Source organism: Pleurodeles waltl, chromosome 2_2 (genome assembly GCF_031143425.1).
Source record: "Pleurodeles waltl isolate 20211129_DDA chromosome 2_2, aPleWal1.hap1.20221129, whole genome shotgun sequence".
Classification (NCBI taxonomy): domain Eukaryota; kingdom Metazoa; phylum Chordata; class Amphibia; order Caudata; family Salamandridae; genus Pleurodeles; species Pleurodeles waltl.
The window spans coordinates 1,172,772,756-1,173,061,113 of NC_090439.1; the positions used below are offsets into that span (position 1 = coordinate 1,172,772,756).

Consider the following 288,358-nt stretch of genomic DNA (forward strand, 5'->3'; position numbering starts at 1 on the left):
CCCTCACATCCCCTTACGCAGAGACATGGCCCACCATACATGCAGCACGCTGCCCAGGGCCTTTCCACCACCCCTCCCCCCGCAGGAGGCCTTCACACACATGCATCGTGCTCACAGTGCACTCACCTGTTGGTCTGGAGGCCCATACAGCATTCGGTACTGGGGTAGGACCCCATCCACCAGTCTCTCCAACTCTGTCGTGGTGAAGGCAGGGGTCCTTTCGCCAGTGACACAAGCCCTGGTCGGTTTCAGACATAGGTCACAGCAGCACATGCAGTCTAGGTCCTCTCCTGTTGAAGGTCAGGTAGCAAGTGAGTGAACAGATAGAAAATGGTGGTCATATCCGCGATGGTGCGTATCGTCACCGCCGGCATACATCACCATTGGCCACTGTAACCCATAGGGCCCAATGGTAACCGATGAGGAGTTGCACGGTGGTTCTCGCCAGCCTCCCGCAACGGTGCACAACATCAGCGGAATTACCTAATTTCCACATGTCCCTCCTAACAGGACAGGCGGACGCCATTTCGGGGGGGGGCAGGCCATGGCACCTAATTGCATCACAGTACACATAAGCACCATTTGGACCTATCCAACAATATACTGTTACAATCACAACATGCAATGAAGTGTAGTGTTTGGAAATATGAGCTGCTCACCGTTTTGCCCCGTAGATTGAAACCGCTGCGGATGAATAGGAGATGGAGACATCCCCCGTGTACAGGCCCCTGGTGGACTTGGCAAAAATGGAGGACAGGCACGTTATCCTCACCTGTAGACCAGACAGGGCCACAATAACAGAGCTGTGTGCCCAATTGGAGTCTGACCTCATATCCACTGGGATTCCCCCTCTTGTGCAAGTCCTATCTGTGCTCCATTTCTTGGCAACTGGCTCCTTCCAAGTGACAGTGGGCTTGGCAGCAGGAATGTCACAGCCAATGTTCTCAATAGTGCTGACCAGAGTGTTGTCTGCCCTGATTAAACACATGCGCAGCTACATCGTTTTCCCCCAGGTGGAGGATTTGGCCACAGTGAACGCTGATTTCTATGCAATGGGACATATCCCCAACATTATTGAGGCTATTGATGGTACACATATTGCATCTGTCCCCCCACCACCGGAGAAATGAACAAGTGTTCAGAAATTGAAAGAACTTTCATTCAATGAATGTGCAGATAGTGTGCCTGGTGGGCCAGTACATCTCCCATGTCAATTCAAAGTATCCGATGTTGGTAAATGGGTATGGTGTGTGCCCTAAAGGTTAGTGTGTGTCGACATTTGCAGGTGACTGTGGTTACCCCAACCTCTCATGGCTACTGACCCCTGTGCGGAATCCCAGGACAAGGGCAGAGGAACGTTACAATGAGGTACATGGACGAAGAAGAAGAATCATAGAGAGGACATTCGGCCTCCTGAAGGCTAGTTTTCGTTGCCTCCATCTGACAGGTGGTTCCCTGTGCTACTCACCCAAGAAGGTGTGTCAGATCATCGTCGCATGCTGTATGTTGCACAACCTTGCCTTACCTCGCCAGGTGCCTTTTCTGCAGGAGGATGAGGCTGGAGATGGGCATGTGGCAGAAGTGGACCCTGTGGACAGTTAAGATGAGGAGGCAGAGGATGAGGCTGAGGACAATAGAAGTGCAACTATTCATCAATACTTCCAATGACACACAGGTAAGACAGTGTAACTTCACTTTTAATTCACAGTTTTGTGTTTGACATTGTCACTGGCAGGCTGTTTTTCCCACTTCAATGGCCACTTACTGTACCCTCTGGCATCTCTATTTGCAGGTAATTGTGCCCCACTATCGCTACTGGTGTGTTGACTGCAGCCAACTACAGGTCATTCCCATGTATACATTACTGTACAGTTGTACTGCAGTGTTTAAAGCTTGTTAAACAAATACATAGTTAAATCATTTGACACACTCCATACTTGTATTTTTTCAAAGGGTGTTTATTTAAGTGCTAACAAGTAGAGGGGGGTGTGCAATGGGCTGGGGTGATGGTGGAGGAAAGTCCAGGATAGAATCCAGTCTATGTGGATCACAGGTGCATTGTCCAAGGGTGCATAGGAAGGGGAGCAATGACAGTTCAAGGTGGAGAGGGTGACAGGGTTGGACACAAGGATGACAATCAGTTGAGTCTTATTTCCTGGCAGGTTCTTGTCAGTAGTCTCTGGCTTCTGCCTGGATCACAGGGAACATTTGCAGGGTAGTTCCCCTACTGCAGGGGAAGGGCTACTGGTGGCCTTTTGATCCTGTGGCGGGCCTCCTGTCCACTAGCAGCAGTGGTGGTGGAGGGCTGTTCATCAGTTTGGCTAGTGGTAGGGGCCATTGCCTCCCTCATAGTGTTGGCCATGTCTGCCAACACCACTGCAATGGTGACCAGGGTGGTGATGATGTCCTTCAAGTCCTCCCTGATCCCCAGATACTGTCCCTCCTGCTGCCGCTGGTTATTCTGCATTTTGTCCATTATCTGGCCCATCATCTCCTGAGAATGGTGGTATGCTCCCAGGACCTTGGTGAGTGCCTCCTGGAGAGTCAGTTCCCTGGGTCTGTCTTTCCCCTGTCACACAGCAATCCTCCCAGCTTCCCTGTTGTCCTGTGCCTCTGCCCCATGACCCATGTGCCCACTGCCACTGACCCCAGGTCCCTGATTGTCCTGTGTTTGTGGGGTGGCCTGGGGTCCCTGTAGTGGTGGACACACTGCTGATTGATGTGTCCTGGGGACAGAGGTATGGGCCCACTGGGTGGGTACTGTGCAGGTGTTTCCTGAGGGGGGAGGCTCTGTGGTGGTATGGGACTGTGCCTGGGTAACCGACTGTCCGGAGATCCCTGATGGGACAGGTTGGTCATCCAGATCCAGGCACCCAGAGCTGCTGTCATCATTGTGGACCTCTTCTGTGGGGGGACTGGATGTTGCTGGCACCGCTTCTCTGGTGACATTGGCTGGGGGACCTGTGGGGATGTAAATGCAGTGTGCATGCTTTAGTGATAGGTGTCCATGCAGGTCTGTGATGGGTGTCCATGCATTGGTGTTGTATGCAGGGCTTGGTATTGGGATGGGTGGGTTGTGTGGGATAGGTGGTGGAGTGATGGGAGTGAGGGTAAGGGTGGGGGTATGTGTTGGCATGCAGGTATGGGGGTGATAGTAATAGAGATTTGACGTACCAGAGTCCAGTCCTCCTCCTACTCCTACCAGGCCCTCAGGATGCATGATTGCAGACTTGCTCCTCCCATGTTGTTAGTTGTGGGGCAGGAAGTGGGGGTCCACCACCAGTCCTCTACAGCTGCCACAGAACACACCTTCCCCTGTAGGTCGTTCCACCTCTTCCTGATGTCATCCCTTGTTCTGGGGTGCTGTCCCACGGCGTTGACCCTGTCCACGATTCTCCGCCATAGCTCCATCTTCCTAGCAATGGATGTCTGCTGCACCTGTGATCCGAATAGCTGTGGCTCTACCCGGATGATTTCCTCCACCATGACCCCTAGCTCCTCCTCTGAGAACCTGGGGTGTAATTGTGGTGCCATGTGTGTAGTGTGAGTGGTGTGGGTGAGGGTGTGTAGGGTGATGTGTTGGGGTGTGTGTTGTGAGGTGCGGGGGTGATGTATAGGTGATGGTGGTATGTGGCTCTGGTTGTGTGAGTGGTCTTGCTGTCTCTGGTGGCAATTGTGTGTAGTCGTAAAGGGTTGTGGGTAATGTGGATGTGTGTTTTATAGTGGTGTGGGTGTGTGGGTGGATGTGTGTATGAGTGCCAGGTGTGTGTTATTTTAATTGTCCAATGTAGTGTTGTTTTGTATGTGTGTGTGTATTTTGAGCGAGGCAGTATGTAGCGGCAATGGTTTACCGCCATTAAATGTCCGCGGTGATTCGTAGGTCTTAATGTTGTGGGCGTAGTTCTGTTGGCATAACAGTGTGGGTTTGAATACTGCCAGTTTATCACTGACCTTTGGGCTGGCTGTATAGTGACGGACTGCTGTGTGTGTGTCATAATATGGGTAGTGGTGATCCGCTGTGGCAGCGGTATGTTGGCGTCAGTCACCATGGCGGTAAACGATACTTATCGCCAATGTCATAATGAGGGCCTATGTGTAGAAGGCTGGCCTGGTGTGTGGTGGGTACATATGGTAGTGACATATTTTGCCAGGTATCCATCATTTGTGTAGTCAGTGTCTAGAAGCCAGGGTCTCTAGAGGTATCTGTGGATGAGCAGCCAAGGCTTATCTACGAGACATACAAAGCTCATGCAGTACCACTATAGTTACACAGTACTTACACACATGAAAGAAAACATTCAGTGTTGCAAAAATAAAGGTAGTTTATTTTGGTGACACAAATACCAAACATACCATAGAGACTATACATCGTTAGGAGGTAAGTAATACACAAGTTATATATACTAGTATGCAGAAATAGGCTAAAAACTGTTTGAAAACAGTGCAATTAGTGACAATCACAATAGAGAAGCATAAACCATACACAAAAAAAAAGTAATGCGAAAGTTTGTTCCCCACCTAGGTAAGTGTAGTGTGTAGAGGGGAGTTGGGAGTACTAGGAAAGCACAAAGGTAAGTACCACAACCCACCCCAGTGACCAGGAAAGCAGGAGTAAATCACTGTAAGTTTCCCAGATCACACAGAGAGAAGGAAAGAATAATAATGCAAAACCCAGAAGAGACTGCAAGACACCAACAGTGGAATCCTGGTCAGACAGGAGGACCTTTGGAAGAAGGGGACCAAGTCCAAGAAGCACAGCAAAGTCCAGGAAGAACAGGAGCCCCTACCCACCAGACTGAAAGTGACAGAAATAAATCGACGGAGAGGAAGAAGATTCTGCACTGCACCCAAGAAGATGGAGTCGAGTTCCTGGAGGATACAGGTGGTCGCCCACGCCAGAAAGAGGATTGCAGTTGGGTTTGCGTCTTCAGTTTCCGCCAATAAGTCTTGGCACATGCAAAACTTGTGGTTAGTGAAAAGTGGATCTGCCTTGCCTGGGACCAAGAAGGAGCAGGTTGACTCTACTAAGGAGGGGGAATCAGAGGGGGCCTTCAGCAACACAGAGAGCCCACAGAAGACCAGGCAGCTCCCACATGAGTCCCACAGGATGGGGACACAAAAGTCGATGAAGAGGCCCACGCAGCACTATGAAAAAGGCTCCCATGCCACTGGAGAATCACTCAGGGAGCTGTGCATCACAGGATGGAGTGCTGGGGGCTGGAGCTTCAGGATGCCTGAAGATCTCCTGGAAAAGATCCTAACATGCCTTAACAGCTGTAAAGGACGTGGTGCACATGGGTACTGTCTTGCGTGGGCAGGCAAGGTCTTACTTCCACCCAAGTTGGACAGCTGCAAGAGAGGACCGTCAGGTCCACTTCAGTCTATCACCGGTGATGCAGGATCCAAGTAGCTCAGCAGAAGAGCGGTTCCATGCAGCCAGTCGTTATTTCAGTTGGTGCCTGAAGAATCAGGGGAGTAACTCCTTCACCCCAAGGGAGATTCCTTCTTTCTTCAGATGCAGGCTGAAGACGGGCTGTCCTCAGAGGATGCACGACCGGGGAAATGTTGCAGTTGCTGGAGCTGTAAATACAATGTTGCAGGTGTCTTGCTTCTTTCTTGCAGCTTGTAGGGTCCTGAAGAGTCCAGATGCAGTTTCTTCGGTCAGAAGTCGAAGTGGAGGGTGCAGAGGATTCCTGCTGGAGTCTTGCAATCCGAATCTGAGGAACCACCCAAGAGAGAGACCCTGAATAGCCCTGAAAGGGGGATTGGTCACCTAGCTGAGTGACCACCTATAAGGAGGGGGCTGACGTCACCTGCTGGACCTGGCCACTCAGATGCTCCCAGAGTTCCCTGCCAACCTTGAATCCAAGATGGCAAAACCCAGGGACCCTCTGGAGGAGCTCTGAGCAAAACCCCTGGGGTGGTGCTAGGCAGGGGAGTGGTCACTCCGCTTTTGTTTGTCCAGTTTCATTCCAGAGCAATGACTGGGGGTCCCTGAACCAGTGTAGACTAGTTTATGCGAGGAGGGCACCAAATGTGCCCTTCAAAGCATTGCCAGTAGCTTGGGGAGGCTCCGCTCCCCAGCCCATAACATCTATTTCCAAAGGGAGAGGGTGAAACACCCCTCTCCCAAAGGAAATCCTTTGTTCAGTCTTCCTGGGCTTGAGCTTTGGGGTATGATTCCAACATGTTTGATACCAAACATGCCTATGTTCGGTGTTACCATTATGTAGCTGGACTTAGGTATTTTCCTATGTCCAGTACACGCATAAAATGTCGTCCCCGCACTCGTGAAGTCTGGGAAAATGTGCTTGGAGTTCATGGGGACACCTCTGCTATTGCAGGGGAGCGCTCACACACAGGTCCTGTGCACACTGTCCCCTGGACTAGAAGGCCTTCCATAGGGGTGACTTATATGTGACTTGGTGCAGTGAAAAGTGGCAGTGAAAAGGTGCTTGCACCTTTTCACACAGGCTGCAATGGCGTTCCTGCAGAATCCTTTGCTTGGGCTCCATATGCGTAGCAAAATATATGCTGCAGCCCATAGGGATCCCCTGGAGCCCAATGTCCTGGGTACCTATGTACCATATACTAGGGACTTTTAATGGGGCACCAGTGTGCCAATTTTGTGATGAAATATAGAATTTTGGGAGAGAGAGCATAAACATTGGGGTCCTGGTTAGTAGGATCCCAGTGAACACAGTCAAACACACTGACATAAGGCAGAAAAAGGGGGTAACCATGCCAAGAAAGAGGGTACTTTCTTACACTATGCATCATAGAGGTTCATATTTAATTATAGTACCTGAAGAGGTAGCAGATTGTCAACATAAGAGGTATTCAAATGGCTGTGATTGCAGACCCCGTTTGACCATTAGGTGTAAGGTAGATCATCCAAAGTATGTCAATAAGTTTTCCAGCCATTATTTGAGAATATTATATATGTGATGAACCTCTTAGGGAAATATGTAAGTTATCAAATGGTATATATATATATAGATATATATATATAGTATAGGATACCTTACCCCAAGCTTGTAACTAAAAGGCAGTTGTAGTAAAGTTAGACTTTTGGTCTAAGTTTAGTCTTTTGGTCTAAACTTAGGGCCCGATTCACAAAGGTAAACTTAGACCAAAAGTGTAAGTTTAGACCTAAAGTCTAACTTTACTCATAGTTAAATTAGACTTTTGGTCTAACTTTACACTTTTGGTTTAAGTTTAGATCAAAAGTGTAAACTTAGGCCACAAGTCTAAATTTACTACAAGTAAAGTTAGACTTTTGGTTCAAGTTTACACTTTTGGTCTAAACTTAGAGCCTGATTCACAAAGGTAAACTTAGACCAAAAGTCTAAGTTTAGATCAAAATTCTGAACTTAGACCAAAAGCCTAACTTTACTACGAGTAAAGTTAGACTTCTGGTCTAAGTTTAGACTTTTTGTCAAGTTAGACTTCTAGTCTAAGTTTAGACTTTTGGTCTAAACTTAAACTTTTGGTCTAAGTTTACATTTGTGAATCGGGCCCACTGACGTTTAGTCCAAGTTTACCTGTGTGACTTGGGCCCTGAGACTTTTGGTCTAAATTTACCTTTATGAATCGGAGCCATCATTTTTATGCACAGCTCTGTGATTTTAGCAATATTATTGATTGCACATCGGAAATCAGATTGAACTACATTCAAGAGCAAATATTGTGACATCACAATCCCACAATGCTGTGGTCAATTGATATTTCCAAAAGTGCTGAGATTTCTGCTAAGCCAGGCATCCGAAATAGAAGATGCAGCTGACCAATGACAGGATCAAAGGGTGAAGTTCTGGGGATGATAAAAATGAAAGTTTCCAATGTGGATCAAGTAGTCACTTGATGTCTATTAAAACTCCCTGCTGTTGGGAAGGATTTTTTCAAGTGTAAAAAAACACTTTTCACTTATACGAGTACGAGAGTAAGCATGGTACTAAAGGTAGAGACAACCTTGAAAATTAAAGACAACATGATTTTGAATGTGACTACAGTAGAGTTTGAAAACATTACAAGGCTAAAGATGTAAATGCAGATGTTTTGGCCATGTTTTGAGGATGAATGGTGAACCAAATATACCGCCCAAGAGTGACATTACTATGGGTGTTAGGGATACAGATCTTCCAGGAAGAACTGGCTCACTATTTACCATGCCCCCAGAAACTTTCTTTTCAGGACAGTGGAAGAATAAAACATACAGGCAGATGATGTGAAGGTATTTATTTAGAATGTAAATATCCTATGAAGGAGTGGATATGTTGTAAGTACTGCACAATTTCAGAATTGTAACATTTTAGGCAAAGTCCATATTTCAGGGGAAATTAGTCATGAATTTAACATTTGTCTCTGCTGTTTTAGTTTACTACATGGCTGTGAGTGAGAATGGTTAGATGAACATATTAATATGTATAAGACTGTGTTTTTGAAAGGTTTAGAAAAAGTTAGGGGCTGTTCTGGTCATACATAAGTTACTCAATTTTCCTGCGAGTGTGATGGAAGAATTAAGTGAGATGCTCAGAGATATATGTTCCGAAAGGGCTATTAAAAGTGGAAACATCAGAGTAGATTTCATTTATTGAATTAGTTGAAAAATCTGCCTCCCTAAGAATACTGCCCTCTCCTGACAAATTTTGATCAGCTGTTATCACATGTCAAAACTCCATGAGTTGTTACCAGCTCTATGGGGTCAAAGAAATGGGTCTGACTTTAACATAATTTGTAAAATTTCTTTGAATGTGTGAAATCCCCTAAAAATAGGAACAGTGTGGTCATATGTGGGTGTTTGTAAATCTTATGATTTGTTTAAAACATTTATATTTTAACATGTCCATTAATGAATCAAGAGAGGTAACAGAATCTTATAGTCTGATGACTTATAAGATGGCTTTTGACACTGATAATGCTGTAGAAGGAACTTGAACATAATCTCTTTCACAAGCTCCTTTGAGTAGTGTAACAGAGGATGCTGGCTGTGGTGGTCATGGTCATGTTTACACTGGAGAGTTCTCACAAGAATGTGTGGCTCAGCTATGCCGACTGACTCCCGAGTGGGGGAAGAGGGAATGTGTTGAGCCAGGGAGATCCAGTAATGATTTATGGTCAATATTCAGACAGCAGCAGTGATTTAAACCTTCTGCCTTTGTCAGCCTGGTTTTTGGGAGACCACGAGAAGGAAAGATATTTTTTTTAAAAGACATTTTTGGAAATAAGAAACTCACAGTGGTGCCTGACATACGCTCGTAACATTACAGGCTCAAAGGAAGTTAACCACAATGCCATTATAGTGATATACAGAGCATTAGCTATCCAACAGGCCATTAAAGACATGCGGGTGTAATCATTTTTTCCAATTACCCCAATGCATGGTATTTGACCCAGCCACCACGAACCTTGTAACATCTAAAGGGACAGTCCCTGCTGTAATAGATAACTTTCTCAGCTGCCATGTACATGCCCATCCCCTGCTTCCATTCTTGTAGTGGTGGGATCTCTTGTGTCCCCCATAGCTTGGCCACGTCCCACTTGGCTACTACCAGGCCAAGGCCACTGAATACAGGGACAGTGACCTCTAGAGTAACACTGAGCTCTTGTGTAATTGCGACCCAGTATGCTTGAATAAGTGGCAGCCCCATACCGTGTGTAGAAAGGTCCAGCCGACCCCGTTACATCGCACACATTCCAGAGAGGCTGCCCTTCCCATACCATGTAATCTATGGCGGTCATAGTAGACTCTATGCAAGATCTTGAACTGTATCAACTGCAGTCTAGACTTTATTGCCACTTCCCTTGGGTGCATCAATGTCACCTCCAAATCTATGTCTTCCATCTATGCCTTCCAACTCTCCTACAGCCCGCTCCCACCTCTCTCTCTTACCTAAGACATCTGGCATAATATTGTTCAATGCCTTGTACATGAGGGAAATAGCTCCCTTCCCCAGTTCTTCCATAAGTAGTCACTCTTCCATGGAAGCATGTTCCTGGATTCCTGTCTCTGCCAGCCCCTCTGCCTGCCAAGCATGTTGCAATTGAGTGTATTTCAAGAACTTATAGGGGTTTAGTTGATACTCCTGCTGGAGGGTGGAAAAGGGCATGATGTCTCCATTTTCCAACAAGTCACCCACCTTGGAAATTCCAATAGTGTTCCATGCCCTAAACCCCCGCTGTTGCCCCAGTGTGTTGAGCCATACATCCACCCATTTTCCCTAGTGATTTACATGTCCAGCCGATACATTTAGTGGCTTTACCCTATGCTGCTAAGGCCCCTTGGGTCACTGGTAGCAACTGTTGGGTCCTTTTCCCACTATTAAGATAATACAAGTGTGATTGTGCCTCAAGCTTTGCCCATTCTAACCAGAAGGTTGAGTGGTCCTGAGGGGCAAAAATCCAGTCACTTATATTTATCAAGTGTGCTGCCCAGTAATTTTCCTCTATGTTTGGGAGGGCAATCTTTCTGTTATATGGTATTACATTTAGTGCAATTCCTGGTTGCCCCTTGTCCAGAACAGAGACCTCACCTCCCCCTCTTTTTTGGTAAACACTTGCAGGATACGATAGTATGTGTTCTGGAGAATGTAGCGCATTTAAAAAATGGCTGTCCTCCCCAGGAGTGTGAGGGGTATCCCTCTCCATCACTCAGCTTCTTCCTGGAAGTTCACTACAACCCTCCCCAGGTTCCGATGCAGAAAGGGTCTCTATCGGGTGACATATAGATCCCAAGTATTTGAAACCCTCCAATGCCACTGCTAGTCTTTGCAGGAGCAAGGTCTGGTCCACCACCCCATTGGGCTGATAAAGCACTGAGTTTTAAGTTTATCACTGTATTACTCGAAGATCCAGAAAACCACTTGGATTGTTGTTGCAGGTTTGGTAATATAGAGGAGGATATTGATAGCTTTGAGAAACATTTTCACCTCCTTCTCGCTGCCTGCTAACATTTTGAACCCCCTAACCCTGGTATGATCTTACACTATACACAGCAAGGATTCTATAGTGAGCACAAACAAGAGAGGGAACGTGGGGCAACCCCAAAGGTCACCCTTTCGATTGCGAACCCTGCTGAAAACTCCTCATTCACTCTCACCGCTGCAATTAGAGCCTGATATAACATTGCCACCCATGATGAGTAAAGAGGAGGCCACTTTAAGGTGTATGTCAGCGAGTTTATCTACTGTAGGAGCCTATAGTCTAGGTGGTGCATACACACTCAAAATGGTTATGTCAGTCCGTACCCAGTATCCCTGTACCCCCACAAATCTACCAATGAGGTTTGTCCATGTTTTTTTGAAGGTTTTTTTTTATCAGTATGTCTACGCTCCTGGATCTGGATGTACAGCAGACATGGGCCAGTGTAGTGTTTGCCCCCTTCCCAAGAAATGGCAATGTGTTCCCTAGAGGTGTGTCCCCTGGAGGAGGACCAGAATCTGGCTGAGGTCATTATATGTACTGTTCTACTAGGCCTCACTTGACCTTACTACCTAAGCCATTGACATTCCATTTCAAGACCATTTGAAGACCATGACACCCATGTTGTCTAAGGGTCTGGGCTGTACCATGTATCTTAGGTGTTCGTTTGCTCATAGGGATGCTCCCTCTATATCAATAGATGAGCTTCTGTACTGGTGTTTCCCATCTGTGAATGGATGTGAAAACTCCCCCACCCCACCCTCTGTTTCCCCCTGAGGAGTATAAAACCACATTGCTAAATTGAACTACTCGTGAGCAATGTGTAAGAGATCTGTATCCCACCACATCCTTCAAATTCAACCTCGTTAAATAATTATTTCAACCTGGACCCCTTGGGAACGGTGGTCTCGTAGAGGAGTAGGAAAGTTCACACTCAGTCCCACCAGTAAGTTCTGAAGGTTGTGGAAAGATACTCCCATTGTTTTGCCAGCTCCGACCTACGGTGCTATATCAGATGTGTTTCCCCCGAGACCCAGTCATCACACCTGTTAGAGCTGTAAATTAAAATTTTTAAAATCAGCATTTGTCATACAAATCTTGATGACCACACATGCATTCAGGACCCACAAATGGATTTGTGACCATCCCCAGGGATCTTGTCTCTGAATACTAGGACCTTTAGTAACTAAAGCCTGATTACACCATGTGTCTGACTCCAGAGACCTCTTTTAACAGCCTAAAGTACTGCACCTTTCTTTAAAAAACATGTTTCTGTCAGGATGAGAATGTCCACTGCAAGGTGGAGGAAAAGTGCCCTTCTTCAGGGTTACTCCTGCTAACTAGTAGTAAAAGACTTATTGCCCATAAGATGGGGTACATTGATAGGGAAGGCACATTAGGAGTCACCCACAAAACACGTACCCCACAGGAGTCAGCATGCCATTTAGTGATACTGAAAATGTACTTTGGTTTTATCAGCAGAGACTCTAAATCGCCACACATATGCGCGCTTGCGGTGTTAATGACAAATTTAGTTGCTTCACATAGTCAATAAGCAGGCTTTGACTTTAAAATAAGAAGGAATCATTTAAAAAAAACTTTAACTAAAAGCACTCACCCTGTTGACTACTGAAACAATGTTGATGCTGGGAATATCTATTACCACATACTGGTACAATCAGGTTCCATTATAACTGACCATAAGCAAACACCACAGTCCCCTACACTTTTCAAAGTCGTTTTCATGGCCTGTGAGGTACTATAGCCCAGTGCACACAGCAGCTGAAACACCCTGTGTCCTGGAAGCAGCAGCCCGGACTACAGTCCTCAACGGGGTGACTGACGTTCTTTTAACCCAATGGGCTTGCAACCATTGTCCATGCACAACATTGGAAAATCTCAACTGCTGGAAAGATGACCGGTATAGTGCAGAACAAGTGATTTTAAAAAAGTTCACTAAAATAAGCTCCAGTGCGGGGAGGGCAAAGCTGTCTCTGGCAGGCTCCTTACCTTTAACCGAGCCACAAATGCCGGGGGAAACCACCCGCAAAGAGTGAAAGGTCCAGAGGTCTCTCTCATGATTTTGAGCAAAGATTCACACGTAAACTCATTGACTGGTGGCTCTGTTTAAGGCAAAGGAATAAGATTTGCTACTACTCACAAACAATGTTCATTGGGTGAAGGTTCCTGAAGGCAAGGTGAGTTGACGGCCATCTTTAAATGGGCAACATGGATCCCTGTTGATTTGGGGCAATGGAACTAGAGGAAAGAATGACAACTCAGTGGGTGATCGCAGGTAAAATACAATACCGTCACTGCCACGTGGCTGGATCACATGGTCTACTCAGAACATTACATTTTTGTGAAAGAGGTTTCACAAGTCACGTTAAAAGGCTTTGCAGGGTGCTTTTTGAAACATCAAATGTTCCTTATAGTTAGGGGTGGGCGCTGGTAAACTTCGCTATGCAGCAGTTGGTGGAGCTTTTGCATAACTCCATACTCCAAACAAACTTTTCTGGCGGAGCAGAGTTTACCCACCATCCCAGGGTTGTTTCAAGGTACAAGGATATAACAAGCTACAAGAGGCATTTTCTTGCACTGCCCAGATTATCAGTTCGGCATGGACCTACCATCTACCTTGCTACTGACCTCCGCTGGAGTAAATCCTGACCACTAAGTGGTGTCACCAAGGTCCTGGACTCTTGGCAAGTGTCCATCATCTCCATAAACATGGTACCTTTTGGTTCCAATAATCTCTTGAGGCCCAGGACTGCCAAGTGAATCTGGCACAGTTGTGTTGCTGCTTGGGCAAAGATTCAGGTTGCTACCGCTTGGAGCTTTTCAGTAGCAGCAAAACCCCTTTCAGCAGGACCTTGTGTATTCAGTATTTAGCCCTATCCAGCTACCATCAGCTCTGCCCTGCTGAAGAAATCTCAGCTCTAAAAAGTGAATAAGACCAAATGTAGAAAACTCCACTGGGCCAAAGGGCACTAAAAGTATCTAGCCAGTGAGGGACTTCAGGACGTGAAATTCAAATTTCTCCAGCTCAGAACTTTCCTGCCAAAAGTCAACAGCTTCACTGGGACCTCATGTGAAAGGCGTCTATTGTTGTGGAACACTCCTCAGGAACGGCATGCTGCCTTACCCCCTCTCATTTCAAAAACTAGGTCTGGAGTTATAGTTTCTGACTGGGTCATACATGGCTTCTGTTTCTGCCCTGCGCTCCATCGTGGTCAGTTTAATTTGTGCCAAGGTACTGGTGTTGTGAGGACCTCTAGCACCCGAGCAGGTCAACCATGTTTCGCTTCCTTTTAGTGTTCATAATTTATGCATTTTAGTAAGAATGCTGGTAGAAATGATTTTTACATATTTTTATCAGCTTGCTTTAATTCTAGCAATACGAGGAACAAGCTGCTTGTTTAAATAGCCTTTGCACAACATGTCATCAGTATTTTCTGTCCAAGGCTAAGAACACTGTACACAAAATGCTAGTTGTATTGCCCATTCAAGAGACAGCTTCTAACACCTTACACAGCATTGCATCAGAACTGTACTTCCAACACAGTATGGTTTATGATACAAATGGTGCACTGACCCATAGGGGAGAGAGGGCATTTCGGCCACTGTTATCCTGGGACACATGCTGGGTGACATACAGGTAGGCTGGCACATGTCTATCCGCCCCCTGTGATGATTGCTAACTACACCAGAGACTGACTTCTTACACTGTTTCCAGGTATGTTGATGGGTCTTATCCCTTAGCTAGGGCCAGGCAGAAGGGTATTATGCCCGCTATCCTCTCAGGGTAGACTTAGGGTTAGGTAGGAATCCCTAGAACCTCTAGAACATTCACCATGGTTGAATTGTTTACCTTTTTTACCATGTTTGTAATGCTGATTACCTTGCTTTGTTTTATCTGCCTAATTATCGCAGCTCACTCTTTCTATGCTAGATTGCGATTATTTCAATAAATGTATTGAAAACTTGACTTGAATCTTTTATGACTCACCTCGGCATACATGAGTATTATCACTAAAGGGGTAAGATATGTTTCCACAACTTCCCTAGGGAGTCAGAGTGTCATGTTCAGGTTGCCATAATCACGTTTCACCCTTGTAAGTTTGGGGGTGCAGGCAAGGCACTGTGAACTAGCTAGGAGTTAGGGTGACAGGGAATAATGGTTTAGATAGACTTTGTCTCCCAAACTCTGCCGTTCTGCCATCCTAAACACGCACACCTAATATCTGAGTATCCACAGCATAACACTGGTCAAGTGCAACCAGATGGCGCTTACTGCTTTTGGTGCTATTTTTATATTTCAACTTTAAACTTCATAGCTCCAGTTTCCCTTATTCAACTTTTGCTTTTTGGTGTCTATTTATTGAAATATTCTCTGCTAAAGTTGTTTTAGATTTTGCTTATGTTGAGTTTTGACTTTACTACTGTTTTTGGTACTACGTAAAAACTTTACAAAAGGCAGCTAAGTTTAGCCTGTCCGCTCTGTGCCATAGCTACCAGTCGGGTTGAGCTCAGGTTTGTTTAGTAACTCTAGTCATTCACCTTGACAGGGGCTGTGATTATTACTTGAGATGAGTAATTACACCACTCAACTAATAGTTCAATTTCCTCCACATGGCACACAGGAATAATCACCCCCCAGAGTGCCCCACTGCCTACATAACTGGTATCCTTTCTTGTATTTTGGCTGTGGCGTCATGCTAATCTGAGAGTGTGTGCAAGTCGCTAGACTCGTCCAAGACTATGAATTACACTAGACCTGTCCAGTGACTTTTTGGGATGCACCAGGCATGCCACAATTTCTGGATGTAGGACTACGATCCCTGTCTTGTGTATAACACACAGAGCAGCGGTAGTGTAGAAGATTAATTATTTGACCAGACCTTTTTACCTGTGTGTTGGAAAATGGGTTATTGGTAAGGGCAGGTAAGTACCTATACTTAGCAATAGGCCACCAACCTCCACTTAGGTCCAGTTAGGTCTCAGTAAATTAAACCCAGCTCAACCCTTGGTAGCTTGGCAACGAGCGACAAGGCTTAATTTAGGAGACAGAGTGTAAAGCATTCAAATATCACAAAACAGTAATTAAATAAAACACAGGAAACAGTTTAAAAATCCAAACCCAATTTATAAAATATATATTTTTATCTCTAAAATCACACAAAAATGAATAAAATTGGATAAGGGGAACCGGAGATATGAATTTTAAAAGAATTATTGTTTTTTTAGTGCCTAGAAACAAAAAGCGCCAATCGGGTCATCAGGTTGCACCTCGGCAGGGGCAAACTCAAAGTTTAAGGCCGACCGCGATGGAGACCTGCTCGGCTACAGCTCGCAGGAGGCCTCGGTCAAAAGTTTACCTTTGGACTTAGTTTCTTTTCTGAAGATTTTCTTCAGCGGGATGAACCTGCCAGTCCAATCTGACCTCCTAGAACTCTCTTCCGGATACGCGTCGCGGGAGCCCTCGGTGGAGATTTTTACCTTCGAACTTAGTCGTTTTTTTTAGGTGAAAATCCTTCGACCTGGGCAAACCTGGATCTTGATCAGACGTCCCTGGAGCCCTCCTCGGATACGCTGGCTGGGAGGTCCCGGTCAACTTTCTACATTCAGACTTAGGCCCTCATTCTGACCCTGGCGGTCGGTGATAAAGCGGCGGCCAACCCGCCAACAGGCCGGCGGTCCAAATATGCAATTCTGACCCTGGCGGGAACCGCCAACACAGCCCGCCGCATTAACACTCCGCCCGCCACGGCGGAACAAACAAACAGCGCGGCGGTCCCCGCCAACAGCCAGGCGGCAGACAATGTACCGCCCACCCTATCACGACCCACCAATCCGCCACCTTTTCCGGGGCGGGAGCACCGCCGATAAAAACACGGCGGAAACAGACTACGAACGGGAAAACGCTCACCTCCACATACTCCACGCGAGATTCCGGCATTATGGAACCCGAGTTGCAGGTCATCCCCGCACTCCTATACCTGCTCCTGTACCAGGAGCACGCCCGGCGGCGCGGAAGACATCGGTGAGTACTGCACCTACGACACAGGGGAGGGAAAAGATTACCGGCACACACCCACCCACCCACACCCACTACAACACACACATCAATGCATTCCCACAGATCACTGTCACAACCCACAAACCCCCCCCTCCGAAATAATGCAAAGACCAAAAGAAGAGATCTTAAACGGGCAGATATATTGAAAAATGGACAGCAGTAATCCCAATAAATAAACAAACTATGTACAAAATATATACATCTACTAAATGTAGTCCAACCACTGTCCGTGGACCACAGGGGTCCTGAGCAAAGGGGCAAGGCCCAGTCCCACGACAAGAACTCCACGGAGAGAACACTGCAGGGGCATCAGAAAGAAAAAAGGACAGGCACCTCAGGGGGAAGGGAAGGGGAGGCACCTCAGCCACTTGAGTACACGACGCCAGATCCACGAGGGGACTCCATGACCACTGGCCCATCCTGGGGAGAGCAAAGCCACAGTCCAAACAGTCCATACAGTGGGTGGCCTGCCCACTGGGCCATCCTGGGGAGAGCAAAGCCACAGTCCATACAGTTCATACAGTGGGTGGCCTGCCCACTGGGCCATCCTGGGGAGTGCAAAGCCACAGTCCATACAGTCCATACAGTGGGTGGCCTGCCCACTGGGCCATCCTGGGGAGAGCAAAGCCACAGTCCAAACAGTCCATACAGTGGGTGGCCTGCCCACTGGGCCATCCTGGGGAGAGAAAAAGCCACAGTCCATACAGTCCATACAGTGGGGGGCCTGCCCACTGGGCCATCCTGGGGAGAGCAAAGCCACAGTCCATACAGTCCATACAGTGGGTGGCCTGCCCACTGGGCCATCCTGGGGAGAGCAAAGCCACAGTCCAAACAGTCCATACAGTGGGTGGCCTGCCCACTGGGCCATCCTGGGGAGAGCAAAGCCACAGTCCATACAGTCCATACAGTGGGTGGCCTGCCCACTGGGCCATCCTGGGGAGTGCAAAGCCACAGTCCAAACAGTCCATAACAGACTCCACTGCCACTGGAGGAGGCATGTTGGCCAGAGGACATCCTGCAGCCCTGCCCGAGACAGATCCTGCCCTGCCACGTCTGCCAAAGGGCCAGCGGTTCCTGCCTGGAAGGGCCCAGTTCAGCGGTTCTTGCCTTGAAGGGCCCAGTTCAGCGGTTCTTGAGACGGCGGTCCCCAGCGGAGCGGTGCTGGAGACGGTGGGGCCCAGTTCAGCGGTTCTTGCCTTGAAGGGCCCAGTTCAGCGGTTCTTGAGACGGCGGTCCCCAGCGGAGCGGTGCTGGAGACGGCGGGGCCCAGTTCAGCGGTTCTTGCCTTGAAGGGCCCAGTTCAGCGGTTCTTGAGACGGCGGTCCCCAGCGGAGCGGTGCTGGAGACGGCGGGGCCCAGTTCAGCGGTTCTTGAGACGGCGGTCCCCAGCGGAGCGGTGCTGGAGACGGCGGGGCCCAGTTCAGCGGTTCTTGCCTTGAAGGGCCCAGTTCAGCGGTTCTTGAGATGGCGGTCCCCAGCGGAGCGGTGCTGGAGACGGCGGGGCCCAGTTCAGCGGTTCTTGAGACGGCGGTCCCCAGCGGAGCGGTGCTGGAGACGGCGGCCATTCTATGGCCAACTGCTCATTGCCTGGTGGTGCCCTCCTGGGCAGCGGGGATGGTGCTCCTTCAATGCCCACCTGGGCTGTGGGTGGTGGGGCCCTCCTGGCCAGCTGGGCTGGGTCCTCCCTGGGCAGCGGCTATGGGGGTGGCGGGCTCTCCCGGGGCAGCTGTGCCAGTTCCTCCCTGGGCAGAGGCTATGGGGGTTGCGGGCTCCTCCTGGGCAGCTGTGACGGGTGCTCCATGGGCAGCAGGCCTGCTGCCTGACTTCTCCGCCTTGCTGCCCTTGCCCTCCTTAGTCGGGAGTCTGTGGCCCTTTCCTCCCTTTGGAGCTGTGGCTGTTGACGGTGGCTGGCTAGTGTCCTGGGGGGATATAGAACCCGGGCTCCGGCGGCGGCCCTTCCGCCTTCTGCTCCTCTTCCCAGGGGGTGGGCTGGCTGTCCCCTTGCTGCTGGGTGAAGATCCAGACCTGCGGGCTGGTGGGCTCCAATACCCCTGCACCCTTGTCAAGGGGGCTGCAGGGCTGGTGGTGGCTGAGGTGCTCTTCTTACCCCGACGAGAAGGAGGGGGGGGCTCAGGGTCAGGAAAGAAGGTAGCAGTAGAGAGATAGATTTTCCTGGGACAATGGATAGTGGTAGGTACAGTGGGAATGGGAGTGGAGGGAGAGGATCTGGTTGTAGGCGAGACAAGTTTGCTGTCTTTGGGTGCAGGTGCAGGAGCGGGAGGCTGTCGTGAGGTGGATGGCTGTTGGGTGGGTGGGTGGCTGCGTTTGTGTGGTGTGGAAGAGGCGGTGACAGACACAGTGGGAGAGGACACAGGGGACGTGTAAATGGCAGTGGGGGTGGTGACTGCACGTGTGCGGACTGGACTGGAGGGTGTGCTGGTGATGGAAACACTGGCTGATGGTGAGGTGAATGAAGGTGTGAGTGTAGACGTCACAGGGAGGGAGGAGGGAGACGAGGAGGTGGGGGTCACAGAGGTGGTAGTGACTGTTGGCATGTCTGCATCGGAATGTTGCTTGTGTGAATGTCTGCGTGATCTGTGGTGCTTATGTTTGGAAGAGCTGCTCTTGGGTGTTGAGGTGTGTGCAGGCTGGTCTGATGGTGTGGGTGGGACAGGCAGAGGAACAGGAGACTGGGAGGAGGGAGTTAGTAGAGGGAGGCAGGAGACAGGGACAATGGCTGCCGTCAGTGCTGAGGCCAGAGCCTGGAACGATCGCTGATGGGCAGCCTGACCCGAATGAATGCCCTCCAGGTACGCATTGCTGCGATGAACCTCCCTCTCCACCCCCTGGATGGCATTCAAAAGGGTAGTCTGCCCAACAATGAGCGTTCGGAGGAGGTCAATGTCCTCCTCACTGAGGGCAGCGGGGGTAACAGGGGCAGGGCCTGAGGTGCCTGGGGCGAAGGAGATGCCCGGCTTCCTGGCAGAGCGGGCACGGGGCGAACGCTGATGGGCTGCTGGGAGGGCGGAGATGGTGCGCTGGGTGGCGGCTGTACCTGTAATGGCGGGGGGCACGGATGGTGCCACCCCCGCAAGGGAGCTCCCTTCCGAGGACGTGTCCGTGTCGCTGCAGGGTCCAGTCGTCCCCGTTGTGGAGCTCCCCTCGCCCTCCGTCTCACTGGTCCAGTCAGACTCTGTGGCATGGCCCTCCTGGGCCATGTGAGATGCAGCTCCCTCCTGCCCCGATGCCACTTCTCCTCCGCCTGATGATGCTGATGCACACAAGCACAGAAAGACAAACAAAAAGGGCGGGGGAGAGAGAAATAAAGAGATTTTGAGTACATGGATCACCGGTACAGTTAGCGGACATGACAGACACAGATGCCCCCTGCACTAAGTTGCGCAATTGGGGTCCCCTACGCATTCCGTGGAACATGCCCTACACGCCTAGAGTTGACAACTGCACCCATGGATGACACGGCCCAGGGATGGCTGTACTGGCACACTACTGAGGGTGGTGGCTGGGGACACAGGGGCTTACGGGGGTGCCCAGCCTACAGATATCGCCCTGGCCTAGGGGGACCCACAGCCCTCCTCCCCCACCCAGACACCTCCACTGCGCGACAACAGAGTAGATAATGCTTGTACTCACCCCCTTGTGTCTGCTGTGCTGCCCTCACGCGCCCATCCAAATCAGGGTAGGCCACCGCCAGGATCCGGAACATCAGGGGGGTCAGTTGACGGCAGGCACCCCGCCTACGTTGGGAGGCCATCCCCAGCAGAGACTCTGCGGTCTTCTTGGTCCCGCGGCGGATGTCCTCCCACCTCTTGCGGCAGTGGGTGCCCCGTCGATGGTGGACCCCCAGGGTCCGGACTTCCTTGGCGATGGCACGCCAAATCCCGATCTTCTCATGGGCGCGGACCTATGTGACACGTACAGGGAGGGAGAAATACCACGTTCAAGTTTGTCTGCATTTTCGTTGCCAGTGGCCCAACGCCCCCCATCCCCGCCAGGCCCCCCTCCAGGCCCCCCGCCAGGCCCAACATGCCCCCCATCCCCGCCAGGCCCCCCGCCAGGCCCTCTGCCAGGCCCAACATGCCCCCCATCCCCGCCAGGCCCCCCGCCATGCCCCCCGCCAGGCCCAACATGCCCCCCATCCCCGACAGGCCCCCCGCCAGGCCCCCGCCAGGCCCAACATGCCCCCCATCCCCGCCAGGCCCCCCGCCAGGCCCAACATGCCCCCCATCCCCGCCAGGCCCCCCGCCAGGCCCCCAAGCCAGCCAGTGGCCCCAAATCCATATTGAATTAGACTCACTTGTTGGTCTGGAGGACCGTAGAGTAGCGCATACTGGGGGAGGACCCCATCCACAAGTTTCTCCAACTCTTCTCCAGTGAAGGCAGGGGCCCTTTCCCCAGGCGCAGCAGCCATTGTCCCTTCCAGACCGAGGTCACAGCAACACTTGCAGTATAGGTCCTCTCCTGTGAAAGTTCAAGTCGCAAGTGAATAAGTAGATAGAAAATGGCGGTCACGTCCGCGGCGGTGCGTACCGCGGCGGTGCGTACCGCCACCGCCGGCGCCCTTCGCCATTGGCTCCTGAAACCCATAGGCTTCAATGTTAACCAATGCGGCTTCGCGTCGCGGTCTTCGACCGCCGACCGCCGCGGTGTGCCACGCCAGCGCATTGACCTCACATCCCATTGTCACACTTCACAGGTCAGGCAGCCGCCATTTCGAGGGTCCACATGGCTCAATTTCAACTGCGTCACACAGACACGCCATTCACTGCATAGAGAATCGTTTACTGTGCAAGCTGTGAGTACGTACCTGTGGGTTGCTTGACTGTGTGCTCCATGTTGTCCTTCCTAGGCACCGTCCGCTGGGTTTGGCGAGGAGACGGATGAATCCTCCCGTGTACAGGCCGCTGGTGGACCTGTCGACAATGGAAGCACGCCACATTATCCTGACCTACCGGCTTGACCGTGCCACTATACATGAACTGTGTGCCCAGCTGGAGCCCGACCTGATGTCCCCCATCCGCCAACCCACAGGGATTCCCCCTCTGGTGCAGGTCCTGTCAGTACTCCACTTCTTGGCAAGTGGGTCATTTCAGACAACAGTGGGAATTGCTTCTGGGATGTCTCAGCCCATGTTTTCGAAGGTGTTATCCAGAGTGTTGTCGGCCCTGATGAAATACATGAGGAGCTACATCCTTTTCCCTGAGGTGGGCGAATTGGCTGCAGTGAAGGGTGATTTCTATGCCCTTGGACATATTCCCAACGTCATTGGTGCCATTGATGGGACCCATGTGGCCTTGGTTCCCCCAAGAGACAGGGAGCAGGTGTACAGGAACAGAAAAAGTTACCATTCCATGAACATCCAGGTGGTGTGTTTGGCTGACCAGTACATCTCGCATGTAAATGCCAAATTCCCAGGGTCAGTGCATGACGCCTACATCCTAAGGAATAGCAGCATCCCTTACGTGATGGAACAGCTAGAGAGACACCGTGTATGGCTATTGGGGGACTCTGGGTACCCCAACCTGTCGTGGCTACTGACCCCAGTAAGGAATCCCCGGACCAGGGCAGAGGAACGGTACAATGAGGCCCATGGGCGTACTAGGAGGGTGATCGAACGCACCTTCGGCCTCCTAAAGGCCAGGTTTCGGTGCCTGCATATGACAGGTGGATCCCTAATGTACTCACCTAAGAAGGTGTGTCACATCATCGTGGCCTGCTGCATGCTTCACAACCTGGCTTTGGCCGCCAGGTGCCTTTCCTGCAGGAGGATGGTCCAGATGGTGGTGTTGTGGCAGCTGTGGAACCTGTGGAGAGTGAAGAGGAGGAAGACGACGGGGCTGAAACAGACAACAGGGACAGAATCATTGCACAGTACTTCCAATAGGACACAGGTAACAATTCAAACATAATTTTGTTAATGTAAACTACTCTCCAGCATCTCTGCTGCCTGTCTATTTGCCCCAGTGTATGATGACTGAGTTGTGGCTTTTCCCTCCCTAATTCAGATCTGGGGTCCCCACTACGAGTCCTGTACTTCGTTTCCCCATGGACTACAGCTTTGTGGCAGCTGTTTGTTGACTTCACTATGTACAAGGACATATTTGCACTGTCATGTCAATTACAATATTTTGAAATCACAGCCAGACTCCAGATAGTTTTGTGCAAAATAGGTGTTTATTTCAGTGCTCAAAATGGGATGGGTGGTTTCAAGTGGGTGGGGGCTATGGTGAAGGAATGTCCATGGCAGAGTCCAGAGTAACAGTCACACAGGTGCATTGTCCATAGGCCTGTGGAGAGATGGAGCATGGGCAGTTCAAGGATGGACAGGGTGACAATCTGGGACAGTGGGATGACATCAGGTGGTATCCTTTGCTGGCGGGGGTCTTGACATCCTACTCTGTCTTCTTGCGAGATCTCAGGGCCCTCTTGCGGGGTGGTTCTTCTCCTGCAGGAGGTGGGGGTCTGGTGGGCTGCTGTTGTGCGGGGGCCTCCTGTCCACTAGCGCCGGCGGAGGTGGTTGGCTGTTCTTGATCCAGGCTAGTGGCAGGGGCCCTTTGTTGTTGTTGAGTGTCCGTCCTGGTGTTGATGAGTTCCTGCAGCAGCCCTACCATGGTAACCAGGGTGGAGGTGAGGGCTCTGATGTCCTCCCTGTACCCCCGATAGTGTTCCTCCTGCAGTGCCTGGATCTCCTGGAACCGGGCCAGTACCGTCGCCATCGTCTCCTGGGAGCGGTTGTATGCTCCCATGATGGTGGTGAGGGCCTCGTGGAGAGTGGGTTCCCTGGGCCCGTCCCCCCCCTGTCGCACAGCTGCCCTCCGAGTTGCCCTGTTTCCCTGGGCCTCTGCCCCCTGGCCGGTGTGCCCACTACCACTGCCCCCAGGTCCCTGTTGTTGTTGGGGTGGTGGGTTATCCTGGGTGCCCTGTAGTGGTAGACACACCGCAGATTGACGCGCCCTGGAGACAGAGGCATGGGCCCGCTGGGTGGGAGCTGTGCTGGTGTTCCCAGAGGGGTTTGGGTCTGTAGTGGCCTGTGCCTGTGTGAGGGGAACCGACTGTCCAGAGGTCCCCGATGGTCCGGGCTGGTCATCAGTGTCCAGGTCGACAGAGCTGCTGTCATCGCTGACGGCCTCTTGGGTGGGGGGTGTGGAGAATTCTGGGCCCTCCGTGGCGGTGTGTTGACGGTCGGGTCCTGCAGGGGTATAGAGGTATGGTTATAGTTTCAATGTGTGGCATATGGGTGTATCTGTGGGTTCCCGTGTCCCCCAGTGCTGGCATTCGTGTGTGGGGGCTTTGGTGAGGGTGGCTTGTGGGGGGGATGTGTATATGCATTGGGCATGCTTTGGTGATGGGTGTCCATGCTTAGTGGACGCATGCAGGCCTAGGTTTTGGGATGTGTGGGTTGTGATGGTGAGACATTGGCAGGGAATAGGTGTGCTGGGGGTGGGAGTGAGGATGGTGGTGGGGGTGAGGATGGTGGTGGGGGTGAGGGTGGGGGTGAGGATGGGGGTGGGGGTGAGGGTGGGGTTCGAGGATGGGGGTGAGGGTTGGGGTATGATTTGGCATGCAGGTGGGGGGGAAGCAGTAGTGAAGCTTCAACTTACCAGAATCCATTCCTCCGCCGACTCCTGCGAGGCCGTCCGGATGCAGGATGTTCAAGACTTCCTCCTCCCATGTTGTAAATTGTGGGGGTTGAGGTGGGGGTCCTCCGCCAGTCTTCTGCACGGCGATGTTGTGCCTGGATACCATGGAACGCACCTTCCCCCGTAGGTCGTTCCATCGCTTCCTGATGTCTTCCCGATTTCTGGGGTGCTGTCCCACAGCGTTGACCCTGTCGACAATCCTCTGCCATAGCTCCGTCCTCCGGGCAATGCTGGTGTATTGGATCTGTGTGCCGAAGAGCTGGGGCTCTACCCGAACGATTTCCTCCACCATGACCCTGAGTTCTTCGTCTGAGAAGCGGGGGTGTCTTTGGGGTGCCATGGAGTGGTGTGTATGATGGGTGGGGTGGAGTATGTGTAGTTAAGTGTGTTGAGTGTGGTGGTGTGTGTTGTTTTGTGTGTGGATATTGTGTGGGTGATGGTGTAGTGTGCCTCTGTGTGATGGTATTCTGTGATCGCTGATGTGTCTCTCAGTGCTTCTTTTAGGATTTTGGTCGAAGGGGTTTGTGGGTGTGTGTTTTATATTGTATTGTGTGTGTGGGAGTGGTGTGTGTATGTGTATCAGGTGTGTGGAATTCAAATCGGCCAATGTGGCTGAGTTTTGTTCGTTTGTGTGTATTCTGACCGCGGCGGTGTGTACCGCCAATGGAAAACCGCGTTTGAAAGACCGCCGCGTGGATTCGTGGGTCGTAATGGCATGGGCGTATTTCTGTTGGCGTGACGGTGGAGGTTTGGTCACCTCCACTTTTCCGCCGACCGCTGGTCTGGCGGTCTGTTGTGGCTGTCGGATTTTCGGAGGTTTGGCTGCTGCGGGTCAGAATGACCGTGGCGGGTTACCGCGACCGCAGCGGAATTATGGAGGATTTCTGACCGGCGGTAGGTGCCTTTTACCGCGGAGATCAGAATGACCACCTTAGTCTCTTTTTTGGAGATTTTCTTCACTGGGACGAACCTGCAAATCAGGCCTGGTCATGGTTGAGGCAAGCCGGCTAGAGTTGCTGTGGCGGGTCGGTCCCTCTATGGAGCTCCAAACTTCTCCAAACTTCTGGGGTCTCTCCCACATGTTCTTTTAAGGTTCTTTTGGGGTCCACAGCTCACCCCAAGGGTCCAGAAGCTCTGAGGTGATCCTTGGGGGTGCGGACTACAACTCCCAGAATGTACCTGGCGCAAGCTCCTTTTTAGCCATTGGACAGTGGTCAGCTGGTCGGTTTCTTCAGGAGTTGGTGCAAGGGACTCTGGTTAGCAATTTTTCACCTGTAGCAAACAGGAAGTCCCTCCTTGAACTAGTTGAAGCTAGGCAAAGTCCTTCTTGTGGTGAAGCACAAGTGTGCAGCTGGTGCAGTCCTTCTGAGTGCAGTTCCAGGTGCAGGCCAGGGGTCCAGCAGGGCAGTCCTTCTTCTTCTGTAGTTCTTCCTGGTAGGGATGTGGTAGGGAACTGAGGTGTGGGTGCAGGTCTGCCAGTTTTATCCTTGCTCCTGGGTGAAAAACAAGGGGGTCCTGATTCTCCAATCAGGTGCAGGGTCCTTCCTCCTGTGATGACCACTTCCTGGGAAGTATGGCAAAAATTAATCCCAGGAGGCAATATTCTTCAAAAATCCACCATGGCTGAATCTGATTTTTGGAGGTTATATCTGGCTGAGCCCACCCACTGGTGTGGCTAGAAATCATAAACACACCCCTTTCCTGCCCTCTCCTAATCTAATCAAGGGGGCACCTAGTTGTCTGGGGTTGCAGGATGTGGGGGTCTTGCTGGGGTGCTCCAAATGTCCTTCTCTGCCTTTGAAGACCAATTTGGCAACCCTCCCCCTTCTTGCCTCACCATCTGCTGAGGGGAAATTCCCTCCCACAGGCACATCTTTTTGTGTGAAGCCAGGCCACTTCACACCTCATCAATGCAGCCTGGCCAGGCTGCCAGAGGCTGGCCAATCAGGGCACACCAGCAAAAACAATGCAGGGCTGAAATTGGCAACTTTTCAGGTAAAGTTTAAAACTCTTTACCTGAACAAATTATATTAAATCCCACAACTGGAAGTTGTGGGATTTATTATACCAATTAATTTGATACCAAACTCTTGGTATCCATTACTTAAGGGGACTTTAAAAATTAAAATAAGGTCTCCCCATTCTAGCCTATGAAGGTCATTCACTACAATGAGGGAAAAACTAATTCGCCTGTTTTTACCTCACCAGGGCTTATAAAACTACTTTTATAAGGTCCCTGCTTATAGTTACATGGCACCCAGCCCTAGGGGCACATAGGGCACACCTTAGGGGTGACTTATGTGTAAAAAAAAGGTAGTTTAAGACTTTGGAACTACTTTTAATTCCAAAGTCGAATTTGCATATAACTTTAATTTAAAAGCAGCCAGCAAGGCAGGCCTGCCTTTAAAATGACACTGAGCACCTCAGCAGTGCACCTATGGGTGCACTACCTATGCTGTGGTCTCTAAACCTACATGCCCTACCGTATACTAGGGACTTATAGGTAGGTTAACTTAGCCAATTATAGTTAGCCTAATTTGCATATTGATTTTACACAGAGCACAGGCCCTGGGACTGGTTAGCAGTACCCAGGGCACCATCAGAGTCAGGAAAACACCAGCAAAAAGTGGAAAATGGGGGCAAAAAGTTAGGGGGCCTCTGCAATCAGCCCTGTTTTCTCACACTGTGTCATTGTGAGAGAAGTCACTATATGTATGCTGAAAACCTTGTGCTGGCATCCTGTGAGTATGTCCAGTTTGTGTGCATGTGTAGCATGTGCAAGTAGAAGGGCTATGGGTAAGTGAACCTGAGTACTGAACTCAATGAGATCCATCTTAAATTCACATGCACTGGCAGGGCACATGTGACCTAATCTCGAGAGAAGAGCAGGTTACTCATTCTCCTAGTGGGGCGCTGCTCAGTTAGCACTTTGATGTAGACAGACACATAACATGCAAACTCCTTTACAGAAACATATCAAACAATTACATTTTTAATAGCAGTGAGCACAGACCAAACAAAGGCAAGGTTCTTTGGACTCTTTTTTTATTAAGAGAAAATGAACAAATATGTGGGCACAGTAAAAAAAATGATTATTGATACAAAATAACACATTGGTAACCAACGCCCTCGCCAGCCCCCGGCACTGAAGGGACCCTTCTTTGAAGCAGATGTACACATTCATCGTTCACGAGCAAAATGTCTTCATTAACTCTGAAAACAGCCAAAGCAAAAAGTGGACTGACCCCTAGCCCAATGTGCATGCTGTGCCAGGTAGGAGCAATGTGTGAATGACAGTTGAACAGACCAATTGATGAACAGTACTGACTTGAAGCCCCCGTCTGTTTGTTTACATTTTGCATTTTATTAAACAAAGCTAAAGTTTTTGGTTAACAACAGATGTTCAAAAAAGTACATAAGTTCTACTTTTCTCGATAACTGTAGTGTAAAAATACTGAACTGTAAACTTTCCTTAACCATAGCGTATCAATAATCATTAAGACAGTGCTGAACAGAATGTGATAAAGCCAATAGGTGTGACCTTTACATAGTGCATTCACACACACAGCATCTGTGTGCACACGGACACAGGTAACACATACTGGCTAACATGCAGAGTGAAAAATGTACCTACAACCACCAAGGCATTTAGAGCAGCCAACAAAAACACACAAAAGTACAGACACCTACAACATACAGTTGAATGTCACAGTACCACACATTTAAATACCGTGCTACAAAAATATCACAGTGAAAATATTGAATAATGGAATCATGCATAACTTAGTACATACCTAGATTCACTATCTTAAAAGTACATAGCTGTGGATTTAATATCTACAGAATTTGGTGACCCCAAATGTAGTTTCGAACTCCAAATCCTTGGGTGACCATAGATATAAGGCAATGTTTTCTGTTTTCCATAACTGGAGAGAGAGGTCAATGATGCCATTCCCTGTCTAGTTTATTTTTATACCACTTCATTGATTTTCCTCTGCCTCCATTCACAGCCTTGTGTACACTACCTTCATACATCTCTACTTCAAATAAACAAAATAGTTGGTTCCCTCATTTCTCTATTTGTAGGTGGCGGTAGAGGATCTTTATTGTGTAGTTCAATAACCGTAGAATTGTGTTTTCCATCCTCCATGTGCAAGTGGGTATAGACTATCTTCCTACTTCCAGTTCAATACCCACATCATTGGTTCTCTCCTTCCTCTATGTGTGAACGGGTGTGGATTATCTTCATATGTTCAATACCAACATCTTTGGACTGTCCTTCAATGATTCACAGATGGATGGACTACCTTCATATGTCTAGTTCGGCAACCACATCATTTGTCTCTCCTTGCTCAATTTGCCGAAAGCTGTAGACTATCTTCATACATCTACTTCGGAATCCAGACCATTGCTTTCATCTTCCTCCATGCACAGACATGGAGTTCAATAAGTACATCATTGGTTTTCATGTTTCTTTATGCACTGTTGGGTGTAGACTTTCTTGACACACCTAGTAGAGTAACCATTTAATTGGTTCTCAACTTTCTCCATTCCTAGGCAGGTGCGGATTAGCTTTCAACCTGCCTTATGTGAAAAAGACTGAGGGGGTCATTCTAATTCTGGCGGGCGGCGGAGGCCGCCCGCCAGAATTCCGCCCCCATAATACCGCTCCGCGGTCAGAAGACCGCGGAGGGTATTATGAGTTTTTCCCTGGGCTGGCGGGCGGTCTCCAAAAGACCGCCCGCCAGCCCAGGGAAAAACTCCCTTCCCACGAGGATGCCGGCTCGTAATCGAGCCGGCGGAGTGGGAAGGTGCGACGGGTGCAGTAGCACCCGTCGCGTATTTCAGTGTCTGCCAGGCAGACACTGAAATATCTTGCGGGGCCCTCTTACGGGGGCCCCTGCCGTGCCCATGCCATTGGCATGGGCACGGCAGGGGCCCCCAGGGGCCCCGCGACCCCCCCTACCGCCATCCTGTTCATGGCGGCTTTCCCGCCATGAACAGGATGGCGGTAGGGGGGGTCAGAATCCCCCATGGCGGCGCAGCAAGCTGCGCCGCCATGGGGGATTCTGAGGGCAGCGGTAAACCGGCGGGAGACCGCCGGTTTACCCTTTCTGACCGCGGCCAAAGCGCCGCGGTCAGAATGCCCTGCGGGGCACCGCCGGCCTGTCGGCGGTGCTCCCGCCGACCCTCGCCCCGGCGGTCGAAGACCGCCGGGGTTAGAATCAGGGCCTGAGTCTAGATGAAAAAGAAGTTTGGCCAAACTTTCTGTCCACCTGCCCAATTTCGATTTGGGGTGGACCACCAGATTTATGCTAACAGATTAATCTAGCATACTCTGATGGGCTGACAGAGTGGGGGTCATCAAAGAATACATACACCACCACCCACCCTTTTTTAGGTGGATTGTGTTATGTTCTTTTTTCCTATCCATTACTGCTAGGTAAAACCTGGTGGTGAAGGACATGAATAAACAATTATGAACCTCAAACCATAGAAGAAAACTCCCATGGTGTGTGGGCCATTATTTTTTTTTCATTTTTCAAAAACAAACTCCTGCTTTGAGAGTTTATTTTGAAAAATAAAAAAATGGAAAAACTTGTTGGCTGTCTGTGCTGTGAAGGTGGTCCCTGCCAATGTATGGAAATGTCAGTGGGGCGGATGGATATCTCTAAATTTGGCAGATGAAGTAAAGTCAGAGAGGTGGACATGAAGTGCTCCTCCACCATCTGTCTTCACTCTGTCCTTCCAACAATAATTTGTTCTCTATACTTGTTCATACTTTTAAACTAAAATCACAAACCTTATAGAAAAGAAATGATTATAAAGCAGATTCCCATACACATCATCCTAGGCAGAAGACAAACATTGAAATCAATTTTAGGAACCTTCCACATGTTTGCAGAATGGTAATTGTGGATGTCAGTAGCGTGTCCATATCTGGGTTGGGGTGTGGTTAGTCCTCACATCAACCAGAGACTCAGCAGGACCAGCAGGGAGCTCACTACCACAGTAGAAAGGGAGACATCTGGAAGCAAAAAAGAAAATGCTCATGGGATGTCTAGGAACACAAAAAAACTAACTTTTTCTAGAACACACCAGCCACATATCCTCAATCTCTCCTTTGATGTCTGTAGAATCAGCATATTCCCACTTCACCTCAGTAGGTCTTTACTTCAATTTTTACCAGGCCCAGTGTCTCTCTTAGGGGAGGCTTTAGACTATACCGTGTGCTGAGGAAACCACTAACTTCAATCCAACTATCTCCAAACACAGTCCACGATTTGAACCAACCACCCTGCCTGCTGTGGTGTGTATTAGATAGTTGCAGTCCATGTTGCTGTGGAGAGAACTTGGGTACAAAGATCTGGGATCAGAGATCCCAGGGTGGTAATGCCCACTTGTCTATACCAGGACTTGGTGAAAACTAGGTATATCCTCTTGTGGCCAAGTTTGACAGATGGTGACAAGCACCTCAGGGATGAGCAAGAAAAAAGCTTTATTTCAAAGACCAAAACTACACTTCCTAAAATCTGCATTCTATTTTTATAGTAAAACACATTCAAAATACATTGTTACTCACTAAGCATATGTCAGCAGAATCAGGCAAATGAGCAAGACATCTCTGGGTAGCAGAATCTTCCAACTTTCAGAGTTTATATGGATACATTTTAACCCCAGGAGAGTACTACCAGAGAAAGGGAGTGAACTTCAATGTGTTAATTACCTTTGTGTGATCCAGAGTTTATATGCACAGAATCTGAAAAGGAACAAATAGAAGCAGAAAGTTACTAAATATTTCCCTTCAGCACCTCAGTCAAACTGAACTAGCAATAAAACAGCAATACTGTGGGCCCTGTGCTAAAATCACCCTGCACAACTTGCTCTTGAGACAGATGGTGCCTGCAGCGATACATTGATCTTGCTCCATCGGTGCTACACTTGTATTTTAGCAACAATGCAATAGTGACACTGAATGCACATTGATATTGCACAGACTGAGCTATTACAATGCTGCACCAATTGTGCTATAGGGAGATTCACCAGCAGTGCTACCGCACACTAGCACTGTCACAGTGATGGTATATGCATGGCCTAGCATGACCCCTTCTCCTGCGACGTCGACCTGGAGAATCACTAGGAATCATGTTGATGGTTTCTGACAACTCTTGGCCTCCTTTCTTCAGAAGTCCTTCTTAGGTAGTCTTTGTGAGGTGGCGGCTCCTAGTGGGTCGGATGGCTAGATGTCTTCCTAAACTTTCTCTTCCTCATCAGAATTTCTTTAACCATCAATTCCTCATTTTCCTCTCTCTGCCTAAAAGATTATTGTTCCTTTAATGTCCCTTTGGATATTTTTTAGCAAATGTTCACATTCTTTGATAGAAAGGGGTGTTATCAAATACACCACACACACTTTGTGTGGGTCTGATGCTGCCTTGTTCCTGTAACATGAAGGTCACTTCATCATTAGTGACAGCATTTTGACAGGACAAAATGCAGAACTACCAAGAGAAATTTGGTACCATGGACCCTGGCGGTCCGCTACACCTACTCAGGGGTTGTTTACAAAAAATGCATTAAAAAACAAGATTGAAACTGAAAATGCTAAAACGATCTGTAACTATGAGTGAATTGAAAAGTAAATTATAAGATTAAGTTGAAATCCTTATTTTGATTGGTGGGAGCAGTGGAGATACAGAAACACAAATCGCATCTAGGTGACTTGTGACCTCAAATAAAGAACTGATATATGCCAGCTGATAGAAATGGGGTCTCAATCAATCAATCAGTGAATTTATAAAGCGCGCTATGTACCCGACAGGGTTTCGAGGCGCTGGGGAGGGGGGGGGGTGCTGCTAGCATTCGAAAAGCCAGGTCTTGAGGAGTCTCCTGAAGGTGAGGAGGTCCTGGGTCTGGCGTAGTGAGGTGGGGAGAGAGTTCCAGGTCTTGGCGGCGAGGAAGGAGAAGGATCTGTCGCCAGAGGTCTTGCGCTGGATTCGGGGGACGATGGCGAGGGCGAGGTTGGCAGAGCGGAGTTGACGTGTGGGGACGTAGAAGTTGAGTCTGGTGTTCAGGTAGGTGGGTCCGGTGTTGTGTAGTGCCTTGTGTGCGTGGGTGAGGAGTTTGAAGGTGATCCTTTTTTCCACGGGGAGCCAGTGGAGGTCCTTCAGGTGGGGGGAGATGTGACATCGGCGGGGTATGTCGAGGATCAGGCGGGCGGATGCGTTCTGGATGCGTTGGAGTCGTTTGATGTCTTTCGTTGGGATGCCTGTGTAGAGTGCGTTGCCGTAGTCAAGTCTGCTACTGACGAGGACTTGAGTCACCGTCTTCCTGGTTCCTGTTGGAATCCACTTGAAGATCCTGCGGAGCATGCGGAGGGTGTTGAAACAAGAAGAGGAGACGGCGTTGATCTGTTTGGACATAGTGAGAGCAGAGTCAAGGACGAAGCCGAGGTTTCGTGCGTGGCTGGCTGGGGTGGGTGGGGGTCCGAGGGCGGTGGGCCACCAGGAGTCGTTCCAGGCCGAGGGGGTGCGTCCGAGGATGAGGACTTCCGTCTTGTCGGAGTTGAGCTTCAGGCGGCTGTTGCTCATCCACTCGGCGATGGATTTTAGTCCCTCGTGGAGGTTGGTTTTGGCGGTGAGCGGATCTTTGGTCAGGGAGAGGATGAGCTGGGTGTCGTCGGCGTAGGAGATGATGCTAGGGTTGTGTTGACGGGCCAGTTGTGCGAGGGGGGCCATGTAGACGTTGAACAACGTTGGGCTAAGAGAGGAGCCTTGGGGGACGCCGCAGATGAGGTTGGTGGCTTTGGAGCGGAAGGGTGAGAGTCGGACTCTCTAGGTTCTGTCGGAGAGGAAGGATGAGATCCAGTTGAGGGCTTTGTCTTGGATGCCGGCTTCGTGGAGACGGGTTAGCAGGGTGCGGTGGCAGACTGTGTCGAAAGCGGCTGATAGGTCGAGGAGGATGAGGGCTGAGGTTTCACCGTTGTCCATTTGTTGTCTGATGTCATCTGTGGCGGCGAGGAGTGCGGTCTCAGTGCTGTGGTTTCGTCTGAATCCAGATTGTGAGGGGTCTAGGATGGAGTTGTCTTCTAGGAAGTGGGCGGGCTGTGCGTTGACGATCTTCTCGATGACTTTCGCTGGAAAAGGGAGGAGAGAGATCGGTCGGAAGTTTTTGAGATCGTTGGGGTCAGCCTTGGGTTTCTTGAGGAGAGGTTGGATTTCTGCGTGCTTCCAGCTGTCCGGGAAGGTGGCGGTGTTGAAGGAGAGGTTGATGATCTTGCGGAGTTTGGGGGCGATGGTGGCGTCGGCTTTGTTGAATACGTGATGTGGGCACGGGTCTGTGGGAGAGCCTGAGTGGATGGAATTCATGGTTGTTAGGGTTTCGGCGTCGTCTATTTGGGTCCAGGTGGTGAGGCGGCAGTCGTGGGAGGAGTCGTCAGGGGTGGGGTCTGGCGGAGGTGCGGTGTTGAAGCTGTCGTGGATGGCTGCGATTTTCTGGTGGAAGAAGGTGGAGAGATCGTCGCAGAGTTTCTGGGAGGGAGGGACGTCGTTGACGTTGGCGTTAGGGTTGGAGAGTTCCTTCACGATGCAGAAGAGTTCTTTGCAGTCGTGGGCGTTGTTGTTGAGGCGTTCTGTGAAGTGGGTGCGCTTGGCGAGTCGGATCCGTTGGTGGTGTTCACGGTTGGCGTCCTTGAGGGTAGCAAGGTTGTCAGGTGTGCGCTCGAGGATCCATTTCTTCTTGAGTTTCTGGCAGGTGCGTTTGGAGGTGGTCAGTTCGTCTGTGAACCAGGCTGGTTTTTTCTTTTCTTGGTTGGCGGTGGGTTTCTTGAGTGGGGCTAAGGTGTTGGCGAAGTTGAGGATCCATTGATGGAGGTTGATGGCGGCGGTGCTCGGGTCGGTGGGTTCGGGTGGTGGGTATTTGGTGAGTGTGCTGGTTAGTTGGTCTTCGGTGACTTTTCCCCAGCGGCGGTGAGGCGGTAGAGGGATACGGTGGTGTTCGGTGTTTTTCTTGAAGGTGAAGTGGACGCAGTGATGGTCGGTCCAGTGGAGTTCGGAGGTGTGGCTGAAAGAGATGTGGTTGCTTGAGGTGAAGAGTGGGTCAAGCTTGTGTCCGGCGATGTGGGTGGGAGTGTTGACCAGTTGACGGAGTCCGAGGTTGAGGAGGTTGGTGGTCAGTGATGCGGTGTTGGCGTTGTTGTTGTATTGCTGGATTGGACGACTCCATCCCCAGGGTGCCAGGTCACAAAGTGTCTAGTTGGCAGTCGGTTTGCACCCTGTCCAAGTAAGGACCCTCACTCTAGTCAGGATAAGGGAGATACCCAGCTCAGATAACCACTGCTCACCACCTTGGTAGCTGGGCACAAGTAGTCAGGCTTATCCAGGAACAATGTGTAAAGCATTTGCACATAACACAGTAATACAGTGAAAACACTACAAAAGGACATCACATCAGTTTTAGAAAAATAGCCAATATTTATCTGTGTAAAACAAGACTAAAACAAGAAAAATCCCAAATACAGTAGTAAAGATATGACTTTTGCAAGAATTAACTTAAAAAATACAGTTCCTTAAAGTTGATAGCTCCTTCTGGGGCTATCGTGGCACCATGAACATCAAACCTAGCAGTTCAGGCCGTCCGCGGTGTCGCGGGTCAGCTACGGTGTTGGGAAGACCCACAAAACAGTACCTTTGAAATGTAGGACGTCATGATCCTTGCGATGAAATATGGAGTGCGGTGTCGCAATGACTTACCTGCTGCCTTGCACTCCTGTAAAGTACTTTCTAGGTTAAGTACTTGTTCCCAGGTTAGTGCACACTAATCTTTAGAAGTCATTGTAGGCCTGTCTGTTATCTCCTTGCTTGTGCCTATGGAGTCTTTTTCCAAGTCTTGGTTTTCCAAACTCTTTGCCAGTTGACTAGATACTGTCTCCTGATCGATCCTGTACCTGTACTTGTGTCAAAAAGTGCTGGAAATCGGGTACCACAGGTCTGAAGAGAGCACTCCTGCTTGGCTGGGTGAAGAAACTCTGATCTGTCCCCAGGTCAGACATCTGTATCAGCTCTGTGGTAAAAGGCTGAGATCCAGCTGGCCTGGAGCTGAAAGCCCCCAACGCTGGGCTATATTTTCTAGGCTCCTGTGTTTAAAACACTCAGAGTGAGGTGCTTATTGCAACATGAGTGTTCCCCTGCTAAGCTGGATGATGAAACTCTGACTGGGTCAGAGCTCCAGCAGGCCCTGGATTGGACGACTCCATCCCCAGGGTGCCAGGTCACAAAGTGTCTTGGAAGCATCCCTGCAGGCCTGGGGATGAATCCTCTGCTTGGCTGGGTGAAGAATCTCTGACCAGGCCCAGGTTCAGAGTTCTAGCAGAATAAGGGTTTGAAGCCGTCATATCTTCACTCCATTCTCCATGCTGATGTGTCAAAAAGTAGTCAAAGCAGGGTCCACATTTTTTGAGACGGCTGTCCTGCTTTGCTGGGTAAAGAAGTTCTGACCAGATCAGAACTCCTTCAGGCGCTATGACACTAAGAGTGTGAGAAAGGGTCTGCAGGCCCAGAGAGGTTCAGACCTGGCCCTAAGTAAGAACCTCAGTTAGTTCAGTGGCGGAAGCCCCAAACTTGTATTCCATGCTCCAGCCACTGTGTCACAAAGAGCCTGGGACAGGGTCCTGCAGTGGCCAGGAGGTCTCCCCTTCATGGCCAGTAGAAAAGGTTCTGGCAGGGGTCCAGGTCAGATTTCCATCTGTCCTGGGGTATAACGGCCCAGCACTGAGCCTCCTTCCCTAGCCTGATGTGTTGCAAAGTATTCAGGGAGAGGTCCTGCATGCCTAAGGGGAGGCCTCCCCTGCCTCCCCTGCCTTTCTGGGTTAAGTAGATCTGATTGGGCACTGGGAGAGAGCTGCAGCAGGCTGGGGAAGCCCTAATCATGGGAGCCGTATTCCAGACTACTGTGTCACAGTGTGCCCGAGACAGGGCCCACAGACCCAGGTAGGTCTCCATTGCCTGTCTGAGTTAAGAAGCTTAAACTATGACTGAGGTCAGTGCTCTGACAGGCCCGAAGATGGAAGTTGGAAGTCCTGGACTCCCTTCCCAAGCCCATTGGTCCACATGAAGCCCAGCATGTGATCCTGCAGGCCAAGAAAGGACTCTGCTGCCTACGAAGATTACGATTGACACCTTTCAGAGTTCCTGTAGGCCAGAGGCTGGAAATACCGGGACTTTAGGCTCTGTTGTCAGGGTCTCCATATCTCAATGTGCCCAGGATTAGGTACCGCAGGTACCGCAGCCCCAGGAAGGCAACCCCTGCCTGCTCGGGATTAAGAAGTTAGACTAAGCCCCAAGTATGGCTAAGGGGTAGAGGTCCCAGGCACTAGGCTCCGTTCTCCGGCCTGCTCTGTCTCAAAGTACCAGAATGGGGTCCTACAGGCCCAGGAAGGTATTCCCAACCTTCCTCGTTTAAGAAGCTGCCATATCATGTAACAAGATCAGTTACCTGTTCATAGATAAGGGTAAATCTGATGCCTCACTTACTGTCTCTGATTTGAAACCAGACACAGCCTATATATGTGTGTGTGTATATACACACAGTGGAGTATGTGTGCTGGGTCACTTCCTGGTTGGTAACGCCTTCAGCCTTTGGAATGGGTTAAGAGGTCTGCTGCCAGCAATTTCTGGGGTGCCCATTACAAGTCTTGTAGTGACTTAAAGAGGCTGAATTTCATTCTGGATTCTCACATCCCCTTATCTAGGTTCTCCATGGTTTTCTCCCAGTCTTCTACTTGTAAAGTTTGCTGCCATTATTCATGTGGACAATCATGTCCTAGATCACCACAATTATCCCCTTGTACAGGCCCTTGTGTTTCAAGTACTGATGAATGGGGGAAATTTGGTATCTCCCATAGCTGTGCTTCTAATACTCTACAGAGAAAATATTTGAGTTTGATGTACTGCCATTCCTGTTTTGAGAGCAGATTAAATTCTGCATGTAACATTTCAAAGGTTCTGAGATTTCCTTATGTTACCAACTGATTAAAGATGAGTATGCCTGCCCTTTGTCATCGTGACTTGTATCTGAGAGTAGCTTTGGCCACCACCCAGAGTTTGTAAGGAGCCCACTTATTATACACTATCTTGAAGATGAGTAGTAATAGGCTATTTCAGAAGGGCATTTTCTGGGGGAGCTTCGACATTCAAAATTATAAGCAGCAATGGTTTCAATATTGGTTTGCTCAGGTTCCAATCCACAGTTATGCAGAATAGTGCATGTCTGTGATTCCGCCCTTTAGGATCGTACATAGGAATATTAGTGAGGTTGTTGGTGGGGATACCAGAAAGAAGTCTAATCTTGACTGGGTGCCATGGTTGGTGGATAGAAAGGATATTATTTGTATGTTGGGTGCAAGATGTTTCTCAAGAGTGCCCTATCCTTATTTCGCTGTGTCAGGTGGGCTGGTCCAACCCAGTCCAGAATTACATCTTAGGTCAAGTTAAAGTCACCCCCTATAATCACACGAGTGTTGTCCAGCTCTGTTATGATGCAGTTATTTCACAGGAGGAAGGTTAACAATTGTGATGTAGATAGAACCTAAATTGATCAGTCTCAATTTAGCAAACACATTTCTCCCTTCATCATCTGTCCATTACTGAATTACCGTACATGGGACAGATTTATCTAAAAGATGGCTTGGTCATCATTTGTCGGGTAAGAGGAATGACAGGCTAGGAGTTGGTTATCGGCAAATACGTTGCCTCTAAGGTATAGAGATAACCTGGTTCATGGTATGCTGTAGTGCACTATTTGGTGGCCTAGGTTGCCGCCTCTTTTACTGCTGAGATGTCCCCTGGGCATGGCCATTGGGGTGGTGGGCATTACACCCGTCTTAACTATAACAGGAGTCATGTGGAGTAGTGTGGCACAATGGTTAGAGCAGCAGACCTCTGATGCAGAGATCTTCCCGGGACCAGTGTTCAATTCCTGCCTTGGAGGGTCTTGGGCTCAATTCCCTTCAACCAGATAATTCTCGCCTCAGTACCTAATCTAATTAATGGGTTTCACTCTGTAACTCTGGGCAATAGCTTGCTTAATCTCCACAACATCCCTGACAGCAGTTGGATGCCTGGCTTCACCCTGGGGGTTACCCAGGAGTGGGTGCCTCACAGGGAAAAGCCAGGAGGGGTTCCACAGTGGTATGCGTACAGCACCTTGAGACCCTAATGGGTGAGTAGTGTGCTGTATAAGTGCAAAGTTTCACAGCCATGGGGTTTTCATGTCAGAAAATGACACTAGTATGGTTAGAGGCATTTCTATGCCTCTGCCCGTACTGGTGTCATCCTTTGACGCTAAACTCCCTGTCCCCCCTTACACCTCCCTCCTCACACGGCTAGTGCCTTTTTTTAAGACGCTAGCCGGGCCTTACCACCAGCTACCATTTATACCATAAATATGACGCACCGGCCGGCATCTTGGGATGGCGCTACCCGGCAGTATACTTTTTGATGCTAAACTGTTTTAGCGCAGTTTAGCGTCAAAAAGTATAAATCAGGGCCTCAGTGCTTTTGTGTTTGCAGACTGCTCGATTCACAGAATCATCCCTTTTGCACATGCAAAAAGGCCTCTCTCAATGTACAAAGCCCTAATTTTGATTCGGTAACCTATTACCGATTTGTAAATTGGGTTTGAATTTCATTATAAGGAAGGGGTGTGTTTAGGGCATCCCTTCCTAATATCGAAGCACAGTAGGATGTGTGAAAGTCTTACGAACTAAATGTGGTCGCAAAACATTTGCATTTTACCGTGTACTTCAAGTAGGTGGTAACCCCTTTCCAAATGAGAAGTGATCTACAAGGGACCCCTTCCTCTTTGTTGATATTTGTGAAGCATAATTTAAAGTGCCTGCAGTGGTCTAACGGACCAACGCCTTCTCCTAAAAAAATAAAGAGAAAAATGGACTGCATTTAGAAAAAAGAATGCTTTACTTAAAAGCATTCACAGATACGGTGGTCTGCTGACTCCAGCATGCCACAATCACTGTGACTTTAGCAGTTCCCAATGGGTTCCAAAAGCGAGACCTACCGCAACAATATCCATGTGGTAGGTTAATTTGCAACCCACTGGGATTGCAAAATGTGCACACATTCATTTGTACATGGTTATCTGTGAAGACCAAATAGCGAATCATAAAACATTTCTATTTGGTAATCACAAACTGTTACCTATGTACATCCAGCCCTATACGCCTTCATTGGTCTGCAGACAGCCCTTGTGTTTTTAAAGATTTTTGCTACTGAAAGTCAAAAGTCAAAGTTTTTTCCAATCCTTGAATCTTCTATCGACCTTTACTCTTTTTTAGAGTTAGATTCCTTTTTTAGAGTTAGATTCCTTAGTAAATGTAGAGAAACTTCTGTCTACAAAGAGTTTCTTCTTGGTGGCATGCTCCGAATCAAAGAGTTTGGAAAATGGAACCCTCTTTATTTCCCATCTATATTTAAGATTGTGTTATGGTAGATTTGTTTTTTTGTTTGTGTATTATAACTATTTTATGTTGTTAATTTAGCTGTTTCTATAAATTAAGAAATTTTCATCTAGTTGTGAATGCCAATGTCTCTTAAGAGTCAAGGTCTGAGACTCACCTTCTAGAGGTTATAAGACAATTTTTCTAATGGTGCAGATGGGGATGGTTGATGCCAGAGGGTCTAAATATTATGTTTTGGGTCAGCTAAGAGATGCTATATCCCTTTTGTATCTACTTGCAGGTTCTCACCGTTATAGCTTGCTTAGGATTAGGACAAAGGATCACTAAGTTCAATATAATCATGTTCTAAAGCGGATATGTTCATGTTATGGGAGAGTTTCTCTTTTTGTAGCCATCTTAAGGTTTCCAATTTGGCTGTTCTTTCTTCCCTGGTTTCTCAGATGGAAGTGGGATCAGGGAATTCAATTGTTTTGGAATTATGGTTTCCTTGTAATGTAAGCATTTTTTAAAGTTGGCATTGAACTTATCATGAGATGTCTTTTTTTCACCACAGTCTAGTAAGGATAGAATTGTGGTTTTTCAGCACCCAGCAATTTTGCTGTCATGTTAGTATGTCTGGTTGGTTGTTTCTATCGGACCTTGATTACAACATTCTGCTTGGGAGATGTAGAGGTAATGTTTAGATTCCTTACTTGTAATCTCCCTTCCTCATCTCAGTATACACAGGCCTCCCGCCATCCCTTCCTTCCTGAGAACCCCCATCAACAATCTGAAAGAGGGCTTATGAAGGGTGAGTGGCGGCAAGCAACACGAATGAGGGTGGAAAGTAAGAGGGGCGTGGGAGTACACGAGGGAGCCGCTGAAAAGGACTCACTAAAAATGAGCTGTGGAAGGACACAAGTAATGCATCAGTGCTCCAAGGCTGGAAAAACACATAGAAAGGAAGGAAGACTACTGCAGGTGACCAATAGAAAGGAAGCAAATGAGAGTGACATTGAAGCCAATGAGTGGTAAGCAGTGGGTGGGCTCTAAGCCCATTGATAGAAAACAAAAGGTCTTGAATAGACAGTGAATGCTCTGTCTAGGTGAGACCTTAAAATGACACAAAAAAAACAGAGGCAGTGAGGATTTATAGGAGGATAGCTGGCGTCATCCATGGAAATTAAAAAAGCTTAGGAAGTGGTGCCCACTTGAAGTCTGGAGGATAATTCTTCAATTAGTACTGGGACAAAGAGGGAAGAATTATAGTAATGAAGGTTAATGGTAGATAATCTAGATGATGATTCATCTACGCATTCAAGGGTTTTGCCGTGCTCACACCTGCTCCTCACTGCATACAGTCCCACTGCTCATGCCATTAACTCACTGTGACCGTGCTCACACCTGCTTCTACTGAGGCTCACACATCTGCATGCGTAAAAAGTTATTTACATTTGTTTTCTGCACCACCCATAGTCCGTTACCTGGCAGTTATTTGATGGTGTCTTCAGGCAGAGGGATACATCACACCTCATATACACTTCAGACTGGCCTTGAAAGCGGAAGGTCTCTATAGCAAACTTTACTTGTAGGGACTGGCCATTCTCAATCACCTGTACGTTCACATCCTGGGTCATTGCACATCTGCAAAGAGAAGAGCAAGCTAGGCTTTAATATCTGCAAATAGAACTACAGTGCTCCCTGTGACATCTGTCTTGCAGCGCCCAATTCACAAATATAAACTGAGACTCAAGTTTGCATTTACCACTTTTTGGCATACGTAAAGGCAAGTTATTACTAGTAACTTTATCACTAGTAACTTTATGACTAGTAAATTCACTGGTATCACAGCTACAATTAGTAAAGCTATTACTAGTAAGTTTACTAGTAGCAAAGTTACTAGTAGTAACTTACCCTAACGGATACCAAAAGGTAGTAAACTTAGACTTATGTATTCACACAAATAAGTTACTACTAGTAAAGTTACTAGTAATACAATTTATACTGAAAATTACTAGTAGTAAAGCTACTATCAGTAATTTACCTTTGCAAATACCAAAAAGTAGTAAAATTACACTTACGTCTAAGTTTACCTGAATCAGGCCCCCAATCTGTCCATCAGTGTCCCACAAGGGCTCGGCTGAGATCCCCTTATTGCACAAATGTGTGAATTCTGTTCTTGTTATAAATACAAAGCTGAGGTTTAACCAAGTAATTTGTTCCCAGAAGGGGTTTGTTTTTGCAATATTTTATTAATTACATGCATGTGATCTTAATTGCTTCTGGATCATCCATAAAACAAATTGGACTTTCCACTTTCTACTTCTCTAGTTCCACCTTAAGAGCACAGAAGACTCAAAAGCCAACACGTTTCACAACTCATTATATTAATCTGTCACTTCTTCAGGGCTTACAATTAACATGTATGTTATTGTGTAGTCAGTCATTGATTGAGGTGCCACTATACAGTTTAATCATAAAAAATACTATTCTGTGAGCATGGTAACTATTCAATCAGTTCTGGTTGCACCCTGTACTACTAAAGTATTTAACCTGCCTTTACCAATCAAACTTAGTATGCTCAAGTTACATATACGTATAGGCAGTATTACCATCCATGCCATACCCTAAGTCCCTCATCCCTGCATTCACCAACAAGGGGATAACAGGTTATCATTTTAATTGTAATTGCATTTATACAGTGTTTAATACCCTTGGTGAGGCATTGAAACACACCTTCATACATGCAATGTATGCGGTGTGGAGTGTGGTATGCTTAATGCATGTAATTGAGTTTTGTGTAGTGCAAGGGCGCGTATCGGGACCCCCCGCACCTGGGCCACTACTTAGGTATAAATATTATAGCGAGATCTACCTCCCATTTCAACTGTTGTAAGGAAACTGAAATAAAGAAAACCAGGACTTCTCTTAGCAAGGCAAAAGCAGGTTTACTGTAATGTCAGGGAGAGTAATTATCCCCACACAGATAGACAGCTGGTCTCCAATGGCTGATCTCAGGCAGCCATTTATATAGCTACATAAACAATGTTTTAAAAAAAAAAGGTCAAATAATAGGTCACTCAATAATCACATATTTGTTACAAAAGCATCACATAACTCCTAACCATTTGTCTACACATTCTTCATTGTAATTCTAACAATGCTTAACAAACAATTTATTTGCTTGTTTCAAATGCATGTGTGTGCGTGTGTGTTTTATTTCTCTGCTCCCGACCTCTTATCAGATTCTGTGTACTCTTCGCTAAATCTTTCTCCTGCTTACATTCTTTCAGTCACGTTTTCAATTTACCAAGAACACAGAATACAAGCTTGTGTGCTATGAACGTAAATTCCTCTAAGCTTGCAAACACAGGTTGTCCTTTAACTAAGACCTTGCTGATCATGCACTCTATTTACCAGTGAACTCTTCACCTGTTTTGCATCATTGTGGAACTTAGGCCTCCACTATTCTTTCACCACGTATAACTCTGTAACACTCTCTACTATTGTCTGCAATGGAGCAACTTGTTCAAATTTTGTTTCCTCTCAAACACAACTTGTGCCAAGAGGTCAAGTTATGTGACTGCATCAACAGAAGACAATACAAGATCATTACTGCCTTCCTGCCCATGCCATGAGGTAGTATCCCTGTCAGCAACAGATATGACAATGGGTTCAACTGGGAGTTCCTCCAGCACTCGCAGATTATGTGTACAAAGATGCTATATATGAGGAAGTGACCATGAGGAACCCCGTATAACTCAACCAATCCTGAAACAGCCTTTTTTTACTGCCTAGGAACAAGTCCCCCACACACGATACCCAAACCTCTCTCCAGACCAGGGCGTCAACACTACTTGCCAATTGCCAGTTTCAGGCAGCACCCATAGGTCCACCTGGGGGTTATGCAGGCAATGCCCACCACCAGTGTGTATGTAACGCCATCAGCAGGAAAGAGCTGCTTTCAACAGGACGGTAGTGGGCACCATTGTGTCTTGTGTGTTAGCGACAACAGGACCCTTTGTTTCCTGATAGACTCTGTAGAGCTGTGATGTAAGTGCTGGGTGTGGAGAATACATTTTAGGTTAGAATGTTGAGTTTGTGGCTACACACAGAGCAAAAAAGATGTGCAAGACGAAGCTCTGTGTATGGCATATTTATTTATGATTACCAAGGATGGGGAGGATGCTACAAGCACCCTCCTGTCTGTTGGTTTGAGGAACCAAGTCAATAGGAGTGTATCTCCCAACACGCTGCCATCTCTCAATGTTCAATGCTGGGACCATTGCCTAACCATTTCACCTTCAACGGCAGAGGTACCGCCCCCCAGTACAATTCCTAATTGGGACCCCTAAGCGTCCCTCCAACATAGAGAGCTGCACCTCGTGCAGAGCCATGTGTTTTTTGCCATTCCCCAGATGAGATCCATCCAATGTACAAAAAAAGGACGGGAAGGAACCTATGGCAATACAGTAAAGAACTATAGCAACCGGATCAGGATTTTTTGAAATGCAACCCTACCTATCGGGAAAAGAGGAAGGGAGGTTCAGAAAGGCATGTAGGAGCAAAACAAATGCAATGACCAACCCAAATTGCCCTCATTCAAGGCAGACTCTGCGCTTGTTGGACCTGGCTTTTTGACAGGGTCATCCCCAAACTTTTTGCCTTCTTCTTTTTCTTTTTCTGACCTCAGTTTTGCTGGTTTTTAGACTCTGCGCACTTTACCACTGCTAACCAGTGCTAAAGTACATATGCTCTCTCCCTTAAAACATGGTAACCTTGAATCATACCTGATTGGACTATTAATTTACTTATAAGTCCCTAGTAAGGTGCACCCTGTGTGCATAGGGCTGGTAGATTAAATGCTACTAGTGGACCTGCAGCACTGGTTGTGCCACCCACTTAAGTAGCCCCCTTAACCTTGTCTCAGGCTTGCCATTGCAAGGCCTGTGTGTGCAGTTTCACTGCCACCTCGACTTGGCATTTAAAAGTACTTGCCAAGCCTAGAACTCCCCTTTTTCTACATATAAGTCACCCTTAATGTGTGCCCTAGGTAACCCCTAGAGCAGGGTGCTGTGTAGGTAAAAGGCAGGACATGTACCTGTGTAATTATATGTCCTGGTAGTGTAAAACTCCTAAATTCGTTTTTACACTACTGTGAGGCCTGCTCCCTTCATAGGCTAACATTGGGGCTGCCCTCATACATTGTTGAAGTGGCAGCTGCTGATCTGAAAGGAGCAGGAAAGTCATATTTAGTATGGCCAGAATGGTAATACAAAATCCTGCTGACTGGTGAAGTCGGATTTAATATTACTATTCTAGAAATGCCACTTTTAGAAAGTGAGCATTTCTTTGCACTTAAATCTTTCTGTGCCTTACAATCCACGTCTGGCTGGGCTTGGTTGACAGCTCCTTGTGCATTCACTCAGACACACCCCAAACACAGGGTACTCAGCCTCACTTGCATACATCTGCATTTTGAATGGGTCTTCCTGGGCTGGGAGGGTGGAGGGCCTGCTCTCACACAAAGGACTGCCACACCCCCTACTGGGACCCTGGCAGACAGGATTGAACTGAAAGGGGACCTGGTGCACTTCTTAGCCACTCTTTGAAGTCTCCCCCACTTCAAAGGCACATTTGGGTATAAAACAGGGCCTCTGCCCTACCTCATCAGACACTTGCTGGAGAAGAAACCTGAACCAGAAACTACATCCTGCCAAGAAGAACCGCCTGGCTGCTCAAAGGACTCACCTGTCTGCTTTCTACAAAGGACTGCTGCCTTGCTGTTGGCCTGCTGCCTTGCTGAACTCTTGTCTGGCTGTGAAAGTGCTCCCCAAGGGCTTGGATTGAGCTTGCCTCCTGTTCCCTGAAGTCTCAGGACCAAAAAGACTTCCCTCTTTCACTTGGACGCTCCGTGCGCCGAAAATTTAGACGCACAGCTTGTTCCGCTGCGTGAAAAATGCCGCACACCGACGCTGATCGACGCGACGCTCTTGGGACGACCGAAAATCCGACGCACGGCTTCGCAAGGACAACGCCGCCCGACCTCTATGGGAGAAATCGACGCAACGCCTGCCGTGAGATCGTAATTTCGACGCGCAGCCCCGCAGAACGACACGCAGCCAGAAAACAAGCAGGAAAATCCACGCACAGACCCAGGACATCTGGTAATCCCCGCGATCCACGAAAAGAGACTGTCCGCGCGCCGGAAAACGACGCACAACTTCCCCGCGTGGAAAATAACGACGCAAGTCCATGTGTGCTGGAGAGAAATCGACGCACACACCCTTTTTCCACGCTCCTCTTCTTTTGTGGCCCTCTGAGGAGATTTTTCCACTCTAAACCAGGTACTTGTGCTTGAAAGAGACTTTGTTTATATTCTAAAGACTTAAGACACTTTATATCACTTTTCAGTGATATCTCTACAATTTCCCATTGCAAACTTTATTCTTTTTTGACCTACAATTATCCTGATAAATATTATATATTTTTCTAAACACTGTGTGGTGTATTTTTGTGGTGCTATATGGTGGTATTGTATGATTTATTGCACAAATACTTTACACATTGCCTTCTAAGTTAAGCCTGACTGCTCGTGCCAAGCTACCAGAGGGTGGGCACAGGATAATCTTGGATTGTGTGTGACTTACCCTGACTAGAGTGAGGGCTTTTGCTTGGACAGGGGGTAACCTGACTGCCAACCAAAAACCCAATTTTTAACAGCGCTGTACACCTGCACCCCCAAATATTTAAAGTAGTCATATTGCCGGGTTATCCAAGCTGAGGGATCTTACGGGCACCAGTCAGGTGACACCGCCATCAGAGGGAACAGGCATCACTTGGTGTAGGAGCCTGGCCTGGTTTGTAGTGGGTACCTATGGTATTTGCATCTTATACCAGGTCCAGTTATCCCTTATTAGTGAAATGTAGGCAGTGTCTAGAAGACAGGCTCTCTAGGGGTAGCTGTAGCTGAGCAGCCAAGGCTTACCTAGGACACATACAAAGCTCAGGCAATACCATACCACTGTAGTCACACAGTACTCACACACATGAAAGAAAATACTTTATTTCGGTGACACAAATGGCAAAAATACCACAGAGACTATACTCCATTAGGAGGTAAGTAATACACAAATGATATACACTAGAAGGCAGAAATAGGCATAAAAACTGTTAGAAAACAGTGCAATTAGTGAAAATCACAATAGTTAGAAATGGGCCTATGGGGAACTCAAACCATATACTAAGAAAGTGGAATTTGAATGACCATATACTAAGAAAGCGGAATGTGAATGTCTGTTTCCCACCTAGGCAAGTGTAATGTGTGGAGGGGTACTGTGAGTATTAGAAAATACCAAAGGTAAGTAATAGAATCTACCCCAGAGCCCAGGAAAGCAGGAGAAAAACACAGTAACTTTCCTAAAACACATAAGAACACGAGAAAGAAGATAATGGAAGAATCAGAAGAGACTTCAAGACACCAACAGAGGATTCCTGGACCTGAAGACCTGTGGAAGAAGGGGACCAAGTCCAAGAGGCACAGAAGAGTCCAGGGAGAACAGGAGCCCATGCTAACCCGGTTGAAGGTGCAAAAGAAGAACCACCGGTGAAGAAGAACAGTCAATACTGGACCCAAAAAGACAGATTTGGGTTCCTGGTTGGTGCATATGATGTCCCACTTGGATGGATGATTGCAGTCTGGTTTGCATTGCTGGGGTCCGCCAACAATCCTTGGCACATGCAAAGCTCGCGGTTAGCAGAAAAGGATGCTGACCGGGACCAGGAGGGACCTGGTGGACTCTATCAAGGAGGTGGAGTCAGAGGGGACTCTGAGCAACTCAGAGAGCCCACAGAAGACCAGGCAGCATGTACAGGAGTCCCACAGCACAGAGACAAAGAAGGTGCAAAAGGAGGCCTATGCAGCACTACAACAAAGGATCCCACCGAACCGGAGAACCACTCAGGAAGATGTGCGTCGTAGGATAGACTGCAGGGGCCGGAGCTGCACGGTGCATGAAGAACTTCATGGAAGGATGCCAACAAGCCTTGGCAACTGCATAACACGAGGTGCAGGGGGGTACTGTCTTGCCTCCACCAAAGTTGCAAAAGAAGAACCACCGGTGAAGAAGAACAGTCAATACTGGACCCAAAAAGACAGATTTGGGTTCCTGGTTGGTGCAGATGATGTCCCACTTGGATGGATGATTGCAGTCTGGTTTGCATTGCTGGGGTCCGCCAACAATCCTTGGCACATGCAAAGCTCGCGGTTAGCAGAAAAGGATGCTGACCGGGACCAGGAGGGACCTGGTGGACTCTATCAAGGAGGTGGAGTCAGAGGGTACTCTGAGCAACTCAGAGAGCCCACAGAAGACCAGGCAGCATGTACAGGAGTCCCACAGCACAGAGACAAAGAAGGTGCAAAAGGAGGCCTATGCAGCACTACAACAAAGGATCCCACGCCACCGGAGAACCACTCAGGAAGATGTGCGTCGTAGGATAGACTGCTGGGGCCGGAGCTGCACGGTGCATGAAGAACTTCATGGAAGGATGCCAACAAGCCTTGGCAACTGCATAACACGAGGTGCAGGGGGGTACTGTCTTGCCTCCACCAAAGTTGGACAGTAGGACGTCAGGACTGTCAGGGCCACTTCAGTCCACCACCTGTGATGCAGGATCCACGCAACGCATCAGGAGAGGGGACCCATGCAGCCGGTCGTCATTGCAGAGAGATGCCTGATGAAGCAAGGGAGTGACTCCTTCACTCAAAATAAATATTTATGAGGTGGGTCTTTGCGACCCCATTGCGAGTTGCAGAAGGTGTCGCAATTTGCTTTCTTCCTGCATCTGGCCCATGCTTCTCTGAGGAATAAACCAAATATGGTCTGAGTAGACCAGGGCTCCCATCAGTGGCAGCAGCTTGTTCGTGAGAACCTTTTTAAGGATATTGCAGTCCAGGTATAAGAGGGAGAAAGGCCAATATATGACATATTTGTGGGGTCTCGACCTGGTTTGGGCAACACCACAACCAGTGCGTCCCATAAGGATTCCAGCAGGGTCTCCGATGTGTCCACAGCATTATACACCTGCAGCAGTCTGGGGCACAGGTGGGTGTCATAAGTAGAGTAAAATTCTGCCAGCAACCCATCCGTACCCAGTATCTGATTTTGACTCATCTGTACAACGGCCCCTTGAATCTCCTCATTCCGTAGTGGATCATCCACTTCACTGAGCTGCAGGGGATTAATGCAGGGCAGCTGTATATCCCGGTATGGTAATCATTGAAGGCCACATTAATGCTGGCCTGGGATGTGAACACAATCCCATTAAGGTTCGTTATTGCCACCTAGGAGTATGTGATTTCAGCACCCTCCGAGCCCGATCACACTTGCTGTGCTGCCTGGTTAGACCAGCTCTGTAGTTCAACAGCCCTAAGCGGGATGAACACTCAAAGTGCCTATGGTGCATTGTGCCTGGCCCAATGGCCTGACTGAATTTTAGGATAAGCCAGCCTCTAACCACCACATGTCCCTCTCAGTGTGTAAAATATCCACCTGTAGGGTCTGTTTCACCCCCACACGAAGTGGCTATGCATTTGGCCGTGGTGACCACCTTGAAGGCCTCTCACTGTGTAAGCTGTGGCTGGGTCAACCCCTCACCTGCAAAATACTTCATAATTTGAGCACCTGCCGTTTCACAAAAGGGAGCATTTAATCTCCCAAAAGGATTTGAGATGGATTGTTATAACATGTTGTTTGGGCCAGTCCTCTATCACAAAGTTTTCTACTTTTACTAAAGTTGCTTTTCCAGCTAGACATCTTTCTCATTCTTCTTAGCTTAAAGTCACATCTTCATCCAAATTACTGTCCTCAGTATCAGTAAATATAGCAATCCCTTGACAACTAAATTTCTTACACCAGGTTGATACTCCATAAAAAAATTATAACCTTCTCCATCAAGTAACTACTTGGGTAAACATTTGATGGTGAATGCATGGTATGGATGTTAAATTGCATATGTAGGCCCAAGTTTGCATTACTTTTTTAACACAGGCCCAACACAAACTCTTTTTGGGGGATTTACATACAACACACATTGGTATTTGTTTTGGTTTGTTCTAAAAACAAGTAATGCAAACCAGCAGAAAAACTCTGCATCATGGAGGGGTTCCATGAGTGGTACATGGGAGTTCCTGTGCTACCACCCATATTTATTACTGAAATTCGCTATCTACTAACAACTGTAGACAGGGTTTTGTGCCAAAGTTTGACGTCACTTTAAAGTAGGTGTTAAAATGGGAAATGCTGTGCTGTACAGCATACATACAAGGTAGGAAAAATTGTAAACTCAGTCTAAGGAACATATTTTGTACCAGACAAATACCTATGCGAGACTCATACAGACGCCTTTGCAGTATGGCACAAAGGTGCATGTGTGCCACTCGAGAGCCTAATTCAGCCCCAGAGCTGGGGAGCGGGAGAGTGCCACATCTTGCTCCCTCTCATGCAACGCAGCACTGCATCTCTGGGAACCTCACTGCATTGCATAGAGTTTTGTAAATTTGAGCCATAAGATACAGCTGTGAGCATGATAACAGTGCAATCAGTTCTGCAGGTTGAATTGCATAGTTCTACGAGACACAACAGAATTGATTCAATGGAGTTATCATGCTCACGATTAGGTATTATATATGGTGAAACTGTACATTGTCACCTCAATCAATAATTGACTAGAGGATACCATGGATGGAAAAAGTGTCAAAACATGTTTTGGCTTTTGGTTCCCTTGTGCTATATTAATGCAATTTCTCCAATATTATAAGTTCAGCCCTTCTAAAGGTTTTTTATTCATACTAAAGTCTCTCTATCAGCCAGGCATCTTTCCCACTCAGCATTCAGAACCACAACGTAATCCAGGCTACTCTTCTCAGTATCAAAATCCTGGAGTGGTAAACATGATAAACAGTGGCAACTACGTTTCTTACACCAGATTTATATATATTCCATAACAAGATTATAGACAGCTAACCATTTACTTATTATTGGAGTGGAACAATCAGACCCCGTAGAGGTAAATGCATGGATGAGGTGTTTATAATCAGTAGTAATGGCAAACTGCATCCCCCCCAAACAATCTTGAAATATCTAATAGTCCAGGAATAGGCTAGTGCAGAATAGCTGAGTTACGGTCAAATGACTGCCATAGATCCAAAAGCAACTGTGCATTCTTTACGGGCAATTTGTGTTTGTATGGCACCTAGTCCTTTTGCACTAGCATCAGCTGTGAGCATTGTTTTTCTATGAATATCAAAGCATTATAAATATAAATATAATATAAATATAATCTCACGCCAATTTAACATTTATTTTTAACAATGATATGGACTGAAACCTTCAAGTGAGTTAGCACTTTTTATTTTTTTATTGTGTTTAGCAATATCAATTCTGTAAGAATATAATACTGAAAGAATATAACTTTGCAATGATCTCACAATAAGCACTATATGGTGTATTGGAAGGTAACGACAACCAAAGCCAGCCCACATGGTATTTAGTAACATTCTGGTGACAATACATTCAAATTTCATCTTTTAGGTCATATAAGTCTACAAAAAGACATGTTACCTTAATTTCAGCTTTTTTAACCATGACTACTGAGGCAAGCCATCCTGCGAACAATATGGGTTCTATAACCACTTATCACACGAATCGGTACAACATTTCTAAATGTTTCCTTCTGAAGACAGGTATAGGGCTAACTTTGCACACAAAAGGTTTTGTTTCCACCTCAATAACTTGACCCTTCTTTGATGATATAAACCTTCCCTATTGTAGAACGCCCCTGAAAGGACATTTGCACAATTATCATACTCTACGATTGGAGGAGGTCCTTGATATACTCAGCAGGGTCAATATCTAGTAATTCATGATTAGTAATTCTCCCTGTTGGGCAATTAATCAAATACACTCTTGTCAATAAATGCAAATGCTGAAGAAGCATCCATTAAACCTGACTTGTTTTAGTGATTTTCACAACCTGGACCTTGCAATTTGTCTTCATTATTTATTCATGTGACAAACTAATTTACTGGCATCATCCTCCAACTCCTGCACCTTATGCACTTTTTTTGTGAGATGTCCCTATAACATGTGTCTAATGGCCTCTATGCCATTGGAATTGCTGACACAATACACACTACTACTAGCTAAGTGCCCATCATCACCACATCTAAAACAAGTTAACTTGACATTGTGACTGGCAGCTTTGGATTTCTTTCCTAACTCATCTCCAGATGTTCGCAGCTTTGACCATTTCTCCACAAACAGAATGTGCAGTGGTAGAGTACACCTCCCTAACACGTGCTGCAATGTGTACTATACCTTATACAATTTCTGTGTCATCCTTGAGGTAAGGGACATCAGCTAAGAGGTTCTCCTGAATTTTGGGGTTGTTTGCATGTATTTTAGAGTCACATAAATCCCCAAACTCCCAAGAACTAGATACCTATCTTAATTCAGCAACATATGGAGTAACCTATTCAATTTTTTCTTTTCAATATTCAAAGAATGTATTGCTTTTATAAACTGTATTTACTTTGTCTCCAAAATGTCCCTGCAGTTGTCTATGTGAGTTGGAAAATATTTTTCTGGTTTCTCCCTCCACCGATTACAGTAGGTTTAGGCAGGCTTACAGATACTTTATGCTCTTTAAAAGTCTAGACTGTGAAGTTATATATGGTGTTTCCTTTAAAGTGACAAACAAATAAGATTCAAACAGTATAATCCATTGTTTCGCAAGAAGAATTGATTCACCGATATCATTTAAGAAGAGGGGGTTGTTCCATGCAAGCCGCCGTCATGTGCATACTGTGATATTGACTTCTATATTTCTATTACTATTTCAAGCAAATAACTCATAGTTTTTAGGTTATTATTTACATACACATATTAGTTATGCTTGCCTTCCTTTACTGTCAATTAACTTGTACTTTTATTTTACTTGTTCAACATGTTTTCCTCTTTTATTAATCCATAACATGTGCTGCAGATTCTCATGGTCTTCTATTAATTGTATTGCAATCATATTGTAGCACCCACATTCCACCGGGTATAAGCAATGAAGATGTTATTTAGAGGAAGACATGTAGAGAAGTTTGGAGAAATGGTCACTTACCCGCCTGAAATTAGTTCAACACCTGGATCACCAGAGGTGTTGCTGGGGGTAGCAACACACCTGTCTGCCCTTAAGGTAAATGTATCTCCATCAGGGAATGCAGCTGAAATACCAATGTAAACTGGGGTGCCCACTGTCAGGGTGTCGCCTTCTGTGAGTGGATCAGTAAAGGAATTAGTCTTAAAGGTGGTCATGGTGGCGGTAATTGTTCCAGAGCCATTCACTGGTGGTAGAGTAACTGTGCTGGATATACAAAAAAGACATTTAAGGATACGCTCAAGAGAGTTAGTGCAAATTACATAAAGATGTATGATTCATTTATTTTAATTATTGATTAATAAACCCAAAATGTTATTCACTTGAGTTCTTAAGAAAGAGGACTGAGAACACCTTACATGGTTGCAGCTGATGCACCTGATGCAGGGGATATTACTGATTCTGAGATATTTCTAGGGAGATTTTTGTGCTGATGTTAACAGAAGGAGCGTGGACGTCATACAGCTAGGGAATGAAAGAACTGTTATGCTTGTTGTATACATTAAATATAGGGCTGGATCACAGGTCTGTTTTGGCTGGCGCTTTTACATGTTCTTGGTGGTAAGAGATTGGTTGGTGCTAACAGAACTTGCCGCCGTATTATAAAAGTAATCCTTCACCATGAGATTTCTTCTGATATTCGTAAAAGTCAGGCTATCACTGATCCAGGAAGACACACATTGAAAGATAATTTCTCACATTTCCGAGAGCAATTCTTAAGACTCCAGTGAATGGTAAAAATATTCATCATTATGAGAACATGCTACTTTAATAAAATTACTCAACATAGTAAAAGGTATCATAAACACATATCAAGACAATACAATAAAACATGTAGAATTAAGAGATAGTGTAATACCAAATACTGCATAGCATGAGCCATCATATCCAATATGCAATATACCAGATATAAAATGTTAATGGCATGAAGACAGTATAGACATATAGGGCCAGATGTATGAAATTATTTTGCACTCGCAAATGGTAAAATCGTCCGTTTGCGAGTGCAAAACTGTGGTCTGCGTTGCATGAAATGCATTTGCAGACCACAACTAAGAAATCGCTAAAATAGCAATTTCTTGCGTTGCGACCTGGAAATTGCGAGTCGCAATTTGCAATTCGCAATTTCCAGGTTGCAAGGCTATTCTGGAAAAAATCGCAAATTGCGATTTTTCCTAAAGTTACATTTTGCACTTGCAAAATACCATGCTTTGCAACCAGGTGGTAACCTGGTGCAAAATTTAAAAATGAAGTTAAACTGCATTTTTAACTTCAACATGTAAAGCACACATGCCCTTTTGGCATGTGTGTACCTTACATGTTGAAAAAACAGTTTTTGGGGTGCAGGAGAGGGGGCCTTAGGCCCCCAGCACCCTGGCTTTTTGCATTTCCAAAATTGCAATTTCTGGTTCAGAAATCGCAATTTTGGAAATTCAAAATATTCGCAGCTATGGGCCAACAGGCCCATAGCTGCGAATGGGGCCGGTATCGCAATTTGCGATTCGGTAATAGCATTTGCGATTTTTAAGAAATCGCTATTACCGATTCGCAAATGTGATACATGGCACTTTGCGAGTCGGTAATAGCGATTTCTTAAAAATCGCTATTACCGAATCGCAATGGGCCGTGATGGTACATCTGGCCCACAGTGCAGTAGTGTTATGCAAACAACAGTAAAATAACTACAAATACATTAGAGAACCCTACTAATTAGAACAGCGATCCTCTTCCTGTTGTTGATAATTAAATGTATTTGGCCACAGCCAGGTTAATATAGAGGAAAGTAACAGCATGCTTCAGAATAGGGAGCAGCAACTGCTTTTTTAATGGTGTGTCACATTTACAAAAAACCTTAAAATGTATTGGAATTTGTGGTGAACAATAACCACACTGACATAGTGTAAGCTTACCAGAATACTGACCTGGTTGTTGAAACGCAACCAGATAATGTATAGTATGAAGTTATGGTACTAGTTCAGATGGAGGTTGAATTACTAGATAATTCCCTAAAGTAAACTTTTGAAATTCATGGCTGACTGTAGCATTATTGCAAAAGTCATAAATGTAAGCCTTCAAATTGCCCTTTTACATGGCTTGCTAAACAGCTCAGTCATGTCCAAACTATGGCATATGATCTTTATGTAAGCTGACCAAAGGATCTTAAGAGCTTTATCTAATTTAAAGACCAGCCTATTGAAACTGGTTTTATGGTTGGTCGATATGGACATTCAGAGAAGAAATGATCGCAGGCTAATGTAATCAATAATATCGCCTAGCCCAATTCAGTGTGGCCAATGCAGGTCACAGTACTTTTAGGTACAGCAAGTAACCACCTCAAAAATCCGTTTTCCAATATCTGCAAGTCAGTCTATAAGTTGCAAAGGCGGGACTTTCAGATTTGTATACCGCCATCAACTCCAACTTGGAGTCAAGGCCAAAAGGGTTCAAATAGTCCTTGCAAACTCAGAGCTCCTAAACCAACCCTGTGCTTTCTAATGTGATGCATCATCAACTAAAACCTTAAAATAGAGAAAAGTATGTATAGATTAAATCTTAGCATCACTCATGAAAGTTCCTTATTTCTCAATCAAGTATCGCCATATGTCATAATATGTTTTATGTGGTTTATTGCAATGATCTAAATCTGAAAATATTTAATAAAATGATCAAGCAATATGTGGAGCCCTGCTAGAGTTCTGGCAATGAGCGCTGCATTGTCGGCAGACAGTAACACTGGGATAAGGTGGGAGCCTACTCGAGTGGAGTCTACACCGAGACTAACCAACAGATTCCCAAGGCTATTAGTGTAAACTAAAACAAAAACAGGCAGCCCTGAGGGACTCCACTGGCAAGCTTTATTGCCATTCGGCCCTTACCTTACACTAGCGATGACATCAGTATGCAGTTGCATGAGGAAGCACACAATATGTTTGTTCTTCCCCATATTGAGCATGATGTATCACAGCTTAGATCTATTGACATGATTGAAGGTGGACCTCAAATTCATAAACCCAAGATACAGACTTCCTGACTTAGTTACAGTACACTTACTAATAAGTAGGTACAGATTAAGATATTGTACCAAGGCCCGAGTGGAAACCATACTGTAGATCTGGAAGAACATGATTTGGCTGAGCCCATGTTTTAAGGTGAGCTAGAACAAGCCTGCCCATAATTCTAGCTGTACTATCAAGCAAGCATATAGGCTGATAACACTCAGGATTACATTCCTCCCCTTTCTTAAAAATTGATTCATCATTGGTATGGGGCCAGATTGAAGGGGATGTAGGAAGGTAGCCTCTTTCTAGCCTTGTTACTCCCACTTCTGACCTGTTTGTGAGTATATGTCAGGGTGTTTTCACTGTCTCACTCGGATCCTGCTAGCCAGGGCCCAGTGCTCATAGTGAAAACTCTATGTTGTCAGTGTGTTTGATATGTGCCACTGGGATCCTGCTAGCCAGGACCCCAGTGCTCATAAGTTTGTGGCCTATATGTGTTCCCTGTGTGGTGCCTAACTGTATCACTGAGGCGCTGCTAACTAAACTGCTTTTAAAATTGTCACTGCAGGCTAGTGACTAATTTTACCAATTCTGATTGGCACACTGGAACACCCTTATAATTCCCTAGTACATGGTACCTAGGTACCCAGGGTATTGGGGTTCCAGGAGATCCCTATGGGCTGCAGCATTTCTTTTGCCACCCATAGGGAGCTCAGACAATTCTTACACAGGACTGCCACTGCAGCCTGAGTGAAATAACGTCCACGTTACTTCACAGCCATTTTACACTGCACTTAAGTAACTTATAAGTCTCCTATATGTATAACCTTCACTTAGTGAAGGTTAGGTGCAAAGTTACTTAGGGGGTCATTCTGACCCCGGCGGTCAAGGACCGCCGGGGCCAGGGTCGGCGGGAGCACCGCCAACAGGCTGGCGGTGCTCCGCAGGGCATTCTGACCGCGGCGGTATGGCCGCGGTCAGAACAGGAAAACCAGCGGTGTCCTGCCGGTTTTCCGCTGCCCTGCTGAATCCTCCATGGCGGCGCAGCATGGGGATTCCGACACCCCATACCGCCATCCTGTTCCTGGCGGTTCTCCCGCCAGGAACAGGATGGCGGTATGGGGTGTCGTGGGGCCCCTGGGGGCCCCTGCAGTGCCCATGCCAATGGCATGGGCACTGCAGGGGCCCCCGTAAGAGGGCCCCACAAAGAATTTCAGTGTCTGCTTAGCAGACACTGAAATTCGCGAAGGGTGCAACTGCACCCGTCGCACCTTACCCACTCCGCCGGCTCCATTCGGAGCCGGCTTCCTCGTGGGAAGGGGTTTCCCGCTGGGCTGGCGGGCGGCCTTCTGGCGGTCGCCCGCCAGCCCAGCGGGAAAGCCAGAATGGCCTCCGCGGTCTTTCGACCGCGGAAAGGCCATATGGCGGTCCCCGCCAGGCGGGCGGCGACCGCCGCCCGCCGGCCTCAGAATGAGGCCCTTAGTGTGTGAGCACCCTGGCACTAGCCAAGGTGCCCCAACATTGTTCAGGGCAAATTCCCCGGACTTTGTCAGTGCGGGGACACCATTACACGTGTGCTCTACATATAGGTCAATACCTATATGTAGCGTCACAATGGTAACTCCGAACATGACCATGTAACATGCCTAGGATCACAAAATTGTCCCCCTAATACTATTTTGGTATTGGGGGGACAATTCCATGCATCCCCGGGTCTCCAGCATAGAGCCCAGGTACTGCCAAACTAGCTTTCCGGGGTCTCCTCTGCAGCTACTGCTGCTGCCAACCCCTCTGACAGGTTTCAGCCCCCCTGGGGCCTGGGCAGCCTGGTCCCAGGAAGGCAGAACAAAGGAGTTCCTCTGAGGGAGGGTGTTACACCCTCTCCCTTTGGAAATAGGTGTGAAGGGCCTGGGAGGAGTAGCCTCTCTTGGCCTCTGGAAATGCTTTGAAGGGCACAGATGGTGCCCTCCTTCTATAAACCGGTCTACACTGGTTCAGGGATCCCCCCAGCCCTGCTCCAGCATGAAACTGAACAAAGGAAAGGGGAGTGACCACTCTCCTGACCAACACCTCCCAGAGGAGGTGCCCAGAGCTCCTCCAGTGTGTCCCAGACCTCTGCCATCTTGGATGCAGAGGTGTGAGGGCACAATGGACAGCTCTGAATGGCCAGTGCCAGCAGGTGACGTCAGAGACCCCTCCTGATAGGTGCTTACCTTTCTCTGTAGCCAATTCTCCTCTGTGGGCTATTTAGGGTCTCTGTTGTGGGTATCTCACCAGATAACAAATGCAAGAGTTCACCAGAGTTCCTCTGCACTTCCCTCGACGATTTCTGCCAAGGATCGGCCGCTGACTGCGCCAGGACGCCTGCATAACCGCAACAAAGTAGCAAGAAGACTACTTGCAACACTGTAGCGCCTCTTCCTGATGGCTTTCTCAACTGTTTCCTGGCGGTGCATGCTCTGAGGGCTGTCTGCCTTCACCCTGCACTGGAAGCCAAGAAGAAATCTTCCGTGGGTCAACGGAATCTTCCCCCTGTTAACGAAGGCACCAAACTTCTGCATGCCCGGTCCTCTGGGTCCCGTCTCATCCTGACGAGCGTGGTCCCTGGAACACAGGAGCTGGGTCCAAGTGTCTTCGACAGTCCAGTGGCCCTTCTGTCCAAATTTGGTGGAGGTAAGTCCTTGCCTCCCAACGCCAGACAGTAATCCTGTGTACTGCGTGAACTGCAGCTGCTCGGGCTTCTGTGCACTTTTGCAAGACTTCTTTTGTGCACAGCCTAGCCCAGGTCCCCAGCACTCCGTCCTGCACTGCCCAACTCGCTGAGTTGGACTCTGACGTCATGGGACCCTATTTTGTTGCTCTGAGTCGACCGCCGTCCTCAGATTTTCTAAGTGCCTGTTCAGGTGCTTCTGCGGGTGCTGCCTGCTTCTGCGTGGGCTCTCTGTGTTGCTGAGCACCCCCTCTGTCTCCTCCTCCAAGGGGCGACCTCCTGGTCCTTCCTGGGCCCTAGCAGCACCCAAAATCCTCAACCGTGACTCTTGCAGCTAGCAAGGCTTGTTTGCGGTCTTTATGCTGGAAAACAACTCTTCGTCCTCCAGCACGCCGTGGGACATCTTCTGACCAAAGGAGAAGTTCCTGGCACCTTCTTTTGTTGCAGAATCTTTGGCTTCTTCTACCCGGAGGCAGCCCTTTTGCACCAGTGGGCTCCTGCCCCCCCCGGACACTTGCGTGACTCTTGGACTTGGTCCCCTTCCTTTACAGGTCCTCAGGTCCAGGAATCCGTCTTCAGTGTTTTGCAGTCAGTTGCTGTCCTTGCAGAATCTCCTATCTCGACTTTACTGTCTTTCTGGGGTAATAGGGTAACTTTACTCCTACTTTTCAGGGTCTTGGGGTGGGGTATCTTGGACACCCTTAGTGTTTTCTTACACTCCGAGTGACCCTCTACACACTACACTAGGCCTGGGGTCCATTTGTGGTTCGCATTCCACTTTTGGAGTATATTGTTTGTGTTGCCTCTAGGCCTATTCCTCCCTATTGCATTCTATTGTGTTCTACATTGTTTGCACTACTTTTATAACTGTTACTTACCTGATTTTGGTTTGTGTGTATATATTTGATGTATATTACTTACCTCTTAAGGGAGTATATCCTCTGAGATACTTTTGGCATATTGTCACTAAAATAAAGTACCTTTATTTTTAGTAACTCTGAGTATTGCGTTTTCTTATGATAGAGTGCTATATGATATAAGTGGTATAGTAGGAGCTTTGCATGTCTCCTAGTTCAGCCTAAGCTGCTCTGCTATAGCTACCTCTATCAGCCTAAGCTGCTAGAACACCTCTAATCTACTAATAAGGGATGACCACAAGGTACCCACTATAAGCCAGGCCAGCCTCCTACAGGGGAAACTTGCCTAGAGATAGCTGTTAATACATTGGTCAGCAGAGCTGCCCAGTGATGAATATTACTTTGAAACAGATTCACCAGCACCCTGTCCGGATCTTGTGACTTACCATCCAGGACACCTGTTTAAGGCTGCAATCACATCAGATAATTCAATACCCAAATTTGCAGGGATCCTGTCTATCTTTTCCCATCTAACATCAGAAGATCTGAGATAGCTAAGGGGACAGATAGATATTTGAAAAATGGGCTACTCATTTACCAGAGAGAGTCAGCCTATTAATACCCAACTCTGGCCCTGAAAAAAGTGCAATTAACAACCTTTCAAAAGGCACGGTTATCTCTACGCAAATGGGCTGTAGCGAGATATCTGCATGCATCTGATCTGATAATGGCCTCTTTCCTAGATTAGAGCTTCCTTTTTATGTAAGTCCACATTGGTGCACTTCGTCAATAATCCTTAGAACTGCTTTTAATGCCCTAAGAAGATCACTATGAGCCTTGGAGCAGCATGAGTCAAACCAGGTATGCACCTTGCATAGAAGGGAGGGTCAGAAGCTCCCTTATGGAATTTGACAGTCTAACATATAATTTGTCAATGGCCTAAGACTCAATTTCATCATCCAAGCAATCAAGGAGCAAATTCTGGTTCCTTGTCACAAAATAACGATGCAAATTAATCTTATTGACACATTCCCATTGTAACAGGATTCCTTTATTCCCCTCTGCCATCAGAGGAGAAACATTGTCACTGGGCAGTGTGACCTTTTCAGCTTCCCTCAAAAAGATGTTTAAATGATTATGATCATTGAACAAATTGTCAAGAACTGCATAGTCAACAAAAACCCTGTAGGCCATTTGTAAATAGTGTACAGTGAATTAAGCTGTGGTTATCATTCCCTGTATAAGTTGGTTTTAGAACAGGAATATCAAAGTCAGAATTCAAAGCAAACTGCAGACGAAAAATGTTCAATAACCAATTTACGGCTTCACCATAGGGAGCGTGCTGGAGATGTGTCATAGGCTCACCCCCAGGATCCTGAACACCACATATACTGCTGTTGAATAAGTGACAACGTTGAATGTTTAAACGAGCCATCTGGATGACAGAGGAGGGGCCAGTTCAAAAGTTATGGACCTTCGGTAAATCAATAATATCAGTATTGTTGGGATCGAAGCAATTGTTATAAAAAATTCATTAATAATAAGTCTCATGGAGTACAGTTACCAATTGAAAATGTTGTGAAGCCAGATTAGACCACACAATGTTTCCCAAAAAGCAAAATGAGAACAAGGTGAACTGCCACACTTTGCCTAATCCTGAGTTAGAAGGGTTGGCACAAATGAAATATGAGGTACAGCCATCCAAGTGGAATGGGACATTCGCCCAGGTTTCTTGACAGAAAATGACATCAAAATTACTAGGTCTGGGGGAAGTTTTTAATTTCGCTCATGTAATTGGAGAAATGTGCCAGCTTTGCGTTACTATTTTTATCTCGAGTTCCATCCAAAGTCCGCCAATTTGTTTTCCAATCAAGCAACGCAATGACAATGGGAACAACATATGGCTCCAGAAAGCAAGTTGACGAGTATCCAGGAGTTTTGGTGTCCTCTAGTGTGATTTCTAGTCTATAGGAAGCCTTCCGCAATGATTTTCTAATGTGAGCTGTCATGGCAAAGGGCTGATTCTCTAGTAGATTTCCTACGTAAGTGGCAGCAAAATTACCTTGAATGGCCATGCGCTCTTGCACCCTGAGTGTTACCATTTCAGCGTGGAATGAGCCACGTTGCCAAATTGCAGCACGAGTAGCGTGATATGCATTTTTTCTGTCTGTTCCACCCACATCTAGAAATCACACAAAAAGCCCTGCCAATTGGGGTTCTTAAACTTAGTCACCAAATATGCCAAAACCCCAGAAGCAAATTTTATGCAATAGAATAATATGTTTTTGAGGACTGGCTAGAGTTTGGCAATAGGGGTGGGCAGTTGTTCATACTCTCACACCTTTAGCAGTTAAGAGAATCCATAATGGTCACCAATTGGTGAGTAGATAGATTAGAATACTCAAGGTGGTTAGATGACAGTGGAGACTTAGATGGTAAGTGACCAGTAAGTCAATCAACAGCATTGTCCAGAACTACAGCTAGAAGAAGAAGAAATAGGAAAAACTGCTGCGGGTCAAGGGTACCGCCTCAATCCTACTAGGACCTAGTGAAACTGAAGAGATCCTGTTAAAATATGAGATACAAAACCAGAATCCCTGAAGATAACTACAACACAATCATTGTTATCAGACTTCCAACTGTTTCCAACCCATGGTACTCGTCTAACTATTTTAATCTGGTTATGCACTGAGTCCCCAAAACTGACACAACTTCTTAGCCAATGAGCTACTTTTTTTGCTAATTGCTGTTAGCTCTCTGGTTGTTGGGGTCTTAGCAATGGGACACCTTTAGAACTACAACATATGGGGTACCTTCCGGTGGTAGCTGGAGTGAGAAGGGCTTCTCAGTAGTTGAAGAGAAATGTTTATTACTCAGTGAAATACCCAGGGCCCTTACAGGAATAGCAGATGGAGGAAAAACTGGGTTCACAGGAAACGGGTTATTAAATGTTATTACAGGTCTAATGGGTGCAATAGAACATAACCAGCCAAATTGGGAGCAAGGCAGAACATCCTTGTGAGAATGTACACTTGCATTAGAACCCGCAATATGATCTTCAAATGTGTCCAGGATGCCAAAAATGCGTTCTATACATTTTATTATCAACACCTCAATTCTAGCAATTTCTCATAAATTGAGGCCAACATGGCTTCTTCACCATTAACCCCCTACCCACTTTGGCAGGTAATAAAGTTGTGTTCATAGGTAGTTATCCCTTCCCTGCAGTGTGAATACTGAGTCCTTTTTCTTTTTCGCTGGGGGGAATGGAAGAGGGTGGAACAGAACTCAGGTTTGCCCCTTCTGCTCTGTCAATGGAAAGTGGCACCTTAGAAATGCATGGATTGGCCCTCTTTACAACAATTGAGTGATAGCTTACAGTAGGAAGCCAGGTGGGGACAGCAAAATCATGACTGGCATTATTACCAGAGGCCTTTTGTTAATGTCCAGTCTTTCTTCTACAGGATCTCCAGGTTAATTGCCCTCAAAGCAGTAGTTAGAAAGTTAGCACTAGAGCTGGTTTAAGGTCATTACATACCAGTGATGGCTATGGATTTCTTTTTCACCATGGTGCAGGATATTGGCACAGATTGTTGTCTTAAGTCTGAATGTGAAACCAAGAAGGGTGGGGGCCTTTGAGTGCTTCAGCTGCATGGGGAAGTGCCCTTTCTCCTCCTCCCTCCCACACCAGCTGGGCAGTATATAAGTGTCTCTGGGACTCCAAATCCTGCTGTGAATCCACAGGCAGCCAGAAATAGAAGTGTCCCCTAGCATGACTTGCCAGTGATAGGCAGTGCATTTTTCCTGCTCTGTGAGAAAAATCCTGAAAACAATTATGCTTTACTTTGTGTATTTTTGGCCACTAATACCAAATAACCTGATTTATTTTCATTTAGGGGGTCATTACAACCCTGGCGGATGGCGGAGAACCGGCGGTAAGACTGCCAACAGGCTGGCGGTCTTACCTAGGTGAATTATGACCATGGCGGTTACCGCCATGGTCATCCGCCGGTTCTCTGTCCCGCCCGCCGGGCTGGAGACCTGGATCTCCAGCCCTGCGGCCGTCAGTATACCGCCGGCGGTATTTGGACCTGGCTTACCGCCGTGGATTTCCAGCGGTTTGAACCGCCATGAAATCCATGGCGGTAAGCACTATCAGTGCCAGGGAATTCCTTCCCTGGCACTGATAGGGGTCTCCCCCACCCCCCACCCCCACCCCGACTCCCTCCCCTACACCCACCACCACCCCTGCCAACCCCCAAAGGTGGCAGGGCCCCTTCCCCACCCCGACCCCCAACATAACATTACTGACACACACCTGACACACATGCAGGCACCACCAACACACACACGCACACACCCCGACATACATGCCTACAGCCACACACACAGTCAGGCACGCACACCCACATTCAAACATACACGCACACATCCATACAGACATACCCACAGCCATACACGCACTCCCATAAACACAACACCCCCGCAAGCATACACTCACTCACACACCCCCTCTACATACACACCCCCATGCACGCACATAACACACAACACCCTCCCACCCCCCTCCCCTAACGGACGATCGACTTACCTGGTCTGTCGATCCTCCGGGAGGGGACGGTAGCCATGGGGGCAGCTCTGCCGACACCGCCACGCCAACAGAACACCGCCACAGCGAATCACAGGACGTGATTCGCTGGGCGGTGTTCTGTTGGCGTGGCGGTGGAGGTGGAGCAACCTCCACTTCCCCGCCGCCCGCAAGTATGGCTGTTGGTGGCTCTCCGTCGGAATAACGACAGAGGGCAGCCAACAGTCATAATACACCGAGCGGCAAACCGCCTGCACAGGCGGTCTTCCGCACGGCGGTCCCTCGGCGGTCTTGCAAAAGGACCGCCGAGGTCGTAATGACCCCCTTAATGTCTTAGGACGTTCCCTGTACTTAAAAAGTTTTTTTTTTAAAGGAAAAACATGTTTTTCCCCTGAATTTCCTTGTTATTTTTTCACCTATCTGTTTTTTATTACTACTATACAGGAAATAAATACCTAGCCTGTGGGGGGAAGATGTTAAGGAATGATGAGCATGATGTCTGTGTGTAGTGTCTTCCTGACTCCTGACTTTCAACCCATCAGGGATTGTGACGTTTAAAAAAATATGTCTTAAGGGAGGCTGAGAGGCTGAGAAGAGTCTTGCTTTGGGGCTTAGGAAGGAGAAATTGGGCATATAATGCCACCTTATGTGTCCACATCTATCTCAGGGGAAGAGGTCACCACACCACCCTCTCTTCTCCCCAGGACGCACTTGTGAAGGCCAGTGGCAGCAACCTATCACTACTGAAATCAATCAATCAATCAGTGCTTGTAAAGCACAACTACTCACCCGTTAGGGTCTCAAGGTGCTGGGGGAGGGAAGGAGTATCGTACACCGGTGGGGTTTTTATTAGAAAAGCCATGTCTTCAGTTCCTTCGTGAAGCTGAGGAGGAAGGTGGTTTGTCTGATGTGGAGAGGAAGGGCGTTCCTGGCGGTGGTTGCGAGGTAGGAAAATGAGCGTCCTCCTGTTCTGGTTTTCCTAATGTGGGGTACTTCTGCAAGAAAGGGCTGAGCGTAGGGCCCTGTGGGGTACATGGAGTTTGAGTCACTGGTTCAGGTATGCTGGTCCGGTGTTGTGGAGGGCTTTGTGTACGTGGGTGGGTTAGACTCCTGATACTGATCGACATGTAGGTGGACAAAGTCGAGGCACTTAGGCCCTCATTATGAGTTTGACGGGTGGCAGAGGCCGGCTGCCAAACTCAAACTGCCGAGAGACCGCTGGCCCTACTTGGAGTTAACTGCAGTGAACAGGACCTTAACATTGCAACCGGCTCGATTAGGCAGCAGTGTGGCGGTGCGGCGGGTGGAGCAGCACCCATCGCGCATTCCACTGCCAATAATTCAGGCAGTGGAATGCGCGACTGGGCTGTGCATGAAGGCCCCTACACTGCCCATGCCAAGTGCATGGCAGTGCAGGGGCCCCCAGGAGGCCCCTGACATCCCCCATTCCGCCAGCCTTTCCATGGCAGTGGAACTGCCATGAAAAAGCTGGCAGTATTGGGACTCATAATACAGAGGGCAGCGCTGCTTGCAGAGCTGCCCTGGCGGATTACAACCCCGAGACCACCAGGCTGGTAGCTGGCGGCAATCTGGCGGTGTGGGTGGCCCAACCATGGCGTAATGTGGCGGTCCATCCGCCACAACCACTGCAGTCTGACTGCCACCGTGAGTCTGGTGGTCTCAAGAACGCCAGACTCATAATGAGGGCCTTTATGTTAAAAAGAAAGTTGACCTCAATATCATAAGTTCAGAGTCAAAATGCTCACCCTTATTGAAATCAAGAAGTTCCAAGATTTCTGAGCCGACATCAAGACACCTTTTGTCTTTGAGGGATATTTTGACATTGGATATTCGAAAATCAGAATCTCTCCCTCTTGTTCTAGAACTGTGGTTCATCCATCGAGAAGTCCAGGAAGACAGAGCCAGGAAGACTGGTGGTAGCAGTCTTGTTGGAAGGATGAGGCTTAACCACATAATCCTGCTGTGGAAACCTCTCCACAGAGAGTCCATCCTTTTCAACAGCCTTCTCCTGAGAGTCTAGAGCCTGGTACTTCACCTAACCAGCCTGATGTCAAAAGTAGGGATGAGTAGGGTCCAGAAAAATATCTCCATTTAAACATTTTCATAAGAAATGCGGGGAAGAAGGAAAAGAAGGTCTAGAATGTATCTAATGCAGTCCAAGAAGACAACCACAGCACTGGTCACTGGCAGAGGGTGTTGTGCCAGCTGCTTGGAAGAATGCCTTACTACTGCCTCTACTTAAAAAAAAAAAAACGCAGATCATTGGCACCTAATCAATTATAGACCCTTCTCCCTTCTATCAGCACTCAGAAAAACATTGGAAAACCTGGTAAATAGCTGACCAGATTTGTTGAAGAGAAGGGAATTCTTTCTGAATCTGGTTTTCGTGCTGGATTTGCCACAGAAGTTGTGCTGCTGGAAGCCACTGAATGTTTTAGAATTAAACTTGATAAGCAAAATGCTATGATAATTCTGCTTGATTTATCATCAGCATTTGATTTGATGTCCCATGAGATCCTTCTTACGAGACTACAAGAGGAAGATTCTGTGCCTATAGCCTGCAAATGGCTCAGTGCATTCTTCTCACATCTTTGAATGGGTAAATGGGTTGTGGAGCTCTGCAGGGCTCGGGATTAAGCCCCACACCCTTGGCACCCTTGGCAGATATTGTGGAGTCATGGTGTTATAACCACTGTATCTTATGCTGATGATACACAATTAATGTTTGAGTTTCATCAACTTTAGGGTTCTAGAGTAGCTAGTTTTTAGGGCTGCCACTTGGCATGCATAACAACTTCCTCAAAATGAACTGAGTTAAGCTAGAGATTCTGATCTTTGGGGTTTTCTCTCCCTTGGATTTAAAAAAAAGTCTTTGGCCGGTAATCCCAGGAAGGCTCCCTGATCCCAACCACACCCTTAACCCCACCCCGCCTTTAGCAGAGGTTTGGAAATGAAGACTGATAAGGATTCATCTTTAAGCCTCAGATATAAATCGTACCAGGAACTTGCTTTGATTTGCTGAAAGGCTTCAAAAAGAAAATCAAGTTCTTGCCAGTGGACACATGTAAAGATATTAATCTTGTCCTCATTATGGTCAGATTGGATAATGCTAATGTGCTGTAATTAGAAGCTTCAGATTAACTGCTTAACTGGTGCAAAATGAAGATGGTCACCTTACTTTGACTATTGACCTTTCCTAAATGGCAATCAAGTCAGAACGGCGCAAGTGCATTAGACAACTGTTTAAATTGAAAGTCTTAGTGATTACCTTTAAATCTTTACAAAAAATGTCCTTTCTATCTTCAGATCAGAGTGAAAGTCTACACTTCTACTAGGGCACTAAGTCTGCTAAGCAGCTCTTCTTATTAATTCCAGGGGCCACAGTTAAACTAGGTGGAAACTCCTTCTTCACAAGGATCCCTAGTCTCTGCCATGATCTTCCCCCTGTATTCAAGGTCTGCATCACCCTCTTATTTGGTTGGTGGAGCCAAAACAGCAGCAATACCATGCTTTACAAAAAGCAAAGACTTCTGCAATAGTTTGTGGGCTACATCTGTCTGCTGCCTCCAGAAAGGCTCCAATAAAGCAATGACTCCATCAATCTGTCACCACTGAGGAACACCCTGGTGGTAGGTAGTATATCTAACCATATTGCAGAATAGCAGCATATTACAAATGCATGTTGTCTCAAATGGATAAAAATCAGGTTTTTAAGATTACTGCCTGAGATTGTATTAAGGGCTCAAATCCTGCAATGATGGACCTGCAAATTATAGAGTCCACAAAACTTTTGGCGAAAGAAGCAATAGTTCCAGTGCTGAAACATCATACAAATAAGTTTACTTCAGTCATCGTCTTTTTGAGACGAAAGGTCTCAAACAAGACCCATTTTGGATTAGAAAAGTGAAAACAGTGGGTGAAAATTGTAGAATACCTACCCTTGGTGAAATTTTCCCTCATCTTCAGCATGGGGCAATTGAATGTACACTATAGATTAGTAAAGTTCTTCTTTTTATGTAACCATATGTGGAATTCACATATTTTTCATGAGATTCGAAATTGGCAGAAATCACTACCAATACAAGGTCATTCCTTTTGCACCTAAGTCAGCTCCAAATGTTATGGCAGTGATACCACCTTTCCTTCACAGGAAGGAAGTGTTTACTTTTTCCGTACCTGGATGACTGACAAATCAAGGCTTCTTTGTGTGCCAAACTTCTTCAGGATTCTTCAACATGTACAGCTGACAGCAAACCTTATTTACAAGCTGAGCCTTCATGTGAATGTCAAATAATCAACTTTAGGACCAACTCAAACAATTCTATATGTAGGAGCAGACCTAGATGTGGAAAGATGGAACTCTTTTTCAGGACAGATTTATTTCTGTTCTTCAAAAATGACTGCATCTCTGAACAGTGTGTTACCTTTGGATCAGCAAGAGTCATCGCTTCTGGGTTCAATGGCTGCATGCATGTCTCTAGTCTACGATGCAAGTTTGCACATGCTTAAAGAATCAATTGTGCAGAAGTCTGGAAGTTGGGATGACAAGATACAGCTATTGTTTCATGTCCTTTGGCTTTAAGGTGGTGGTGCAAAAAGAAGAATCTTCTGTCAGGGGTGCCTCTCCTTATCATGTGCTCTTACTTTAGACTGTAGCGTCAGATGCTTCTTTAGAAGGATGGGGTGCTTAGAGGTACATCCTAAATGCCCAAGAGTCACACGGGGTCATTCTGACCCCCGCGGGCGGCGGGAGCCGCCAAATGGCCGCTCCGCGGTCGAAAGACCGCGGAGGCCATTCTGGCTTTCCCGCTGGGCTGGCGGGCGACTGCCAAAAGGCCGCCCGCCAGCCCAGCGGGAAACCCCTCCCCACGAGGAAGCCGGCTCCGAATGGAGCCGGCGGAGTGGGTTTGTGCGACGGGTGCAGTGGCACCCGTTGCGTATTTCAGTGTCTGCAAAGCAGACACTGAAATACAAAGTGGGGCCCTCTTACGGGGGCCCCTGCAGTGCCCATGCCATGGCACTGCAGGGGCCCCCAGGGGCCCCACGACACCCCTCACCGCCATCCAGTTCCTGGCGGTCGGAGCCGCCAGGAACAGGATGGCGGTGAGGGGGTCAGAATCCCCCATGGCGGCGCAGCAAGCTGCGCCACCATGGGGGATTCCCAGGGCAGCGGAAAACCGGCAGGAGACCGACGGTTTTCCTTGTCTGACCGCGGCCAAACCGCCGCGGTCAGAATGCCCTGCGGGGCACCGCCAGCCTGTTGGCGGTGCTCCCGCATCCCCGGCCCCGGCGGTCCTTGACCGCCGGGGTCGGAATGACCCCCACAGTCTTCGATAGAGATAGGATGAGCCTGAAGGTGGTTCATCTTGCTCTAAAACCATTCCGCTCTGGTTCTCTTCTTTATACAAACATGTACATTATATATTACATGAACTAGCAAGGGACTATGAAGTCTAGAGTTCTCTCCCTGGAGGATCAGCAAGGTGAATTTGGCTGATTGTAATGCACCTTACAGGTCTTCAAATGCAAAATCAGACAGGATAAGTTGTTATATTTTGGAAAAGCATGAGTGTGTTCTAAAGAAGGAGGTCTTGCTGGGGCATCCCATATTAGATTTATCTGCTACAGATGAAAACAAAACAAAATGCCCAATTTAGACCTCTGGCCTTCCAAAACCTTAGTGCCTGGGGAATACTATTTCAATAAGTTGTTCAAGAGTATTTCTGTTTTCCTTTTGTCTTTTTCCTTTTCTTTCAAAGGTGATCAACAATTTCAGACTCAGAAATGTCAAGGTGATACTCATTGCACCGGACTGGCCCCAATAATGGTTTTATCAAGACTTTTTGAGATGTCCTTTCTGCCTTGTAAGATACTGCCTTTGAGATTGGACTGTCGGTCCGAAATGTCTGGCAGAATTTTCTTTCCCAGTCTACAATCACTCACCTTGACTGCCTGACTCCTGAATACCTGCATTTTGGACACTGGAAAATGCCTAATGACTGTATGGCCACTCCCAGGGAGGTGAAGGACCCTCCTATGAGGTCATCATGTGCACGTAAATTGAGAAGGATATGCATATTTTGTATTAACATGCAAGGGGACATGAGAACATGGCAGGATCAGAGGTGTGCCTTATTTCCTTTATCTGGTAGAGGATAGTTTACAATTTTCTTCAATGAAAGTTCATTTAGCTGCCATCACCGGTTATCATGAGTCTCCTTCTCACACATCCTTCTTTACTGTTCCCATGATTAATGATTTCTTAGAAGATTTCAAGAACGTTTTTACTCCAGTTAGAAGAACTATTCTAGCCTGGGAAAGTAATGTGATTCTCTCCAGATATGGTTTCCTTAGAGATGATGCACAAAGGTTATACAGCATAGCTGACTTCCTCAGTGGTAATTACTTCAGTTAGAAGGGTGGGCAAACTTCAAGCTCTTTGTATTGATGAGTCGTTCATAATATAATTTCTATAAGACCTACTGTTCTTTATTCTGAAAGTTGTTTTGGATTTCCAGTTTGCCTTTCCACAATCTTTCTTACAGTGCACTAATCTGGGGTAGAGAGATAGCTGCCCTTGGAGGCTGCTGCTGAATCAGGCTGGTTTGGGGAAATGAGCAGTTCCCTTCCACTGAGTTACACCAAACTGGTTGTGAAGCTAGCCTTTCTCCCACTGGGCTGGTGACAATCTATGTGTCACTGCATAGAAGAATTAACTCTGGGAGCCAACTAGCAGTACAATGCTTCATGGGTACTGGAGGTTCCTGGAGCTTTAAAGAGACAGACGTCTATTTCCACCTGTTCCCAATTTTAGGCTACAGTTCCCCTTCAGTGGGTATTGCACTGCAATTTTGAAATAGTCTTTGTTGGTCTTCCAACTATCCAGTACATATGAACTCAATGGCTGCTCATCTGAAGAAATTGCAATGAACTCCACATTTTGAGGGGCCCACTTGAGTAGATCTCCTAAGCCTCAAGAAGAATAATGCATAGCATACCCTAGTCAGAGACAAGGAGAATGGGCCGGTGTTTCTCACCCCCTCTACAACAAATTATGTTCATTCAGATAAGGAGTGTTAGGAGCCAGGCAACCCTGACAGAGTAACACTCATCTCCAGTGGGTGCATTGTGTACAGATACTGAAACCCATCCTGGCCTCTAGAGACAAAGGACACACAGTTTTTAACACTTTACAACAGCACTAAAAAGGGGATATGTGCTTCCTTTCCAACAAATCCCTCCTGAGAATCTCCCAACCTAGGCATTCCTTCCAGTGGACTGCACTTGAATTCACCTGCAGGAGGTCCCTGTTCTTTAAAGAAAGGAGTGATGTGGTAATCCCGAGAGCAGGAAATTGGGTGTGGGTGCTGTTCTCTGTACTTTCTGGTTCGCAAGAAGCACATTATTATAGGTTCTATCCTGGAGTTCAGGGTCATGAATTTTTACCTGCACAGGAAACATATACTGTCCCTGGTTCAATTTCTTTTTGCCCTGAAAGTGGAAGACTGAATAGTGTCTCTCAATATTCAGGGTGCATCAATTCACATACAGATGCTGCAGCCACAAAGGAGATACGTGTATCTTTGTACAGGCTCCATCCATGAACAGTTCACAGTTTTTGTATTCTAACTGAGATGGGCAAATAGGGTGATGGTGATGATTATGGCACATCTGCACTCAGTTTTTCAGTAACCTGCATGATTGGCTGCTCATAGTGAGCTCACTGCAGTCGATGTCAGACCAATATATCTCTGATGTTTGACTTGGGCAATTCTATCAGCCTGGCCAAGTCCGCTCCTACAGTCCTCTCAGCAGTGACTGTTCATAGGAGCAGTCCTGGACGTAACATCCCTCTGGTATTTCTCTTTCCTAGAGTAAAAGGGGCATTCCGGATATGATTCCAATGTTTTGTTCTTCATCTGCTAAGTCTGCTAGCTTCCTGTATCCTACTGGTCACCCAAGCATGCTGGCACATGAGAGCTTCTCAGTGGTGCTTCTTTCTGCAGTTTTTACAACATGAATCATTCTGATGAACTCCAAAAGTGTCTCCCCAGGCACTGTGTCAGGTCTTGTCTAGGTGCTGTCGGAGGAGAACTTATCCATCACCTGCAGTCACCATAATAGTGATGGATGTCTCCATCTTAAGGTAGGGTGTACACCTGGAAATTAAATGCTCTCTACCCTTCACTTTTGGTTGGTTGAGATCTTGATAGACCACACAACTGCAATATTTTATATAAACAAGCAGGAAGGCATAGGGTCCTATCTTCCCTACCTGGAAACTTTGAGGTTCTGGGTCTGAGTGGAGGTGAATGCAACTGGCTGGTTGCCAACTATATGGCAGGCTTCCTGACCATAAGAGGTGACAGCTTGAGTTGGTGTCATCTTGCTGACCATGAGAGGCCTGTACATCAGGAGGTGGTTCAGGAAATCGTGTCCACAGTTCTGTGTGCCCCAGTTACCATTGCAGGGACTGTTGGGGAATATGTTTGGGTTGATGTGAATTATTCGAAGTCACTATGCATTTTTTCTCATATCGTTGAGTCCGCTAATGTTGAGGATACTGCTATAGGACCTGATTCAAGGTAGTCTGATTACTCTAAATTGTCCAAGGAGGATCTGGCATGCAGACCTCCTGAGACTCTTCCTGCATCCCTTGCTCTAGCTGAATTTCAAAACGGGCCTCCTAGATCAGTCACAGTGGGCAGCTCACCAATATGCAGAGCCTCCAGCTACATGCATGTAGATTGATTGGTGTCTGCTGAGCTCATTTCACCTGATGCTGGAGATGGCTCATGTTATTCTTTCAGCTTGTTTCTTCCGCACCCAACCTCTATAAAGTTATTTTATGCAAGATAATTTAATAGCAGTGTTGCTTGGTCTGCACATGAAAGGGTGGATACTTTAAAGGCCCACCTTTCTGAGGTTCTATTTTTTTATGTGGGCCCAGCAAGGTGGTGCGGTGGGAACAGTTGAAGGATATGTTCAGTCTTAATATGATTAATTTATTTACCCCTCCATCTTTCTTTGTTGAAATCCTAATTTTTGTAAGATTTTGGAAGAATCTATTTTTAAACATTTCTGTTTTAGAAACGGTCCCTCTGAGCTCTTACACAGCTGACAGTTTCACCGTTTGACTCTGAAAACTGTGTGGCTGTCACATTAACCCAGTGGGTCATTGTGTATCATTACACCTGTTATTTGCTGTCACACAGACAAACTGGTTCTCAGGACTAAAGTGGCTACTGAATTTTGGGAGCTTCGTTACACTTTCAAAATATTTTCATTCAGCCCATCCCACGAAAGAGGCAGATTGGTTAGACCAGCTGGCCCTTTGTAGGGCGTTAGTTTTTAAAATGGCCAGGATGAAGATGTTTAGGTTTGAAGATCAGCTCTTTGTCGGTGATGTGGGCAACTAGAAGATCAAGGCTTTCCAAAGGAGTGTGTCACGAAGGATCGTCCTATACACAACTATCACTTATACCCTTCATTAAAAGGAACCACCAGGAAGAACATCAGGCTCATTTCACCTGAGCGAAGGATTGTACTTTAGCACTTCTCACAGGAGCACTTCTCACAGGAGTGCGCATTGTAGACATATGTTATGTGGTGACCCGATTTTATCTTCAAATACACATTCACAAAGCATTATTGGTTGGATCGGACAGGGAGAACGGACGGCCATTTTGCTTGTTGAGTGCACCAGGACTTTCCTGGCCTTACTACTCTTAAAGACCTTCCACCTGGGGGAGGGGGCAGCTATGCAGTTTATTGAGGAGGTGAGCAATCTCCAAGTATCCACCAGTGTAAAAAGTAACTTACCTCAGGTACAAATCTTCCTGGTGGATACTCTACCTGCAGATTCCTCACAGTACGTCCGCATCCCCATTCTGAAGCAGGCACATAGGCATCTTGTTAATAAAAAGGTTCTAATTGAGTTTATTTGCACTGCATATTCACTGTTGGATCATGCCGACCTTGTCTTGTAAATGTCTGTTTTAGGAGTAACCAATCACTGTAGTTTAAAAAAAATATATATTTTTTTTTAATTATTGAGTGGTAGAATAATCGGCCACCAGCCTTAAAAAACAATAGTCTAAGACTCGTGGGAAGAACCTCTCCTGGCATTTCACATCACTTCACAGTGATTACAGTGCCATAGAAAATGCTACATATATAAAGAAATAAAAAATATAAAATATTAAAAAATACGAAAATTGGAAAGAAACAAAACAGAACAGAGCAGAAAGAGAAAGTAACAGCAATTTTGGACATAGACAAACTCAAGGTCAAAATATATAACAAAAAAATTGAGGTGGACAATATTCATGTGCCTTAGCAGAAGTCTTTGCTTTCTGCATTCAGCCCTTTCCACAGACACTTACTTGAGATTAGGATGTAGCGCCGTGAGCAGGCTGGTCTCTATTGTCATGTTATACGTACATGAGAAGTTGAGTCTCAGCATACTGCTGATTATAATCTCACTTTCATTGTCAGGGGGAATATAGAGGACATTTGAATAAGTCATTGTCTTGTCATTATTTATCTAGAAAAGAAATTACAGCAGTTGAGAAATAAAAATGATTGTTTTTAAAACTATCAGACAAACTTCAAAATATGTTAGCATTTTGCTCATTATTGCTCATGGCCCAACTCCCCAAGTCTCATTGGGGTGTGGAGACTCCATTTCACAGGGCCTTATGTTTTTTTAAAGGGAAGGGGACCCCATTCCTCAAAGACATTATATTTAATTTGTTTATTTTTAACAGGAGGTGGTCGATGCGGCCCCCAACCATTTCAAAGGACATGGGGACCACACTCCTCTGGGCCTTTTTTTATGACAGGGGAGGGTGCCACGTGGCCCCCTCCTAAATCCCTCTTAGCCCCCAGGACCCCAACCCCCAGAGTCATTTTTGTTTTTAATGAAAGGGGAGGAGAGTCGCATGGTCACCCCTCCCAAAACCTTGTTAGGTCCTCGGGATCCCATCCCCCAGAACTGTTTTTTTAATTGAAGATAGGGGGTTATGGGAACCCTCCCCAGACCTTATTAGGCCATGGGGAACCTATCACCCAGGGCCACTAGTGCATATAAAGGAGAGAGGGCCACCCTTGGAGCCGAGGTTTCTTAAAAAGCAGAGTGGTGCCATGCAGCCCCCTCCCCAAACCTTTAAATAGCAAGAAGAAGTGGCTGTGTACAATGTTCGCATCTCCTATACATAAGTACAATGTAATTCAGAAAATACAATCAATATGTTAACGCAAGTAGCTTGATGGGTGACCAACTGGTAAGCATCCAGCCACCAGGAATGCAGATCGCATCACATGAAGAACATACGATGTTAGAAAGTTCATAGGTATATACCAGGGCACACCATGTCCATGCAGTTTATTTTCATATGTGTCAATGAAGATTCCAGTTCGAAATTACTGTGCAGTTGTATTTATTGTTCATCCAAAAATATTCCATTTGATAATGTCCATCATAAATCAAGAGAAATAACAGCCCATTTCTCTTGATTTATGAAGGGCCTTTAATGGCTTGGGGAGTGGACCCACACATCCCCCACCTTTTTTAATTAAAATCAGGCCTCGGGACTGAGCTCCAAGAGGACTCTGTAGACATGGAAGGGGAGAGTAAAGGGGGTTGTTTGGCCTCCCTACTCTTCCATGCAAATTTTGGCTGAGGGTTGTGCTCTCCGGGGCCTTTAGTGGCTCAGGGAGAGGGGACTACATGGCCGCCTCCCCTAATTGAATGTGGCCCTGGGGATGGACTCCACAGTGCTGATAGGTAATGAATACAGCCCAGCTGTTATGTCCTTTTTCCCCCGATCGTGAGGGAGCCCTGTGAAAGCGCAGCAATTTTTTGATGAGATTCTTTTGTTGTTGGCCCACAGGGGAGTCTGTTTGGTTCCCCCTGCCCATGGGGATCATAGGGGATCAGGAGATCCCGACTGTTGGAAATGGCCCTCTCTAGAGGGTCTCCCCCCCAAACCTTTTGCTTTCCTCCACCTATTTCTACTGGATTTTAACTTGTTGGCCCTAGGACTCTGTGCCCGTTACCACTACTAACCACTGCTAACGTGCTTGTGCTCAGTCCCCTAATTATGATTTAATTGGCTGGAACAGATTGGCATATTTAATGTATCTGTATGTCCCCTGTAGAGTGGCATACCGTATACACAGGTCCTGTAAATTAAATGCTACCATTGGGACTGCAGCACTTATTGTGACACCAATTTAAGTAGCCCCTTAAAAAGTTGGCTTTTTCTGCCCTTAACCCTTTGTGCTTGGAGCCTGCCTTAGGTCTCATGATGTGGTGTAGCTAACAGTTGAGATGTGAATTCACCACACAGCCACTCAATAAAGGGATTAGCAAAGCCTGAATAGCCTTTCCACTGCCAGGATGGAGAAGCAGAGCTGAGCACAGCTCTAGTTGTACCTGAATAGGCTGTGCCCTGCTACCACACAATAGGCTTAACGGCCCTCTATTGTCAGTGCAGGAAGCTAGGAGCCAGGGCAGGGTAGGGGAGGCAAGAAACTCCTGGAACTTCAAAAAACCTTTCTGGAAACTTATCCTACCATCTAGGAGCAGGACACCTGCGTATACAAATAGAGCGCTCAAACCCACTCTTCAGTTCACTACTAGACCTGTGGAAGGACTGTCAGAGGACTGCCTGCTGCTGTGACCTCTGCTAGACAGCTGCTGTACCTGGGAGGACAGCTTTGCTGCCTGAAGCGTGCCTTAAACCCTCAGAGGCCAGCCCTACTTTTGACCCTGCATCTTCACCTGCACCCAGGACTACCAGAAGTGACTCAAACAACTAATTTGGTGGCCTCCTGTCCAGAGCCACAGGGACATAACAGGCTCGCACTATCTTGAACCTGCGCCTGGGTCCTGAACCACTGAAGGTCTTGGACCATTTGTTGTGGTGCTAGCTGTGACCAAATTTTTCTTTTACGCACTATTTGAACCCTAAACTTTAAAAATTACTCTGGTTCTACTCAGGGTCGTAGGTTCAGGGGGGTGCTTGGGGTGTTACACCCCGACCCATAAATATATTTCTTGATGAATAGTTGGGTACACGTGCTTTCAGTTGGGTATGGTGAGGTGTCTGTCGGATTTCACCTGGGATTTTTGAATGAACACACTGTCAAACACACATACACACTCTCTCATCTCTGTTTTTAAATCCCTAAAAATTTTGATTATTTCACAAAATATTGTTTCTTTCACTAAGTACACCTACCAATCCATATTCCTCTCCTTTTCCACTGCCTCTTAAGCCCTTCTCTTGCACCCTGTTTGCCCTATAACGTACTTTAACATTATAACATTATATGCCAGTGTAAATGTCGGGAAATCCTAAGCTCACACCCCTCCTACTCTTAATGACCAAGCTACGTCCCTGCTTCTACCCTGCCCCCTTATATATTTACATATTGCTACTTCAGGATGGGGATGAAGTTCTCGAGTCCTATAAATGCTGCCAGCAACATTTTTCTCATGCTGCTGGCAGCCAATCAGAGCGCACTTTCCCACAGGAGTCTGACTCCCACAGAAGTGAGATGATCCAAGGGAAATAAAGCTGGCTGGGCCAATCAGAACACTCCATTTTTAAATTGGCTCTGCCAGGTGTCTGTTGAGCCTCTTGTGGTCCCATACATCCGGATATACAATTATTTTTGACACTTTCTAAAAAACTACTGAACAGATTCACACCAATTTACAAGAAGCGCATACTGCAGGTCAAGATCTAGCTTCCTGCCACATTTGGTATAATTCCATTCAGCAGTTTTTCTGATAGCCCATCTTAAAGAAGTCTCTGGAAATGCATGAAGATTTTGTGTGTTGCCCCCTCCCTCCCTTTTTCCTTGCCCCACTTGACATATCACCCTGACATTTTCCATGCACAAACTAGTCAAAACATAGCACCTTTTCGTATGGAGCAGCTAACCTAACTATAGCTATGACTATAATAACTACCCAGTGGTGACTGCCTTAGATAGATAGATAGATAGATTGATAGATAGATAGATAGATAGATAGATAGATAGATAGATAGATAGATAGATAGATAGAAGTTCACCCACAAACTTTTGAGTGGATCCATCAAGCTGGGGTCAAGAAAAAGGAAGGGGGGGGAGCCTCAAGATGTTGATTTCCAATGGGAATTCCCTAAGGGGGTAAGGCGAATTTGCTTTCTAATTCAGCTGAACCGAATTTCACAAAAAGTTAGAACATGATTCAGTAAGAGTGCTTTTTTGGTTTTGTGTAAATTTGTTCAGCCGTATTCCAAAAATGTGTGTTTATAAAGAGCTCAGGGGGGCTTGAAGGGGTTAAAGAGTGTTAGGTATGTCCGGACAATTAGTCCCACAGGAATGCCCCGGTACTGAAAAAAATTGAGCCCTCTGATTGCATATAGGAGCTCACAGGAGCATTTCTGGAACAGTTCTCCTAATCTAGTCTGGCTAGAAGAAATAGATACATTAAAAGTGAGGAAACTGCAGTTAGAAATAATATCCACCATAAAAAGTGTTAATGAAAACAAGTAACGTTTTCTTCTAAATGAATACCTGCAGAATGAGGAAAAGCCTTCAGCTCAGGCCTTTAATACTGGAACGGTGGGCTATAAGGCTATAGGGGCTTACATTCAGCAGCTGTTTGATCCCACATGCTGCAGCCATGATCTGCTGAGTATCTAGCAGCTACCTGATCCCACATGCAGTAGTCGTGACTCTACTGCGTACTTAACAGCTGTTAGATCCGACATCCAGCAGCCGTACATCTGCAAAGTTTATATTAGCAATCTGATTGCAGATGCATTAACTTTGAGGCTGCTGAGTGCCTAGCAGCTGGTAGATTCCACTTGCAGCAACTGCTCGTCTGCAGAGTGTGTAGCAGCTGTTAGATCCCACATACAGTTGCCATGTGTTTGCCACAGTGATATTTCCTGCCTGAAGATGATATCTTGCCTTTGTGCTTCACCAAGGCTCTCTCTGGGGATTCTCCTACCCCAGCTTATCATTGTCAAAGCCTCCCTCACTAAAGACATATTCTCAGCAGTTGCTTGGGTAATTTCATTTTGCAGTGTTCACGGTCCCTTACCACCAGTTTTTTTTTTAACCTGAGATTATAGACAGTGAAAACTGTCCCTTTATCCATCCGCTGGGTGGATGGACACATTGCCAAACCTCTGACAGCCCTTATTCTGCAGGTCTGTTGGAGATGTGTGTCGGCAGGGGAGATGGGGTAGCCTCCACCACCACATAGAGAAGCACCACGCCACTCTAAATTGGTGGAGAGGCTACAGCGTCACTGTTGCGACAGACAACTCTCTCTGCCAAACTATAAATTGGTCCCTAAGAAGTGCGAAAAAATGAAAATACAAGACAGCAGGCTTTTTCCATCGATGCAACCAGGATCTGGAACAGGATCCCCATTTCCATGAGGAAACGCGAACACTGCTCCGGTTTAGGATAGCGTTGAAGGCTCACCTCTTTAAAGAACAGTACATCACACTCCATTAACCTTTCACAACATAGCTACCTCTGACACCCCTCATTGACTTTACACTTGTCTTTGAACTTCCATAGAGCTTCTTTGAATTTTGCCAAGGTTCACACTACAGAAATACCATAAACATGCATAAATACATACATACTGTTGTAATCTATTTAGTTCATACAACATGCTATCAGGGAATTAATAAGTGTAAATTCATACATAATAATTAACATGTTCTTCCCTGAGTTAACCCCTTCTGTGCCCAGGACGTAATGGTTACGTCCTGAGGCACAGTGCTAGCACTCCCTCTGTGGGGTTCCCCCCCAAGGCAGGGATGGAAGGGGAAGACCTTCCCCTTCCACCCGACCCCCCGTGATGTCAGCGCGCAATTGCGCGTTGATTGTCACAGAGGGCCTCCGCGATCAGAAGAGAAATGCAAAGCATTTCTCTTCCGATCACGTGGAGGAGGCAAAAGAGGCTTCAAAGGGAAGGAAAGGAATTTCGTTCCCTTTGAAGTCTCTCTCAGCGTTTTAAAAGCCGATTGTAAAGCAATCTGGCTTTTGAAACACCCACTAGACACCAGGGATTTATTTTTCTAAAGGAAACTGGCATGAGGGAGCGACCCCATGGGCCAGGGTCGCTCCCAGGGAAGGCATTTTTTTAAGGCCTTTTCTAGGCACCAGGGATGATTTTTTATTTTTTTATTTCAGAGGTGGGGAGCGACCCCTTAGGCAAGGGTCGCTCCCATAGGGGGCAAATTATATTTAGGCCATTTCTGCCCCCCTTGGAGGCAGATTGGCCTATTTTTATGAGGCCAATCTGCCTCCAAGGGGGACAGAAACCACTAGACACCAGGGAGTTTTTGTTTTTTCGTGAATTTCACGCAAGGGGAGCGACCCCTAAGGCAAGGGTCGTTCCCCTGGGGGCAAATTTATTTTAGGCCATTTCTGCCCCCTTGAGGGCAGATCAGCCTCTTTTAATTAGGCTGATCTGCCCCCAAGGGGGGCAGAAACCACTAGGTAACGGGGATTTTTTTGTTTTGTTGTTGTTTTACAGATGGGGAGCGACCCCTTAGGCAAGGGGCGCTCCCCTGGGGGGGGGAAATTATATTTAGGCCATTTCTGCCCCCTTGGGAGCAGATTGGCCGATTTTAGGTCAATCTGCCCCCAACGGGGGCAGAAACTACTAGGCACCAGGGATCTTTTTTTTGTGCGCCATTGCGCAAGGGGAGCGATCCCGTAGGCAAGGGTCGCTCCCCGGGGGGGGTGTGGGGCAAATTTATTTTAGGCCATTTCTGCCCCCCCAGGGGGCAGATCGGCCTATTGTTATTAGGCCGATCTGCCCCTGGGGGGGGGCAGAAACCTCAAGGCGCCAGGGCAATTTTTTTTGTGTGTTTTTTTTTTGTTTGTTTGTTTTTTTATAGATGGGGAGCGACTCATTAGGCACGGGTCACTCCCCTGGGGGGCAAATTGTATTTAGACCATTTCTGCCTCCCTTGGGGGCAGATCGGCGGATTTTAGGTTAATCTGCCCCCAAGGGAGGCAGAAACAACTAGGCATCGGGGATTTTCTTTTTGCGCCAATGTCACGCAAGGGGAGCGACCCCGTAGGCAAGGGTCGCTCCCCAGGGTGGGTTGGTGGGGCAAATTTATTTTAGGCCATTTCTGCCCCACCTGGGGGCAGATCGGCCTATTGTTATTAGGCCGATCTGCCCCTAGGGGGGGCAGAAACCTCTAGGCGCCAGGGCAAAAACTATTTTTGAGGTTTTTTTTCTTTTGTTTGTTTTTTTAGAGATGGGGAGCGACCCATTAGGCAAGGGTCGCTCCCCTGGGGGGCAAATTGTATTTAGACCATTTCTGCCCCCCTTGGGGGCAAATCGGCCGATTTTAGGTCAATCTGCCCCCAAGGGGGGCAGAAACAACTAGGCACCGGGGATCTTTTTTTTTTTGCGCCAATGTCACGCAGGGGGAGCGACCCCGTAGGCAAGGGTCGCTCCCCAGGGGGCTTGGGGGGCAAATTTATTTTAGGCCATTTCTGCCCCCCCTGGGGCCGGCTGATCTAGAGGCCAAAATCCACAGGTAGGCACTTTGCAAAAAACACCTCTGTTTTCTTTGAAACAATGTGATCTGTCCACGTTGTGTTTTGGGCCATTTCCTTTCGTGGGCGCTAGGCCTACCCACACAAGTGAGGTACCATTTTTATCGGGAGACTTGGGGGAACGCTGGGTGGAAGGAAATTTGTGGCTTCTCTCAGATTCCAGAACTTTCTGTCACCGAAATGAGAGGAAAACGTGTTTTTTTGGTCAAATTTTGAGGTTTGCAAAGGATTCTGGGTAACAGAACCTGGTCAGAGCCCCACAAGTCACCCCATCTTGGATTCCCCTAGGTGTCTAGTTTTCAAACATGCGCTGGTTTACTAGGTTTCCCCAGGTGCCGGCTGAGCTAGAGGCCAAAATCCACTGGTAGGCACTGTTTTCTGTGAAAAAATGTGATGTGTCCACGTTGTGTTTTGGGCCATTTCCTTTCGTGGGCGCTAGGCCTACCCACACAAGTGAGGTACCATTTTTATCGGGAGACTTGGGGGAACGCTGGGTGGAAGGAAATTTGTGGCTCCTCTCAGAGTCCAGAACTTTCTGTCACCGAAATGAGAGGAAAAAGTGTTTTTTTGGTCAAATGTTGAGGTTTGCAAAGGATTCTGGGTAACAGAACCTGGTCAGAGCCCAACAAGTCACCCCATCTTGGATTCCCCTAGGTGTCTAGTTTTCAAAAATGCGCTGGTTTGCTAGGTTTCCCCAGGTTCCGGCTGAGCTACAGGCCAAAATCCACCGGTAGGCACTTTGTGAATAAACACCTCTGTTTTTTGTGAAAAAATGTGATGTGTCCACGTTGTGTTTTGGACCATTTCCTATCGTGGGCGCTAGGCCTACCCACACAAGTGAGGTACCATCTTTATTGGGAGACTTGTGGGAACGCTGGGTGGGAGGAAATTTGTGGCTCCTCTCAGATTCCAGAACTTTCTGTCACCAAAATGAGAGGAAAAAGTGTTTTTTTGGTCAAACTTTGAGGTTTGCAAAGGATTCTGGGTAACAGAACCTGGTCAGATCCCCACAAGTCACCCCATCCTGGATTCCCCAGGTGTCTAGTTTTCACAAATTTGCTGGTTTGCTAGGTTTCCCCAGGTGCCGACTGAGCTAGAGGCCAAAATCCACAGGTAGGCACTTTGCAAAAAACACCTCTGTTTCTGTCAAAAAATGGGATGTGTCCACGTTGTGTTTTGAGCCATTTCTTTTCGTGGGCACTAGGCCTACCCACACAAGTGAGGTACCATTTTTATCGGGAGACTTGGGGAACACAGAATAGCAAAACAAGTGTTATTGCCCCTTGTCTTTGTCTATATTTTTCCCTTCCAAATGTAAGGCAGTGTGTAAAAAAGACATCTATTTGAGAAATGCCCTGTAATTCACATGCTAGTATGGGCACCCCGGAATTCAGAGATGTGCAAATAACCACTGCTTCTCAACACCTTATCTTGTGGCCATTTTGGAAATACAAAGGTTTTTTTTATACCTATTTTTCACTTTTTATATTTCAGCAAATGAATTGCTGCATACCCAGTATAGTATAAGAACCCATTGCAAGGTGCAGCTCATTTATTGGCTCTGGGTACCTAGGGTTCTTGAGGAACCTAGAAGCCCTATATATCCTCGCAACTAGAAGAGTCCAGCAGACGTAACAGTATATTGCTTTCAAGAGTAAAACGTGGAGAAAAATGGCTGTTTTTTTCACCTCAATTTCAATATGTTTTTATTTCAGCTGTTATTTTCTGTAGGAAACACTTGTAGGATCTACACAAATGACCCCTTGCTGAATTCAGAATTTTGTCTACTTTTCAGAAATATGTAGCTTTCTGGGATCCAGCATTGGTTTCTTACCCATTTTGGTCACTAACTGGAAGGAGGCTGAAAGCACAAAAAATAGTAAAAATGGGGTATGTCCCAGTAAAATGTCAAAATTGTATTGAAAAATTGGGTTTTCCAATTCAAGTCTGCCTGTTCCTGAAAGCTGGGAAGATGGTGATCTTTCCACCACAAACCCTTTGTTGGTGCCATTTTCAGGGAAAAAACACGAGCTGCCTTCTACAGCCCTTTTTTCCCATTAAAAAAAAAAAAAAAAAAAAAAACACTGTATTTTGGCTCATTTCTTGGTCTCCTTCAGGGGAACCCACAAAGTCTGGGTACCCCTAAAATCCCTAGGATGTTGAAAAAAAAGGATGCAAATTTGGCGTGGGTTGCTTATGTGAACAAAAAGTTATGAGGGCCTAAGTGCAAACCGCTCCAAATAGCCAAAAAAAGGCTCGGCACGGGAGGGGGAAAAGGCCTGGCAGTGAAGGGGTTAATAACCCTTTTCTCATGGATTGTTCCTTCCCCCCACCCGCAACCACTTTACCTGTGGAATGTCCCAGGGTCTGAGTTAGAATGTTGTCAGTTGACAGCAAGAGACTTGGAGGAGTCAAAGGATTGAATAAAGTTCTTTTCTATACTTCCCAGTGTTGGTCACTGTGAGAAGGTAGCCTCTTTCTAGCCTTGTTACCCCCACTTTTGGCCTGTTTGTGAGTGTATGTCAGGGTGTTTGTCACTGTTTTCACTGTCTCACTGGGATCCTGATAGCCAGGCCTCAGTGCTCATAGTGAAAACACTATGTTTTCAGTATGTTTGTTATGTGTCACTGGGATCCTGCTGGTCAGGACCCCAGTGCTCATAGGTTTGTGGCCTATATGTATGTGTCACTGGGACCCTGTCACACAGGGCCCCAGTGCTCATAGGTGTGCATGTATGTGTTCCCTGTGTGGTGCCTAACTGTCTCACTGAGGCTCTGCTAACCAGAACCTCAGTGGTTATGCTCTCTCATTACTTTCAAATTGTCACTAACAGGCTAGTGACCAATTTTACCAATTTACATTGGCTTAATGGAACACCCTTATAATTCCCTAGTATATGGTACTGAGGTACCCAGGGTATTGGGGTTCCAGGAGATCCCTATGGGCTGCAGCATTTCTTTTGCCACCCATAGGGAGCTCTGACAATTCTAACACAGGCCTGCCACTGCAGCCTGAGTGAAATAACGTCCACGTTATTTCACAGCCATTTTACACTGCACTTAAGTAACTTATAAGTCACCTATATGTCTAACCTTTACCTGGTAAAGGTTAGGTGCAAAGTTACTTAGTGTGAGGGCACCCTGGCACTAGCCAAGGTGCCCCCACATTGTTCAGAGCCAATTCACTGAACTTTGTGAGTGCGGGGACACCATTACACGCGTGCACTACATATAGGTCACTACCTATATGTAGCTTCACAATGGTAACTCCGAAAATGGCCATGTAACATGTCTATGATCATGGAATTGCCCCCTCTATACCATCCTGGCATAGTTGGCACAATCCCATGATCCCAGTGGTCTGTAGCACAGACCCTGGTACTGCCAAACTGCCCTTCCTGGGGTTTCACTGCAGCTGCTGCTGCTGCCAACCCCTCAGACAGGCATCTGCCCTCCTGGGGTCCAGCCAGGCCTGGCCCAGGATGGCAGAACAAAGAACTTCCTCTGAGAGAGGGTGTGACACCCTCTCCCTTTGGAAAATGGTGTGAAGGCAGGGGAGGAGTAGCCTCCCCCAGCCTCTGGAAATGCTTTGTTGGGCACAGAGGTGCCCAATTCTGCATAAGCCAGTCTACACCGGTTCAGGGACCCCTGCTCTGGCGCGAAACTGGACAAAGGAAAGGGGAGTGACTACTCCCCTGACCTGCACCTCCCCTGGGAGGTGTCCAGAGCACCTCCAGTGTGCTCCAGACCTCTGCCATCTTGGAAACAGAGGTGCTGCTGGCACACTGGACTGCTCTGAGTGGCCAGTGCCACCAGGTGACGTCAGAGACTCCTTGTGATAGGCTCCTTCAGGTGTTGCTAGCCTATCCTCTCTCCTAGGTAGCCAAACCCTCTTTTCTGGCTATTTAGGGTCTCTGTCTCTGGGGAAACTGCAGATAACGAATGCATGAGCTCAGCCGAGTTCCTCTGCATCTCCCTCTTCACCTTCTGATAAGGAAACGACCGCTGACCGCGCTGGAAGCCTGCAAACCTGCAAACCTGCAACATAGTAGCAAAGACGACTACTGCAACTCTGTAACGCTGATCCTGCCGCCTTCTCGACTGTTTTCCTGCTTGTGCATGCTGTGGGGGTAGCCTGCCTCCTCTCTGCACCAGAAGCTCCGAAGAAATCTCCCGTGGGTCGACGGAATCTTCCCCCTGCAACCGCAGGCACCAAAAAGCTGCATTACCGGTCCCTTGGGTCTCCTCTCAGCACGACGAGCGAGGTCCCTCGAATCCAGCGACGCTGTCCAAATGACCCCCACAGTCCAGTGACTCTTCAGCCCAAGTTTGGTGGAGGTAAGTCCTTGCCTCACCTCGCTGGGCTGCATTGCTGGGAACCGCAACTTTGCAGCTACTCCGGCCCCTGTGTAATTCCGGCGGAAATCCTTCGTGCACAGCCAAGCCTGGGTCCACGGCACTCTAACCTGCATTGCACGACTTTCTAAGTTGGTCTCCGGCGACGTGGGACTCCTTTGTGCAACTTCGGCAAGCACCGTTTCACGCATCCTCGTAGTGCCTATTTCTGGCACTTCTCCGGGTGCTACCTGCTTCAGTGAGGGCTCTTTGTCTTGCTCGACGTCCCCTCTCTCGTCAGGTCCAATTTGCGACCTCCTGGTCCCTCCTGGGTCCCAGCAGCGTCCAAAAACGCCAAACGCACGATTTGCGTCTAGCAAGGCTTGTTGGCGTTCTTCCGGCGGGAAAACACTTTTGCACGACTCTCCAAGGCGAGAGGGATCCGTCCACCAAAGGGGAAGTCTCTAGCCCTTTTCGTTCCTGCAGAAACCTCAGCTTCTTCTGTCCAGTCGAAGCTTCTTTGCACCCGCAGCTGGCATTTCCTGGGCATCTGCCCATCTCCGACTTGCTTGCGACTTTTGGACTTGGTCCCCTTGTTCCACAGGTACCCTAGATTGGAAATCCACAGTTGTTGCATTGCTGGTTTGTGTCTTTCCTGCATTATTCCTCTAACACGACTATTTTGTCCTTAGGGGAACTTTAGTGCACTTTGCACTCACTTTTCAGGGTCTTTGGGAGGGTTATTTTTCTAACTCTCACTATTTTCTAATAGTCCCAGCGACCCTCTACAAGGTCACATAGGTTTGGGGTCCATTCGTGGTTCGCATTCCACTTTTGGAGTATATGGTTTGTGTTGCCCCTATCCCTATGTTTCCCCATTGCATCCTATTGTAACTATACATTGTTTGCACTGTTTTCTAAGACTATACTGCATATTTTTGCTATTGTGTATATATACCTTGTGTATATTTCCTATCCTCTCACTGAGGGTACACTCTAAGATACTTTGGCATATTGTCATAAAAATAAAGTACCTTTATTTTTAGTATAACTGTGTATTGTGTTTTCTTATGATATTGTGCATATGACACTAGGTGGTACTGTAGTAGCTTCAAACGTCTCCTAGTTCAGCCTAAGCTGCTCTGCTAAGCTACCATTATCTATCAGCCTAAGCTGCTAGACACCCTATACACTAATAAGGGATAACTGGGCCTGGTGCAAGGTGCAAGTACCCCTTGGTACTCACTACAAGCCAGTCCAGCCTCCTACATTGGTTGTGCAGTGGTGGGATAAGTGCTTGAGACTACTTACCACTCTTGTCATTGTACTTTTCATAAGAGAAAAATATACAAAACAAGGTCAGTGTATATACACATAGCCAAAAAGTTTTGCATTTCCTCTTTTCACTCTTTTCTAAGTGCTGAAAAGTACCTCTAAACTTTCAAAAAGTTCTTAAAAGTTTAAAAAGTTTTTTTCTGTCTTTCCAAAAAAGTTCTGAAAGCTTTTGTCTCTTTCTCTATCACTTTAACTCTCTCTAAAAAATAAAAAAAAATGTCTGGCACAGGCCAAAGTGTTGATCTGTCCAAACTTGCATATGACAACCTTAGCTGGAAAAGAGCAAGGAGTCTCTGTATAGAGAGAGGTTTGAGTGTAGGGAAGAATCCTGCCTTAGAACTATTAATTAACATGCTTAGAGAACAGGATAAGGCCATAGGTGCCCCATCTGTTGAAAAAGTACCTAATAGTTCCCAATCAGATTCAGGGACTCCCCCAGGAAAAGATTCAGGAAAGAAACTTCCTAGCCTGCCCATTACTAGACAATCTAGCATAGATGGTAATGATGATGAGCCACACCATAGAAATAGTGTTGTCTCACATCATAGCAAAAGCATTTATTCTCACCATACTGGTAGTAATGTTTCTGTAAACCAAGCTGTTAAGTTGGCTTCTGTAAGGGACAGGTCTCCTTCTGTTCATTCCCATCATAGCTCTGTTTCTAGAAATGTCCCTCCCACCAACCCTGATGACAGAATGTTAGAGAGGGAACTCAATAAGTTGAGGGTGGAACAAACCAGACTGAAGCTTAAAAAGCAACAGCTGGATTTGGATAGACAGTCTTTTGAATTAGAGAAGGAAAGACAGAAGTTGGGTTTAGATACCCATGGTGGCAGCAGCAGTATTCCCCATAGTCATCCTGCAAAAGAGCATGATTCCAGGAATCTGCACAAGATAGTTCCCCCTTATAAGGAGGGGGATGACATTAACAAGTGGTTTGCTGCACTTGAGAGGGCCTGTGTTGTACAGGATGTCCCTCAAAGGCAGTGGGCTGCTATCCTATGGCTATCATTTAGTGGAAAGGGTAGGGATAGACTCCTTACTGTGAAAGAAAGTGATGCCAATAATTTTACAGTTCTTAAGAATGCACTCCTGGATGGTTATGGCTTAACCACTGAACAGTACAGGATAAAGTTCAGAGAGACCAAAAAGGAGTCTTCACAAGACTGGGTTGATTTCATTGACCAGGCAGTGAAGGCCTTGGAGGGGTGGTTACATGGCAGTAAAGTTACTGATTATGACAGCCTGTATAACTTGATCCTGAGAGAGCATATTCTTAATAATTGTGTGTCTGATTTGTTGCACCAGTACTTGGTGGACTCTGATCTGACCTCTCCCCAAGAATTGGGAAAGAAGGCAGACAAATGGGTCAGAACAAGGGTGAACAGAAAAGTTCATACAGGGGGTGACAAAGATGGCAATAAGAAGAAAGATGGTGAAAAATCTCAAGATAAGCATGGGGATAAGGGTAAAACCAAAGATCCCACTTCAAATCTTAAACACTCTTCAGAGGGTGGAGATAAAACAAATTCTTCCTCTTCTTCCCAACCTGCACACATTAAAAAGCCTTGGTGCTTTGTGTGTAAAAACAGAGGCCATAGGCCACGGGATAAGTCCTGTCCAGGTAAACCCCCTGAGCCTACCACCACTAATACATCAAGCTCTAGTGCCCCTAGCAGTAGTGGTACTAGTGGTGGGACTGCTGGCAACAGTCAAGCAAAGGGTGTAGTTGGGTTCACTTATGGGTCCATAGTGGAAACTAATGTAATCAGTCCCAAGACAGTTTCTGTCACACCTAGTGGCATTGGCCTTGCCACACTGGCTGCTTGTCCCCTTACAATGGATAAGTACAGGCAGACAGTTTCAATAAATGGTGTTGAGGCCTTGGCCTACAGGGACACAGGTGCCAGTTTCACTTTGGTGACTGAAAACCTAGTGCACCCTGATCAACACATCATTGGACAACAGTATAAGATTATTGATGTCCATAACTCCACTAAGTTTCTTCCCTTAGCTATAATTCAGTTTAGTTGGGGTGGAGTTACTGGCCCTAAGCAGGTGGTGGTATCACCTAGCTTACCTGTAGACTGTCTCTTAGGTAATGACCTAGAGGCCTCAGGTTGGGCTGATGTAGAGTTTTATGCCCATGCAGCCATGCTGGGCATCCCTGAGGAATTGTTCCCTCTCATTTCAAGTGAAATGAAAAAGCAAAGGAGAGAAGGCCTGAAAACTCAGGATCCCTCTCCATCAACAGGTAAAAAGGGTATCACAGTATCCCCTAACCACCCTACCATTCAGGATACTATTCCTGTGGTGGGAGAAACCTCTCCTGGGGTGGCACCTGTTCCAAGGGAATCATCAGCTGGCAAAGCTAGACTCCCTGAGGTGGAAGTACCTCTCTGTGGGATAACTAACATTGGTGAGAAAAACAGCACAATTTGAGTTAACATGGAGCATCCCTCCAACCCTCCCAGAGAAACTTTAGTGCAGAAACCCTGCACTACCTCACAACACTTAGGACAGCATCCCTGCCCTAGTGTGGAGCTCATAGGACAGCATCCCTGCCCTGCTCCAACTCAAGAGAAACAGCATCCCTGTTCTCTCTTCCAGCCAGATGGACAAAGTTTTTGCCCAGCTATGGCTTTTCTGAGACAGCATCCCTGTCTGGCATTTCCATCACTACAAATAGGTTCAGTGGACAATTCCCACTGCTCTAAACTAAAACTTACTGATAGAAACTCTGAAAATACATCTTCACATTGTTGCTTAGCTAAAAAACTTCAAACAGGGTGGTTTACATCCCCACAGGGAAGTAACCATATAGTGGATGATAAAGGGAGTAACCAGTCTATTGCAGAGCTACTCTCTACTTATCACCACTTAGACAATAAAGTCTCAACTGGCCAAGGTTAGCCTTATTGTCCTTCGTTTGGGGGGGGGTTGTGTGAGAAGGTAGCCTCTTTCTAGCCTTGTTACCCCCACTTTTGGCCTGTTTGTGAGTGTATGTCAGGGTGTTTGTCACTATTTTCACTGTCTCACTGGGATCCTGATAGCCAGGCCTCAGTGCTCATAGTGAAAACACTATGTTTTCAGTATGTTTGTTATGTGTCACTGGGATCCTGCTGGTCAGGACCCCAGTGCTCATAGGTTTGTGGCCTATATGTATGTGTCACTGGGACCCTGTCACACAGGGCCCCAGTGCTCATAGGTGTGCATGTATGTGTTCCCTGTGTGGTGCCTAACTGTCTCACTGAGGCTCTGCTAACCAGAACCTCAGTGGTTATGCTCTCTCATTACTTTCAAATTGTCACTAACAGGCTAGTGACCAATTTTACCAATTTACATTGGCTTACTGGAACACCCTTATAATTCCCTAGTATATGGTACTGAGGTACCCAGGGTATTGGGGTTCCAGGAGATCCCTATGGGCTGCAGCATTTCTTTTGCCACCCATAGGGAGCTCTGACAATTCTTACACAGGCCTGCCACTGCAGCCTGAGTGAAATAACGTCCACGTTATTTCACAGCCATTTTACACTGCACTTAAGTAACTTATAAGTCACCTATATGTCTAACCTTTACCTGGTAAAGGTTAGGTGCAAAGTTACTTAGTGTGAGGGCACCCTGGCACTAGCCAAGGTGCCCCCACATTGTTCAGAGCCAATTCACTGAACTTTGTGAGTGCAGGGACACCATTACACGCGTGCACTACATATAGGTCACTACCTATATGTAGCTTCACAATGGTAACTCCGAAAATGGCCATGTAACATGTCTATGATCATGGAATTGCCCCCTCTATACCATCCTGGCATAGTTGGCACAATCCCATGATCCCAGTGGTCTGTAGCACAGACCCTGGTACTGCCAAACTGCCCTTCCTGGGGTTTCACTGCAGCTGCTGCTGCTGCCAACCCCTCAGACAGGCATCTGCCCTCCTGGGGTCCAGCCAGGCCTGGCCCAGGATGGCAGAACAAAGAACTTCCTCTGAGAGAGGGTGTGACACCCTCTCCCTTTGGAAAATGGTGTGAAGGCAGGGGAGGAGTAGCCTCCCCCAGCCTCTGGAAATGCTTTGTTGGGCACAGAGGTGCCCAATTCTGCATAAGCCAGTCTACACCGGTTCAGGGACCCCTTAGCCCCTGCTCTGGCGCGAAACTGGACAAAGGAAAGGGGAGTGACCACTCCCCTGACCTGCACCTCCCCTGGGAGGTGTCCAGAGCTCCTCCAGTGTGCTCCAGACCTCTGCCATCTTGGAAACAGAGGTGCTGCTGGCACACTGGACTGCTCTGAGTGGCCAGTGCCACCAGGTGACGTCAGAGACTCCTTGTGATAGGCTCCTTCAGGTGTTGCTAGCCTATCCTCTCTCCTAGGTAGCCAAACCCTCTTTTCTGGCTATTTAGGGTCTCTGTCTCTGGGGAAACTGCAGATAACGAATGCATGAGCTCAGCCGAGTTCCTCTGCATCTCCCTCTTCACCTTCTGATAAGGAAACGACCGCTGACCGCGCTGGAAGCCTGCAAACCTGCAACATAGTAGCAAAGACGACTACTGCAACTCTGTAACGCTGATCCTGCCGCCTTCTCGACTGTTTTCCTGCTTGTGCATGCTGTGGGGGTAGCCTGCCTCCTCTCTGCACCAGAAGCTCAGAAGAAATCTCCCGTGGGTCGACGGAATCTTCCCCCTGCAACCGCAGGCACCAAAAAGCTGCATTACCGGTCCCTTGGGTCTCCTCTCAGCACGACGAGCGAGGTCCCTCGAATCCAGCGATGCTGTCCAAGTGACCCCCACAGTCTAGTGACTCTTCAGCCCAAGTTTGGTGGAGGTAAGTCCTTGCCTCACCTCGCTGGGCTGCATTGCTGGGAACCGCGACTTTGCAGCTACTCCGGCCCCTGTGCACTTCCGGCGGAAATCCTTTGTGCACAGCCAAGCCTGGGTCTACGGCACTCTAACCTGCATTGCACGACTTTCTAAGTTGGTCTCCGGCGACGTGGGACTCCTTTGTGCAACTTCGGCGAGCACCGTTTCACGCATCCTCGTAGTGCCTGTTTCTGGCACTTCTCCGGGTGCTACCTGCTTCAGTGAGGGCTCTTTGTCTTGCTCGATGTCCCCTCTCTCTTCAGGTCCAATTTGCGACCTCCTGGTCCCTCCTGGTTCCCAGCAGCGTCCAAAAAACGCCAAACGCGTGATTTGCGTGTAGCAAGGCTTGTTGGCGTTCTTCCGGCGGGAAAGCACTTCTGCACGACTCTCCAAGGCGAGAGGGATCCGTCCACCAAAGGGGAAGTCTCTAGCCCTTTTTGTTCCTGCAGAAACCTCAGCTTCTTCTGTCCAGTCGAAGCTTCTTTGCACCCGCAGCTGGCATTTCCTGGGCATCTGCCCATCTCCGACTTGCTTGTGACTTTTGGACTTGGTCCCCTTGTTCCACAGGTACCCTAGATTGGAAATCCACAGTTGTTGCATTGCTGGTTTGTGTCTTTCCTGCATTATTCCTCTAACACGACTATTTTGTCCTTAGGGGAACTTTAGTGCACTTTGCACTCACTTTTCAGGGTCTTGGGGAGGGTTATTTTTCTAACTCTCACTATTTTCTAATAGTCCCAGCGACCCTCTACAAGGTCACATAGGTTTGGGGTCTATTCGTGGTTCGCATTTCACTTCTGGAGTATATGGTTTGTGTTGCCCCTATCCCTATGTTTCCCCATTGCATCCTATTGTAACTATACATTGTTTGCACTGTTTTCTAAGACTATACTGCATATTTTTGCTATTGTGTATATATACCTTGTGTATATTTCCTATCCTCTCACTGAGGGTACACTCTAAGATACTTTGGCATATTGTCATAAAAATAAAGTACCTTTATTTTTAGTATAACTGTGTATTGTGTTTTCTTATGATATTGTGCATATGACACTAAGTGGTACTGTAGTAGCTTCACACGTCTCCTAGTTCAGCCTAATCTGCTCTGCTAAGTTACCATTATCTATCAGCCTAAGCTGCTAGACACCCTATACACTAATAAGGGATAACTGGGCCTGGTGCAAGGTGCAAGTACCCCTTGGTACTCACTACAAGCCAGTCCAGCCTCCTACAGTCACTTCATGAACATAACACTGGTGATGAGAGGATGGGATCTTGCTGTGCAGGGGACAGTGCAACAACGCCACCCGTGTGATTGCGCGCCACTCGTGCTCCGGACGAACTGCTGTGAGGTAGAGGTACTGACTGACCCACCTAAGGAGGGCCCAGCACTAGGCGACTGCAATAAGGTCAGTTACTTCACCGACAAAGTTGTGGTGCAAAGCTCGTCACAAAAGGCTAACCTATTCAGAAGAACCACGGGGAAAAAAAAAGATTGTGAGATTTCCATCCCGCGCACAATCAACATACTCCAACTGCAAAGACTGAAATTGCTTAACACACGCTATCACAAAGTATCCGATGTCAACTCTACTGCAAAGAAAACAAAGAGGAGGCGAGACAGACCACACATGAACAAGAATTCCGTAGGTCACACCTCAGTCTTCAACGATGTCCGGCATTACCAATCAGTCGAGGTTCACAAAAACTGCTTCACTTCAAGTCCTGTCACGCCGTGGACGGGCATAACAAGGTGGAGTGCAGGTTGTGATCGGGCACTTTCATTACCGTGGGCTCTCATTTGGGGCCATTCGCTGAGACAACTTTGAGCAGGAAACATTGAGAGAGATCGCGTCGTGAGTGGACCCGAAGTGGTGTTGATCACTCCTGCGTGGAAACCACTGTGGCCTGTGACGCTGACAGGCAGTTTGTGGCAAGGGAGTCCCTCGTTTACAATGGGAGCATTACTGTCGAGCACGACTTGTGCTGAGGTGGCTGCTTGGCCGAGTCGGCGACTTCAAAATTCACGGCATGGCATCTACACATTCCAAAAATATATCCAAGACTACACGAGAGAAAAACTCCGTCTACAAAAACCTCCAAACTTCAACTGCTTCCTCTGAAATCCTTAAAGGGGAAGGAACGATTTTATTAAGACTATGGTATTGGAATTAGCATTTATGAACCGTAAACATTCCAAAATACAGTGATTATATTGCTTTGCAAGGGAAAGTTAGTCCACCACCAGAATACTAGGTTCAAAATAGTATTAGGCAACTAACCTTTGAAAAAAAAAAAAAAAGTTGTAAATAAAAAACATGGCAGCAGCAAGCATGAGCCAACCACTTCCCTTCCTAAATGATGGAGGTGAACCTACTCTACAGTGGAAGGAGTGGGCAAAATTATTTGAATTATACTTAGTGGCTATTGGAGGAGAGAGGTTTTCAACATATATTAATACATAACTTAAGAGTGCAAGGAAGAAAAATATTAGAAAATCTGGGAGAACCTACAAGAAGTAATCAGGATTCTGATGCAGAATCATTAGATGTGTACCAAACAGTCAACAAAAAACTGGAGGAGCATTTCAGTGGTAGAATCAATGTGGTCCTAAAAAGACACAAATTCTTTTGTAGGGTCCAGGAAAATGGTGAACAAGTAGCTAGTTAGATTGCAGTGCTCAGAGGGCTTGCTAACAAGTGTGATTTTGATTAATTGAGTGATCTATTGATTCGTGACCAGTTAGTCAGGTGCACAAATAACATAAAAATACAGAAGAAATTACTCACACTGAATCCAGATTTAAAAGAAGCAATAGACATAGCTAAGGGCATTGAGCACACTGCTGAATGCATAAAGGAAATAAAGATAACTAATCACAATGAGGAACTACACGTGCTACAGGATAGCATAGGAAATAATCCTTAAGTAATGGAAATTAAAGAAAAGCATACAGACACAAAATAGAAACAGAAAAGTGTACAAAATAGTAACAAATATAAATGTTGCAGATGTGGAAACACAAATTATTTGGCAAATAGCCCTAACTGCCCAGTCCACCAAGGTACATGTAGGAAATGCAGCGAAAGGGGACATAACGCTAGAGTATGCAGAAACAACGAGGTCAAGCAAGAGATGGGTCGAGTTGAGGAACAGAATAAGGAGAAATTCATACTTCAGGTAGAAACAGAGGGCACAATCAGCCAAAATGTTTATCTCACATGCATAGTAACTAAGGATGGAGAAGAGGGTACTATCTTTGCAGATTCCTGCTCTCCATACACATTACTTGAAAAGGGAGTGTTTGACAGTAAATTAGGTATAAAGGGATTTCAACTACAAGATGCAGACATAAGCCCTAATGGATACAAAAAAGATCCTATCCCATTAGTAGGGATGGCAACCATATGCATACAATTTAAGGGTTGCTCTATGGTGGGTAAGGTATATATAACCAAACAAGGCTCAATCCTACTTGAATGGAGACATCTGAATCAGTTAGGAATTAAATTCGATCCTAATAATCCAGAACGAGTCCTGTTATGCGAAAGATCATCCATAGGAAAATAAATCTGTAAAGAATTCCCAGAGTTGTTTGAGGACAAACTGTGACTCCTCAAAAAATATCAACACAAAATCAAAGTGAAAAATAATACTCACCCTGGATGATTGTACCTCACCTCTTGAAGAACCTTTAAAAGAAGAACTGAAAAAGCTAGAAAAACTAGGAGCGATCAAACTAATTGAAAGTTCTGAATGGTTGGCACCCATTGTAGTTGCAAACAAAGGGAAAGGAAAAGGTATAAGACTATGGCCCTCATTACAACATTGGCGGTAAATGCCGCTTACCGCCGTGCAGAAGACCGCCAACACACCACCGCGGCCGTGGAATTCTACCACAGCTATTACGACCCACAGCTCGGAATCCGCTGAAATCTAGACACCCACACAAGTCCGCCACACCAAAGGTCAGTGATAAACTGGCGATAACAAAACCTCCACCGTCACGTCAACAGGAATACGCCCACACTATCACGACCCACAAATACACGCGGCGGTCTTTCAACCGCGGTAAACCATTGGCGGTACACAGCGCGGCGCTCAAAATACACACCCATTTACAAAACACATCCACATTGGACAATTACAAATACACACACCTGATACACATACACACACCACTCCCACACACCCAATACAATATAAAACACCCGCCCACATCACCCACAACCCCTTACTACCAAACATTTAGACGAAGGCCAGAGAGACAGCACAGCAAAGATAACACCAGCATACAGAGGCACACAACACCATCACACATACACATCCACGCACAAAACACCACACACCCCTAAACATCACCCCACACATCACAACACACACCACCTCACACATCACCCACACCACCCCATCGCACCGCAAAGACACTCCAGGTTTTCTGAGGAGGAGCTCAGGGTCATGGTGGAGGAAATCATCCGGGTAGAGCCACAGCTATTCGGATCACAGGTGCAGCACACCACCATAGCTATGAAGATGGAGCTATGGGGCAGAATCTTGGACAGGGTCAACGCAGTGGGACAGCACCCAAGAACACAGGATGACATCAGGAAGAGGTGGAACGACCTACGGGGGAAGGTGCGTTCCGTGGTCTCAGGACACCACATCGCGGTTCAGAGGACTGGCGGCGGACCCGCACCTCCTCTCCCACAACTAACAACATGGGAGGAGCAGGTCTTGGCTATACTGCATCCTGAGGGCCTCGCAGGAGTAGCAAGAGGAATGGACTTTGGTAAGTCAAATTACATACCCCCACCCTCACCCCCATCACTCCAACTCCTCACATATGTCCCACTATCACAAACCACACATCCCAACACCAAGCTCTGCATGCAACAACAAAGCATGGACACCCATCACCAATGCATGGTCACTACACATACCCAAACAGACCCCTAAACAATTAGCACACAAGGTCCTACACAGGAATGCAAGCACTGGGTTACAGGGTCACCCACCCATAGCACACCATGCCACACACAGATGCAATAATCATACCTTTACACCCCTGCAGGACCCCTACCCAACGTCACCAGACAGGAGGTTCCAGACATGTCCACACCACCCACAGAAGAGGCCCACAGTGATGACAGCAACTCTGTCCAACTGGATCTAGATGACCAGCTCGGCCCATCTGGGACCTCGGGACAATCGGTTCCCCTCACACTGGCACAAGCCACAATAGAGCCTCCCCCCTCTGGAAACACCAGCACAGCACCCACCCAGAGGGCCCATACCTCTGTCCCCAGGACATGTCAAGCAGCAGTGTGTCCACGACTACAGGGAACACAGGTCAACCCACCACCCCAAGAACAGCAGGGACCTGGGGGCAGTGGTAGTGGGCACATGGTTCAGGGAACAGAGGCCCAGGAACACAGGGGAACTGGGAGGGCTGCTGTGCGACAGGGGGAGGACAGGCACAGGGAACCCACTCTCCACGAAGCCCTCTCCAACATCATGGGAGCCTACCACCATTCCCAGGAGACGATGTCAACGGTACTGGCCAAGTTTCAGGAGACCCAGCGGCTGCAGGAGGAACAGTATTAGGGGTTCAGGGAGGAACTCAAATCCATCAATACCACCCTGGGCACCATTGTAGGGGTGCTGAAGGAACTCGTGCACACCAGGAGGGACACTGTGGCACAACAAGGGGCCCCTGACACTAACCTGGACGATGAACTGCCCACCACCTCCGCCAGCGCTAGTGGACAGGAGGCACCGCCACAGGACCACGATACCAGCACCCCACCACCTGCAGATGGAGAACCACCCCTCAAGCGGTCCCTGAGATCCAGGACAAAGACAGAGAACAATGCCAAGACCCCCGCCAAGAAATTAGACCACCCTGATTGTCATTCTTCTGTCCCACTTTGTCACCCTGTCCATCCTTATACTGCCCCAGCTCCACTTCCTATGCCCCTTTGGACAATGCACCTGTGAGACTAATAGACTAGACTCTGCCATGGACATTCCTCCACCATCAGCCCTGACCATTTTACAACCCCCTCCACTATTTAGCACTTAAATAAACACCCTTAAATCACAAAACTATCTGGAGTCAGTTTGTGCTTTCACAAATGTGTATTTGCAATAACTGAGGGAAATAGCAATGTCCATTGTATTGTCAACATACCTATGTCACACAGCTCTAGTCCATGAGGAAACATAGCAGAGGTCACACAGTGGGACCCACATCTGTGAAATCGAAAGGGAAAGTGACAAATCAGGGTCCATACACTGGGTGAAAGTGACAGACAGATGAGAGGTAGAACAAGTCTATCAGATGTAGGAGGCAGTGATGTCTTCTTACCTGTGTCTCACTGGAAGTATTGATGAATCACAGTGTTTCTGTTGTCGATATCCTCTTCTTCTGCCTCCTCTTCTTCACTGTCCACAGGCTCCACAGCTGCCACAACACCTTCTTCAGGACCATCCTCCTGCAGAAAAGGCACCTGTCGTCGCAAAGCCAAGTTGTGCAGCATACAGCAGGTCACGATGATCTGGCGAGTAGAATAGGGAACCACCTATCATATGGAGGCACCTGAACCTGGCCTTCAGGAGGCCGAAGGTCCTCTCTATAACCCTCCTAGTTCACCCATGTGCCTCATTGTACCATTCCTCTGCCCTTGTCCTGGGATTCCTCGCTTGGCTCAGTAGCCATGACAGGTTGGGGTAGCCAGAGTCACCTGCAAATGTTGAGGGACAACTGTTAGACAAACACTAACCCTTAGGGACAACCCCAGACCCAGACAAATATTTACACTGTATAGGGTCCATGTTCTCACCTAACAGCCACACACGGTGCCTCTGGAGTTGCCCCATCACATAAGGGATGCTGCTATTCCTCAGAATGTAAGCGTCATGCACTGAGCCAGGAAACTTGGCATTCACATGGGAGATGTACTGGTCGGCCAAACACACCATCTGCACATTCATCGAATGGTAACTCTTCTGGTTTCTGTACACCTGTTAACTTCTGCGGGGGGGGCCGAGGCCACATGTGTCCCATCAATGGCACCTATGATGTTGGGGATATGTCCCAAAGCATAGAAGTCACCTTTCACTGTAGGCAAATCCTCCACCTGAGGGAACACGATGTAGCTGCGCATGTGTTTCAGCAGGGCAGATAACACTCTGGACAACACTTTGGAGAACATAGGCTGGGACATCCCTGATGCTATGGCCACTGTCATTTGAAAAGACCCACTTGCCAGGAAATAGAGTACTGACAGGACCTGCACTAGAGGGGGATACCTGTGGGATGGCGGATAGCTGACATCAGGTCTGGCTCCAACTGGGCACACAGTTCATGGATTGTGGCACGGTCAAGTCTGTAGGTGACAATTACATGTCGCTCTTCCATTGTCGACAGGTCCACCAGCGGTCTGTACACCGGAGGATGCCGCCATCTCCTCACCTGCCCCAGCGGATGTGCTCTATGGATGAGAACAGCGAGCAGAGGGTCAGCCAACACTGAGGTACGAAAACACAACTTTATTCCACACATTTGTCAATCCGCTATGTGCCTGTCTTAGTGTGCATGCAAGGCCTAGATATGTGTGACGCATTTAAAATTAATGCCATGTGGCCCCCTGAAATGGCGGCTGCCTGACCTGTAAGGTCGGACAAGGGGATATGAGGTAACTGCGCTGGCGTTGTACACAGTTGCGGTAGGCGGTCGAAGACCGTGGCGCAATACTGCATTGGTTAACATTGGACGCTATGGGTCCCAGGAGCCAATGACGATGTACGCCAGCAGTGACGGTACGCACCGCCGCGGACGTGACCGCCATTTTCTCTCTGTTCACTCACTTGATACCTGATCTTTGACAGGAGAGCACCTACACTGCTGCTGTGACCTCAGTCTGGAAGCGACAATGGCTACAGTGTCTGGGGAAAGGGCCCCTGCCTTCACTTCGGAGGAGTTGGACAAACAAGTGGATGGGGTCCTCCCCCAGTACACCCTACTCCACGGTCCTCCAGACAAACAGGTGAGTACACTGTGAGCATGCTGTATGGGCAATGACTGTTTGGAGTGGTGTGGATGGGAGAAGGGGGGGGTGAGGCCTGCATGAGCGGACGGTGAGTGTATGTGCATCAGGGCAAGGGTGTGAACGTGGGCCAATGACAGTGACGGTCCGGACGGTTATATATTCTCCTTTTCCCCTGTACTATTCCTCTAGGTCAGCCCCCACCAGAAGAAGGATATTTGGCGTGCCATCGCCAAGGAAGTCCGGACCCTGGGGGTCCACCACAGACGGAGCACCCACTGCTATAAAATATGGGAGGACATTCGCCGCTGGAGCAAGAAGACGGCAGAGGCCCAGCTGGGGATGGCCTCTCAACGTGGGAGGGGTGCCCGTCGCACCATGACCCCCCTGATGTTCCGGATTCTGGTGGTGGCGTATCCGGAGTTGGATGGGCGCTTGAGGGCATCAAAGCAGCCACAAGGGGGTGAGTACACTCTCATTCAGCTGACTTTGCGCGCATTATGAGGTGTCTGGGTAGGGGAGGTGGGCAGTGGGTTCCCCTAGGCCAGGGTGAGTTTTGCAGGCAAGGACCCTTTGTGAGGCAGGCTCAGTGGCAGCCCATCCCCACCAGTGGTAAAAGCCATCTACCCCTAGTCAGGCTCCTGTGACTTCCATGTGTGCAGCAATCGGGCATAGGCCTTGTACCCCATGATCTTGTGATTAATTAGGGAACTCTTAGTGCATGGCATAGTGCAGAGGGCTGCTGTGTCTGTAGTGTCCGCCAACGGTAGCAGTATTGCATGCACTGAACATGTCTTTCTACTTTCTTTCCCCCCCCTTTTTGTGGTCTCCCTGTTCTTGTGTGCATTAGCATCATCACGCGGAGGAGCAGTGCCACCGGAGCAGGAGGGAGCTGCATCCCACATGGCCCTGGAGACTACGGACTCCGAATTCACCAGTGGGACGGAGGGCAAGGGGAGCTCCGCGGCAGGGACAGGAGCTGAGAACAGCGACACCGACTCCTCTTCTGATGGGAGCTCCCTTGCGGTGGCGGGCCCCTCTGTGCCCACCACATCTACAGGTACAGCCGCCACCCCCCTACCAGCACCACCCTCCCAGCAGCCCCTCAGCGTGTATCCTGTGGCCGCTCACCTAGGAGGGTGGGCATCTCCTTCGCCCTAGGCATCTCAGCCCCTGCCACAGTCAGCCCTGCTGCCCTCAGTGAGGAGGCCATTGACCTCCTCAGATCCCTCACTGTTGGGCAGTCTACCATTCTGAATGCCATCCAGGGTGTAGAGAGGCAGTTGCAACAGACCAATGCACACCTGGAGGGCATTCATTCTGGCCAGGCAGCCCAACATCGAGCTTTTCAGACTCTGGCCTCAGCACTGATGGCAGCCATTGTCCCTGTGTCCAGCCTCCCCGCTCCAACTTCCTCCGCCCAGACCCAATCCCCAGTACCTCAGCCTATCCCAAGCACCCCATCAGACCAGCATGCACACACCTCAACACACAAGGGTAGCTCTGGCGAACATAAGCACCACACATCCCACAGGCACTTACACAAGCATCATACCCGTGCAGACATGCCAATAACCACTGCCTCAACTGTGCCCCCCTCCTCCACGTCTCTCTCCTCCCTCCCTGTCACGTCTCCACTCACACCTGCATGCACTACATCTACACTACGTCCATCACCAGCACGCCCATCACCTCACACCGCCCACGTGCACTCACCACCCCCACTAGCATTCACACATCCCCAGTGTCCTCTCCCAGTGTAACTGTGAGCCCTCCTCCCAAACTACACAAACGCAGTCACACACCCACCCAACAGCCATCCACCTCACGACATCCTCCAGCCCATGCACCTTCACCCAAAGTCAGCAAACGTAAACCTCCTACAACCACTACCTCTTCCTCCACTCCCAAACCCCCTCCATCTACCCATCCCAGTGTGTCTAAAAAACTTTTCCTGTCAAACCTTGACCTCTTCCCTACACCTCCCTCACCCCTTCCGTCCCTTAAGGCCCGCCTGTCCAGGTCCCAACCCAGCACCTTAGCCACCACATCACCCGGATCAGTGGTGCCAGCAGTAACCGGCTTCTGGAGTGCGCCAAGCAGCAGGGCAGCCAGTGTGACAAGAAGCCAGCACAAGGACATTCCCCCACCTCAAAAAGTAAAGAAGTTGGCCACAGCCCGGAGGGAGAAGGCCAAAACACCTGCCACCAAGGGCTCTCCCAGGACTACAGTTGTGAGTGGCCATCCAAGGTGGGGAAGGGCCAGAGGAAGAAAGGGAAGTCGCAGCCAACCTGCACGGTGGACAAGACCGCCACCGGCACCGCCACATGCACCGCCGCCACCGGCACCGCCGCTCATGACACCGCCGCCAGCAGCACGCTCACAGAGCCAGCCACCAGCACCGCCGCCCAGGACACCGCTGCCAGCAGCACGCTCATAGAGCCAGCCACCAGCACCGCCGCCCAGGACACCGCCGCCAGCGGCACGCTCACTGAGCTACCCACCAGCACCGCTGCCCAATGAGCGTTGCAAGCACCGCCGCCACTGAGGCAGCCGCCAGCACCACCGGTGGCCACGCCACATCCTGTGCCAGTAGCACCACCGCAGACATGGCTGCCATCCCTAGTGGTCAGTCGTACGTGGCTGGTGGTCAGTTCCAGGGGCCTGGACAGCTTCCATGTTGGCCCACCGTCAGTGGAGAATTACATCCACTACCTCTGTCCTTGGCAGGATGAAGCACTCTGGGCACAAAGCCCCCTCCAGAACCAGTGGAGAATGACATCCACTACCTCTGTCCTTGGCAGGATGAAGCACTCTGGGCACAAAGCCCTCTCCAGAACCAGTGGAGAATGACATCCACTTGAGAGACTGTGGCTTTGCACTCCCCAGGATAAAGCAGTGGGCAACCCACCCACTGGAGAGACTTGTGAGACCGTGGCTTTGCACTCCCCAGGATAAAGCAGTGGGCAAACAACCCCCTGGAGAGACTTGTGAGACTGTGGCTTTGCACTCCCCAGGATAGAGCAGTGGGCAAACCACCCACTGTAGAGACTTGTGAGACTGTGGCTTTGCACTCCCCAGGATACCTCAATGGGCATGGAGCCTCCTCGTAGAGCTGGCGTCGTGCACTCATCCGGCTGAGGAGCCCCCCACTTCCCTTCCCCCTGAGGTGCCTGTTTTATTTCGATCTGATGCCCCAGCAGTGTTCTCTCCATTTGGATCGGGTATCTTGTGTGGGCCTCGCCCATGCATTTTGGGCCCAGTGGTCCACGGACTATGTCGGTGCAGTACATGGACTTGAAATCTTGGTGTACATATTTGTTAATAGTATATATATATGTTTTTGACTAATGGATTTTTACTCATTACAATCGTTCAAATCATTTCCTTTTGTCCTTGCGTTCTTCCAGGGAGGTTGGGGGGGTGTAAATGTAATGTTTCAACATGTATTTGTGTGTATGTTGTTGTGTGTGAGGGTGGGGGTGTTTCGTGTTGCATGTGTGTGTGTGTCACTCTCTTTTCCCTCCCCCCTCCCCTGTGTCGTAGGTGCAGTACTCACTGTGGGGGTCGCCGACATCGGTCGTGCTCCTGGTAGAGGAGCAGGAAGAGAATGGCAGGTAGAATTTGGAGTTCCGGCTCCATGGCGTCCTGGTTCCTCGTGGGTTATGTAGAGGTGAGCGTTTTCCCTTCCAAGTCCTGTTTCTGCCGTGTTTATGTTCGCGTTGAATCCGCCCCGGAAAAGGTGGCGGATTGGCCTCTCATAATGGTGTGGGCGGTACATTGTCTTCCGTCTGTCTGTTGGCGGTGACCGCCATGCTGTTTGTTTCTACCGCTGTGGCGGTCGGAGTATTAAAGTGGCTGTCTATGTTGGTGGTTTCCGCCACGGTCATAATTCAATTTTTTTTTACTGCCGGCCTGTTGGCGGTCCTACCGCCACTTTAACACCGACCGCCAGGGTTGTAATGAGGGCCTATGTGTTGACTTAAGAGATCTTAATGCAAACATATGGGTAGATAGATTTCCTCTCCCTAGAATACATGAGATGCTAAGTATGGTTAGTAAGGCCCCCTTTTTCAGTGTAATAGTCCTATCGTTGGCCTACCACCAAGTAGAACTCCGCGAAGATTCCAGGTCATACACCTTGTTCATAACCCCATTTGGTGCATACAGATACTGCAGAATACCATTCTGACTAGCGTTCGCCGCTGCAGTTTTTCATAAAACATACTTTTAAAAATGTACAAAATTTCTGCAGCTATCAAGACAACATCTTGGTTTGTGGTGAGAGTTTGAACATAATAAATCCCTTAGGTCTTTATTAACAGTTCTACGTAATGCAGGGTTAAATTTGAAATTGGAGAAATGGTAGATAGGTGTGGGGTCAGTAGAATATCTAGGACACACCATATTAAGAAATGGAATAAAACCTAAAATGTACCTAATTGAAGCAGTAAAAGATGCACCCCCTCCATCCACCAAGGATAAATTAAAGTCATTTCTGGGATTAGTTGAGTACCTGTCACAGTTTATTAGAAATTTTGCAGACATAGTTGCACCCCTAAGAGAGCTTACAAAAAAAGGGGTTCACTTTGTATGGTATGAGTTGACGCAGAAAATATTTGAAAACATAAAACAAGCAATAGTCAAGGCACCTACACTAGGAAACTTTGACGTAAAATGGAATACAATACCAATCACTGATGCAAGCACAACAAATAATCACTTTTGCATCACGTAGTCTCAAGGGTGCAGAATACAACTACTAATCTGTAGAAAGAGAAGCTCTTGGCTGCTTTTGGGCAATTCTGCATTCGAAGGATTTCCTTTGGGGGTCTTCCCTTAACATTAAGAACTGATCACAAACCGTTAACATTCCTGCTACCAACTAGAGGCCTAGGCAACTCAACCCCAAGCATAGACAAGTGGCTTTTAGGATTACAAGGGTATAATTACAAAGTAGAATATTTTCCAGGTAGTAAAAACATGTCAGCAGATTGCCTTTCCCGGCTACCACTTGAGAAACATAATGATGAGGTACATTTAAAAAAAGAAGCTGTACATGAAATCATTGCTCCGGGAATATTAAAAGATGAATGGGAGGTGGGGACAAAAGAGGATGAAGATTTATGCCTATTGAAAGACAGAATTACACAGCGTTAGCCAAATAAACAGTTTCAACTACTGGATTTAATCCAAGATTACCTGGGGATCAGGCAAGAACTTAACATAGAGGGTGAAGTAATCAGAAGAAGGGAGAAGTTAAGACCACCTTAAAACTTATGGGACAGAATTGTTAGTTTAGCACATGAAGGACATCCAGGTAGAAACCTAACAAAAAATAAAGCACGTGCCCACTATTGGTTACCGGGCATGGAGAGATTAATTGAGATAAAAGTTAAAGTTTGCTTGAAGTGTGCACAAAGTGACACAACAAAAGTAAGCAAAGGAGCTCTGATTTCCCCTGTAGAAATACCATGCAAGCCTTGTGACAAGTTAGCACTGGATATGATAGGACCCATTAAGTTTTAAACTTGGTGTGGGAAGTATATGTTTGTATAAGTGGACTACCATACACGTTGGATTGTGAGAAAAGGGGTACAATCTATAATTACGAAAGTCTTTATAGAGTTCCTTTTAGACTCATTCTACAAGGAGAGTATCCCTAATACTCTCATTACAGACAATGGGGTACAATTCACCTGAGAAGAAATGACTGATTTCCATTATAGACTGTCTATTAAACACTTTAAGACAACATTATATTGCCCTAGAGCCAATGGGTTGTGTCAACGATTGAATAGAATGATTAAAGAATGCCTTCAGCTAGGTGCAGTTTCAGGGGATCCCTTAGAAAAATCCCTTCACAATATGCTGTGGTCTTATCACACCACTCCAAACAGTACCACAGGTATTTCTCAGTTCATTTCCTTAAATGGGAGGATACCAGGGACCAAACTATCCCCCAGCTGGCTGAGAGGAGGTCTACCACTATGGGTACACAGGAAAGACATTGGTACAAACATAAGACAACATCAAGCCAAGTACAGAGACCATTATGACATGAGAAAAGATACCTCCCAGAGGAAATGGAGATTGGAGATCAAGTAGTAGTAAATTTTCCACCCCAAAGACTATTACTGAGGTGCGTAGAAATTTGGTTGTACTAAATGATGGCAGGACATGGAATATGGACAAAATAGCAAGATTGTACCCTACAAGAAACAAAACTCCCAGTGGCCTGTCATCGTTTAATGTCAGGGTAAATTCCAGGAATGACAAAAAGCCAGATAGATTGAATAATAAGCCTCAAGGATTACATCACTGAGTAATTATGCTATGCGTCACCCTGGTATATACATCTCACACAGCATATGTAAGCATCTTTACGAATTCTTTAAAGAAAATGTTTGTATCTTGAATTGTTAAGACATTACTTTCAATATTTAGTTATTATTGTCTTCCATAAATAAGGGACATGTGTTATAATCTATTTAGTTCATACAAAATGCTTTTAGTGAATTAATAAGTGTAAATTCATACATAATAATTAACATATTATTTCTTGAGTTAGTAACCCTTTTCTCATGGTTTGTTCTTTCCCCCGGCAACCACTTTACTTATGGAATGTCCCAGCATCTGATTTAGAATGTTTACAGGAGCACTGTCAATTTGACAAAAAGAGACTTGGAGGTGTTACAGGATTGAATAAACTTCTTTCAATACTTACCAGTGTTGTTCACTTGATGAACATAACACATACATTCATACATACACACATCCTGAAGATTTGTTCACCATGATGTACTGAGTCCTACTGTGAACTGTATAGAGATGAGTTACTACTCCTCAGTGGCGGCCGGCAGCTTTAGGAGGGAGGGCGGGGCACACACGCACTCATTCTTTGACACACAGACACGCATGCACTCACACACGCACGCACACATGCACGCACATCCATTAACAACACTCATACCATTCAAACATGCACGCACGCACCAAACATTCATTTTAAAACATCACACACACTCATTCTTTCACACACGCACACACGCACATCCATTAACATTCATACCATTCAAACATGCTCGCACGCATCAAACATTCAATTTGAAATATCACACACATACACACACACACTTACCTTCGGCCTCCAGGTTCCAGGAGGTTTGGGACTGCTGCCTTCCAGCCAATGAGGGAAGGCAGCAGTCCCAGCCTTGTCACAGAGTGGGATGGGGGTCAGTGAGACAGCTGACCCCACCCCACTCTGTGACGAAGTGTCACTGAGTGACACTCGCCCTGGGCACTTCAGGGCTTAAACTGAAGCACCCAGGGAGAGTGTCAGTTGGTGACGCTTTCCTCGTCACCCAGGGGAGAGTCTCGAGGCACCTTTACTGGGCCGAGGAGGTCACGCCCATAGGAGCTGTGATCTCCTCAGCACAGCAAAGTTCAGCTCAGCAGCCAGGAGTCTGCACAAATCGCGCATGTCTGCTCCTGGCTGCCTGACCTGAACATGGAGAGCGTCTGTCAGGCTGACCTTTGTTCAGCCTGACAGACACTCTTCATGGGGGGCAAAAGGTGGGGAGCATGGCCCCTCGGCCCTAAAGGACGGGCCGCCACTGCTACTCCTTCTCATTTAGTTCCTGCTCATGAAATAAATATTTTATATGAAAACGAACACCTTTACTACCCGAGAGGCCTGAAATGCACACAGTGTGTCCTTTCTTACCGTCACTTCATTTCCACACCATCCTGCCTGTGGAATGGCTGTAAGTTGGACCACACGTTCATTTCCCACCAGCTGCAGAGAGGTTGTGGCTGTGCAGTTAGTATTGGAAAAGTACATCTGTGTGAAGCTGTACTTGAACCTCTCCAGGAGGCACTTGCTGAGAGACAGTGTCATTGCTGATCCTTCACATTGAACCGTGGGAAGAATGTCATTGAGACCTGGAACAAAATATCACAGGTTGATAAATAATCACATGCACTCCTGTAGTGTAGTGGTCAGCAAGACACACTCTTAAATGACCATCTAACATGGAAACGCTAGAACCACAAAACTCACACTGAGTTTTTCTGGTTCTATGTCTCAGTATATCTTCAGTGAGTACTGTGTTAAAGTCTGGTGCTCATGTTGGCAGTACATTACAGACATCACCCCTACATACATACATACCCATAGTCCCACAGAAAGGGGGGCTTGGACAATCCCATTCAGCCATTTACCTGGTTAGGCAAGTGTGTTTCAGGTATTAACTCCATGGGCAGTCCTTCACAATTTATGCCAGCCCACTGGATTTAAAAGATCAGCATATGGGGTAAGAAGCACCCTCCTCCCACCACTCTCTACAAAGGCCGAGAGAGGGGGCAGCCATGTCAGTAACACTTTTAAAGGTTCTTCACCACTCCTCTGAACTGCTGCATTATAGCTATTCTGCACCCATTGCCCTCTCTCCGTCCAGCTATTCAGTTCCTGCTGCGGTAGTAGGTATCTATGATTTTCACCATGATGGCTGCTTGGAGGGCATCTGCGTTGCATGGGTAACCAGCTCTTTGGATGTAATCATGGTGCAGATACACTGGGGTACAGTGCAATTATTATGTCAGAATTTCACAAGATACCACTGATACATCACAGCGCCTTACTTTTCTGAAATACTGATTAACCTAGGTCCTTGTTTTGCTGTCACTGCTTAGGTTATATCGTTTCAACTCCAGTGAGCCCGGGCTCAGGCCAGGACGTTACCAGTGCTTGTAAAAATGAACATTGGTGCTCTGTATAACACCGGACCGGTGTTGGATTGGGAAGTTGGGCAGTTGGACATTGGGTGATAGACTGGCACCTAAGGGTGAGCTGTGGGATGGTTTGCTTAGGTCCTCTGCTTCATTCCTGCCATGCCAGGCCATCACACTGAGGATATGGTGGGAGGGGAGGGAATGAGCCTGATAATGGCCTAACTGCGGGGCAGGTGTTGCTCTGGCTGTTGGGCCATCTTCGCTCCACCCAAGCCAGCGGCTTTGCTAAGTACTACCATTAGAGGTTAGACTAACGCATTTCAGTGCTGGTGTTCGCTTTACTTTAATGACATGCATTAGTCACACATTATGGTGCCCCCAACACCTCAGGAGCTCCATGTGGAGCTGAAATTAGACAGTGATCGTGCTAGCAATGATTGGCATGTGCAAAAAGCAACTGTCTGTGTCACTTGTTAACTTTTACCTTTGCAGGGACCAAATGAACTCTGTCGTTCTGAGGCCTAATGATGATTAATCACTGAGAAACTGAGCCTGACTGTATACCACATTTTGCTGTCATAATAGACACTTCCGGGTCACAAGTGGATAGGGGGGCTCTTTACTTGTTGTCTGCACCAGAGACAATAGAGGCTTGAGGTACAGCCAACAAGAGTGAGGGATGTCCTCTGGGATTATAGGGGGAAATGGTGCAGTCCAGAGGACTGTGCCCGTTTTTGGGGGCTACGTCTGTTAAAGGTTGATGCCCCAGGTTATATATACAGCCATTTTGGGGCCTCCTCCCACTATTTTGTGGTTTAGGTGACACTGTGGCAGCCCTACCAGCTGTTGGTCCACATTATTTTCCCTTACCAACTCATCTATCAGCTCAACAGCTTTCGTAGTATAAGGAGAAAGTTTTCACAATCAGTTTTGGCTGGTTTTGTTCAGAGCGGTTGTGGAGGTGTTGTTGTGCTTTGAGTCAGGTGTAATATAGATTAGCAGTTGGCCGACATGTTTGCATGGGGTTAGCTAATGCTATAGTTGTTGCTATCGGCGAACAAGGCTGAAAGAGAGAGTGTGAACAAGCTCACACCAGAACGAGGCAGGAAGTTAGAGGTTAAGTTATAGGAAGTTAGGTTTAGTAGATGTTAATAGATTCACTTATAAACATCACTATTGCAGGAGTGCAGTATCTTAGTAGGTATAAATACTTGATGGGCTTCATTTTGTGGGGATGGGACTTTTAGGAGTGAGGGGTAGAAAATTAGGTGACACATTTTGTATAGTGCGGTTTCACGGAGTGATCTAGAGTTTGACAGAGGGGGTTACTCTGTCACAAGCGGGACTGATATCCACCCGCCGTAATACAATTCCCATAGGATATTATGGAATCATAATACGGCGGACAGGATATCCATCACGGTTGTGACCGAGTAACCCCCTCTTCCAAACTTCAAATCACGGCCTTAGTTTTGTAAGGCGGAATGCCAAGGAATCTTTGTGATGCGCACCTGTTTCAATAAAGCAGACTTTTTCACACATAAAAAGTGTCAGTGGTCTTTGCTGCATCTCTCTCACCAAAACCTCAAGCAGCGGGCAACTTTGCTTCTCCTTGCCATCCTGTCACCACCCAAGATGGCTCCTTTAGAGACCACGGTCTCTGGGGAGGAGGGTCGTGCTTGCAGCGTAGCACAGAATCTGCAGGCTGGATTATGTTTTAAAAGACCTGCAGCCCTGAACATTAGCAGACAATTGAAGCTGCAAGGGTGGGGCCCACCACCCTCAGTGTAGGATGAGCACCGGAGACCAGGCTACAAACGTTTTCAAGGTGCGTGGGGAAGGTGTTGTGTTCTCGACTCCATACCAGCTTGTGATGCTGTGCTCGTCTTGCGACGCTCCTTGTGGAATGCTGGCATGGAGTCAGAATTCTGCAAAGGACAGGTGAACTGTCACTCCACCTGTAATCCTGCTGGGTCAGCAACTGTCTTCCCAGCTGCCCTGGGTGATTTCTCACTATTATTACATTTACCTAAAATCTATGTTGTCTCCCAGCATGTTCATTACCACATTGTTTGTGGTGACAAGCGGTTAAGAAACACCTACAGAACCTATGCACACCTGGTTGTTCTTCCTATTGGTTGCCAGCCATGCCATGCATACCATCCTGTGAAGCAGTTGATCCCTGCCAGAGAAGAGCTGAACACATGTGTAACCCTTGAGCATCACTATCAAACTAGACTTCTCTTCATCAATTACATTCAGCTGGGCCTTTTCAATCACAATATCTCAGCCTGAAGAGTTTGTATCATATTAAAGCAGCTATTGCTGAGACAGGTCGGTACTCCACACAGCACGGGGAATTCCCACAGCAGCATTGATTACACAGAACATGCAATGAGAGTCTAATTTCAGTTTTCCTCATTAAAGAACCTTCACAAAGTGATTTGGATTACTCTGTGTTGTCCTGTTACTCTAGGGTAATGTTTGGGATTCACACTGTACTGCTGCCAGTCATTCTAAAGCTTTTTTTTCACATTATTGCACAGCCTTGGTACACAGTAATGTGCACACCATTTGTACATGATGATGAGCACACCTTGGTTCTTTCCCTCATTTGAAGTGTAGATGAACAGTTTAATGCACACCACTGGAACACAGTGACATGCACACCCTACAATTAAGAAAATTAAGAGAGTAATGATGTGCACAGCAATATTTTGTATTGCCTACAGATTCTATATACAATTGTAGAAGATTAGTATTGGTTTTCTTTATATTACAGGTGCTCAACATTAACATTACAGCTTATCCTCTACATTATTCTTCACATGGCAATTCTATAATGCTTAAACATGAAATCTGTGTCTCCACCACCGCTGTTTCTAGACACTCCAGGGGAACCATGATTTCCATGGAAGCAATGGTTGGATGCCTTTGAAACTTATGTAAGAGTGATTGGTGCAACCAGATTCAGACATGGGAACAAGATAGTTTTATTTGTTCATTCTTTAGGTTTTGAAGGTAAATCCACATTTAAACATCTACCTGAGTTGCCAGTTCAAGAGGTTGAAGAACTGGATGAGTTTCAAGATGCAGTCAAAAAATGAGTGAAAAGATTTGACGTTCCTCCTAGTTTTGTGGTCTTGGCACATACATTTTTCAAAAGAATACAGAAAGCCACTGAATATGTTGATACATATATTTCTCCTTTAAAAAACCTGGTAGCTGAATGTGAATTTGAAAATGTCAGTGATTACCTTATTAGGGATCAGTTCATATGCCAGCGTACAGATAAAACAATATGCTGGAAGCTGCTGTCCCTGGGTAACTCGTCACTCAATGACAGCATTAGAATTGCTAAAAGTAGAGAGACTTATTTTAAGTTAATGAAAGAACTAGAGGGTAAGTCTACTGAACAAGTTAGTTCAGTCTGCTGTAAGGCAGATAAGTCTGTATCAAAGAAAGGGTCACAATTGTTGGGAACTAGTCTATCTAATTCCCTCTTTAATCAGCCAAATCATGCTTTAGATGTGGGAATCCAAGTCACAAAAGAGGGGGAGATCTAGTCCTGCAAAAAATCTATCCTGTAAAATTGTGCAACAGAACTGGGCATTTTAACAAGGTCTGCCAAAGTCCCAATCGTACAAAAATCAAAGCAGCAGCAGTGTCTGATGAGAAGGACAACATGATTGAAGATCTTGCAGATGAAATGCAGGCTATGGTGTTAGCCATTGGTCAACATGAAGTGAAAAGTGATGATCCTTCAGATTCTGTAGATCCCTATATTGATAGTATTGTAGGAGACAAAGTTATTATTATTATTATGATTACTAAAGAATTGTTCCATGCTACCTCTGGAGACAAAATTCTATTACCTCCTGATCAATCGCTCACCTGTGTCCCTGTGTCCTACGAGGATTGGAAAATTGATCTTGTGGGATATTTTGAGGATATTATGAGTTTTAAAGAGATATGCATACAGGGCAAAATGTATGTAGCTGTCAAAGGCTTAAACATCCTTGGATAGTTTCACCAAGGTTCGTTTGATATGGTGTTAAGGCTAGGAACTCGAGAACACGTTATGGTCATAAGGGACTCTGATAAAGTTGAGAAATTGCCAACTCGTATATCAGAGCTTTCTAAGGCGAACTGGGAAGGGTCAAAGGATTTAAGCACAGGATAAAGATTAAGGTGGGTGCTAGACCTATAAAACATAAGCTGAGAGGTGTGCCCTTTAGTGTATGCGACAATCTGGAAAAGGAGTTAGAATTGGTAACTAAGGAGGGCATTACTGAACAAGTCGAGTCTTCATTATGATTGTCTCGTTTGGTAGTTGCATAAAAGAGGAATGGGGAGTTGAGGATATATGTTGACCTTCATGCTCTAAACAAAGAGATTTGGATTGACTCTCCTTCTCTTCCAAAGATCAATGAGTTGTAGGCCTCAGTTGCTAGAGATAGGTTTTTGACCAAACTAGACTTAGCTTCAGCATGCCACGAGATTGATCTGGAGCCAGAATTCCATCTTTACACTGAGTTTGTATCACCTTGAGGCACCTATTAATACTGCTGGTTGCCATTTGGTTTGGCATTGGCAGCTTTGGTGTTCCTGTCATAGTGAAACTTCTCAAAGATATTAAGAATGTTGCCATATTCCAGGATGATGTGTTGATATTTAGCCAAGATTGCAACATCCATGATAACACACTTAAACAAGTACTTTCAGTTGTCCAACATCAGGGAGTAGTGTTAAAGAGGGAGAAATGTGAGTTTGTGAAAGAGAGTGATGAGTACTTAGGCCATGTGATTTCTAGTTCTGGCATCAGCCCAAAACTTGGGCTGGTCAACACTATAGTTCAAGGTCTAGCACCCTTGGAAAAAAGTGGTGTTAAAGGTTTTTTAGGGTTGTGTGAGTTTTACTCACTGTTAGACCTGGCATCCTTGGTGTAATCTACCCTGTCTTTTTTGCCTCTGCTTCCCACGTTTTGACTATGTGATGGACTCTGTTTTTGCTGTTTTGGTACTCTGGGGACTTTACCACTGCTGACCAGTGCGAAAGTGCAAGTGCTCCCTGTGTAAAATCTATGTGTAATTGGCTTTTCCCTGATTGCCACATTTGATTTACTATTAAGTCCCTAGTAACGTGTACCAGAGGTGCCAAGGGCCTGTAAATCAAATGCTACTAGTGGCCCTGCAGCACTAGTTGTGCCACCCACTTGAGTAGCCCTGTAAACATGGCTCAGACCTGCCACTGTGCAGTGTCTGTGTGTGCGGTTTTAGACTGCCAGTTCGACCTGGCAAGTCTACCCACTTGCCAGGCTCAAACCTTCCCTTTTTATACAAGTAAGGCATCCCCAAGGTAGGCCCTAGCTTGCCCCATGGGCAGGGTGCAGTGTATGTTAAATGTGGGGCATGTACTGATGTCATGATAGTGAAATACTGCCAAATTCGGTTTTCACTGTTGCAAGGCATGTCTCTCTCATATATTTACATGGGGGCTGCCTTTAAATAACTTTTAAGTGCAGTTTCCCTTCGGGAGCAGATAAAGATTTGGAGTTTTGGGGTCTCTGAACTCACAATTTAAAAATATATCTTTTGGTAAAGTTAGTTTTTAAATTGTCTGTTTGAAAATGCCACTTTTGCCACGTGGGCATTTTCTTGCTTAAACCATTCTGTGACTCTGTCTGCTTGTGCATTCCCTGTCTTGATCAGACTGACAGTTGGGCTGTTTGTGAATCCCCTCTAGACAGTGACACAAAGGGAGCTGGGGTGTAGCCTGCATATCCTGATGGGCCACCTGGGCTAGAATGGAGGGGGTAGTGGTCACTTACACCTGAATGGGCTGTGCCTGCCCTCACACAGTGCAGTCTCCAACCCCCTGGTGTGAGTCTGGAGCCATGCCTGGGCTAGGCAGGATCTTGTGAACAACAGAGACTTTCCTTTGAAGGTTGCCTACTTCAAAGGCAGAAAGGTGTATAAGTAGTGGACCCGAAACCACAGATTTTCAGATTACTTCTCGAACCAAGAGAAACCTCTTTCAAGGATAAGAGCTGAAGAGCTGGAGGAGTAGTACTGCCCCTTTGCCTGTGACTGCACTTTGCTGGTTTGGCCTGCAGTTGCTGCTTCTGCCTGAAAGAGGACAAAGACTGTACTTTGTGGTATATTCCTGCTTGTGAAGAATCTCCAAGTACTTGGACTGAGCTTGCCTCCTGTTTTGAAGTCTCAGGGCCATCAAAGACTTCCTCTGCCAGCACCAGGACTCTCTGCTGAGACTCCTGCCCTGCCAAGTGGTGCCCTATCCAGTCCCTGGGCCCTTGAAAGATGAAGCTGGAAGAACAAGGACTATAATCCATGGACAGGGAGCCTCGCTGCTGAAATCGACTCACCACCTGCATCGCGGCTAGGAAATCGACGCATCACCTGCATCGCAGCTAGATAAATGGCGCAACACCGACTTGCGGCTGCTGAAAACGACGTGGTTTTCCATCACCGTGCGGCCTGATTTCTCATGCATCGTCGCTGGGCATCAAAGTCATCATGAACTTGCACGGATCCAAGGTGTCCTGTGTGGAAATCGAAGCCTCACTCTCTTGCAGGAGAGAAAAACGATGCATCGCCTATCCGACCGGAGAAACCACGCACTACCTCACCTGCTGACTTTTCTGACTCACGCTCGCCAGTGTGGTTTTATTTTTGATGCAAGCCATGTACTTTATGTAAAAACAATGCTTCCATTGTTTTCTATGGAGTAAGACTCTTTTTATTTTAGGAGTTCATATTTTGCCTTGTGTATGTTGTTGTGGTCTTGTTTGATTTGGATAAATATTGCCTATTTTTCTAAATTAGTGTGGAGTCCATTTTGTAGTGCTTTCACTGTATTACTGTGTGTGTTGGTACAAATACTTTACACGTTGCCTTTGAGATAAGCCTGACTGAAGGGATCAACCTACCAAGGAGGTGAGCAGGGGTTATCTTAAGTGTGTATCTCCATTGCCCTGACAACAGTGATGGTCCCTGCTTGGACAGAATGCAAACTGACTGCCAACCAGGGACCCCATTTCTATTACTCACGATTCATAAAGGGTTTTACATCCATGGTCAGATCCATTTAAAATCTTCTACGGAAAGACACATAGGGGCATATTTACAAGCCCATTGCACTACCTTAGTGCCACCATAGCGTAAGTTTTGTTGATACTAAGTCAGTGCTAAGATGGCTTTTCTGCCACACCATATTTACAAAGTGGTGCAATCCTTGCATTGCGCCACTTTGCAACCCCTTGCACCAGATTATGCCTACGTCAGACCTAATGTATGCAAGGGGGAGTTCTGGCGCAGGGAGGCCTGAAAAAATGGTGCAGTGAAATTTACAACAATTCACTGCGCCATTTTTCTGTCATTTGTAAAGCCTGTTCAGAGCAGGCATTAAACTAACGCACCCATTATATTCAATAGGCCTCCCTGTGCTTTGCTGCGCTAGCGTCAAAATATTTGACGCCAGTGTAGCAAAGGGCCACAATAGTGTCAAAAGGTTTAACGCTATTGTGCTAATGACTGCCATGGTGCGCTGTATTGTAAATACAGTGCAACCATGGTGTTGTTAGGTTCCATGGGGGGGCGCAAGAAAAGTGGCGCATCATCTATGATGTGACATTTTCTTGTAGGTATGTCCCATAGTTTTGTTGGAGAGAACAGCGTGTGACTGTTTGAGTGGATCTGGTCTCAATTGGCAAAAGTTCAGACACTCAAACCATTTGATCCTGCACTCATGTGTGTTCACAGTTGATGCTAGCAATGTAGGCCTTGGGGCTGTTCTAACCAAAAGAGAAGGTTCAATAGAGAAAACCATTGGCTTCGTTTTGAGGGTTCTTTGCGATCCTCAATGCACTATTTTGTGATTGATAAAGAACTATTGGAAAGCTGGTGGGCTATAGAAAAAAATCACACCTACTTGTGGGGAACCAAGTTAGTACTGATCATAAGCCCCTAGTATTCATTCTAAGTGGAAATGTCTGAAACAACACATCTAGAACTGTTAGATTTTCAACTTGTTTGCTTCAGTTCCAATTTGATACTGAACATATCTCAGGTGGTAAGAATGGGCGAGCAGATTACCTTTCTCTTTTTCCCATCAAAGTAAGCTAATTAGATACAGAAGTCTACGACCTAGAGGATGAAAGTTGTTTGGTTGCCACAGATGTATAAAGAAATTGATGTGCTAATCCAAGTGTGTCTCCTACTATTGATAAAGTATTTACAACAACCATGCCACCATTAGTCCCTACTGAACTCCCTGCAGGACCGTGGCTAAAATTCAATATTGACTTGATGGTACCGTTCAGTTCACTTCCTTGTCATTCAAGGTTTTCTTTAGTCCTCCTAGATTACTACATTAAGTGGCTGTGAAAGAATTTCATAGGAATGTGTGGATGAGTCTCAGATAATGGAGTACAATTTATTTCCTCTGAAGTGGAGGATTTCATAAAGCTAGCAGCATAAAACATCTCAAAAGGTTGTTGTATCACTCCCAAACAAATGGTCTTGTTGAGCACTTCAACAGAGTGTTGGGAGAATGTGTATGTTGGGCTTTAGAGAACAAGTGCGAGGTCAGTACTGCCATACAAATCATGCTGTGCTTTTAAAGGACCACACCTCAGTCCTCTACCCAGGTTTCTCCTTTCAAACCTCTTAGGGTTGGAAAACAGCTGCTGAAGTCAGGCCTGCGTGGATGTCAAAATGGCTGAAACAAAAAGCGGATGTGGAAACCATGGATGGTCAGGCGAGGAAAATTGTGAGACTCACTCAAATTAACCAAAAGAGCTATGGGAGTATGGGAGATTATGGGAGAATAAATAATTGTTTACATGTCAGAAAAGGAGATTAAAAGTTTTCCACAGTTAAAGTGGAAAATGATTGTGAGAATGCTGTTTGGGTGGATGGTGGCCATTGGCCGGATTGTTCTAAAATTGCCAAGGTTTTCCCCAAAAAATATAATACACACCCAGATGTGTAACAAAATAATGATGTCAATCAAATGCAAACAAATAAAATCTGTCCACATAATAGGTCTTAAAAGGTTCACAATGGATCCCTACCTGTTCGAAGGAGCACACACCAACATAGAGTGCCGCTCGAGTATAGATGAATTCTTTATTCGTTATAATATACTCCTCAGCAAAGTTATACTACTGTGCATTTTTTTTATATTATATGTTTTATATTATATTTTTATATTATTTCTATTTTCTCTTTTTAAGCATTTGCTTGTGCTAGGCTTTTATATCTGCTTATGTATATAAGGAGGAGAACTTATCTTTTTTATATTGATATGGGGGTCATAGGATTTTCTTCATATTACCTGGTTACATAGCTCTCATCTCTTAGAAAGTTTTGTTTGAGGAGAAGAACTAGTGTTCTGGACTCCACACCAGTTCCCGATGCCGTGTTTCTCTCACAATGTTCCTTGTTGAACTCTGATGTGGAGTCAGGATTCTGTAAAGGACGGTTGCACCGTCACTCCACCTGTGATCTCGCTGGGTCATCTGCTGTTTTCCGAGCTTCCCAGGGTGATTTCTTACTACTAATAAATTTACTTGCAATCTACTTTGTCTCCCAGCGTGTTCGTTACCACAAAATGCATATTAGAAGTTAAAGTAGTACCTTTCTGTTGTGGGGGTCACAGTATCCACAGTCCTCTCAATTGTCTAACTGTGACTAGGCCTGAGCTCACACAAAGTGTCAGTCAGAGCAGAGCTGCAGTGCTGAGCAGGAGGAACTATGGATAGGATTGTCAAAACTGAAGTGTATGCAGGGTAGCCGCTCCTGAAAACCATCCCTCCAGACTCCATGCTGCCACTTGAGGTGCACACAGTCTATGAGGCTCCTGTAGGCATCACCCACAGTCCAGAATGAATTGTCTGCACACAGTCCTGAGGCTCCCACACGCAATCAACTGCAGCCCATTGTTGTCTGCACACAGTCCTTGAGGCTCCTGCATGCATTAACCACAGTCTAGTATTGTCTGTACACAGTCCTCGAGGTTCCTTCACGCATCACCCACAGTCCAGTATTGTCTGCACACAGTTACCCAGGCTCCTGCATGCATCACCACAGTCCAGTGCTGTCTGCACACAGACCGAGACTCCTGCATGCATCACCACAGTCCAGTGTTGTTTGCACACAGTCCTCCAGGCTCCTGCACACACCACCACACTCCAGTGTTGTCTGCACACAGTCCTCACGATTCCTGCACCTATCAGCCACAGTCCAGTATTGTCTGCACACAGAAAATAACCCACCCTCCACAAAAAAGGGCAATGCAAGGCTATGGGATTTGGCCAGAACCTCTGAGTCCAGCCTGAGGTCGTTCATGGCCTTTGGTGTGGGTGCGCCACCCACTAATGGGTTGGATGAAGGAGCTGGCCGAAGGCCATGCGCAGTGTGTGTTGGCCTAGTTAGGAATGGTAAAAAATATTACTTGGAAAAAAAGAATGTCTCTGAAACAAAAACAACGGCTAACGTGATGGTATAGTTAGGTGAAAATGTCAGTTAAAACATAATATTGTAAACTCTACCCACCAAAAATGGCTGCTTTTCCAACTGAGATCTTTAAGCATAAGATTAGCACAATGCGTGCTCTAAGGTAAAACTATAACTCACACCCCCATCATGCACAGTTTGTTCTTCAATAGTTTTAGTGATAATGTTTCATTTATATTTTTAATGACATTGTACCAGTTTTCATGAGTGCCTTAATGTATGGGGTAGTTAGCAGTGCATGGCTAGGGCACATATTATAGTTACCTTAGGGCACAAACTATAGTTACTTGAAAGAAGTCTAAGTATAACTGCTGAATTTCTATGGTTTTGTACAAATAAATTCAGAACCTAACTGTGACGTTCCTGTAACCTTTGTTTTTGCAGTGAATTTCTAGTTTGTTTTAACATAAAGTTATTTTAATTACTACACATCAAAAGGCCCCTTGGCCAACCCCCTATAACCAATCAACCCTGCGCCACGCACAGCCTGCGGTCAGGCTCTTTGGCCAACCCCCTATAATCACCTAACCCTGAGTCCTCTTCTCCCATATTTTGGCTTTTCTGCTTGTTTCTGGGATTCTGTTTGTCCGACTCTCCCCATTTCTTGCCCTCTATTTCTACTTCAGCTGAAGTGTCATACTGCAAGTCTCCTGTGCTGTGAAACTGAGTGAGTGGCAGACCGCTTAACAATAAACAGACCTTCTTGCCAGAGTGCATGCTTGCCTGAAAGAAATGCAAATGGGCAAACTGGTTAATCTGCAAATGTAAAGAGGGCTTGAGAGCCGATGCTGGTTTAATTGATCAAGTCACATGAAGCTTTATGATGGCGAAGATTTATCTTTTTCCAGCTTTTAAGGGCAGTTATATAAAAATAAATGATTAGGTACAGTCTGGGTTTTACCTAAATCTATGTTTGGAAGTATCATTTCATCTGAACTCTTTTTGCACACTTAGAGGCAGTCTGTCTTATACTGAGTGTAATGCAAGTTTCACATAATGACTTACAAGTTCTCAGTGCTTTCTGTCACAGGCTGAACCCTGAGGAAAACTGGCAAATGTTTGCGCAGCTACTTCTTTCAAATGGCCTGATGCTCTTCCTTAAAATTACCAGTGAGAAACACACCTCAGGCCTGATTTAGGTATTGAGAGAGGGGTTACTCCATCAAAATGGTGATAGATATCCCGCCCGCCGAAATACAAATCCCATTATGTCCAATGGATGGGATATATGTTGTGATGAGTAACCCCTCCGCTAATATCTATATCAGGCCCCTAGTGGGAAGATGTGTTTACCTGTCCATAAGATATTGATGGGAAGAGCAATAAGTATTCTTGATATTAGATCGGCTTCTTTTGTAAATATTACTGATGACTTAGTTCTAAAATACTGCAATGGTCTGGTTGATATGGTACGCTCTATCTCTCATCAGGTGAAATTTGTTCCACCTTCTGCAACTAATGAGCCCTGCCATGACCTACAGATGTAGACTGGGTCCTAGTGAAGAAGCACATACATCTTGAGCCTAGAAGGAGTGGACCATATCACGTCACACTGATGACAAATACTGCTCTGAAGTCCAGAGGTTTGTATTGCATCCATGAATTTCACAGACTGCAGAGGAAAAAACAGTGACACAGGCTGCTGATTTACAGAATTGAGCTTAAGTTTGATATGTGTATCCAGAGGGGAAAGACAAAGAGTTCAATGAGAATAGGAACAAAATCAAACTTTAAGAAATCAATTAAAAAAAATAATAACTCAGAAAATCTACAAATCATATTGTGCAAATCAAGAAGCTAATGAAGATGAAAACGGTGCAGAACAAGTGAATGAAACTGAAGATGGAAGCATAAGCCAAGGTGATTTGTCGGAAAAAAAGCACAGCATAGAATAAACAAAGTGCAGAGAAGGAAAGAAAAGTCAGCTGAAGCACTTACAAAACTGAATGACAAAGAAACTTCTAAATAAAACAGAAGCTCAACAAGCAACAAGAATGCCAAGCAAGAACCACATAGCTCCTGAATGGGCGTATCTGACAAAGATTGGGCAAGAAGAATGAAGAACCTCCTTGAATTAGCACATGAACTGAGAATGACGATGAATATTCATGATGAAGAATTGACACACAACTTTTACATTTTAGAGAGATGATTTTGGGGTTTTGAGGCATTCTGCTTGCATAACTACCTAAGAACAGGAATTGTATTTTTGCCTACATTTTTAGTAGACTAATATTGTACCTACTTAGATTTTAGCTGAAGGTAGCTGTATGCCCACATAGTTTTTTGAGGAACATTAAGGGCTTGATTATGAGTGTGGCAGTCCTCTGACCTCCGTCTCTGCCGGAATCTTCGATCCTGATGGACTGACGGTGGCAGAGGTCGGTATCAGCCAGGGCGGTGCTGAACTCAATGCCGCCCTGTTGATTATGACCTGGTTCTCTGCCAGCCTTTTCATGGCGGTTTCACTGCCATGAAAAGGCTGGCACAGGACAGGTACAGGGGGCCGCAGGGGCACCCCTGTACTGCCCATGCACTTGGCATGGGCAGTGCAGCCAGTGAGCATTGCAAGGATGGAGGCGTCAGCATTGCCTCTGGCTCGATTACGAGCTGGAGACAATGCTGCTGCCACTTTCCTGCTGGGCTGACAGGCGGAAGCCTTGGTTTTTGCCCATCAGCCCAGCAGAAAAGTCATAATGGGCCTGGCAGGGAAGTAGCCAGTAAGGCAGCAACCTCCCCTTCGGACGTTTGGTGGACGGGTCACTCCATTCGCCGAACATGTAATCAGGCCCTTAGACTGGAACTCATCTTGACTGTTTGCTAAATATTATAACATACTTACGAGAAAGTGGATTACTAGTTGGGGTGGATGGTAGCCCTCTACAAGTAGTAATGCCACAATTCTTGTAAGGTTCAGAAAAGGTTTTAATAATTTAAACCTGAGCTCAATCTCTGGTAGCTGTGGCACACAGCAGAAAGGTTTAACTTAAGAAAATGTGTTAAATAATTAGAGGTACTAAGAAATTGTTACACAAGTCAAAAACACAATACACAATACAGATACAATCGCATTCCAATTTATAAAAATAGAGAATATTTGTAAGGACAAATTTACATAAAAATGACAAAAATCCAATAAGGGTGTAATTTTTCCCATGGATGTGGATGCATTTCGCAGGGGTGCTTACCTGGTTGCCAAGGTAGGTAAATTACTACTAGTACATTTACTACTAGGTATTTTACTAGTAGTAATTTTACTACTAGTAACTTTGCTAGTAGTAACTTTACTTGTAGTAACTTACCTTTGTGAATACCAAAATGTAGTAAAGCTAAACTTTTGGTCTAAGTTAGACTTAAATCTGAACTTAGACTTCAGGTTTAAATTTAGACTTCAGATGTTAAGATAGAATTTAGTTGGAGAGAGGGAGATATAATAGAGGGGAAGGATGGGTATGCTGTTCTGTGATCAATAGTCAAAAGCCCCAAACTCCCCATAACAATGACATCAAGGATCAATAGATATTCGATCTGCAGGTATCATAACAACAAAATAAACAAAAACACAAAAGAGCAACCCCGTTAATTAACTGCCAAAGTAGAGCTCTTCCTAATACTCTTTCCACATCTTCAAGGAATACTCCTTATGCATTGGGATATGCTGCTAGATTGTCTTTGAGAGTGTGTATAACCTTTTTGTGTAGAGCAATTCTATTGAGCTCTATCAGCCACTCCAAGCATGGTGGGGTCTCAGGTTGTCTCCAATGTCATAATGTACAATTGTTTGCTGCAGGTTGGGCAGTGGCTACCCGTCAGAGCTAGTACAAGGTGATATTTGGGATTGATGAGACATCATGGAGGATGCCCAACTGGGGGAGGAGGTTATCTCTAAGATACTAGAACAGTTCATGTGAGTCCCGATATCCATCCATTATCTGTAGAGGGGTGAACAGGCCCTTAGGATACAAAGTAAATTACAGTTCAGGAAAGCACTGGATATGTGGCAAGAGTTTCACCTTTCTTAGCTTTTGCTCGTGAAGGAATGTGGACCATTTTTGTAGTGCATATGCTATACCTAGAAAGGTTTGCCATGTAAGACGGGTAAGATTCACATTTGGTATTGAGTGAGCAAATTTAAGGAGCACACTGTGAAGACGTGTGTATCTTCCTCAGATCCTGAGATACTGCACAATTGGAGACTCAGCTAGGGTCACTGGAGATGGTCCCAGCATTGCTCCTATGAAATGGGCCAGTTGTGTGGATCTCCTTTGATTTCCCCCGTTCTGGGCATACTCCCTCTGAGTTGTCTGTAGTGATTTAATATTATCATTGCTTACTAGGTGTTCCACCCTCTGGAGACCACTGTCTGTAACTCAAGTCATACATTTGCGGTCTCCCCCCACAGATGGTTGAATTGTGCCATACTAGGGCTTGTAGATGAAGGGATGGATGGAGCCCAATCAGTTTGTGTGCCTCATGTAAGCCAGCTAGTCTTGCTTACAGTACTGGCTTCTCTGATGTGGTCTTTAAGGACATTTCAGTGTAAATTGGTAGTATTTCACTCAAATCATCCCAAAGTTTTCTCTCTAGGTGAGTCCAACATGGGGCTTCAATGTGAAGTTAGACAGTAGGATGCCAACAGCGAGGGCTAAAATGCTGGATAGTAAAGGGATATATTGGGCAGCCACAGTCCACCTGATGTTTTGTCGGACCATAAGTGTAAAGCACGTAGTCGTGGACGATGGCCACTCCATAGATAGGATCTGATGTCTGTCTCAATTTTGGTGAGTAAATGTTTTGGGACCTTAAGGCGGAGCATACTTAGAATGTTTTTATGCAGCAGGTTATGGTCACTTTAATAGCCTGTATTGCCACTCCTTTAGGACAGAATGAGATGGGACCACTTCAAAAGTCATGTTTGGATTCTTCTATGAGAGGAGAGAGATTATCTTCTATAATATGTGAAAGTCCCTGGGTCCCCAGAGCAATGTGAAACAGGGGTACAGTTGCCACTAAGACAGGACTTCTCAGGGAGAAGCCACCTCCATGAGTTCTAGCTCTGCCCTACCTGAGATAAATAATTATACAAAGTCACATAATAATGTAATTTCTGGAAATTTCCACAAGAAATGAATGAGAAACTCTTGAAATCATGCAAATAACACAGGTATAATTTACATTTTGCCAAGGTCTACTATGGAGTAATCACGGTATGAAATCAGAACCATGATCCTCCAACGGGATGTATGGGTTAGTGGCGCTTGGCCTGGATTTGCAACGGCCAGGCATGAAGGTTGCCCTGGATCTGCAATTCCACAAAAGTAGGCACAAATGTTAGGAAAGCAGTGTGGCTAAAAATATTGTAGGGTGATCCAAACCCTATGTGCAGAGGGTGTAGCTGTCCATAGTGGGTTGCAGCAGGACCTGGCTGGAACTCAGATACCAACCCCAGCTGCATGTGGCCAAAAGCTGTGAAAAGCAGTGGTTGGCGACCTGTAGCAAGCCTGTGGAAGCCTAGCCAAATGGCCTGGTGCTAAGCACAAGACCTGCGGTCAAAGGCAAATGGGTTTGGCTGCCCAAGGTGTGTTGGGCGTGGTCTGGGCTGTAGTGGGTGTAGTGAATGCACTACACTAGCCATGTGCATTGAGAGTTTGCCATCTCTGTTGGCTAGGTGCAGGGCTTGGTCAGAGACAAGGTGCTGAGGTCAGCTTCCATTGAGCACAGCCTTGTCTGTCCGCAGCAAAAGAGGTCATCTCCCCCAGTGCAATTCATCTCACTGACATATCCACTTATTCTCACTCTCTCATTGGTGTGTGACATCCGCTACAGGTTGGGGACAATGCCAGACTGAAGGCCATGCTCTATGGCTAAACCTACATCACAGTAGTTGCTAAGTCGCTGTGGATTGGATGTAGGGCCTTGCCAGAGGCCCAACCTCAGCCGTGCACCATCTTTAGCCATATACGCAGCAGGAATTGAAAATTGTGTGTCATAATACATGGACTTCATTAAAAACACACAGTTTTAAATTGGTCATGGTTCCGACTCAAACGCAACAAAGCACTGAACCTGATACTACATGAAAGAAGTGATGACATCAATGATGTCACTTGTGCTGTCATCAACAATGTCATGTATTATGTCTTATTACAGAGAGCAAGGTTATGTTGAGTTTATTTGTAAAATCCATCCATGAGTGTACTCTGACACTGATGGGGTGGCATGAGTTATGGTCCGCCCCACAACCATATCTGGTAAATTTCATTGGTGTTTCTTGTTTTGTTTCTCCATCTCCTCTGTCCATCTCTGAAACAGTCATATCTACGTAGACAAATGCTGCTTTTTGTTCTGGTGATCAGAAATGTATGTGAGGATTGTATTTTATTCTCTGTGGAGTGCAAATATTGTGCACACTCACTCAATTGTGTTTATGTAGTCACATTTGACACTGGAGAATGTTATCATAATGGTGTACTCACAACAGGGATGCACCAAAGGGTTTCACTGTGGAATGCACTGATACATAAGAACCCTGGATACCTACTTGCATTTAGGTATTTGCTTCTTTGACACTTGCACTCTGCGGATCCTGCACTGTTAGTGCACAGCTCGTCATCAGCACAAGCAGGGTAACACTGTGGCACACCTGGAATAACACAAAACAGTAGGTCAGAAGCGTTGAAGACAGTCTGTGATTACTATGGCGCCTTTGTAGCAGCGCTGCGGAAAAACACCACAATTGTGCCCAGGTACATCCCTCCACACTGCAGCTTTTATTTCTATTGTGATCCTTGTCACCAGCACTTACATACCATCGTACATGTTTACAGTTAGGCAGAGGGATATAAAGTGTGGTGTCTCTAGTCCTTGACAGTGCAGATGAACTCCTGCCATGACCTGCACGCCCCCTATAGAAGTACTTCTGTGGAATATTTACTTATGATAGACACAGATGCCTTTGGTTGTTTAGAGAATGAATGCATGTGGCGATCACCCCAGCTTTTGTGCCCTTATCTAGGACCTCCCAGCGGGGTTAACAAGGCAACCCCTTCTCTACTTTAGTGTATTTAGCTGGAATATAGCAGGGGTTAAAGCAAGATGGGGACCCAAACCTGGCTGTATTTGGTCCAGCAAATTGATATTATCTTGCTTCAGGAGACCTGGGCTATGGGGAATGTCTTGTGTGAAAAGTATTTAAGTTTTGCTCAACATGCCCTTCAGTCTTCTTCGGGCAGGCTAGTGCCAGCTTATTAACCTGATTTAAGGTCAGCCAAGGGTAGTAGGAGTTTAGACGCTCTATCCTCCTGTACCCATTCTTTGACTTTTAGTCCTCGGGGGTTTTAACCTATTGGAATTTTGGATTAATGAGTGCACCATTGTGTCCAAGGTCCAGTTTGGATTCCACCCCGGCCTGTGAACGATCGAACAATGTATTCATCTCCAACTCATGGTTTGTAAATACAAACCACTTGTGCAAAGTGCTCACTTTCACTTTGACAGTGATAATAGGTCCAAGTTGAGGGACCTTTTGACTGAAAAGGGTGTGGAGAAGGGATTAGTACAGTTTCTAAGGGAGATGCACCTGAATCTCCAGGCCAGGGTGAGGTATGGGAAAAACAGGGAATGTTCTGACTCTTTGAGCATGCAGTGAGGAGTCCGGCAGGGGTGTGCTCTGCCACCTATCCTTTCATATTGTACATCAATGAGCTTGAGACTGCCCTGGTAGGTTTAGGCACTGATGTCCCTAAAATCAAGAGCAGGAGGGTGCCGGCATTACTCTATGCCATGACACCAACCTGTTAGCCAGAACTTTCAACGGGCTGAAGACACTTAGGCCCATATTTATACTTTTTGACGCTAAACTGCGCTAACGCAGTTTAGCGTCAAAAAGTTTTGCGCCGTCTAACGCCATTCTGAAGCGCCATGCGGGCGCCGTATTTATGGAATGGCGTTAGACGGCGCAATCAGACCGGCGCTGCCTGGTTTGCGTGGGAAAAAACCACGTAGACCAGACAGCGCCGGCGTAGGGGGAAAATGGCGCATGGGCGTCTTAAAATGGGGCAAGTCAGGTTACGTCGAAAAAATCGTCTTAACCCGACTTGCGCCATTTATTTTCGACGCCCATCCCCCATCAACATGACTCCTATCATTGTAAAGATAGGAGTCATGCCCCCTTGCCCAATGGCCATGCCCAGGGGACTTCTGTCCCCTGGGCATGGTCATTGGGCATAGTGGCATGTAGGGGGGCACAAATAAGGCCCCCCTATGCCACCAAAAAAAAATATAAAAAATAAAAAATTATACTTACCTGAACTTACCTGAATGTCCCTGGGGTGGGTCCCTCCATCCTTGGGGGTCCTCCTGGGGTGGGCAAGGGTGGCAGGGGGGGTCCCTGGGGGCATGGGAGGGCACCTGTGGGCTCATTTTGAGCCCACAGGCCCCTTAACGCCTGCCCTGAGCAGGCGTTAAAAAGTGGCGCAAATGCGCCGTTTTTAGCCACGCCAACTCCCGGGCGTCTCTTTTGCCCGGGAGTATAAATACCACGTAAAGGCCTGGGAGTCATTTTTTAGACGGGAACGCCTCCCTTGCATATCATTAACGCAAGGAAGGGGTTCACGCTAAAAAATGACGCACATTCCGGGAACTTTGGCGCTATTCGCCTCTAACGCCATAGTATAAATATGGCGTTAGTTGGCGTTAGTTTTGCGTCGAAATTGCGTCAAAAAAAACGACGCAATTTCGGCGCAAACGGAGTATAAATATGGCCCTTAATGACGGGTTTGTTGATTTTAGGGAGGCCTGGAAACCAACAGGTCTAAAACATTTATAATGGTTCATGGCTCTGTTACTGTGAAGAGTTGCTCTATCTATATTGAGGCCCTTCGAGCAGCGCAGTCCTTCCCCTCCTTAGGCATCACTTTTCAGGATGATCTTAGCTGGAATAAATACTTGGCTAATAGGTGTTCGAACTTCAAACGTGCCGCTGGGTCGATTTATAATGTTTCAGCAATTATAGGGAATAGCCCATTCATTCGCTTATTGAGCTTTATAAACATAGATGTGTCCCTCTTCTGATATGGTGCTGGGATTTGGGGCTGCACAAATGCTGGAAACTTGCAATTAGAAGAAATCAGGGTGTAGCGTACGCTCTTAGAGCTTCCAGCCACCAGCAGCTATACTAAGGTGCAGGAAGAGCTTGGCATAGACTTCGTCGACGATCATATCAAGATATCCCATTATTACATTAGTGCTCAGTCATCTCTGTGTAGAGCTCTAATTTAAGATTGGTTCGAGTGCATCCAGGGTCCTTCGCTGCCATGGTTTCAGTATATTCGGACTACCCTTTCCATTCTTGGCAGACCCAGACTTTTTACGGATCCTACTCTTATCACGATGCACTCGGTCGGAGATCTGCCCCAAGTGCAGACATTCCACTCCGGGTGCGGAGAGTACACTCCAGTTGCGGAATGGAATCTCTGCACTCAGTGGGGGGGAGATTCCGCCCTGAGTGTGGAGATTTCGCCCAAGTGTGGACGTAAAGATACTACTCGTAACTTACCTTTGTGAATACCGAAAAATCATCAACTTGGGCTTTTGGTCTAAACTTAAACCAAAAGTCAAAGTTTACCTTTGTGAATCGGGCTCCTAGTGATCTGCACATTCGGGGGACTTCTACTTGAGTCATTCCTCCTCTCATGGAAGGTAAGAGCCAGAGATGGTTCATGAAAATTATCACTATTTGATTGGGAGCTTTAAGGAGAGGGTTTTTGAAGGGCTCTCATTCATAGTAAATGTTCTGCATCATAGGATCTGCACTGGTAGTCTTAAACGTAAAATACTCCAGCCAGCATGCGGGACCCAAACTATTCTTCAGTGTAGTATGAGTACAGCTGACGCTGGAGGTTGAGGCTTACTCTCAAATGTAGGATCACCTCTATTGTGCAAACAGTTAAGATGTCACTGATGTTTTCTTTGGAGAACAACTAATTTATAACATAAAGTCTATAGTGCAGCACGTAGCAGAACAAGCATTGGCAAATCCAACTTGTCTAGCCTTGACAGGCATGTGCAGTAGTTACTTTTTTTTATTTGTAATCATGTGCCAGAAAAATAAAAGGAAATAAGAAAATATGCCATCATCAAAATAAAACCACCTTATGCTTGCTATAAAAAATTTAGATTTATAAAAGATTCAGTGGTGTACCGCTGTAGTGCTGGTGATTTTGTAAACAATAGCCCTTCCAGGAGACAAGAATAAATCACAGTCTAACCAAGCATTCTCACTAGAGGGTGCTACAATATTAGAATGCTTCCTATACACTTAATAACAGCAACATAAAAAGCAGATGGAAAATAAAGTCCCAACAAACCAAGCAGTCGAAGAGCAAGCAAAATAAATGTCTTCTAATACATTTTAAAATAAATACAAAACCATAAAATGAACTAACTTGTCACTGAGTGGAAAGGGACTTTGTTGTGAGCAAACTTGGTGCAGTCAATCAAAGTGAAGGGCTGCCCTGTTGCCCCAGGCTCTACGCTGTGTTGGGCAGAAGCTAAATGGGAATGCCAGCTTTACCACCATAGATGAAGCCTGCTGACCAAAAACCCTTCTGTGACTTTCTATTATGTATTTTTATTTTGGAAAAACAACAGTCTGGAGAGACAGATAAAGCCTGCTCAAAGAGTAGAACCAAAATGTTTGACATGAGCAATAGCTAATGCTAAACCCTTGAAGAAGAGAGAAGAACAATACATGAAAATGGGGCCTTCTGGTTCAAGAGTGCATCAGGGTAAGAAAGACAGAGTGCGCCTTTAAAGAGTAAGGCAGACATCATGTTACTAGGTTACCGGTAACCATTCAGCATCAACCGAGACAGAGAGTTTACCTGTTGTCACAAGATGTGTGCTGCTTGAGGTGGTCCCAGATGTTGAAGAGGTGGTGATGGTCGTTACTGTAGAGTCGCTCCCTGTTAAAAACACATACATATCACTTGTGCAAGGACAGGTAGACTTCAACACTAATTACCTCTAACTGTAGCACTAGAATTGCTGACACAAATAGTAATCACCCCCCATGAGGTTGACATATATGTTTTGCCTCCCTTTGCTAACTTCTAAATGGTGACTCTAACCTGTGTGACCGGCACCTCTGAAGTGAAATGTCAATAAAGATTGAAATTGTGAATTTCCTAGGGATACGTAGACGGTTGACTGGTTATGACTCACGCCTCTAGGCACACACCTCTCCTGCTGCTCAAGTCCCTCCTTCATGTTCATGTCTCTGCCTGGAGAGGCGGCGGATCTGTGAGCCTGCTGAGGTGAGGCTGGCCTGGCCCCCTGGCTCTGCCGGCGGCCTCGCCTGACCCTGGAATTATGTGATTTTGCGTCCACTGCATTTTCTGCACAAATGGAGATCTGACACATTTGCAACTTAATTCATCATCTGCGGCATAATCTGCAGATTTTAAGAAAATAATGTTTCTATTTTACACATGAAAAGTTGCAAAAAGCGCAGCAAAACGTTGTCGCGCAGTGGAAGGCTCTCGGCAAAGGTTCACTGGTCCCCTTTCTGTTGCTTAATTGAGATATAAAACTGGTACTAATGAGGTGAAATCTGTGCTCAGACAGTGTTAAAAATGCAAATAATTTAGCGAACACTGACAAATCATTTGGGGCCAGATGTATCAAACATTTTTGCGATCGCTTCTTGGATTTGCGACTACATACCTAATACCGAATCGCAGAGGTATGTATGATTGTTTAGTGGCTGTGAATGCAGTCGCAAAACAATCGCAGGTCCCACGGACCACTGCCTACTCTTAGAACAATGAATAGAAAACTTTTCATAAATATTTTTTAAATGCATCAATTTTTCCTTTAAGGAAAATGGGCTGCATTTAAAAAATAAAAAAAAAGATTGCATTATTGAAAAGCAATCACAGACATGGTGGTCTGCAGAGCCCAGCAAGCCACCATCCCTGTGACTGTAGCCATTCGCAATGGCTCGCAAATTGCGACCTACCTCATGAATATTGTTGAGGTGGGTCCATTTGCAGGTCCTTGCGAATCGCAGTATGAAACTCCTGGAGTTTCATACATTCCAATAGTGATTACGTAATTGCGATTCGCAAAAGTTCGCAATTAGGTAATCGCTATTGGATAAAATGATACATCTGGCTCTTGGTCCTCCCATGCTGTATAATTCCAACGGCACATAGCAAGGGCAGTGTCCTTTTCACACGAAGACAGACAATAAAGGGACCTTTGCTGAACCAGCGTCCCTCACCTCCATTCACAGGGCAGGTCCAATGCTTTCAACTGAGACACGTGTCTGTGGGTCACCAAAGAGCGCCCCCTCCTGTCTCAGAGCGAGTTGTTTAATTCATTTTTTTATAGCGCAAACCTGGTCCAAGGGAATTAGTGCGTTTTACACCAGGCCCTGACATTTTACTTGTAAGCTAAACTTTACGCATTTTCTTTATTCAACCACAAGGATGTGAAATTATTTGCCCAGAATCCGGGGCTGTTGAGCTGTGGCCAGGATCTGATCTTGGTTCTCCAGCTGTGAAACCGGAAACTCCAACCTCTGGGTCACATCTATTCACTAATAACCAGTGTCTGCTGGAAGGCCGGTCCCAGCACACTCACTGGACATTCCCTTATACATCATAACCTCAATACATTCAACTGTATGTAATCGTGTGAATACAAGTAAAACGAAAAAGGGGAAACTATGTACTGGTGCCTTGGATTTAGGCAGTTAAATGGGTTACAGCTGTAGTTGGCTCTGTATCTGAAAGTATTCCCACCTAACAGTTGTCGCCCACAGAGTCACTGGAAACAGTCACCAGCCTTATGCATGCTCCTCATGGAAACAGTGCAACAACCCCACCAGGCAAGAACAGCAACGCCAGAATCATTCTGCGGTACCCCTGCCTGGCCATACTCTTGGCCATTTACAGCGTTACATCAAACACACTAAAGGTATGCTTGCAAATAGTTTAAAGCACTGACAATCACACTGGGGAGGACCCCAACCTGTCATTGTCTCCCACTATCTCACTCTAGACAGAAGTCCACCTTATGGACATCCTCCTGGGAATTTTCATTCCACACTGCCATGTGATGCCCCCTCCTGAAGAGAACACAAGCAACCCCAAACCGGTTTCAGCCTAGTCAGGCTTCATCAGGGAGACATAGCTTGGATCCTGTGAGCAAGGGACCCATGAGGAGATCTAAGGAGGTTGAAACTAGTGTTGGGGTGCTTGTGGTCCCCATCTTGAGGGCATGTAGCCTGAAAGCTTAGTCTGGACTTTTCATACTGGAGCAGGACCAAGACTGATATGCAGATCAGGTCTTGGTCTAGAGTGGCATAGTGAGCAAAAATAGTGATCTAAATGTGGCCCAAACAATTGACAGTGGCAGTGACAGTCTCATCCATCACTGGGTTCATTGTTCCATCTATTTTAAGGATATAAAAGACACATTCACAGTATGCCAGGCTCTGCAAAACCTCAGATTCCTCCTAACTTGGGAGAAATTATAGCTAATTCCATATTTGGACCAAGCATTTATAGGGGCCAAGTTCTGCACAGATCTAGGGATGGATTGTATCCTATCAGATGGAATACCCTCCCTTAATTCTCTGCTAATGCCAAGAAGCAGGTTACAGAGTCACGTATGCATAAAAGCATAAAAGCAACAAGAGTTGGGGTGCTCTGGCCGTGTCTCCGCCTCATACCACCATCTACCGTCTCATTGGAAATCCTGTATTGAGGAACCTGACATTTGTGATTTCTGTCTCTCAGAACATCAGAAGGGAATGGTCATGGTGGTTGGTGGACTCAAGCCTGATGAAAGATGATTTCCTGGACCCTCCTTTTCAGAAACGTTTAACCACAGACATCATACAAATGAGAAGGGAGGCCACCTCTGTGGTTCAAAGACAATGAATAAAGTTGGAGGCAAATCATTCATCCAATTAGAGAGTGATGTCTGCAATTTCCCAGGCTCTTATAGCATTCCCTCCTCTCTTGCGGGCCATGGATGTATTAGTTTGTTAAGACAACGATGGGACTTGCTTGGACATAAACTGACAAGGGAAAACACATTGCCAACCCCTATCAAAAATAGCATAAGTCTTGGGGCATCATTCAATCTCTTTTATTAGATATGATCCCTGACAGGTTTCAGAAACTTCCCTCATAGACTGTCTGAACTGAGTGCTTCCCTCCTCTTTGAACTTCCAGCTACATTTAGATCCATTTTGGTTCTTGAATCTCCAACTAGAGATTCCATGGATGGACCAATTTACATCCCAGTCAGGTATTCTTCTTCCTCAATTTTTCACCAGATGAACACATCCAATGGCGTGGAAGATAATGGACCTCTTCTTCAGGTGGCCCACAGTTCTCCTTAATGTATTTCATCTTATTCCCCTCCTCCAATGGGTGCTAAGGAAGATTCAGAAGTAGAGGGATCACATATTATAAATTCTAATTGTGCCATTCTTGCCAAGATACCACAGTTTTGTGTACTAAGCAGGTTGTTAGGCCCTCTACTGTGGCCAGATCGCCACTGAACTACAACTTTGAGAATCCATCTAACAGTTTGGAGCTCAAGTGATTCTGCCTTAAGCAAAAAGGTTGTTTCTAAGATGTAACAGCGGGAATAGAATAATGTTTCAGACCTTCTAGTTTATCTGGTTAGTTTCATCTAGTTGGACATTTTATATTCAGTAGTACTCCACAAACCTTTTTGGGTGCCCTTTCTTCTGTTCCGACTTTTCTGGGAAGCATTTGTAAAATATGTGTCGGCATCCTTCTTCAAAGTGCAATGGGCTGCCATTAGAGCAGTAAAAGTGCCTGATCAGGCTTTAGAAGAAATAGAAAGCTGTCACCTTCATATTTTCCAATGGCATAAACCAGCTCCTAGCTTCCCGTCTGAGATCTCCAGTAGGTCTCAAGAAAGCCTACAACAGTATCGCTTGGAATCCTTGGATTCACTGGCTTTTCATTTCCTCTCTGAATTCTTTTTACAGGCAGCAACTGTGGCTCTGTGTTTATGGGAATTGAAATCTTTAGCAACTGACAAATCAAACCTAATGGGTTTTCCATACACTGTAGTTTTAGGACCTGGCCAGGGTTCCATCTGATTTGTTCTCCTTTTCACTTGGATTAGGAGATAATGGTGCCTGTTTTTTTTCAGAAGGCAGCCTCTCACGAAGAGGCAAACTGGCCCACGCTAGACATAAGTCGAGCCTTATTGATTTATCTAGGGCACCCTCGTACAATCTGAAGTATTTTTATTTTTGATGTCCCTTATTGATTACTTGGGACAGGAAGTAAAGATTACAAACCTTCCATCTATCCCCTTAACCAGTGGGTGACAGTGAAGACTTTACAAGAGAAATGGGAGAAGGCATAACCGCTGGATCTGGTCCTGGACAGTTCGGTGTGTGTTCTAAGTCCTATTAGGGTGATCCAACCTGCCCAGTGTGTCCGAAATGTGTCATTAATTGACACATAAAGTAGAACCTAATATTCTACATCGTGCTACGTCTACCAGCCCAACTTGTAATAAATGAAAACATTTGCCATTATTTGTGCTATAATTCATTGAGAGCCCTAATGCTGTTATGCTGAAAATAATATCACTTAGCCAGTGTGCTTTAAAAGGTTAGTTTTCCACAAATAGGCCAGATACATGACTGCTGAGCACAAGTAATTTTGACCTGGCTTTAATGATGTCAACCCCCCGCATGGCATGTCAGCCCACTTCCGAGGCTTGAGTCTATTGCGCCCCAGATGGGCTTCCTTTGCCAGCGGTCCATCATAGTCAGTATGAGGCCCTTTAGGGCACTCAATACATGACTTTACTGTCATAGGTGGCTCCAACAAACCTAAAGGTACCTCCATTTTTATAATAAACTTTGCTGCAGTTTCAAAAGAGCAGTTTTTAAAGGAAACCTTAGTCTCTGCTGTCTGGTGTTCAAGTTCTTCTATCTTTTCTATGGGATGAATGCCCTGCGGGCACAATGTTATGGACAGCCTTGCTCCACATGCCCCAGTGGACTTTCAGTGCTGGAGCGGATAGATGGAGAGGCAGCTGGAACCATGGGTAGGAGATCCAGGGTGAAGCAGCCATCTTGTACAGCCCGAGCAGCCATCTTGTACAGCCCAAGAAGCCATCTTGTACAGCCCGAGCAGCCATCTTGTACAGCCCAAGTAGCCATGTTGAATTTCCCATGCTCCCTATGACACCTATAGCCACTCCTGAACTGTAAGCTAACATCACTGTGCATGCTGAGGCTTGTAGATAAAATACTGAAATGATAAATCTGAAATTACAAATCCCAAAATGGAAAGTTTTTTTAGCTGAAAAATTAAGGCTGTGTTTCTGAGTCATGCATAACAGATTGCCTCTTACCATTTGTCTCTTTCATTTTCTGATACAAAATTACTGACACGAAACAAGTGGGAAATAGAAACACAGTTGGTACATCAAAAATAATTTAAAAGAAAACATTGGTTATTTGCTTCCGATCACAGACCATACAATGTATGCTCTCTACCGACTCAGTGGAATGCGACTAAAAAATGAACCAGTATTCCTAAAAGGTTCTAAAACAGCTTTCTGCACAAGAAGTTGTGTTTTGAACATTACACCATCTAGGAAAGTACTAGGGCAGACATCATGTTACTTTGTTACCAAGAAACCAATCAGCAGAAATCTAGACACAAAGGTTACCTGTTGTCTCAAGAGTTGTGATGTATGTGGTGTTCTCAGCTATTGTGGGTGCAGGGCTTGTGACGAGGGGCGTTGTTGTAGTGCTGCTTGAGGTGGTCCCAGGTGTCTCAGATGCAGAGGTTGTAGTGGGCGATGTTGTAGTGCTGCTTGATGTGGCCCCAGGTGTCTCAGATGCAGAGGTTGTAGTGGGCGATGTTGTAGTGCTGCTTGAGGTGGTCCCAGGTGTCTCGGATGCAGGGCTTGTAGTGGGCGATGTTGTAGTGCTGCTTGATGTGGCCCCAGGTGTCTCAGATGCAGAGGTTGTAGTGGGCGATGTTGTAGTGCTGCTTGATGTGGCCCCAGGTGTCTCAGATGCAGAGGTTGTAGTGGGCGATGTTGTAGTGCTGCTTGAGGTGGTCCCAGGTGTCTCAGATGCAGAGGTTGTAGTGGGCGATGTTGTAGTGCTGCTTGAGGTGGTCCCAGGTGTCTCAGATGCAGAGGTTGTAGTGGGCGATGGTGTAAGGCTGCTTGATGTGGCCCCAGGTGTCTCAGATGCAGAGGTTGTAGTGGGCGATGTTGTAGTGCTGCTTGAGGTGGTCCCAGGTGTCTCGGATGCAGGGCTTGTAGTGGGCGATGGTGTAGTGCTGCTTGAGGTGGTCCCAGGTGTCTCGGATGCAGGGCTTGTAGTGGGCGATGTTGTAGTGCTGCTTGATGTGGCCCCAGGTGTCTCAGATGCAGAGGTTGTAGTGGGCGATGTTGTAGTGCTGCTTGATGTGGTCCCAGGTGTCTCAGATGCAGAGGTTGTAGTGGGCGTTGTTGTAGTGCTGCTTGAGGTGGTCCCAGGTGTCTCAGATGCAGAGGTTGTAGTGGGCGATGTTGTAGTGCTGCTTGATGTGGCCCCAGGTGTCTCAGATGCAGAGGTTGTAGTGGGCGATGTTGTAGTGCTGCTTGATGTGGCCCCAGGTGTCTCAGATGCAGAGGTTGTAGTGGGCGATGTTGTAGTGCTGCTTGAGGTGGTCCCAGGTGTCTCAGATGCAGAGGTTGTAGTGGGCGATGTTGTAGTGCTGCTTGATGTGGCCCCAGGTGTCTCAGATGCAGAGGTTGTAGTGGGCGATGGTGTAAGGCTGCTTGATGTGGCCCCAGGTGTCTCAGATGCAGAGGTTGTAGTGGGCGATGTTGTAGTGCTGCTTGAGGTGGTCCCAGGTGTCTCGGATGCAGGGCTTGTAGTGGGCGATGGTGTAGTGCTGCTTGAGGTGGTCCCAGGTGTCTCGGATGCAGGGCTTGTAGTGGGCGATGTTGTAGTGCTGCTTGATTTGGCCCCAGGTGTCTCAGATGCAGAGGTTGTAGTGGGCGATGTTGTAGTGCTGCTTGATGTGGCCCCAGGTGTCTCAGATGCAGAGGTTGTAGTGGGCGATGTTGTAGTGCTGCTTGAGGTGGTCCCAGGTGTCTCAGATGCAGAGGTTGTAGTGGGCGATGTTGTAGTGCTGCTTGATGTGGCCCCAGGTGTCTCAGATGCAGAGGTTGTAGTGGGCGATGTTGTAGTGCTGCTTGATGTGGCCCCAGGTGTCTCAGATGCAGAGGTTGTAGTGGGCGATGTTGTAGTGCTGCTTGAGGTGGTCCCAGGTGTCTCGGATGCAGGGCTTGTAGTGGGCGATGTTGTAGTGCTGCTTGAGGTGGTCCCAGGTGTCTCGGATGCAGGGCTTGTAGTGGGCGATGGTGTAGTGCTGCTTGATGTGGCCCCAGGTGTCTCAGATGCAGAGGTTGTAGTGGGCGATGTTGTAGTGCTGCTTGAGGTGGTCCCAGGTGTCTCGGATGCAGGGCTTGTAGTGGGCAATGGTGTAGTGCTGCTTGATGTGGCCCCAGGTGTCTCAGATGCAGAGGTTGTAGTGGGCGATGTTGTAGTGCTGCTTGAGGTGGTCCCAGGTGTCTCAGATGCAGAGGTTGTAGTGGGCGATGTTGTAGTGCTGCTTGAGGTGGTCCCAGGTGTCTCAGATGCAGAGGTTGTAGTGGGCGATGGTGTAAGGCTGCTTGATGTGGCCCCAGGTGTCTCAGATGCAGAGGTTGTAGTGGGCGATGTTGTAGTGCTGCTTGAGGTGGTCCCAGGTGTCTCGGATGCAGGGCTTGTAGTGGGCGATGGTGTGGTGCTGCTTGAGGTGGTCCCAGGTGTCTCGGATGCAGGGCTTGTAGTGGGCGATGTTGTAGTGCTGCTTGATGTGGCCCCAGGTGTCTCAGATGCAGAGGTTGTAGTGGGCGATGTTGTAGTGCTGCTTGATGTGGCCCCAGGTGTCTCAGATGCAGAGGTTGTAGTGGGCGATGTTGTAGTGCTGCTTGAGGTGGTCCCAGGTGTCTCGGATGCAGGGCTTGTAGTGGGCGATGTTGTAGTGCTGCTTGAGGTGGTCCCAGGTGTCTCGGATGCAGGGCTTGTAGTGGGCGATGGTGTAGTGCTGCTTGATGTGGCCCCAGGTGTCTCAGATGCAGAGGTTGTAGTGGGCGATGTTGTAGTGCTGCTTGAGGTGGTCCCAGGTGTCTCGGATGCAGGGCTTGTAGTGGGCGATGGTGTAGTGCTGCTTGATGTGGCCCCAGGTGTCTCAGATGCAGAGGTTGTAGTGGGCGATGTTGTAGTGCTGCTTGAGGTGGTCCCAGGTGTCTCGGATGCAGGGCTTGTAGTGGGCGATGGTGTAGTGCTGCTTGAGGTGGTCCCAGGTGTCTCGGATGCAGGGCTTGTAGTGGGCGATGTTGTAGTGCTGCTTGATGTGGCCCCAGGTGTCTCAGATGCAGAGGTTGTAGTGGGCGATGTTGTAGTGCTGCTTGATGTGGCCCCAGGTGTCTCAGATGCAGAGGTTGTAGTGGGCGATGTTGTAGTGCTGCTTGAGGTGGTCCCAGGTGTCTCGGATGCAGGGCTTGTAGTGGGCGATGTTGTAGTGCTGCTTGAGGTGGTCCCAGGTGTCTCGGATGCAGGGCTTGTAGTGGGCGATGGTGTAGTGCTGCTTGATGTGGCCCCAGGTGTCTCAGATGCAGAGGTTGTAGTGGGCGATGTTGTAGTGCTGCTTGAGGTGGTCCCAGGTGTCTCAGATGCAGAGGTTGTAGTGGGCGATGTTGTAGTGCTGCTTGAGGTGGTCCCAGGTGTCTCGGATGCAGGGCTTGTAGTGGGCAATGGTGTAGTGCTGCTTGATGTGGCCCCAGGTGTCTCAGATGCAGAGGTTGTAGTGGGCGATGTTGTAGTGCTGCTTGAGGTGGCCCCAGGTGTCTCAGATGCAGAGGTTGTAGTGGGCGATGTTGTAGTGCTGCTTGAGGTGGTCCCAGGTGTCTCGGATGCAGAGGTTGTAGTGGGCGATGTTGTAGTGCTGCTTGAGGTGGTCCCAGGTGTCTCGGATGCAGGGCTTGTAGTGGGCGATGGTGTAAGGCTGCTTCCTGTTCAACGCACAGACATACAATGTCAGTGACGAGGGAGCAGACAGGCTTCAACACTATCCACCCCTATGTGTAACATTTGGATTTCTTTTTTTAAAACTTGTCATTAAGTAGAAGGGTCATTGGATACAAATAACGCTTAGTTACCTGTGTATTAATACAAAAGACTGGATGAATTACTTTAGAAATACAAATGCAAAAAGAAAAAGCTGGAGAAAATATACAGTCCCTTCCAATGCCCAATTTACAACTACAATTTCATTATAAGGTCACATTTAAAACAGATTATCCAGTGCATAAACCTAAAGCCTTCAAAATACAACAGCTAGACTGTTGCTTCGGGCACAAAACTGTTTGTTTAGAGACAATTCTGGCCACAAATAGGCTCTCCAATACCTTCACCTGTTGTAACTTTGCAAACCATTGAGCGAAGGAGAGTACAACCCTAAAGTTCCAGTCTTGCAATGCTAATGATTTAGTGATCAGCAGGGCAAAAAATACAAACTGTTGCTGCTGGTGCAGGGATTCTACAGGTACAGCAGGACTGTGCTTTGGGATGATAGGAGGTCAGGGAATGAGGGCCTCATTTACAAGAACCTGATGCAGCAGCATCGATGTTTCAGATCCTTGGGCTTCCCTAGGATCCCCTAACACCGACATGGATGCTCTGTATTTACAATACTGAGCTCCATGGCGTACGTTTTCACAGATGCGTCAGAAATTTGGATGCATCTGTTGGTGCTAAACGCATTAAATGCTGGGGTAGCATCCAAATCACCAATGTGATTTTCAAAATGTCCTTTAGTTCTGTGTCCTTGGGAGAACCCTAAAGCCTGTGGTTCAAAACGCATTGACAGAGATCCAGGGGGAGCTTTAAAGGACATTTTGGACACACAGGTAATCAGGAACATTGAAAGAAGTGCATCCCTGTGAAGTACTACATTGGACATTGGCAACCTCTGGTTTCATTTTATTCATAGGGGCACCAAAAAAGGACCCTTGTGTAATTTACATAAGCCCCTTATTGTTGCTTTTTTTAAATGTTCAGAGCGAGGACACATGTGGATGTGTATTTGTTCTATACATCTATAATCTTCATCCCAGTATGTTTATGTAATGTATGTTTAGGTATGTGTATAGGGCTCCTAAAGAAAAGACAATGTCAATGTAATGTCCAGCTTTATTTGTTCTGTTTTCCCCTGTACAGCAATGTGTATAAAAACATAGCTGAAAAAATAGCATAAAAAACTATGTAGCAAATAAATAGTGATCACATCCATTAATTGAGGTGTTCACGTTCACAAATTCGAATTTTCTTAAAGTATGGTCAGCACTTGCACTCTTTTTGAGGTTCATACTTTTAGAAAGTTGGCATTTCCCTACCTTTACCCCTTTGTGCCTGCAGCCTGTCTTGGGGCTTGCGAATGGGTCTAGCTGACAGTTAGACTTTGTGAATTCCTCCCAGACACTCACACAGTAGAGGGATTAGGTGAGCTTCCAAGGGCATACCGCTGGCAGTATGGGGCTGCGGAGCTGAGCACAGTCCGACTTACACCTGAATAGGCTGTGCTCAGTCTTCACACAAATGGCCTAATCACCCTTTATTGCCACTGCAGCCAGCTTGGAGCCAGCGTAGGAGAGTCAGGAAATTCTTTGCACTTCAAAGAGCCTTTTCAGAAGCTTGTCCCAACTTCCAGAAGAAGGGCACCAGGGTATAAAAATAGGACCTTCAGACCCACTCTTCAGTTCACTATTGGACCTTTGGAATGGCTTTCAGAGGACTGCCTGCTGTGCGACCTGCTGTGCACACTACCTGGAAGGACTGCTCTGCCTCCCGAAGCCTGCCTTGAACCTACACAGGCCATCCCTGCTGCTGAACCCTGCATCTTCACCTGCACCCACGACTACTAGAAGTGACTTCAAGAGTTAGTTTGCTGGTCTCCTGCTCAGAGCCACATGGACAGAAAAGGCTCCCACCATCTTGAATCCACATACGGATCCAGCCTGAATGAGTCTTGAACCCCCAGGAGGTGTTCGATCAGGCCTGTACACTCGGTTCTGGTGCTAAATGTACTCAGATGGGCAATTTACAAAACTGAGAACTTAGACAATATTTGGCCAAAAAGTGCTCTGAAAACCAGGAGGAGACTGGGACCAACCGGCTTACTGATCCGCCTGAGGTGCTTTACATGTCAGATTGACTTTGTGGCTTCTCTCACAATGTCCTTCTCTGCAGCGTGATACAAGGTGTATGTGACCTCGCAGAATTGTCTTAGGCTACGGTTCCCTTCCTTGTACCAATGGAGATTTTTAACTTCCATTTTGGTGACTAGGTTCGAATGTAGAAATCTCAATTGTGGCTTTCACTCAAGTCCATCGGGCAATGAAGCTCCCTTCTTGGGCACCTCTTGTAGCCTTGCCCTGCTGAACTTTACCTTCTCAGATATTTTTCTTTAAGAAGATAAGCGCTGACAGGGTCCGGTCCATTTCTGGTGTCTGAACTGAGCTCCATCACAATCAGCCTTAACTTACCACTTTGACCCTATCCTGCGTGACTAGATGTCCGCTGTTGGTGCTTTTATCTTGTAGACACTATTTTTCACTTAAAATGTTTTAAATTATAACTCTGGTTCCATCTTATTGGAGTTTTTGCTGTTTTGGTGTCAAATATTGTGCTAATATTTAGTCTATATTTCTAAATTGGTTTGCCATTTTTCTTGTGTTGTGTTTTCACTTTAGTACTGTTTTTGTATGGCATAAATACTTTACACATTGCCTTTAAGTTAAGCCTGGGTGCTTTCTGTGCCAAGCTGCACACGGTCAAGGCAAGGTTAATTTAGTGCCTTTGTGTGGTTCACCCTACAAGGATATGTGGCTGTCAAGCAACTACACAATTTCTCACAATTTGAAAACAGTTTTTTGCACAAGTTGTGTTTTGATGATTACACTCTTTAGGATGGTACTAGGACAGACATCATTTTACTATGTTAGCAAGAAACCATTCAGTAGAAACTGAGACACAAAGTGTACCTGTTGTTATAAGATATGCGCTGCTTGAGGTGGTCTCAGGTGTTAAGTTTTCAAAGCTTGTGGTGGTTGTTGTTGTAGGCTCGATTTCTGTTAAAAGCAGATACATACAATGTCAGTGACGAGAGGGCAGACAGGCTTGAACACTCCCTACCTCTCCATTAACATTAGAATTAGTGATATAAATAATAACCCTTCATAAGGTAGACAAATGCATTGCCTCCTCATACTAACTACTAAGCGGCGAGTCTAACCTGTGTGACAAGCATCTCTAAAGTAAAATGTCAATAAAGTTTTAAATCTTGTATGTCCTGAGAATGCTTAGACATTTGACTCTATTTATAACTCACTCCTGTAAGCATATACCTCCCCTCTTACTTACCATCTTTCTTTCATTTTATGTCTTCACCTGGAGACGGTGCAGATATGCGAGTCTGCTGAGGTGAGGCAGAATGTGTCCCTCTCTTCTCTGCCTGCAGCCTCGATTTACCCATGAGCAACACCACTGGAATTATATGAGTTTGCATCCACTGCATTTTCTGCCTAAATGTGGATTTGTCACATTTGCCACTTAATCCGTCATCTGCTGTATAACCTGCAGACTTTAAGAAAAAGATGTTTCTACCTTCAACCTATCAAAAGTTACTAAAAGTGAAGCAAAACATTGCTGCATAGTGGCAGGCCCTCGGCAAAGGTTCATTCGTCATCTTTCTGTTGCTTATTGCTGAATTGGGATATAAGATGGGTACTTATGAGGTGAAGCCTTTACTCAGACAGTGTAAACATGTAAAAATGAAAAATTATTGAAGTATAACAAGACTAATTTATGTCATGTTATGCTGCATAATTTGCCTCCTCTTGCTGCACAACTTAGTTAACCCTGACACATAATTTGTTCCTCTCATGCTGCATAATTTTAATGGCCCTCTAGGAAAGGGCAGAGTCTTTTTCATATGAAGACAGAGAGTAAAGGAACCTATGCTCATCAAGCATTCCTCACCATTTATTAACAGGGCAGGTCAGTGCTTTCAATTGAGGCCTGTGCCTGTGGGCCACAAAAGAGCCTCCCTCTTTTCTCAGGGTGTGTTTCTTAATTATTTTTTTACAGTGCAAACTTGGCCCAAAGGAATTACAGCACTTTACACAAGACCTTAACATTTTAAGTGAAAGCAAATATTACACATTTTTAATTCAGTCCCAAGGATGTCAAATGTTTTGCCCAGAGCTACAGGCTGTTGAGCTGTGGTCAGGATCTGATCTTGGTTCCCATGCTATAAAGTTGGCAACTCTAACCTCTAGGTCCCATCCCTTCACTAATAAACATGTGTTCCATCACAAAGAAGCTCAACATTGTCTTACACACAAAACATCAATAGTTCAAACTGTACAAAATTGTGTGAATAAAAGAAACCTTGTTCCAGTACTTCGGACTGAGACAATTAAATGGGTTACAGCTGTAGCTGGCACTGTGGGGGTCATTCTGACCCCGGCGGGCGTCGGGCGCTGCCCGCTGGGCGGAGACCTCCAAAAGACCGCACCGCGGTCAAATGACTGCGGCGGTCATTCTGACTTTCCCGCTGGGCGGGGGGGCGACCGCCAAAAGGCCGCCCGCCCGCCCAGCGGGAAAGCCCCAGCAACGATGAAGTCGCACCCGTCGCGATTTTCAGTGTCTGCTAGGCGGACACTGAAAATCATTATGGGGCCCTGTTAGGGGGCCCCTGCACTGCCCATGCCTGTGGCATGGGCAGTGCAGGGGCCCCCAGGGGCCCCACGACACCCGTTCCCGCCATCCTGTTCCTGCCGGTTTTTACCGCCAGGACCAGGATGGCGGGAAAGGGTCGGAATCCCCATGGCGGTGCTGCGAGCAGCGCCGCCATGGAGGATTCTTTGGGGCAGGGGTAAACCGACGGGAAACCGCTGGTTGCCCTTTTCTGATCGCGGCGGTCAGAAAGCACCGCCAGCCTGTTGGCGGTGCTTCCACAGCACTCTGCCCTGGCGGTTTTCAACCGCCAGGGTCAGAATGACCGCCTGTATCCGGAAGCATTCCCACTTAACAGTTGTCGCCCACAGTGCCACTCTAAACAGACACCTGTCTTATGCAAATCAGTACTGACCCTGCTTCTCATGGGAACAGTGCAACAACACTGCCAGGCAGGCACAACAAACCCAGAATGATTTTGAGCAAGCAAGAGACCCATACTCTGGGCCACTTAAATTGTTATATCAAACACACAAAAGGTGATGGGAGGAATGAGTGCAAATAGTTTAAAGCACTGGCAGTCACACCGGGGAGGATCCTGATTTATCATTTTCTCCCACTAGACAGACTCCCACCTTATGAAGATCAGTACTGACCCTCACCTTCCTAGGAAATGCTCATCCCACACTGCCATGTGATGCCTCCTCCTGACACGAGCACAAACAAAAGCAACCCCTTACGGGTTTCAGCCTTGTCAGACTTCATCAGCAAGATTCAGCTTGAATCCTGTGGGAAAGTGAGCAAGGGACCCATGCCTAGGGATACCCATGGCCTCTCAGTGCGTTGCAACAAAAACAACCAAAGGTGGTGGGAGGAATGCATGCAAATAGTGTAATCCGCTGGCATTCTCTCTGGAGGGTATTCCAAGCCATCATTTTTTACTCACTGTGCCACTCTAGAGAGAAGCCCAACTAATGCAAATAATTATGCACACTACTCCTCAGGGGATGACCATCCCTACCCCCAGATGAGGCCTCTCCAGAAGGGAGCACAAGCAATCCCAAAATTAAGCTGTAATTCACTGAGATCTAAGTAGATTGAAACCGGTGTGGGGCTGCTTGTGATCCCCATCTTGCGGGAATGTAGCCTGGAAGCTTGCCAGGACTCTTAATATTGGAGCAGCAGCAATACTGGTATGAAGAAACAGGATGCTGGCAGCCATTACAGGACTCGGGGACTTAGTCCTCTGTCCTGCGCTTTATTTTTTAAAAATGTATAAGGGGCAGGATAAGGATTCTTTGCTCCCCTATGACCTGCGGGGCGCGTCCCAGAGTGATCCCCTGGGGCTAAAATATATATACATATTTGTTTAAACGTGTAGGAGGGAGTCCAATAGTACTGCAAATCTTTTAAACAAAAATAAAGCATAGGTTTGTGTTTTCTGATTAATATTATTTGGAGAATGTGTGCAGCCTCCCTCCTTATATAGGCCCCTGGGACCCCATCCCTTACTGTGTCCTGTGGGGCCCACTCCAGGACAGAGTAGTTTCCCTGCCCATCGAAACATACGAGTGCAGGCAGGGAAACATATGTTTGCACCTGCCTGGCTGGAGCATTTTAAAATGCCTTCCTTGCTTGTAGGAGCTCAAGCAGGGAAGCCACGTGCCCATTCGGCGGGAGATTTAGAAATGCTTTCCCCAGGTAGGAGCATTGCTCTGGCCAGGAGCAAGGCTGGCTCCCGCAGCAGGCAGGAAGCCAGCTGGGGCTGCAGGGTACTTGAAGCTCCCTCCATGGCCCCCAACTAGTGATTTGTTGTTGCCCCATGTTGGCACTAGGGCATCAACTTTTGGTCCTGGAGATGGGGTCTCCTGGGGCCCAAGGAGGTTTGCGGATGGGGTTGCACTCCCTCTCTGCCTAATAACGGAATTTGACCCGGGGGAATGGGATAGCTGGAGCCAATTAAAAGTCAGGGAGGGATGCTGCGTGGACCCTCTTCTCTTAATAATTGAATTCGACCCAGGTTTATAGCTCCCTGGGGCTTATTAAGGCTCAAGGAAGGTGCCATGGGCCCCCTCCCCTTAATAGATATGTTTTGACCCTGAAGGATGGTGTCACCAAGGCCTATTTTGGCTCGGAGGAGGGGGGCCCGCATGGTTCCCCTCCCTTTTTTAAAGTAATTTGGCACCGGGGGATGGATCCTCAAGACCTATTAAGGCACAGGACAGGGGAGAAATTTGGTCACAGAAGTGGGGTTTCTGGGACCTATTTAGGTTCAGAGATGGGGCTGTGCACCCCCTCCATTTAACATATATGTTTGAAGGATGGGGCCTATGGGAGCAATATTGACTTGGGAGGGAGGGCTGTGTACCGTGTCGTCTTAATTTAAAAAAAAATTCATTGGGGATGGTGTCCCCAGAGTCAGCTGTGGCTTGGGAAGGGGGGCTGTATTCTCCTCTCCCCTTTAAAAAAGGCCCCAGGGATGTGGCTTAGTGTGAGGGGTGGCGGCAATGAATTAGATGCAGAGCATGACTGCGGGCCAGGTCCGGCGGCCAACGCCTGCTGCAGAAAGATGAAGGGTGTTTGCAGCCGGGGTTTGTTTCCAGCGAGTGTTGATTCTAGACCTGGATACAGGCAATGCTCGGTGTGGGGTTGACCGCTGTGGGATTAGGCGCAGGGCCAACCCCAAAGCACACACAGCACAGCATGGGGTTGGCTGGCCGTGGGGGTGAATGGGTTAAAAAAAAACAAATGTTACAGTGGTGTTATACTTAGGAATTATAATAATATCCTATTTCACATTAAAAACATAGAAATTCACTGAAAAAACAAAGGTTAAAGTATTATTATAGTTAGGGGACCATTTCTGTATAATAAGGCACAGAAATTCCTAACTTGCACCCGCCTTGCACTAGCTATGACCTCAAACATTACATCACTCATGACGTTTTATGACATCATCTATGACTTCACTGATTACATCTCAAATGTCATTATTAAAGACATTACTGATGACATCTTCCAATGAGAGTATTTGTTTTATACTTTACATAGTGGCAGGTAGGTATCATGCTACTTATCTACTTAATTGTGTACATCCTCCTTCCTCCTAATGGGTGTAAATGTTTACAACATGCGTGTGCTTCTAATGCATCGTAGGTGTGTAGAGGTATTTCTGTACAGGATGTTGTGTGCAGGTGACATTCGATGACTTGTGTGCAGTATGTTGATCAGAAGCTTTTTGGTTTTGGAAAACTATTTCCAACAGGGAAAGCATTCTATGTAGTAGATACTAACAATTGTAATCAGTCTTGCGTATTGTTAGTAAAACGCCTCAGGTCAGACTGTGTGCACCAGGGGGCAGAGTTATCAAACTTTCACGTAACGCGTTGTGCGACAGGGAGAGGGCAGGACTGTGCCATCTTTAACATTAAGTGGCGCTGATGATGTTGAATACGGCATATTGCTGTACTCTCCTTGCGTTGATGCACTAGGAGCTGCTTAGTGGCAAAGCAGCCATCCCTGATCATGGAGCGAGGGTGCCTGCGCTGTAGGCAGGATTGTTTCTGTACAGGAAGGGACACCTTCCAGCACACAAACAATCCTCAGAGGCACTTTCCCCTTTCTAAATGTACTAAAGAAAGCAGCACACTCAGAAAGAGGAACTAAAGAGGAGAAATAAACTTATTTCTTCTTGTTGCTCCTCCACTGGGAAGGTGTGGCAATTTGGTGCATTCACAGGTTCAGTAGTCTTTGCAAATCTCAAAATGCACAAACAATCATAGGTGGTTGGGTAGGAACACTGACACTCCCCCCATGGAGCGCCTTCTCACGGCAGAGTGACACAAGACAGTGACTTGTGCTGCCTTGTGTTATCCCAGATTTACCACACAAGGTGGCCTTATGTTGCTTGGTAAATCTGACTGAGCGATTGCTACGTGACGCAAGGGCAGCGCGGCCCCTTGATAAATCTGGCCTATGGCATTTAGCCTTGTTCATGTGCGTAACGAGTCAGCAAAGGAGATCGATCTATGCAGTTTTCCGCAGAGTATGAAGGCTGTGAGTAGCAGGACCTTCATACCTTGGGTTTTAATATGAGTAGCCTCTCTTTGGAGAGATTTTGCACAAGGCGAACACTGTTCTTAGTTGACACTTTTTAATAATGTGTGGTGTGTTCCTCATAAGAGTTTGGCTGTCGGCAAACACTTTGGTGCTGGGTAAAGTAGCTGCAAAGGGTAAACGCTGTTTATGTTACCCACTTTTTTCATGTCCTCTTTATATCTCAGGAGAGATTCACTAACTGTGAAGGGTTTGGTACAGGCTAAAGCTGGTCACAGTAGGGCATCAGTTACGTAACAGAGCCTAAGTATCTGGAGGAAGTTGATTTACCCTGAATATTTGTGTACATCTTGTCCAGTAGGAGTTACCCATCTTTGTGTGGTTGTTCTAAACAAGAGACCAGCAATCCACGAAGTGTATGGAATAGGGCCAGTGCTGCTTATGAGAGAAGCTTGCTTCACCTAAGGGGTTGTATGTGTGATAGCATTAATGATGCGTTATATTATTCTGAGCTATTTGGTACTGAATGTTGTACTTTGAATGCCACACTTCTTTATAGAGGAAGGCATGCAAAAGTAGCTTGGATGATGTCATCAGTGATGTTTAAAACATGTCATGAGTGATGTAATATGTGAGGTCATAAGCAGTGCAAGGTGGGTGTGCAAGTTATAGTTAGTTCTGCTAAATATATCTGGTAAATATCTGTGTTTTTTTAGTTCAGTGTTCTACCAGAAATTATCAACTAACTATCAGGTTTGTCATTTGAGATGTCATCAGTGATGTCTTGAACTATGTCATGGATTATGTCATGAGTGATGTCATATGTAAGGTCATAAGCAGTGCATGATAGTGGCGCAAGCTATAGTTAGCTCTGCTAATATGACTGGTGAGTTTCTCTATTTTTTTTTAGTTCAAAACGATAATGTCGTCACTGGCACATTCACCTAACTATAATGTTATTTTAACTTTTGTTTTGTTTCAGTGAATTTCCAAGGTTTTTTTAAAACAAGAATTAATCTTTTGTCACACCTAACTATAACATTACGTTAGCCTTTGGTTTTTCAGTGAATTTCTAAGGCTTTTTTAATGTAAAGTTATATTTTATTACCACACATAAACCCAAACCCCTCCTGCGGTGAGGCCTTGTGTCAAACACACAGCCAACCTCACACTGTGCACGGCCATTGCCGTGAAGTGCAAAGGGTTGGCAACACTAACTGCAGGCAGCCAGTCTCATGCAGTGCACAGCCTTTCATCACACGCTGTGTGGGGTTAGTCAAGCCAGGTCCTGCATCCAAATCCCCGCATGCAGCCACCCGGAACCAGCCAACCACATGCTAGCCTTTGCTCGTGTGTGGCAGTAGGTTTGCCACAGGCCCTGTGTTGCAACTAGGCCCAGCTTCCAAAACCTTCGAAGCAGCAAACCACACACTGCACAAAGACATTGACCTTCTGCAGGGGGGTGTTGACTACAGGGTTAGGCATGCCACAAGGCCTGTGGCCAAACCCCCAACAGGCTGCCATCCCAGCACTGCACACAGCCTTTGCCATGCACAGCATTGGGTTAGCCTCTGGCCCCATGAATATGTTAAAAGGAGGGGGCATGCAGCCCCCCCTCCAGTCCTAGTAGGTCCCTGGGACTACATCCCCTGGGGCCAAAATACAATTAAAAATAGAAGGGGGCTGCATGGGCCCTCCCAAGCTGTCTTGGGCCCATGGGGACCCCATTCCTCAAGCCTTATTAAGCCCCAAGGATGCCATCCTCTGAAGCCAAATATAGTAATAAAAGGGGAGGGGACCAGGTGGCCACTTCCGAACCTCATTAGGCCCTGAGGACCCCATCTAACAGGGCCATATGTTTTTCAAAAGGGGAGAGGGGCTGTATGCCCCACCCCACCCTGAGCCTTATTAGGCTCTGAGGACCCCATCCCCCGGGGCCTTTTTTTTTTAAAGGGGAGGAGGGACACATGGCCCTGTCCCCAAGCCTCATCAGGGCCAGGGGACCCCATACTCCAGGGCCTTATGTAATTTAAAGGGGAAGCAGGCATTGTGACCCTCTCCCCGAGCATCATTAGGCCCTGGGCACCCCATCCTCCAAAGCCTTATCCTCCACTGAACCTGTTTTGGCTCTGGGGACCCCATCTCTGGGGCCTCCTTTTAAAATAGGTGGGTGCCCCGGTGCCAATGCAGGGCACCCACTATACACAATTTTAGGGGCTTCAGGAAGAGGGCCCCGGCAACCCCAGCAGGTTCCCTGCATGCTGTGGGATCCAGTATTGCTCCCGCCGGGGCGGAAGAGTTATTTATGCTGCTCCCTGGGGGCAAGAGCAATCTTTTGATCTGTTTCTCTGTCTGCATCAGTGCAGGCAGGAATACATCTCAAGTCTGCTTCAGCTGGCAGGAGCATTTTTAAAGCTACTGCCTACTGGGAGCAGACTTTCTGTTCGCTCTTGTTTGACGAGAGTTTAAAAATGCTTCTGCCAGGCGAGAGCAGGCACAAGTTTCAGGGAAACTGCTGATCTCAGAGGTTGGCTCACTGTGACACAGCAAGTGAGCTGGCCCCAGTATATGGGGTGTCTGAGATCAAAACTATCTGGGAGGGGATGGGTGGTAGCTCTCCCTTTTTAGGGTAGAGCGCGCAAAGCGCTCTGTCCCTGTTGTAATCTCTCTATGGGCTTGTAACTAAGCCCATGTCATGCCCATCAGTTTCGTGGGTTTTTGGGCTTGCCTTTTTAAATTCTCTTGATTTCATTAGTGAAAGGCATGCATACGTCACAGCTTTTCTGGTGTTTAGCCCTCCTCGAGCGCACTGGCCAACTACTGAAAATATACGAGGCTCAGTGTTTTCGGTATGGTTTCTGGACTACTTTTTCTCTTTATTTCGTAGGCAGCGTGATCTTGTAGGGCAGTAGTCGAGCGATTTGCATGACATCGACCCTGTTACATGGATAATTGCACTTTTGCCGGTAACATGGATAATTGCACTTTTGCCGATGAGTTTCACTGTAAGCGAACTTCTGTTTCCTTTTGTGTGTCTCTTCAAGTTCATGGCGGCCGTCAGCTCGCTTATGTGGAACTGTTTTACTTTTCATTTTCAGTTTATGTGGCAAGAAAAGTCCGGTTGGCAGAATGTATGCTGAGAACAAATGAGCCAACCTCAAATTCCTCATTGGAATTATTGGTTCAGTCCAGGAGGGAAAGCTTTCTGGACCACAAAGCGCATTTCAAATGCCCGCACGCGCTCTCCCTCTCTGTAGGCTACATTTAATATTTAGATGGATGATTATTTTTCCATATGTATGGGTTTGCAAAGCGCACTGTTCAAATAAGCTGTACTATGTGTACGAGCGTAAAAACCTCCGTATTAAAATGTTTGGAGTCAACTAATCCTAGAGTACACTCGTTTGGCACCAAGGCGCTTCAAGGAGGCCTGCTTGATTCGCAGTAGACCCGTCTGGTTAAGAACACACCCCTCCCAGTTAAATGTGCACGGATTTGTATCTACTACAAAGTTTGCTGAAATGTTACAGCATCCACCAAATGAAAACTAAAATCGAGGTTCGAGTATTTATTTTTGTATGTTAAACTGTCTTCTTTTGGGAGCGCTCTTTATCGAGAGGCTTAACTAAAGACCTGCAGACCATCTTTGGCTCACTGAGCGACAACTGATGCACCTCCTCAGTTAGCTCTTGCCAATGATAGACACCAGCCCTTGTGGGTTCAAAAATATCAGTTTGTTTTGTTTTAATCGCCGCAGATTACTTTTTTTAAAAAGAATAATTCAGAAACGCTTTGCAAGTGTTTTTTAGTTTTTTAAAGTAAGATCTCCCATGCTTTTTTAGTTGGCTCTTAGTGGGTGGTTTGCGGTTTCTCGAGCCACGTTTTATAGCGCCTATTGATAGCGCCTATGGATGTAATTATGGCGAGGTCGTTTTGCGGGATAGACAAAGTGTCAGAACAATGATCGACTTTGATTTGGCTTCGATTTCTTTCCCTTTCTATTATGTGTTTTTTTAATGCTATTTTTATTCAATAGAATAATCAGTTTATAAATGACAGAAGCGATTGTCCCACACATGTCTGCTGTAAAAATTGACCCTTTTCACAAAAGTGCATTACGCTAATTCAGACTAAAACCATATAATTGGGTTGAACGTTTGCCATTTGTGTAGATGCTTAGGTTGGTGATAAGATTCATTAAAGCTTTTAGTAAATGCATTATTTAATTTCTTCACAATTTTGTTCCATATAGTTTGAGAGTGTGCCATGGCCGCACCTTAGACAGATGTCACCCCCTGCTGATTAATCATGATTAAGCAGCAAGGGCTCCCTGATGTTTCATGTGTGGGACCGAATTTGAGTCCTACAGCAAGTTGTTCTTCATAACATGACAATTACAGGAGTGATTAATTTGTATGATGGATACAACATCCTCTGCTGTGAACATGGACCACAGTTTTCTGAGCTGACAGCTTGCACGTCGCCTTATATCTTTGCACTATAGAATGGAACTAGCATGGCTGATTTAAATTAGGAGGCTAAGTGGCAACATTTTAATTTTTTGCTGCAGATAGAGGAAGAAGGTAAATGGAAGTGCTTTAGTTATATGCAGGGCCACTGGAATTATGTGGCAGGAAAACACCAACTTATGAGGCAGGGTTGACCAATTTATGTGTCAAGAAAAGACCTGTTATGAATTTGCAATGGCAGTAGCTCTAACTTAAGCAAATGTGAAACCCATTGCTTTGCAAATGCTTGTTTAATGTTGACAGCCCTATGGGATCGGGTCCCCAGGACCTTTTAAGGGTTCAGGGTGGTATGCATGCTGTTCAGCCTCCCTCCCCTTCAAATATACTTTGGCCTGAGGAATTGGGTCTCAGATCCTGAATACGACACAGGGATGAGGGGTGCATTGCCCATTCACTAAATATTTGAATTGGGTCCTGAGGGATGGGGTACCTGGAGCCAAAAATTGTTCAGGGGGGGGGGGGGCTGCATGCCACCCTCCCCCTAATAAAATAATGTGTCTCTGGCCTGCCACTTAGATTTGTATTTTTGATCCTGTGGGAGTCCCACACGATTGCAGCAACAATTGCCGGATTTTAAACATTTTGGTCCTGGGGGATCCAGCTGAGCACCCTCTTTGGGACCTATGGGGGCAGGTATTCCTACCCTGCACCCTTATAATATTATTTTGCACACCTTCAGAACAGGGGACTATGGCCCTCATTCCGACCCTGGTGGTTTCAATCCGCCAGGGTGGAGGGCAGAGGAAGCACCGCCAACAGGCTGGCGGTGCTTCCCGGGCCATTCTGACCGCGGCGGTAAAGCCGCGGTCAGAAAAGGGGAACCAGCGGTTTCCCGCCGGTTTTCCCCTGGCCTAGGGAATCCTCAGCGCCGCCATGGGGATTCCGACCCCCTTCCCGCCAGCCTGTTCCTGGCGGTTTTCACCGCCAGGAAGAGGCTGGCGGGAACGGGTGTCGTGGGGCCCCTGGGGGCCCCTGCACTGCCCATGCCACTGGCATGGGCAGTGCAGGGGCCCCCTAACAGGGCCCCACAAAGATTTTCACTGTCTGCTTAGCAGACAGTGAAAATCGCGACTGGTGCCACTGCACCCGTCGCACCCCTGCAAATCCGCCGGCTCCATTCGGAGCTGGCTTCCTCTTTGCAGGGGCTTTCCCGCTGGGCCGGCGGGCGCTCTTTTGGAGATCGCCCGCCGGCCCAGCGGGAAAGTTGAAATGATCGCGGTGCGGTCTTTGGGCGGATTCCGCCCGGCGGGGTCGGAATGACCCCCTGTGTCTCCAAGTCCTGTAAAAGCTGCCAGCAGCATTTTTCTCATGCTGCTAGCACCCATCAGGGCATTCCCTCCTGCTGTAGTCCGACTCCCGCGGGAGAGAGACAGCCCACGGGGAAAAAAGCTTCCTGGACAATTAGAGAGCTCTAATCTTAAACGAGTGCTCCCGCGAGACTCTCTTGAGCCTCTTGTGGCCCTCACAGTCCACATATGCAATCATATTTAAAGCATCATTTTTCAACAGCTACTAAACGGATTTACACCCAATCACAAAAGACACAATCTGAGGGCCAAGATCTAGTTTCCTGTTTTTTTATTCTAGTGTAATTCTATTCAGCAGTTTTTGCAGCAGCGTTTCTTGAAGAAGTCCAGGAAAATGCATGGAGGTTTTGTGTGATGGGAAAACCTTTTTTCACTGCCCGCACTTGATGGATCACCCCGAAACTTTGACCTGAAAAGAGTATTGAAAATAGCACCTGTTTTGGAAGGTTTTGTGGAAATTCGTCAAACGTGGACAAAATGGAGAGGGCCCTGAAATGTGATAGTTGTGGTTCCCCCAAACTCACACCCTGCCAAGTTCTGCTCCTTGCAGATAATCTTTTTTATATGCTATCAAGTAAGTGGATGACTGGGCATGCGTATTCCTTTAGATATTCCCAGAACTCTTCAGTGACTTGCAATATTCCTAGAAGGCAGGTGGAACTTTATCCAGTATGTATCACATTAGTGGCTGCAAAACCTCTATAATAGCCAGTCCCTGGTTTCCTCTTTCTTCAGTACAATTTAGTTGTGACATCTCTAGTCACTTGTAATAACGAAAATTATATAGCTGCTCAAGTGTAATAAGTTATTACAATTGAGTTTTAACGTCACAATGCCTGCTGTGTGAACTAAAAGCCAAGGTGAAAGGGAGGTTCCAGCATCTTATTGCTATTCCAGTTCATACATTGACTGGTTAGTTGGTCATATGATCAGTTTTTTTCTAAAATGAACAGTGACCAGCAGACAGGAGAGATGTATGGCAGCATGTTTTACGTTATCAGTAATTACAGGAAAGAAAGCATCTCTGTGCATAGTGTTACTCACACTGGGCTACAGCCCTTTTGTAAGGTGTTTTACATTAAACTAATTATATCTTTGTTCTACAAATTATAAACTGTTTTCGGGTGTGCGTAATTTCACACTACAGGTGATCACCATTATTCTCCATGGCCGCAGCCACACTCTCGCTTTCATGTGAAAGAAAAACACAAAGAGTAAGTTTACACTTTGTAGTAAGTTTACAACTTTCTATATTCACAATCTCTGAACATAAATTTATGAAAAAAGTGTAAATTACATGTCTCCACCCCCAGATTAATGCAATCTTTTGTGTGTGGGTGAGGTCCCTCTTTAAACCCCTCCAAGATCCCCCTATACCCCTTTTACTCTCCCCTAACCCCATCCCCTTTAGGAGTAAGTCTGTCTGTTCTCACATCCACTCCCCTCTGCGCCTCCCACATTTACTACTAAAATCTATACTTACATGTGTGGAGACACAACAGTCAGGGCTGAGAACTTTACATATAAGTATGGGAACAACTATTTTTGTATTATATTTTAAAGTATGTTTTGTAGTACTACAGGCCCCAAGTATTTACATGGTACATGTGGAGGGAGGTGGTGTTACCAGAGAGGGCAGAGAACAGGGAAGGATGAGTAAGTTCTTAGAGGGTGTTGTGGGTAGGTGGCACAAGGCTGTTTTTTAACATTTTATCAGAAAGCCCAGTAGAAACCATGGAATAGAAATACCCACAATAAAGAAGTGAGGGTGGCCCACCCATGCATCAAGACCCCACAAAATGGGCACAATAGTCTTTCTATCTGTCCCTGGTGGCAGATTGGGTAATTACTCCCAATCTGCTCCCCATGGGTGGAGGGGGGGGGGTAGAAAGTCCACTAGATACCAAGTGACAAAAACAATTGGTGGGGCAGCCTACGCAGGCATCAGGCCGTGCTTCTACCAGATATGTCCAGACAATAGTGTCCCTGCACAGAAGGGCCATTATTGGCACAATGTACATTACATGCCTGTATAGAAGAGCTAATACTGTAAGTTACATATCACACCCCTGCACAGAAGCACTGGTATCCCACATGAAATAAGACATGCTAGCACAACAGTGTCCCTACTTCCTGATTAGATATGTGGCTACACAGAAGTGCCCTTATTGGCACTGTCAGGATCACATGCCTACAGGAAAGTGTGATACTGTTTGTTACACATCAAATCCCTGTACAAACGCACTGGTACTGCACATTAAATAAGACAAGCTAGCAATGAAACACTGTTACTGCATATTAAGGTAATGCATTCCCAATAAAATATCAACACCTTACCCCCACCCTATCCCGACTACTCTTCTGTCTCACATGATTTGTTAGGAAGCAGTATTATTAGAAATCCTGTGGGAGGGGCGAGATGGGACCAGTTTCGATAGGGTCCACATGGGACACGTACCCTCACAAGCCAGTAAATTTGCTCTTTTACAGTACTGTAGAAGTAGGGGGTGCCAGGGATAATCCAAGAGATATGGTAAACTATTCTCCATGTCGGCAGCTGTAGGAGGCTGGCCTGGCTTGTAGTGGGTGCCAGAGACACTTACACCTTGTGCCAGGTCCAGTTAACCCTTATTAGTGTAGAAGAGGTGTTTCTAGCAGCTTAGACTGATAGAAGGTAGCTATAGCAGAGCAGCTTAGGCTGAACTAGGAGACATGTAAAGCTCCTACTATACCACTTGTATCATATGCACAATATCACAAGAAAACACAATACACAGAGTTACTAAAAAAAAAGGTACTTTATTTTTATGACAATATGCCAAAAGTATCTCACTGAGTACCCTCAGTATGAGGATAAGTTATATACACAAGATATATGTACACAAACCAAAATTAGGTAAGTAATAGCAAGAAAAGTAATGCAAACAGTGTAGAATCACAATAGGTTGCAATAGGAGCAAATAGGTATAGGGGCAACACAAACCATATGCTCCAAAAGTGGAATGCGAACCACAAATTGACCCCAGACCTATGTGAGCTTGTAGAGGGTTGCTGGTACTGTAAGAAAACAGTGAGAGTTAGAAAACTACCCCACCCCAAGACCCTGAAAAGTAGGTGTAAAGTGCACCTACAACCCCCAGAGAGCATAGAAGGTGTGATGGGGGATTCTGCAGGAAGAACGAACACCAGCAATGCAACAACAGTGGATTTCTGGACCTGAGTAGCTGTAAGACAAGGGGACCAAGTCCAATAGTCGCAACAGTGTCGAGAGTGGGCAGGAGCCCAGGAAACGCTAGCTGAGGGTGCAAGAAAGAAGAGGACTAGGGACTTCTCCTTTGGAAGATAGATGTCCCACATCACGATGAAGCTTGCAGAGGTGTTCGCATGCAGAAAGACCACAAACAAGCCTTGCTAGCTGCAAGGGTTGCAGTAGAGGTTTATGGGTGCTGCTGTGGCCCAGGAGGGATCAGGATGTCGCCACTTGAAGGAAGAGACAGAGGAGGCGCCCAGCAACTCAGGGAGCCCTCACAGAAGCAGTCAGCACCTGCAGAAGTACCCTTACAGGTACTTAGAAGAAGAGTGAACTGGAGTCCACATGAAGTCACAAAAGGGAGTCCCACGATGCCAGAGGAAAACACAGAAGGTTGTGCACTGCAGGAAGGAGTGCCGGGTACCCAGGCTTGGCTGTGCACGAAGGAAATCCTGGAAGAATGCACAGGAGCAGCTGCAAATCATGCGGTACACAGCTTTGCAGTCTAGCATGGGGAGGCAAGGACTTACCTCCACCAAACTTGGACTGAAGAGTCACTGGACTGTGGGAGTGACTTGGACAGAGTTGCTGTGTTCCAGGGACCATGCTCGTCAGGATGAGAGGGGAACCAGAGGACCAGTGTTGCAGTCTTTTGGTGCCTGCGTTAGCAGGGGGAAGATTCCGTCAACCCACCTGAGATTTCTTCGGAGCTCCTGGTGCAGGATGAAGGCAGGCTACCCCCAGAGCATGCACCACCTGGAAACAGTCGAGAAAGCCGGCAGGATGAGGAGCTACAATGTTGCTAGTAGTCATCTTCCTACTTTGTTGCAGTTTTGCAGGCGTCCTGAGCAGTCAGCTGTCAATCCTTTGGTAGAGGGTGAAGAGGGAGATGCAGAGGAACTCTGATGAGCTCTTGCATTCGTTATCTAAAGAATTCCCCAAAGCAGAGACCCTAAATAGCCAGAAAAGGAGGTTTGGCTACCAAGGAAGGAGGATTGGCTACCAAGAGAGGTAAGAGCCTATCAGAAGGAGCCTCTGATGTCACCTGCTGGCACTGGCCACTCAGAGCAGTCCAGTGTGCCCCCAACACCTCTGTTTCCAAGATGGCAGAGGTCTGTGACACACTGGAGGAGCTCTGGGCACCTCCCCTGGGAGGTACTGGTCAGGGGAGTGGTCACTCCCCTTTACTTTGTCCAGTTTCGCACCAGAGCAGGGCTGGGGGATGCCTGAACCAGTGTAGACTGGCTTATGCAAAGATGGGCACCATCTGTGCCCATCAAAGCATTTCCAGAGGCTGGGGGAGGCTACTCCTCCCCAGCCCTTCACACCTATTTCCAAAGGGAGAGGGTGTAACACCCTCTCTCAGAGGAAATACTTTGTTCTGCCTTCCTGGGCCAGGGCTGCCTGGACCCCAGGAGGGCGGAAACCTGTCTAAGGGGTTGGCAGCAGCTGCAGTGGAGACCCCGGAAAGGCAGTTTGGCAGTACCCGGGTACTCTGCTAGAGACCCGGGTGGTCATGGAATTGTCCCCCCAATACCAGAATGGTATTGGGGTGACAATTCCATGATCTTAGACATGTTAGATGGCCGTGTTCGGAGTTACCATTGTGACGCTATACCTAGGTAGCACGCTTGTAATGGTGTCCCCGCACTCACAAAGTCCCGGGAATTTGCCCTGAACGATGTGGGGGCACCTTGGCTAGTGCCAGGGTGCCCACACACTAAGTAACTTTGCACACAACCTTCACCAGGTGAAGGTTAGACATATAGGTGACTTATAAGTTACTTAAGTGCAGTGGTAAATGGCTGTGAAATAACGTGGACGTTATTTCACACAGGCTGCACTGGCAGGCCTGTGTAAGAATTTTCAGAGCTCCCTAGGGGTGGCAAAAGAAATGCTGCAGCCCATAGGGATCTCCTGGAACCCCAATATCCTGGATACCTCAGTACCATATACTAGGGAATCATATGGGTGTACCAGTATGCCAATGTGAATTGGTAAATTTAGTCACTAGCCTGTTAGTGACAAATTTGAAAAGCAGAGAGAGCATAACCACTGAAGTTCTGGTTAGCAGAGCCTCAGTGAGACAGTTAGGCATCACACAGGGAACACATACAGGGCACACTTATGAGCACTGGGGCCCTGCCTGGCAGGATCCCAGTGACACATAGACTAAAACAACATATATACAGTGAAATATGGTAGTAACATGCCAGGCAAGATGGTAGTTTCCTACACTAGCCATTAACCTTCATCAGTTTGGGACTTGAATGATTCCAAGAGTGTGTCCCATGCTAGGGCCATAGGCCACCTCCGGAGTCCACACTACTCCTCCATACGCAAAGCATGTCCCTCAGCTGCACCCCAGTATATGACTTCCTCATGCCAGCTATTCGTCACGGGATCTCAGGAGGATTTCCAGCACCTAGTGATCTGCCGTTTGGGGAGTGCTAGGTCCATGAAGTGTGACCTGGTTTTTGAGTGCTTTGGCATGGTAAGAGGCCCAATAGACAGTGCTCCATTGTGTTCCGGTGGGGACTCTCACCAGGTCTGCGAAGGAAGTGAGAACATCGGTCCATTAAGCCTGCAATGAAGGGAATGACCAAAGCATGTGGAACAGGTGTGCTGGGTCGGTATGGCATCTGGTGCAGTTTGGGGGACAGCGGGGAATATTTTGTGTAATTTTAGAGGTGTCAAATAAGCTTTGTGCAGTAGTTAAAATTAGATACATTTGAACCAGAAGCTACAGGATATTCTAGTTGGATGTTTGAGGAGGACATGGCATTCTTTGGCATGCAGAGCACGACCAAGGTGCTCCTTATTTTGAGCCCAGAGTGGTGCTGAGGAAATGCTTTTCTATAGCCATTTCACCAGGTGCCTGCCAGTGCCCATTTTGTATACGCCTGGATGAAGGAGTGTGTCTCAGGCTCTGTCCCCATTGGTGCCCGGTGCATTCGGACATATCGAGAGATGGGTTAGGAAGAGGGAGTTTGTCAATCCATGAGTTTGAATAAAGTCATGTTTCTCAGTGTCTGAATACCTGCAGGCTCCCAGGGCTCCAACCCAACATCCAAGAGTGGACCCATCAGTGTTGGTAGTCCTCACAGTGGTATATTAGGTGCATATTGAAAAGGGGCTGCTGTGTATTTTAAAGCCTACTTTTAATACATGAGTGCATTGCTTAGGAGTAGTGGGAGTCAGGGCGAAGTGTCGCACCCGCTAATAATATGGTTTGCAGTTTATTCAGCTGCAGCATGCGTGGAGTGTAATCTATTTCAGTTAGGTGAAGACCTCCTAGCCAATAGGATAGTCTTTGCAAATGACCTGCATAACGATAGGCTTGAAAGTCTAGGGCCATTCCACCCTCATCCGGCAGCAGCTGCAAGTTGGGTAGGCTTACTCTGCATCTCCCCATGCCTCACATCAAATCTAGGAGTAGGGTGTTCAGCTGTGTAAAACAGACTGCAGGGACCACTACAGGTAAATTAACAAAGAAATATGATAGACAGTGTAGCATCTCCATCTTGGAGCGTGCCAGTCGGCCCGCCATTGAGAGAGGCAGTGCGGTCCAGAACCGTACCTGTGAATGGAGAGAGATGATGGTCCTGTTTACGTTGCAATCCAATAAGCTGGTGGTAGACCTGTATATCTGTATTCTTAGGTAGCTAAATGTATGTTGAGCTACAGCAATGTTGTGTGCGCCTATCTGTATGGCATCTCCCATTGTGCAGTCCCGAAAGCAAAAGCTTGGCGTGGTTAACACAAAGACTGGAGAGGTCTCAAAACAGATGATGTAGGGAGGCGAGAGGCATAAGATCCATACTAAGGTTGTGCACATATATGATCATATCATCTGCATCCCTAGAAATGGCATGATGTTGAGGCCTTTGTGATGTACACTAGTCATCTGTCATCTCCATGATGCTTTGTAATGGAGGCTCTATTGCCAGCATAAAGAGAAGAAGGGACAAGAGGCATCCCTGCCTAGTGCCTCAAAATATAGAATAAGTGCAGGATATGTGGTCATCCATTTGTGTTCTCGCTGTGGGATTTAGATATAGGACTTTGATCCATTTGTTATAGGCTGGGGGGATGCCAAACTTGGAGACAGTGGCAAACGTGTAGACCCAGACGAAGGTGTCAAATGACTGCTGGAGGTCGAGAGAGAGGCAACCTGCAGGTGGGAAGTTGACCCCAGCCGCCTCCATTACCTGGTACAAGCGTCTGATGTTTAATGAGGTGCTATGGGGCGGGACTAACCCATTCTGATCAGTATGAATCAGGTCTGGCAGGATAGGGAGTAACCTGTTTGCCAGTATTTTGTTGGATATCTTATATTCGGTTGTCATTGAGAACGGCCTATAAGAAGAAATGACTTCTGAGTCATGGCGGGGATTGAGTGTCCTAAGGTAACTATAACTCCCGCCCCTGCCATGCATACTGTAGTTTTCTTATCAATAATTATATTGCAAATGTTGCAATGATAATATCAAAGATGCCAAAGAATACGTCATCAATGATATATTATGTGGAGTAATTAGCTGTGCATGGCAAAGGCGCAAGTTATAGTTACCTTAGGGTGTGAGTTATAGTTATTTGAAATAGCTCTAACTGCTGAATTTCTTTAGTTTTGTACGGCCACCCAATCCTGTGCCGCACACACCCTTTGGACACAGGGCCTGTCTCTGTCAGTGGATCTGTAAGTGGGTGCGTGATTGTCTGAGTGGGTCTGAAAGTGGGTGCGTGAGTCTATGAGTAGGTCTGAGTGGGTGCATAAGTGTCTGAGTGGGTGTATAAGTTTCTGAGTGCATGTATGAGTGAATGAATTAGTGTATGAATGAGCCTGTAGATGTTTTTTAAACATGTTTGCATATTCTCAAATATCCTTGAATATCCTTGAATATTCAAGGATATTTGAGAATGTCACACCTGGTGAAGACAGATCATTTTAAACTCATAGTTTGACCATCAAACAGCCCTACATCACACCCCTGGGGTCAGGGTACCCCCAACCTGACCCCTTATACCACTTATCATTTCTATTTTCAGCCCCAGGGACCCTCACCCATAACATAAAATAGTGACTGTAACTTTCTAGTGAGATTGTGGCCAGCAAATTACAGCGCTTCTATTCACGCATGCATTTGCAAACATTTGTGAATATTTGCGATTTATTTGCGGCCAGAGATACACAAATTTGGATTCCATTTAATTTCTCCGAAACTACTGGACAGATTTACATCAAATAACAAAAAGCACAATCTACGTACCAACAGCTAGCTTTTTGCCAAATTTTATGTAAATTCCTTCCAACTGGTCGGGCGGTAGTCGTGTTGAAAGGTCCTAGGGGAATTAACATGGGAAATGCAGTGTTTTTGACCAACATCTTTTTCTCGGGCCCCACTTGACAGATTACCCTGGAACTTTCAATGCACAAAAAAAGCACTTTTTTTGGAAACATTTGTGAAGATTCATCATATGGAGCCAAAGATATAGGTAAGCCAAAAAACACTTTTTCTATGAAAACATGGTCCTAACTTAGCACTGTGCGCTTTGTGTATGTGTTGTGCGTGCCACACGTGCCTGCATGTGTTTCTGTATGCTTGGATGTGCGCTTGTTTGGTATATATATATATATATATATATATATATATATATATATATAATACATTCCTTTCTTTGCCCACCTGTCCCTTTGTCCACCTCTTGCTCTGTGTTTGCTCGTCCAGGCTGCCTCCCTTTGTGGTTACATTATGAAAGGAGATTTTCGGATGAACTATTTTCTGTCCCTGTTGTAAAGGGCCTGATGTTTTAGACAGGCACTCATTTGGTCCACTGTGTTAAGGATGTGGCAACACTAAATTAGATAAATTAAAAACAAAACCCCTTGAGATATCTTTCTGAAAATGCTCACGATTCTGTAAAATCTATTCAGTGCCATGTCTCGTATGCCAGGGCGCTAGCACTCGTTCTGCCTCTTAAAATTTGTGGATTTTTTGTGGACCTGTCCCACAAAATACAAACTGTTTGACATAAGCGCAAAGCATGCTGTAGTTTCTAATCCTTGTCTTGCTCGCTGTGCATTCAAGAATCCTAGCACACTTGTTACCAGAGTTTTAACATTCCACACAACATTTCTTTAGTTTCCTAGTTGGTTGAGTAAATATGGATTGCTGTCATATCCATGAATTATGGCCTCTGATTTACATGTATAAAAGCACTCTGACAATTATAGTTTAAAAAATGGTGCAGTAGGTATAGCCGTGCAGCTGCAAACTTTATCACTTGAAAACACATCAGTTCATGAGTTTAAAAAAGTATCATGCAGTAGTCAAATCAAGCTCAGCAGTGCACATCTGGTGATGTGTGTTGTACTGAAATGTGTGTGATGTGACTATTGAGGGCATCTTAAGGTGTTTGTTGTATCGATCTTTGAAAAAAAAGCTTGCAGTCCATTACTTGAGGACGGGAGGACCTTGCCGCACATAGATAGCAAAAGGCTTAGGACACACCCCATTCGTGATATGTGCCAGCACGTGACATGCTGTGAACCGAGAATAGAGGTGACGGTGGTACGTCCTTGTCACACAGACATTCCCAATCTACGCGATGCACACATATAGACTGAGAAAAACATGTTTGCACTCTGTCCAAGCAGGGACCCTCAGTCTAGTCAGGGCAATGGAGATACACACTTAAGATAACCGTTGCTCACCCCCTTTGTAGATTGGCACAAACATTCAGGCTTATCTCAGAGGCAATGTGTAAAGTATTTGTACAATCACACACAATAAAACAGTGAAAACACCACAACCAGATTAGAATAATAGCCAATATTTACCTGAGTAAAATGACAAAAATACAACATACACAAGCAAAGTTATGAATTTTTAAAGATTAAACTTCAATATAGTGCTTAGAAGCACAAATGCTTTCGAATTGATGATATCATGGCGTTGTGATGGAGTCACATAGACCATCGCTGCACCGAGTTGGGAATTGAGGTGTCGCTGGATCTGGTGCGGCATCAGTTCTGGTGCTACGGAGTGAAGAAGCAGATGCATTGGTACAAGGTTTGGGGTCCTTGCTGTGGAGCTGTGGAGGTGAGGAGGCATCGATGTCAAGCATTGGATCCACGCACTTTCGGTGGGGTTCATATCTGGTGGTCACTGAGTGGTACGGTGAAGTTGGATGTCACGGACGTTAGTGACACAACGCTTCGGGACTCACGAAGTTGTAAACTTCTGTGAGGCTGGGGCGGCGTGGGGCCTGTGGGGTCATTACGCTCCAGCGAGGACCACGGCTTCAGTTGCAGGTGGCGTCATGGGTTCCGGAAGCGGCATCAGTCCGGGCGTCGTCCGAAGTTGATGCACTTGGTTCTTCTTGGTTTTTCACCAGCTTCTCCTGTCAAGGGCCCATGGACTGGACTAGGCCCCACCTGGCAGGGTAGGAGTCTAACCAGAGTCCAGGTGTTGGCAGAGGAACTCTTTGATTGCCCTGAGACTTCAGAACAGGGGGTAAGCTCAGTTCAAGCCCTTGGAGAAACTTCTCAAGCAGGATATACAGCAAAGTCCAGTCTTTGTCCTCTCTAAGGTAGAAGCAGCAATTGCAGGCCAACCCAGCAAAGCACACACAGCAAAAGGGCAGTACTCCTCCTCCAGCTCTTCTCCATGGCAGAGGTTCCTCTTGATCCAGAAGTGTTCTAAACATCTGGGGTTTTGGGTCCACTACTTATACCCCTTTCTGCCTTTCAAGTAGGCAAACTTCAAAGGAAACACTCTGTTGTTCACAAGCTCCTGCCTTGCCCAGGTCTGGCTCCAGACTCACAACAGGGGGTTGGAGACTGCATTGTGAGAGGGCAGGCACAGCCCTTTCAGGTGTAAGTGACTACTCCTCCCTCCACTCTAGTCCAGATGGCCCATCAGGATATGCAGGTTGCACCCCGGACGCCTTTATGTCACTCTCTAGTGGAGATTCACAAACAGCCCAACTGTCAGTCTGACCAAGACAGGGAATGCACAAGCAGGCAGAGTCGCAGAATGGTTTAAGCAAGGAAATGCCCACTTTCTAAAAGTGGCATTTCTAAACTGACAATTCAAAAACCGACTTTACCAAAAGTTGTATTTCGAAATTGTGAATTCAGAGACACCAAACTCCAATTGCAATCTGCTACTAAAGGGAAACTGCACTTAAAAAGATATTTAAAGACAGCTCCCATGTTAACCCATGAGAGAGATAGGCCTTGCAATAGTGAAGCCAAATTTGGCAGTATTTCATTGTTAGGACATATAGAAACATACCAGCACATGTACTACCTCTAACATACACTGCACTCTGTCTTTAGGGCTCCCAAGGGTCTACCTTAGGGGTGCCTTACATGCATAAAAAGGTACGTTTTGGGCCTGGCAAGTGGGTACACTTGCCAGGTCGAATTGGCAGTTTAATACTGCACACACAGACACTGCAGTGGCAGGTCTGAGACATGGCACCTCTTGTGCACTTTACTAGGAACTTACCAGTAAATCAAATACGCCAATCATGGAAAAGCCGATTACACACAGTATTTACACAGGGAGTACTGGTCAGCAGTGGTAAAGTTCCCAGAGTAACAACACCAGGAAAAACTGAGTCCAGCACACAGTCAAAACATGGGAAGCAAAGGCAAAAAAGACAGGGGGAAACCACGCCAAGGATGCCAGGTCTAACACTTTTATATACCAATTTAAACTTTAAATAATATGCGTGATTTTCAACTGCCTTCCTTGTCCCCACTCTTCCACCATACCTCTTCGCTTTCCATTCTTCCTCATTCTTCCTGTATCTCTCCATCCTTTTGTCCCTTCTTCTACCTTCCTCTATACCTCGCTACTTCCACCTTTCATTGCCCCCTTTCCCCAAATGTATCTATCCGCTACCCCTTCCCTCCCTCCTTTCTACACTGTTTCCATTCTGTAGTGGAGCTAGCCCTCCCATTCTCCTTTTTTGTCCTCCTACTCTGTAGCCCCTTTTCCCCCTTTTCTGCACTTGCTCCTAGTTTGAGACATCCAACCCTGTATCTCTGCATCCTCTAACTACTTCCAATGCCCCTACTTTCCAACTTTCACTGTCCCATGAATCTGAACCTTCCTGTTTCCCAGTTAACAGTCTCTGGGCACCTGTACATGTTTCCTTGCACATTTCTCATCCTATCTACTTCACTACTTTGTCCACCTCTCTACTCTCCCCTGTATTTCTGTTTTTCCCTCTTACATTCTCTTTCTATTATACCTCTTCCCTTGCTACTCTCCATTTTTTCCCTTATTTCTTCTATACACCCCTACTTTCTATCCCCTCCGTCTCTTCACTATACCTTTCCAATCTTCTTTGCATGTTTATATCCTCCTCTTTTCCTCAGTCCCTCTATATTTCAATTAATTTGATCCCCCTGCAGTTCTCCATTCTTCTGTGCATCTCCTTATGAACTCTGCTAACTCAGTTTCAATTTATCTCACAAGTATTCTCTCTACCTCTCCACCCCGTTAATTTGTACTCTTATCCCTCCCTTGCATTACGTATTTCCTCTTAATACTGCCTACTAACATCTACTATGCTGGAGTTTGAGGCAGTGTGCTCCCTTTTTTGTGTGTCTAACATCTACTATGTAACTGCACCTCCTCACACTGTGCACCTTTTCACCTCTCCCATCCCCCATCCCTCCATGTGTCCCTTCCACTTCTGCTTCTCTCTCTCTTTTACTCTCTCTTTCACATCTATCTTGCTGTTTCACGCACTATCCCACCTCACTAATATTCCAATAAAACACACATATTTCCACTACACATCACATACATCCACTACACTACAAAAACAAAACACATAGGTAAAAACATTATCATTTACAATGCCAATAGTTCTAACTCTCACAAATGCAAGACCCATTGCATTCTAAATGCTTGTTTTATATGCCATTGAATAAGTGACTGACTAGGCAAGGTGGGCATGAGTATTCCTCTACATAGTCCCAGGAATCTTCTGTGACTTGTAATATTCTTACATGGCAGGTGAAACTTTATCTCGAAGGAACTAGGTCCCAGGCCCAAGGAGCAGGTCCCAGACGCAGCTTGCCCAGGCTGCTGCATCGCTCTGCTTCCACCCTGTTCTCTGAGTGCTTTCTCCTGCATTTCCCTTATTTTTCACTGCTTGCCCTCTACTTCGTCCCTGTTTTCTGTGTGCTTTCTTCTACTTTTTCTTAATTTTTTACTGCTTTTTCCTTCCTTTTCCCCCATTTTCTGAATGCTTCTCCTGCTTTTCCCACGTTTTTGACTGCATTCTTCCTTCTTTCCCCTGCTTTCACTGCTTCTCTTTATTTTCCCCTCATTTGCTGCTCGTGCCTGTTTTCCTGCCTCCTGGCTTGACCTGCCCACGACCTCCCAGTGCCCCTCACCAGGACCTACTTATTGGAGGCCGCAGCCCGGCTGCACTTCGGGCGTGTGCAGTAGGTGTAGCACTGGCGCACTGCCAGCATACCAAAGGCAAGGCCGTCTGCACCTGTCCATTCCTCGATGGTGCCCAGCACCAGGGACCATGGTTTTTCCACCCCGTTGAAGCTACACTGCCACAGACCTCCAAGGTGCATCCACAACAATAACTGCTACCGCACTTCTCAAGGCACCATCAAAGGACCGTTCTTCTGTAAGCACTGTCACTTCACCTGCAACATCAATGCAACCAACAACTTTGGAGACATCGCAAAAATGACTGCACCCTCTACACTGATCTAGACCACCACAGCACAACTCCAGTTCATTCACTCAACACACGATTGCTCAGCAAACACACCACAGAGATCTGGGACACTATCTCATCCCTCACACTGGACATCATCTTCCTGACGGAGACCTGGCTGAACCCCTCGTCCGAGCCAGACACTCCATCACCACACCTGAAGGCTACAAGAGAACCCACCGGGAACAGACAAGAGTGGAATCGCCATCATCTACATGGACACCAATTGTTGCACAACCTCCTCACCTGACTAAACCCTGATGATGGAGCATCTCAACTTCCAACTTCACACAGGTGGAAAAAGCACCATCAAAGGGACTCTTGCATAGAGACCACCAGGACCAAGCCCCATCTTCTGCAAACACATCCCTGACCTCATTGCCCCAATCACCATTGACTCTGAGCACTACATCTTCCTAAGAGACCTTACCTTCCACCTTGATGACCACCAACATAACAAACACAACTGACTGCCTGGAAAGCATGTGCACAATTGGCCACCAACAACTGGTCACCAACCACACCCACATCACAAGATGCACACTCAACCCTATTTTTATGTTCAGGAACAGAATCAAGTACAGCCACCTCTCACAGCATACCTGAACCGACCACTACAGCGTCCACTTCACCATCTCAGGATCTACTAACACTAGCAGCACACAGAAAATGGAAAAATGTGTCATCATGAACTCCATACACTTGGGAGCACCCATGGACCCATGTGCCCAGCACATCTTCAACCTTGGTAGTAAGATGATTTGTGATGAGCTGAAGAAAGTACTGAATGCGTCTAGCACCATGGTCTCCTTCCCTGAGGACTGGAAACACACTGAAGTGAGGCCTCTACTGAAGAAACCATCCACTGACCCAGCATAATAACCGGCCCATCTCCCTGCTCCCCTTTCTGGCTAAGGTTCACAAAAAGGCAATCATAGCAGCTCACCAAACACTTGGAATACTACAACCTCCTGAACCCCCTCAATCCGGATTCCGAGTCAACCACAGCACTGAGACGGCCTTTATCATAGCCACAAACGACATCAGGGCCCTCCTAGACCGCAGCAAAACAGCAGTCCTTCTCCACCTGGACCTGTCACCCTCCTTCAACACCGTCTTCCACCACATTTGATCAACAGACTCCACCAAATAAGAATTAAGGAAGATGCCATCCAATGGAAGGCCTCATACCTCACAGGAAGAACCCAGAGAATCTGTCTCCCACCATTCACTTTGGAGCCCAAGAAGGTAATCTGCTGAGTCCCACAAGGATCGCCCCTCAGCACTACCCTCTTCAACATATAGGTGATCCCGCTGTCCAACACCTTCAGATCACACAGACTCAACATTTTCTCCTATGGCAACAACACCCAGCTCATCCTCTCACTGTCAGAAGATCCCTCCACCACCAGAACTAGGATGGAGGGTAACTTTCTCAAGCTCAATACGGACAAGACAGAAGTCCTCCTCTTTGGAAAAAACACCTCGCTGTGGAACAACAGTTTGTGGCCTGTTGAACTCTCCTCTTCTCCCACCTTGACAGATCAGGCCCACAACCTTGCCATCATCTTAGACAACAAGTTAGCAATGCAGAAACAGGTAAATGCAGTCTTGCCTGCCAGCGTCCACACCCTATGCATCCTCTGTAAGATTTTCAGGTGGCTCCCAATCAGCACCAGATGGACAGTCACTCAAGCCATGTCACCAGCATGCTGGACTACGTAGGAATCACTACATGCCTCCTAGAGTGACTACAGATAATAGAAAACTCAGTGGCAAAACTCATCCTTGACCTCCCCTGATGGACTCACATCACCCCGCACCTCAAGAAACTACACTGGCTCCCGATCCAGAAGAGGCCAGTTCAAGATATTGACCCATGCATGCAAAGCCCTGCACAACGAAGGTCCAGCATACATCAACAAACAAATGACCTTCCACTAACTGACTAGGCACTTGCGACAGGCCTTCCTTTTGGTCACAGACACCCCCCAGAAACGCTGATCCACCTCTCTCACCTGGTGACCAAAGCCTGGAGCAACCTTCCCCTGCACCTCAGGAGCACTGCATTGCTCTGGGAATTCAGAAAAGAACTCAAGACATGGCTGTTCAAATGAAAGATTCTCTGTGCATAGTAGTACTCGTTCTGGGCTGCAGCTCTTTTGTAAACAGTTCTACATTAAATTATTATTATATCTTCTTTCAACAAATTATTAACTGTTTTCGGTTGTGCCTAATTTCACACTATAGATTATCACCTTTATTCTTCATGGCTGCAGCCATACTGGGGGGCATATGTTCAAGAAAGTGGCACATCATAGATGATGCGCCACTTTTCTTGCCCACCCCCTCCCTTCCACTGGCATTAATGACACCATGGCTGCACCATAGTTACAATACGGAACACCATGGCGGTTGTTAGAATAGCGTCATCAATTTTGAAGTTATTGTGGCGCTTTGCTGTACTAGCGTAAAAAATGTTGACGCTAGAGCAGCACAGAACAGGGAGGCCCATTGAATATAATAGATGAGTCATTTTAATGCCTGCTCTGGGCAGGGGTTAAAAATGATGAAAAACATGATGCAGTGAAATCTTGTAAATTAAACTGCACCATTTTTTCTGGCCTCCCTGCTTCGGAACGCCCCTCATATACATTATGCCTGGTGCAGGCATAATACGGCACAAGGGTTTACAAAGGGGCGCAAAGCATGCATTGCACCACTTTGTAAATATAGTGCAGGGAAATTGCCTCCTTAACGCACATTATCATTTTAAAAAAATGATGCTGGTGTGGTGCAAGGATGCACAAGGGGCTTGTAAATATGCTCCTATGTATTTCAAGTGAAAGAAAAGTTCAAAGGGGCTGATTCACTCAGGTAAGAAACTCTTTTGAATAAGTTTGCACTTTATTGTTAGTTTTGGCTTTGAGCCCTGTAGGAAAGTACCGTCTTGGCACGTTACCCACATTTTTACCTATATGTCAGTATGTTTTTGCCTGTCTCAATGGGATCCTGCTGGTCAGGACCCCAGTAGTTTATAGCCTAATGTGTGTGTCTGTATAGTGCTTAACTGTGTCACTGAGGCTCTGCTAATCAGAACCTCAGTGCTTATGCTCTCTCTGCTTTTAAATTTGTCACTATAGGCTAGTGACTTAATTTACCAATTTCAATTGGCACACGGGACCCCCCTTATAATTTCCTAGTATATGGTACCTAGGCACCCAGGGCATTGGTATTCCAGTAGATCCTTATGGGCTGCAGCATTCATTTTGCCACCCATAAGGAGCTCAGACAAACCCTTCCACAGGACTGCCACTGCAGCCTGAGTGAAATAGTGCACACATTATTTCACAGCCATTTTCAATGTACTTAAATAACTTATAAGTCATCTATATGTCTAACCTTCATTTAATAAAGGATAGGTGCAAAGTTACTAAGTGTGAGGGCACCCTTGCACTAGTAAAGGTGCCCAAAATAGTTCAGGGCCAATTCTCTGAACTTTGTGAGTGTGGGGACGCCATTACATGCGGGCTAGTAATTAGTTAGGTGACCCTGTGAGTCCTTGTCCTCACAGAGGTGTCCCAACCCCCCTTTTTAACTACACCAGTCAGACACCACCATTAAATTTGTTGCTCTTCACAGGTGTCTGCTTAGGTGTTTTTAGTTTTTCAGTAGATTAGCTGGATCCCGATCTTTCCAGAAACAAGTTTATTTACGCACTCCCTCCTGTTCCTTTAACAGTGAGGTTGAGTCCGCCCAGGTGGCACTGTCCTACCTGGGTGGGTCTAGGTGGTCAAATGATGAAGCATGACACTATATAGTGTGTGAGACCACCTAGTCCGTAAAAGGAAATTCCCTTTCTTCCCACCCCTCGCTGTTCCACTCGGTAATTTCCAACTGACATTCCACTGACTTTACCCTTCCAAATAGGAATACATACAACCTAGGACTACGCTAATATCCGCGACGTCCGCTTCTAGAGAACCCCGTACTTTCGTGTGTACTTTGGCACTACATATAGGTCAATACCTATGTGTAGCTTTACAATGGTAACCCCGAATATGGCCATGTAAGGTGTCTAAGATCATTCCAAATCTGGTATTGGGGAGCCAATTCCATGCATCCTGGGGTCTCCACCATGGACCCCCAGTACTGCCAAACCAGCTCTCTGAGGCTTGCAATGCAGCTACAGCTGCTGCCACCTCACAGACAGAGTTCTGCCCTCCTGGGGTCTGAGTAGCTCAGTCCCAGGAAGGCAGAACAAAGCATTTCCTATGGGAGCAGAGTGTTACACCCTCTCCCTTTGGAAACAGGTGATGCAGGCTGGGGAGGGGTAGCCTCCCAGAGCCTCTGGAAATGCTTTGAAAGGCACAGATGGTGCCCTCCTTGCATAGGCCAATCTACACCAGTTCAGGGACACCTTGTCCCTGCTCTGGTGCGAAACTGGACAAGGGAAAGGGGAGTGACCACTCCCCGGTCCATCACCACTCTAGGGGTGGTGCCCAGAGCTCCTCCAGTGTGTCCCAGACTTCAGCCACCCTGCTTTGCAAGGTGTGGGGGCACTCTGGAAGCCTCTGAGTTGCCAGTGCCAGCAGGTAACGTCAGAGACCCCTCCTGATAGGTTCTTACCTGATAAGGTAGCCAATCCCTATCTCAGGGCTATTTAGGGTCTCTCCTGTGGGTTCTCTTCAGATTCTACTTGCAAGTTTCCAGCAGGAATCCTCTGCAACTACCACTTCATCTTCTGACCTCGGATCAACCGCAGCCTGCTCCAGGAACTGCTGTAACAGCAACAAAGTATACACAAGGGATACTTTTCCTCTGCAACTTCAGCTCCAGCCAGCAACTGCAACAGTTTCCATGGTGCGCCTGCTCTGAGGACTCCCTGTCTTCACCCTGCACAAGAACGACTGAAGAAATCCCCTGTGAGGTGACGGAGTCACTCCTCTTTGAAGCAGGCACCTTCTATGTCGATGACTGGTTCTCTTGGACTCCTCTCCTGGTGACGAGCGTGCTCCTTGGAACACAGAGGGTGGACCCCATTGACACAGACTGTCCTGAAGTCCTGATGTCCCAATTTGGAGGAGGTAAGACCTTGCCTTCCCGAGAACGACAGTACCCCTGTGCACTGTGTCTTCTTCACTTCATGAGGCCTTTGTGCACTATTTGCTAAATTCCTTCGGGCACAGCCTGGACCAGGTCTCCCACACTCTATCGTGTGATGCTCAACTCACTGAGTTGCTCTCCGGTGGCGTGGGACCTTCCTTTGTAGTGCTGCACCAACCGCATTTTGCACCTCCTTTGTCCCCATGTCCAGGGACTTCCGTTGGTGCTATCTGGTGCTGAGGGCGCTCTGAAGTGCTGAAAGACTCTCTTCCACCTCACACAGAGTTGAGGCCCCCAGTTCCCTTCTGGTTCCAGATAGCGCCTACTTGAAGCAAAATGTGACTTTGCCGGAACCAAGGCTTGTTGGAGGATTCCAGTGGCAAAACTCGCCTGCATTTAACTTCTCTTTGTGGGACATCCAGTACATCATGTAGGATCCCGCTGACATCTTCCTTGGGTGCATTTCTGCAGTCTTCGTCCAACCAGGGACTCTTCTTTTACACCCTCTTCTGGGTTGGCAGGGGATCCTGTCCTTCCTGGAACTTCTTTCGACTTCTGGACTTGGTCTCCTTCCTTTGCAGGTCTTCAGGTCCAGGAATCCATCATTTGTTGTTTGCAGTCTTGGTTGGTTCTTGCAATAACTCTAATCACGACTTGTCGTGTGTCCTAAGGAAACTTGCAGTACTTTACTCCTGCTTTTCTGGGCTCTGGGGTGGGGTAATTTACTTATCTTTATTGCAGTCTTACTCTCCCAGCGATTCTGCACACACTACCCTTGTCTAGGGGGGAATTCGTGATTCACATTCAACTTTCTTAGTGTATGGTTTGTGTTGCCCCTAGACCTATTTTCTCCCATTGCATTCTATAGTATTTCCTATTGTTTAAACAATCCTGTGTCTAATTACTTACCTTATTTTGGTGTCTAGTGCATATATTGTGTATAATACTTACCTCCAGAATGAGTATTGCCTCTAAGATATTTTTGGCCTTGTGTCACCCAAATAAATACCTTTATTTTTTGTAACACTGAGTATTGTCTTTACTTGTGTATAAGTACTGTACTATAAGCCAGGCCAGCCTCCTACAAGCCCCCACAACTCCCAATCTTCACCCATGGTTGGGGGAGGGAGAAAGTCCACTAGATACCAGGAGACAAACAACAACAAAAGATAATTGGTATGGTAGGCTACCCAGGCCATGCTCCAACCCTAGAATGGATTCAAGAGTCATTCTGTCCCACCCAAAGTAGACTGGAGTATTTTCCCACAATCTGCCCCCAAAACCTCATTAGCCACCTGGGAAAAAACTACCAAAAAATGTTCGAGGTCAGCCCATGTAGGCATCAGGATGTCCCCAAACCACCTATGTATATATTGTAAGGCAGTGTGGAGGTTAATCCCAATTTCCTCCCACTTTCCATACTGAGTGGCTGCACTATTAGGGTTAAGGATTAGCCAACAACCAAGAAATTTACTAAACCCAGACAAGGGTGGCATGACTTCCACGGATCCTTCCACGGTTTCTTACCAAGAATCCTTGTAAACTTGAAATTTTGACAAAAAATATGGTATTTTCCTCACATTTCGGTGAGGGAAGCTTCAATGATCTGCGGGGCTCAGCAATGTTTTCACACTCCTCCCAATAAAAACGGCGCTGCTTTTGTGACTGTACCTAGCGCTTGGGGCATGAATGGATCAAACCGATAAAAAATGTCAATTGAATGACCCAGTAGATAATACAACTACAAAGCCACAAGGGTAAAAGAGGATTTTTAATTATGTTTGCATAAATTTGGCAGTTTTTTGTGTTTCTCCACTTTTCCACGTCCCATTTGCAAGACAAGCATTTCTTTGCCTTCTACTGTGGTTCCTGTCACTGGCTCTACCTGTATAGACTCGCCCACCTGTGGTGTGTCCTACCTTTATACTGGATGGGATTGGTCAGCTGCAGGCATCCTGCCCTGAGGCCACTGAACCCTTCTCTATCCACCCATTCATGGACCAAAGAAAGTGGCACAAACAACCATTGCACTCCTGAGGCCTTACATGAAGGTCAGCACTAGAGAAGAGACATTGCATCTGTCCAGCTGTTTATTCTCGACATGGACCAGAGTCCAGCATTCAGGTACACACCCCTCACTGGCAGCAGCGTCTGTCCCCCCTACCATGCACAAAAGACATGTCTGCACAAGAGTGCTCCTGCTGCCCCACTAGATATCACATCCCTGCACAGAGGGGCCATTATTGGCAAAATATACATCACGTGCCTGTATAGAAGAGCTAATACCGTATATTACATATCAAATCCCTGCACAGAAGTACTGGTACTGCTCTTTAAATAAGACATGTTTGCACAAGAGTGCCCTGCTGCCCCACTAGATATTACGTTCCTGCACAGAGGGGCAATTATCGGCACAAAATACATTACATGTATGCATAGAAGAGCTAATAAAGTATGTTACATATTAAATCCCTGCACAGACGCACTTATACTGCACTTTAAAAAAGACATGCCTGCACAGGACTGTCCCTAATGCCCCATTAGAAATCACATGGCTACACAGAGGGGCCCTCATTGGCGCAGTCAGTATTACATGCCTGTTAGAAATGCTAATACTGTATGTTACATATCCAATCCCTGCACAGATGCACTGATACTGCAGATTAAAGAAGACATGCTTGCACAACAGTGTCCCTGATGGCTGATTAGATATCACACGGCTACACGGAGGTGACTTATTGGCACAGTCAATATCACATGCCTACAGGGAAGTGTGATACTGTATGTTACATATAAAATCCCTGTACAGAAGCACTGGTGCTGCACGTTAAATAAGACAAGCTAGCAATGAAACACTGTTACTGCATATTAAATGGTACATTAATATGGCATGTCTGACAGAAGTGCTAATACTGCACATTAAATGTGGCCTTTCTCCGCAGGGGTGCTATTATTAGCATATTAGGGGCCAGATGTATGAAACGTTTTGTATGGCGCAAACAGCGAAATTCGCTGTTTGCGCCATGCAAAACTCGCATCGCGATGCTCATTCCCATTTTGTGGTCGCAAAGCAATTCGCAATTTACACCCATGTGAAGTGGGTGCTAACCCATTCGCAAAAGGGAAGGGATCCCCATGGGACCCCTTCCCCTTTGTGAGTGACTCTAAAAATATTTTTGCAGAGCAGGCAGTGGTCCATACCAAATGGTTTCATTTTCTCGAGTGTATTGCAACTCGTTTTCCTTTAAGGAAAACGGGCTACAATACCAAAAATAAAACTGCTTTATTAACAAAGCAGTCACAGACATGGTGGTCTGCTGTCTCCAGCAGGCCACCATCCCTGTGAGTGCAGGGAATTACAAGGGGGTCGCAAATTGCGACCCACCTCATTAATATTAATAAGGTGGGTCTTTGCGACCTCCTTGCGATTCGCAGATGGTGTCAGGGACACCATCCTGCATATGGGTTTGCAAGTCGCAAATTGCGAGTCACTCTGACTCGCAATTTGCAAGTCGCAAACACATGTCTTCCTACATCTGGCCCTAAATGCATTACCCTTGCACAGAAGCGCTAGCAGCGACCTGTCAGTCACCAAGGACCATTGAAGTGAGGTGTGGTGCTGCTCAGACACTGGTAGCATGGCCTTACCTATAGTGGTCTGTCCTCCAGTGGTCGAAATCCAGATGAGCTGGAAGGCGAGGAGCAGGGCTAGGCTGTGCCAAGTCATGTCTACCTGCTAACCACAGAGTATGTCTGCAGGAAGTAACTGCTGAGAAAGTGCTAGAGACAAGTGAGCACTGTGGCTGCTGAGGGCCGGTGTGTGGTGGAGATCTGGGTGAGGTGTCCTGTATCTACCGCCCCCAGGGGAGGACACATGACTGGAGGGAGGGAAGAGCATTGTGTGATTGGTTCCTCATTCTGCTGCTCTCTTACTGGTAAAACAAATACCTGTCCATCCGCAGCCCAAACCCTTGCAAGGAATGTCTGCTGAGGTCATTTTCTGAACTAACTTCCTCACCAGTGTGCAGTGTGTCCTGGAGGCGGACACTGGAGAGTCTGGTTTCTTGACATACACACATGGGTGAGTGACGGTGCAGAACAAGGCAAGGGGAAAGGCCATGGCTTGCGTGAAGTTTGCTGTGAATGCCTGTACAGGGAGAAGCGCCTAGAGGCGTCTGGTTAGCTCAGGTTGATGATCCTTGTGACCTTTGGGGCTGGCAGAGGTTCCCTTTAAACTTCAAGGTGAGCACAGTTGTGAACACACATTAAAGGGCAGGATCAGCGAGCCACTTGTGGGTGAACAGATTCAGGACATGGTGGAGGCCTCATGTCAACCCCCCATTTACAAGGGACAGTTCGTTCTCCCAGCAAATTAGTAATTAATAAAAAAAAAAAATCCTTTACCCCTTTCACATTTTTCATCCCATAAGAGAGGGGACAATGGGCATCCCTGCCTAGTGCCATGAAATATGGAATAAGTGGAGGGTATGTGGGAACCCGTTTATTCTCTCATCTTTGGATTTGTATCCATTTAATATATGTTGAGAGGATGCTGACTTTGGTGAGAGTGGCAAACACATAGTCCCAGCTCACTGGTGTCTCTCTGCTAGCAGGACCTGCAGTGACACTCTTGGTTGCAGTTAGTGCAGCCACTCTCTTGTGTACCGCTCTCTGCCACCACTGAGTACCACGTGGAAGCTGTGCTCCCGACATGCACAGCGCTTCTTTAACACGACAAAGAAGTGGTCAGAAATTGCACAGCAAATTTTTTGTGAAAACTCTTTCATTTTGTGATACTTCGTCAGTACTAATCAGCCATGTCGCAAAATCTCCAGTCACAAGGTGTCAGAGAAATTATTAATTAGTCATGTCTTTATCTGGGACCTCTCATAATTGGCTACAAACGTAGGGTTGGTGACCTGCAAAGCACCATCCTCGTGTTCACATTTACAAACAGGAAGAGCAGCCCATGTGCTTTTTAAACAACCATTTGCAATGCAATGGGTATTAAATTTGCTCGAGGTAGTGCTATTAGTGTTTTAACTTCTTAACTGGACTTTTCTTGCCACATAAATTGAAAATGAAAAGTAAAATGGTTGACATAAGCAGGCAAATTCAAAGTGCCATGGCCTCCATGAGCGCAATAGTTTAGGTTTATTCTTTATTGCGTAATTACTTAAAATCATTGCAACAGTACAAGAGACATTAAAAGCACCATAAAACAATGAATACTTTCTTTGAAGTTTTTAGTCTAGGTAAGGCCTGTTTGTGTGTTAATCGTCTTGAGAAGTATGATCTTGCTTACTGGAACACTGAGTTACTGACTGTGAAGATTAGACTTTTCACAAAGTGGATCCGAGTGAATAAATCTTTCATGACCCTGACCTCCTTGTGTTCTCACTCCTCCTCTACATTGTGTGTGGGGGGGCTTGCAGGGTCGAGCACATGTCTCAATGCCTCCCTGGCTGTTCATGGGACTCACTGCCCCATAGCCTTGACAATGTTCTTGGCATTGTAATTATCCACCGGGGCTCTAGGTCACCGAGTCATGACACACCAAAGTACAAACAGTAACATCCTCCAGGGCCTTCAGGCTGACTTATCATGGCCATGGTGAAATTCGGGCTGAGTCATGGGCACATGACTAAAGGGATATTTTAGCTGACTCATAGGCACGTGACTATGTGGATATTTGGGCTGACTCATCAGGATTTGGGAATGGTAGTTATACCCCACTCAAACCACAAGACAGTGCTTGGATCACCCATTGGTTGAAGAGCACGTATCCTCTTCAGCAATCCCACTCACCTGAGAGTTTCCACGACCTGGCCAAGCATCTTCTGCATTGCTGTTCTCTTGTGAATCTCCGATGCTGCTGGCATCTTATCCCCTGAAAATCCAGCAATGCATAGAACACCGTCCCTGCAATACGTGCCTACAATATTAAAGGAGAAAACATGGTTAGTTATCATCCTTAAGGTTAGTGCAATAACAGCATGCGTATCAACCAAATACTTGTTTTTATGATGCTGAACATTAGAAAACAGGACAATTCTTGAACACTGAGACATTGTGGGTATTATTTAACATGCATACTGAAGCCTTGGTATTAGTGCCCAGTGACATTCTGATATGCCATCCTTTTTTGTGCTGTAGTCTGCAAAACCCAAAAGCACACTCTTGCATGCCTTGTGCCTAGTGTTGAACAATCAAGGTATACTTTAGTGTGTGATGTGAACACATGACATAGCTTCTGCCGGGAGTGCCACAACTCCAAGGGTAACATTTTATTATTGGAAGTCTATGCAGCAATAGATTCTGTATTGTGTAAGTGACTGTTAGTACACATGTCAAAAGGTGAGAGGGAATTTTACATGACTCCTCATTTGTTGAGTAACCACTCGCATTTGCAGTACAGCTCACCACACACTACATTACACACATATCAGGATGATGCTCTCCAAGACTGAGAACAGATGTACGTACAACTCCAAGAAGACGGTGGCTTATCTCGAAGGCACGGCAGTCTCTCTGTTTGTTATGTTGTCCCAAACATCATTCACTTCTGGGGCAGCAGTTGATTCACGGTTACAATTCCCTGATCAGACACCACTCTAGGAGAGGACAAGAGCCAGGTGAGTGGCGTGACACCTCTCAGCCACTGGGTACTGCAGAAGGACCTCCAGGACATCACGCAACCGGAGAAACTCCTGAAACCAAAGTAGACATGTTGGGAGCAGAATTAGGTTTTCTCAAGGATGATTACTGCCATTTAGCAGAGAGAGTCATGACAGCCGGGAGGACTATCACAGAGCTTCCTGCAGACATGGTGACCCTTTGTGAATGCCTTGTGACTACGGAAAGGAAAGTTCAAGTCTTAGAATCAGGAGCAGAAGATGCTGAAACTAGATCCAGGAGAATTAATATCTGTGTACCGGGCATGCCTGAATGGATTGAAGGGAGTAATATGATAATCTTCCTAGAAAAGTGGCTGAAAGATGAGGTGGCACCGGTGGACCTCTCCCCCTTCCATGTCCTGGAGTGAGTTCCCGCACAACTGCCACTGACTACAGAGTCCCCAAAGCCAGTAATTGCCACATTTTTACATTACAGGGGACAAGATCACATCTTAGAGCAAGCCAAAAAGAAGGGAGAACTTAAACTAGGAAGTAGCAAGATAATGATCTTCCTGGACTTCACGAGGGAGGTAGAAAAGCAGCTGGCAACTTTTGTGGAGGCGAAGAAACACCTCAGACAGAAGGAAATTCCTTATGCCATGTTGTTCCTTGCTGGACTAAGAGTTGAGACACCAAATGGGGTGTAGATTTTTGGAACTCCACAAGCAGTGTGAGACTGGGTTGACTTGCAACCACAAGTGGGCCCTAGCCAGGGGCCCCACCAACAAGATCGAAGCAGACAGATGCCATGAACCAGAAATCATAATCCTTGTTGAGGGGCTCCCTCTAATGAATCAGCCATCAGTGACCAGCAGAGGTTGATAGAAGTGGCTGTGGGGATGAGCAGCAGAGGTCCAAGCCCGACCTCTGACGGAGAGGATGATATGAACTATAGATCGGACTCTGAGCAAAGTACTGATGCCCCTACAGTCTCCGATGCTCCAATGCCTGTGGTAACACCTGACACGGCTGTTGAACTTATATGAGGCAGACATGGTGATGTATAAGAGATATTCACTTACAGTTGGGGTCAATGCACGCAGCCCAGATCAGGTAACAATGAATCTGATGATTGGGCCATCTAGTCTGCCATCATTAGATACTTGTAAAATACATGGTGGGAAGGTTGAAGCGGGTGACTTTGTGGGCCTACACCTCATTTTGCTTGCTGTTTATATGCACAAGACACTCCAGTGTGCAGTGAAATTCTGAATAGAAGTTTGGATGGGGTGATTTTGCCTACTTGTCCTGTTGTGTGCTATTCGTAGTGGTGCTGTGGGAGACTAGATTGAGGGTAGACTCATTTGAGATGATGATGCCTATCACCTATAAACTCATGCCCTGGAACATAGGGGGCATGCATACTACTACAAAGAGGTACAAGGTTTTCTCTTTTCCTAATAGAAGGAGAGTCCAGATAGTGTTTCACCAAGACAGGCATCTGACGGCTAAGGAGGGGACTGCCCTGCAAAGGCAATGGAGAGGACAGGCGTACTATACCACACACTTAGCTTATGCCCAGACCACATTAATCTGGATTAGACCAGGAACTCCATTTCAACACACTGTGGACCTGACCTACCAGAAGGTAGGTATGCAGTAGTTACGGGACACTTGAATGGGCGGGACATTACACTCATCAATGTATATGCCTCAAATGTAGATCAGCGGACATTCCTTACTGAACTATCCTGCATACTAGACCCCACCTGGTGGGAACTGTGATAATAGGTGGAGACTATAACTGTGTTGCCGACCCTGCCCTAGACCGAACGTATCCCCCACAGCATGATTCTCTTGTGGTCAGAGTGGCCCACACATTTACTGAATGGCAGGCAGAAGGGGACCCTAGAGGAGCTCATGTACAGTTAGATGCTTCCCCTGAAACCCCACAGTGCATGAAACTATCAGAACAATAGAATATTCGTCACACACAATCTCAGACCACAACCCAATGTGGCTGACATTAGCGTGGGAGACGCCATGTGTACCGAATTGGAGACTGAAGCTGGAGTCCCTAAAAGACTCTGCCATCTGGGACACCATAGTGAATTCTATACGCTAATACATTACTGATAATGAGTGTAATGCGTCTTCTTCTCAAGTTAAATGGGATGCATTCAAAGTCCTGCACAGGGGCAGGTGTCTCTTGGAATCGGGTGGGGGTGAGAAGCTCTATATTAGCAGCTGTCTCAACAGCTGAAGAGGCACTGGGCAGGACTGAGTTGCAAAGAACGGGCCACCCAAAGAAACACACTGAGCTCCTGGAAGCGAAAGAAAGAGTAGCAGAGCAGGTAGAGTGCCTTCAGTGCCTTGACTACAAGAACTATATGATCAATGTGCATGCAGAGAGAGACCGCACTGGCACACTGCAAGCATGGCTGGTAAATCCGTCAAAGAGGGGATCAGTGATCCTAGAAAATTGAAACATACACAGGGCAAAAGCTACACCATCAAGCAGACATTAACAAGGAATTTCGGGGCTATTACTCTACACTAGCTCACTCACTTGCTCGGTCGCAGACATAGATGAGATCATGACTCCCTTTGGTTTTCCAAAACCTGACACCATAAGAAACAGATGCATTTGTGCATGGGCATCACACTGCCGGAGTTAAGAGCAGCCAAGAAAGCAAAGGTTAAGGGTGGAACTCCAGGCACTGTCGGTCTCCCAGTAGAATTTTATACCACCTCTGTGGAGGACCTGGCCCCTAAATCAGTAGAGCTTCACAACACAACTAAACATACAGGCATGCTGGAAGCCTCCACACGAGAGACCTTGGTAGTACCTCTGTTAAAACCTGGGAAACCGGCACACGATAAGCAAGTGTATTGCCCTTTATCGATGTTGAACACTGATTATAGGATATTCAGCAGAGATCTTGCCACAAGACTCCTTTGCCATATGCCCACCCTTTTCCACCCGGATTAAGCGGGTTTTATTCCTGGCCGATGCAAAGCTATTAATATTAGAAGATTGCTTGCTATGTTGGCAGCTGATAGCTGTGACCGGACAGAAGCAGCAGTAGATATTGAGAAGGTGTTCGATAGCCTTGAGTACCCTTTTCTCCATGCAGTCATGGATCGGTTTCAATTGGGAGAGGACTTCATTGCCTGGATTAGACTTATGTATGGCCCCCATGGCCAGGGTGCGCACAGGGGGATATTGGTCGAAGGGTTATTGGGTGAGCAGGGGAACCAGGCATGGCTGCCCTCTGTAACTGTTACTATTTGCAATGGCAAATTGAACCCTTGGCAGCCTATGCAAGAATGGGACCTGTCTATGGGGGAATTGAAAGTCTGGGGCGCACCGATCACATCGCCTTATATGCCGACGATCGTCTGGTTTTCCTTAGAGACATCTCAACGGGGGTCTATTAGAACACTTCGGGCGATACCTGGGTCTAAGGGTCAATTGTCAAAAATCACAGTTGTTCCCCACACCTCCAGGCCGCCAACACCTGCGCCCTATAATAGCGCTGCAATGGGAACCTTAAGAGGAGCATGGAGTTCTGGAGCATGCTCCCTTCATCGTAAGAGGGCAGAGTTGCGCTGCTAAAGATGGTAGTTGTTCCGCACCTGCTCTACTATGTGGGGTATTACCAGTGTGAATTCCCCAAGCTATACTTGGAGAGTTGGATTCCCTATGGTGATGTTTCTCTGGTCCTCGGGTAGTAGGCAAGTAGCTTTACCCACCCTAAAGAGACCGAGCAGTACTGGAGGACTGCCAGTACAAGACTTTTAGAATCTTTACTTAGCGTCAGCTTCAATGGCTGATACAGTGGGTAGTGAACAGACTGATGCCTGGGGGAAACACCCGGAACAACGACTCCTTAACCACGAAGTTGTGGAAAACTAAAGCGAAACAACGGTTTCATTTCCTACGACTTCCTGGTTTTCGTGCCTTAACCACAGATGTGTGAACCACGTACATGCGCGGTTAAGGCACAGAAGAAGGGAGATGACGCGGTGAAGGAGGAGGTAAGTTGGGCTGGGACTGGGGCTGTTTTTTTGGGGGTGGGGAGCTCAGGGTGATTAGGGTTTGGGGGGAGGGGGGTCAGGGTTAAGGTTTTAGGGGTGGGTTGGGGTGCTTTAGGTTTTAGGGGCGGGGGTGGGACTCGGGTTATTTTAGTTTTTGGGGGTTGGGTGGGGGCTCGGGTGATTAGGGTTTGGGAAGAAGGGGGTCAGGGTTTAGGTTTTAGGGGTGGGTTGGGGTGCTTTAGGTTTTAGGGGCAGGGGTGGGGACTCGGGTATTTTAGTTTTTGGGGGTGGGGTGGGGGCTTCGGGTGATTAGGGTTAGGGGGTGGGGGTCAGGGTTTAGGTTTTAGGGGTGGGTTGGGTGGTTGGGGTGCTTTAGGTTTTAGGGGAGGGGGTTGGGGTAATTTTGGGGTGGGGGGGGGTCGCAGTAATTTTTAGGAGTGGGGGGCCAGGGAGGAAGCATGCTGGAACCGTGCATGCTGATCACTAATGCATTTACCAGGAATGCCTTCACAACAAAAAATCATAGTAAAGGCATTTATGGTAAAGGCGTTAGTGATACCAACAAGTTTGTTGTTCCAAACTCGTAGTTGAGCCATGGGTGCTGGAAGAACTTGTGGTTTCGAGATATAACTGATGCCTGGATGTGCATTGTGCCCCAGTGTCCAGGATGCCTGCACACTGATTTGTGTACTACTGCGACTGATGCACCCAGATGAGAGGAGCTCGACAGAGTTTTGGATACTGAGGTGCTGTTGGGTGCACTGTCTGCAGAAAAATCACACAAACATCCCATACTCGCCAGACATACTTATGTAATATCTTGAAATGCAGCCTCAATGGTTGAGGGCAGGGCAGAGAGGACTGGAGACATGGGTGGAGGCGGGAGCGACAATGATGGATGACCTATACAGGGAGGACGCTCCCCTCCCATTTGATGAATTTGGACCTTACTTTGGCCTACCTGGAGGCCAATTTTCAATTTACACGGCGTAGAGAGCTCTATGGTATGGAAACACTGGGAAATGGGACTCACAAAGCCACCACACCACAAAACGTGTCAGTATATTATCATCTAAGACGTTTAAGGCCGTAACTTGCTTGTATGGATCGATTGGAGAGAATTTACTTGTGCCCTTAAATGGTCTTCGATCGAAGTGGGAACATGACCTTGGAAACCCCATGCCTGATAAGGATTGGGCTCATATATTAAAAAGGGTGCCCAAAGTATCGAGGAACGCTCACTTTAAGTTAATCAAATGATATGTTATTCACAGAGCATACCTTACACCGGGACAAATTAACCATTATTTTCACATAACAAGTGCCAAATGTCCAGGATTTGGAGGGGAGGCATTTGAAGTGTTGCACATGCTTTGGTACAGCCCGATGCTCAAATTATATTGGGAACACATTACAGATACCCTCACTGACATCATTGACAGGGAGGTACCATGCACCCCACAACACTGTCTGCCTGCTAAACTGGTTCCAACACACAGCGAAAAACAGAGCTATGAGCAGGTACCAAGGCTGAGCTTTCCTGCTCGCGAAGGGGAAATATTGCACAATTGAAAGACTCCGCTAGGCCCTAGAACAGGTGTGTGGAGAAAGCTGCTTGTGAGGTGGGCATGTTATGGAAGGGCAGACCTGCTGCGAGAAGCTGAAGGTGGTCAGGGTGGATGGAACTGCCCAGAGCATGGGAAGCATTACTGGAAGTTTTAACACTCGCGGATACCTTCTGGCCGGGATCTCCACCATGAGCCCAGTATCCATGAACAATCATCTCAGATCAGGGATAACAGCTCCGTGATGGATAGGACTGTACCTGCTGTTCTCAGGCTGATGGCTTACCGTGGACGGCCTAGCAGACCTGGCAACAAAAGCCCAATCTGGACCCTGATTATTAGGGTGCAAGGAGGTGGGAGGCGGGGGGCGTAGGGAAGTTTATCTGGGATGGGGCTATTGCACTGGCAGATGAAACTGCATTGTTGAATGAATATCTGCTTACTTTGTATTCAATGTCAAAGATTGCTGCTTGACTCAATAAAAACTGTTTAAAAAAACAAAGCATTGATACACACTGAGATGTAATCAGGAGGCAATGGCCTTTTTATGTCCTTCCTAAATGCAATTCGATATAGACCAGTCACCCATTCAACAAGCCAGAAATGCATTGTTTGCCAACAAAATGAGTTTAATGCAGACCAGAAAGCTATTTTGCGCTCACAAACTCTGATTTTGCGAATTGCAGGGTTTTCACCTCGTAAAGTTAGTCCTTTATGTAGCTTGGTAAGGTTAATGTATCCAATATAATAATTTATATCGAGTGGGATGAACTGGTTTCCTAGTAGTTCCACTGCAGACACGTGTTCGATGCAACTAATGCCCAGGAAGAAGGCGGAATATGCAGCTTAATATTCTTGTATTCAGTGAGAATCACATCCATGGAGGCCTCAGCCTGAGATCTGCTCTCATTGGTCAGATCTGTGATGAGGTTGTGTGTAGACCACGTGCTTTCATGTCAGCATAAGTCCTAGATTTGATGAACGCACATCAGGCCGCTTCCGAGGCCGTGCTGGCTGTACCGGGCAAGGGATGAGCCTGGAAGGGTGGGGGGCTGCTTTTCTCATGGGGGGGGGGCAGTTTCTTGTTCCTTCTATATCAAATAGTTTTGAAACAATAATACAATTGCCAAGATAACTCTGGTGATTAATGTTCCTGCTGGAGCGAAATGAGGTTTCGTCTAGTGGCAGTTTTGACTCATCTAAAAGCTCCTCATTGTCACTGTGCAGGTCATCAGGTAGCACAGTGAGGTGTGAACTGCACCAAAGAGCTGCGTACAAACTGCATGGTACAGGTCAGGAAGTTCTGTCTTTTCCCAGTCTTTGATTATCCTAATTTTGCTAAAAAGGGTTTGTTTGGGTAGAAATAATTTATCATTAAATTTGACCTTAAGCAATGCATTACGTTCTGAATCCTGAGTTTATGCTTCCCCAGACCAAGCACTCTTAAATCTTAAATAAACCTACCAGTATGGATTAGGTTAATCCCACAGCTTGGAGCCCCCCTCTGCGTTATGTAACATTTCCTATACGCTGGTTTACACATGTATGAGTCATTGTCTCTGTACGTGTGTTTGATGTAAAGTGCTCCAACACCCTACCCTGGTGAGAAAGGCGCTATAATAGAAATGAAATAGATGTGAGAGAGGGGCTATGGAGAGATGAGAGGCACTGTTAGTGGGTGATGGTGGGAATCACTGAAGAACCCCAATAAAGATTGCCCTATCCTGATGCTTCAAAAAGTATCACAGGTGAATATATAATGAAAAATGTGCAGAAGGTTTTTGCCATTTTTTCCCAAATTTTCTTTGAAGGGTAGGGTAACCCTCCAAGCCTCATTGTAGGGGGGCTGCTCTGACAAAATCTGTCATTGCTGCTTCGGGGTCACAGCTCGGCCCTGTCAGCTGGTTAAGTTATCCCAATTCTAAGTGTGACCCAGGAACCGGTTTGAGCGCCAGTTTCTGTAGGGATGTCACCCGGGGGTCTCCTGCCCCCTCCCACTCTGCGTTGTCTTTCTTCACATTGTTGTCGACGGGCTCCTTAGCAAACCTGTGAAGGGCCCGAGGACAGAACTCGAGTGCCTTTTTGTAGTTTGTGACAACAATCGTGCAAACTATTACAAAAATGTAACGTTTGCCTCCATGGGGGGCACTTACCCCGAGTCTGCCCTTCAGCCATCGTTTCATGTTTCACTGCACCCTGGTTCCCTTGACCCTGGAAGCGCCCTGGGGCCCCCAGGCGTGAGATCTTCTGGTGCGGGGGGCACAACACTCAATCTATTTCTTTATTTAGCGAGTTTTAGAAAGCGCTTACGTTCACTTCAGAGCGCTGTGGGTGGGTGGGGGTTCAGATGATATGAACAGATGGAAGGGAGGGGGATTTTAGGGGTTTGGCACCCTGGGTGGAAACAGTGGAGCCTCTTCAAGGACCCCTCGCGGCTGGATGGTGAGTCGAAGGCTCTGTGAGGGGACCCTCTTCAGGTCTTTCCTGAATTGGCGATGGTTTCTTGACCCTAATCCCTCGGTACACGTTGTGGTATTTCACCTTTAGTGGTAATTCTGGGTGAAATAACTCCGCTCGCATTTATGAGTCTTTCAGTGCTCGGAATTATAGGCTCCGAACTCTGCAGCCCAATAATTCCAGCCCCAGAGACCGAGGGTCTTCTGAGAGGGGTTGCGGGGGCTTAAGGGGCACCAAGGAGCTACAGGCCGGGGGCACCAGTTAATGTCCCCACCACGGGCACAAGAGTGCCCATCATCCCTGCACCCGCACTGAACACCCTGACACCCTCAACAGCAGGCGGTAGGCGGTAGTTAATGCCCTCGGGACAAAAGGCATAGAGTGATTCTAGGTGCAAGCGGTTAGTCCTCATTTCAGGAGTGCCCAGCCTTTGCAGTAGGGGTACGGTCTTGTGAATTGACCCCCCACACACAATGCCCCGCCCACCACCATTCGGTATCTCCACAGCAAATCTAACTTGCACCGAGCCTTAAACCCATATTTATACTTTTTTAGCGCCGCATTTGCGCCGCTTTTTGACGCAAAATCGGCGCAAACTTACAAAATACAGGCCCGTATTTATACTTTTTTTAGCGTCGCATTTGCGCCGCTTTTTGACGCAAAACGGCGCAAACCTACAAAATACAATGGTATTTTGCAAGTTTGCGCCGTTTTTGCGTCAAAAAACGACGCAAATGCGGCGCAAAAAAAGTATAAATACGGGCCCCAATTTGTAAGTTTGCGCCGATTTTGCGTCAAAAAGCAGCGCAAATCCGGTGCTAAAAAAGTATAAATATGGGCCTTAGGTCCAGATGTAGGAAAATCCTGAATTGCGACTCGCAAATTGTGAGTCAGAGACACCATCTGCGACTCGCAACGGTGTCGCAAAGGCCCACCTCATTAATATTAATGAGGTGGGTCGCTATTTGCTACTCGCAGCACTCACAGGGATGGTGGCCTGCTGGAGACAGCAGACCACCATGTCTATGACTTCTTTTAAAAAAAGCAGTTTTTTTTGTAATGCAGCCCGTTTTCCTTAAAGGAAAACAAGATGCATTACAAAATCAAAAAATGAAACGTTTTTGTTTCATTTTTTCAGAGCAGGCAGTGTGACACTGGTGGTAACTTGTGGTAACTGCAATTGCTTTGCGACCGCGTTCGCGGTCACAAAGCAATGCAGCACCGCGCTGCGACTCGCAATTAGGAAGGGGAACACCCCTTCCTAATTGCGAGTCGCAGTCCCGTTTTGCGAGTCGGTAACCAGGTTACCAACTCGCAAAACGGGATTTGGGCATCGCAATGTGGGTTTTGCACGTCGCAAACAGTGAAATTCGCTGTTTGCAACCTTCAAAACCTTTCCTACATCTGCCCCTTAGTATCTTACTGAAGGTGCAGATTATTCCAACCCCACAGTCTGGTTGGTGAGTCTGCAGTAAGTTGTTGGGTGCAGAATTGTGCTGATGAAAGGCGGGTTAGAGGCTGGCATGACTCAGGAAACAGTGGCAAGACCAGCTGATGGGGTTTGCTGGTTTTTAGAATGGGGTGATGATCGCTTGTTTAATATTTTGTGACCTAGGATGTGACTGAATTAAGGTACTAGTTAACCTAGTTAGCTGTACAGGTTCATTGGTGTGAAGTTGCAGGGTGAGGATCTGGTGGGGGCTCCTGGAATCAGGAACTGACATGCTTAGGGATTACTATTTATTTTTTCCTGAATTTTGGAAATCGTCTCTTTAACAAAAAGTGATAAGTAAATGATGAAGCTGGGTAGAAGATGTGGGCTTATTTGAAAGGATGTTTGGAGTGGAGATTTCTGTAATGGTTTTGAAGATCTCCCCAGAAGGATTGTTAGACTTGAGTATATATTAAGTGTAGAGCAGCTTGGCACCTGCTTATGCTATGCTGACATTGAAAGTGTGACTTTACAACGCTCTAAGAATCTCCACAAGCTCACAACCCCCTAAGGGAAGGAAGCCTCTGACTGAATCCTTCTGTTAGGTGATGGTAGCATGGACCTCCTGTGAAAACCTCCATGATACTGGATACCTAATTTTGTGGGCATTTTTGTTCATCCAGATGGCCTCTCACCATGAACATCACCAGAAAAAAGGGGTTCTTCTGGTAATGTGGTGACCACACGAAACAAGCATTTGCAATGCAATGGGTCTCACATTTGCTTGAGTTAGAGGTATTAGCTTTGTAAACTCCTAACTGGACTTTTGTTGCCACATAAACTGAAAATGAACAGTGAAACAATTTCACATAAGCGAGCCGGTGGCCGCTATGAGTGCGAAGGAGGCACACAAAAGGAAACACAAGTTCGCTCTCAGTCAAACAAATTGGCAAAAGTGCAATTATCCACGTAACTGGCGAAAGTGCAATTATCCGTGTAAAAGGGTTGATGTCATGCAAAGCGCTTGACTACTGCCCAGCCAGATCACGCTGTATAGGAAATAAAAAGATAAAGTAGCCTGGAAGCCATGCAGGAAACACAAATCCTCGTATGTTTTCAGTAGTTTACCGGTGCTCTCGTGGACGGTTAAACACTGGGAAAGGCATGATGTTTGCATGCCTTTCACTAATGAAATCAAGCAAATTTTAAAAGGCAAGCCCACGAACTAACCAAACTGATGGGCATGGCATGGGCACGGTTAAATGTCCACATAGAGATTACAACAGGGGCCAGAGCACTTGCACACTTGACCCTAAAAATGGAGTAACATTTAATCAATTATTTGAGACCAATATGACAAAAATCCAATCAGTCGAAACAGAGATATGGAGTTTTTAAGATTTATGTGAAAATAGTGCCATGAAGCACAAAGCGCCAACTGTGGACATCTGGCTGCACCAGATCAGGACAAAGTCACAACTTCAGGCCAACCACAATAAAGTGTGGGCTGGATATAGGGGTCAAGTTAGGCCCACTGAACATGAGTACCTTAAATCCTTGTAGTGTAGTTTAACACTCCAGAGATATGGAGTGTTGCAAGATCCCACATTGAAGATGCGTCATGCAACCGAGGCAATGCGAGGCCTGGTGTGGAGATGGATCATGCAATGACACTTCCAGGAAACTGCAAGGCTGTGATCCAAAGTTCTGCATCATCATCAAGGATGCTGTTGACGAGGCGCTTGCGATGTGAAGTCCTACCTAGAAGATGCATCACACACCGGCTGGTTCCGAAGAAGTTGAAGGTTCAAAACTGCACATATAGGCTGTAATAAAGGCCTGAGACATGTTTAAAGGGCTACTTAAGTGGGTGTTACAAACATTGCTGCAGGTCCACTAGATGCATTTAATTTACATGCCCTTAGTGCACATAGCACCACCTTACTCAGGAATAAATTAAATATGCCAATTAGGTGTAATCCACTGTCACCTTGTTTTAAGGAGAGAGCGCAAGCACTTTAGCACTAGTTAGCAGTGGTAAAGTGAGCAGAGCTTTAAAAGCCAACAAAAATGAGTTGAGTAAAACGAGAAGGAAGGCAAAATGTCTGGGGACGACCTTGCAGGAAGGATGAAATCCAGCATGCTTGTCATAATTTTTGTCACTCTTTGTAGCTACCATTTTACACCGCATTAGCCCCCTTCCTTACCCTCCCATTTCCCGCTCACCTCTACTACCAAGCAATGCCATTTCTATCCACCACACCAATCACTTGGCACCAGAGTGATGGAGGTAAGTTCTGGGAAGGTGTTTGTGTTCAGAGGCCAATCATGGCTTTAATGTAAACAGCCTGTGACTGACCTGTGAACACAGAATAGGTCTCCTGCAGCCTCATTTCATTCAGGATCCAAATTTGTATCCACCGATGGTGCTATCCAATCAAGGGCCTGTTTGGATGAGTGGGAGAGCAGAGACATGAAGCGCTGTATCATGATGGTCTTTTCTGTCCCAGTGCAGAGCCAGGTGCCTGTTTTGTGCTCCTGCAGGGCATATAGTGAATTCATGTAACTAGATACTTCTCGGAACTAGTGCTTTAGTTTCATTGAACATTGAGCAAGGTTTTCTTCTTTCTACTTCTAGCTGTACTATCTGAAAATAAACCACAAACTCTGAGAAATATTGGGTTAAATTAATTCACTTTACAACCTGCAGGGGAATTAAACAAACCTCAAATCTGCACTATGCCAGAAAACTCATCATATTGTGACCACGGGGTTTGAGAGGGCATCTCTCGCAGGGTGCCAATGGACAGACCCCTGAACTGTACAATCCATGTTTGGCCAATGCGCATCGCTTTGTTTTTATCAAAATGTCCCCATTAGGAAATGTGGAAGAACTGTTTGATATGAATGTTACACAATATTGGATACTTTGCCTGGTAAAAAGGCTCCCGAGCTAGTAAGTTTGAGCAGACTATTTCACAGTGTTGACGAATGGTTATGTAATATTATGTTGTGAAATGTTTTATATTTTCTGAATGCACAGGGATTAGACCATAAGAAGCTGAATAAAAAGTCGAGTCACTCAAAGAGATCACTCCGTGCAAAGACAAGAGAAGACTGTCTGGTGCAAGATGGCTGCTTTACATGCAAATACCATTCGGATAAAAAAGGGTTTGGGTGGGGAGCAGCTAAGGGCGAGTGTAGTTCTGAAAGGCCTATAGAAAACAGGGTTTCACGCCTGGAGCCACTCGCCCTTCCATGCGGCATGCCTTGCGACCCGTGCAGGAGAGGGACGCGTCCGCTGCTGACAGCACACAACCTTCCCATGCGAGCAGAGGCTGCTTCTGCAGTGGCTGACAATGAAGGATAGCCTTTAAAAGCCGCTTCCGGAATCATGCTCTTTTGCATTAAAGCCGCTTTCCATGCTTAGTAGGAGTTCGCAAAAAAACTTTTCTCATAAAATATACATTTTTTTTGCAAAATTACGTGTATTATACTGAACACATTTTGACGGTCGCGTGGAAGCACATTGTACCCAAGGCTATATTTACCGTTTATACAAAATTCATCAAGGATATTGACAGGAGTGGAGCACAAACAATAAGAAATTTGCAAAACCCCAAAATCGAGAATTTCTCAAAATTTTGCTCACAAAAGTAAACTGCTTCGCCTAATCCAGAGATATAGGTTCTCGCGCCGGTTGAATGTTCATATGTGCAATGTGGTGACCACTTGTTGACACACCACCAGGTTCACGTACACTGTAACCTGCTATTGAACATGAGGATTTGTGACTAGTAACTCTGCAACGCTGATTCTTTCTGCAGCAGCTCCTTCCTACCACCCTTGACATCAGAAAGAAAAAAACACACTGATGATGCTGTGGAATAATCATGTACGGTATTGGTTGAACCATCGGAATATGCCAGTGGAAAACAGCTGTGCCTGACTGATACATTTAAGATTAACACCAAATAAAAAAACTAGGATAAACAATAGAATTAAACTGATAGTCATGAAAAGTGCTCGATTACTGCCCAGCGAGAGCGCGCTGCCTGCGAAACAAAGAGAAAAAGTAGTCCAGAAGCCATGCGGATAACATGGAGCCTCATATGTTTTCAGTAGTTGGCCGGTGCACTCGAGGCTGGCTAAACACAGGAAAAGGCATGAGGTATGCATTCCTTCCACTAATGAAATCAAATGAATTTTAAAAGACAAGCCCATGAACCAACAAAATTGATGGACGTTACATGGGCGTGGTTAAAAGCCCACAGAGATTTGCTAACAGGGACAGAGCGACTGCTCGACCCCAGTAAGGGTGTAGAGAAGTGTGTGAAACACATGGAAAACAGGCTGAGATTAGCTAGAATTTAACAGGCACCAACAAGAGCAAACTTAATAGTATGTGACATTAACAAGCCGAATACGAGTAACTGACTCAAAATTTCACATTTTACAGGGCTTAACGTTGGGTCATTGTCTTCGTTCTGAAATTCTTTGTATGTTCTTTGTAATGGCATGTGTGTGTCCAGAAATAATTATGGTATTCAACCAGAATATTCACTGCAGCATATTCGGGGTCCAAAATATTGAGGTCTAAAAACCAAGGAACAAAATATTGTGACGGTAAGTTTATGTAGGTGAGTATACACTTAACTACAAATATATGTACCTTGACGATATATATAAATATATATACATATATATGTATATATAAACATATTCATATATATACATATGTATGCGTGTGTATATATATATATATATATATATATATATATATATGTATATATACATATATATATATATTGAAAAGGAGACCCAGCACATCGAAGTGTCCATTGATACCCACAAAATTATCACATTTCTTCAAAAATCACATAATTCAATAGAGTTCTTATGAAAACTTTTTGTTCTTTATTTATCCACAATGACAATATCTAATCCATCATAGCCAACGCGTTTCGTCCAAACGGACTTCTTGAGGGCTCATAATTGCAGTATGTAACGCGCTCCACGGCAGAACGCCATCCGATCTCCTGACAATGAAAAGGTATGTATATATTCACAGCAAAAAACAATGGTTACAGGGACGTTATAGTTAGGAAACAGAAGGGTTTTTCAGGGAGCTACAACTCGTGCCCTAGGGTAACTATAACTCTCTCCCCCGCCATGAACAGTTTTCTCATCAATAATTATACTGCAAATGTTGCAGTGATATTATCAGTGATGTTATAAAGCATGTCAAGAGTGACTTAGGCCCTGATTTATACTTTTTGACGTAAACCTGCGCTAGCGCAGGTTTGCGTCAAAAAGTTTACTGCCGGCTACTGCCATTCCTAGATGCCATCCAGGCGTCATATTTAAGGAATGATGCTAGCCGGCACTAAGGCCTGGTTAGCGTAAAAATAAATGACGCTAACCGGGCAGGGGAGGCGTAGGAAAGACTGGGGGTTGTGCGTCAAAGAATGGTGCAAGTCAGGTTAGCGTCAAAAATATTGACTCTAACCTGACTAGTGTCATTTTTTGAATCACAACCCCATTGGACATGACTCCTGTCTTAGCAAAGACAGGTGTCATGTACCCCTGCCCAATGGCCATGCCTAGGGGACGTCTGTCCCCTGGGCATGGCCATTTGGCACAGTGCCATGTAGGGGGGCCCAAGTTAGGCCCCCCATGGGACTTTAAAATAAAATAAAGAAAAACTTACCTGGATTTACCTTGGATGGGTCCCCCATCCTTGGATGTCCTCCAGGGGTGGGTGGAGGTGGCAGGGGGGGCAAACTCGATAACTTTGACGCTAGACGGGTCTAGCGCCAAAGTATAAATATGGAGTTAAGTTTGCGCCAGGTTTGCGTAAAAAAAATGAAGCACATCAGGTGCAAACAGAGCATAAATATGGGCCTTAATATCTGGGGTAATTAGCAGAGCAAGCAGCTGGAAAGGAAGTGGAGAACCAAACCCAACACCAGTACCAGATCAAGCTACAAGGCCCGCCTTAAGGCACTACCACCACCTCATGAGAGTTACCAATAGAAGAGTCCTCACAGCAAACATTGAGGTCAATTCCATCAGCAACAAAGAGATATTTGGCGTTATCAAGGAATTCTCCACAGTGGCGGCTGGTGGATTTAAAAGTGGTGGGGTGGAAATTTTAGACTGGAGTATACTATGTGAGCACAGCAAGAAAGACTTAAAAAGCAGGGTGCAGGGGATTCTCCCACCACAATAACATTGTTTGGAAAATGGACTAAAATGGTGCATTTTATGGCATACAGTCGGAGGCTGAAAACGTTGCACTTCATTGTAAGACAGTGAGCAGTGTTTTCACCTAGAGTTAACCACACGGATAAGTATGCACTGATAAAATGACAAAAAAGATCTTGGTTCAAAAAATGTATTTGTGTAATATGTTTTACTATCTGTTAGACCTGACAGCCTTAGGGTGGTCACCCCCAACTTTTTTGCCTTCCTCCCTCCACTTTTCTGACACTGTTTTTGCTAGTTTCAGGACTCTGCGCACTTTACCACTGCTGGCCAGTGCAAAAGTGCATATGCTCTCTCCCTTAAAACATGGTGACATTGGCTCATACCAAATTGACATAATTAATTTACTTGTAAGTCCCTAGTAAAGTGCACTGCATTTGACCAGGGCCTGTAAATTAAATGCTACTAGTGGGCCTGCAGCACTGATTGTGCCATCCACATAAGTAGCTCCTTAACCATATCTCAGGCCTGACATTGTAAGGCCTGTGTGCAGTTTCACTGCCACTTCGTCTTGGCATTTACAAGTTCTTGCCAAGCCTGAAACTCCCCTTTTTGTACACATAACGCACCCCTCGGGTAGGCCCTAGATAAACCACAGGGCAGGGTGATAAGTAGGTAAAAGGCAGGACATATGCCTGTGTGTTTTATATGTCCTGGTAGTGGAACACTCCTAAATTTTTTTCCACTACTGTGAGGCCTGCCCCTTTCATAGGCGAACATTAGGGCTACCCTCATATACTGCTTGAGTGGTAGATTCTGATCAGAAAGGGGTAAACAGGTCAGTATGGCCAGACTGGTAATACAAAAGCCTGGTGACTGGTGAGGTTGGATTTTATATTACTATTTTAAGAATGCCCCTTTTTGAAAGTGAGCATTTCTCTGCACTTAAAATCCTTCTGTGCCTTACAGTGTGTCTCCAATCCATGTCTGGGCTGGGCTGGTTGACACTCCCTTATGCATTTTACCCAGAGAGCCACAAACACAGGATGTTCAGTCACACCTGCACACATCTGCATGCCGAATGAGTCTTCCTGGGCTGGAAGGGTGGATGGCCTGACATTTACATTTCAAAGGACAGTGGCCTGCCCTCACTCAATGGACTGCCAAACCCCCTACTGGGACCCTGGCAAACAGGGTTGTACTGAAAGGGGAGCTTGTGCACTTCAAAACCACTCTTTGAAGCCCCCCCCCCCACTTCAACAACACTTTAGGGTATATAAACTGGGTCCCTGACCCTACCAACCAAGACACTTCCTGGGACAGATACTCTGAAGAAGATCCTGGAACCTTCCAAGAGGAGCTGCCTGGCTTCCCACTTGACTGCTTTGCTGTGAAGGACTGCTGCCTCGCTGTTGCCCTGCTGCCTTGCTGGCCTCTGGCTCTGCTGAGAAGTGCTCTCCAAGGGCTTGGATTGGGCTTGCCTCCTGTTTCCTGAAGTCTCAGGGCCAAAAAGACTTCACCTCTTCAAAGGAACTCCTTGTGAGGTGCAAATCGACGCAGCCCCTGCCGGAATCGATGCACAGCCTGCCTAGCAGTGAAAGAATCACTGCATCGCTGACCCAGAATGAAGTAGCCCAGCTCCCCAAGAGTAGATCGACGCAGCGCCAGCGCTGCGACCAGAACTTCGACGCACAGCCCAATGGATTGACGCATCACCAAGCCGGAACGACGCAGCTTGATTTCCTGCGGGAGAAATCAACGCAGCCCCTGCCGTGCAACAGAAACTCTGAGGCATCGCCCACTGGATCGATGCAGCACCTGTGACTTCGTCCTGCACACCCAGGAATTCCACGCATCATCCCGAGGTGTCAAAAGACCCCTCATCGCAAAGAGGATTCAAGCCTGTGCACCGGAATTCGACACAAAGTACTTGCCACGTGGGAAAGAATCAACGCATTGTCTGTATGCACCCGGAAATCCGACTCAACCCTTTTGTTTTCCACGCATCTCCTGTTCTGCTGACTCCTTGCGTGTGCTTTTGACTCATACAAGGTACTTTGTGCTTGCGAGAGACAACTGTTGCTTTTAAGAACCTAAGACTCTTATTAATATTACCAAAGTGATATTTCAACTTTTGATTATCAAATCTTGATTGTTTTGACCTTAATTTATTCAGATAAATATTTTTTGTGGTGTTTTCACTGTGTTACTGCATGATTAATTGCACAATTACTTTACACGTTGCCTTCTGAGCTAAGCCTGACTGCTCAGTTCCAAGCTACCAGAGGGGAGCGCAGGATAATTTGGATTGTGTGTGACTTACCCTGGCTAGGACTGTGGTCCCTACTTGGACAAGGGTGTATACCTCTGCCAACCAGAGACCACATTTCTAACACTATCAATTGCTTTTCACAGTTCTGTTGCCTGTTTCAGCCTTTCAGCTACTCAAAAGAGACCTTGGGCCTGATTTATATATTGGCGGAGGGGTTGTTGCTTCACAGTGGGGACGGATATCCCTTCTGCTGAAATCTAAATCACATTATATCCAATGGGACTTAGATTTCTGCGGACGGGATATCCGTCACCGCTGTGACAGAGTAACCCCTCTGCCAATATCTAAACCAGGGCATTAGACCAGAATTAGACAAGCAAACCTAATTCATACTAAGTGGACACTCTAATTCTGACAAAACCCACATATTATTGTCCTGACATATTGTACCATTCATCCTAGTCATTTTCCACTAAGCTACTCAGTACCTACTAAGATTGGTGATGTAAGTACCATGCTTCGTCTCTGCAGAATCCCTCTAGGCATTGCCTGCTGTTGTGCTCATTTTGAATTAATTCACCTTTTGTAATGGGAATGCTTGCCCTTGAAGTCCACCTATGATACGCACTGCCCACATTAAGATACTTCCATACACGTGCACATATACATGTGTCTACTCATGTAGCATTTGTGTTGCACTTGTTTCTGACAGTGTCAGTGCATCTCACCACTTTCACATGTCATTGAGTTTTAAAAGTGCTCTATGGAAGGCAAGGTGAGTGCACGCACTTTACACCCATGTGTTGTTAAGATTGGGTTAATGGGTGGCAGCAGGCCCCGGTCACTGCCAGGCGCATTGCCCTCTCCTAGAGCCACTGGTAGCTCCCCTGGCCCCCGAACCAGGAAGACATGTATCTCCATGGAGAGCATCTTCCAGGGCCAGACCCTGCAGGGGCAGCCCGGCCGGCATGTGGATCTGAATGAAGGGGTGTCATGCAAGGGCCTCAGGGGTGTCACGCAAGGGCCTCAGGGGTGTCACGCAAGGGCCTCAGTACTCCCTTCCACACACTCACTCATGCACATAACTGATTTGTAGGAATTAATTTGACTTTTTTGCACCATTTTCTTATTCAGAAATACACATTTGCTTCTTCATCTTCAGCAATACTGGTTGGTTTCTTGCAGATTCTTTAATTAGAAGTTGGATTGTGTTCAGCGTGTTTAGGCGAACACGTGCTTATGTTGGCAACGAGCAGCCAGAATTTCCCCGGAGACAACAGAGGAATCTGTCCATCAGTTAGGCCTTCACCAACTTCACTCCTTCCTCGTACCTGAATGTTCATTTGTCTCTGGACTCCAGGAATGCCGTATTTCTTGTCCGAGTCACCAGATTAGGTCAACAAGAGAGAAGCAGTGGGCCAGGCCTGCAGTAACTGATTAGAAAGACTCTCAGTTTGTCAGTCAGTCACTAGGACCTGCAGAGCCCAGGGGCAGGGAACCGGTTGATCCAGTATTCTAGCTTCCTGGGTGAAACAAGGAAGCAATCCTCGCTGCCCAGCTATTCATTCTCTACTGATGGAACATGCATCATGAGAATGTGTGTTGTCACCTCCAGGGCTCAAACTGGTGCAGGCGGGAAGGGGAATTACTCGTGTCCACAGCACAAGAGGTGACTCTCATTCAAGGGCATGGTGGGACCAGGAGAGGCCTCCTTGCAGACCACATCTATTAATGACGTGCTTACTTGCATTCACAATCCACTCAGCAGGCAACTTAGTAAATGCATGCATTATGGAGCAGCGCCACCTACTGATGAATGCAAGTGCCAGACCTCAATATTCACACAAATTAAGCAAAGCTGCTAAGAGAAAGAATACACTCCCATCAAGTTTACACTAAATAAAAAGTGAAAAACATGCTCTGTTGTCTACTTATATGAGCCCAGTCTTCTTCCTGCAATAAACAAGAAGGGTCTGGCTGAGATCCACAAGTCTTCTGAAGCGAAAACACACACAGGGACAGATTTAAGAGCCGCTAGCGCTCCCTTGTGCCACATTAGTGTCATTTTTTTTTACCCTAATGTGGCCCAACGAGGCCGAAATCACTGCACCAAATTTAAAAAGTGGCGCCAGTTTATAACCCTTTGCTCTAGATTATGCCTGCTTAATGTATAAAGGGAGTGTTCCCTGTTAGGGGTGGGGGGCGAAAAAATGGTGTATAGAAATCTAAGAGATTTCTTTGCGTGATTTTTTGGCACTTTTAATGCCTGCTCAGAGCAGGCATTAAAAGGAGGCACACCACTGTTGACAATGGGCCTCAATGAGCTTTGCAGGATTAGCATCAACATTTTTTAATCCTGCAACGCTCCGAATTAGCGTAAAAGATGTTGACGGTAGTTCCATAACTACCGTCATGGTGTGCCGTAGGTTAGGATCGCCTCACGCATGGTGGCATTATGGGGGCTCTAAGGGGAGCAAGAAAAGTTGTGCTGCACTGGGTGCAGTGACGCTTTTCTTAAATCAGGCCCACGGTACTGAAAATAAGTGCTTCTGCTGCACTCCTCCTAGTATCACCTCCTCTTCCGATAACTGACAAGTTGCTGTCAACCACCACCTCGTTGTCTTCATCAGCCTGTCACGCCTCAGGCCATAAAAGTAAATGGAGCTCTGTAAACACCTGCCACGGCCATTGAATAAGCACCCGTAAAGCAATCCTATGTATGACGTTGTAAATCGCACACGCCCTCTGCTATGAAGTCACTGCTGTAGCTTGTGCCTGCAGGTCGAAGAAAGCCTCACCCGGCTGGCACAGCAGGATATGTCCAAAATACACGGACTGCAAGGGCAAGAATACACAAACCAAAAGGTGGATTCAAGAAAAATGAGCACAAGAGCAGGCAGTGCCCAGATGGGTTCTGCAGAGATGAAGCATGGTACTTACATCACCGATCTTAGTAGGTTCTGAGTATCTTAGTGGAAAATGACGAGGATGAATGGTGCCATATAACAGGACAATAATGTGTGGGTACTGACAGAATTGGAATTAGAGTGTCCACTTAGTATGAAGGAAGTTTGCTTGTCTGTTTTTGGTATAACTGCCTAATTCAGATACTGCAGAGGTGTTACTCTGTCACAAAGGTGACGGATATCCCGTCCGCCAAATTCTAAATCCTTCTTTTGAGTAGCCAAAAGGCTGAAACAGGCAACAGAACCATTTGCTAGCAACACACATTACAGTATACACAAATAAATATTTTAAACCAAGATTTTATTGTTGCAAACCTATGTGTCTGGTCAAATCTAGGTGAAAACACTGCACAGTGTGCTGCTTTTCTTTACCTTATACTGACGTGCAAAGTTTTCAGTGACGGATTGTATACCATAAAATCCACTATTTGAATCAATAAAAAAAAAAAATCATGCAGTGAGAGAATGCCCCCCCACCATCCTTTTCAAGTTGTTGCTAGGTGCGCTAGCTCATCATACATAACATTTCTGTCCCACCACATTCACAATCCACCAGCCACCACTGGACAGTGGGTTGCCACCCCTCATCCACTGCCAGATTTCTTTTTGACTTACAGCAATGCTGCCCTTTCGAAATGCTAGCTGTTTTGGTTCACTCAGATGTTTTTGGGAAAGCCTGTGGCTGCTGCCAGATTCTTCTCAAAGGACCATCTTCCAGGCTTAGATTATATTTTGTCTTGATCATGGCAATGTTTTCTATCTGGGGGCAGCAGGTCTACTTTTAAAAGATGCATGAACATCCAGAATAAGGCAGCTTGTCTGATTGGCCACATTCTGAAGTTTGAGTCAGTTTCCTCGCATCTCCAGAAGCTTCACTGGCCCCTAATAAACAAGTGAATCAAGTTCAAAACTCTCTGCTACCTGCATAAAGCAATGATGAGGTCTCGCTCTATATCCTTAAGAGGGCTTGTTCACTCCTACTTTCCAGAATGACTCTGGCACTTGGGAGTCACAGTCTGGCTATGGTCCCTAGACATACACTAGCCAGATGGGGGAGCAGCGCTCTTTCATCTTCCCGGGACCTAAACTCTCTTCCATCTATGCTGAGACTGTGCCTCAAAAGAAAATATTTAAAATGTGTCTTTTTAGGATTTTTGCTGCTTGATTTATTTTGTCTCTTGCTGTTTCAGCACTGGGAAGCCCCATTGGAACAACCATATACTTTGAAAATCAGATTAGCACAACAAGAAGCACATCCACATACACATACCTCTACAGCTTTAGGTACCACTATGGTAATGTGTGCTTTTTTGAAAACCCGAAAATTATGTAGCCACTTTATTTAGATTTATTGCCCAGCTTCCTCTTGAACAAAAACGATTTGCACAAAACATGACAGAACCAAACACAATTTGACAAAACCAGTAGGCAGACTGCCAAAGCCAGACTTATTGGCTTTGCCAATGCTCTTTTAGAAATGACATTGCTATTTCAATTATATATTTGGGAAAACAAGATCTAAAATGAGCCACTCCATCTCTTGACTTCTCCTTCTGCTCTGCTGAAAGGTTCTCAATTGGTACACCTGCTCCTCCAGCAGTATTTGGAGTTTCCACAATTCCTATGACTTTAATGGTGTGACACTGATTGCCAGCACCTCCACTCTGAAAATTTTTCCAGCACCAATGGGCACTTACAGTGCTGCTTATTGTGGTCCTGTAGCCAAACAGGAGGGCTTAAAGATGGCTTAAAACATTAAGGGGGTCATTATGACCCCGGCGGTCGGCGTTAATATGGAAGAAAGTACTGCCAACAGGCTGCGGTACTTTCCTCCATATTATGACATTTGCGGTTTGGTTGAAGCCAATCCCCCAATGTACTACACCGGCCACCACGGCGGTTACGACCGTCAGACTGGAGACTTCAATCACCAGCCTGGTGGCCATCACTTGCCCGCCTGCGCGATTATGAACCCGCCTACTGCCATGGTTTTTCTGGCATCCTTACTTCCACGAAAACCATGGTGGTAGGCACTATCAGTGACAGGGAATCTCTTCCCAACCAACACCCCTCCTCTCCAGAACCCCCTTCATACACACCCCTCCCTTCACACACGCACACATGCATACACACACCCATTCCAACATTCACACACGCATGCATACATCCATTCACACACACATCCACATACACTTAAATACATACACGCAGACACGCATTCACACAACTCAACATACACGCACTCACACCCCCAAACATGCACACACCGCATACATGCATGCACAGACATACACACACACACCCCCACACACACAACACCCCTTCATCCCCACCCCTGTCGGAGCACCCACTTACCTGGATCCAGGGGGTCCTCGGGCAGGAGACGGGACGAGGCGCTGCTGCCAGCAGCAGCGTCCGCCAGCAGAACACGGCCAGGTCGTACTAATTCTCATAATCTCATCCTTCTGGTGGAAATCCGGCTGTGGTCATGAATCGGCAGATAGCTGGTACCCGCAGCAACGGTCTTTTGGTCTCCGTCGCCACGGCGGTAGGCGGTATATACCGCCAAGGTCCTAATGAGGGCCTAAGGCCCATATTTATACTTTTTTAGCCCCGCATTTGCGTAATGTTTTGACGCAAAAATAGCGCAAACTGGCAAAATACAATTGTATTTTGTAAGTTTGCACCGTTTTTGGATCAAAAACTTTCGCAAATGCAGCGCTAAAAACTATAATTATGGGCCTGAGTGTTTTCTTCTATGGGAGAGCTGGTCTATTTATTCTAAAATCCTCTCCAGTCACACACAGCAGTGACATTAAATTGTCAAATATGACTCTAGTCTTACAACTCTCCTGAGAAATGTGCCTTGGGGTGACAGATTCATGCCTCACATCAGCTACCGTGATGTGCTTAGTCATTATTCCTATCTCACCGTGTTAGTATACTCCACTGGGTTAACACTACCCAGTATAAAGATCACCTTACAAATTGTGGCGAAGAAGGCCACAGTTTTCGAAATCTATCCCAGGATGTTTCTTCACTACCACAGATGTGTTGTGAAGAAAGTTTTCAAAGTCCTCTTCTGTGGCCAGAGTACTCTGCCAATAGCCACTGTGCTTGCCTCTTGTCAGATTTTGTTTAAAACAAACAGGCCCTCTCTCCATGTTTCTATTAACACGACCCTTTGAAAGTGTGGGCCTTTTTTAAAATGATGTTGACACCAGAACTCATCTTCCTTGCAGTGGATTAAAACCATTATTTTTCTATTTGCATTGTGTTAGAAATGGGGTCTTTGGTTGACAGTCAGGCTACCCCCTGTTCAAGCAAGGACTCTCACTCTAGTCAGGGTAAAAGAGAATCACCCTCAGCTAACCCCTGCTTACCCACTTGGTAGCTTGGCAGAGCAGTAGGCTTAACTTCAGAGTGCTAGGTGTAAAGTATTTGTACCAACACACACAGTGACTTAATGAAAACACTACAAAATGACACAACACAGGTTTAGAAAAATAGGAAATATTTATCTAAACAAAACAAGACCAAAATGACAAAAATCCACCATTCAAAAGTCAAGTTATCAATTAAAAATCAAAAAGAGTCTTTAAGTAGTTTTAAAAACACACTAGCGCTGCTAGAGTGAAAATGTACCTGGTGTGCGTCAAAAATAACCCCGCACGGGCAGGTGTGCGTCAAAAATAACTCCGCACGGCGGTACTTGAGTCAAAAATCCATCCGCACGATTATCCGAAAATCCCGCAGCTCAGGTTGTGATCTCCCAGCCTCCGTCAGCGATGCTGCGTGTCGTTTCTCCTGTTCCGTGTGTCGATTTTTCAGTCGCATTTCCTGCAAGCGTCGTTTCTCAGCTGCTGAGCCGGCGGCGCGACGTTTTTTCTGCCGCAGATCGGATTTGCGTCAATCTTTTCCGCACATGGCGCTCTGTGCGTCGATTTTCTTGTCTTTAGGCTGCCAGCTTCTCCTTTCAGGGTCCCAGGAACTGGATAGGCACCACAGGGCAGAGTAGGAGTCTCTCCAGAGACTCCAGGTGCTGGCAGAGAGAAGTCTTTGCTGTCCCTGAGACTTCGAACAACAGGAGGCAAGCTCTAGATCAAGCCCTTGGAGATTTCTTCTCAAGATGGAAGGCACACAAAGTCCAGTCTTTGCCCTCTTACTCTGGCAGAAGCAGCAACTGCAGGATAGCTCCACAAAGCACAGTCACAGGCAGGGCAGCTCTTCTTCCTCAGCTATTCAGCTCTTCTCCAGGCAGAGGTTCCTCTTGGTTCCAGAAGTGTTTCTAAAGTCTGTAGATTTGGGTGCCCTTCTTATACCCATTTTAGTCTTTGAAGTCAAATTTTTTCTTCAAAGGGGACTCACACCTACTTGTGAAATCCTGCCTTGCCCAGGCAAGGCCTCAGACACACACCAGGGGGTTGGAGTCTGCATTGTCAGAGGCAGGCACAGTCCTTTCAGATGAGAGTGACCACTCCACCCCTCCCTCCTAGCAGAGATGGCTAATTAAGAAATGCTGGCTACACCCCAACTCCCTTTGTGTCACTGTTTAGTGTGAGGTGAAAAACAACCCAACTGTCAAACTGACTGTAGGAAAGTACCATCCTGCCTGGCATGTTACCCCCATATTTCACTGTATATATGTTGTTTTAGTTGTATGTGTCACTGGGACCCTGCCAGCCAGCACCCCCGTGCTCATAAGTGTGCCCTGTATGTGTTACCTGTGTTAGGACTAACTGTCTCACTGAGGCTCTGCTATTCAGAACTTCAGTGGTTATGCTCTCCCATTTCTTTCCAAATTGTCACTAACAGGCTAGTGACCAATTTCACCAATTTACATTGGCATACTGGAACACCCTTATAATTCCCTAGTATATGGTACTGAGGTACCCAGGGTATTGGGGTTCCAGGAGATCCCTCTGGGCTGCAGCATTTCTTGTGCCACCCATAGGGAGATCTGACAATTCTTACACAGGCCTGCCAGTGCAGCCTGAGTGAAATAACGTCAAAGTTATTTCACAGCCATTTACCACTGCACTTAAGTAGCTTATAAGTCACCTATATGTCTAACCTTTACCTGGTAAAGGTTGGGTGCTAAGTTACTAAGTGTGTGGGCACCCTGGCACTAGCCAAGGTGCTCCCACATGGGTCAGGGCAAATTCCCTGGACTTTGTGAGTGCGGGGACACCATTACACGTGTGCACTATACATATGTCACGACATATGTATAGCGTCACAATGGTAACTCCAAACATGGCCATGTAACATGTCTAGGATCATGGAATTGTCACCCCAATTCCAATCTGGCATTGGGGAGACAATTCCATGATCCCCCGAGTCTCTAGCTCAGACCCGGGTACTGCCAAACTACCTTTCCCGGGGTTTCACTGCTGCTGCTGCTGCCAACCCCGCAGACAGGTTTCTGCCCTCCTGGGGTCCAGCCAGGCTTGGCCCAGGAAGGTAGAACAAAGGACTTCCTCAGAGAGAGGGTGTTACACCCTCTCCCTTTGGAAAAAAGGTGTCAGGGCTGGGGAGGAGTAGCCTCTCCTAGCCTCTGGAAATGCTTTGATGGGCACAGATGGTGCCCATCTCTGCATACGCTAGTCTGCAACGGTTCAGGGATCCCTCAGCCCTGCTCTGGCGCGAAACTGGACAAAGGAAAGGGGAGTGACCACTCCCCTGACCTGCACCTCCCCTGGGAGGTGCCCAGAGCTCCTCCAGTGTGCTCCAGACCTCTGCCATCTTGGAAACAGAGGTGCTGCTGGCACACTGGACTGCTCTGAGTGGCCAGTGCCAGCAGGTGACGTCAGAGACTCCTTCTGATAGGCTCCTTCAGGTGTTGCTAGCCTATCCTCTCTCCTAAGTAGCCAAACCTCCTTTTCTGGCTATTTAGGGTCTCTGCTTTGGGGAATTCCTTAGATAACGAATGCAAGAGCTCATCAGAGTTCCTCTGCATCTCTCTCTTCACCTTCTGCCAAGGAATCGACTGCTGACCGCGCTGGAAGCCTGCAAAACTGCAACAAAGTAGCAAAGACGACTACTGTGACCTTGTAACGCTGATCCTGCCGATTTCTCGACTGTTTTCCTGGTGGTGCATGCTGTGGGGGTAGTCTGCCTCCTCTCTGCACTAGAAGCTCTGAAGAAATCTCCCGTGGGTCGACGGAATCTTCCCCCTGCAACCGCAGGCACCAAAGAACTGCATCACCGGTCCTCTGGGTCTCCTCTCAGCACGACGAGCGAGGTCCCTTGAACTCAGCAACTCTGTCCAAGTGACTCCCACTGTCCAGTGACTCTTCAGTCCAAGTTTGGTGGAGGTAAGTCCTTGCCTCCCCACGCTAGACTGCATTGCTGGGAACCATGTGTTTTGCAGCTACTCCGGCTCCTGTGCACTCTTCCAGGATTTCCTTTGTGCACAGCCAAGCCTGGGTCCCCGGCACTCTAACCTGCATTGCACAACCTCCTGAGTTGTCCTCCGGCTTCGTGGGACCCTCTTGTGCAACTTCAGGTGAGCTCCGGTTCACTCCACTTTGTAGTGCCTGATCCGGCACTTCTGCGGGTGCTGCTTGCTTCTGAGTAGGCTCTTTGTCTTGCTGGACGCCCCCTCTGTCTCCTCACGCAATTGGCGACATCCTTGGCCACAGCAGCATCCAAAAACCCTAACCGCAACCCTTGCAGCTAGCAAGGCTTGTTTGCGGTCTTGTTGCACGGAAACAACTCTGCACGACTCTTCACGACGTGGGACATCCATATTCCAAAGGGGAAGTTTCTAGCCCTTGTCGTTCTTGCAGAATCCACAGCTTCTACCATCCAGTGGCAGCTTCTTTGCACCCACAGCTGGCATTTCCTGGGCATCTGCCCACTCCCGACTTGATTGTGACTTTTGGACTTGGTCCCCTTGTTCCACAGGTACTCTCGTCAGGAAATCCATTGTTGTTGCATTGCTGGTGTTGGTCTTCCTTGCAGAATTCCCCTATCACGACTTCTGTGCTCTTTGGGGAACTTAGGTGCACTTTGCACCCACTTTTTCAGGGTCTTAGGGTGGGCTATTTTTCTAACCCTCACTGTTTTCTTACAGTCCCAGCGACCCTCTACAAGGTCACATAGGTTTGGGGTCCATTCGTGGTTCGCATTCCACTTCTAGAGTATATGGTTTGTGTTGCCCCTATCCCTATGTGCCCCCATTGCATTCTATTGTGACTATACATTGTTTGCACTGTTTTCTATTGCTATTACTGCATATTTTGGTATTGTGTACATATATCTTGTGTATATTTGCTATCCTCATACTGAGGGTACTCACTGAGATACTTTTGGCATATTGTCATAAAATAAAAGTACCTTTATTTTTAGTATATCTGTGTATTGTGTTTTCTTATGATATTGTGCATATGACACCAGTGGTATAGTAGGAGCTTTACATGTCTCCTAGTTCAGCCTAAGCTGCTCTGCTATAGCTACCTTCTATCAGCCTAAGCTGCTAGAAACACCTCTTCTACACTAATAAGGGATAACTGGACCTGGCACAGAGTGTAAGTACCTCTGGTACCCACTATAAGCCAGGCTAGCCTCCTACAAGGCCATTTCTGCTCCCCTTGGGGGCAGATCGGCCTATTTTTGGAAGGCCCATCTGCCCCCAAGGGGGGGCAGAAATCCCACCAGAGACAATTTAAGATTTTTTTTCAAAATAAGAGGGTGGGAGTATAGCCATACCCCCACCCCAAATAAATGGGACCAAAGTTGTTCTGCCCACCAGAGGGCAGATGGGGCAATTACCCTCAATCCACATCCAGGGGGTCCAGAAAGTCTAATAGATGCCAGAAAAAAAAAAAATGGTGGGGCAGTGGCTACCAACCAGTATGGGCCTGGTTCCGCCCCCACCCCAACTGAAGGGGGTAACAGTCTTTCAGCTCTCCCCCCGCACACTAAAACATCTTATACCATGGCAAGCAAGAGGACATTTGATTATTTTGGGTTTTGGTTTTACATTTGGGCCATGAGAGCTTGGCTAACTTAAAATCGTCCCACTTGGAATGGTGAGGGCTGTACTTTTTGGACTTTGGGACGCTGCCATATAGAAAACTCCACAAGACCTCGACACATCTGAAAACTAAACATCTGGGTGATTTCAGGGTGGTGTGCTTCACATTCACCCCGCACCATTTTCTTACCCACAATGCCCTGCAAACCTCCAGCTTTGCTGGAAATCACACATTTTCCCACATTTTTGTGATAGAACCTTCCGGAATCTGCAGGAATCCACAAAATTCATACCACCCAGCATTGTCTCATCTATATCAATAAAAAGTCTGCCGCACTTGTCAGCCTAAACATGTTTTTTTTCAAACTGCCCTTTTGGGACCCATTTGGTTCCCCCTCAATTTCAAAATGTTTTGGGCTCTTCCATGTCACAGGCACTTGTCCCACCTACACAAGTGAGGTATCATTTTTACCGGAAGTCTGAGGGGAATGTTGGGTGATAGGAAATTTGTCCGGGTGCGGTGATCCCACACAGAAATGTGGGAAGTGTGACTTTTTTGTAGCTAAATTTGAGGTTTGCTGAGGATTCTGGGAACAAATACACTGGTGGATCCACGCAAGTCACACCTCCCTGGACTCCCTCGGGTGTCTAGTTTTCAGAAATGTCTGGATTTGGTAGGTTTCGCTAGATGGCTGCTGAGCCCAGGACCAAAATCGTAGGTGCCCCCCTGCAAAAACAGGTAGTTTTCTATTTGATAATTTTGATGTGTCCAGATAGTGGTTTGGGGCCTTTCCTTTTGCGGGCACTAGGCCTACCCACACAAGTGAGGTACCATTTTTATCGGGAGACTTGTGGGAACGCTGGGGAGAAGGACATTTGTAACTCCTCTCAGATTCCAGAACTTTCTGTCACTGAAATGTGAGGAAAAAGTGTTTTTTTGGCACAATTTTGAGGTTTGCAAAGGATTCTGGGAAACAGAACCTGGTGAGAGCCCCAAAAGTCATCCCATCCTGGATTCCCCTAGGTGACTAGTTTTAAAAAATGCACAGGTTTGGTAAGCTTCCCTAGGTACCGGCTGAGCTACAGATCAAAATCCACAGCTAGATTCTTTCCAAAAAACCCGTCAGTTTTCAATGTAAAAATGTGATGTGTCATTGTTGTGTTTCCTTTCGTGGGCATTAGGCCTGCCAACGCAAGTGAGATATTATTTTTATTGGGAGACTTTGGGGAACACAGAATAGCAAAACAAGTGTTATTGCCCCTTGTCTTTCTCTACATTTTCTCCTTCCAAATGTAAGACAGTGTGTAAAAAAGACATCTATTTGAGAAAGGCCCTGATATTCACATGCTAGTATGGTCACCCCAGAATTCAGAGATGTGCAAATAACCACTGCTTCTCAACACCTTATCTTGTGCCTATTTTGCTAATACAAATGTTTTCTTGATACCTATTTTTCACTCTTTATATTTCACCAAATTAATTTCTGTGTACCAGGTTTACAATGAAAACCCATTGCACGGTGCAGCTCATTTATTGGCTCTGGGTACCTAGGGTTCTTGATGAACCTACAATCCCTATATATCCCCACAACTAGAAGAGACCAGCAGACGTAACTGTATATTGCTTTAAAAAATCTGACATGGCAGGAAAAAGTTACAGAGTAAAACGTGGAGAGAAATGGCTGTTTCTACACATCAATTTCAATATTTTTTTTATTTTAGCTGTTATTTTCTGTAGGATTTACACATTTGACCCCTTGCTAAATTCGGAATTGTGTCTATTTTTCTGAAATGTTTAGCTTTCCAGGATCCAGCCTTGGTTTCACACCCATTTCTGTCACTAACTGGAAAGAGGCTAAAAGCACAAACAATAGTAACAAGCATTTACAATGCATCGGGTCTCGCGTTTGCTCATGTTAGAGCTGATCGCGTTATAAACTCCTAACCCGACTTTTCACCTATCGGGCAAAAGTGCATTTATGCACATAACCCGAAAAAGTGAAATCAATTACGTAAAGCGCTCGACTTCTGCCAAGCGAGATCAGGCTCGTAAATTAGAGAAAAAAAAGTCCACGAGTCCGATGGAAAACAGCGAGCCTCGCATGTTTTCTGTACTTGGTCGCTGTGCTGGAGGAGGGCTAGCCACCGGAAAAGGCATGTCATATGCGTGCCTTCGACTAATGAAAGCAAGTAGATTTTATCAGGGAAGCCCACCAACCAATAAAAAACACTGATGTGAAGTTGACAGGGCTCCAAGCCCTTTTATAAATACAAAAGAGTCTCCCTGCGAAACGCATGCGCCAGCGCATGCAACGCAGACTCGACCCTAAAAATGGGTTATGTCCCAGTAAAATGCCAAAATCGTATTGAAAAATGTGTTTTTCTGATTCAAGTCTGCCTGTTCCGGAAAGCTGGGAAGATGGTGATTTTAGCACCACAAACGCTTTGTCAATGCAATTTTCAGGGAAAAAACGCAAGCCTTCATCTGCAGTCCTTTTTCCCATTTTTAAAAAAAACAATTAACAAAATCTTCGCTGTATTTTGGCTAATTTCTTGGTCTCCTTCAGGGGAACTCACAAACTCTGAGTACCTCTAGAATCCCTAGGATGTTGGAAAAACAGGACAAAAATTTGGCGTGGTTAACTTATGTGGACAAAAAGTTATGAGGGCCTAAGCGCAAACTGCCCCAAATAGCCAAAAAAAGGCATGGCACCTGATGGGGAAAAAGGCCTGGCAGCGAAGGGGTTAAAGAGCTAAAGATTAAAATTAAGGCACTTTTGATGTTTGGAAGCAGGGACTTTGACAAGCCTGCATGCTTCCAGTTTATATAGGCTTCCTTGCTGCACTCATGTAGGCGCAGGTGGCAGTACACAGAGCTCTCCTTCTGTGTACAAAGGCTAGTGGGTGTGTTTGTTTTTATTATTTATACTATTATAAAATGTCAAAGGTTAATTTTAGAATCAATCGCTAACATAAACTAAAGGTATATTTATATTCTCATCAGTATAAATATATTAATTCTAAGCACTACCTTACATGAGCAAACATTGCTAAACCCATTGTTTTTAAAATGTGGGTGTCTAGTGTATTTCTTTTGATAATTGTATATGCCACCCAGCAACTCTGACGCTGGGGTGGTGAAAGTGGTATTCCACTGGAATTAGTGTTGCAGATTTAAATTAGAATGCTAAATGGAAACATTTTTATGTTTTTCTGCAGATAGAAGAAAAAGGAAAACTAGTGGTGCTTTAGTTATATGCAGGGCCACTGAAATTATATGGCAGAAAACGACAAAATTATGGCACAGGGTTAACCAATTTATGTGGCAAAAAAGGCCAGTTGTGAATGCACAATGACAATAGCTCAAACTCAAAAAATTGCGAGACCTATTGCATTGCAAATGTTTGTTGGTTTTTGCCAGTTCATTTGTGAATAGCTCTGATTTCTGTTGGGCAATGTGTATAGTACACAAAACTACATAAATAAATACATACAACACCAAACAAAAAAAATATTCACAATTTTTTAGGCTAATGGAGTATTGAAGTCAACAGTGGTTCATCAACTGGAAGCTTTATGTAATGCTAGTGTGGCAGAAAGGTTCTGAATTTAATACTGAGTTTTCTGTGTTCTAATGGCATATTCCCACGTGTTTAACAGTACCCCCATCTTCTTCATTTTAAAAAAAAAATCTCTTCACTGCTTTTGCAGTTTTTTCTTTTCTCCATGTACTTCTTATATCTCCAAGTTATACGGCTTCGCATATCAGCAATTCATGGAAATAGTGCGTAATTGACATTACTTATACAGAGTGCACAGGATTAAGTCATGCGCCAATGTTACAAATGAGCAGTGCACCATATAAAACCCAATTGCCTAATTTTGTAATAAGTTTCAATCGTATGTCTGGAAATAATATGCAGTAAACAGATTATTATATATTCAGGCTGCATGATGGCATATTGTGCAATAACAGAAGTAAACAAAATGTTATGTAAGTGAACAGAAATAATGATTATAACAGAACAGATATACTTTTTTTAAATATTCTTTCGTGGACTATGTTTCCCCTTCACAATTCACCGAACCAAACATGATTAGATACTAGAACAGTCTTACAATTCATATTAATTAGTCTGATGATGGAGGTGAGTGCGTGATTCCATAGACCACCTCATAGCAGGACGCGCCTGTCTGGGGTGGCGTGGGCAAGTCCCCCTCCCCTAAGGTAGCGTCGAGAGATGTCGAGCATGTGATGATCCAGGGGTCTTATGAATTGCAGCACGAAGATCAGCTCCTATAGCGTCCCAGTTATTGGCTGTGGGGTATTTGCAGAGCCCCAGGTTGTCCTCTCTATACAGGGCAAAGCTCTCTGCCTGTGCCCGACAAAATCCGACTACGTCCAGTCACCAGAGATAGAGGATCAAGGGCCATATGTACGAACACATTTTCCCATTGACACAGAATGGGAAAAACCCTTTGTTACATCTGGCCCCAGGTGATTCCACCTGCAGGTGATGAGCCTCATGGCCAGTAGAAGACCAAGATCTATGAATCTGAAAGTGACCCTGAATTTGTTGATCCTGTGATATAGGTCCAGGATGAATATGTCTCTGCCGGTGCAGAGGGGCAGATAGCGCTTCACTCCCTGCCAGTAGTAATGGAAGCAGCAGCAGGACCACAGCAAGATGAAGGAGGTCTGCATCTACCAGTCGGCAGCTGGGGCAAGCAGCGTCTGCGTGGTGACAATATTCTTTTATTTTGGCCCTGTGTACAATGTATACCTGGATCAAGCGGAACCAGGCATTCCGGGGAGTACTGAAGGGGCTCTCCAATGTGGTAGACCATTCTTTATCTGTACAGGGGCGAACAAGGTCTCATTCCCAGTGGGCATGAAGAGGCACAGGTGATGGTGCATTATCCATGTGTAGCGAGTCTGTCAGCCAATGGATAAGGAGTCTGCTTTGGCCCATCACATGGGAGGTACTATATGATATGGTCTTTCTGGGGTTCTGGTGTCAGATCACCCCACTTCTGCCCCAGCGCTCCAATAAATGATTTGTTCAATATGAATTGCCCAGATGGAACTACCCCCCCCACTTCCACTAATACCACGTATGTGAGGAGTGCTCTGTCCCTGTAGAGGTCTCCCACCTTATATAATCCTGCTGCGTGCCAGGGATTCAGCTTGCATCCGGAAGTGACGTGCCGTCCCCTTGGTGTGCCCAGCAGAGCTAGCGCTGGTGTGTAAGTGGGTGTGCTCTTTGTTAGACAAAGGCAGCAGCGAAAGCAGTGGTATGCCACTTGAAAAAGTTTGGGCTGGGGCATTGGTGTCTTAGTGCAAGGATGAAATAAATGTAGGACACCTGTGAGTTCCCAAGCGGGTAGTGCTGTGGCAGTGTCCAATAATTGCAGGGCTGCAAGCCAGCATGATTCCCATTGCAATTGGGATGCTAAGTAATAGTGCTCAAAGTTGAACACTCTTAGTCCTCTCTTGTCAGCTGGTGGGTAAAGTTTGTCGAGCGCTACTCGGCATCGGGTGGCATTCCATATAAAATCTCTTAGAATGCGCTCAAAAATACGAAAGAATGAGGTGGGAATATATGTTGGTAGGTTTGCAAAATAGTATGGAAGCAGAGGAAGTGCAACCATTTTGAGCAGTGCTATGCGTCCCACCACTGATAAGGGTAGCGTCTTCCACAAGGTCACTTGCGCCCGCAGCAAGGTGTCAGTTCATGTGATGTTGCTGTCAAAGAAGTCTGTGTGTGAATAATATGTCATGATGCCCAAGTAGCAAAATGTGGTGGGTTGCCAGGCAAGAGGGACCCCAGCCAGGTTGAGGTGTGGGTTAGGTGTGCCACGGTTCAGCGAGAAAAGACAGGATTTGGTCCAATTCACCTTGAAAGCTGAGAGGTCAGTGTAATCACTGAGGGTATTGCCTAGCATGGCAGGCACCGAAGAAATATCACAGAGCTAGACGACTAAGTCATCTGCATAGAGAGCAACAGAATGAATGCCATCACCTAGGGGTACACCCAGTGCTTAATTTGTAAATAGAAAAGTGCTGGTGCTCAGCGCTCTCCTCTGAAACATGTGGCTGCTGAAGTTAAATGTGCGAACAGGGAATACTGAGGCGACGTAATCCTGAAGCCATCTCAGGACTCTTTAATCCATTTACAGCCACTCCCCTGCCCCTTCAGCTTACTCTTGCAGCTTTCTGCTTTCTCCCTTTGTGGCCCTTTTTCATTTTTCCCTTTCTCTGTCTTTCCCATATGCGTCTTTTGCTCGCAGCAAATGCTTGAGGCAGAAAACCAAGCGCCGGCCCTCAAAAATAAGTGCTGGTGCTCGGCACCGGAAACAACAAGCACAAATTAAGCACTGGGCACACCCCAATCACCCCCTTGTGTATGCAGGTCTGCCGCCAGTGGCTTGATAGCTAAGGAGAACAGGAGTGGGGGAAGACAGCAGCCCTGCCGAGTGCCCCTGCATATGTCGATTGGGTCAGATAAGAGGGATCTAGTCTTAACCCTGGAGGTGGGTAAGGTATATAACATACGCACCAGTCATATAAAGTGGTCACCGATACCATACTTTGTCAAAACCGCAAACAGGAAGGGCCACTCCAGAGAGTGAAAGGTCTAAGACCAGGCATCCAGAGCAGGGCCACAGGTGTAAGTCATCTGTATAGAGAGCAACAGAATGAATGCCATCACCTAGGGGTACACCCAGTGCTTAATTTAAGGTAGGAATAGATAGCATACCGGCACGCGGGGATGTGGATACCATGCACATTCCAGGTTATCACTTTAGTGTGTGTCATAGTGTCTATAATGTAGGTATCGGTCAGGGATTACATGTGTCCCGAGCAAACGTTCAAGTGGATTCGGGCCACTGTTATGATGGGCAAAGGGGAAATCCATGGGTCGTGTAGTATACAGAACCACAAAAATATATAACATGTCTAATATAACAGAAGAAATATTAGAGGGTGAAAAAATACCACTAGAGCAGCGCACAGAACAGGTGCCCGCCCAAACTTTCGATAACAAGGTACATTAAATAGGGACCATGGGGTCCATTGTCTAGGGTAGAGGGAGTCAATTATGTTCACAATAACCCCTATTGAAAACAGGCCACGCACGCCAGCCTGGGAGCTCTTCTGCGCACATTGGCAATACTCGATATTACATAAGCATCACATTGATAAGGCCCTGAGTGATACGACTCTTTTTGTGTATAGATGCCTGCAAGGAAATATATTATAATTACACAGTCATTCACAAGATATTACCACAGTTCCAACATCAGTGCAGTTCAACCCAGACAATCGGTATTATATATTATGATGTGCAGAGTTCGTGGGGTTACTCCTAGCAGCACAGTTGAGTCCAGTCAAGAGGCCAAGAGGACGTGGAGCTCACTTTGCTTTAGGATCGGGGCGTGTCATCCTATGAGCTGGACTACCATGCAGACCTGGGGAGTGCAGCAGCATGCTATAGTGCCTGGCAGCACACAACAGTTATGTGCTCCAGGTCAGGGACAGTGCAGAGGGCAGGAGAACGCCGTGGGACAGCTGTGCTTCTGTGCAGCTGTCCCTGGGTGAGGTGCGAGCCTCACCACTGTCCCACAGCGCCCTCTAGCTGTTTCTAGCTCATTCACTGGGACTTTTGGTGAGACTGCAGCGCTGTATCGGATTCCTCAGTTGCTATGGATGCCCATTGTCCAGCAAATACTGGATATTGTGGTTAGATCACAGTAACAAGTGCTAGAAGCAAACTAGTGAGTAAAATAAACTGTAGGCTGAAAAGTGAAGATGAGTGAAGACCTATCTGCCAGACTTTTGTTGTATGCAGGTGCAGATTTTCGAATCCATAATTACCATTTGTATGGGCTGTGGTAAGTAGCAGGTGTATAATTTGCACCCAGTTAGAAGTTGCAGTCCGCAGAATGAGGATAGAGTGCACATTGGAAATGATGTCTCCCAGCCTGAGGTGTGAGAGGCATTCTTTTGCCCTCTAACCACCAACTAGGTTGTGAAAGCTTTTCCGTCAGGCTGCAAACCCATATCTCACACAGTTTGCACCAGAACTGTAAACCCAGTTCAGAGTTCAGGAACAAATTAAAATTTGCACATGAACCTGTATTACCTGTCCAATGATAATCAGGTTCTGAATGAGCTAATAACCAACAGACCATGCGTACGTGTGAATCCATTATAATGTTAGTGGGAAGACAGAAAGCAAACAAGAGAGACTCAGGATAAGTAAAAAATGGAATCTAAGGAAGTGAGTGAGATAAGAGGCATATCAGAGAGTTAGCAAGCGAAGGCAGCTCTCAGCAGTGAAACAGGAGTACCACAAACAATTCTGAACATGTTTAGCACCAAGATCACAGTGCATCCCTGCAGTACCTAGTTTGAGCCAGTGGGAGCCAGTGTGCAATGCTGTCACTTATTTTATTGGGATCATGACACTTTAGTTTGTCAGCTTTAGAGGGGACATTGGACCTGTTTGGCACTTTTAACTTACCCATACATCTCTAGTATACAATACAAAGTGCACACAAGGCCTGTAAGTTAAATGCCATTAGTGGGCTGCAGCATCCATTGTGACATCTACTGAAGTGATCATTCAAACCTGAGAGCAGACCTACCATTGGCACCTGGCTGTTGCAGTTTTAAACTGCACATTCAACCTGTCAAAATAACCCATTTTGACTGGTCAAAACCTTTCATTTGACTATTTATAGGTCACCCCTAAGTGAGCCTTATTTCCCATTACGCAGGGCGCATGGTATTCAAAAAGTAGGATATGCATATGTTTACGGTGGCACATGCCCATACAGTGAAAAATCCCCATAAGCTATTTTCACTACAGCAAGGTGGTAGCTCCATAGGAAAACATTGGGTTACTTTATTACATTTAATTTTGGTTTCAAAGTGGCTAGAAATATAATTCAAGGATTCTTTTTTAATATTTATTTCAAATCCAATTAGATGGGAAAATCAAATATGTAACAATTATTTAGGGAAAGCTACTCTTAGAAAGTAATCTTTTACCTAACTAAAACCTTTTTGTGAGTGTGAATTCCAACGGTCACCTGGTAGACAGCGCCAACTGGACCTGCCCTGGTCTCTGGTTCTGGCCTATCCTGGAGTGAGTCTTGACCCTTAAATTTTGTCCCCAATGTCCTTGACCATTGTGTGGTGTCAAGGCATACTCCTACATAACCTGAAATCTGGGGCGTAGGAACGTTTTGGCTCTGAGAACCTCAGGAGAACTAGGACCGACCTACTGAGCCAATCCGAAGAATGTGTGTTGCCGCTGGGCCAAAGATTCCCTAAGCTATTTCTCAGAGCTTTTCTGCAGCAAGAAATCCTTTTCAGCAGGACCACCTCACAAAGGTATTTGGCCTTGTGGAGCCGTGTTTGGCTACAACCTGCAGGCTCACCTCACTGAAGACAATCGAGCTCCAAGAAAAGTGACTATGTCTGAATGGTCAAAGCCATTGACAGCACCTGACCGATGCAAGGACTTCCCTGGCTGTGAAAGTTTAACTTTTTTTGCTTGGAGCTTTTACCACCTAAATAAATGGTTTCACAGTGACATCATGCAACGGCTATCTGAGATTGTGAAGCCCTTCTCGGGCACAATCTGCTGACTTGCCCCACTGATGGTTTTTGACTTCCCAGGCACTTAGGGGGTGATTAAATCTTGGTGGTATAGATATTCTGTCACTGTTGCAAAGGAGTATGTATACTGCCAAGATATTGGTCCACCCACCAAATTTAGATGGGGTGAACCTTAGGTTTAGTCAAAGTGGAGACTACTCCCTCTCTGCCATGATTAAACACCCCTGATGCCTCTGTGGATTAACGGCCATCAGAGGCAATCCTCTAATTCCAATCACCAAATTTAGATGGACTGAAATAGAGGCCAGTATTCACTGCCCATCACAACCAGGAAAACCCTGGAAGTGAGGAGCACTGAAAACTGCTAAATGATCCCCTCACCATGGGAAAGGACTCCCAGGGTGAAGGCAGCATTTGGTGGGATTTTCTTATTGAAAATAAAATTGCAGGGCTCTATCATGTTAATGGAAGCCTGCACCACACTGTAAATAGCTTTGACAGGAACCACTGTGACAGCGATTCCTGCCAATGCTTTAGAAATTACATTCAGGTGGCAATAATTTCTAAATTTAGTGGGCAGTGTAGTTTCAGCCTGGCAGACGTTAAGTCCTCTGCCAGGCCACAGAGATTAGCCCATCTGTCAAAGTAAAAATCATGCCCAACTGGGTCATAACTCATTTCTGTATCTGGCCCCCGCTCCATCACAGTCTGCCTGAACTTCCACCTAGATAGCGGTCAGGCATTAGCAGGTGCCCGCAGTTGGAGCTTAAGGTTTTTAGTTGCTATTTTTAAATTGAAATTTTAAAAGTTCATCACTTTGGTTTGCATTATTAGATTTTTGTTCTTTTGGTGTCATATTATTTATTGAAATTTCCTAGAGCAGAAACAAAAAAATTCTATATTAATTGCGGAACAACATGGTTTGCCCAATTGGTAAACACAAATGTTGTAGTCCATTCAGGAAATTAAGTTGTTTAAATCACAAAGAACAGGCAGCCTGTGCGCTCACCATCACTATTGAGATTATTTGTGTTTGCACTAGGAACTTTGGGCCAGATGTAGCAACTGACGAATTTGCGAGTTGCAAAGTGCGAGTCCATGCGACTCGCAATTTGCAACTCGCAAATTCGTATGCAGTACGGTGTCTCAGACACCGACTGCAACTCGCTATGGGGTCGCAATGACCCACCTCATGAATATTCATGAGGTGGGTCGCAAATTGCGGCCCCATAGCGAGTATAGGCACTCGCAAACATGGAGGCCTGCTGACGTCAGCAGACCTCCATGTTCGTGACCTGCTTTTAAATAAAGCAGTTTTTTTTTTTTTAAGTGTAGCCCGTTTTCCCTAAGGGAAAACGAGCTGCACTTCAAAAACAACCGAAACCTTTAGTTTCGGTATTTTTTCAGGGCAGGGAGTGGTCCCTTGGACCACTCCCTGCCCTGAAAAAATATTTTTGGGTCCAGTCACAAACTGGAAGGGGTCCCATAGGGACCCCTTCCAATTTGCGAGTGGGTTACCATCCACTTGAAGTGGATGGTAACTGCAATGCCATTTGCGACCGCGTACGCAGTCGCAAATGGTATTGCATCCCACTGCGACTCGCAAATAGGAAGGGAACACCCCTTCCTATTTGCGAGTCGGAAATGCATATTGTGAGTCGGTAACGACCGCAATATGCATTTCTGCATAGCAAACCCACGTTTGCGACTCGCAAACGGCGATTTTCGCCGTTTGCGAGTCGCAAATGGTTTGCTACATCTGGCCCCTAGTATATCTATGTAGGAGTGGGAGTTTCTCTCACATCACTTTTGACACTATTTGGGAAGCTTGGTGTCTCCACCTATTGAGCGATGGATACTAACTTGTAAAGTTGGGTTACTTATGTGTGGTTTTGGCTTCCAAATGCTACCTTTTCTTATTTATTAAAATGTTTTCTATTTATAAATTGGTTTGGGATTTTTCTTGTGATGTGTTTTGACTTTATTCCTATATTGGTACTGCGTAAGTACTTTACACATTGACTGTAAGTGAAGCCTGTCTGCGCTGAGCCATTGCTAGGAAGAGTTGAGCTCAGATTTATTCAGTGACTCTAGTGGTTCCCCTTGACAAGGATTGTGATTATTACTTAAAATGTTACTCATCCCCTCACCTAATGCTTAAATTTAGTCTAGTTTCAGTATATGTTTTCATGCTTTTTAAATTATATTTTTCACCTTGATTTCTAAATATATGTCACCCAAAATAAATAGATTATATTTGTCTTTTTATATCACTTTTATATTTTAATAAACAATTTTGCGGAGACCAAGAAATTAAGAATGCACAAACACTTTTGTAGTGAATTTGTACTGCAAATAATTGTTATCAAAAGGGAGACAAAATACAAATTACATCCTCTGGGCAGTAAGGAAAATGAAGCAAAAAAGAAATTAGGTGGGGATTAAATTTGTAGTGTCCTATCACAGTTCAGTTTGAATGTATCAAATGGCCACAGATCTTGTCTCTTTGTGATCTCCAACAATATAGTCCTCAAAGGCATAGAGTGCATTCTGGAGCTGAAGGTAACCAGGTACTTAGTCCTATGACGGTTTTTTAACTCTTATGCATTTCTCATGGGGGTAGAGCAAAGTTTCATCAATAGAGGACGTTGGAAGGGATTGGTTAGATGGACTGCAATGGCTGGATATCAGAATAGGGTGGGATGTGGTGTATAAGTGTGCTATGTTATGGTGAATGAAAGTGCTTTGGTGTTTGTATTGAATGTGTGGGTATTTGTGTGCTCTTGTGCGTGAATGTTTGGGTGTACTGTTTTAGCTGTATCTGTGGATGTATTTGGTAGAGGTTTTTTGTGTTTTTGAGGGCATGTGAATATGTTTGTCTATGTTTGTTTTGTTGGTTGTGAGGATGTGTGTGGATGTGCTGGATTGGATGCATATGTGGATATTGATGTTTCCGATTCTTTGAGTGTATGTGTGGATGTGTGCTTCTGTTTGTCTCGCTCGTGCCAGTGTGGTCACACGGTTAGAATCCTAGCTTCTGATTGCTTGCAGCTCTCACCAAATCTTGCTGGCCATGTCACTGTAGGCCCTGTCTTCATCTTCTCCCTCCCTGCTTGACCCCCTTGGTCCAGCTGACTCCATAGGTCAAGCAGGTCACTTTAAGGCCTTACTGAGCTTTGGTAAAGCCCCCAGTAGCTACCGCTTGTTCGCCAGAGGTCTAAGCCCTGCAGGAGTGGCACAGTGGAGGTGAGCCTGGTGGCCCAGCTCTCAGTCTACTGTCCAACTTGGCCTCAGCACTCGGATAATTATGCAGCAACCACCAGCAGGACCGACCACGCAACCAGCCTTTGGAGCCCGCCCACAAGAAGTCACTTGTGAACTACTGTATCCTGAACACCAGGATCAGGGAGAGTGGAGGCGTATGGCTGTGAGGTGAGGGGCACAGAGCAGAGTGATAGCGCAGGGAGCAAGGTGTGGGTGGACTGTGACTAGGGGCGACAGCGAAGGTGTGGCTTGGGAGTGAATGGTCAGCAGGGTGTGAAAAGAGGAGATACTTGTCGAGGCTGGTGGGCTTCGCTTCTCAGCGATCCACCCCACACGTTGGTGGTGGCTCAGCCAGGAGTTCAGTGGACACCAGATTACAGCAGAGAAGAGTCCTTGAACACAGAAAGAACTGCTGCATTAGTCAAAAAAGTATAGACTTTTCTCAATCGTAATGAAAACATGATCCCAAAAAGGGAAATTAACACCCTTCAATAGTACCTGCATTGTGGTACCTGATGGCTTTAACATCATTATCAACATGCCCTCCAATACAAACATCAGAGGGATAACAGCAGCAGTCATAAGTGCTGCTACTCCAAAGTCTTGCATCTTTATGTGAGACCTATTCGACCTCAGACCAACTGCTGTTTCCCTTTCAATCTCCATGGCTGTCACCCAATCGATCATAGTTAGGACCACAAACAACCCTCACTCAGAGACCACCAGACGCTTCACAGACAGCTGGATCCAGGAATCACAAGGCTGCCCAAGCTCTTAGTATCAACCTTCCGATTCAATCACCACAGCCACAGGCTTCAAAACATCAGTCACCTCCTTTCAACAACCTTCCACTTCTCCAAAAACAGTAACTATAGAGTCTTTAATAAGTAGCTCTCCAACCAACATTAGTCCAACTATTAACCAATTGAAAACTGACTCGATATATGGCGTGGATTCTTTGGATGCGGAAGAGTGTAATGCGGCAGATGAGGGACACCTAGGAACGCCAACGAATAATTGTCCTTCATCAGATGATTCACTTGTCAGCTTCCCAGATAACACAGATTTACTGGAGGAGTTTCCAGATCTAAACAGCCCCCTATCACTGGAGTTGTACTCTAGTCCACAGACTTTTACTCAAAACAATGGCCCAAAGTATAAGGACATTGCCACATCACCAGTTTATCCAATGTTGCAGGCTATGGGGGCAAAAACTTCTATATTTACTAAAAAACAGACACCATGGAAGTTCACTCAACTGCCTTGGCAGAACATACCCTTCTGTTGCAAGAGATGAAAGTAGGGTTCAACAGACTCAGCTCCACCTATTCATTACTTCAAGTGAAGGCTCAAACCCTTCAAAAAATAGAATCATATTTGGGTAACCTTGGTAGAACTCTGGATATAGTCAACCTTTTGCAAATCCTGACAATAAAGTTAGCATCAGCCAAACCTCTTCCTCCAGATAGGGATCCACATTCCAAAACTACAACAGCTAATCTGACTAAACAGGTCCCTGACATGCCATTTACAGATAACAAGAATGTGCACAACTGCGCTACAACTCGGACTGAACAATCCCCTCTAATGTCAGAAATGATTTAACCGAGGGTGGCCAAAAGAGACATAGGTGGTCATTCCAACCCTGGCGGTCGGTGTTAAAGCGGCGGCCAACCAGCCAACAGGCAGGCGGTAAAAAAAATGGAATTCTGACCCTGGCTGGAACCGCCAACACAGCCCGCCACTTTAACACTCCGACCGCCACGGCGGGACAAACAAACAGCGCGGCGGTCACCGCCAACAGGAAGGCGGCAGACAATGTACCGCCCACCCTATCACAACTCACCAATCCGCCACCTTTTCCGGGACGGGAGCCCAGCCAATAAAAACACGGCGGAAACAGACTACGAACGGGAAAACGCTCACCTCTATACACTGCACGAGGAATCTGGACAGCATGGAACCCGAATTAAACATCCTACCAGCTATTGTCTACCTGCTCCTCTACCAGGAGCACGAACGCCGGCGCAGACGACAACGGTGAGTACTGCACCTACGACACAGGGGAGGGAGGAGGAGGAAAGGTTACGGGCACACACATACGCAACACACCCACCCCACCACCCCCCCCCAAAATCCCTACACACCAATGCAGAGCAACAAGTCAGAGTGACACCCCCCAAACCCCCCAGAATAATGCAAAGACAAAATAAAATGATCATTAAAATTGAAGTATATTATAGCATATTTGAAGTTAAGTGAAATATGAAATATATAAATAAAATATATTACAACATGAACAATATAGACATAGCCCAAAAGTCCGGCACATATTGGCTACCTTCTATTGTTCGTGGGCCAATGTGCATAAACACATGGGCAAAGCCCACACACGAGACCCGATTCCATTGGAGAGAACACTGCTGGGGCACCAGATAATAAAACTACAGGCACCTCAGGGGGAAGGGAAGGGGATGCACCTCAGCCACATGAGTCTACGACGCCAGATCCACAAGGGACCTCCATGCCCACTGTACCATCCAGGGGAGTGCAAAACCACAGTCTCTCAAGTCTCGACAGTGGGTGGATTGCCCACTGCTGCATCCTGGGGAGTGCAAAGCCACAGTCTCTCAAGTCTCTACAGTGGGTGGATTGCCCACTGCTGCATCCTGGGGAGTGCAAAGCCACAGTCTCTCAAGTCTCTACAGTGGGTGGATTGCCCACTGCTGCATCCTGGGGAGTGCAAAGCCACAGTCTCTCAAGTCTCTACAGTGGGTGGATTGCCCACTGTTACATCCTGGGAAGTGCAAAGCCACAGTCCATCAGGTGGATTACAGACTCCACTGGTTATGGAGGAGGCATGTTGGCCAGAGTGCTTCGTGAAGCCCTGCCCGACACAGATACGGCCCTGCCAATGGGCCAGCGGTGCTTGAGATGAAGGGCCCAGCGGAGCGGTGCTTGAGATGAAGGGCCCAGCGGAGCAGTTCAGAGACGGCGGTGCCCAGCGGAGCGGTGCTTGACAGGAAGGGCCCAGAGGAGCAGTTCAGAGACGGCAGTGCCCAGCGGAGCGGTGCTTGACAGGAAGGGCCCAGCGGAGCAGTTCAGAGACGGCGGTGCCCAGCGGAGCGGTGCTTGACAGGAAGGGCCCAGCGGAGCGGTGCTTGACAGGAAGGGCACAGCGGAGCGGTGCTTGAGATGAAGGGCCCAGCGGAGCGGTGCTTGACAGGAAGGGCCCAGCGGAGTGGTGCTTGACAGGAAGGGCCCAGCAGAGCAGTTCAGAGATGGCGGTGCCCAGCGGAGCGGTGCTTGACAGGAAGGGCCCAGCGGAGCGGTGCTTGACAGGAAGGGCCCAGCGGAGCAGTTCAGAGAAGGCGGTGCCCAGCGGAGCGCTGCTTGACAGGAAGGGCCCAGCGGAGCGGTGCTTGAGATGAAGGGCCCAGCGGAGCGGTGCCCGTCTTGAAGGGCCCTGTTCAGCGGTGCTTGTCACGGCGGGGCCCTGTTCAGCGGTGCTTGTCACGGCGGGGCCCTGTTCAGCGGTGCCTGTCTTGGCGGGGCCCTGTTCAGCGGTGCTTGTCACGGCGGGGCCCTGTTCAGCTGTGCTTGTCATGGCGGGCCCTGTTCAGCGGTGCTTGTCACGGCGGGGCCCTGTTCAGCGGTGCCTGTCTTGGCGGGGCCTGTTCAGCGGTGCTTGTCATGGCGGGGCCCTATTCAGCGGTGCTTGTCACGGCGGGGCCCTGTTCAGCGGTGCTTGTCACGGCGGGGCCCTGTTCAGCGGTGCTTGTCACGACGGGGCCCTGTTCAGCGGTGCCTGTCTTGGCGGGGCCTGTTCAGCGCTGCGTGTCACGGCGGGGCCCTGTTCAGCGGTGCCTGTCTTGGCGGGGCCTGTTCAGCGGTGCTTGTCACGGCGGGGCCCTGTTCAGCGGTGCCTGTCTTGGCGGGGCCTGTTCAGCGGTGCCTGTCTTGGCGGGGCCTGTTCAGCGGTGCTTGTCACGGCGGGGCCCTGTTCAGCGGTGCCTGTCTTGGCGGGGCCTGTTCAGCGGTGCCTGTCTTGGCGGGGCCTGTGCAGCGGTGCTTGTCTTGTGTTCCTAGGGAACCAGATCTGGCCAATATTTCCCGCTCAGTCGCCATCCGACCTTTCGCTTGCGGGGCCCTCCTGTGCTGGAGTCGTGGGCCCGTGGGTGTCCTCCGTCACACCCGAAATGGGGCTGGTGGGGCCCTCCTGGGTAGCTCGCCTGCTGCCGGACTTGTCCGCCCTGCTGCCCTTGCCCTCCTTCGCCGAATCTCTGGGGCCCTTGCCTCCCTTTGTGGATGTGCCAGGTGACGGTGCAAGGGTAGTGTCCTTGGGGGCAGCCGTCTCAGGCCTGTCGCGCTGGCCCTTCCCTTTTTTGGTTCTTTTCCCAGGTGGTGGGCTGGCTGTCCCCTTGCTGCTGGCCGATGTTCCTGCCCTAGGAGTTGGTGGACTCCAATAGCCCTGAACTACAGTATGGTCCTAGTAGGTGCAGGGCTTGTGGTGGCTGAGGTGCTGTTTGGACTCTTACGAGATGGAGGGGGTGGGTCAGGTGATGCAAAGAGGTTAATTTTGGAGAGGAAAAACTTTTTAGGAGCAATGGGAAGGGTAGGTGCAGTGGGTATGGGAGTGGAGGAAGAGGATGTGGTTGTAGGAGAGTCAAGTGTGCTGTCTTTGGGTGCAGGTGCTTGTGACGGAGGCTGTCGTGAGGTGGATGGCTGTTGGGTGGGTGGCTGCCTGCGTTTGTGTAGTTTGGAAGAGGGGGTGACAGACACAGTGGGAGAGGACACAGGGGACGTGTAAATGGCAGTGGGGGTGGTGACTGCACGTGTGCGGAGTGTTCTGGTGGGTGTGCTGGTGATGGACGTACTGGCTGATGGTGGTGTGCATGCAGGTGTGAGTGGAGACGTCACAGGGAGGGAGGAGGGAGACGAGGAGGAGGGGGACACAGAGGAGGCAGTGGCTGTTGGCATGTCTGCATGTGGATGTTGCTTGGATGAATGCTTGTGTGATCTGTGGTGCTTATGTCTGGATGAGCTGCCCTTGGGTGTTGAGGTGTGTGCAGGCTGGTCTGTAGGTGTGTCTGGGATAGGCAGAGGAACAGGGGAGTGGGACTGGGTGGAGGGAGTTGGAGGAGGGAGGCTGGAGACAGGGACAATGGCTGCCGTCAGTGCTGAGGCCAGAGCGTTGAACGATCGCTGATGGGCAGCCTGACCCGAATGAATGCCCTTCAGGTATGCATTGCTCCGGTGCACCTCCCTTTCTACACCCTGGATGGCATTCAAAAGGGTAGACTGCCCAACAATGAGCGTCTGGAGGAGGTCAATGATCTCCGCACTGAGGGCAGCAGGGGTAACTGGGGCAGGGCCTGAGGTGCCTAGGGCGAAGGAGATGCCCGGCTTCCTGGCCGAGCGGGCACGGGGCGAACGCTGACGGGCTGCTGGGAGGGCGGAGCTGGTGCGCTGGGTGGCGTCTGTACCTGTTGTTGCGGTGGGCACGGATATTGCCGCCACCACAAGGGAGCTCCCTTCCGAGGACGTGTCTGTGTCGCGGACGTCTCCACGGGTCCCCGTTGTGGAGCTCCCCTCGCCCTCCGTCTCACTGGTGAACTCGGAGTCGGTTGCATGGCCCTCCGGGGCCATGTGAGATGCAGCTCCCTCGTGCGCCAATGCCACTTCTCCTCCGCCTGATGATGCTAATGCACACATGAACAGGAAGACCAAAAAAAAGGGGGGGGGGAGAAAGAAAGACATGTTGAGTGCATGCATTGGCGACACCGTTGGCGGAGAGGACAGACACAGAAGCCCCCTGCACTACGCCGCGAACTCGGGGTACACTACTCAATTATTGTGACTTGGCCTACAAGTCTATGGATGACAAATGCACACATAGGTGAGCCTGGGCCATGGATAGCTGTACTTACCACCCTACAGAGGTGGGGGGCGGGGGCACAGGGCCATGCCTTACGGAGGGGCCTAGCCTACACAAACCGCCCTGGCCTAGAGATAGCCACAGCCCTCCTCCCCCACCCAGACACCTCCACTGTGCGCTAATATAGCAGAATGTGCTGATACTCACCCCCTTGTGTCTGCTGTGATGTCCTCACGTGCCCATCCAAATCGGGGTAGGCCACCGCCAGGATCCGGGACATCAGGAGGGTCAATTGCCGTGTGGTACCCCTCCTAGGTTGGGAGGCCATCCCCAGCAGAGCCTCGGCGGTCTTTCTGCTCCTGCGGCGGATGTCCTCCCAACTCTTGCGGCAGTGGGTGCCCCGTCTGTTGTGGACCCCCAGGGCCCGGACGTCCTTGGCGATGGCACGCCAAATGTCGATCTTCTGATGGGCGCTGACCTATGTGACATGTACAGGGTGGGAAATGAAATATCATCACTGTTCTGCATGGTCGATGTGAGTGGCCCCCCCTCCCCAACCTTGCCATGTGGCACATGCTCTCATCTGTCGTGCGATGCATTCCTCATTCGCTCCCCTCACCACCATCGTTCATTCACCCCACTCAACCCAGGCATTGCCCACTAAGCATGGTCCCAGTGTACTTACCTGTTGGTCTGGAGGACCGTAGAGTAGCGCATACTGGGGGAGGACCCCATCCACGAGTGTCTCCAACTCTTCTGAAGTGAAGGCAGGGGCCCTTTCCCCAGTCGCAGCAGCCATTGTCACTTCCAGACCGAGGTCACAGCAGCACTTGCAGTATAGGTCCTCTCCTGTGGATGATCAGGTCTCGAGTGATTAAGCAGATAGAAAATGGTGGTCACGCCCGCGGCGGTGCATACCGCGGCGGTGCGTACCGCGACCGCCGGCGCACTTCCTCATTGGCTCCTGAAACCCATAGGGTTCAATGTTAACCAATGCGGCTTTGCACCGCGGTCTTCGACTGCCTACCGCCACGGTGTGCCACCCCATCGCCATGAGCTCACATCCCATTGTCACACTTCACAGGTCAGGCAGCCACCATTTCAAAGGCCCACATGGCTTAATTTCGACTGCGTCACACAGGCCTAGGCCTTGCATTGCCACTCATACAAGCCATTCAATGCATAGAGATTCGTGTACTGTGCAAGCTGTGTGAACGTACCTGTGGGTTGATTGACTCTGTGCTCCATGTTGTCCTTCCTAGGCACCGTCCGCTGGAACTTGTGAGGAGATGGAGGGCTGTTCCCGTGTACAGACCGCTGGTGGACCTGTCGACAATGGAAGAACGACATGTCATACTCACATACAGACTTGACCGTGCCACTATACAGGAACTGTGTGCCCAACTGGAGCCAGACCTGATGTCACCCATCCGCCAACCCACAGGGATTCCCCCTCTAGTGCAGGTTCTGTCAGTACTCCATTTTTTGGCAAGTGGATCATTCCAAACAACAGTGGCCATTTCATCTGGGATGTCTCAGCCTATGTTTTCTAAGGTTTTGTCCAGAGTGTTGTCTGCCCTGATGAAATACATGCGGAACTACATTGTTTTCCCTGAGGTGGAGGATTTGGCTACAGTGAAGGGGGATTTCTATGCCCTTGGACATATTCCCAACATCATTGGTGCCATTGATGGGACCCATGTGGCTTTGGTTCCCCCCAGAGGAAGTGAACAGGTGTACAGGAACAGAAAAAGTTATCATTCGATGAATGTCCAGGTGGTCTGTTTGGCAGATCAGTACATCTCCCATGTAAATGCCAACTTCCCTGGGTCAGTGCATGACGCGTACATCATGCGAAATAGCAGCATCCCTTATGTGATGGAACAGCTACAGAGACACCGTGTGTGGCTGATAGATGACTCTGGTTACCCCAACCTGTCATGGCTAATGACCCCAGTGAGGAATCCCAGGACCAGGGCAGAGGAACGGTACAATGAGGCCCATGGGCGTACTAGGAGGGTGATCGAGCGGACCTTCGGCCTCTTGAAGGCCAGGTTTAGGTGCCTGCATATGACAGGTGGATCCCTAATATACTCACCAAAGAAGGTGTGTCATATCATCATGGCCTGCTGTATGCTTCACAACCTGGCTTTGCGACGCCAGGTGCCTTTCCTGCAGGAGGATGGTCCAGATGGTGGTGTTGTGGCAGCGGTGGAACCTGTGGAGAGTGAAGAGGAGGAAGATGAAGGGGACGACACAGACAACAGGGACAGAGTGATACTACAGTATTTTCAATAACACACAGGTAAGAATCAACACCGGCATTTTACAATTACTTACAGTCTCCTGCCTCTCTACTGTCTGGCCTATTCCCCATGTGTATGTTAACTGAGTTGTGACTTTCCCTTCAAATTTCAGAGATGTGGCCCCCACTGCGTGACCTCTGCTTTGTTTCCCCATGGACTATAGTTGTGTGACAGTGGTATGTTTTCATCACTGTGTAACTGGACATTTTGGCAGCATTATGTTTAATACATTTGCTCACAATACAGGCAGACTCCAGATTGTTTTTGTGCAATACATGTTTTTATTAAAATGCTGAATTTAGGGACATGGTGGGAAATCGGTGATGGGTGATGGTGGAGAAATGTCCATGGCAGAGTCCAGCTTTTCAGTCTCACAGGTGCATTGTCCATATGCCTGTGGAAGGTGGAGCAGGGGCAGTTCAAGGTTGGACAGGGTGACAATGTGGGACAGTGGGATGACATCAGGGGGTATCCTTTGCTGGCGGGGGTCTTGACATCCTACTCTGTCTTCTTACGAGATCTCAGGCCCGCTTGCGGGGTGGTTCTTCTTCTGCAGGAGGTGGGGTTCTGGTGGCCTGTTGTTGTGTGGGGGCCTCCTGTCCACTAGCGCCGGCGGAGGTGGTTGCCTGTTCTTGGTCCATGCTAGTGACAGGGGCCCTTTGTGGTGCCACATGGTCCCGCAATGTGGTGACAATCTGGTTGAGTGCCCCTACGATGGTGCCCATTGCGGAACTGATGGTTCTAAGTTCTTCCCTGAACCCCATGTACTGTTGCTCCTGCATGACCTGGATCTCCTGGAACCTGGCCAGTACCGTCGCCATCATCTCCTGGGAGTGGTGGTATGCTCCCATGATGGAGGAGAGGGCCTCGTGGAGAGTGGGTTCCCTGGGCCTGTCCCCCCCCTGTCGCACAGCAGCCCTCACAGTTCCCCTATTTCCCTGGGCCTCTGTCCCCTGGACCGTGTGCCCACTACCACAGCCCCCAGGTCCCTGTTGTTGTTGGGGTAGTGGGTTAACCTGGGTGCCCTGTAGTGGTGGACACACCGCTGATTGACGTGTCCTGGAGACAGAGGCATGGGCCCGCTGGGTGGGAGCTGTGCTGGTGTTCCCAGAGGGGGTTGGGTCTGCTGTGGCCAGTGGCTGTGTGAGGGGAACCGACTGTCCAGAGGTCCCCGATGGTCCGGGCTGGTCATCTGGGTCCAGGGAGACAGAGCTGCTGTCATCACTGGTGGCCTCTTCTGGGGGTGGGATGGACATTTCTGGACCCTCCTGGGCGGTGTGGTGGCGTTCGGGTCCTGCAGGGGTATAGAGGTATGGTTATTGCTTCAGTGTGTGCCATATCGGTCAATAGGTGGGTGCCCGTGTACCCCAGGGCTGGCATTCCTGTGTGTGGGCTTTTGTGAGGGTGGCTTGTGGGGGAGATTTGTATGTGCAGTGGGCATGCTTTGGTGATGGGTGTCCATGCTTTGTGGTCGCATGCAGGTCTAGGTGTTGGGATCGGTGGGTTGTGATGGTGAGACATTTGCAGGGAGTGTGTGTGATGGGGGTGGGGGTGAGGGTGGGGGTATGATTTGGGATGCAGGTGGGGTGGGGGTGGGAAGAAGTAGTTAAGATTTGACTTACCAGAGTCCATTCCTCCAGATACTCCTGCGAGGCCTTCAGGATGCAGGATGTGCAAGACTTCCTCCTCCCATGCTGTAAATTCTGGGGGAGTAGATGGGGGTCCGCCGCCAGTCTTCTGCACCGCGATGTTGTGCCTTGATACCATGGAACGCACCTTCCCCCGTAGGTCGTTCCACCGCTTCCTGATGTCATCCCGATTTCGTGGATGCTGTCCCACAGCGTTGACCCTGTCGACTATCCTTTGCCATAGCTCCATCTTCCTGGCAATTGTGGTGTGCTGCACCTGTGTCCCAAAGAGCTGGGGCTCTACCCGAACTATTTCCTCCACCATGACCCGGAGTTCGGCGTCTGAGAACCGGGGGTGTCTTTGGGGTGCCATAGGGTGGTGTGGATGAGGTGTGGGGTGGTGTATGTGTTGTAGAGTGTGGTGAGTGTGGTGATGTGTGGTGTTTTGTGCGTGGATATTGTGTGGGTGATGGTGTGGTTTGCCTCTGTGTGATGGTGTTGTCTAAGCAGTGCTGTCTATCTCTGGCTTTCTGTAGTTTTTTTTTGTCGTAGGGGTTTGTGGGTGATGTAAGTGTGTGTTTTATATTGTATTGGGTGTGTGGGTGTGTTGTTTGTATGTGTATCAGGTGTGTGTATTTCAAATTGTCCAATGTGGTTGTGTTTTGTAAGGGTGTGTGTATTTTGACCGCGGCGGTGTGTACCGCCAATGGAATACCGCGGTTGAAAGACCGCCGCGTGGATTCGTGGGGTCGGAATGGCATGGGCGTATTTCTGTTGGCGTGACGGTGGAGGTTTGGTCATCGCCAGTTTTTCGCTGGCCATTGGTGTGGCGGACTTTTGTGGATGTCGGGTTTTTGGCGGTTTGCCAGTTGCGGGTCAGAATGACCGTGGCGGTTTACCGCGGCCGCGGCGGTGTTATGGCGGTCTTCTGACCGGCGGTAAGCACCTTTTACCGCCGAGGTCAGAATGACCCCCATAGTCTGAGCCTGGGGAGCGTCCAGGCCCCCAAAATAAATTGTTTGGTGCCATCATGCAGAACGGGTTGTCTATCAGAGCCATGGGTGCCCACGGAAATTTTACAAGATATGGTCACTGGGGTGCTTATAGAGGACTGTGAGGGGGATCTTTGGGATGGGTGGGGGGTAGATCGGGGTGGGTGGGATTCTTCATTGGGGTTTCCCAAGTCCTGTTAGGGTTTTATATGTTTGATTTTATTAGAGTTTCTGTTCCATAATTTGGTCTTCCATTTAGACACAATTTCACCTCTGAAAACTATCACATGTGACCAAGGTATATTCGGTGAATGTAATTGTTTTTAATGCATTACACTGAGCAACGGCTTAATAAAAAATAATTACATTTTGTTTTTAAAAAAATAATTCAACCCTTAATGTTGGATCACTTTTCCAAGCTTGATACGAACGCTCCTCCAGCCTACGGCGCAACCATTAATTGTACATCTGTAGCTCAGGACCTGGCTCCTACCAGGGGTTTTCAACCTCATATCAGAAAGTGATGCTTAAAAAAGCTGAGGAGGCCAAATAAAAAATCTATCCAGATGGACACAAAGTCTTCTCACAAATCTTCTAAACCACCACAGAATACTCTAAATCTTTTTCCAACACTTAATAAATAGGGGCCCAGGGGGTCAATAACACTGAATGTGTCCCCATAATTGTTCATACCATTGCGAATGACTATAGTTCAACTAATGCAGTTGGTAAAATGTCAAATATAAACTACAACCCCCTCAACTAGACCTCAAGCAATCACTACAATGGGATACACTACTGTGCGGAGAACGGTCTTGCCTCCATTAAGAAAAAACCAAGACATCATCGATTCACTAGACACAGGGGGCCTCAAACCTCTTGGGGAGCTAAGTAATGTAGACGTTTCCCACAATGTAGAAGGTCAACAGAACAGAATACCGTCACCAATTTTAGTGTGTGTGCTGGGGATCCCACAACTTTTGATACATTAATTCAGGTGAAACCCATAGCAGATGGTTTTCTCTGCTTCCTAACAAACACAAGTAACACATTAAGGTCACAACTTCTACTCATCCTAAGTGGTCCCCACAACAAAGTTCACCAGCGTACCCGACCACAGAATTATATATTTTGAACCTGGAGCACAAAAACAGTCTTAATCGGTCAGTTCACCAAACAGGTCCATTTATTGAAGATTCTGAGGCACTTGAAATCAAACATGACGTGTGTGATACACAAGTAGAAAGTAGCTGACACAAGTTTCATCTTACAAACAACTTTTTCAAGGCCACAATTGTAGGCCAATGAACATAGAGTGTAAAAGGGAAATTCACAGATCTGTTTCCCCAAGAAGTAAACATGTAAAAGGGTCTGACTTTGAAGGTGAAAGCCTCAATAAAGTATAGAATGTCCACATCCTGTTTTTGAAGATGCAATATATGCAAGTACGGGCCATAAATGTGTACAGTTGTTTATTTTAGTCCCAGTGTATTCAACAGGAACAAAGGTAAAGGCGAGGACGTGATGAGCCTCCAAGTAGCGCTGAGATCGGTGCAAGTTGCGTTCTGCCAAGATTGTAAGAGTATACCCAACCTCACCTCCCTGTAGTAAACCAGCTTGTGTTAGACTTGACAGCCTTAGGGTGGCCATCCCACTTCTTTTTGCCTGTCTCCCTCCATGTTTCTGTCATTTTGCTGGTTTTAAGACTCTGCACACTTTAACACTGCTGACCAGTGCTAAAGTGCATGTGCACGCTCCCCTAAACATGGTAACATTGGCTCCTTCCCAATTGGCACATTTAATTTACTTCTTAGTCCCTAGTAAAGTGCACTAGAGATGCCCAGGGTCTGTAAATTAAATTATACTAGTGGGTCTGCAGCACTGGTTGTGCCACCCACATAAGTAACCCATTAACCCTGTGTCAGGTCTGCCATTGCAAAGCCTGTGTGGCAGATTCACTGCCACTTTGACTTGACATTTAAAACTACTTGCAAAGCCTTAAAATCCCCTTTTTCTATATATGTCACCCCTAAGGTAGGCTCATAGGGCAGAGTGCTGTGTAAGTAAAAGGCAGGACATGCACTGATGTTCTTTACATGTCCTGGCAGCGAACAACTCACAAATTATTTTTCCACTACTGTGAGACCTGGTACTTTCATGAGCCAGCATTAAGAATGCCCTTATAAACTTTTAAGTGGTAGATTCTGATGTGAAAGGAGTAGCTCTGTCATGTTTGGTATGGCCAGAATGGCAATAGAAAACCTTGCTTACTGGTGAAGTTGGATTTATTATAACTATTTTAGAAATGCCATGTTTAGAAAGTGGGCATTTCTCTGCACTTACTTCCATCTGTGCAATACAGCCTGTCTCCATTCCACATCTGGTCTGTGCTGGTTGACAGATCCTCTTGTGCATTCCACCCAGACAGCCGTAAACACAGGAGACTCAGTCACATCTGCATTCATCTCTCTCTTACACTTCAAAGGCCAGTGGCCTGCCCTCACACAAAAGAGTGATAACCCCCCACAGGAATCTTGGCAGACAGGACCGGGATGAAAGGGGAACTTGTGCAGTTCAAAACACTCTTTGAAGTTTCCCCAGCTTCAAAGGCATTTTTTTAGTATATATACAGGGTCTCTGACCCCACCAAATCAGACACTTTTGGCTCTATACCTGAACTCTGTCAGAGGAACTGCCTGCCCAAAGGACTCAACTAGACTGCTTTGCTAAGGACTGCTGCCCTGCTTGTTACCTTGCTGCCTGCTGGCCCCTGACTCTGCTGGAAGGACTCTGCCTTCCACACAAGTGCTCTCCAAGGGATTGGATTGAGCTTAACTCTTGTTCTTAAATCTCAGGGCCACAAAAACTTCACCCCACAGAAGAAAATTCATGTGTGTCGGAAATCGATGCAACACCTGCCTTGCAGTGTAAAAAAATCACTGCATCACTTACTGGATCGACACACCTCCAGCACCTTCTACCAGTTCTTCAAGGATTGTCCACGCATCTTTCCCGTATTGTAGTGAGGAACCAAGACTGCGCTCCTGAAATCGATGCATCACCTTGCAGCGTGGAAAGAAACAATATATTTTCTGTTTTGTGCCGGAAAATCCCACCAGAGCCTTATTTTTCAATGCGTCTCCTTCTCTGCGGCTCCTGTGCATCGTTATTTTTTAAGCATCCCAGGTACTGTGTGTCACAAGGATATAACCTCTGATTCCTAAGGATTGAGACTCATTTAAACTTTGTAAAAGTTATATCTCGATTTGTGCACATTGGATTTTTGTTGTGTTGGTCTTATTTAATTCAGATAAAATTATTTATGTTTCTAAACTGGTTTGGAGTTCTGTTTGTGGTGTTTTTACTGTGTTACTGTATGAGTTATTAAACAAATACTTTCCACATTGCCTTCTAAGTTAAGCCTGTCTGCTCTACGCCAAGCTACCAGAGGGTGAACACAGGATAATTTGGATTGTGTTGTGAATAACCCTTACTAGGATTGTGGTCCCTACTTGGACAAGGATGTATACCTCTGCCAACTAGAGACCCAATTTTTAACAGCTTGTAACTCTCAAAGGTGACCGGGACAAAACCAGACAAGCCAAAGCCTGTGCCCAAAAAGACTGTCACTGCTCCAAATTCTTCACTATTGGCTATGGCTCGCGAGGCCCCATGATATCTTTAACCATCCGAATATTTTAAAACTACTAACTTATTTTCCCAAGTTGCAAAAAATCAACTCATCAGGTTTAATCTTAGTCAAGTTTCTTCAGCAGTAGATGTGGAATCCGGAGATCACAAGAGCCACCTGAGTCTCGGACTCTACAGTGCAAGCAAATCTTTCCAAAAAATAACTAAATGATTTGGTAATTGCTGTATCCTAACCACAAATCACATAAAAAAGCCTACATATTTAGCAAACGCAAAACAGAAACCTGGACCAATTACAAGATTTCACTGATATGGTGAACAATTGTTTGGGACCATAAAACTTCTTGAGAAGTAGGAACCTAAATGTACACATTTCAAACAATATTGGAACCGATACGCCCTCATAATCCTGGGTCTGGCGAGGACCTCTGGGATATGCTTTGGGGGATGGGTGTGGGACCCCCAACTACAAGGAATGAATCACCTGCAGATGCACAGATCATTAGTGAGCTTCAGTATGGGGTGGGTTGGATGGTCTGTGCAATTTGCTTGTGTTTTTTCTTTTGTTGTATGTGTTTTCATCATTCACATACTTGAGATATGAGGCTCATTACTTGATATGTCCTTTTGGGCCATCTGACCATGTATGTGTACTAAACCTGATAAAATTTGTTATGAAAAAAAGTAACTTCATGTTTTTGACAGATTTCGGCTGAGTCAACCGGCAAGTTGCTCTACACCAGTTTCAAAACTTTCACCGAATACCTAACCATCAGTCAAATATTCCTGAAACAGTTCACTGCAACTTAGCAATTTTCTCCTGGAACGTTGCCAGTCATAAACATCATTTAGGTCTATTGAAATGAGATTTGTCTATTTTCTTCTGAAACATCATTTAGTCTGTCTACATGAAACATGGCACATCACTCCCTCTACTTTCCCAACCTTCTGACTTCTGAAGACCCCACCTTATCATCACTAGACCCCAGGGACCCTGGCCTAAACATTGTCAATGATTTGAAACGCAGTACAATAGACACAAAATACAGAAAACACGTATTAATCAAACACAGACAGAAATGATAACACATATTTATTTAATTTGCAAATAAATATGAATACAAAAATTAACTTAAACAGGAGGGTTGGAGCTTTTCAAAATTCAATTGAAGCCAGACATTGTCCATACTATATTCTGTTTGATGCACCTTCACTGCTCCCACAAGTCAATCTGAGGAAAATACTTTAAATTGTAGCCTCCAATTTCAAATTCCTTGACATTTACAGTACGTTTTACAATTTTCAATTGTACATTTAGCCACTTTATTTACATACGCTTTATTAATCTGTTAATATTATTTAATATTCTAAGCAGTCGCGGACCCTCTGAGGAGGTTTCATGAACCCGCAGGGGTCCCTGGGCCACAGGTTAGGGACCACTGATCTGGAGGACTGATGCTTCGAATTAATAATGAAGACTGTCAGGCTCTGTACAACCAGTACCACTGGACAAAAAAGATCAGAATCAACGAGTGAAACTGAAGGTGTATTTTCCCCCATTATCAGTAAAAAACAAAGCACAAATCTTAAATGCTCTCCTGGAAATTCAGGACATTTTAAATTGTATTACAGCAACCATTGTAATGAGTGCCAGAGAGTTTAACAACAATTTACTATTCAATTTTTGGGGCACAATATCGCCAAAGGATTTTCCTGACACATTCTTTATTGTCCCTTCGGACGCAATAGTTAACTGGTGGAATATTAAGCAGCCTTAAATAAGCAGATGTGCCAGCCAGTTTTTAATGTAGGCGTTCAGGCTTTAAATGGGAGATTCTCAAGTGATCAGTGGTCCTTCCTACATATGTTTCACATAACCTCAAAGAGTATAATCCATTATACCTTATTACACTTCTCTACTTTTTCAGCTTGTACTACCTACCAGATCATTGTACAACGGGAAAGCAACATTAATTCACTCATAATTTCTCTGCATTTTAATCACAAACTTTGGGTTTCCCAGCTCACATAAACACTTCCTTGATCTCAGTGAATAATTAGATGGAACAACACTTCTCAGGTCAAGATAAAGCAACTTAAGAAACAGGAGTTTATAGTTAAAACAACTCAAGATTTGGGACAATAATAGAAATGATAAGCAGGTCAGCTGGTTGAGAGATTGGGAATAACTGTTACAGCAATCCTGCAATTTTATTTCCTCAAACACAGTTTGAGGAAAGTTGCAGAATCAATTAAATTCTTGTAATCATAAGATTTTAATTGCAAGATGAGAGTATCGGAAACAATTATTGAGATTCCTAAAGGAACAACCTTCTCTATCCCGAAACCTTTGAGTAAACTGTATAAAACAGGGCCATAAGAGGAATTTATTGGAGATCCGAAGCACCCACCAAGACAAACCGGAAGTAAGCCTGGTGTCTGGTTGGACATGGATATCATTGACCAGCAAATCACCACTTTATCCCGTTTGAGAAATGGGAGGTGCACATCAAAAACATCTACACAGGTGATACTCAAAGTACGGCCCGGGGCTGCTTGTGGCCCTTCTGACCTTCACATGCGGTCCCCTTCGGACCTTCACATGTGGCCCCCTTCTGACCTTCACATGTGGCTCCATCTTGACTTCACATGTGGCTCCTTTCTGACCTTCACATATGGCCCCTTCTTGACCTTCACATGCTGTCCTCTTCTGACTTTCACATGTGGCCCCATCTTGACTTTCACATGCGGCCCCTTCTGACCTTCACATGCAGCCCCATCTTGATCTTCACATGTGGCCCCATCTTGACCTTCAAATGAGGCCCCCTTCTGACCCTCACATGCGGCCCCCTTCTGACCTTCACATGCAGCTCCATCTTGACCTTCACATGCGGCCACCTTCTGACCTCCACATGCGGCTCCCTTCTGACCTTCACATGCGGCCCCCTTCTGACCTTCATATGCAGAACCCTGCTGAAGGACCACACTGGGCTGCTGAGAGCACTAACATTCATAAAGATGTTAAGTAAACGGGCAGGCGTTTATTTACAATAGAACTGAAGTAAGAAAATAAGCCAATAAGGTATCCTCCATCATTTAACAGTATAGCACATTCCTTTATAAAACCTTGTGCAACAAACGTGTATAAATGTGACAAAGCCTCTTCCAAATTCAAAAACGTTGTGTTTCTTTACCATACAAAAGCGTTTCACCTTAGTGCATCTTATTATATCAGTGCATTGAGAGGTATTTTTTAAAAGTGATAGTTTGTAAAAATGAATGCAGAAACATTCATACATTCTCCCACCCTGCAAACAATGCCGATAGTGAACTAAGAGGCAAGCCAATTGTCACGTCGAACCCTCAGAGTGGCCTGCCATGTAATTATACATGCGCAACATTATAGTTCATTCATTCCAGCACAAGAGAAGGTTTTATACAGTGCATTACCAGAACACATATATTTAAAGCGAGGCTTACATCTGATAATGAAAAGAGGCAAAGTGAAATAAACCAACTTCCTAGGATCACACAAGTTGGGAAGCTGGAATTGATCGTAGATTTTCTGGTTTCACATTGTGCAATTCCATTTAATTCCAATTCCAATTCAATTTTGAAGTTACTTTTTTTCTACACTTGACTCTCTCAAGGTATTGATAGCAAATAGAGAAGGCTCACCTCACAGGTTTTCCTTTACCCTGATGTCTCATTGAAGTGCATTTCTTCTGCACAATCATGTATGGGGTCGCAATTGGGCATCAGGCACTAAGGATTTGCTTTTAGTGATGTATTTTTGCATTTAGGGAATGGCCCCTTGGGCAAGGGTCTCTTACCTTTTCATGGATAATATTTTGGCCACTTCTGCCCCCCTTTGAGGGCAGATCGGCCCTATAATCTAGGACCATCTGCCCCAAAGAAGGGCAGAAGCCACTAGACACCAGAGATTTGTTTGTGGTGGCAATATTTGTTTTTGGAGAGTGGCATCCATGCTAATAAATCTGTTATGTTGTAGTTAGCGTGAAGCGTCACCTTGGCAATAGAATGTACTGAGGATTCGAGGGAGGACGGTTGGGGATCGAGAGAGAGGAGACATCGGAGTCACTGGGAAGAGATTGCTATTTATGCTGTTCTGGGTGGATGTAATAAAGAAGATATTAAATAGATGAAAAGTCTCCGTGTCAAAATCATTAGTCATTCATCCTTTACTTGTCTACTCTAAAACAGAATTGAACCTTAGTTTTGAAAAAATGACAGAGTTGATTAAGAAAATCACCTCCATCAAAAGCCGCAGGGTGAACGGGATTCATATCGAAATTTTTAAAGCTGATGTGAAGCTGAGGCCTGTAATAAAAGGATGGAATGACAACCTGAAAACGACCATCTTTTTGCACTTTTGGACTCAGAAGGGAAGTTTTTGCTAAAATCTTACTACCTAATTTGCATGATTGGCAGTTGACAATGTCTGTGCTGCTTTGCTGTCTCTTGCCTGCTTAAATAGAGATCTGAACCTGCAACTTGATGCTGAAACCCAGGACACCAGGGTGACTCCAAGGACTAGTCTGCTGGCCTTCTGATCTGAGCCTCAGGGACATAAAAGGCTCCCCAATATTCTGCATCCAACCCTTGACCCAGAGGCAGTGAGTTCCTGAAACCAAGTGGTGCCCCTCTGGTCCTGGAACTTTGGTGTGGCTTAGTGAGCTGAAATAAAGCTTTTGAGCTCTTTATGACCGCAAGCAAACCCATTTTCATCCTGACATCGCAGCTTGCACTGTGATTCTACATGAAACACTGTCAGCCTGCCTCCTCACACTCCAGCATCAACTGCTTCGTGGGGCCTACCAATACAAAGCTCCGGCCCGTCTGCCACACCCGTCCTGCTCTTTGTGTCGCACAGACAGCCATATGCAAAGCTTCCCTTGCTCCTTTCAGCTCCCTCCAACATGAACGGGACTCTTGGTGCAATCTTAAGAAGGTAAAGCTTCTGCAGCACGAAACTGGGACTGTATCCAATCTGCATCCCACCAGGGTCCCTTGAAAGTGTGACTTTGACCTGGCTGTACAACCAGATACAGAGTTGGCACTTTGTTCTTTTTCACGTTATTTTCACTAAATTATTTGAACATTCATAGCTCCACTTCTACTGATTGGAGATTTGGCATTTTGCTCCTGCTTCATTTATTTGATGTTAATCTATTTTCCCAACCTGGTGTTGCACAAATACATTACACATGCCCTCTAAGTAAACCTTGAATGGTTTGTACCAAGCTACTAGGGGGCTCAGCACAGGTTAATTTGGGGTTTTCTTGTGCCTTACCCTATCAATGATTGTGATGGCGGCTTGGCCAGGACTCACTTACCAGTCAACCAGTGATCCAAGTTCTCAAATATTGGAAGAAGTAGAAGCAGGGGAGGGTTGTAGAGTATGGGAATAGGTAGGAGCAGGGGGATGGTTTAGGGTATGGGTAGAAATAGGAGGAGGGATGATTCAGGTGAGTGGGAGGAAGTAGGACCAGTGGGGAGAGGGTTTGGGATTTGGAAGATTTAGGAACAGGGAGGGGCTTAGGAAAATGTGTGTTTTTTCTGTTTTGATAGGTGTGTGCAAGTCTAATGTTTGGAAAGATGTTTGAGTGATGGCAAGTGTTGGTTTTCAGTGAAAATGGGCTGGGATCTTGAATAGCGATAGGTATAGTGTTGAAATGTGACAGTGAAGGAATAAAGGATAGAAGAAGGAATAGGCTGAAGGAGGAGCACTGTTGTCAGAAGAAGCCCTTGGAGGGCAAAACATTGTCTCTAAGGCAGACACAGCAGAATTATTGTCATCCAGTATGGTGATCACGGAGATCAATTGTTGACCAACAACCTGGATGGCATTCAGCAATGTCTTCTGCCCACACCGAGGGCTTGAGAAATCTGAGGTCTCATGAAACCAGTGCAGGGGGAAGGGGAAGAGGTGTCTGGGGCAAAGGAGATCCCAATCCATGTATGAACAGGGTGTGGCCTAATTACTGGGACAGAGGAGTGAGGGTGTTGATGGAAATACTGATGATAGCAGACACAGAAACAGAAGTTTCATCCACTAGGGGCTGGTCTGAGGCCTTGCAATCAGTTGTTGTGGTGGCCTTCATTTCAGCCCCTTCACCCTCAGCGCCAATGAGACCTTTGATGTCTGTGTCGCCTCCCTCAAAATATCAATAACTCCTTAGTTCTTCCCAGATGCATGGCCACCGTCTCCTTTACGTGTTCCTCAATTGTTTATGTATCCTGCAAGTAAAAAAAAAAAAAATGTATTTTTCTCAGGTAATGTTACAATGATTACAGGAAATCAAGTATCAGTTGGTTTGATAAAAACAATATTCGAATTACAAAATACATCACATCACACTATTTTCAATTAATCAAACTTAAAATAGATGTTCTGAATGTCCAAATATTTCAAAAATGTCATCTGCTATATTTTTATTCTAATTTTTTTAGGGACCTGGAAATCCCCATGTGGACAAAAGTATATACACATAACTGGATTTGTAATCGTTCTAATAAATGTTTGATATCAAGTGCATTAATAAATTATTATGAAACAATCTTTATTTAAATAAAAAAGAACACATTATGATCTCCTATCATATTTTCCTTTTTTACATCTTATGAAACATGAAACGTGAAATTAAAACATTTATGTAAAATTATCCTAACAAAATGTATTTATTTTGGATACATGCACCAGTCGGGAGCATAAAACCTCAAACTTTAAAAAGCCAGTGCCACCATATTATACCATTAAGCAGGATTTCTCCTGCATCCTGTGCTAATCCATGCATTGCCGTTGCTGAGAATAATTCTGACAGTTAAAACCCTTTTGGAAAACTTATCAACTGATATTTTTACAGAATAGTATGCCATAACAACAATACTGCTATAATATGGAATTGTTTAAATTAATGTGAAATAAGATTTCAGAATCTTGATGTAAATTTTATAACTCTGACTTTTGAAGTTTGTGTTTGACGTTCCACCAATTGGAATACTCTTTGAGTATTATCAGCCCCATTACCAGTGTGGTAGTCCGAGGACCGCCACACTCGTGTTGACGGTCGAACCACAGCACTTCCGGCTGTGGACCTCCCAGTTACAACCCCGGGGGCGGACTTGCCGGAGGACTGCTGTCATTGCCAGGAACATGGTTTCCGATGGCATGATAGCGGTCAGAGTCGTACCCAGCCAGGGCACCGCGGAACTTAGCTCTACCTGGCTGACATGGAAACACTGACAGTGAAGGTGTGCTGGGGGCCACATGAGGGGCCTGTACTGCCCAGGCCCATGGCATGGGCCTCTCTGCCCAGCCCTGTCGGAATCCATACTGTCTGCTTTGCTTTGCAGACAGTGAGCATTGCAAGGTTGCTGGTTGCCCTCTCTGTGCTGTGAGATAGCACTCGTCTACTTTAAGGGAGCAGAGTGCTCTCTCGTAGCACTGCTCCTGCCGGTCTGAGTGGCAGGAATGCTCTTTTGCAATGTTCTCGCCGGTCAGACCGGCGGGAACATTGTAAGAGTGTGGGGGGAGGGACGCCACCGTCATAGGGTTGGCACCCTCCCCACGGGATTTGTGGTCTCACAGTGGGACCACCAGACTTGTAATGAGGCCATATGTACTGAAAATGTGTCAGTAGATAAAAAAATCACACTATGAGAGTAGAGTAAGATATTTACAGATGTTTTATTCATTTTCAGATAGTTCCATGGGGGACTGCAAGGCAGTAGAAGAAAAAGAAGAGAAAGAGTCTACAAAGATCCTCCTGTTCTGTAAACCATGGAAAAAAGGCATATTGTCAAAAAATGCCATTTAAAAAGTGATACAAATAAAGCATTAACCCAACAATTGGATGCAGATTTTATCCCGGACAATACAAAATCTACTGCTATAGTGAAGGCAATGTTTGTATTACATTTTTGTGTCACTGGTTCCTTCCAATACCCAACTGACGTTTTCTGCTCTCCTTAGCTAAATTTTGGAGTTGAAGCTCAGACGTATTCAGGTTCAGACTCAATATTCAGGTGATTTGCCTACCAGAACTCTACATTGGAAAAGGATGTGCAAGATTTCAGGGATCTTACCATGACTCACTAGTTCTACGCAACAGCAGCATACCACACCAGATGCAGACCTGCAGCAGGGAGGACCTGACTTGTTGCTAGATTTATTTATATTGTTATTATTATTTATTATAAAGCAATAATCTTTCAATGGAATATTGATTTCCATTTGTAATCATTTATTAAGTCTTGGTGAAATTTTAATTACACTGGAGTAATTGGAGCAAGTTTGGTAATTCTGCATTACTCTTTCATGCGAAATTACAGAAAATGACAAGATTACACAAATTTGTGTATTTTCCCAGAACAATCTTCGTGCAGGAGCACAGGAACAACTAACTTAGCGAGTGCGATCGGTGTCTGGCTAATGCTGTTCATGTTATTTTGCATTTAGTGCTTCTGTCCTAGGTGAATTTTGAAAGTAAGAATGCTTTTTGCCGGACGAAATAAATAGCACTAAATGCAGAGTTTTGCTTTTTGCAAAATTCCATTTAGTCTTGAGTAATTTTACTGCAATTATGCCTCAGAAAATTTTGCAAGTTACACCCACCCCTACTGCTTATCATTTCAGGAGGATTCAGCATATCCAAGCCCCACATGGTTATTAACTCCACTGTGAACCACAACAACAACAGGGGAAGTCTGCTTCACCTATGGGACCTAGGGTACCTGCAGGGTGTGATTGTGGTCTCCTGAAGACACTGTTCCAGTGCCTCGATCAGTAGGACGGGACTCTCCTATACTCTTCTAAGGCAGTCTGCAAAATAGTTGTTGTGTGTTGTATGCATAGCCTTGTCCTGTGTAGGAAAATCCCCTTCATACCTGGTGAAGATTACCAAGGGCAACCACAGGGTGTGGAGGTCCCTCAGCAAGACGATAGTGATGACGACGAAGGAAGTGAACTCAAGAGTGAAATAAATGATAACACCTTTGTCTTATGGTATTTCTTAGATTTAATTTTTTTTTAACCTTTTTAGTAATTTATAAAACAAAGGACACTGAAAAAGTTGTTGTTTTAATCATATCCCACATGACAGAATAAAAAGGTCATTTAAAATGAACAAAATGTGTAAACATTTGCACATGAAGATGCTGTAACCTACTGATAAGGTGTGTGAATTAATATATGTTAGTATTGTGGATGTTAGAGCAAAGAGAGTTTTCAAGGACAGATTACACATAATTATAAAAATGAATATATGCTTGATAATGTTCACATCATCCTGTGATCTCTGAAGCACTGGCAGCTCATAGGTGGGGATAGTCTACTCTTGTACACAACTCGACGATGAAGAGAAGTGCATTACAAGTTGCTTCAACATTAGTGTGTGTGAACAAGTCATATCCATGCACTTGCTTTTTGTAATTGATTGGTGCAAATGCTATGAAGTTACTTTTGAGGTTACTGGCACGCATGGTTTGTATCTAAAGTTGTTGATCCTGGCCCATGAATAATTTAATGTATGTTGTTAATGTATGTAGTTCTAAATATGAGCATCATATTTTTTAGAAATCCTGGGAAGAGGCTGAAAGTATGTCAGAAATTCTCATAGGAAGTGAAATAGTATTAGGAGGAACCTTTGAACAGAACTGTAAGCATGGCTATTATCTTTACTATAGGAAGATACTTTATTTACAATCAAATTGCTTGGTATTGTTTCAATTTTTTATAAGGTGTTTGTTTTAAAACACATGGTTTCCATATTGGGAAGTCTTTGGACACTTTTTCATAATAAATAACTCGTGTTTTGATGTTCAAAGGAGGGGCTACGTAATTACCTCCTGGAACGTAGACAAATGGCTCAAAATTAATAATATGTATTATCCAAAAATACCTGGGATTCTATTTCATACACTACTTTCATTGAATAATGTGTGTGTGTGTAGAGAGAGAATATGTGTGTTACAAAACAAAAACATAGAAGTGCATAAAAGATTAAGAAATACTATTTGCTATAAATGTTATACAAACTATACACAACCACAATATAATTTGAAACAAGAATGTATTAAACAAAAACATAAATGAGCAAAAAATAATACAAATGTTTAGTAAATAAATTAGCAATTATATTGGATAAAAGGTTTATGTTTAGCCAACAAACATTTCTAAGTCTTTAGATGGACAACAGGGAATGAGTCATTGGCAAACTTTGAAACAAATGTTGGAACACATCTTTGTCTGGCCTCTCACAGGACAATGCTATTTTCGTCACCTCTTAGGGGTGTTGTTGTTAGGTGCTGTCCTCACTTGGGCCAGCTAAGCAACACCCCGTAAGGACCATTGGAGCAGCCTAAGTAGGAACAAGGGAGGTGGCGACAGGTGACCCCACAGGCAAGAGTGTGCCCCTTTCATTGAGCTGCCAGCTGGGGAGATGGGCTGATCTTCAATGTTGGTCCTGGAGAGCCTAATCCATGGCAGGTTTTAGCATATCCACTTTGAGATGAATGCAGTTATCTTAAAATCTGGCATGGATCTGGCTCTCCAGGACCGACATTGAAGAACCCTGTGAGAAGATACATTTTTCCCATGATAATAGGCTACTTGTACTTGACACTGCTGCAACTAACAAAATGAGGCCACCCTGCACCACACTGCTATGTAACCATTGTAGACTCAAATGCTGCTCCAGAAAAACATTTTGGATCCTACTGATGCCATTTTGTGCTATTGGATGTTTGTTTTGGGCCCTTACAAATACAATAATCTGGCCCACCTAGTCCTCCGATGGTGCAGATGCCCCCATCCAATTTTGCCCCACTGTTTGAGCTGTTGTTGCTCCCTCCGCCAGCTTACCCACCGCAGGGCCTGCAACAGCTGTGTTAAAACAGCCCTGTGACATTGAATGGGTGACCACAGATATGGTCTGCCCTGGCTGCACTAATTTTGATGAAGCACATGTATTAAATGGAGGTGGGACAGTGGTAGTCACAGGTGATGGTGGTGTGGTGGCACAGGGCTCTTGTTGGGGCAAAGAAGTCTCCAAAAGGGATTGACTCTTGCACATTTATACAAGGATTGGCGAGGGAAGGTTGGAAACATGGAGGATTTTCTTAACACATAAGACTGTTAATCAAATTGACCTTTTAAAGTATTAGAAAAATTACAGGGAACAGAAATATTTTGGTGTGTCCATGCTTCATTATTTGTCATTTGGCTTTGACATCTACTTGCACTTTCCATCTATAACCATTTAGCATCATTGACAAAACAGAAGCACATATATTAGGATGTTTAATTTATTTCAGCACAGTGTATTTGTTTAACAAAGATAGACATGGTGTGGTCAATTTATTGTAACCTAATAACTACAGCTATAAAGTAGCACCAAGTACTCAGTGTATGAAAAGGGAAGTACTTGACTTGGATATTGTTTTGTGTCTTAAAGCACTGTATACAGGTATCCTGACCTATATCTAGAAATGTCAAAGTACATGATTATACATTTCACATAATGTGAAATCATTATTCCCCACCTAGTAGCTATGACAGGAGCAAATCTGAATGTAATTACAGTGGATGGCATGGTGACACTCAATGGTAAGTTGATGCTAAAGTAACCACAATCAGAAAACCATGATGGACCTTGCACACATCTAGGGGCTCTTCTCCTAAACATTGTGAAAAAATAAATATACTTATGAATGTTTATGTATTTATTTATATATGTTCATTTGTCTACGAGGACTTAGATACAAGCATCTTGGGAGTTTATGTTGCGGAGTCCAAGTGCATCAAATAGAAAAGGAATGATGAAATGGCGGCATACTCCCAAAGGATGGGAACCTTTTCTCCACCTGGGGGACACAGGTACAGCCTGTGGGGGTCCACCCTATTGCTTCACCTCAGCACACGGAGGGAGGCTCAGGAGACCCGGGTCAAGCACAGGCCGGACCTTGGCTCCTGTTTCCTGATACCATGGTGAGTGATGGTCGTTGGCGCCTTATGGGATATTCTTACACTGGATTGCATACCTCACAAACGAGATAATATACAACAGGTGACAGCCGTGGTCAGTCCTTGTCCAGTATGAATTCCCTCCATTGTGCTATTGCCCTCTTGCTACTGATTGTAGCTTTCCAGATTGAGTGTGTGATGTTTTTTTATATAATTCTGCTCAACATCTGCTCCATTTTCTTGTTTGTGTACTATGTAATAAGCGCTTGGTGCCGCTGGAATAATGTTGATATACCAACGAAGAATTGCTGCCAAAACAGAAAAAAAGAAGCGCATTGGGATGCAAGCATCATGGGATACAAGCATCTAAAGCGTCTTGGATACTTTGAAGATTTTATATTGATTGTATTTCTGAACAACTCTAAAGATAGATCAAAAGAGAACATTTGACATTAAAATGTAAATGTATTTATTTGGGGACTTTGCATTATATACTAATGGCAGACATTGCCCATGATGAGTAGTACAACCTGCTCCTGTATAAACAATGACATCTTGCATGAGTGCTTATATTTGCATTACTGTTTGTTGAAAATAAGTTAAGATGGGCACTGTTCAAAAAATTACGCCGTCCCATGGGAAGAGGGAGCATTCTGATGCATCCCCAGGTCTACCAGTAATGGTAAATCTAGTTCTTCTTCAATGGGTGGATGCACGGTAACCCCCTCGCTTCACCCATGGAACATCTTCCCAGGGCAGGGTAACGCAATTCAGTGATTTGTCCTGCATTGCTCTGGATTTATCAAGTCACTGATGGCCACGCAAGGTGGCCTTGCCTGGTTTGACAAATCAAACTTAAGGGTTGCATCACTCTTGCCCTCTGTTACGTGGCGCAAAAGTGATGCAACCCTATGTTAAATGTTCCCCTTAATGAGACAGGGTAAGCAACACCACCGAAAATTCCTTTAAACTCAATGGTGGTGTGCATTATTTCCCATAAAATAACTGTGAAAGTCAACATAACCCTGCAAGAGATAAGAAAGGGAATTCTCAAACTGAGTGTGGTCGACAAAGTTAAAGATAGTTCTGCGGTGAACTGTAACTGTAACAAAAATGAGCAGCAAGAGCTAATGAGAAACATAAATAAAACATAAATATGCCATAGGTAGCAGGCTTAAGCACACACTTAAGACAAAATAAAAACCAGCACCAAAGTATAGACATATTATTGGTACTTGTGGTGATATTAGACCCATCTAAATTATTGTTAAATATTTGAAAAGTATATACACAAAATTAAGCCTCACGACTCTCCACTCCCCCTGGAATTCCTGTAATGCCTTCAATGTGGAGCATTGACAACACCTTCTCCTCTCAAGACATGAAACTAATGGGCTTGGAAGCACCCCCCAACAGTTGCCAGGACATCTCTGAGTGCCCTGGAAGCAAGGGAATGTACTTGCACCTGCAGGTCTTTCCAGCACTTGCAAATGTCCCACTGTGTGCCTGATGTTGGATACACCATTGACTTTAAACACTATTCTGTCCCACATTTCTCTTTTGTGACTCATGCTTTTTACTTGGACTAGGACAATGGGGCAGATTTTTCAAACTTTCTTGCAGCGTAGCAAGCCACCTTGCTGTGCTGCGTGAAAGGGGAAGGGCAAGAATGCGCTGTATTTCCTTTACATACACTGGCACCATGTTTGGCTGCCTAACACCAATGCAGGCACCCTTGCACCATGGTCAGCTTCCTGCACAAAAACAATACTCAGAGGAATTTAACTCTTTCTAAGTGTGCTGCACAATGCAGCACACTTAGAGGGAACAAGGAGCGGAAATAAACATGTTTTTACTCATAGTACATTCCCTGCAAAGGTGTAGCATTTTGACAGATTTCCAGATGTACCTTGAGTGGATGCATGGGAACACCCACCCTCCAAGTATGGAACACCTCCCTGGGGAAGAGTAACGCAATGCAGCGGTTTGCGCTGCATTGAGTTTCTGTATATTTATCAAGTATGCAAGGTGGCCTTCAGTGCCTTGATAATTCTGACTTAGTAGCTGCAATGCCTTTGCGCCCCCTTGAGTGCCACAAGGGCGAGACAAATCATTGATAAATATGCCCCAAAATGTCTAAACAATGAAATGGTTAGTGAGTACTGCTGCTGCTACTCCTCCTGGGGTGAGTGTAGAGAAAGAAATGGGTTGGCTTTTACATTGTTAGGTGTAGGTGACTTGGATATGCTGATGCAGTACCGCTGTGTGTGTATACACATGAACTCTGGACAGTAAAACTAACCTAATTATGAAGGTTGTTCCTAGCACTTCAGGCTAAGCATGTATAGTTTACAATAATGGACAGATGATGCCCATTGCAAATAAATCACATTTATATTTCACTCCAGGGGAAAGTTTTTACTCCTACTGTGAAATACCTCACAGCAATTAAACGGCCATATTGAAGGAACATCCCCTTGCACAGGGAAAACAAATAATTATAGCTTTTTCCATGCCTATTTTAGAGGCAGGTACTACATCCAATGGGCATGCTGTACACCATTACTGGGTGTAGTTGCTGCATCTTTATATGCAAGTGATATAAAGCTTGAGTGTAATCTGACTTTTGGAACACAATAGTTTTTACAGCACACGCAAAGCATTACACAAATTCCAAACAATATGCAATCATACATGAGTACAAGAGCATATTCTACAGGATAGCCCGGAACAGCCTGCCATTGGTACTTCACAAAAATGTTCTGCAGCTTGCACTGCAGTGCAGGGAACCTTGGAAAATGGCACATTTAAAGTTCTCCCACACACACTAAAGTTTTAGACAACACCTACTCAATTGTTTTTGGCAGCTTCGTGGACACTGCCTGCCTCAAGATCGTCAAGGCTCCTGTCCTGACGATTGCCGAGCTATGGTGAGATGCTCTGATACCATCATCTATACTGCTCCCCCATCATCCTTGAAGCACCTGCTCTGACCCTTCCGGAGCCAAGGTGAGCAGTCCGTGGTAATTTGGGACTTGCTCGCTTGAGTCTGCCACGCCTCCCCATCTGATGGAGCCCCAGCCTAATTGTTAACATTGCACCCTGTGGGGACAAGGATGTCTGCGGAGGCGTGGTAAGTGCTCCAAGGCAACTGGAAACTCGCCTGCTTGGGTCTGCTATTCCCCTCGATCTAAGGTGAGCACTCTGAGGCAATTTGAGACTCGCCCATCTGGGTATGCTGCGTCCCTTGAACTGATGGGGCTCCAGACAAATTATTAACATTGTCTCCCTGTGGGATCTCCGGAGAAGCTCGGATGTGGCTGGATAGGTCTCCCTGCTCCCGACAATCTTTCGGGTAGGAGTGGGTGCAGGAGGCCGGCGAGACTTGATCTCCCGCTCTGAAGTTCACAGCAGTGGGCTCTGACTATTGTGAGCTGGGATGCTCCAGGCACCGTTGAGGTGTAATGTCTGGGTGCTGAGCACATCTGTCTCCTGTTGAACTTTTCCCTTCCAATGTTACATGCAGCTGAAGGAAATGGTGAATAATTATTGGTCTGTTAAACTCGATTTCCTGTGATGCCATTTCCTGCGACGAGGCTGGTCATGGGGGCTGTGCCGCTCCAGGCCCACTGGGAGGGTTGAGTTCTGGGCACTGAGTGCGCCTGTCTTGGAGACACTTGGGAAAGCTTACGGCAACCTGGTTTGGCTGGCCCAGCCCCTAACCCAAGAGCTGTGGCTCCTGCTGTCCCGATGTGATTGTGGCAGCACAGTCAATGGGCATCTCAAGATATAGAGATGCTGTGCACTTGTTGTGCGTGGTGTGCTAAAACCCTGATGGCTAATATGCAGAAAAAACTCTTCACACGACAGAGCCCGCACCACTTATTATTAATACTGGTATTCTCATGGATTTTCTCTCTCTAGCTAGTTGATAGATTGTATATCTGGGGCCTGTCTGCTGCCCCCGTCCAATATTCTCAAACTCCTTAGCACTGACAATTGTTGCCCCATCACTGTGATAATTTATTCTTCTACTTCCATCCTTTTTGCCACCCAAGATGGCACGTTTATTAGCTTGTCTTCTCATGAGCCTCTGTACATTCACCTCAAAGAAGCTGACAAAGGACTACCTTAACATATTAGTTTACGGTCACCGAAAAGGGACTTAGCAACTTCTCTATATGGTAGCCCTACTCCTGCTTCCAACAGGGCAGCCATATTGGAAGAGGTCCCTACCATACAGATTCCTGCTTTACATGACCTTTACCCAGCAGGAAATCATCCCAAGACAAAAAGATCAACGCCCTACTATCCCTTGCAGGTAACAATTAATTCAATATAAATTACCCCCTTAACCTATCCAAAAACCCTCTTAAAAATCTCAAACAGACAATTCTCAACAAATGAAAAAACTTATCACAGACCCCTACTTGTGCATTGTATTGAATGACCTCCTCTTCACTACCAATTGGCACAAGCAATGGAGGAAAGTACCATCCTCTCTACTCAGTGCCTCTACCATCAAGAAAATATCACACGGCTAGAAACTCACCATTGCATCCTCTCCTTTGTACAATGCGGACACCATCATCTCCATCTATAACAGCGGCTTACTCAGTCTTCAGATCACAACCTGGAACTATTTGTCAATCTCTTCTCCTATATCTAGACCAATTTAGACTCTGGCCCTGCTCCGCCATCCCCCTCGAACTCCCCACTTACTCTTCCACATACAACATCTTCATCTCTCTCATCCCCCAATCCCTCCCCAACTCTCTCCCTTGGCGAACTCTAACACATCCACATGTTTAACTGCAGTACATTATACCCTATCCTCACTTGATATGGCTGGTATTGCCTTATGACAAAATCACTCCTCCAACACTCCATGTTGTCCCTCCAAGGACCCTTTACCAACTCTCCCAACCCCCAGAATAGTGCATGAGCCACTCCATACCAAGCAGCCACTACAAAGACTCCAGACGGTGGTCACTACTTACAACTGACCTCCTCAATCAATCTAACATGACTAATTCTCCAGATCCAAGTGCTTCCATCAACCAGGATCCCCTTAAGGGTCATGACACATTCTACACATGCGACAATAAAGCCAGAACTACTGCTGATTAGGGCTGACATCCTTAAACTAGTGCATCTCACCTCCATCCTGGAACATACCAGGTCCTTAGAGTCAATGCACCGCCAGAACCACATCAGCCCTACACCCAATTGCCACACTAGTTCCTGCCATGACAATACCTGGGTCCCCAACCCAGACGGAGTCACAACCCCGATCTTGACTCCTGACCCAATAGACTATCCAGACAGCTAGAGAATAATGATATCCTTTCCCTCCTCTCCAGCTATAACCATACCCAACTGTTCAAGTGATACCTGCTGGTAAAATTCGGACTTTTACCACTCACCTTACCAGGCACCCCGACCTAGCTCTAGATTCATTAATAACGTGAACCTCCAACAAGTTCCCATTTCACACACTTCTACTCCTACCACCAATACACCCTTCAAATGCTCGTTACTCAATTGTCGCTCTGCTGTGAAACACGCGGCTGACATAGCTGAGCATATAGTTAACCTTGACATCCTTATAATCACTGTAACTTGTCTGAACAAACCCTCATCCCCTATTCTTGACATACTAGTCTCACCCAGTCATTACATCATTAGACTAGACAGTGTAAGGACCTGCTAAAATGGTGAAATGTTATGCACCATTAACTAGCCACTGTGTTGTGTTTGCCCCTGCCCTGTCTGTCATCCTCGTGTGTCTGTGCGTGCAGCACGCGCGTGTGAGAAATTAGCCTCTTTCTAGCCTTGTTACCCCCACTTTTGGCCTGTTTGTGAGTATATGTCAGATGTTTTCACTGTCTCACTGGGATCCTGCTAGCCAGGGCCCAGTGCTCATAGTGAAAACCCTATGCTGTCAATATGTTTGTTATGTGTCACTGGGACCCTGCTAACCAGGACCCCAGTGCTCATAAGTTTGTGGCCTATATGTGTTCCCTGTGTGATGCCTAACTGTCTCACTGAGGCTCTGCTAATCAGAACCTCAGTGGTTATGCTCTCTCTTTACTTCCAAATTTGTCACTAACAGGCTAGTGACTAAATTTACCAATTCACATTGGCATACTGGTACACCCATATAATTCCCTAGTATATGGTATTGAGGTACCCAGGGTATTGGGGTTCCAGGAGATCCCTATGGGCTGCAGCATTTCTTTTGCCACCCATAGGGAGCTCTGACAATTCTTACAGAGGCCTGCCACTGTAGCCTGAGTGAAATAACGTCCACGTTATTTCACAGCCATTTACCACTGCACATAAGTAACTTATAAGTCACCTATATGTCTAACCTTCACCTGGTGAAGGTTGGGTGCAAAGGGCCAGATGTATGAAATGTTTTTGCACTCGCAAACGGTGTGAATCGCAAAAATCGTCCGTTTGCGAGTGCAAAAACGTGGTCTGCGATGCATGAAAGGCATTCGCAGACCAAAAGTAAGAAATTGCAAAAATTTCGATTTTTTGCGCTGCGAGCTGGTTTTGCGAGTCGCATTTTGTGATTTGCTATTTCCAGTAGGAAATTGCGAGACGCAAAATGCGATTCGCAAAATCCAAGTCGCAAATAGATGCATCAAAAAATCACAAATTGCGATTTTTTGCAGAATGGCATTTTGCACATGCAAAATACCACTAAGTGAAACCAGGTGGTAACCAGGTGCAACCTATATAAAGAGGCCCAGAATGCCTCAGACTCTTTTCCACAATGGCTGCACTCTACGTCATGGCGAGGAGGATGAGGATCTTGGCAGGTTTGAGGAGAGGGAGGAGGAGACAGGAGCGCATTTTCATTGTGCACATTACACTTTTTGACCTGACAGAGGAGGAACTATATGAGAGGTATAGGTTGAACTCAGCCATGATACTTTATCTGATAGCTGAGCTACAACCATACTGCAACGCAGAACACTAAGGACTCACAGCATACCCACCCATGTGCAGGTATTATGCTCCCTACACCTACTTGGCTCAGGGAGCTATCAAGGGGTCATAGCAGCAGCTTGAGGGGTTTCACAGAATACCATCTCCAGATTTTTCAATGCATTTATCAACGCCATGCTAAGCAAACTCCAACAGTACATCAGATTCACCCACACCCCACAGGAAATACAGCAGACAAAAATAGGGGGTCATTCCAATTCTGGCGGGCGGCGGAGGCCGCCCGCCAGAATTCCCCCCTCCAAAATACCGCGCCGCGGTCAAAAGACCGCAGCGGGTATTACAAGTTTTCCCCTGGGCTGGCGGGCGGTCACAGAAAAACCGCCCGCCAGCCCAGGGGAAAACTCCCTTCCCACGAGGATGCCGGCTCGTAATAGAGCCGGCGGAGTGGGAAGGTGCGACGGGTGCTGTTGCACCCGTCGCGTATTTCAGTGTCTGCAAGGCAGACACTGAAATACTTTGCGGTGCCCTCTTACGGGGGCCCCTGCCGTGCCCATGCCATTGTCATGGGCACGGCAGGGGCCCCCAGGGGCCCCGCGGCACCCCCTACCGCCATCCTGTTCATGGCGGGTTTCCCGCCGTGAACAGGATGGCGGTAGGGGGGGTCAGAATCCTCATGGCGGCGGAGCGCGCTCTGCCGCCATGGAGGATTCCCCCGAGCAGCGGTAAGTCGGCGGGAGACCGCCGACTGGCCGCTTCTGACCGCGGCTGAACCGCCGCGGTCAGAATGCTCGTGGGAGCACCGCCAGCCTGTTGGCGGTGCTCCCGTGGTCGGTGGCCCTGGCGGCCACCGGCCGCCAGGGTCAGAATGACCCCCATAGAGTTTTACCAGATAGCACAGTTCCCCCACGTCCTAAGTGCCATAGATGGCACACGTGGTAATCTGTCCACCATCAGCCACTGAGTATGTGTAGCGAAACCGTAAATACCAACATTCCATGAATATTCAGGTGATATGCAATGCCTCCTATATCATAACTGATCTCGTGGCCAGGTACCCAGGGAGCACACATGATTCGTACATCTTTCGCCACAGCGGCATTCACACAAGACTGCTAGCTGGGGAGTTTGGTGAAGGATATCTACTAGGTATTTGCCCTCTGTACACTGGTGCATTCATGCAGTAGTGACGTCTGATGGCTCACTTACTCATTGTACCCTCTGTTCCTTCCAGGAGACAGTGCCTACGCAGTGCGCACCTACATGATGACGCCCTACCTCAATCCTGCAACACCTGCTGAACGGAGATACAATGCAGCACACAGGGGGACCCGCAACGTGGTGGAGCACACATTTGGACTGCTGAAGAGTCGCTTCCGGTGCCTCCACAAAAGTGGAGGGGCACTACAGTACAGCCCAGAGACTACATGTAGAATAGTGGCTACTTGTGCAATCTTGCACAATGTAGCTACAACCAGGGGCATACCTGTAGAAATCAGTGACACTGAATCAGATGAGGATGACGATCCCATACCACCTCTACAGCCAGCAGACAGGACCAGCGCAGCAGAGGGAAGGCAAAGGCGTGCCAACATCACACACAACCATTTCAGACGTGAGTATGAATGACACAAATCCACTGACAACTGTACCTGTAGTGATATAGATTTATTACCTTATGTCAGGTAAGGTATGATTGAGAAATAAATGAAACAGGTGATGTCACAAACGCAAATAAACTAATGAACAGTGTCATGCACTATTCCCTCATAGTGGCAACAGCAGTGTAATGGTGGCAAGCGTCACTTTTTTCTCCCACGCACACCACTCAGGTGCCCAGTTAAGTCACTGGCACCTCTATTGTCACCTTCAGTGGCAGTGCTGTGCCTGGCACTGCGCCGTCTGGTGTCTGCTGCTGGTACGGCAACATTACTGAGGCTTGAACTGTCCTCACTGTCCCCCAAGGCTACCTCACTTGGAGTGGCAGATCTTTGTCCCAGTAAGTGTTCTATCACATTTGTGATTTGCACTAGTCCCTGGACAACGTCCCTGCTGCTACGTGCAGCCTCCACTTGTGCCGCCACTGCGCAACGGGCGATTACTGCAGTGGAATTAGCCATCCTGTTGGTGGACCTGCAGTAGCTGCCAAACATTGTCCGGAATCTGTGCTCCTGTCTGCGCCGGCTAACCCTCTCATGGCGCAGCTCCTGGCAGAGGTCACGGACAGTACTTGTTAGGTCCATGGTGTGCTCTGAAGCCTGCACCTGTCCCTCACGCAGCTGTAAAATATTGTCATTGAGTGTGTCCAGTTTGCGATACAGGCCCATCATCTTGCAGTTGTGTACTCGCAGGTTTCGGTCTAAACTGAGGATCCGCTTATTTTGCAGACGCTGCTGCTGCAACATAGCAGCTTCAAGGCCCGCGAATAAGGACGGACCCTCACCTGCCTCATGATGTTGTGGCTGGGACTCTGTCGCAATCCTGCGTGGTGCTGTTGATGGCTGACCCCTGCCCTCCAGAATCTGGCTGCGCCTGTCTGGTGCTGACGGTGTGCTTGGCCCTTCCAAGTGCTCATCAGAGTTGCCGCTGAACTCTGGCAGTGGTAGTGCCCTGGGCCTGTGTCGGACAGTGGACATGTGGAGGGACCCACTGGTGTTGGTATCCGAGGGCTGATGGGTGTCCGTCTCTCCTACACATGTACTTGGTGTGGCTGCTGGGCCTGGCCCACCTGCAACAACAATATGCAGCATGTCAGTTCTGTATGTTACAATATCTGTCAGAAAATGTCAATAAAGGTACAGGTACTGCTCTACACGGTGTTGTGTGTGTTGTGTTACCTTGGGTGTCACTATACTTCATTACATTGTTATGCTACTGTCTGTACTAGTTTGTGGACTGCCACTCCCATAATGCATTGTTGTGCTGCTTCTAAGATGTGGACTGGACTACTTCACACACTGCTTCACATTACATGCTAATTCCTAAGGGGCTTTTGTGCATACACATATAGGGTTCCTAAACACCATTGCACTCACATTGGCTGGTACTCGGTGTGCCGGAGGTGTCGATGTCTGTGACCCCAGTCACAGCTTCGGGGAGGAGTGTGGATTCCACCAGGTCCTCCAATGGTGTGGATGGTGTTTCTGTTGGTGGTCCGCCACCTGTACCCCTGGCCTCCGCAAGTCTCCTTGCCAACCTCTCCTTTGCACGGGAGCGCAGGTCGTTCCACCTTTTCTTTATTTCCTCAATGGAGCGCTGTGCCACTCCAATGGCGCAGATTTTGGATTGTATGTCCGAACAGGCGGTCGTGGCTTCTCACCACCTCCTCAGTCAGGACCTCCAGCTCCTGTTCACTGAATTTAAGCTTGCGCTTCCTTTCTGCCTTCTCCTGTGCTGGTCCTGGGGTGTCCATCCTGGCTCAGGTGTGTCTGCTCCTGCTGAGTGCTGCTCTGTGTGGCTGGGCTGCTCTCTCTCAGGATGTTGGTTTGGGTGTGGCACCTGAAACTGCCTGGGATGACTCATTTCCTGCTGGTGATGTCATCAGGCTCCTCCAGGTGTGCATTTTTGAACTTTCTTGCATTTTGCGATTTTTTACCGAATCGCAAAAAAATCGCAAATTGCGAGAATGCAAATTGCGATTCGGTAAGTGTGCCTCGCAAACCACAAATAGCGATTTTTAAGAAATCGCTATTTCCGAATCGCAATTTTGTTACATGGCCAATTGCGACTCGGAAATAGCGATTTCTTAAAAATCGCTATTTGCGATTCGCAAGCTCATGTTTTCATACATATGGCCCAAAGTTACTTACTGTGTGGGCACCCTGGCACTACCCAAGGTGCCCCCACATTGTTCAGGGCAATTTCCCCTGACTTTGTGAGTGCGGGGACACCATTACACGCGTGCCCTACACATGGGGCACCACTTATGTGTAGCGTCACAATGGTAACTCCGAACATGGCCATTTAACATGTCTAAGATCATGGAATTGTCACCCCAATACCATTCTGGTATTGGGGAGACAATTCCATGATCCCCCGGGTCTCTAGCAGAGAACCCAGGTACTGCCAAACTGCCTTTCCGGGGTTTCACTGCAGCTGCTGCCAACCCCTCAGACAGGTTTCTGCCCCCCTGGGGTCCAGGCAGCCCTGGCCCAGGAAGGCAGAACAACGGACTTCCTCAGAGAGAGGGAGTTACACCCTCTCCCTTTGGAAAAGGTGAGAAAGGCTGGGGAGGAGTAGCCTCCCCCAGCCTCTGGAAATGTTTTGATGGGCACAGATGCTGCCCATCTCTGCATAAGCCAGTCTACACTGGTTCAGGGATCCCCCAGCCCTGCTGTGGCGTGAAACTGGACAAAGGAAAGGGGAGTGGCCACTCCCCTGACCTGTACCTCCCAGGGGAGGTGCCCAGAGCTCCTCCGTTGTGCCCCACACCTCTGCCATCTTGGATTCAGAGGTGTTGCTGGCACACTGGACTGCTCTGAGTGGCCAGGGCCAGCAGGTGATGTCAGAGGCTCCTTCTGATAGGCTCTTACCTCTCTTAGTAGCCAATCCTCCTTTCTAGGTAGCCAAACCTCCTTTTCTGGCTATTTAGGGTCTCTGCTTTGGGGATCTCACCAGATAACGAATGCAAGAGCTCACCAGAGTTCCTCTGCATCTCCCTCTTCACCTTCTACCAAAGGATCGACTGCTGACTGCTCAGGACGCCTGCAAAACCACAACAAAGTAGCAAGACGACTACTAGCAACCCTGTATCGCTTCATCCTTCCGGCTTCTCGACTGTTTCCAGGTGGTGCATGCTCGGGGGTAGCCTGCCTCCTCTCTGCACCTGGAGCTCTGAAGAAATCTCCCGTGGGTCGACGGAATCTTCCCCCTGCTTATGCAGGCACTAAAAGACTGCAACACTGGTCCTCTGGGTCCCCTCTCTTCCTGACGAGCGTGGTCCCTGGAACAGAGCAACTCTGTCCAAGTGACTCACACAGTCCAGGGACTCTTCAGTCCAAGTTTGGTGGAGGTAAGTCCTTGCCTCCCCACGCTAGACTGCAAAGCTGAGTCCCGCGTGATTTGCAGCTGCTCCGGCTCCTGTGCACTCTTCCAGGATTTCCTTTGTGCACAGCCAAGCTTGGGCCCCCGGCACTCCTTCCTGCAGTGCACAACCTTCTGAGTTATCCTCTGGCATCGTGGGACTCCCTTTTGTGACTTCGCATGGACTCGGGTTCACTCTTCTTCTAAGTGCCTGTAAGGGTATTTCTGCAGGTGCTGGCTGCTTCTGTGAGAGCTCCCTACGTTGCTGGGCGCCCCCTCTGTTTCCTCTTCCAAGTGGTGACATCCCGGTACCTCCTGAGCCACAGCAGCACCCAAAAACCTCTACTGCCATCCTTGCAGCTAGCAAGGCTTGTTTACAGTCTTTCTGCATGGGAACACCTCTGCAAGCTTCATCGCGACGTGTGACATCCGTCCTCCAAAGAGGAAGTTCCTAGTCCTCTTCTTTCTTGCAGAACTCCAAGCTTCTTCCAACAGGTGGCAGCTTCCTTGCACCTTCAGCTGGCATTTCCTGGGCTTCTGCCCACTCTCGACACTGTCGCGACTATTAAACTTGGTCCCCTTCTCTTACAGGTACTCAGGTCTGGAAATCCACTGTTGTTGCATTGCTGGTGTTGTTCTTCCTGCAGAAACCCCCTATCACGACTTCTGTGCTCTCTGGGGTAGTAGGTTCACTTTACACCTACCTTTCAGGGTCTTGGGGTGGGCTATTTTTCTAACCCTCACTGTTTTCTTACAGCCCCAGCGACTCTCTACAAGCTCACATAGGTTTGGGGTCCATTCGTGGTTCGCATTCCACTTTTGGAGTATATGGTTTGTGTTGCCCCTATACCTATGTGTTCCTATTGCAATCTACTGTAACTTTACATTGCTTGCATTACTTTTCTTGCTATTACCTGCATAATTTTGGTTTGTGTACATATAGCTTGTGTATATAACTTATCCTCATACTGAGGGTACTCACTGGGATACTTTTGGCATATTGTCATAAAAATAAAGTACCTTTATTTTTAGTACTTCTGTGTATTGTGTTTCTTATGATATTGTGCATGACACCAGTGGTATAGTAGGAGCTTTACATGTCTCCTAGTTCAGCCTAACCTGCTCTGCTATAGCTACCTTCTATCAGCCTAAGCTGCTAGAAACACCTCTTCTACACTAATAAGGGATAACTGGACCTGGTACAGAGTATAAGTACCCTTGGTACCCACTATCAGCCAGGCCAGCCTCCTACAGCACGGCTTTTGGAATGTTGATGAGGCGCTCGGTGTTATGATGGTTGAGCGCCCGTTGTGAGAAGAGTGGAAATAAAGAAGCGTAAAATTTCACTCCATTTACCTCGACATCACACCTTCAAAACTGGCGAGGATGGCGGGAAAGCCATTGCAAAAGTCACCACTTCACTTCTGAGTTTTATCGCTGGAAGCAGCGCTAAGTCCACAGCTTCGGGCAAACTTCATAAAAGTCAAATACCGGCTTGACGACGTGAGACGAGTGTTTGTTATCCACAGGTAACTCCCATAACATGCCCACTAAAGCCACAAAGGTTTTCTACTGGTAATAAAATATCTCTTGGCATCACCTCTACCAGCCCCTGGGAGACGTTCATCAATAGTACTGAAAGTATGAATCCATTGAATGCACTGAACTAAATACGATGTTATACACTAAATAACCACTGGAGGGAGACAGATCTTTAAAAATAATATTAAGGACTCATACTAAAAGGCTACTACAACCATAAGTATTTTTTTAAATGACTATTAGATATAACATGTTTTAAGTGTAATCTCAGTGAATTAAAACTGTGATGGCTGGCATAATGAATGCAGTGGCTCCCTGCAGAAAGTTGGACATAGTGGCGCAAATGTTTTTAAAAACACTTAGAGGGTATGAATTAAACCAAGTATGAGCCAGCCAGAAAACACACGATCATGTATGACTGTCTGAGAGTTGAAGGAAGAAGGTTATTTGACCACATGACCCCTGCTGAGAAAGAGGAGGAGCAAGGCCTAGAATGGGATGCATTCAGTGAAGCCAAAACTAGAATGAAAACCTATTTTGATACAAGTGTCCTTATGGAAAGATACAACTTTTACTACCTGTTGGAAAGTGGATTATTGGTAAGGGCATGTAGGTACCTACACCCAGCAATAGGCCACCAACCCACACTTAGGTCCAGTTAGGTCTCAATAAATTAAGCCCAGCTCAACCCTTTTTAGCTTGGCAATGAGCGACAAGGCTTAACTTAGGAGACAAGTGTGAAAAGCATCTCAAAATCACAAAACAGTCAATAAGCAAAACACAAAACACAATAAAAATCCAGCACCAATTTATAAAAATAGATTATATTTTTATCTGTAAAAAGACACCAAAACGATTAAAAGGAGATAAGGGGAACCACAGATGTGAATTTGTAAAGAATTAATGTTTTCAACTGAATAGAAGCAGCTAGCGCTCAAAGGGTTAAAAAAGGTCCCACTGGACAGGGAAAAGTCCAGAGTTCAGGACACCCACGAGGAAACACTGTTACACTTACTTTCAGAAGTGTTTCTTGATTCAGGAAAGTGATCCCCAGCACCAGCTAAGAGTTCATAGGCTCCGGTTTGGCTCTTGGCATCTGGGACTACAACTCCCACAATGCACCTCTTCCACTTATGGAGTTGCTCCAAATGTCTCCAAACTTCTGGATCATCTTGCAGATGTCATTTTTGGGTCCTTGAAGTGTCCACAACTTGATCCAAGGTTCCAGAAGCTCTCAGTTGCTCCTTGGGAGTTGGAACTATAATTCCCAGAATGCACCTGGTCAGAATCCTCAAATGGTCACTGGACGCTGGTCAGCTGGGCTCTGCTTGCAGGTCTTGATGCAAGGGACTCTGGGCAGCTCCTTTGTATCTGCAGCAAACAGGGAGTCCCTTCTTGAAGCAGTAGAGGATAGTCAAAGTCCTTTTAGTGGTGAAGACTAAGGGCCATATTTATACTTTTTGACGCAAAACTGCGCTAACGCAGTTTTGCGTCAAAAAATCTAATGCCATTCTGAAGCGCCATGCAGGCGCCGTATTTATTCAATGACGTTAGCCGGCGTTAGCCGCCGGCGCTGCCTGGTGTGCGTGAAAAAAAATGACGTACACCAGGCAGCGCCGGCGTAGGGGAATATGGAGCTTGGGAGTCAAGAAATGGGGCAAGTCAGGCTGACGCAAAATTATCGCCTCAACCCGATTTGCGCCGTTTTTTACGACGCCCAACCCCCATTGAAATGACTCCTGTCTTAGCAAAGACAGGAGTCATGCCCCCTTGCCCAATGGCCATGCCCAAGGGACTTTTGTCCCCTGGGCATGGTCATTGGGCATAGTGGCATGTAGGGGGGCACAAATCAGGCCCCCCTATGCCACAAAAAAAAATATATATATATACTTACCTGAACTTACCTGAATGTCCCAGGGGTGGGTCCCTCCATCCTTGGGTGGGCAAGGGTGACAGGGGGTGTCCCTGGGGGCATGGGAGGGCACCTGTGGGCTCATTCTGAGCCCACAGGTCCCTTAACGCCTGCCCTGTGCAGGTGTTAAAAAACGGCGCAAAAGCGGGTTAATGTCATTTTTTTTGACCCGCCCACTCCCGGGCTTGAAATTTGCCCGGGAGTGTAAATACGGCGCACATGCCTCGGAGTCAATTTTTTAGACGGGAACGCCTACCTTGCATATAATTAACGCAAGGTAGGTGTCCACGCTAAAAAATGACGCTAACTCCATGGACTTTGGCGCTAGACGCGTCTAACGCCAAAGTATAAATATGGAGTTAGTTTTGCGTCGGAATTGCGTAAAAAAAAAGATGCAATTCTGGCGCAAACAGAGTATAAATATGCCCCCAAGTGTACAGCTGGTGCAGTCCTTCAAAGTTCAGTGTCCAGGTGCAGGTCAGGGGTCTAGCAGGGCAGTCCTTCTTCTTCTTTGATTTCTACCTTGTAGGAATCAGAGGTGAGGGTACAGCTCGGTCATATTTATCCTTGCTCCTGGGTTGAAAGCAGGGGGATCCTGGTGACCAATTGTAGGCTGGCCCCTTCCCCCTTTGATGACCACTTCCTGGGAAGTGTGGCAAAAATCAATGCCAGGGAGCAACATTCTTCAAAAATCTAACATGGCTGAAAGTGATTTTTGGAGGTTAGATCTGGCTGAGTCCTGGTGTGGCTAAAAATCCTAAACACACCCCTCTCCTGACCTCTCCTAATCTAATCAAGAAGACACCTACTTGTTTGGGGCTGCAGGAAGTGGGGGAGGTCCTGAGCTGCTCCAAATGTCCTTCTCTGCCTTTGAAGACCAGTGTGGCTGCTCTCCCCCATCCTGCTTCCCCATCTGCTGAGGCAGATCTCCTCCCCCGGCACATCCTTCGTGTTTAGCCCATTCCACTTCACACCGGAATCATTAAAATAAAGCTAATTTCCTACGTAGAATGATACAGAAACATAAAGACCAAACCCATCTATGCGCAATGGACCATTGCTGTTAGTTACGGGGTCTAATATGGAGAGTGTCCCCCTTATTGCATGCCTCTAGCCCTCACGGGTGCAATTTCACCGATAAAGTTAATATTGTGACCCAATCTTGATTTTTACAGTGTGATAATCTAGTTGTTCTAACAAAACCGAAAAACTCACCATCAGCTCAATGCTTGTTTCATTCATTGTTAACTTCTCCCTCCCTATATCTGTCTTATAAGAAAGACACGATTTAGGTAAATTAAGCATTTAGATTTGAATTATACATAATAACCAAATATCAACAAAATTAATAGTGCACACCACCATAGATCTACTCACTACATAATCCGATATGCTGAATATACTCCATAGACATACACAAGACAATAAAATTAACCATAGCATTTAAACTGTACCCATCTGCGTTTTCTTTGAAGTCCATTAACTAATATTCTTACCCAAAAAGCCATATCACTATGAGAAGCTCATCAACACCAGCCACGTCACAGCTGTCTGCATACTATCATACGTGTACAAAAGATCTAATTCTATCATTCCTAAGGGGAACTCCCACTCAAACGTGCACTTCTACCGTGTCATCTACAACCAGTGAACTCACCTAGAGCCTGTTCCTTTGTGAAAAAATCTTTACCGGTAGACGTGCTACCGCTGTCTTCATGCCAAAAGTAACACTAGTCCATCTTCAGTCTTGCAAATAAAAAGTAATTAAACATAACAATAGGACTATTCAAGATTAGTGTTTTCCCTGCTCTAATCCACAAGTGTCACCATATTGCCAAACCTAACAATTGTCCATCTTCAGTCTTGTGTATAAAAATACTTAGACATAGACATAGGACTATCCACAATAAATATTACCTCGGGTGTAGTGCACAAATATCATCATACTTGATTCTATAATTATCACCCATCACAAACAAAAATGAGCCTAAACATAACTGAAACCTTTCTTTCATTTGCGTACTATCTTAACCAATCACATAATCAAAATTGTATTTAAAGTGTACCAAGAGCTAACCAAGCAGTATATCCCCCAGTGTATGGCACCTTAATGGATCAATAGTTATCAGATAATTCCAAAATCATTAACACCATCACATCTTTAATCTCATAAATTGGTGTAATCAGTATATTTCCTCTCCCGGATCTGCTATGTCCTTTCTTCATGGTCCATTGGACACACGATGTGAATGTTCTTGTGCAAAATCGTGACACACATTATCTACTTTATTTTAAACTGACCAATTATATCCATATTCAAGGAACTAATACATATCCCACATTCAAAGTGATGAACATATCTCTATAAGTAATATCCTCTTATAGCACATAGTTTAAATAGCATACACACCCCAATCCCAACTATTTTATGTACATAAAATATGTGCCCAAAAAATATTCTAGTTCCTGGTCCATATTTAGACAATCTTCCACTGCCCTGAGGTGCATAATCCACATTGACTCCTTTCTGAAATGCAATTCCCTATTGCCACCTCGAGGATCTATAGGAATATTTTCACATCTAAAAATTTTAAGTACTGGCTCAACTCTTGTTTATCACATGACCTCATATGTTGTACAATTGGGTAACGTTTGTCATCCTGTTTCAATTCTCTCATGTGTTCACTAATCCTCACCTTGAGGGGGCAAATTGTACTCCCAATATAAATGTGTCCACAATGACATGTTGGATCTAATACTCCAAACTCTTTCGTACCATGACATGTCCACTTGCATACCCCACATTGTCCACATTTATAAAAACCTTTATAGTATTTGGTCATCCAATGATCTTGCGATTGAATTTGAGGGTAACTGGGACTAAGAAAACTTCTTAGAGACCTACCCCTCCGAAATGAAATCTCAGATCTTGCCGCAATACAGCCTTTTAATACTTTATCCTGTAGTAGAATACTCCAATAGTTGTTCATAGCTTTCCTTAGAGCTGTAGAGAACCCTGTATAGTCCCTCACTAGCCTCACCATATCTTTTTTGTTTCTTGCTAGTGGGCTAGGATGGGATTTCAATATCTCCTGCCTCGACATTTTCATAGCTCTTAATTTAGCTTTCTCAACATCCATTGGTCGATAGCCCCTCTGTATAATGTTGTTCCATATCCAAAATACAACTCTGAAAATCCTGTTCCTTGCTACAGTTACGTCTGGCCCTTATCATTTCTCCATAAGGTATTGCCTGAGTTTGATGCCTAGGATGTTCATTTAATGCATGCAAAATAGAATGACATGATGTTGGTTTTCTGTAAAGTCTACTATGTATTTTATCATTCCTAATATATCATTCTACGTCTACAAATTCAAAATGTTTCTGACTATGCTGATAGGTAAATTTTACATTAACCTCACTGTTGTTAAGATAGCTACAAAATTCCCCTAACTGTTCTATGTCACCAGTCCAGATCATAAAAAAATCACCGATATACCAGCCCCAATATAGAATATATGTCTGCAGTCGTATAGAGCCTGGACCCCAGACCTTCTCCTCCTCAAACCAATCCATAAATAGGTTGCCACACGAAGGCAAAAACCTGGAGCCTATGGCTACACCCTGTCTTTGCCTATACCATTCTTTATTAAACATGAAAAAATTGTTCTCCAAAATCGAAGACATCAACTCCATTTTCCTCTCTGTATGTTCCCATGAACTGGCAGATCTTTTACCTAAAATCTGACGTAGTGCACGTAATCCAACTTCATTGCCAATACTGGTATTAAATGAAACTACATCTAAGGTCACCATCATCATACCTGCTTCCCACTGTACATCACTTAAAAGACTTAGAACATGTTTTGTATCCTTGATATATGATGGCAGATTGATTACAAAAGGCTGTGGAAAAATATCTACATATTCCGATAATCTCTCTGTTGGTCCAGCAATGCCAGAGACAATCGGTCTCCCTGGGGGGAAAGGGAGATTTTTATGTATTTTTGGAAGAGTGTACTTTAATTGCCAGTATGGCCCAGCTACGAAGGGCTATAAGGCTATTGGAACATTCTGCCACTAGAGGGCAGAATGTTCTAATAAATAAAACAAAGTCCTCAGAGTGAGGCCTTTGTTCACAGCTGTTGTTAGCAGCCAGTAAAAGCCCTGAGCACTCCATTATCTCCATGGGACCTCACAACATTCCAAAGTTCTAATAAGAATTATTACTTATATTGCAAATCATCTCTACCCCTAGGGGGGAACAGCCTTAACAATGTGGCTTGAACCATGCTGTGCCTTTACAACACAGCCTAAAACCACAAATGCATCTTTACAACGCATTTCTTAGCTATGTAAGTCATTACAGTGAGTTGTCTTAGAGAAGCCATTGTTGGACTGATGTTGGACTTTAAGTTCAACACCTTCCTGACCTCGGCGCAGACTGGAATTGGAATAGTAAATTATACTGTTCCAAAGACCAGTGCTTTCCCCAAGGCAAGGCATTCTAATGACTTGCAAGGTAAAGGAATAGGTTGTAGAAATGCATTCGTGGTTCGGGACACGTTGTTAAGGCAGGCGTGATAAATACCTGCATTGTTCTGACATACAACTCCCCTAGGGTTTTTCAGATGTGTCTCTCCCATGCACAGAAGGGGGTCATGGCCACATGTGAGGGACTAGCCGTCTACGGAGGTCTGGGTGCAGTGTCTGGCTGAAGATCAGGCCCAGGTGGTTGCTTCCTGTGGGAGGTTGTGCAGAAACCACTGCAGAGCACAGACAAAAGCTGCATTCACAGGCTAAGTTACATGAGTATGAAAAGAAAACAGATATTCACTAAAAAACACAAAGGTTAAAGTGACATTAAATATAGGTAAGGCAGTGAGATTTTAAGTTATATTTAAGACACCCTAGAAATTCATTGAAAAAAGCAAAGGTTATGTGCAAACCCATTTTAGTAAACCCATTGCACACTGATCAGCAGATGCCTTTTAAGCAGACATCCTGAAGACCAGTGTGTGAGCTAAAACATGTAAACCAGCTCATAGAAGAGTTGAGATGGCAAAAACAGTGTCAAAGAAACTGTATAAATCCTGTGAGATGATCTGAGCAAAGACCATTTTTCTGGCCAACTAGGAACCAAAACCGCAGTTGCAAAATGCCATGCTAAGTTTGTAGCGGAAAGAGTAAGATGTTTGTACTCAGGGGCTGCAATCACAGCATAGCCCCTGAATCCCTGTTCTTCAGAGGAAGCTGACACAGAACTGTTTCTTCATGCTGCTGATGGTGTTACTGAAGGCAGGAGGAGCATCCATCAGACGTACAGCTTTACAGGTCTTTCATGCACTGACTGAAGCAAAGATTGCAGTTAGAGGCTGAATGGACAGCTTGCAAAGGTTAATCTGAAGTGACATCATCCCTTGTACCCTTTCTTACTTATCAACAATAGAAGCATGTGCATAAATCCAATCCTGTGTTATTTTCACAGCAAAACATGGCTTGAGATAATACCCTTCCAACTGTGCATGCTCAGAGAAGCTTGGGGCATATATCAGTCAGGCCCTTCAGAAATCATCTCAGATCCTGGACTTCAATACATTTGTGTAGGCCCAATATAGATAATCTTCTCCCTGGCAACACAGTGGATTGTTCATCAATATAGTTTATTTGATACATTACTGATAATAAGACATTTCTTTAAGTTTTGAAGTTATTTCTGTCATTTCATTTTATAATATAGTATGATAATATGCTTAGTGTATGAAATATCCATGTTGTAGGAAAGTGGAGGATGGAGCTGGCTCGTTTTGGTTGGCCGAGCCGTGGCCCTAGCCAGGCAGAACCTACCACTCTTGTCAGAGATGGGTGATGACACTCACTGTATAATCTGCGCTCACCCTTGGGTAGCTTGGCACAGAGCAGTCAGGCTTATCACAGAGGCAATGCCCAACCCCACAATAGGTACACTGAGCATCACAAACAAGACTTCACATGAGGTGTATGTAAATAAAGTTTACATTCAACACACAAGAATTAACACCACATAAAGATCATGTAAATCTGGGCATAGATCACATTCAGAAATATCTTTAATAGTACGATGCCCAATAGTGATAACACGAAATCAGCAGCATGTACACATGAGAAAAATAATACTTTCCCTCCCTGCACCCACATGCAGTACTACTGCGTTGGTAGCACAAGACTCATCCCAACAATCACCCCGATTCAATATAAAACAGTTGTAGGATGCATCCCGGTTCCCAACGATAGCAACAATGCATACATATAGAGAACTACAGCACTTTTGAAGTAGCTCCGCGGCCTAGGCCACAGCAGTAAACGTCAATCTCAACCACAATAGTAAACAACGTGCACAAGGATGCTGCTGCATGGTGAAATCAAGCCCAGACACTCACTCTCACACACTCACTCCACACCGATACACAGTGCAATCGCACTGCTCTCGCACACACTCACTTCCAGCACTCTAATTGCGGCAGGTGAGATGTAAATGAGTTTGCAGAACCCTCTTCGACACAAAGCTTCCTCCATCCTCCAACCCATTTCCACCCTCTTAGTGTCAGAAATGAAGCAACCTTTCCCCGGATACTAGGCCGCTCACGGCTGTTGGTTACACTTGGACAAGATCCTGGGCCAAAGGAATGGGGGAAGAAGGATATAATGGCTGGTTAGGCAACATTCAACAAGTAGAGGTTTGTTCCTCACACAGGAAGTTAATTCCGGGGTCTACACACCGTCCTTCTGGCATGGATCCCGGACTGCAATGCACAGGGGGAGGATAGACTTCGGACACGCTGTTCACAGTGGCTCCCAGCTGAGCCAGACATTCCACTTCACAGATAGTTATCAATGTGGCACCTTCCAGGACAAGAGGCACCATGTCTGGGGCGCAATGACTTGGATTGCATGAAGAGTTTACTAAATTCCGTGCCCTCCGAGTAAAGGCCCAAAGTCTGGTGCATGGTGACCTGAGTCGCATCAGACACTTCCAAACGCAGATGCAAAGTGCTTAATGCAGGGCCTCCTTTGGATGAGACCCAACGCCTGGTGCACAATGACTTGAGTCGCACCAAACAATCCCACTTGCACAAGTCACCAATGCACTGCCTTCCTGAAATGAGGCATAACATCTGGTGCGCGATAACTTGAGTCACACCAGAAAATCCAGCTGCACACAAAAAGATTACCACTGCCGTGCCTCCCTGGAATTAGGCATGTCTGCTGTGCGATGACTTGAGTCACACCAGACAATCCCATCACACCAGACAATCCCACAGCACACAAAAAGTCACCGCTGCCATCATTCCCTGGAATGAGGCACAATGTCCGGTGCACCATGACTTGAGTTCCACCACACAATCCCGCTGTTTATGAAAAGTTGCCAATGCAGCACCTTCCTAGAATGAGACACCATGCCTGGTGCACGATGACTTGAGTCACACCAGTCACTTCTGAACACAGAATCAGTTCCTGTTCCGTTCCTCCCTGGAATGAGGCACAAAGTCTGGTATGTGATGACTTGAGTCGTATCAGACAAATCCAGTCACACACACAGAAAGGCCAGTTCAGTGGTACCGCATGAGGCAGAATGCAACACTGCTCCAGGAATGCCCCCACCTCTGAGGGTCACAAGCAGTGTCATGGACACCACGTGCAATGAGCGTGCAATCAGTTGTCGCTTGAGAGAAATGCACCACACTCTACAACAGCAGGCCATGCGGGGTCGCGCAACCATTAATAGCCATTAATAAACAAGCTTTGACAACACCACAAGGGTTCAAGTGAGCCCACACAGGCCTGCTGTGTCAGACTGAGTACATAAATGAAAACACCAATGTGCAAATGTGCACTTACTGGCTAGCCATGTCAGGCTAATTCTAAACATTAAAACACTGAAGTGCAAGTGAGCACATATAGGCAAGCACCACTTCTTAGCGGATGTAGGAAGGAAGCGTGCAGTTTCACACTGTACCCACAGTGGGAAAGTGCCCAGGGCCCGAGGGCACGCAAAGAGAATCAGCAAATCCTCCTAGAAAAAGCAAAAAAATGGGGAGCCACTACCTTAGTGTGTCAGATTATTATTTAGGGTGGGTGATTGCCCACTTTAAAGAGTAATAGCACTTCTAGTTGGGGTAATTAATCTGAGCTCCACTCCCTGGTATCTACTGCACTGAGCCAGAAAGTGTCATTTAGGGCAATGTGTAAAGTTATAGACAGTTCAAAAATAGTAATAAAGCGAAAACACCAAGCAAAAAAATTCTACCCAAATTAGATGAATAGAATAAAATCTAATGAACAAAATGTCACCAAAAGGACAATAACACAAAAAGACAAACCAGGAAGATAAATGTTTACAGTTGTAAGTAGAAATAGAGCCAGAAAGTGCTAAGTGCCTATGATAGCTTGTGGGAGGGCGGTGCTGATTAGTTATTGTAGGAGGCTGGACTGGCTTGTAGTGAGTACCAAGGGGTACTTACACCTTGCACCAGGCCCAGGTATCCCTTATTAGTGTAGAGGGTGTCTAGCAGCTTAGGCTGATAGATAATGGTAGCTTAGCAGAGCAGCTTAGGCTGAACTAGGAGACGTGTGAAGCTACTACAGTACCACAAATGATTATGCACAATATCATAAGAAAACACAATACATTAGTTATACTAAACATAAAGGTACTTTATTTTTATGACAATATGCCAAAAGTATCTCAGTGAGTACCCTCAGTATGAGGATAAGAAATATACACAAGATATATGTACACAATACCAAAAATATGCAGTATAGTCTTATAAAACAGTGCAAACAGTGTAAAATTACAATAGGATGCAATGTAGGCACATAGGGATAGGGGCAACACAAACCATATACTCCAAAAGTGGAATGTGAATCACGAATGGACCCCAAACCTATGTGACCTTGTAGAGGGTCGCTGGGACTATTAGAAAATAGCAAGGGTTAGAAAAATACCCCACCCCAAGACCCTGAAAAGTGAGTGCAAAGTGCACTAAAGTTCCCCCAAAGACACAGAAGTCGTGATAGAGGGAAAATGCAAGGAAAACACAAATCAGCAATGCAACAACGATGGATTCCTGACTGAGGGTACCTGTGGAACAAGGGGACCAAGTCCAAAAGTCACAAACAAGTCGGAGATGGGCAGATGCCCAAGAAATGCCAGCTGTTGGTGCAAAGAAGCTCTTACTGGGCTGAAGAACTGTGAATACTGCAGGAACGACAAGGGCTAAAGACTTCCCCTTTGGAGGATGGATCCCACACGCCTTGGAGAGTCGTGCAGAAGTGTTTTCCTGCCGGATGGACGCTAACAAGCCTTGCTAGCTGCAAATCGTGCGGTTAGCGTTTTTGGATGCTGCTGTGGCCCAGGATGGACCGGGCCGGTGCAAATTAGACCAGGAGGTAGAGGGAAAGTTGAGCAAGACAAGGAGCCCTCACAGCAGCAGGTAGCACCCAGACAAGTGCCAGAAACAGGCACTATGAGGATGCGTGAAATGGTGCTCGCCTGAAGTCACACAAAGGAGTCCCACGTCGCCGGAGAACAACTTAGGAAGTCGTGAAATGCAGGTTAGAGTGTCAGGGACCCCAGCTTCCGGGTGCACAAAGGATTTCCGCCGGAAGTGCACGGGAGCTGGAGAAGTTGCAAAAGTCGCGAAAACAAACAATGCAGTCTGGCGTGGGGAGGCAAGGACTTACCTCCACCAAACTTGGACTGAAGAGTCACTGGACCGTGGGGGCCACTTGGACAGTCTTGCTGGATTCGTGGGACCTCGCTCGTCGTCGTGAGAGGAGACCCAAGGGACCGTGATGCAGCTTTTTGGTGCCTGCGTTGGCAGGGGGAAGATTCCGTCGACCCACGGGAGATTTCTTCGCAGCTTCTGATGCAGAGAGGAGGCAGACTATCCCCACAGGACGCACACCAAGAAAAACAGTTGAGAAGGCAGCAGGAGCGGCGTTACAATGTTGCAGTAGTCGTCTTAGCTACTTTGTTGCAGTTTTGCAGGCTTCCAGCGCGGTCAGCAGTCGATTTCTTGGCGGAAGGTGAAGAGGGAGATGCAGAGGAACTCTGATGAGCTCTTGCATTCGTTATCTGAGGAATCCCCAAAGAAAGAGACTCTAAATAGCCAGAAAAGAGGGTTTGGCTACTTAGGACAAAGGATAGGCTAGCAACACCTGAAGGAGCCTATCAGAAGGAGTCTCTGACGTCAGCAGAGGGCACTGGCCACTCAGAGCAGTCCAGTGTGCCAGCAGCACCTCTGTTTCCAAGATGGCAGAGGTCTGGAGCACACTGGAGGAGCTCTGGGCACCTCCCAGGGGAGGTGCAGGTCAGGGGAGTGGTCACTCCCCTTTCCTTTGTCCAGTTTCGCGCCCAGGCAAGGCTGAGGGGTCCCTGAACCGGTGTAAACTGGCTTATGCAGAATTGGGCACCTCTGTGCCCAACAAAGCATTTCCAGAGGCTGGGGGAGGCTACTCCTCCCCTGCCTTCACACCATTTTCCAAAGGGAGAGGGTGTAACACCCCCTCTCTGAGGAAGTCCTTTGTTCTGCCATCCTGGGCCAGGCCTGGCTGGACCCCAGGAGGGCAGAAGCCTGTCTGTGGGGTTGGCAGCAGCAGCAGCTGCAGTGTAACCCCAGAAAAGGCAGTTTGGCAGTACCAGGGTCTGTGCTACAGACCACTGGGAGCATGGAATTGTGCCAACTATGCCAGGATGGTATAGAGGGGGCAATTCCATGATCTTAGACATGTTACATGGCCATATTCGGAGTTACCATTGTGAAGCTACACATAGGTAGTGACCTATGTGTAGTGCACGCATGTAATGGTGTCCCCGCACTCACAAAGTCGGGGAATTTGCCCTGAACAATGTGGGGGCACCTTGGCTAGTGCCAGGGTGCCCACACACTAAGTAACTTTGCACCTAACCTTTACCAGGTAAAGGATAGACATATAGGTGACTTATAAGTTACTTAAGTGCAGTGAAAATGGCTGTGAAATAATGTGTGCATTATTTCACTCAGGCTGCAGTGGCAGGCCTGTGTAAGAATTGTCAGAGCTCCCTATGGGTGGCAAAAGAAATGCTGCAGCCCATAGGGATCTCCTGGAACCCCAATACCCTGGGTACCTCAGTACCATATACTAGGGAATTATAAGGGTGTTCCAGTAAGCCAATGTGAATTGGTAAAATTGGTCACTAGCCTGTTAGTGACTATTTAAAAGTAATGAGAGAGCATAACCACTGAGGTTCTGGTTAGCAGAGCCTCAGTGAGACAGTTAGGCACTACACAGGGAACACATACATGCACACCTATGAGCACTGGGGCCCTGCGTGACAGGGTCCCAGTGACACATACATATAGGCCACAAACTTATGAGCACTGGGGTCCTGACCAGCAGGGTCCCAGTGACACATAACAAACATACTGAAAACATAGTGTTTTCACTATGAGCACTGGGGCCTAGCCATCAGGATCCCAGTGAGCCAGTGAAAACAGTGACAAACACCCTGACATACACTCACCAACAGGCCAAAAGTGGGGGTAACAAGGCTAGAAAGAGGCTACTTTCTCACACAACCCCCCCCCAAACGAAGGACAATAAGGCTAACCTTGGCCAGTTGAGACTTTATTGTCTAAGTGGTGATAAGTAGAGAGTAGCTCTGCAATAGACTGGTTACTCCCTTTATCATCCACTATATGGTTACTTCCCTGTGGGGATGTAAACCACCCTGTTTGAAGTTTTTTAGCTAAGCAACAATGTGAAGATGTATTTTCAGAGTTTCTATCAGTAAGTTTTAGTTTAGAGCAGTGGGAATTGTCCACTGAACCTATTTGTAGTGATGGAAATGCCAGACAGGGATGCTGTCTCAGAAAAGCCATAGCTGGGCAAAAACTTTGTCCATCTGGCTGGAAGAGAGAACACGGATGCTGTTTCTCTTGAGTTGGAGCAGGGCAGGGATGCTGTCCTATGAGCTCCACCCTAGGGCAGGGATGCTGTCCTAAGTGTTGTGAGGTAGTGCAGGGTTTCTGCACTAAAGTTTCTCTGGGAGGGTTGGAGGGATGCTCCATGTTAACTAAAATGGTGCTCTGTTTCTCACCAATGTTAGTTATCCCACAGAGAGGTACTTCCACCTCAGGGAGTCCAGCTTTGCCAGCTGATGATTCCCTTGGAACAGGTGCCACCCCAGGAGAGGTTTCTCCCACCACAGGAATGGTATCCTGAATGGTAGGGTGGTTAGGGGATACTGTGATACCCTTTTTACCTGTTGATGGAGACGGATCCTGAGTTTTCAGGCCTTCTCTCCTTTGCTTTTTCATTTCACTTGAAATGAGAGGGAACAATTCCTCAGGGATGCCCAGCATGGCTGCATGGGCATAAAACTCTACATCAGCCCAACCTGAGGCCTCTAGGTCATTACCTAAGAGACAATCTACAGGTAAGCTAGGTGATACCACCACCTGCTTAGGGCCAGTAACTCCACCCCAACTAAACTGAATTATAGCTAAGGGAAGAAACTTAGTGGAGTTATGGACATCAATAATCTTATACTGTTGTCCAATGATGTGTTGTTCAGGAGCCACTAGGTTTTCAGTCACCAAAGTGAAACTGGCACCTGTGTCCCTGTAGGCCAAGGCCTCAACACCATTTATTGAAACTGTCTGCCTGTACTTATCCATTGTAATGGGACAAGCAGCCAGTGTGGCAAGGCCAATGCCACTAGGTGTGACAGAAACTGTCTTGGGACTGACTACCCCAGTTTCTACTATGGACCCAAAAGTGAACCCAATTACACCTTTCACTTGACTGTTGCCAGCAGTCCCACCACTAGTACCACTACTGCCAGGGGCACTAGAGCTTGATGTATTAGTGGTAGTAGGCTCAGGGGGTTTACCTGGACAGGACTTATCCCGTGGCCTATGGCCTCTATTTTTACACACAAAGCACCAAGGCTTTTTAAATTGTGTAGGTTGAGAAGAAGAGGAAGAATTAGTTTTATCTCCACCCCCTGAAGAGTGTTTAAGATTTTAAGTGGAATCTTTGGTTTTACCCTTATCCCCATGCTTATCTTGAGATTTTTCACCATCTTTCTCTGAAGGCTTACCATCCTTCTTCTTGCCATCCTTGTCACCCCCTGTATGAACTTTTCTGTTCACTCTTGTTCTGACCCATTTGTCTGCCTTCTTTCCCAATTCTTGGGGAGAGGTCAGATCAGAGTCTACCAAGTACTGGTGCAACAAATCTGACACACAATTATTAAGAATATGCTCTCTCAGGATCAAGTTATACAGGCCTTCATAGTCAGTCACTTTACTGCCATGTAACCACCCTTCCAAGGACTTCACTGAATGGTCAATGAAATCAACCCAATCTTGTGAAGACTCCTTTTTGGTCTCTCTGAACTTTATCCTGTATTGTTCAGTGGTTAAGCCATAACCATCAAGGAGTGCACTCTTAAGAATAGTGAAATTGTTGGCATCACTTTCTTTCACAGTAAGAAGTCTGTCTCTACCCTTACCACTAAATGATAGCCATAGGATAGCAGCCCACTGCTTTTGAGGGACATCTTGAACAACACAAGCCCTCTCAAGTGCAGCAAACCACTTGTTAATGTCATCCCCCTCTTTGTAAGGGGGAACTATCTTGTGCAGATTCCTGGAATCATGCTCTTTTACAGGATGACTATGGGGAATACTACTGCTGCCACCATGGGTAGTTAAACCCAGCTTCTGTCTTTCTTTTTCAATCTCTAGAGATTGTCTATCTAAATCCAGCTGTTGCTTCTTAAGCTTCAGTCTGGAAGTCTCCACTCTCAACTTATTGAGCTCCCTTTCCAACATTCTGTCATCAGGGTGGGTGGGAGGGACATTTCTAGAAACAGAAGTGTGATGGGAATGGACAGAAGGAGACCTGTCCCTAACAGAGGGAACCTTAACAAGTTTACTAACAGTATAATGTGAGAGTCCATCATCTGTATGATGAGACCTCCTACTGTGATGAGAGACCACACTATCTGTATGGTGTGACTCTACATCTACTTCAACCCTGCTAGGCTGTCTGATACTGGGCAGGCTAGGAAGTTTCCTTACTGAATCTATCTGCAGGGGAGTCCCTGGATCAGATTGAGAACCATCAACAACTTTTTCAACAGATTGGGCACTTATGGCCTTATCTTGTTCTCTAAGCATGTTCAATAACAGTTCTAAAGAAGGATTCTTCCCTACACTTAAACCTCTTTGTATGCAGAGACTCCTTGCTCCTTTCCAGCTAAGGTGATCATATGCAAGTTTGGACAGATCAACATTTTGGCCTGTGCCAGACATTTTTAGAAAGAGTTAAGTGATAGAAAAAGTGAAGAAAAAGTTTTTCAGAACTTTTAGAAAGACAGAAAAAAACTTTTTAAACTTTTTAGAACTTTTTAGAAAGTTTAGAAGTACTTTTCAGCACTTAGAAAACAGTGAAAAGAGGAAATGCAAAACTTTTTAGTTATGTGTACATACACTGACCTTGTTTTGTATATTTTTCTCTTATGAAAAGTACAATGTCAAGAGTGGTAAGTAGTCTCAAAGCACTTATCCCACCGCTGCACAACCAATGTAGGAGGCTGGACTGGCTTGTAGTGAGTACCAAGGGGTACTTACACCTTGCACCAGGCCCAGGTATCCCTTAGTAGTGTAGAGGGTGTCTAGCAGCTTAGGCTGATAGATAATGGTAGCTTAGCAGAGCAGCTTAGGCTGAACTAGGAGACGTGTGAAGCTACTACAGTACCACAAATGATTATGCACAATATCATCAGAAAACACAATACACAGTTATACTAAAAATAAAGGTACTTTATTTTTATGACAATATGCCAAAAGTATCTCATTGAGTACCCTCAGTATGAGGATAAGAAATATACACAAGATATATGTACACAATACCAAAAATATGCAGTATAGTCTTAGAAAACAGTGCAAACAGTGTAAAATTACAATAGGATGCAATGTAGGCACATAGGGATAGGGGCAACACAAACCATATACTCCAAAAGTGGAATGTGAATCACGAATGGACCCCAAACCTATGTGACCTTGTAGAGGGTCGCTGGGACTATTAGAAAATAGCAAGGGTTAGAAAAATACCCCACCCCAAGACCCTGAAAAGTGAGTGCAAAGTGCACTAAAGTTCCCCCAAAGACACATAAGTCGTGATAGAGGGAAAATGCAAGGAAAACACAAATCAGCAATGCAACAACGATGGATTCCTGACTGAGGGTACCTGTGGAACAAGGGGACCAAGTCCAAAAGTCACAAGCAAGTCGGAGATGGGCAGATGCCCAAGAAATGCCAGCTGTTGGTGCAAAGAAGCTCTTACTGGGCTGAAGAACTGTGAATACTGCAGGAACGACAAGGTCTAGAAACTTCCCCTTTGGAGGATGGATCCCACACGCCTTGGAGAGTTGTACAAAAGTGTTTTCCCGCCGGATGGATGCTAACAAGCCTTGCTAGCTGCAAATCGTGCGGTTAGCGTTTTTGGATGCTGCTGTTGCCCAGGATGGACCAGGACGGTGCAAATTGGACCAGGAGGTAGAAGGGACGTCGAGCAAGACAAGGAGCCCTCACAGCAGCAGGTAGCACCCGGAGAAGTGCCAGAAACAGGCACTACGAGGATGCGTGAAACAGTGCTCGCCTGAAGTCACACAAAGGAGTCCCACGTCGCCGGAGAACAACTTAGGAAGTCGTGAAATGCAGGTTAGAGTGTCAGGGACCCCAGCTTCCGGGGGCACAAAGGATTTCCGCCGGAAGTGCACGGGAGCTGGAGAAGTTGCAAAAGTCGCGAAAACAAACAATGCAGTCTGGCGTGGGGAGGCAAGGACTTACCTCCACCAAACTTGGACTGAAGAGTCACTGGACCGTGGGGGTCACTTGGACAGTCTTGCTGGATTCGTGGGACCTCGCTCGTCGTCGTGAGAGGAGACCCAAGGGACCGTGATGCAGCTTTTTGGTGCCTGCGTTGGCAGGGGGAAGATTCCGTCGACCCACGGGAGATTTCTTCGCAGCTTCTGATGCAGAGAGGAGGCAGACTACCCCCACAGGATGCACACCAAGAGAAACAGTCGAGAAGGCAGCAGGAGCGGCGTTACAATGTTGCAGTAGTCGTCTTAGCTACTTTGTTGCAGTTTTGCAGGCTTCCAGCGCGGTCAGCAGTCGATTTCTTGGCAGAAGGTGAAGAGGGAGACACAGAGGAACTCTGATGAGCTCTTGCATTCGTTATCTGAGGAATCCCCAAAGAAAGAGACTCTAAATAGCCAGAAAAGAGGGTTTGGCTACTTAGGACAAAGGATAGGCTAGCAACACCTGAAGGAGCCTATCAGAAGGAGTCTCTGACGTCAGCAGAGGGCACTGGCCACTCAGAGCAGTCCAGTGTGCCAGCAGCACCTCTGTTTCCAAGATGGCAGAGGTCTGGAGCACACTGGAGGAGCTCTGGGCACCTCCCAGGGGAGGTGCAGGTCAGGGGAGTGGTCACTCCCATTTCCTTTGTCCAGTTTCGCGCCCAGGCAAGGCTGAGGGGTCCCTGAACCGGTGTAAACTGGCTTATGCAGAATTGGGCACCTCTGTGCCCAACAAAGCATTTCCAGAGGCTGGGGGAGGCTACTCCTCCACTGCCTTCACACCATTTTCCAAAGGGAGAGGGTGTAACACCCCCTCTCTGAGGAAGTCCTTTGTTCTGCCATCCTGGGCCAGGCCTGGCTGGACCCCAGGAGGGCAGAAGCCTGTCTGTGGGTTGGTAGCAGCAGCAGCTGCAGTGTAACCCCAGAAAAGGCAGTTTGGCAGTACCAGGGTCTGTGCTACAGACCACTGGGAGCATGGAATTGTGCCAACTATGCCAGGATGGTATAGAGGGGGCAATTCCATGATCTTAGACATGTTACATGGCCATATTCGGAGTTACCATTGTGAAGCTACACATAGGTAGTGACCTATGTGTAGTGCACGCATGTAATGGTGTCCCCGCACTCACAAAGTCGGGGAATTTGCCCTGAACAATGTGGGGGCACCTTGGCTAGTGCCAGGGTGCCCACACACTAAGTAACTTTGCACCTAACCTTTACCAGGTAAAGGACAGACATATAGGTGACTTATAAGTTACTTAAGTGCAGTGAAAATGGCTGTGAAATAATGTGTGCATTATTTCACTCAGGCTGCAGTGGCAGGCCTCTGTAAGAATTGTCAGAGCTCCCTATGGGTGGCAAAAGAAATGCTGCAGCCCATAGGGATCTCCTGGAACCCCAATACCCTGGGTACCTCAGTACCATATACTAGGGAATTATAAGGGTGTTCCAGTAAGCCAATGTGAATTGGTAAAATTGGTCACTAGCCTGTTAGTGACAATTTAAAAGTAATGAGAGAGCATAACCACTGAGGTTCTGGTTAGCAGAGCCTCAGTGAGACAGTTAGGCACTACACAGGGAACACATACATGCACACCTATGAGCACTGGGGCCCTGCGTGACAGGGTCCCAGTGACACATACATATAGGCCACAAACTTATGAGCACTGGGGTCCTGACCAGCAGGGTCCCAGTGACACAGAACAAACATACTGAAAACATAGTGTTTTCACTATGAGCACTGGGGCCTAGCCATCAGGATCCCAGTGAGACAGTGAAAACAGTGACAAACACCCTGACATACACTCACCAACAGGCCAAAATTGGGGGTAACAAGGCTAGAAAGAGGCTACTTTCTCACAGTTATGTTCCCAGCTTCTAGATGTTGTGAGGCACGGGCTGGTAAGGGCCCCTGGGAGGATGGTCCGCATGGTTGGCGCTGTGTCATCTCTGGTGATGGGTGTCCATTCTGTTTGATGGTTGTCTCAATTGGTGGTGGGTAGTTTGGGAAAGAGGTCACCAGGGTCCAGTTGGAGTGGGAAGTTCCTGTAGATGTTAGTGATTTTGCCGTGGAAGAGGTTTGATAGGTTGTTGCAGAGTTGATTGTTGCGGAATGTGTGGTGAAGTCCTTTATTATGGAGAAGATCTCATTGCTGCTGTTGATGCTTTCTTCAATGCATTCAACTAATGCACATTTCTTAGTGTTTCGTTGTTGATGGTGGTACTGGGCTTTTCATTCGTCCGAGCTGGAGAAATAATTCCTTTTGCCCAAAATATGATGTTTCTAAAATTGACGTTTGAGAAGTGTGTGTGTGTGTGAAAGGAAAAAAATAAGCCCATTACAGTGCTGATAAATGCCCCTTGCCTAGTGTGACCAGTAGCTTTAAAAGTTCCACCTTTATAGCTAAGGTCACTCTGCATTCTGTATTTTTTGGCTAATTGTAGGCCTTTACATTGCCCAATGGAGCTGCATTCTAATCTTTATTGTTAGACTTGACATCCTTGGTGTGGTCTCCCCTTACGTTTTGCCTCTGTTTCCCAGGTTGTTGATGTGTGCTGGACTCTGTTTTTGCTGTTTTTGTTACTCTGGGCACTTTACTACTGATATCCAGTTCTAAAGTGCAAGTGCAAGTGCTCCTATCCAACATTTTTATGTAATTGGTTTATCCATGATTGGCATATTTGATTTACCAGTAAGTCCCTAGTAAAGTGCACTAGAGGTGTCCAGGGCCTGTAAATCAAATGCTACTAGTGGGCCTGCAGCACTGGTTGTGCCACCCACATGAGTAGTCCTGTGATCATGTCTCAGACCTGCCACTGCAGTTTCTATGTGTGCAGTTTTAAACTAAATTCGACTTGGCAAGTGTACCCACTTGCCAGGCCTAAACCTTCCCTTTTCTTACATATAAGACACCCCTAAGGTAGGCTCTAGGTAGCCCCAAGGGCAGGGTGCAGTGTATGTTTAAGGTAGGACATATAATAATGTGTTTTATATGTCCTAACAGTGAAATGCCGCTAAATTCGTTTTTCACTGTTGCAAGGCCTATCCATAGGTTAACTTAAGGGCTGCCTTGAAATCTGATTAAAGTGTAGATTCCCTTTGGGAGCGGATAGACATTTGGAGTTTGGGGTCTCTGAGCTCACAATTTAAAAATGCATCTTTTAGTAAAGTTGGTTTTAAGATTGTGTGTTTGAAAATGCCACTTTTAGAAAGTGGACATTTTCTTGTTAAAACCATTTTGTGACTCTGCCTGTTTGTGGATTCCCTGTCAGGTTTAGTTTGACAGTTGGGCTCTTTGCACCTGTCTCTAGACAGTGACACAAAGGGGGCTGGGATGTAGCCTGCATATCCTTATGAGCCACCTGTGCTAGGAGGGAGGGGAAGAGTGGTCACTCACACCTGAAAGGGCTGTGCCTGCCCTCAGTCTTGTGTGTGTCTAGGGCCTTGCCTGGTCAAGGCAGGATTTCACAAACAAGGGAGACTTTCCTTTGAAGTAAGCCTACTTCAAAGGCCAAAATGAGTATAAGAAGGGCACCCAAAACCACAGATTTGAGCACACTTCTGGAAATCAAGAGAAACCTCTGCCTGGAGAAGAGCTGAAGAGCTGAGGAACAAGAGCTGCCCTGTCTGTGACTGTGCTTTGTGGAGCTATCCTGCAGTTGCTGCTTCTACCTGTGGAAGGGGACAAAGACTGGACTTTGTGGAATATTCCTGCTTGAGACGAAATCTCCAAGGGCTTGTCCTAAGCTTGTTGCCTGTTGTTGAAATCTCAGGGCCATCAAAGACTTCCCCTGCCAGCACCTGGACTCTCTGTGAGACTCCTGCCATGCCAAGTGGTGCCCATCCAGCTCCTGGGGCCTTGAAAGGTGAAGCAGGCAGACCAAGGTTGAGAAATCACGCACAGATTGTCGTGCGGGAAAAGTTTTGATGCAACCTCCCGAGTGCAGCTGGAAAAACAACGTGTCACCGGCTTCACGGCTAAAATCGACGCGCTGCCTGCATCGCGGATGGAAGATCGATGCAAGCTGCTGGAGAAATTACGCGCAACATCACTGATGGAGGCTGCAACATTGCTGGGTGTGGAAAAACTACGCAAGCCTGCCCGGACCCGAGGTGCTTTGTCCAGATCGACGCATCGCTCTCCTGTGGAGAGAAGTAACGACGCACGCCGATTGGACCGGAGAAGGAGAAACGACGCATGACCTCCCTTGCGGGTGAGAAATCGACGCACTGATATCCTTTTTCAACGCACCCTCACCCGTGTGTGTTATTTTGACGCTACCCAGGTACTTTTCAACGCTAACAGTGTTAGCATTGTTTCGGAAGGATTTAAAGACTCTTTTTGCTTTTTAATTAATAACTTGACTTGTGTTTGTTAGATTTTTATAGTTTTGGTCGTGTTTTGTTTAGATAAATATTATCTATTTTTCTAAACCTGTGTTGTGTCATTTTGTAGTGTTTTCATTAAGTTACTGTGTGTGTTGGTACAAATACCTGACACCTGAAACATGAAAATATCACTCATTGTCTGGCTCCACACACGATCTAATCTGTGGCTTCACTGTGTGCTGCCGGTGTGTCCCTGATGGGGTGTGCCTGCTCTGCATGCCTGCTGGACTATGGCTACACTCTAGGCTTGCTAGTGTGCTCCTGCTCTGCATGCCTGCTGGTCTGTGACTACACTGTGTGCTTGCTGGTGCGTGCCTGCTCTGTATGTCTGTTGCTCTGTGGCTATATTGTGTGCCTGATCTGTATGCGTGCTCTTTAAGCCTGCTTGTCTGTGGCCCCACTGTGTGCCTGTTGGTCTGTAGATAAACTGTGTGCCAGTTCTATATGTCTGCTGCTCTGTGGCTATACAGTGTGCCTGCTAGAGTGTGCATGCTCAGCTTGTCTGTGGGTCATTGGCTTACCTGTGTGCCTGCCAGTCTGTGTCTGTTGGTCTGTGGCTGCACTGTGTGGCTGTTGGTATGTGCCTGCTCTGTGTGGCTGCGGGTGTGTGCCTGCTCTGTATGCCTACTGGTGCGTGCCTGTACTGTATGCCTGCTGGTCTGCGGCTCCACTATGTGCCTACTGGTGTTCCTGCTCCCCATGCCCTCTGTTCTGTGGCTACGGTGCCTGCTCTGTGTGCCTGCTGATGTTCCTGCTCTGCATGCCTGCTGGTCTGTGGCTACACTGCCTGCTCTGTGTCACTGATGGTGCTTGCCTGCTCTGTGTGGTTGCTGGTGTGTGCCTGCTCTGTGTGCTTGCTGGTCTGTGCCTGCTCTGTGTACCTGCTGGTGCATGCCTGATCTGTGTGCCAGCTGGTGTGTGCCTGGTTTGTCTGCTGGTGTGTGCCTGATCTGTGTGCCTGCTGGTGTGTGCCTGATATGTGTGCCTGCTGGTGTGTGCCTGCTCTGTGTGCCTGCTGATGTGTGCCTGCTTTGTGTGTCTGCTTTGTGTGCCTACTGGTACGTGCCTGCTCTGTGTGGCTGCTGGTGGCTGTCTGCTCTGTGTGCCTGCTGGTCTGTGGCTACACTATGTGCCTGCCGGTGTGTGCCTGCTTTGTGTGGCTGGCCCCGTCGCACGCAGTGCGACGATAAGGGGGACAGCTTTCTAGCGTCGCTCCCCTGCCTGCCCAAAAGGTGGTCCGGAGAGGCCTCCGTAGTGGAGAGGGTGGTCCCCAGCTGGTTTATGGCCGCCTAGGTGTTAGAAGGGAGGAGTAAGGCCGGGAGGTCTCTTAAGGGGAGACCTGGCAAGGCTGGGCCTCTTTGGGGTCACGGCGGCGAAGTAAGACGGGCGAGAGGCCGAGTCCTGTTACGGACATCTGGCAGGGAAAACATGAGGTGAGTCGGAGGGGGGGGTGGCAAGGGTTGGAGGCAGTGGCAAATCCCTGCATCTATAAAGGGGATATGGGTCTGAGAAAGCAGGGCATACGCGAGTTCAGGCATCCGATGCCACCCGCTCCCTTCAGCCACTGCCGCCGCAAACCCTTCCCCCCTCCTTTCACCGTACTCTTCTCAGCTTCGGTTCGGGCTCCGAAGCGGAGCCCCTCTGTATTTCCCTTCTCAGGCTTTGCTTCGGTCACCGAAGCAAAGCCGCTCTTGCACGCTCTTGCTTGTACACTTGCACGTTTTAGCCAAAGTGAGTTATCTAGGTTTTATGGAGGTTCTTACCTCCATGTGCGGTGCGGCGTAGCGAGTGGGCGTGCTCTGGCTCGGTTTTTCCTCGGGGGACGACCGGCGGCACCATCAGGGCTTCCCTCCTGCGTCCGGCCAACCAGGGTGCTTGGCAGCCGCGGGCCCTGCATCCTAGGGCAGGGCAGAGCAGCAGGGAGCGGCCGGCGCTGGGCCTGGGATGCAGCAGTTCCCCTGCCGCGGGGGGGGAATGTTTCCTTTGCTGCCAGAAGTGCCATGTTACTCGTTTCTACACCACAGTGATGAGGGCGACCCACCCACCCCCACCGACCCGATGTGGCCAACGGGCTGGGGACATAGAGAGGACGAAGCCGGCGCCTCCTCACCCTCAGCCTATGGGTGTGCGGCGCCGGCAAAAAAGGAAAACAAATGAAAATAAGGAAAAAGGGTGCCGAGGGCGCCCGGACACCTCCAACGCCCGCATAATGGCGGGCGCGCCGGTGTCGGCATCAAAAGTTGAAAAAAATAAATGAATAAATAAATGAAAAAGAAGTTGCCGCAGGCACTAGGGCGCGCGGACAACTCCACCCCCCCGAACGCACGTATGGCGGCGGGAGAGACGGTGTACCGCCCCCGGCATAAAAAGTTTGTATGGCGGCGGGAGAGACGGTGTACCCCTGGAGGAGTGATGGTGTCTGTGTACCACAGACTGAACTCGTGGTCGCGGGTTCAATCATACCCCAAAAAAAAAAACCCCAAAAAAAAAAAAAAAAAAAAAAAAACGGGTAACACGAGGCAAATAGGAGCGGTTACTAGGGGCGGGCCGGTGCCTGCACAGGGCCGAGCGGTGCTCGGTGAAAAAGTGGCAGCCAGCCTTCCATTTAGTGCCCAGCATTTGTAGCACGTGATAACTGATAAACATTTAGGGCTTTTGCCGTGGAAAAGCCTAAATAGCAGCCGTGGGACCTATAAAGCCTATTTAGTCACTCTCACTAATTAACTCCTGCTGTCTTATGCTCTGGCGACGGAAATGTGTAACGAGAACAGCTATTATCTGTCCTTAGCTTGCTTTCTTTGGAGCTTGCCTTCTTGGGATGTGCTGACTTTTAAAATACGGAGGCGAGTTTCGTCTCCACTGTGACAGTTTGTTGTCAGGACTAGAGAGGACGTTATTCTTCAAAACTATGAATGACCCAGCAAGAGCTTTAGCAAAGCTTTTCTGACACAAGCTGCTAATAGTTATTTAATGGTATTCTTCGGTCGGGAAGAGTCCTGCCAGGTTTTCTTTTCTAATCTCTTTGAACTGCGGCCTGAGAGAGGACTCTGATGAAGCCGGCTCGTTTTAAAAAAAAAAAAAAAAAATGTTTGCATATATGTATATCCCCCCCCCCCCCCCCCCCCAAAAAAAAAAAAAATATATAGAGGTGCTTGGGCAGCAACGCCTTTATCGGGCTAAGTGGGGCGCGGCGACGCAAGGGCACAGTGGCTGGGGGCGCACGCTACACTTGTGCGTGGCGCGCACGTCCCGCAGCAGACACTCAGTTAATAACCTCATCCCCCACGGCACTTTCCATGGGTGGCCAGCTTTTCACACGATAATTGAAGCAGCCTCAGGTTCATCCCTTCAAATTTGTGCATTCGTGTTGCTTCGGTAATGGTCCACCCAGCAAATCAGGAAGCGTGCCTGGGGTCAGGGGACATTCATTAGAGCATACGAAGTAAGCTGCATAGAGACATTTAGGGTTCGTTTGTCGCTGTGTTCGATCTGTACATACCTGCCCAGTCAAGAGCGCCAGATGCTAGCTGCCTACAAACCCCACATGCATATGTTTGAACTTGTAGCCATGGATGCCAGCATGCACTTTATCAGTCAGCGCTGGGAGAGCACCATCTGATGCCATAAGAAGGATAACCGTGAGGAGGGCTGTTGTCCTCAAAAAGCAAGTATGAATACGGTTACGCTGATTAAGCCAAGCTGAAGGGAAACAGCATGCCGCAAAGTGAGCTTCGCAGGTAGGCGGCTATAGGTACCGCGACCACGCGTAGGTGGAATCTTTTGGGACTGCAGTGCTTTAACCTATCACCACTATATCTTTTAGTGTCTCAGGCTAGATGGGGGACGGCAGCTTAACTTGAAGGCGTGCCTGGCTTGTAGTGGGTACCAGGGGGTACTTACACTGTGTGCCAGGTCCAGTTAACCCTTATTAGTGTAGAAGACTTTAGAGCAGCTTAGG

General features: G+C 46.6%; 1 protein-coding gene across 1 annotated transcript; it reads right to left on the reverse strand.

Moving 5' to 3' along the window:
• Positions 1-29,644: 29,644 nt before the first annotated feature.
• LOC138283042 (uromodulin-like) lies at positions 29,645-177,633 on the reverse strand. Its single transcript, XM_069221176.1, has 10 exons — positions 177,457-177,633; positions 143,101-143,187; positions 130,818-130,898; positions 126,476-126,577; positions 108,390-108,607; positions 74,875-75,035; positions 53,279-53,521; positions 41,593-41,752; positions 31,385-31,417; positions 29,645-30,685 (listed from the first exon to the last, which is right to left on the reverse strand). The coding sequence occupies exons 1-9, from the start codon at positions 177,533-177,535 to the stop codon at positions 31,403-31,405; spliced, it is 1,146 nt and encodes a 381-aa protein (XP_069077277.1). The 5' UTR covers positions 177,536-177,633; the 3' UTR covers positions 29,645-30,685; positions 31,385-31,402.
• Between the last annotated feature and the right edge of the window lie 110,725 nt (positions 177,634-288,358).

Bases quoted from the DNA above. Each gene is read 5' to 3' on its own strand.
- LOC138283042 (XM_069221176.1), bottom strand. From the start codon at position 177,535: ATGACTTGGCACAGCCTAGCCCTGCTCCTCGCCTTCCAGCTCATCTGG. The intron at 130,899-143,100 runs GTACACTTTGTG...TGTTTTTAACAG, and splicing joins CGCATATCTTATAACAACAG to GGAGCGACTCTACAGTAACG. The intron at 108,608-126,475 runs GTAGGTATCCAG...ATTTTGTTCCAG, and splicing joins AAGCAAATACCTAAATGCAA to GTCTCAATGACATTCTTCCC.